Below are 288,358 nucleotides of genomic sequence, written 5' to 3'. Positions count from 1 at the left end.
CCCTGAGTCAAATCTGGAACTTTCCGCAACACCCCCTTCTTCGATGCTGGACCTTATGCTAATATTACAGAGAACTCTACAAGGACTCCTAGAAGTTACGCTGACAAACAATGATATTATAAAAGTACAAAAAAAGTACCTAGCTAAGATAAAGGGTGAGCTACCAGGGATTAGATGTCAGTGCCATCTATGGTAAGAGCTGTCCCAGACCCCGACCCTGACCCCGACCCACAGCCCCTTGTAGAGGAACACACCGAATCAGCTGATTTACCTAAAGAAATACATGAGATTTACACCTCAAAATGGCCAATGAGAGTAATCAGTAGTGGCGAGACCTCCAGATCTAGGCTAGCAAACAGAGTGGGGTGTGTAGGACGGAAATTACTAAAAAAAGGGGAGTGATAGGATACAAGAATTAAAGTCACTCAACCTCAGTAGGAGAATAATGAGAAAGAAAACCCCAAAGAAGCAAGACAAAAGCGCGCAATTAGATAGTAACCCATGTACGCAGGAGAAACAAGTTAGGAACAAGACTCCAATTCAGCCCAAAAACCCTGGTAGTTGCCCAGGTCATGGCTATGGAGGAAGATCACAACCCGGGAATAGTCGGGAGGTAAGAATTAGTAGGCCAAATAATTAGATAAACAAGGTACACATGGTACAACATCTGGCATCAAAAGGGCTAAGGAAGGAGGGTAAAGAGAATAAGTGGCTATATTTTGAACCAATCCCAATAGGTAAAGGGGATAAGAAGTTAAGGAAGAGGTTGCCGCTAAACAGGTCACAACTTCTGCAAGCATTTGCCCAGTGCCCAAACTTGAAAGGTATAGGGTCAAACGACTTAAGACAAGTGGAATTTAGGCATAATATAGAAGGAAAGGTCGTGACCAGAGTATTGATGTACTTGGATCTGGTAAAGAAAATGATCGAAAAAGTGGTGAGTGAGGTACAGAAAGAAGGGATACGGATAATATCTGAAGAGGAAGTGGAAATAGAAGTAGAAGGAAAAGAGCTGCAAGGAAAGAATTTTTTAAGGTGCCATTCAGGATTAGGAAAGAGACAGGTAGGGATAATTGACCTGGAAGAAGATGAAGGAAGTGCCTTGGGAAACCTTAAAATAGTTGCAAATAATTCAGATGTGGAAAATTGGTGGGGAAACTGGAGCCCAGGAACAAGCAACCCAGGTCCCTCAAATAGGTATACTGAGCTGCGTGGGGAGGAAAGATTCCTAGATGACGTCGAATAGGTAAAGGGTATGCCGCATGGCATAAGAATCGCCTCCTAGAACATAAATGGCCTCGGAGATCAATCTAAACAAGAAAATATAAGGGAATTATGAAACAGTACCGAGGTCATCTGTATCCAGGAAACTTGCCTATGCGGCAAGACCCCGACATTCGATGGTTTCCGCCAGTTTAATCGCTTAGCAAAGAAGCAAAGATTTGGGCGCCCAGCCGGAGAATAATGACATTGTTGTCAACTAAAATAGTGAAAAAGGTGACCGAAATAACTGTAAAATGTAAATGGTTGCTGGCATGTAGTAGGGTAACTTTATCTGCCACTGATAAAAAAGAATACAATGATGCTTTTAAATGTGTATATGCAATGTGGTACCACAGAGGAATATGCCGCCAAAATGGGATATTTTAAAGAAGACATGGACATCATTTGTGAAAAGTATGGTATGGATCTGATCATATTAATGGGCGATTTTAATAATAAACTGCACCCAAAGAAAGTAGATTGCTGGTTCCATGAACTGCTGGAGGCTTGTGATATAACACAAGCAACTTTCCCCGATTGTGTGTCCACATCCAATGATATTCAGCTGGGGAACTATTTGGGGACTAAAAGCCTTTTTTGTCTAAATGGAAGATCAACCCTAGACTGTCCAGCGAAGAAAACCTTTAAATTAGGTTAACAAAATTGCCCAATAGATTACGTTTTTAAGACACCCTGGAGTTTTCAATTAATTAAAGGTTTTAGGATTACTAACAGAGAAGGGAGTGACCATAACCTTTTAGAACTATACCTCCTAGATGTTCATTTGAACCCCTGTAACAAAGTCAATGAACAACAGGTGGGATATCCCAGGCGGATCACAACTAGGCTAACAGAAGAATATATTGCCCGGCTAGTAAAACTTAGATCTGGGCACAGTAAGTGGTCAGTGCTTGGATTGGTATGTGAGAAAAATTGAAGAAATGGTCCAAAGCCTCAGCGATGGCCTGAGGAAAGACAAAATAAATGCCAAAATGAATCAAAGAAAGCCGGAGAGACAAAGAAGGTGGTTCACAAAGAAATGTTTGGAAAAGAAGAGAGAATTGAGGAGAGTAGCACGTAGCCTAAGCATAAAGTATGAACAAGGTAGGGTCGATATTCTCACAAAACTAAAAAGAGAATATAACATGTTAATTAGGAGGGCAAAGAGAACTTATAAAGAAGACTGTTGGACAAAGTTGCTTGAGGCAATAGAAACAAAGAATATTCGCCAGTTCTGGAAACTGGTCCAATCAGCAGTGGATCGCCCGGCAGCCACAATGAACTGTGTGGTAGAAGAAGCTGCTTAGGAGGAATATTTGCTGGAATTATACAGCCCAGGGAGAGAACCGGAAGAGGGTGTGCAACCGGATTGGAGCGGTCTGGTAGCAGTTGTAAAACCCGACTTTTCGGTCTCAGAAGTGAAAAACTCGATAAAATCTATGAATTTAACAAGGGCAGCCGGTCCAGTCAACCTCCCTGCCCTGATAATTAATACCCAGTTGAACTGGTGGGCAGAATTCTTTGTTAATATGTTTCAAGTTATTTTAGATACCAGGACGTTCCCTAATAATTGGAAGGGTGCAATAATTAGGCCCATACATAAGAAAGGCGATATGCATGCCCCAAAGAACTACAGATTAATTAATCTGATTGATAATGGGGAAAAGATCTTCTCAAAAATAGTATTAAGTAAACTAGTATTAAGTAAGTAAACCAGAACTCAGTGGTACCGGTTGAACATTGGGGATTCGAAGAAGGTCATTCCACCATAGACCATTGTTTCGCCCTCTGGGCACTCGCCCGGAAATCAATAGAACAAAAGGGGAAAATGTATTGCTGCTTCGTCGATTTCCGGGCAGCCTTTGACTTAGTGGATCGCAAGAGCTTAAAGGAGAGCCTGATAAAATATGATATACCGAAAGGCCTACTGGCCATCCTAAAAGAACTACATAGAGGGAACTGTGCCCAAGTAATTAAGGACACACATGGGTCACTGACACAGAAAATAGCCATAGGAAATGGACTAAAACAGGGTTGTGTCCTGGCCCCCCTGCTCTTTGCACTATTCCTAGCCGACTTACCAGCAGCACTGGAAGTAGAAACAAGCGCAAGCCCCAGAATGAGTGGCAGGAAAGAAGCAAGTCTTCTATATGCTGATGATCTTGTGATAATTGATCAAAGGAACTTGGGCTCCAAAGGAAATTAAACGCTTTTAGAGAATACTGTGAGGCAAAGTTTTTAGTTGTAAATATGGATAAAATGAAGATTCTATGTTTTGGTAAGAGAGACAAAAATTTGAGTTGGTATTTAGGACAAATAAAACTGGAAATTGTAAAAGAATATAAATATCTGGGTCTTTGGTTCGACAGCTCCCTAACATAGTGTACTCACCTAGAAGCCCAAAAAACAAAAGCTTTTTCATCCATTTGTGAGCTGAAAAAATGTAATAAGGATTATGGGGATATGTCGCATAGACCAATGTTAAAAGCCTTTAAAGCTATGATTCCACCTCAAGTACTGTATGGGGCAAAAGTTCTCCATCTAAGTGGTAAAGGAGGGTGGGATCGGGATGAAGGTAAGGCCCTAACAATGCTATTGTCCCTACCAAGCTCCGCAATGATTCAGGCAATTAGAATGGAGACAGGAACAATAGCAAGGAACAGCCAGGTCCAAATGTCTCTGGTAAGATTCTGGAAACCCCAGAATTCAGGGGGAATGCAGCAAGTCTCACACTAGTGTAGTGAGGAGATCCAGCACAGTAGTTTAAAATGGGTAAAGGAAGCGAGAAGGAAAATCCAGGCAATAACAGGGAGTTTAAATGTGAGTTCAATACAGCACCCCCTGGATGTAGAGTTTACTAAGAGATCGCTCCGGTACCAAGAAATGGAGCAGTCAAGGAATAACGATCTAGAGTACCTGAGTAAGAAAACATCAGTCCAATGCATAATAAACTCCTGGGTAAATGCTGCATGGTATCCATACCTAGAAACTCTGCCTAACTACGGGCTTAGGTGCGAAATCCTAAGGGCACGAATCGGCAATAACTCATGGCTAATGGAGGGAAAAATAAATGCAGAAATGTTATACCCAGATGGAACATGTAAATGTGGGCTTGGGACCAGATCTGAAATTTTGCATATATTACTAGATTGCCTTGCGGTTTTAGACTTGAGAAATAGTTTTTAAGCCCAGTATTTTTAAAAATATGGAATAAGGTCACAAGTCCAAGCTACTGTGTTACTGACAGAAATGACAAGTCTTGATATTGCTATTGCACTAGGAAGCTACATGAAAGGCATAAACCGTTTTGTACGGGATAAACTCAAGCAAGAGTAGATATTTTATTTACACTTAAAATCCCCCTATTCCGAGTATATAAACATCTAAGCCTAAATAACATTAATAGATCCAATGGTTTTAAATTATTGCTGCTATTGGGGAAAGGATGTAGACAATGTACCTCTTTTCAATTAGAGTATCAATGGTACCGCTGTTTAATGAATTTTATGTTATTTTAATTATTTAATTGTGTATATAATATTGAAAACGTGTTGCTAGTAGGAGAGAAGGTGGAATCCCGGACCTTTTTAACATATGTATTAAGCTAAGTTAGTATTAAGGAATTGTATGGTTTTATTTGGTTACTATGTGCTTGATTCACAGAATGAACTTAAGATTCAATCCTAAACATACTACTATTTTGGTATTCACAGAATGCACTTACTACTTTTGGCATTCACAGAATGAACTTACTACTTTTGGTATTCACAGAAGTTAGGATTTTGTGTTAGGTCTGTCTTAAGTCTGTCTTAAGTTTGACTTAAGACAAACGTAAGACAAAATCCTAACTTCTGTGAATACCAAAAGTAGTAAGTTCATTCTGTGAATGCCAAAAGTAGTAAGTGCATTCTGTGAATACCAAAATAGTAGTAAGTTTAGGATTGAGTCTTAAGTTCATTCTGTGAATCGGGCCCAAGATCTTTTTGTGTTTAAAGACTATGGTCTAAATAAACAGAGTTCTCATTCTCAATCTCTTAATATCTCCAAAACTACTGAATGGATTTAGACCAAATACCAAAAAGGTCACTTTCTGAACCAAGACCTACCTTTCTGCCAAATGTGGTGTAATTCCATTCAGTGGCTCCGGAGTAGTCATGTCTAAACCCTTATGGGAATTAACATAGGAAACACACTTTTTATTACTCCCCTTTTTTCTCAGCCCCCGCTTGACGGATCACCCCGAAACTTTCTATGGACTGTTTTAGGACATTTTTAAAGATTTGTTATTTTGTTTGTTATTTTGTTATTTTTTCTTATAAAGCGCTAACAATCATCCTAAGTAGGATATCACGGCGCTGAAGTAACTATAATGTGTGATGGGTTAACATGGGTAGTATTAATTTAATCTGGTTTGGGGAAAAGGAAGGTTTTCAGTTGTTTCCTAAATAGCAGGTGACAGTCCGTAAGTCTGAGAGCCGCGGGCAAATCGTTCCATTTGGTTGCAGCTATGTGGGAGAAGGCTCGCTCTCCCATCCTGGATCTCTTCACCCGAGTAGTTCTTGCTCTTGCCGTGAATTGGGAGCGGAGATTTCTGGTTGGAGCATAGAACTGAATCCTATTTCTGAGGATAAGTGGGCCTGTATTGTGCAGTGCTCTGTGTGTTATACACATTCATCAAACAGTACCAAAGATATAGCCAAGTCAAAAAACTATTTTCCTATGGAAACTAAGTAATAACTATTACTACCTAATGGTGACCACCAGTAGGTAACATACATACATATATATGTCTATGTTTTTAAATAATTATATATTTATACATAGTATGAAATATTAGTGAGGTTTATTTAACGGGATATTAATGGTATATATTAAAATATTTACAATTTACTATTTTAAACTATATATATTAAGAAACAATAATGGTAATTGTTTTTAACAATATTAATGTGAAACGATATATTTGTACTTAGCATTATAAGGATAGTCACATTATATTTTTCTAAAGGTATTTTTGACACAATAGTTGTGTAACACAATTTTGTTGATTCCGATATTTTGTCAGGGATCCTCCTCCAAGCCAGCAACTATGTAGATGATCAAAACACTCTCTGGAAAAGCGCTCTCAGTCCTACTCACCATCATCAATTCTTCATTCACTCAAGGCATATTTCCTAAAGCTCTCAACACAGGTCAGGTCCTCCATCTCCTGAAGAAACCCACACTACATCCTGACGACCTTGTCAATTAGTGGCCCATCACTCTTTGTTGTCAAAACCCTTGTAAAATGTCTATGCATAACTTTAATATCTCATTAGTTCCAGCTACATTCTGTACAACTATCAATCCGGCTTCAGCTCACGCTGCAGTACGGAGACAAGTAACTTATATATCATAGACTACAATTTCCTAACCAACAATAGAGATCAACAATGCCTTCTGTTAGTACTGGACCTCCCAGCTGCTTTCAACTCCATTCACCCGGTACCCTCATCCACACCTTAAAGTCTCAAATGGAATTCCCCTGAAACATGCTTCACTTATCCACGACATACCTAACCAAACAACACCAGTTTATTCAAATGGGCAACTACAGGTCCCAGAAGATTCCAATCCCCTGCAAAGTTTCCCAGGGTTCAATCTTGACTGCTGTCGTCTTCAACCTCTACCCGGAGGCTCTTGGGACTCTACTCCCTGATAACAGCATAAACATTCACCAATACACCTATGGCGCACACCTATATGTAAAAGTTTTTTTTGCTCCTGGTTTCCATCACTTCAAATACTGCTTACACCTCATCCAGTTCAGGATGTCCAGCACCTGCTGGAAACTTAACCCCACCAAAACCGAATTCCTAGTATTTGCTAAAAACAACATGCAACAACTTTTCCAAGTCTCGCTCAACAACATGAACCTAGATGAAATTGAACACCACCTTTAACCCAATGCCAAGTCACTCAGATTTACTCCAGACAACGATCTCACCATCAAGGAACACATCGCCAGGAAAACCAAAAATGGGATGGTGTCAGCTCGCTCAGCAAAAAAAAGTAAAACCATTCCTTACAGAAAGCAACTTGAAAATTGTTGTTGAAGCCCTTGTACTCTTGCATCTCGATGGTGAATATACCCTGCTCCATGGCCTACCAGATCCAACATTGCCACCTCTTAAGGGGATCCTACATGTTTCAGCACACTTTATCAAGAGCTTGAAGACATTTGACCATATCAGACCAACGTGCTGGAACTCCCCTGGCTCCAGTAGCAGACGGCACCATCTTTAAAACTGACCAGCATGCCAACTTATCTAGATGTCGCCTCTGACAGTGGCAGACGCACAATCAGGACATTATATCAAGAACATTACATCACAGAGCAGTAACAGTCCACCTTCCCTCTTACAAACCAGCATCCTCTCCAATCACACGTGGGCTGTGTCTATTCCTTTGACCCTGTACAGTGCTCCTCTGCATTATGGCAAGCTTTGTAATAAATAAATACTAAATACATACATACTTACTTACAAAGTAAGAAATGATCATTAGATCAACATTTGATTCTATGGCAATATTATCTTATGGAAAATAAATGCGAAGATTGTTGCCCTCTCTGGAGTCTTTCCACTTTCATTCGGTTTAATAGCATTTTCTGTGGTGAAGGTAAGACAACAAATAACTTTATACTGCTTATGCACTAAGGCACCAAGGGCCATATGTATGAACACATTTTCCCATAGACACAGAATGGGTAAAACCCTTTGATACATCTGGCCCCATATGGCTTGATATGAGTGCACTGGGTGCAGTGGTTTCATTCCACACTCTTGGAGGTAACGATACAGATGCTCAACTACAGGCTATTCTGCTGTTTCTGCACCCACCTGTCCTGGATTGGAAAAAAAGAGGAATGCAAGAAAAATGCACCCCAAAACAAGAATGTCTCATTCAGAACATTAAGGAATGCAGTGAACAAGGAATTCTTGTGTCGCTCAGCCCTGTCAGGGGTCCAACATTGTAAATACCGTAACGGTAATTACACTGTAAGATTTTCAATGGTAGGCCCCTGAGTTTACTCTGCAATGGAACTTTGCCATCAGGGGAGCTTGTGTGTGGCACCTGCCTGTGAGCTGGACCCTGCTGGCAGGCTTGGTACACAAACTTCCCTGATGAAGAAGTCGCTTTGAAGTGCAGTTGTAAGGGGACGGGGCAATGTATTTACCTTAATGTAATACAGTGAGTACATTACCCGGCCCCTTACAGTGCTTCTAAAAACAACTGTAATTTGTTTTACCTCACTAGGAATCAGCCCAATTCTGCTCCACAAGGGGAAATGAATGATGTGCCCTGTGTTTTGCTTAATGCACTTGAATTTCGCCACCACTCGTAGTTATTGGTGAGGATGTAAAGGTGTTTTTTTTCTTTACTAAAGATGTTCTGTGAGTTGGCACGTGGGGGTAGATAGTCTACACAGCAATATTCTCATGAATCTAAACTATGGAGTCTTGAAAAGAAAATGTTTTATGAGAAATAAACCACTCAACAACAGTACAACAGTTCATTTTCAATCCCAGGTATATGTTTTTTTACTACAGTGTCTCAACTCTTTTCTAGAAGAAACACCACCACCAATGAGTACCCTATTTCGCAATAAATGATAATATTGGTAATTAGTAATCTACAGAGTTTATTTGTACATTATGATATAGAATCCTCTCAGATAGATGAAAACACGACTTTTCTTACGCTTTTTTCATACATTTTAGTCTATTTATGACAAGAAAAGCAACCTTTTCCATTATTGCCGATTCAAATTAGTTCTGAATCTGTTGGTCTTCTTTTAGAAGTGGAGAAGTGTGGCTCAAATGGTTAGAGCGGCAAACCCTGATACAGAGGTCTGGTCCGGGCCCGCCTCGGTGGGTCTTGGGCTCAATTTCCTCGGACCTGATAATTCTCGCCTCGGTGCCTATTCTAATCATGGGTCACACTCTGCAACTCTGGGCAATAGCTTGCTTAATCTCCACAACGGCCCCAACAGCACTGGGATGCCTGGCTTCACCTTGGGGTGCCCAGGAGTGGACATTTCACAGGGAAAATCCAGGAAGGGTTCCTAAGCGGTATACGGACAGCGCTGGGACACTTCCGTTGGAGGTAGCTGTGCGCTTTACAAATGCAGGCATTTACATTTAGATGACTATTTCGCTTCCATTTTCGATGAGTGATCGGATTGTGAAGCGCTTGCCTCCTCTCTGATAGTCTATGTAGCACAACCTTGAGCCTCTCACGGCCTTCAATCCCAGTGGTTCTTGTATATTAGAATGTCGTCACTCATGTCCATCACACCTCCAGGGCCCACTCGTTTGCCATTCTAGAATGTCTCTTCCTTCGACTATATCCTGAAACTTAGGGGGATGGTGTGATGTTTGGTAGGTGGCCAGGTTGGCGGGTTTATTGCTAAAAAGCGCAGGGAAAATTTCTATTGACTAGCAGGGCCCTTTCTCCTTGGACTTCCGGGATGTCGGGTCAGTGAGAAGTTTGTGCATAACCAGAAATGGCACATAAGATGCAAATATCTTCCTTCCTTGGACTGCCTTGCCTTACTGATTGCATTCACGCCTTAGACAGGACTGTAGGTGGCCATTGCCTCTATGACCTGTTAGCTCTGTGATGGCTATGAGTCCAGGTCAAGAGTTTTCAATGGCAGATCTGATGTTCTGCAGTTTGAAGCCCTGGGGTCCCCCACCTCTAAATGAGGCGATTCAATTGACACTTTGGTTGGGCAGAAGCACCATCACTTTATGGCAGAGCTGTGACTCTGACATAGCCAGCGCCAGACTGGGAACCAAAAGCAACATTGTTTAAATCAGCTCAGGTCCAAATTGGAGAACCACAGGACTCCATAGAGGACTGATAATAAGTCATATGTGGTGGGGTTTCACATGACACTCCAGTGTCATCACTTTTTTTGAGTTATATGCCAATGTAAATTATCCCAGAGCCAGACTGGGTTTACTGATGATGAATATTGGGCATACCCACAGCGGGGGTCCTGATGTTTTCTCAATTACTCCATCTTCTACTGGGTTTTTCAGCTCATCCTCGATGTGGCTGAATATGGAATGAGGGGTGATGTGCTGGAGTTCACCAGGTATAAAGTCAGATCAATGTGTTGTGCACCCAAGGCTTGAGGAGAGGTGGCAATATTTGTGGATGCTGTCTTATAGCTCCCATGTCCACAAGTTCAATGCAGGTTGTATTAGCCATAGAGATTCAACTCGACCCTCTTGGGTCAAGTTCGCACTATATAAAACTTTATAAATAAAAAAAAAAATATGCTGCATCTTATAAGGCGGCATGAGTGAATCCCTGTGTTGGCTTTGTATTTTGGCTCCACCTATTTCATTTTTGCGTTCTTTGCGCATCTCAAGGATTTGAAGGTTCCATACCTCCATATGCATAAACAGGAATGTGGTCTTAGTGAGTTTTTAGCAAGAGTCCAGCTGCAGATGTTGTTTGCCTGTGACATTGACCGAAGCTCCAGTATCGATGAGGGAAGTTAGGGTAAGTCTTTGATGTGCCTCACTCTCTGGATCCGCCAATGTTTTTTTGTGAGCAATGGGCATTTCTTGAGGTTCCTCTTGATTGTCATTTGCACCAATGTTGTCTCTGTTTTGGTGGCACCCACATGGAACAGACTGTGCAATTTAATGGCCCTGTGTAGCGAGTGCAGCGGTAGGGTTATTGGTGAGCCAGCTCGTTAGCACCTGACGTCTTACGTCAAATGTGAGTGCCCGATGAAACAACACATTCAGCCATGACCTAGACATTCCAGTGAGTCCCATTCATCCTAAAGTGCACGCAAAGGAAAGTAGAGAGGTACTTTGTGTCTGTGCCCTCCAACAGCACAAACACATATCCATGGTTGGGACAAAAATTAAGCCCGGGCACCTAAATAAAAGTGGCCCCCATTTGCGAACCACATAGCTAAAAAAGTGGTTGATGTTTCTAAATAAGGGCAATTTTGAACTTTTAAAGCTATGATGTATGGGTATTGTGAAGTTTTTATTAATAGTAAAAACAAAATTAGGCGACCAAGTTTTAAATGAAGTATTTTAAGGATCTTTAATGAATTTTATGATGAAAGTTTCCTTTATCGGTTTTAAATACCAAAAGTATGTTTTGAAATTGTACATTGTAAGATTTTAAATAATCAAACAATAAACTAATCTAATCTAATCTATTTTGAAAGGTATGGGAGACTGAATGCATTTGTGTTTGCTGCAGGTAATGTTTGTGGTAACATTAAAGAAAGAAATAGTAAAAATCAATACACTTAGGCATAAAACAGGCCCACAATCAGCTAAAAAAAATGCCCCACAGATTGATCTTTCAGACCAGCCCATCGGGCTCTGCCTTATTGCCCCATAGGCCAGTCCGACACTGAACACACCTCTTATGTTAAAGGAGCAGGCGCCATAAATCTTTACTGTGACTGCTAAACAGGGTCGGACTGGCCTGTAGGGCGATCAGGCAGTACTCGATGGGCCGGTATGACAGATCAGTCTGTGGGCCAGTTTTTGGGTTGTTTGTGGGCCTGTTCTGTGGTCTGGTGCACCCATTTTTCTGTTGAGTTCTCTGATATGACCGCAAACATTGCCTTCAGCTATCTCAAACCCATGTGATCTTCCATACCTTGCAAAACATTTATGCAGCTTGTCTGTACAAGTTCAAAATTGCCCCAATTTGAGAACATGGGCCACTTTCTTTAGCTATCTAATTTACTACTGGGGGGCACTTCTCTTTTGGTGCCCAGGCCGATTTTCTGTCCCAGTCCGACCCTGCTGCTAAAAGTACAGTTTTTACTCCAATGTAGTGTGCCTAGGCGCAAAATTTAGGGAAGGTGCTGTCCTCCTCGCTGGAGCTCAGGATCTCAACGATGCTGTTGTACAGTAGGGTGACCACCCGTCCTTAATTTTCATGGACTGTCCGTAAATTAGCGGAAATGTCCGCTGTCCATGACTGATGTCCTAACGGACTTAATCAAAAGATAGAAAGGCTGCTTGGGAGGCATTAACTGATGAAGTTACTTGAAGCTTCCTGATGATAAAGATATTTTCTTTTTGAGAGGCACTGTAAGGGTGTTCCAAGCTGAGCTGTGGATTGCCTTCTTTTAATGTCAGTTATAAAACTGTTTTTACTCGGCATAGTCTGCATATTACTTAAATGTATTCTTTAGATGCACCTTTTCTGTTTAACCTAAATTTATATATGCATTTTGTGGCATCTTATAATATACTGTATGTAATGCACATTTAAAACAATGACTTACACATTCATAGTGCTTTCAGGGACCTCCAAGCACTAAAAATACACAAGTCCCTTTTCCCTGCTGCACCAAACAGGACTCAATTCTATGGGCCTCTGATTGCCCACACAGACATCTGCAGTGATCGCATTAACCAATAGAGGTTTCATAACATAAAATAATGAATTTCCCACTGTTTAGTTTAACTTGTATTTATTTTTCAGTTAAGGTGTGCATTATTTTATATGTAGTTACTTTAAAAAAACATATTTTTAATAATATTGCAATGCAACATGACAAACAAAATGAAAAATAAAAACAATACTAAACAAGCATCCAGCAGTGCACCGCCCTCCAGACCAATCTTCTAGGTGCCCATCCATCTTCTGATATACTCCGACACACACTCCGACACAGTACCAAAATTATCTTGAAAACTGGGCATCTTCAAGGATGGGCTACCAGGGACTACGACATAATCTATGGGTTAGCAGTGGACGAGGGGACCGCCGAAAGTGGGTCACACGCCATAAGTCGTCCCTCATGGTCCACTTGGGGAGAAGCCATCAATGTGGCATCCCATGCTGGTAGAATTAGTACCTTTCACATTTCTCTGGCCTCCTCCCTGCAAATCGCACTCTCTCACATTCCTCTCATCTCGCCATTTCAAATCCCTATCTTTAGATATCCGCCTATGAGCAGACTTTCTGCTCATAGTTATCTGCCTGCGAGCAAGAATCAGGGCCAGATCCAAAAAATGTATCCGTAGCCTTATAGGCGGCGTCGCGTACGTGCAGGCCCAGTAAGCAGAGCTGCGGGCTGAGCCCACATTCCTGGTCGGTGGCTCGATGGACCACTTGGCAGACCAGAGCCCAATACGGCGACTCGAATGAGCAAGACCATACCATATGAAAAAAGCTGGCATCCTCCGTAAAACATCGAGGGCACTCGGACTTCACTGCTGGGAACATGGTGTGTATGCTCCTGGGGGTGAGGTAAGCGTAATGCAAATAGTAAAATTGGATAAGTTTGAAGCAAGCATTCTGGGACACCTTCGAAGTGCATTCCAGAACCCTCCTAAACGACTGATAAGTCGCAGGTGTCCCAGAGCATGAGGAGCGCCATAAGATCTAGCTGAGTCCTCTGCTGGAGAACCCTATATAGCAGTGTGACTGCCTTTGCCTGGCCTGTAATGAGAAAAAGAAGGCAGAGGCAGTTGTGCTTTGGTGGCTCTGCCACCCCAGTGCTTCTCCACCCGTGTATTCTGTGAACCAGTGGGCTGTTTAAGAGAAAGTGCCCTGCAGGGAGGTCATTAATCTCCTGAAGTGCCAAAAAGGGACTCAAGTCGCTTCTCACTAAACGATCACCCAGTATCGTCCACGAATATAAGGCATTGGGCAGGCCCGGCTCCAGGAATTTTTATTTGGGTGGGCCAAGGGTGCATTTGGGTGGGCCACTGCGGGCTCGATTTGTCGCATATATGTCTGGGCAGGCCTGCTTCAGGGCCCTCCTTTATCTCTTATTAGTCTTACAAGGCCCAGTAAAACACACTCTTTTCCAAATCTCTTTCTGAATATTATCACTCTCAAAAAGGTTTTTTCCATGTAATGTTCCTTTGATGGGAAGAGGAGGTTTCTGAGGTAGGAGTATCAGGCAAGTGACACTTCACGGGCTCTCTCTGTGTGAGCCTTCAGGGAGAATCCCTCTTCATTACTACCTCCACCTGACCCCGGCCTCTGCAAAGCACTCGCTTACAGACTTGATTATCCACTACTCCTCTCCAGTGCACCTTATCTCACAGCTGACCTTGGGCCCCAGACCCATATCAGGCACCATTGGGCTCCGCGTTCATTTTTCCCAGTAAAAACATTAGTAAAATCACCTTCAACCTTGAAACATTGAATATAGCAGTAAGTATAATTAGCACGCACTTTAAAGTATGTTCCACAGAAGCCCTTATGACCCGACTGCTAATTAAATAAACAAAAACAGAATGGCCATGACAGGACCGGCTTGATGGTGCGAAAGTCCTTTATGGTGCCCCACCACTGACCTCGTTCTCCGTAAATACCTTTACTACCACCTTCCAACAGTGCCCCTCATCCCTCCATGGGCCCCCCTATTGACCTCCTCTCCGGATTTCCTCACTGCCACCCTCCACTGGTGCCCTCATCTCTCTGTAGCCCCTTCCCCTCATGACCTCCTCCTCAGACTCCCTCACTACCACCCTCCACCAGTGCCCCTCATCTCTCCCTAGCTCCCCCTCCACCCCATGACCTCTTCCTCGGATTCCCTCACTGCCACCCTCCACCAGTGCCCCTCATCGCTCCGTAGCCCCTCCCACTACCTCCTCCTCGCATTTCCTCACTGCCACCCTCCAACAGTGCCCTTCATCTCTCTGTAGCCGCTCTCTCTTATGCATTTCATTTGTTGTATAGCGCTACTCATATCAGTGTAGTGTGTGTCAGTACAAGTCGATTCTCTATGACCCACACGGCCGAGAGCGCAGGGAATGCCTGCCTGAACTCCTCATTCATACCACTGAGGGATTCCAGTATCTGGGGGTATTCATAACACGAGACGAAAAACTCTCCTTTCACAACAATGTGGCACGCATCGTGGCAAATGCAAAGTTGGACATGGACCGATGGAAGCAGCTCCCGCTTACCCTATTGGGACGTGCAGCACTATATAAGATGGTTCTGCTGCCAAAGTTCCTCTATGCCCTGCAGAATGAATACTACCCGCTCCCTCCAGCAACCTTGTCTCGTATACATGGTGATTTGCGAACATTCCTATGGCTGGGGAAACATCCGAGAGTGGCCTTAGCTACACTGCAACGTCACCAATACAACGGTGGGATATCTCTTCCCAATCTCGAGGCATACTACTGGGCAGAACACCTCGCTCCCATAAATGAATGGCTACACACAGCAATGGACCACCCCACGTATGCGCTAGAACGATCCAAATGGGCTCATACTAATGTTCTATACTACCTATACGGTGGTTCAGCGGGAAGATATTTCCTACCTGCTACCAAGATCACGCTGGTGGCGTGGAACAGGGCGACCAAACGCATGGGATGGGACAAACGGCCCACCCGGCAGACCCCGCTGTGGCATTGTAGGTGGCTGGGTGAGTTACACAAACTGACAGGCTTTAGACAGTGGGACAACATTGGCATCTCGACCATAGGGGACGTGATTGCCGGGGGCGCACTGAAAACATTCCGGGCTCTACAAGTGGACTTTGATCTGCATGACACCCAGTGCTACAGATACTCTCAGCTCAGACACGCCTGGAGGGCACAGAACATAGATCTGACGGACGTACCAGAATATGCCCCGTTAGAGGGCAGGTTGCTGCAGGAGCAAATTGGGAGAGGGGCGGTGTCCCTAACATACAGAACACTGACCAACAATACATTGGGAACACTACAGGGCTTGCGTACTAAATGGGAGGCAGACATAGGGGAAATGGAAGACCTAGATTGGGAACTGGTCCTTATGCACCCTCGTGAGGTGGCGATTAGGTCCAGACTCCGTCTCATTCAGCTGAAAGTGCTACATAGAGTATACTACGACAGGGTGCGGCTATTCAACATGGGGAAGGTCACGGATACGAAATGCTTGAGGTGTCACCTGCCGGAGGGGACTTTCTACCACACACTTTGGGGCTGTGCAATAATACAGACATATTGGGAGGGCATATTCGGGGAACTAGAGGAGGTACTGGAGACTACTTTGCCACGTGACCCCAAGCTAGCACTGCTGGGGTTGACGACCGAAGTTGACTTGGCCCGCCCGCTGACCATATTTCTAGTGCTGGCCCTGGTAGTGGCCAAGAGGGACATTGCTAGGCGATGGGGTGCGGCAGAACCACCAGAATTAGAGGAGTGGAGGAAGGGACTCGACCTATACATGGCAGCGGAAAGAGTGACATACAAGGCTAGGGGCTGCCCAAAGAAATTCAGGAGAGTATGGTCAAAGTGGAGGCAATTCCACGGATTAGAATGAACTCAACGGAGTTCTACAGGAGGGCACTACTACACCTGATGATTGAGGTATACGTGAATTAGAGGGGAAGGGACTGGGCCGGATTGCACTGTACCTCGATGTTACCCTGTGCTGAATCGAGGGTCTTGATTTCAGAGAGAATGATGGCAGAACTATGGGGTGGGGGTGGGGGGCGGGCATGCAGGGGCTGTTTTGGGGGGTTTGTTTTTTCTTTTCTTAGTTGCAGTTGTAACATGCTTTGGTCTGACCTGCACCGTTGCAGTGGAGGGAGGGGTACTCCTTAGGGGCAAATGAAAATGTTGCGATACGGACGGATACTGGCGGAATGTTGAAGCCAGCCCGTGTCTTCTATATTTGTCTCAGATGATGAGTGTACTGCAACAATAAAAATCTGTTATAAAAAAAAATAATAATAATACTGCGAAAGCCTCCAATATCAGAGAACCGGAGCGAGTTTGAGCAAGTGGGGTCATATAGAGGAGCTTTGTCCACCTGACAAAGGAAAGGCCAAAGCCCATGCCAAACATAAGAACTCCCAACGGAGCCAATCAAATCAAATGCCTTCCTGATGTCCACCAAAAGAACCAGTGCCCTCAGCAGTCAACACTGTTGTTGGTCTAAGGCTAGGAGTAGCTGACGAATATTAGGGATGGTGCTACACTTGGGGATGAAGCCCATTTGATCAATATAAACCAGAGAGCACATATGGGGTGTAAGCTGGCAGCCAACACCTTACTGAGAATTTTGTAGTCAGTGTTAAGCATGGAGAGTGGGCAATAGGAGTCAAGGAAGGGTGGGTCCTTATCTTTCTTCGGAAGTGACATAATAGCAGCTTCTCGCAGGAAGAAAGGAAGGAGACCACCCTGTCATGGGTCATTAAAGAGGGTCACAGGTTTAGGGACTAGGATCAAAGTATAAGCAGTGTAGAATTCTATAGTCCTGGCACCTTCTTTACCCTTCATTATGTCCTTGATTGCACCCCATAGTTCCTGTTCAGTGATATCCACCCCAACTGGTCCGCCACCTCGGAACCAAGCAAAAAAGGTGAGGATTCCGCAATATAACTCAGCGCATCCATATTATTACACCCAGTAGCTGCAGAGTACAAATTGCTTTAATGGTGAAAGAACACTTCACTGATCTCATTCTGAGTGAAGACGTTCTTCCCTGAGGAGTCACGCACCTGGAGGATAGTGTGCCCCCAGCACTCGGTCCGAAGGAGCCACACCAGAATCCTACCCGATCTATCACTGACAGCGTGGGCCCTGGTCAGATATGTATTACAGTCAAAGAGCTGTATGTGTTTTACCATCTCAAACAATTTCTACCTTTCCTTCAGTGCTCGGCGTCTCCCATCCGGTGTCCCTTCCAACTCACATGGACGACCATCAACCACTGCCTCCTGGTGCTGAATATCGGAATTCAGCTGGGACTGCATCCCCACCTTGTTAGTGATGAAGTAACCGGTAATCACCCCCTTCATGGCTTTCCATTCGATTCCACCAACGAGGCAGAGTCCGCGTTGTCAAGCCAGAAAGTCATGCCCAGAAGGTGGGTCTTCCAGCATTACCAGGTCTAGGTGGCAGTTAGGGACGGTAGATCTAGGCAAGGACCGTGGAAAAGTGCCTAATACAGGGGAATGATCAGAATATGTCTACACCAAATATTCAGCTCCCACCACCCTGCTGTACAGCATTCTACAGGTGTAGATCCAATCAAGCCAGACTTCAAGTTTGTGCAAACCCATATCTGTAGGATAAACTCTAGAATATAGGTTACATGCACTCCAGCAATACACCAAATGCCACTGTGCCTCCCACGAGCACGTAGTTTAATCACCGGCGCACTGCGCAAGGGTCGATGTGATCTATCCAAGTCACCGTCTACCACATAGTAGAAGTCACCTCCAACAATCCTCCAGTAGGGTACCATCAGGGACAGGAGTGTTGTCAGTCCAGACAGGAATGCCATTTAGTCATCGTTTGGCGCGTAGATATTCAATAACGCAACATCCCTATGATCTAATTGTCTCAATTCCAGGACATATCGACCCTCTGGGTCTATGACTGGTCTATGTAACTGGAATGGGACCCCGGGTCTGATCCATATAAGAGCACCGTGCGAGAAAGCTGAGTAAGTGGTTGCATATAGTTGACCCCCTCCAATGCTCCAGAAGGACCCGGTTTTCAGACTCTGTAAGATGAGTCTCTTTCAAAAGCGCAATTTGAAACTCCATCAAATTTAAAAAAGGTAGGACATTGTAATGCTTAGTGGGGAGTAGAGGGCCAGCACATTCCACGTGAGTACTTTATCCTGCACTGCCATGGACATCAAACCAGCAACAGAGGATCTCACACAAACCCATCACCTCCAACACGATCCCCATCTTGCTATCGCAAGCAAATAGAATCCACTGCCACATGCCTTCCGCCCGCAAGAAACGAACATGAAAAAAAATAACAATATCATGTAAACGAACCCCAACCCCCCAAAACTGAGACATACAACCATCTTGTCCAAGCATCGCCTCACACAAAGCTCACTGAGGAGCCAAATAAAGGCCAAGTAGCCAACAAGTTCCATAACGGAGGAAGAATGCCATGGAGTGGTGCCCCCAGCTAGAGGAGGAAAAAGCTGCACACTGGTGACCAAACAAATTCTAGGGGACACATCTTGCAAGCCCACCACCCAACTCTCTCTGATGCCCATTCACATCCGAATTACACACAGGATAAAGGAGCCGCACAATCAACATGTGAAAAAGAAGAGCAAGGCAAGAAGAGAGTGCATTGCCAAAGCAAATAGCATTAAACAATGTCAGCCACTGACCCTGGAGTAACCCGCCACCCCCCAGAGTGTACTCAAGCCCTTGATAAGGCTGGGTTCCACTACCAAAATTTAACAAGGAACCCTAGGTCGATGTATCTTTATTACCTGCTGAGAAGTGTAAAGGGGAGAAACAACTAGTTTTAGTCAATTCAACAGTCAGTAGTAACTATGGCTCAAAAGATCACAAACTCTGAACTCCAGTTTAAGGTTTTATTACAAAGCTAAAAACAACTGAATGTACAAGCACCTCAAGATGAGGTTGTAAAAATACATGGGAACTGATACAAAACCATATCTGTGAATGAGCCTAATCCGATGGATCATAAAGAGAATAAAAAGCTCCAAAAATAAAACGCAAGCAAGGACTGCTCCAATATTCAAGTCAGACGTAATCTGTGGCGGGAAAGTAAAAAGCATTAAGCTATCCCTACTCTGTCTCTAATGTGACATCCCTTCTTAGCATCTCCTAGGCAAAGTCAGTTAAAGGTGTCAGCTCGTGAAGACTTCCTAAGAAGTACATTCACATAGTATGGATCAAGTAGCCAAAGCTACAGAGCTCTTTCTAAGATCCTCTTTCCAGATCGATCTTCTAACCCCTTCTCCTAACTCATCCTGTCTCCTTCTGCCTCTCTGACACTCTGCCTCTCCTCCCTCGGGGCACTTTACCTAATACAAAATGCAAAGATGTAAAACACGCCCTCAGATCACCTCATCTCAACGGACACCTCTCCTAAGTAGTTTTCCACTGTCTTCCACACTCTTTCCAGTGTTCAGCTAGATGACCTTGATTCCCAAGCCTCCTGAGTGAGAAAGACACCGGCTACCAATTATCAACATTCCATTTACAAAGTAACTCTTTGCCTTCATGCCTAACTCCTAAAACAAAGAGCGTTAGTTTTAACTAACAAAGGCAGCTTCTTCCACCTGAAACCGAAACGTGAGAACAGAACATCCTTGCATGCACATGAAATTCGCTGACCATCTCTAACTGCTAGAGCTTACGAGAGAAATTACATTTTCAGGCATACACAATTTGGCCAACATACAAATAAACAAATAGGCCTTTCATATACACAATGTAAACATTTCATTTAGTCCTTTCCACATCAAATTTTACCCACATGTTAATGAGGCTTTGCAAACATCTACAATTATTACACATTAAGTGCAACTCGTCATCTCCACGCGCAATCTTCATCATGGTGCACATTTAAATCAAAATGCATTACATTACACATAAGCTTTTCGTTAGGCAAATAGCAATATACTAAAGGTTACAGTTTTCAAATATAAATGCCATTTCATTTCTCTTTCATGGCACAAAATACTTTTCTATTCATTCACTTACACATTTTTATTATTACGACACATTTCTAATGAGCAAAGTTAATACAGCACAAGAATATATGCGGATGCGGACTATCCATGATTATGATGCACCCCTACATTTTTAGAGCACCATCGCGCTCCATCACCCTGGTATAACAGAGTCCCCCAACTCGGAGGCAGAGCTATGATGTTCCGGGGATGGAAGTAGAGAGAAACCTTCGCTGACCCCCAGTGACACAGCAGTCTCAACCACCCTCGTTTGCTGCAATACCACCAGGGAGGCCACACGCCTGCACATAGATTGTTGGTGTCATGGACGTGGGGGCCACTGCAACTCTGGCACTTTGGTACGCACAGTACCCTTATCATAGATTCCAAGCCAATGCCAGACTGCCACAGGGTCAGCAAAGAAATGCACTTTATCTTCAACTTTGACTCGCAGCTGGGCAGGGAAAAGCAGAGAGTAAATCAGCCACAAGTCACACCGTTTTTTCTTCACTGCTAGAAACAATGCCGTCTGAGTCTGGACCTGTAGAGTGAAATTTGGGAAATGGACACTTTAACATTGTCCGCAGCAAAAGGGTCAGGAGCAGGTGCCTGTTGCAGGAGGTGGTTCCTATCTCGAAAATGCAGGAGGCGCACCACCACCAGACAGTCCCCAGGGTTAGGCAGCTTCACTGGTACTCTATCTGCACATTCTAACCCTTCCAGACAGTCCCACAATACTGACATTATTCAGGTGTGCAAGACAATCCTGATCGTCTGGCCAGGCCCCAGGTACCGAGTTTGTGCCTTGAGAGTCATGATGTGATGGTCTGCAGGTTGAACGTTAGGGGTCAAAGACTGGGCAGTGCCCTCCAGAGCATGGACCCTCTGTTACAGTTTTCACGATTCTTCTCAGATAAGGCTCAGTTCTACTGGCAGCGTGTCAATTTACCCTCTAATCGTTCTCCTAAAGGGTCAATGGCAGGCAGAGGTGCCTCAAACTTGCCATCCAACATTATCCCCATTCCCAGTGCCCTGCTTGATTCCCTCTTGCGGAGTGTTGGTGGCCGCATCCTCTTTGGTCCATTGCGTACGTCTCACGATGGTCCCAGCAGTGCAGATGATAGCACAAATGCCTAGTGTAGCAGCATATGACTAGTTAGTCGTAAGTCCCAGCCCACCATACACAAGTAGTATTGGCAGAAACGTCATCAGGGGTCCCCACAGCGAGGGAGGCAGCACCACACAGTGGCCCCCGAAGCAATCCTCAATAGGAAATCAAAGTGCCCCCGTGAAAGCCGAAGCCAGAAACACTGTCAAGATTCAAGCACCCACTGCCCATTGTAGCAAAGGAAGCCAGCAGTGCAGAAAAGCACTCACCCCCGCATCTAGGCCCCCCCAGGGGCAGCACAGTCCAATGTGCAGCTTTCCCACAGGCGCAAGGAGAAAAAGTCCACTCAGATGGTATAAACGAGAGCGAGTCCCACATGAGACCAAACCGGAGTTCCTATTTTTGACAGAAACATGGCTGTCTTATACGTCAAATCCTACAATCGCTACAGCCATCCCCCCAGGTTACTCCATCTTGAGTAAGGATCATGTTGGAAGTAAGGGGGGTGGAGTTGCAATCATTACAAGTTGGATATCTCTATCACCTGCATTCCTATGGAAGAAATTGAAGGGGCTGAGTGCCTTAGTTTCCAGGCCACCCTCTCCCCCCATCAGTGCTTAGCAGGAGTTCTCATATATAGACCCCAGGGCCTTGCTGGGGTCTTTTGAAGTCTCTGAGCGATGCCATCGCGCCAGTGGCCTCCAGATTCAAACATTTTCTTGTTCTGTGGGATTTTAATGTACATTTGGACAAACAGGATACCCTTGACACCATCTCTATGTTGGAATCACTGGACGCACTTAATCTTGCTTCATATGTCTCTGCCCCCACGCATGTTAAAGGCCATACTCTGGACCAAGTATTTTCCAATTGCAAAAGAGGTTCCCCTACCTTTACTTTGGTCAGACCATTACCTGGTGGGTTTTAGGTTACCCAAACTAACGAAGCATCCACTGACCCAGGTCAAGCGGCCGCCTTGTACATCTAGGCCTTTTCATAGAATGACCCCGGCTGCCCTCAAATATGAACTTGACCAACACCCTCTCACGCCAAGCAGCAATGTAGAGCAGGATGCCGAGGCCCTAATAAAGATGGTCTCGCAAGACCATGTCCCTCGCCCCTTTGATCTCTCGCCCCTTTAAAATTGCAAGAGGTTCAGCCCCATGGTTTAACGATATCTTGCGACAGTGTAGAAGGGATTGTAAATGGCAGGAAAGAGAATGGAGGAAAGATTTTAACGAGGAAAAGAAAAGGAATTATAAAGAAGCCTAAAGAGACTACCATAAAATGATACAGGAAGCTAAGAAGAGCTTCTTTGCATCTAAAATTGAGTCCGCAGGGAACAAAAGCAGAGAAAATGTTAGTATTGTTAAAAGCTTCTCTTCACCTAGTGCTGCTAAAAGGCACTCCTCTCTGGACTGGAAAGTTAGCAAATTTCTTCCATACGAAGATCATAACAATTCAATCTTCTTTTGATGTCTTGGTTGGGAAAGATGAGCAGGCCTCTCCATCGACGGCCCCCCAGATTCAGGTGGGCAGTGCCTCCCTTTCCCTTTTTCCTCCCATGTACCTAGAGACGTCCTTGGCAATAATGAAGGGCCTCAAGACTGGCTCACCTGCGGACCCCGACCCTGCTAAATTTTTGGCGTCAATGGCGGAGATCTTGAATCCCACTGTGAATAGCATTCTGAATGTGTCTCTTCATAGCGGTCAGGTCGCGGTAAGCTGGAAGAGTGCAAAAATAATTCCCCTATTAAAAAACCCCACAGCTGATCCCATGGAATTATCTAATTACAGTCCCATCTCTTTGTTGTCTTTCTTTGCAAAGACAATTGAGAAATACGTTCACTCGGTGATTAGCGACTTTGCTGAAGCCAATAACCTTCTTCACCCGAGTCAGTCTGGTTTCAGGCAGAACCTTAGTACAGAGACGGCATTGCTGGAGGTCTCCGAACCTATCAAAGAGACCCTTGATAAAGGAGGCAAGGTGGTTCTTGTCCTTTTAGAACTCTCTGCGGCCTTCGACACTATGCCCCATGGTCACCTTCTGCAGAGGTTGAGGGAGTGCGGACTTGGAAGCACGGTGTTGAAGTGGTTCTCCTCCTTTCTAGAGGATAGAAACCAAGAGGTCTGGTTGTCCCCGTTTGCAGCCAGCATTCCGCCACTGAACGTAGGAGTGCCACAGGGATCTATCTTGAGCCCAGTACTTTTTAATCTGTACATGGCTCCTCTGGCCACCCTGGCAGAAGCGGATGTAGCTATGATTATATCTTACGCCGACGACACTCAACTGCTGTTTACTTGCAAGAAGGGGGAGGAGATCAACAGGGAGAAGATAAATAAATGTCTGAGAGAATCCTGTGCCTGGTTCAAACACAACCATCTTAAATGTAACCCGGAAAGTCTGAGATTATCTTCTTTGCCACCCCACCCCTGAACGCCTGGAAACAATAGTGGCCTACTGATATTCCCCCCCCCCCCTCAGTCAGCAGTTAAGATGGTAAAAAACCTAGGAGTGAAAATGGATGATGCCTTATCTATGACATCTCAAGTACAGTCGGTGGCAGGTACGTGTTTTGGTCTCCTGAAAATGCTCCGTAGGTTTCTCTTCCTATTGCCAACCTCTTATAGAAAGACGGTCGTTCAGGCACCTTATTACCTCCAGATTTGACTATGCCAACGTCCTTTACCTGGGCCTTCCAGAGTTCTTAGTGAATAGACTGCAAGTTTGACAGAACGCGGTGGCCAGGGCAGTCTTGAGACTCGGACCTAGAGACTGGATCTCCCACCATCTGAAGAATCTGCACTGGCTGCCTATCTGATGCAGAATACTCTTCAAAGCACTGGTCTTGGCTTTCAAAGCGCTGCATGGCATGGGGGCGCATTTCATCCACAGAAGAATTTCACATTACGTGCCTGGCAGACCATCTAGGTCAGCTCACTAACACCAAATTGTCACTCCAAACTATCTCAGTACCCACCCCGGTAGACATTCTTTTCAAGTGTAAGTTGCGAGATTCTGGAACAAGCTGCCTCTTCCGCTCAGACAGACTATGAACCTACTGGCATTCAGGAAACCACTGAAGACCTGGCTTTTCCATCAAACACTATAATGGCCGTGCACCCCGGTACCGGAGTGTCTCCTTTTCTGGCCTCTGTATCTTTCTGTTTCAGGGCCGGGACACTCAGTTGAGTAGCTGTGCGCTCTACAAATCTATTTTAACATAACATAACATAATAACATAACATGATCAGAGTGGAACCTGATAGGCTTTGCATTTCCCGCCCCTCAATTCACATAACATGATGATGTATAAGTTAGCATAGTGTGTCTAACCGAAAGATGTGTTGCATGTGTATTTAGGACTAATTGAGTATTTTCGTGTTCCAGTTAGCAATTTCTTAGCTTAGCTGCTGTGCCGCCATCTTGGAAACATGCCTCCGCGACCCGACTGCAATGCCCCATCCCTTATGAGTGGAAAATTTCTCGTCTTGAGTTAGCAGTTGCAGAATACTAACAACGAAAATGAGTTTCTTTGCTATCAGTAATGTTCCTGTGCCCGGGAGGAGCGGAGTCTTGGCTCCGTGGCCTTGGGGGTGATAACAGAGCTATCCTCCCGCAGGTGCAGCGGCTTCATGTGTGCGTTCATTGTTCACCATTTCTCCAGTCCTGTACTTTTCCATTAGGGCGTGACTAATGTTGCTGTAATGTGTTATAGGGCCAGATGTAGGTCGGTCGGTAACGGCCGAAAATCTGTATTTTCGGCCGTTACCGACCGGTATATGGGTGACAGGTATGTAGGGGGCATTATTTTAACGAATCGGTAAAATTACCGATTTGGTAATTTTACCGATTCGGTAAAATAAAAAATCGGTAAATTTACCGATTCTGAGGCACCGAGATGTAGGTGGGACTCTTCAGAGTCCCAGAGGCCTTACAGAATTGGTATTTTACCATCAAATCCAATTTGATGGTAAAATACCGATTCCGGTGTGCATGCACATGTGTGCATGCACACCTATGCCATGTGACAGGCAGACCTGCCCTTAGGGCATGTATGCCTGCCACATGGCACCCGAGCCTGTTTTGGGGGTGCCAGAGGGTGTCAAAGTGACACCCCCTGCACCCTTGTGCAAATCGGTATTTACCGATTCGGTAACTACCGAATCGGTAATGCCCATTCTTTCCTATGGGCTTCAAAGCCCATAGGAATGAATGGGCATTACCGATTCGGTATTTACCGAATCGGTAAATACCGAATTCTTCAGAATCGGTATTCCAGCACATCTGGAATACCTACATATCCACCCCTTAGATTTACAGATTTTTAATTACCGAATCGGTAAAATTCGGTAATTAAAAATCGGTAAATCTATTTTACCTACATCTGGGCCATAATGTATTGTCGTTTGGAGAACCGTCAGTCCTCTCGGTTCTCTTCTTGGAGTGAAGTCCTGACGGGGCCTCTCTATAGAGAAACTAATGGGCTAATAAATGTTTTCTTATTCTTCTCCACTCTCTGGCTGGCTTATTTTATGGGAATGATATGTGAGTGAGGTAAGTTTGCTCATGTGGTTTTGAGCCACGCTTATCAGATGGCGCCCGAACAGGAACCCCACGATAAGGATCTTTCTCGCCCTTAGGTGGGTTGTAGAAGGCCGGGGACCGTCTGGTCGGCACGGTTAGTCTGGCTACCCATTTGATGCCGGGCTTGGTTCTCACAGCGCTGCCCCACCCTGCTGATCGGGAGAGGTCCCGGCTTATGATCCTGCGCTGGGGTCCAGAAGGTGGACCTTTGGGAGCTGACCGTGTTGGTCTAAGCAGCCAGCGGTGGAGAACAGTGGATGTCGGGTTCCACGAAAAGGAGGTGAGTGGTCCGACTGATGATTGAAGGAGCTAGGGTGCTCCGAGGGGCTAGGGTGCCCCGGGAAACTCAGAGTGCATGAGACGCTCTGACAGACTGTTTGGGGTTTGGTGGAGGTTTGGTGGGACGCCTGATGTTCCTATGTTGCGGAGCATCTGGCCGGACGGTACTCGGACGTAGTCGCCGTTGATCTTGGTGGAACACTAGGAAAGGACCCAAGCCTAACCCGGAAGGGGGGGTTTGCGGGAAGGCTCCCAGGTCTCCCGGGATGAATCCGTGCAGTGGTCCGTAGTGCCACCCATGACTGACCTGTCCTCCAGCCGCCGGAACAGCTTCTGCGCTCTTCAGTGTTTATTAAGTCTGCGGTAGGGTCCGGTTCCCCAGGACTCGGTCGACGGGCCTTGTCCCATTGTGGTAACACGTGTTTGGTATGGTGACTCGATGTATGCCCATAGGAAATATGTGTGTATGAGGACATGAGTGGTTGTTTGTGGGGATAGCTGTTTTGTCCTTTTTGTGTCTGGGTGCATGTGAGTTCTTTGGCGGTGTCTGATTGTGTCAGCAAGATGCCGCGTTTCAGAAGGCTGCGATGTTTTGGGTGTTGCTGTCGTTCAACTGATGCCAGATTGGCCGAGAGTCAGCCTGCTCCTTTAGAAGGCTCACCCAACTTTGAGATGTATGTGAAATATGGACTTACCCCGATTTTGCTTAATACTTTGTGGCATCTGTACACCAAGAGTAATGTGGATTTGCAATGGCCGTTGACCGGCTCATTCGATACAGCTAAGATAGATTACTTGCAGGATAGATTGTTTGCTAGGCACAGTCGCCAGAGCATGTTCGATTCCCTAAGGATGTGGCAAAAAGAGGTTCTGCAGAGACAGATGAGAGATGAGAAGATGGCACAGAAGAAAGCTACCCAGTCGATGGTACAGAAAGTAAGAGCCTATAATAAAGCGGAGACAGAGACAGGGATTGAGCACTCCGTTAGGCTTCATAGATTGCAAACAGATAGGAGTTATGTGATAAGAGCGGAGGAGAAGGATGAGATAGAGGACCTTTTGGATGCCTGACCCCCGCCCCCTTATGCACCGCAATCTATATATCCAGCGCTATCTACTTCTCCTACTGTTCTGTCTGCTTCTGACTCTTCACAGGCACCCTCTTCCTCTGATCCTTCCGCTATCCTAGCCTCTACTTCCAGTGTTTTGAAAGGTGTTGAAGCTGCATTGACTTCTGTAACCTCGCCCCTCATTTCTTTATTGCCGGCAGGAACTTCTGCCCCGTCTGCCCCTCTTGTGGCTACGCCGCTATCTGTATCTGCGTTACCTGCAGCTTCGGCGAGTGTTACCCCTCAGACTATGCCTAAGACTCCGACTCGGGGTCGAGGGGGGTTGGATGGGCGTATGATATTTGACCATGTACATGAATTACTTACGCGTTCTAATGTGGGTATGGAAGAGAAACAGGTTGTGGCCAATCAAGCATGTCAATAGGCTTGGAATGCCATTCATACAATGGAGGATATTTGGTCTACGATGAAAGATTATGAACCTTTGATGCAGCAGCATGCTTTGTGGCATATGTCAGCAACGTTGATAGGGTTGTGGGAGCAGTGCCGTGGGGATATGGCTATCCAGATTATCTATGATATTAGAGACAGAGCTTACAGGGCCAATACTAGTTTGGGAGAGGTTTATGGAAATTTGCGTACATTGGTTAGCTACAGAAATGAATTACAGTCTACGGGTCTCTCTACGTTTGGGGCACACCCCATGCGTGAGGTTCACGCCGTATTTCACTCTGAAATACCTGAATTGGTGGATCCAGTGACAAACGCAGTGACAAGGGCGCGGGTAGAGGCTCACTTCCAAGAGCAATGGGTTTATGTCCCCTGGAAGAGGAGTGAGGTGTTGGCACTGAAGGGACAGTTACCTGACTCCAGAAAGAATCCGACCGCCTATTATAAGGAATTGACTGAGGCGGCTACTTCAACGGTCATGACATTCGCAGACATAGAGTTATTCTTTGGATTATTGGTTCCAGTGGATGTATGGAGACAAGTGAGTGATACTGATCATGCAGACAAGCTGGGGGGCACATGGCAGGAGTTTAATGATTGGGATAAAGAAAGGAAGCCGGGGGATAAACCGAGACAGGAGATTTTAGCCCTGCCTGGACGAATCATTAAGTACATGCATTCCCTTCTCCCACCGAAGAAAGTGGATTGATATAAGTTGACTGCATGTCGCCAGAAGAAAGAGGAGGGTGTGTCTGACTTCTTTACTCACTTTGAGGAGGCATTCCTGGATTTCAGTGGTCAGGATTTGTCGCAGGATAGCGGGGTGCAGCTTTTTGTGAACAGATTTGTGCATAATTTGTTACCGGAAATATCGGCTCGGTTACAGGCTTCTGAGAGTACGTGGACAACGTCCACCCCTTCTGGCATTTTCAGTATGGCTCTGTACTATGAACATAGGGAGAATAAGAGTAAAGATAAAGCAGATAAGAAAGCAAAGGACCTGAAAACGAGAGTGTTGTTGCAGCAAGTAGCCAGAGGATGAGGACTGGGACGTGGGGCCCCGCCCACTGTGGCCGGGCAAGGTGGAGTTGGATATGGACGTGGAGGAAGGCAGACTTTGGCATTGGGGGAAAATCAGTGTGCAAATTGTAAGAAGGAGGGTCACTGGTGGTGGGAGTGTCCGGAGCCGCGGGATGGATACATAGGACGGGGCAGAGGCAGAGGTAGAGGTCGTGGGGAAGTACGTAGCAATGACTGGCAACCTAGTGAGGGTCGGCGGACAGGTGGGAACTACTTCGATGGTGACAGGGACAGACAGCATTACCGAGGAGATTGTGACGGGGAGCGGGACAGACAGTATTACCAAGGTGACTATGATATAGACGAAGTGACAGGTTTTTCCCACAATTAGGACAGCGTAGGGCAGAGTAAGGGACCAGTGTTATTGCAGGTAGATCAGCGAGGGCCCTATGTCACTGCGGACTTGCTGGGGTCCACCAAGAAGTTTTTAGTGGATACGGGAGCTATGAAGAGTTCCGTGGCACGTTCTCTGGTCCCTGGGGCGGCTCTGTCTGGCTTGAATAACATCTCCGTTGGGTTTTCAGGTACACCGGTGATTAGCCCCATTTCTAAACCACTCACTCTTACAATTGGTCCTTTTACTGTTGATTCTCCGTTCCTTCTCACGTCCCATTGTGGTGAAAATCTTTTAGGTCTAGATTTGTTGAAGAGATTGCATGCTACGATTTACTGTTCACCAGATGGTGTTTATGTTACCTTGGGCCCCTCTGTTGCACGGGCTCAACAATGCTTTTCTAAGGACGAACTTCTCCCACTGGAGCTTAAGCAGGTGCCAGAAGCTTTGTGGGCCAGTAGTGACACTGATGTGGGTACATTGAATATTGCACCCGTTTCCATTAAGGTCAAGCAGGGAGTTTGTTTACAGCGTATTCCCCAGTATAAGATTTCACAGGAGGGTGAAAAGGCTCTCTTACAGATCATTCAAGATTTGATACAATCTGGAGTGGTGGAGGAGAGGGCTTCCAATGTGTGCAATAGTCCTATTCTTCTGATCCTTAAGAAGCCTTCTGCTGATGCTAGTTGTGATCAACAAGATGTCTATCGATTTGTAATTGATTTGAGGCAGATTAATAAAGTAGTTGAACCCCAATTTCCGGTAGTTTCTGATATAACCACAATTTTGACAACGATTCCTCCCACGGCCAAGTATTTTTATGTTTTGGACCTCAAGAATGCATTTTTCAGCATCCCTCTTCATCCTGATAGCCGCCATCATTTCGGATTCTCATTATCTGGTCGTAGTTTCAGATTTTGTAGAATTCCCCAGGGCTATACTGATGGCCCTAGTATATACAGTCAAGCATTGAAAACACAATTAGGTGATTTGGAACTCCCTGCGGGTAATGTGTTGTTGCAATATGTAGATGACTTGTTGATTGCGTCTGACACGGCGGAAGGTTGTAAGGAGGCCACTGTCCGACTTTTACATCATTTGGCACGTAATGGTCATAAGGTGTCACTCTCTAAGTTTCAGTATTGTCGACAGGAGGTTACCCACCTAGGTCATCTCCTATCGAAGGAGGGGAGGAGGTTGACGCCGGAGCGTGTTATGGCGATAACTAATATGTCTGTTCCTAAGACCCAACTAGGTGGTGAGTGAGGGGTTTCTTACAAAAGGAATAACTATTCTTCTTTATTATTCTAAGAAATACCCCCCTCCCCTTGGAAAACCTTCAGCTCAACTTCGGGTGATACTCCTCCATTTGTTCTAGAGATCATGTAAAGTGCTCTAATACCTTTGGGTCGTGTTAATCATATATAAAAACTGCATAAAAATGCGCAAAGATGCAGAAACAAAGCCTTGACATAGGGATAGACAATTACCAACCTATTTCCTGGTTAATTTGTACACAGATAAATTTGAAAAATTGGATAAATGCAGCTTTCACCCACCTTTAAATTGTGTGATCTGAAGCAAATATTTCACACATACTCCTTTTTTGTGCATGAAAGCACTTTCAAATATGTGAGTGCCTAATATCAGTTGTACAAAAACCGATTGCATTTGATTTTATAGATTATAATGCCACGTATTAATGTCAGTGCTTCACATGTTAAAAGAAATACACTTCTTTTGAATTTTGATGCGACTTTATCATATTTTACGTGATGTTTGTTATATGATATACATAGCAAAAATATCAGGGCTTGGTTTGTGCACAGGCTCTAAGATTAGAGTCAGAGCCTTGGCTCGGCTTCAGCCAGCTGTGGTCCATGCAGGTAAGAGCGATGGGGCCAGGTGGAGGGGTATTTCGACAGATGACGTGGGAAAATTAATTATTTATTTAATTTTCCTTCATGGTCGTCTGTCAAATCCCCCAGCCCCACTGCTCTTACCTGCACGGGCCGTGACTGGCTATGGATTGGCTCTACTTGTGTTCTAAGCTGTTCAATGCAGCGGTTGTAGTGCATTAAAACAAGTATGTATACTGCAATAGGGACAGTCTCAGTCAGCGCGGAGGCAGAATCAAAGGTGTGGCTAAAAAGAACAAAATATTCTGTAACTATTTTGTTGATCTTTCACCATCAAGTAGCTAAATATAGGGGGGGGGGAGTGGGACGAGCTGCCATGGCCTGAGGACGCGGACAGCTTGAGCACCTCGCCACCCGCGATCCCCCAGACGCTCCAACTTGCCGCACCCTCTTCCGCAACCACAGGAGTGGTGCCCATAAATGTTCAGTGACCCAGTGGAGCCTCCGGTCACTGTGATGGGCGCGTAGATGGGGGAAAACAGTTGGGATGGCTCAGGGCATTGGAGCTCCATAAAGCCTGCAAGATGTCGGCCCCACTTTGTTTGCGGAAACCGCAGTAGAGCTCTGCAGCGGCCATGATCCAGATTTCTGCAAGCCTCACGCCCTTATTGACTGCACAGGGTGCCCCTGGTGAAACAGTGAATGTATTGCCTGTCTCGGGGGCCGATATGAGTAACAGGATGGCCACGACCGAGCTCCAGCCATGTCCAAGATGGCAGCCCGCTTTGATCACGGTGGCTGTGCTGTTTTTGATTTGGTGCTTGTCCCCGGAGCCTGCCTCAACTCGCAGGAGGGCAGCGACTGGGTAGTTGCCTGCTCAAGGTGGGGTTCTGAAAAGCGTGGCTCAAACCCACATATCACATATCAGTTTCATCAATCTGGCATTAAAGTGTGTCCCGTTTTCACTCCAGATCACCCTAGGCAATCCGAATCTAGAAAAATATTCCTTAATCAACACCTCTGCTGTTGCCATAGCTGTACATTCTTTTGTTGGGAAAGCCTCCACCCATCTACTAAAAGAACACACCACCACCAAGACATACTTGAGATTGTTAACCCTCTCCATCTCAAAATAATCCATCTGGATCACCTCAAAAGGGAAAGAAGGGGGTGCAAAATTACCGGGGAGAACAGGTGTCCCCCTCCCAGGATTGTATCACAAACAGACCATGCAACATTGTACTAACTGTGTCGCCTCTTTAGAGATATTGTCATTGCGCCATACCGGGTCCAGTAATTTACAAATCCCCTTTGCACTAACATGTGCCGGTCCATGAGCCATTGTGACCACAGGAAGAACATATGCATCAGGGAGCAGCCACCTTAGTTTGTCTGATAAGGCTGTCCAACAATCACCCAAGTCCAATTGCCCCACACTCTCCCTCCATATCTTCAACTCGTCCTCTGTTGCCCTCGTCTGAATATCCCGTACACTCTCCACAGTGCTCATAAACATGTCATTGTCTGGTACCCACCTAGCTGGTCCTACCACAAACATACATGGGAGTTTTTTCTTAGCAGTTTCCTTAGCTGTCTGATCTGCAAATGCATTGCCCCGGCCCACATCGTCCACCACTGCTTTGTGTGCACTACATTTGATTACAGCCAGTCTTTTGGGAAGTGTTAATGCTGTTAACAATCGTAGTATCAATGGGCCATGCTGTATCTTCTGTCCATGTGATGTCAAAAACCCCCTTTCTGCCCACAGTCGCCCATAACTATGAGCCACGCCGAAGGCGTATTGGCTGTCAGTATAAATATTAAAATCCAATCCCTCACTCAATTCACATGCTCGTAGCAAGGCTATCAACTCCGCAGCTTGTGCTGACTGATAAGGAACCCTTGATGTCTCGACAACCTTCTGCAATGTTGTTATGGCATAGGCTGCAGTCGTAGTGCCATCTGGAAGTTTAAAACACGAGCCATCGACATACAATTCCCTTTGGGGTTCAATTAGGGGAGTGTCTGTCAAATCTATCCGTCCCTTCGTTTCTTCCTCAGTCCGAAACAAACAATCATGGACGTCATTGTCCTTTTCGTCCAAAGGGAGGGGTAGTAACGTGGCTGGATTCAGAGTGACACATCTTTTAATTGTAATATGAGGGGCAAACAACGTCAACTCATAGCCCGTGAGACAAGTGCTAGTTAAATGCTGTGTCTGTTTCTTATTCAATAGAGTGTCCACAGCGTGCGGTACGATCACTGTGATATCAGTGCCAAGGACGAGCCCCGACGATTGTCTAATCGACACTGCAGCAGCCGCTGTGGCTCTAAGACAGCGCGGCAACGCTCTTGCCACATTGTCAAGTGTAGCGGAAAAATACGCACAGGGTCTCTGCTTCCCCCCAAAACACTGGGTTAACACTGAGAGCGCGCAACCGTCCGCCTCATGCACATAAAGTACAAAAGGCTTCTGGTAATCAGGGGTGCCAAGTACAGGTGCAGAACACAGAGCAGTTTTCAACAACTCAAAAGCTTCCTGGCATTCGGGGGTCCAAGGCAAGGGCTCATGCACCTCCTTGGTAGTCAAATGAAGAAGGGGCTTGGTTAGTAAAGCATAGTTAGGTATCCACTGGCGACAATACAATGTTATGCCCAAGAACGCGCGCACCTCTTGTTGGGTCTTAGGAACAGACATATTAGTTATCGCCATAACACGCTCCGGCGTCAACCTCCTCCCCTCCTTCGATAGGAGATGACCTAGGTGGGTAACCTCCTGTCGACAATACTGAAACTTAGAGAGTGACACCTTATGCCCATTACGTGCCAAATGATGTAAAAGTCGGACAGTGGCCTCCTTACAACCTTCCGCCGTGTCAGACGCAATCAACAAGTCATCTACATATTGCAACAACACATTACCCGCAGGGAGTTCCAAATCACCCAATTGTGTTTTCAATGCTTGACTGTATATACTAGGGCCATCAGTATAGCCCTGGGGAATTCTACAAAATCTGAAACTACGACCAGATAATGAGAAACCGAAAAGATGGCGGCTATCAGGATGAAGAGGGATGCTGAAAAATGCATTCTTGAGGTCCAAAACATAAAAATACTTGGCCGTGGGAGGAATCATTGTCAAAATTGTGGTTATATCAGAAACTACCGGATATTGGGGTTCAACTACTTTATTAATCTGCCTCAAATCAATTACAAATCGATAGACATCTTGTTGATCACAACTAGCATCAGCAGAAGGCTTCTTAAGGATCGGAAGAATAGGACTATTGCACACATTGGAAGCCCTCTCCTCCACCACTCCAGATTGTATCAAATCTTGAATGATCTGTAAGAGAGCCTTTTCACCCTCCTGTGAAATCTTATACTGGGGAATACGCGGTAAACAAACTCCCTGCTTGACCTTAATGGAAACGGGTGCAATATTCAATGTACCCACATCAGTGTCACTACTGGCCCACAAAGCTTCTGGCACCTCCTTAAGCTCCAGTGGGAGAAGTTTGTCCTTAGAAAAGCATTGTTGAGCCCGTGCAACAGAGGGGCCCAAGGTAACATAAACACCATCCGGTGAACAGTAAATCGTAGCATGCAATCTCTTCAACAAATCTAGACCTAAAAGAATTTCACCACAATGGGACGTGAGAAGGAACGGAGAATCAACAGTAAAAGGACCAATTGTAAGAGTGAGTGGTTTAGAAATGGGGCTAATCACCGGTGTACCTGAAAACCCAACGGAGATGTTATTCAAGCCAGACAGAGCTGCCCCAGGGACCAGAGAACGTGCCACGGAACTCTTCATAGCTCCCGTATCCAATAAAAACTTCTTGGTGGACCCCAGCAAGTCCGCAGTGACATAGGGCCCTCGCTGATCTACCTGCAATGACACTGGTCCCTTACTCTGCCCTACGCTGTCCTAATTGTGGGAAAAACCTGTCACTTCGTCTATATCATAGTCACCTTGGTAATACTGTCTGTCCCGCTCCCCGTCACAATCTCCTCGGTAATGCTGTCTGTCCCTGTCACCATCGAAGTAGTTCCCACCTGTCCGCCGACCCTCACTAGGTTGCCAGTCATCGCTACGTACTTCCCCACGACCTCTACCTCTGCCTCTGCCCCGTCCTATGTATCCATCCCGCAGCTCCGGACACTCCCACCACCAGTGACCCTCCTTCTTACAATTTGCACACTGATTTTCCCCCAATGCCAAAGTCTGCCTTCCTCCACGTCCATATCCAACTCCACCTTGCCCGGCCACAGTGGGCGGGGCCCCACGTCCCAGTCCTCGTCCTCTGGCTACTTGCTGCAACAACACTCTCGTTTTCAGGTCCTTTGCTTTCTTATCTGCTTTATCTTTACTCTCATTCTCCCTATGTTCATAGTACAGAGCCATACTGAAAATGCCAGAAGGGGTGGATGTCGTCCACGTACTCTCAGAAGCCTGTAACCGAGCCGATATTTCTGGTAACAAATTATGCACAAATCTGTTCACAAAAAGCTGCACCCCGCTATCCTGCGACAAATCCTGACCACTGAAATCCAGGAATGCCTCCTCAAAGTGAGTAAAGAAGTCAGACACACCCTCCTCTTTCTTCTGGCGACATGCAGTCAACTTATATCAATCCACTTTCTTCGGTGGGAGAAGGGAATGCATGTACTTAATGATACGTCCAGGCAGGGCTAAAATCTCCTGTCTCGGTTTATCCCCCGGCTTCCTTTCTTTATCCCAATCATTAAACTCTTGCCATGTGCCCCCCAGCTTGTCTGCATGATCAGTATCACTCACTTGTCTCCATACATCCACTGGAACCAATAATCCAAAGAATAACTCTAGCCGAGCAGCGGAAGGTAGAAGTAGGTTATTGGCCAACCTCCTCAGCGGCAAACTAATATGGTGTACCGTGAGATGAACCTGTCCCCTGCCCGCCGAAGCACTTGAAAGCACTGCAATAAGTTTTTTTGCTTCTTTGGATTTTTGCTCAATATATTTTTTGAGCATACTACCATTGGCAATTTTGCCAAGAGGTTTAACTAGGATTTAGGATAGGGTGTGCCTTTTAGGGGGCTCACACCGTCCATCTCCTTGTACATGGTCCTGACGAATACCGGGTATCAACCCATATGGTAGAAACATGTTGACCAACTCACCATTACACATATAGAGATACTTAGGTCGTAATTCCCCTACCAGTATCTCGCTTCTTGTTTTTAATATTGTCCAGTTGCTTTTAAGTAAAAATCATTTTTTCAAGTTAAACCAGGACAAGTTTTTAACATATATTTTTTCTGCACCGTCACTAACAACCTGCTCCACTGTACTACAGGTGTCGAAGCACACCCTGGTGACGCTAGGCCACCAGGGTGGATCCCGATGATGAAGCATGTCACCACTAGGTGGTGAGTGAGGGGTTTCTTACAAAAGGAATAACTATTCTTCTTTATTATTCTAAGAAATACCCCCCTCCTCTTGGAAAACCTTCAGCTCAACTTCGGGTGATACTCCTCCATTTGTTCTAGATATCCTTGACCAGGGGAATAGGAGTATTCTCCGTCCACCACGGGTGGACACCAGCCCTTGCTCTCCCCCTTGTTTTTCAAACACTTTACATGATCACCACTTGCATTACACAACGTCACATTCATTGTTTATAGGCATGAGAGAATAAGTGGTTTGCCCAGAATCACAGGATGCTGTCCTGATGCTGAGACTCAAACCTGGTTCCCCAGTTCCAAAACTCGTTCATTAGGGGCTTGAGGTTCCAACAGGACCTCGAGCTGAGCCGGAGCCAGGCTTTAAGCTCGAGCCTGTCTCAAACTTTCAGTAGCTTGCCCACCTCTAGAAAGGAATATAATATCTTAAAAGCCAGTGATATAAGTGTATGGTGGATGCCTTCCCTTATCTTCATTATGTACCTTTGTTTTTAGATATTGTGTCAGATTAACCTGTGATCTGTATTTATTTAAAGACAGTGTACTATTCATCTTATAGAATTGTACAAAAACACTATCTTCTGGTTTGAAAGGGGATTCAGAAAAATGAGGTAATCTAGTTAGTGGGATAAGTGCACTATGTGTGACTGGAAAGCCTGGATTCAAATCCGGGATTCCCTGCATGACTAAATTGTGTGATCTAAGTCAAATCAATTTACTTCATGTGTCTAATTTACTTGATAATCACACTTGAGAGCACTTTCAAGTAATTCAGTTTATTTATTTTATTTCAAAGGTTTTATATAGTGCTACTGGACCCAAGAGTATCAGAGCTCTTTACAAGTTCGGTTAACACATCAAGAAACAAATTAACATAGTGCAGTTTACTCACATTGGATAAGGCATTTCAATCAAACGAGAGAAGGAGGAAAGAGCAACTAAGAGGTCAATATCGGGAAAGAGGACAGTTCAATAAGTAGATATTGATGGGAAGGTAGAGAAGGAGAGAGAATATAGCAAATGGGAGTAAGAGGGGATGAGTCGAGGAGTGGACAGAAAGAAAAGGACAGAATAGATTCAGTAACATTAAGTACCCCAATATTTGTTGAGAAGAAGCACCTTGCGGCTTTTTTGAAGAGAGGGTAGGAGGGATTGCAACGAAGATCTTTGGGGAGAGAGTTCCAAATTGAAGGGGCATTGCCTGAGAATGCGCGTGATTGAGTCTTTTAACTTTTGAGTGGAGGGGGGATTAGGACAAGGGCATTAGTGCTCCCCAAGGACCTGGAACACACTGCTTTATGTAATTTGTCAGAAAGGTACGAGGCAGTGTTTTGGTGAAGGGCTTTGTGGGTGATACAGGCAATCTTGTAGGTGGATCTTCCTTCTATTGGGAGCCAATTGAGGTTTTTGGGGACAGGAGAGATGTGATCAAATTGTTTACAGTCAGAGATGAGCCTGGCTGCCAGGTTGAGAACAGATTTAATCGGGGCAAGGTGGACTTTGGGGGTGCCAGCAAGGGTGGCATTGCCATAGTCAATTCTTGAAAGGACAAGAGATTGTACAACGATTTTGAAGTCGTCAGCTGGAATGAAGGGTTTAATTTTTTTAAGGTGGTGTAGAGTGAAGAGAGCACCTTTAGCCTCATTTTTAATGTGAGGGATGAGATTAAGATTCTGGTCGATGCTAATGCCAAGGGATTTGACCGAGTTGGAGGTGGAGAGAGAGCAGTTAAGTGCTTTGATATCTGTAATCCAATGCTGGATAGGCAGAGAGTTGTTTTTGGGAGTGAAAAGGATGATTTCAATTTTTTGTGGGATTAAGTTTGAGGTGGTTAAGATGGAACCAGGCTTGGACTTTATTCAGGGTATCGTTGAGGTGTAAGATGTTGTGGGATTTGATCTTGTAATATAGTTGAGTATCATCGGCATAGAGGTGGTAACTGATTTTAGCTTGTTTGAGAATAAGGGTGAGGGGTTCCATGAAGAGGTTGAATAGGGTTGGGGATAGGATCGAACCTTGTGGGACACCAAGTGAGACAGGTTGAGGTTTGGAGAGGCAATCACTGAGCTTAATTTGTTGGGTTCTATTTTGGAGATACGAGGTGAACCACTTGAGTACATTGCCCTCAAAACCAAAGAGGTCTTTGAGAGTTTTAAGAAGGGTGGGATGGTGGACAGTATCAAAGGCTGCAGAGAGATCAAGGAGGATTAGGAGGGAGGATTCGCCTTTGTCCAAAGATCGATGAATGTCATCCGTAATATTGAGCATAGCAGTTTCGGTGCTGCATCCTTTTCTAAAACCAGATTGGAAAACGTCAAGGAGATTGAAGGAGACGATATGGTTATCCAATTGAGACAGGACACATTTTTCAAGGGCTTTGGAGAGGAAGGGAAGGTTTGAGATAGGGCGCAAATTGTTTAAGTCATTAGGGTCAGCGGAGGTGTTTTTGAGGATGGGGGAGATTTGACCTAGTTGAAGGGAGGCAAGAACGCAACCAGTGGCAAAAGAGGAGTTGATGATATTGGTCCATAAAGGGGCAATGATGTGTTTAAGTTCCTGAACCAATTGGGCGGGAAGAGGATCTTTGGTATGAGATGATGGTTTGAGCTTAGAGATGATGTTGAGGACAGCAGTTTCAGATATTGGACAAAATTTGTTCCAAGAAGCATTGTTTTTGGGTTGGGGGTCAATATACGTGGAGTCAGCCTGGGGGAGAGTAAGGAGGGGTTGAGAAGGGTCATGAAACGGGGGAGAGGAGGACAAAGGTGCAATAGGAGTGTTTGAGAGGAGGTGTTGGCTGAGGGGAGATTGGAATGAGAGAGGGGTGGAAGAGAAGGATAGCTCAAACTTGTTGACTTTACTAGAAAAGAAGCTGGTGATTTCTTCGCACCTTTCAACAGTGGCTAATATTTTAGGAGGGCCAGAGGAAGTTTGTTTTTTGACATTGTTAAAGAGTTCTCTGGGACGGTTTCTAGCCTGGTCAAGTTGAGCACGGAGGAAGGAGGCTTTTTCGTTGAAGATGTGCGTCTTGTATTTGGCCCTGGCGTTTCTAAGGAGTACCAAATTAGCAGAGGAGGGATGATTCCTCCAAGCACGTTCTGATTGTCTGAGGGCCCGTCTTTCATTATTAAGGTCGGAATTGAACCAGGATTTGGGTGGGATGTTTTTTTGTTGTTTTAGTTTGGTTGGGGCAATTTGGTCAAGGGCTTCAAGGATAGAGTTATTGTAATGATTAGTTAGGTCAGTAGAGCTGTGAGAGAGAGGGGGGAGAAGTAAGCAAGTTTTAATTGAGGATTCCAAATCGTCAAGGGGAATAAGGTGAAGATTACGAGTATGTTTCATAGGTAAATTGCCGATTGGGGTAGGGCGAGTAGTGGAGCTGTTCATGGTGAAGAGGATAAGGTGGTGATCAGACCAGTCCATGGGTATGATCTTGGAGAGGGAGGCCAGATCCTTGCTAGTCATTATAGCATCAAGGGTGGCACCTTTAGAGTGAGTTGGGGATTGGCAGAGTTGAGTCAGGTCAGTAATGTCCATAGTGTCATTAAAGAGGATGACTGCAGGGTCTTCGTTTTTATTCCAATGGATATTATAGTCGCCAAGGAAGAGATTCCTGGAATGAGAGAGCGATGCTTGAATAATGAGGTCAGACATCTCCTCGGTAAAGGGGATAGAATTACCAAGGGGGTGGTAGATGGTATCTAGACAAATAGTAGGGGAACCAGGAATAGTAAGATCAGCGCAGAGGTATTCAAAGGTGGATGGGTCCTGGAGATGGACCAGCGTGAGTTTGAGTTTGTCTTTAAAGATTAGGGCAAGGCCTCCTCCTATTTGATCGATTCTATCTTTCTTAAGGATGGAATATCCTGGAGGAATGATCATGCCGAGGATAGATGTGGGTTGAGCCATGTTTCAGTAAGGAATGCAATGTTGATGTTATCACTGAGAATGGTTTCCGCGATCTCCGTAGCGTGGCAAGAGGCAGCTCGGCAGTTAATCAACATACAACAGAGGGGTGACGAGTCGAGGTATTGGGTGGAGGGACAAGGGAGGATAGATGTTAGTTGTTGTGGGGGTCTGGGTGATGCAGGGTAAAGGGGGTACCTGCTCGTTCCCAAGAGAACTGGGATGGTAGATTGAGGGAAGGGGGGCTCGTAGGAGAGGAAGGTGAGGGAGAGATGGGGGAGTTGGTAATCATGTTAATTACCAAGGTCGCTGGGCAGGAAGCATGTTGAGGAGGGGAGATAATAGTAGCGGTGCAAGGGATGAAGACATTAGTGAGTTCAACGGGTTCAGGTGGGGACAGGTAGCTCAGAGGGAGGGGTGGGCTAGGTAGAGTATTGGAGTTGGTAACAATAATAGGCAAGAAGTTTGGGGGGGAAATGAGAGGTGTTTTGAGATGAGACGCTGTGCAGTATTGTGAGGGGACCGTGGGGTGGGAGTGATCCGGAGAGTGGATCCTAGCAAGGAGTGAGATGTCATTTCTGAGGGAGGAGAGTTCTAAAACAATGGACGAAAGGAGAAGTTCAACATTAAGGAGTGATTGGGTGAGAAGTGAGGAGTGAAGGTGGTCATTTGTATATGGGAAGTGAGAAGAGTTAGAATTATCCAGGAGAGGGAGATTGGTGAGAGGAAGGGGGGGGGGAAACTGAGGGGGGGGAAGGGAGTTATAAAGTGGGGGAGGGTTACAAGAAGGGGAGAGAGGAGAGGGGAAACTCTGGTTCTTATTGAGGAGAGGGTGGACAGAGGAGGTTGGGGTGGTAAAGGCATTGGGTTTGGGAAGATTTTTTGGGATGTGAGGAGGAGGGACAGTGTAGGGTGGTATGATTGGTATGCTGGGGATCACTGGAGTGATTGAGGGAATGTGAGACGGAATTATCTGAAGAGGCAATGGGTGAGCTGTTGGGGGTATGATGGGGGTAAACGAGGAGGGAGAGGATTTAGTGCATCTGGGGGTGGAGTGGATCGGGAGCCAAAGGGGAGGGGTGAATAGAAGAAAGTATATTATTGGGAGGAGGGTATAGAGGAGGGTAGGTAAGAGAGGCCAGAGGAGTAGAGGAAGAGTGGTAAATGTAAGGGATGGGGGGGAGTTGTTCAAGGGGGGATCACATGTAGTGGGGCATTCCATAGAGCCTAAAGACTTTGGGGTTATAGCGGAAGCAAGAGTAGGCATGCAGGTAACAAGAATATCTGAAAAGTTAGAAGAGTTAGGCGAGGGGAATGGTGATATCACTGGTTGAGGGGGCCTGTGAGCAGGGAGGCGTAAGGAGGATAGTAGAGCAGGAGAAGACAGGGTTAGAGAGCACTGGGGAAGAGTGTAGTAGGGAGGGTTACAGGGGTGAGGGGGCGTGAGCGTAGAAGGGGGTGGCGGGATAGAAGAGCATGAAGAAGGGACGGGGGAGGTATTGGGAGGGAAAAGAGGGGGTGGGAGAAACATTAGTGGAGGTGGAAGGGAGAGAGGCAGACACACTAGGTGATTGGGAGTTATGGGAGTCGTAACAGGTTATAGTGTTAAGAGCAGGGTGGTCAGTTGTGATTGGGAATAGGCATCAGGGTTGAGGGAAGAGGTGGGCGAGTCAGTGAGAAGAGATAGGGGGTAAGGGAGTCTAGGGTGTCAATACTGGTAATAGAATTGGGGGCTAGAGTGGTCAGTATAGGTTGGGTATAGACATCAAGGTTGGGGGAAGAAGTGGGTGAATCAATGAGGAGGGATGGGGGCAAGAGGGTGTAGGGTGTCAATGCTAGTTACAGTATTGAGAGCTAGAGTAGTCAGTGGAGGTTGGGTATAGACTTTAAGGTTGGGAGAGGATGCAGGTGAATCAGAGAGAAGAGTTAGGGGGCAAGTGAAGAAAGGGGTAGAGAAGGACCAAGAAGTTGAGGGGTGGGAGGTGAGGATTTAGGGTCTGTTAGAGATATTGGGCTAGAGCGCTGAAGTGGTGTTCAAAGATGTTGAGGTGTTTTTCAGACGCTTGGATGAGAATGTTTCCAGATTTGAAGATGGAAATGTCTATTTCACCAGGAAAAGAAGAAGAGGGAGTGGTGGAGAGTTTCAGACCGTAGGGAATATTGCGGGAATTAGTGATGGGGAGGTGTCGGAGAAATAGGCTTTTCCATTTTGATGGGCGTTTTGTGAAGAAGATGTAATTGGCAATTGTGGAGGAGGTAAGGCTATTATAGCTATAGGCAAATAAGGTTTCTTGATGGAGACAGACAAGTTTGTGCTTGAAGTTTTTCTTACCATGCTTGGAGAGATGTGAGGGGTAAAGGATGGACCATGAGTTGGGGCCAAGTTTCGAGATAGGTGATACTGAGATAGTGGAGGAAAGTGTGAGGGGGGGCATGATTGGGAGAAAAAGAGAAAGAGAGAAGAAGCGCGTAAATTAAACCATAAATACCATCAAAACAAAAATATAGAGAGCGGGATTAAGGAAAGGGGGAGTAGAGTTACATTTAGCCAAAGCAAATAACATCTATAAGAAGTTGGGGTGTAAACATACAAAGGAGCATAATAAAAGGGGGACAACATAGTCATAAAGAATACACGAAAAGAGTAGAAAACACCTAGATGTAAATTAAAAAATTAAAATTAAGAATGAAAATGATGTGAATCACATGGAGAGAATAAACGCCAACGAGGTGGGGTGTGGGGCGCATAAATAGCGAACAAAAATACATTAGACAATGTAATCATACATATATAAGCAATAGAGATGGGGATAGAGTAGAGGAGTAGAATAAATAGTGCACTAAAATACGTTAGACAATATAAGCATATATATATACGAAATAGAGATGGGGTAGAGTTGAGGGGTAGCATACAAGAGAGCATCAAATGGTCGAGTAGGGTAGTCACAAAGAGTACAAGAGCAGAGTAAATCACACAATGAGCATAAACTGAGAAATAGAATAAGAGATATGGATCACAAATGTGTAGATGGAGACAAATTCAGGTGGAAGAAAGGCATAAATAACAGAAAAACAGGGGACCAAGGGTGCAGGCATACATTTATAAGCGAAATAAGTGGGGGCAATGTCAGGAACGGAAAGGCATAGGATAGGGCACGTCAATTACTGCAGGGCTTCCGTTACACATCTCCCCTTTTGCCCTTTTGGCCTCCTGAAGACACCCACCTAGTCCTGGGTACGACCTTCTGTCAAGACCTCTCTCGTGCTACAACATTGATTTGTGGCCAAGTCTTACGTCTGACTTGCCAAATGAGTTTAGAAAGTTAGGAGTGTGTGGGACCAACAAAAACAAAAACAAAAGGTTAGGAACTACCAGTGAGACTAAGATCGGGGCTCCATTCAAAGATGGCCACCAAGTGTGAGAGAGTGGAGCAGGTCCTTTTTCTATTTCACTGCGAGGCAAGAGGGTGTCATCACCAAAATAGGAGTATGAGGGCAAAATGGAGGCCGAAAAGTTCCCTCATGTCTAGGAACCACAAAATGGGTGCCAAGAGTTCGAGACCACGCCGGGACTCACCAACCAGCCACAAGCAGAACCATGAGAAGAATATCAAACCGCCTCAAGGACTGGCATTACAATCCACAGAACCACAGCACCGAGGCAAAGCGTATCACCAGAACGGGAGATGTCCAAGGGCGGCGATTCAACCAGCCCCCACCGTTACTCATTTGTATGTTTAGTCACCTGTAATATTCCATTATTGATAAAAAATAATATTGGCCATGATGTACGGGACACCAGATAATTGGTTCACTTTGTTCACTCCTGGTGTTGTCAAGAGAGAGGGTTAATAAATGTTTTACAGTTCATTTTTAGAAACTTTCACTTCAAATAAATGTCAATGCAATGCTGTGATCTAATGTACTAAATTGAAACACTACCATATGTTTATTTAAAGTGTTATTATTGTATGCCAAAAGAGGTGACATAGCATGATAGTAGCCAAGTATGTAGCAATAGATTCCATCGAACAATTACAGAACAGTTCTAGGCTATTTATAAAGAGTTAGGACACATTTTCGTAATTTTCTGTGTAAGACACTGACCCATAATAAATTGTCCATCCCCACATCCTGCCAAATTGCTGCTGCCTTAACTGAAATGAACCCTGTGGTCCGTTGAAGAAAGTGTTCTAATGGGAAATTAATGACAGTGTGTTGGAGATAGGTGCCCTTCGACCAATGCCTTGTGTAATTGCCCAGATATGGCAAGAACGACTAGTATACCAAAACAAAGAGTCTATGTGTCAGGGTAGATTACAGGAGGAGAGTATCACCCTTGGTGCAGGCTTGAATGCCCTCCACCAAAATTTCCCACACCAGTGCAATAAAATATTTTCTCAGACCAGCTCATTCCTCCCTGTGTAACAGGATGCTCTCAGATTGAAACCAAGAGAGCAAGACCTTGGTCCAATTTACGATAGTCGGAGGAAGTGAATCAGTCCACTGAAGTGTAAAGTTGCATTTTGCTAGAAGAAGAACAGGTCGAGGAACTTGGTGGAGGGTTTCTTAAACTCAGGATGGTGGAATACGCCCAAAATGACCACTTCTGGGGAATTCACTTGTACATGCCCCACCTTTGTCGACAGCACCGCAAGACTCTCTGCCAGCATGAATGGAGTGTGGGGCAAGACAAAAGTATATGAAGCAAATCGGCATCTACATGCATACAGCAAAGACATGCCGCTGAGGCTTCTAGGCAGATGTGAAGTAGGCCCAGTTCAGAATATTATATTGAATATTCTTAAAATGGAAGCTGTAGGATACCTTGTGGGGATATTCCAATATTTATTCCCTGTCCACATCGTGCAGAGGTTCGACCATGTCAGTCTCTCAGTTAGTATGGAGAGAATCCCAGGAGTGGTTCCCATGATGCTGGAAAGCTCTGTGTACTCATCTTATCAGTTTGCCGCCATTCTCTATGGTGTGGAGGGCCTGGATGGTGCTAGGTGGCGAAAATGAAATGGGGGGGAAGATGGCGGCTGAGTAGGAGCTCAGTCGGAGAGCTCCCGGGCACCCGTGATTCTGTGGCGATAGTGGTTGGGAAGGCTCCCACAAGCCGGAAAAAAAGATGCACGGAGCATATGAATAACAATTGAAAAAACTATCAATAGCTTGGTACTTGGTACTTGGCACTTAATCGGACGTTATAGACCCCCCTTACCGTCTGGTATGGTGTGTTCCATCGGTCCTATCGGCTCTCTTCGTCCTCCGTCTGATTGTGGAGCAGTGAGCGAGGCTCGGCTTCCATCTCGTGGAGGCTTGGAGGAGAGTGCAGCCTGTCGTCGGAGATTCCTAAACTCGGCTGTCGGGGAGGACGAGAGCCACAGGTCGGGTAAGACAGCAGAGAACCGCGCTGAGATTGGGGGGCAGTATCTCAAGTGGAGCGCTGCGGCAAAGGCTAAGACCCGCGGCCGCCGTGCCTCTGGAAGACTGAGCTATCAGTTCCGGGGCACGAGCGGTAGAGTCAGGGAGGGGCGCTCATTGAAGTTCAAGCCTGTAAGTGGAGCAGAGTTTTCCGAGTCTGCCTCCACCACAGCAAGCGAGTTCAGAGCTACCATACAGAGCGAGAATGTCACTATAACGTGGGGGAAACTATATCAGAAGACTGAAGAGTGCAGAAAATCAGAAACAAAAGGACTAAAAATTGCTGTTCCTCATAGAAGAGACGAGAGGGTAGCGAACAATAATAATAAGCCAAAGAGGGTCTGGGCTTTGAATAACGTACTCTCCATAGCACAAAAACTTAACACGTGCATATGCATTAAATGTATTTGGAACCTCAAAAATTCTGACAACATTTCTGACAACAATTCCTTCAGTCAGTTCACTGCTCATTTTTGTCAGTTTTGTCAGTGTTATCAGCCTTGCAATTTTTCTGTTTTAAATAAGAAAACTTCTGCAAAAAGTCAGCCTATGAGTAAACTCATAAAGCCTGTACAGGAGGAAAAGGAGGAGGAAGCATTTCAAGAGCCAGAGGAATCCCCCATAAAAGAGGCAATCAAAGAGGCATTAGAACCTCAGCATTCAGAAGATCAGATCAAACAGGTAAAATCTTGCTATAGCCTACGCAATAGAAATTTCTTGAGCCAAGAGCAATTTCCTAAAGGCATAACTCCGAGAGTAAGTAGGAAAAAACAAAAAATCATATCCAAAGGATACCTCAAGAACACCTCAGAGAAGGAGGAGAATAAATTGGAATCTGCACAAAGACCCAAAATTAAAATAAAAGTCACCCCCTCCCTAAGAACCTATTTTAAAATTCAGCAGCAAGGATCGAAGCCAGAGCCTCTACCTTCGTTACAAACACAAACACAAACACAAATCATCCCAGAGACTCTAGGCAAGAAAGAGGAGGTTACTAAGCTTGCAGACGCTTTCTCTTTAGAAAAAGAGAACCCAAGGACGATTCCCCATCGAGCCGGGAAAATAGGTTCAGGCAGCACAAAGAAAGGAAGGAAAACCAGAAGCAAGAAAAAGAGCCTGTTAGAAGCAAAGAGCTTGGAAGAGATTTGGAAAACCAATAAGGGAAGCAGAACAATAGAAAGATCTGAAATTCTGGAAAGCCGCATGGCGGAGGGGGGTACCGAGCTCCCTGGTGCAGCAGCACATATAACGGCAGAAGTCGAGGGCAAAGAAGACGACGATGCGAGCTCTCTAGGTAGCCACAAAGATCCCTCAAAAACCCATACAGACGTACTCCTCGAGAGGATGTGGGCAGAAATGAAAGAGAAATTCTCCATTTCCGAAACAAAGCAAAACAAAATTCAGGAAGTATGCGAGAAACTAGACAGCAAGTTAAACGTACTAGGTGACAGAGTTACGGCAGTGGAGAACGATGTTGCTGTCCTAGACAAAAAGGTGGAGAAAAACAGGAAGGAAATAAACTCCTTAAGATCAGAAAACAAAATCATGAATGAAAAAATGGAATCTTTGGAAAACCAAGCAAGGAAAAACAACATTAGGATCCTAAATGTCCCGGAGAACCAAGAGGGCAAGGATATCAAAACATTTGTAGTAGCACTTCTGGTTGAACATTTCCCATGGGCAGATAAAGGGGCACTGGAAGAAGACATACAGAGGGTGCACAGAGACCCCTACGGAAAGAACAAAGAAAGAAAAAACCCCAGGAAGATCTTAGTTAACTTCAAAACGTATATGTTAAAAGACAGAATCTTGGGAGAGGCTTTGAGAAAAGGAACCTACAACAAAGACAGTTGGACCTTCAAAATAAGATCCGACATGTCAAAAGCCTCCCAGACCAGGCAATGGGAACTGGGAAACTTAATGTCAGAATTGCAACAATTAGGCGCCACGGTGCAGATGAAGTTTCCACCGTCTTTACGCATCATGTGGAGGAATAAGATGCGTAATATGAGAGAACCAGAAGAGGTGAAAATCTTGATAGAGCAAATGAGAGATCAAGTGCGCTCAGAGGAACCCTTGAACTAAACGTCCTCACACGACATTATGCAAAGAAGCTATATCAAAAAAAAAAAAAAATAGAACCTAAAAGGAAAACATAAACAATTTAATCAAGTCAAGTGCGAAGTATGTAACAAACTATGAAGGAGCGTGTAACCGACCAATTAACCATTTTTATAAAAATTTACATAGGTAAGAATCACGGGAACGGGAAGCCAAAAGGGTTATGAAGATAACCGAAGGAGAAGAAGAGGGAGGCTTCCCCGGGGAGGGTAACATTAAAACACACCTAAGAAAGCACAAAATCACACGAAAAAGGGTGGGGAGCAAAGTAGGGGAAAAAAAACAAAAAATTCCTCATCTGCGAGAATTTAGGAAATCAAAACAAATGGGAGTTGTACATCTTAAGAAATTGCAATACATGAACAACAATGGGGAGTACAAGTAGGAACGTAAAAATCTTATCTTGGAATGTAAATGGCCTGAGGACAAAAAGTAGGAGGAACAAAATTTTGGAATACATAAGAACTGGGAAAAGCGAGATAATAATACTACAAGAGACGCATCTGTTAAAAGAAGAATGGGATCAAATAATTAAGAACCTATGGTGGGTAGATTCTTATATATGCACTTCACAACAATGTAACATCAAGGGAATCGCGATAATCTTTAAAAAATCCCTAAAAGCAACTGTAATCACCTCAGAAGTAGACAGTAAAGGTAGATGGGCCATAGCAAACGTCAAAATAGGGAATTCTCCCCTAACCATTGCAGGTTACTATGGGCCCAACCTAGATGATGCCGATCCGTTGCGAAAACTATACTCGCAGTTACTTCTAGCCACCTCTCCCATAATATTGGGAGGTGATTTCAACCTAGTGATGGACCTAAAACTAGACAGATCACCACCTGGGAGACAGACTAACTTTAAAAAAATGAGAGAATGGATTGGGATCTACAAAAGAGATCTCGACCTAGTAGACATTTGGAAGAATAAAGGAGAAAAAATGCACCCGTTCACCCTACATAACAAAAAACTGGGGCATAAATCCAGGATTGACTACTTCTTGATCAGTAATGAATTATCAAAGAAAGTGGAAAAAGTATCTCACCTTCCAGCTCATCTGTCAGACCACTCAGCAGTTCAACTAGCACTACAAGTAACAGAAAAAATCACTGAAAGAAGATTCACAGTCGAGAGAGCCTTGCTACAAGATGAACAGCTAATAAGAGAGCTGGAAATTGAAACGAAAAACTTTTTTGAAATAAACCCATCTGGTACCACAGAACAAATAACTTGGGATACTTTTAAAGCTGTTATAAGGGGCAAACTATTGAGTTTAGGAGCTCGAAAAAACAAGCAACTAAAACAAGAGATCTCAGACTTGGAAAACGACATCAACTCCCTAGAAATCTCTATATCCACAGAACAAGAGGAGGTAAAGAAACAAGAACTATCCCAAAAAAAGCAGATGCAAAAAGATAGAATTGACCACATATTGGAAGAAAGACTGAAATTAAAATGGGACTCCAGCAAACTAGCAAAGCATGAGTATGGTGAAGGCTGTGGAAAATGGCTGGCATGGAAACTTAAGACTGATCTGACCAGAAACAAAGTAAAAAGCATAATCCCGGATGATAATTCTATTCCAAACTCCGACGAAAATATTATCAGACAAGAATTTTGGAAATTCTTCAAAGAGCTTTATACAGAAGATATAAATCCATCGGATCAAAAGATCAATTCCTACTTAGAAGATGCGGCACTCCAAAAACTTACAGAAGAAGAAAGAGAAATCCTAGATAAAGAAGTCCTAGAAGATGAAGTGGCGGATGCCATCAAAAGCTTGAAGAAAGGAAAGGCAGCAGGACCTGATGCTCTACCGAATGAACTATACGCGAAATTAAAAGACTCCATACTTCCTCATATAACCAAATTAATTAATATAATCCTTATACAACAGAAACCTATACCAGACTCCTGGAACGACGCCATAATCACAATCATCCTGAAACCTGGAAAGAACCCTGCCAAATGCGAGTCATATCGTCCAATATCTTTGCTGAACGCTGACTATAAAATATTTACAAAAATAATGGCAGCACGGTTAGGTAAAGTATTAACAAAATTGCTACATAGGGATCAAAAAGGTTTCATCAAAGGGAGAAATCTACATGAAGTCACACAAGAATTACTAACTGCAATAGATATCGCAACACATGAGAAAACTCCTCTTACCATATTAACCGTTGATGCCGCAAAGGCTTTCGATAGGGTCAACTGGACCTTCCTTGAGAAAGTTATGGTCAAAAACAACATTGGATCAAACTTCATCCATATGGTAAATCAAATATATAAGGATCCAAGATCTAAGGTTCTACTAAATGGTAGCCTCACAGAAAACATAAAGATAAGCAGAGGAACGAGACAGGGTTGTCCCCTTTCTCCTCTACTATTCAATTTATATATTGAACCGTTAGCGAACAAATTAAGAAACAACAACAAAATCTCTGCATTTAAACATTGCACATGGGAAAAGAAAATCGCACTCTATGCAGATGATTTGATGATCTTTACGGATGACTACCTTAGAGCCAAAGATACAATCGGGAATACTTTAGAAAAGTTTGGGAAAGTTTCAGGTTACCGGGTAAATCAAACGAAAACTGAGATTATGACATGGAACACTTCCTTTCAAAGCACCTATATAAAAAATGAAATCAGATACCTAGGAATCCTAGTGAATCAAGATATAGAGAAGATTACACAACGAAACCTGAACAAGGTAGCCGGGGATGTAAGGAGACTGCTTGAGGCTTGGGCCTCTCTACCATTGAGTTTAATTGGAAGGTCAAACATAGTCAAGATGACCATCTTACCAAAGTTCACTTTTTTGTTTAATGCTATTCCAATGGAGTTTGGAAAAACGGAACTAGCTAGAGCACAGAGAGACATTACAAGTTTCATAGGGGCAGCAAAAAGTACGAGGATTGCCTGGAAAAAGATCAGAAGGGGCAAGAAAGATGGAGGGCTGGCCAGCCCAGACTTGGTAGAATACTGTAGAGCCTTTCAATTCAAGAACATTAAAGTATTACTAAAAAGTCACGAAAATTACCCAACTTACTTGCAAGCAATTACAAAGTCAGATGATCATGCACTTTATAAGTTTGGACACCCCAAGTACTTCAAAAAAATAAAGCTTAAGACACTAAGGGATGCAGCAAAGATGTGGACACAAATAAGAGGTATCCTGAAAATACCGTACTACAGTAAATTGGCCCCCATTTGGGACTCCCCCGGAACTCCAGAATGCTTCAAAGATATCCTTGCATTTTCACTTAAAAGAGCCAATGTAAACTACTGGGGACAAATTCTAAACGGATCGAACCTAAAAACATGGTCAGAGCTTCAAGAGTTGACGAACAACACACTATCCAAATTCAAATACTACCAAATTGTAAGCTGGTCCAAGAGTCTTCCCAATGTAAACGGAAATGGTAATTTGGAAAAAGATATGGTCAAAACGACACGAATACCAAAAGAAGTAGCGAAATGGTACTGGACCCTGATATCGGCTAACGATATAAACCTTAACATAGAAGCACAAATATGGGGCAAGGACATTCTAAAAGCAAATTTGGACCTAATTTGGGAAAAATCTGTGGCTAAATGCTGGTCAACTCTGAAATCCGCAGCCTTGAAAAGGAACCATCTGTATACAATTCATCGGGCATACTGGACACCAAGAAAACTCTCCAAATTTAAAGATGCTGGAATAAAGAAATGCCCTAAATGTGGAGAAGAAAGAGCAGATGACATCCATATGTTCAAAAGCTGCCCCCGACTGAAAGAATTTTGGGATCAAGTCGGTAAGACCTTGAGCACTATCATGTCCAAACAACTAACTGTAAGTACAACTCTTATTCTTTTTGGGATTATAGATCCAGAAATTGAGGTGGGGCTCTCCAAAGGGCAAGAAAACCTCCTTTTTGTATTAATAGTCCTTGCAAGGAGAGAAATTTGTATTAAATGGATAGGATCTTCTAGCCCAACTCATGCAGACTGGCTGAACTCGGCTATAAGAATTAACAAACTTGATAGGATAGGAAATATAAGTAAGAGATTTCAATTCTGGGAAAGTTTTGAAAGTTTCCTAAACCCCAAATAAGATCTAAATAAAAGTCCTATGATTAACGCGATACATCTTCTGGTGGACAAGTATGATACTTGTCGAGTAGTCAAGTTGACTAGCTCCCCTCTTTCCAAATCAGAAGCATTGGTATGTAACGAGTAAAGGAAACTCCTCAAAAATCAACAAAGGAAGGAAAATTAAAACTCCCCTGGCAAGTTAGATCGAGGGGCAGTGTCGGAAAGGAAATAGAGGCAGACACCTGAAACTCCGTAATCATACAGACATCGCAAGATGAGGACAAAAAAAAAAAAAAAAAAAAAAAAATGAAATGGGGCATTTAATGATTGTTTAAGGTTTCTAAGATAAGGATTGATCCTGGTGAAGACTGCAGTCTGCCATAAGGGTTTGAAAATCTAGTAGCTCGCTGTCAACAAACAAATTCTCCAATTTTGAAAGGCTTGCATCATGCTTCTGATGGAGTTGCCCTGAGCAAAGCCGTCCTGTGAGAGTGAGTTGGCCAAGCAGAGATATTGCAGGTACCTAGGGTTTCTTCGTGTTAGTGAGTTTATGGGTTCTAGTTAGGCAAGAGAAAGCCATGTGGAATACCCCGGGTGATGTTGGGTAGAATGGTTAGTAGGAAACCATGAGTAGTGAGGTAAGCCCTCCTTAAAGTCTTTAACACCTTGGGTGCTTCAGAAGATCCTCTGCTGTGCTGGGCCATAATGGAAATAGGTGTGGTCATGACGATCTCAGCTCGTCATGAGCACACTAGAGGTATACCTCATGACGAGCTGAGCTCGTCATGAGCATCGAAGGGGTTAAGGGCCTACCCCATCTCATGCAGGGGGTGGCCAAACACACAGTCAGCCAGACAATCAGTGAAATACCCATTGGTGCTGTGCAGCTAAATGATTGCGTTCCAAGTTCAGAAGGAGTAATCCACACACTGTCACAGGTTGCTTTAGAGTGGAAAGAGCTGCCCCATATCAGACGTAGGAAGTGTCAAGGTTTCTGAAGAAGGATTGAGGGATGAGCAGGGGAATGTTTGCAAAATAATAGAATAGCCTGGGTAGCACCATGATCTTCACTAGTGCTATGTGGCCCATTACTGAAAGTGTAAGAAAAGACCAAGAAGCAAACTGGGCTCGGAGGCACAGTGTCTCACTGCCCAGATTTTCTTCCGAAAATCAGGGAGGGAATGGAAGATAATAATCCCTAGGTATTGAGAGGTAACTGATTCTCATATCAATCTGGTGTCTAATAGTATATAATGGGGAAAACACTACCATGTGCTAAAGAAACACTTCTTAAATTATAAAATCTTTATCATGTTCTTACATTTTGCTTGTGTGATTTACATCCTAAATATTTCGAAAATTCTGCATGTTCTTTGGCACTAGGGATAAGCCAGATCACTGGTTAGGCCAGGACTCGACTGCAGAACAATTTTAAGGTATGAACAGAGTGGGCAGCAGCCCATGGCCGAACCTTTCAAGGGGTCTGGTCCCTGCTCACGCTTCCCAGCAGAACCAGTGGACTGTTGCACCAGCAGAGTTTGCCAGGGTGGGTGGATGCTGCTTGTTCAACCACTTCACAGTGCCACTTCTGTTTCTCTCCTCTCTGATGAGACAAATCCTAAGATATACAATACTTTCTGATACTCATGGAGGGCCCATCATGTCTGATTTTAGGAATTGTCCCACCTTGTGCTTTTCTTTCTTATTTGTCCAGTTCATGCAACAACCCTTCAAATCAGTTGCTGTGAATCTCCCATTTGATCTCAATTTCATCTTGCTCTTTAATTCTCTTTGATTGGTAGTCCGGCTCCCAGTTCCGAGATAAATATAGAGTCCTGCATGCACACTTTAGTGCTGTGAGACTACTGACGAGTTATGGGTACCTCACATCCTGACATCAGGTGTGAGACTGTCTCCCACACCATCTGCTCTGCCTCATTTATTGTTTTTTATATTTAACATTAACTGGATGTTGAGGTGAGCCTGATGTTTTTAGGGTGACCTTGCACATCTTATCTTTCACTGCCCCAAAGTCAAAATATTCTGGAACAAAATAAGGGACTTCATAAATAGCATATTGGGATTCCGACTGCAAACAGACTTTGTCGGGGTAGTTACTGGCTTCATGACTCATGACGCTCAGTCTAAGAATGACAGCGAGCTAATAGACATCTTACTTACAGCGGCAGTCAAATCTATCCTAGCAAACTGGAAAGACACAGGGAAAGTAACGTTCAAGAGCGGATTTGCTCAACTTTTCTAAACTAGCAGAGGTTCACTTCCTTTAATGTTTCCCATAGTTTAAAATGTTAAGAAATCTGGGTAGGGGTGATGCCCTTGAGACTATGCTCAAGGGCATTCATTTACTACTGAACAAGGACATAATGTGCCATCTAAAAGTAGCATACCTAGACAATCACATAAAGACCATAGTGAAAAAATAGTGCTATGTAGAAAAAAGTTAATTAATGCGGAACTGATAAAGTATTGGGGTATGGCCTCTCCTCAGATGTGTCTGTAAAACTGACCCTTTGTTCTGAATTTTGTCCTGAATTTTGCCTCTTTGTCTGACTTTTTGTCCTGAATTGTGACCCTCTGTCCTGAATTTGTTACAGTCCGGTCCATAATTTGACTCTATGCCATGTGGTCGCCCTATTGTACAGTTCTGAATTACTTGTCATCCATTCAATCCCCATACAAATTCTCTTGCAAACTCAGCTGTTTGCTACTAAACCATAGGATGGGGGTACAGAATTTCCTTGCTTGTGTTATGGGTCATTGCACTCTTGCTAAGGACTGGTTGTTCCTGGGACATCACTCAAGTAAAAGACAAATTGCAGCACAAATGTTTGATAATATCACGTCGCCTTTAATAAGAAGCAAAAGTCACTTTCACACAAGTTATTCAACATCAGCGAGAAACAAAACAGATTCGGGTGGGTGGGGCAGATTCCTAACCACCCGAGATCAGTAAACGATTTATACACATCTTTTTAATAGGAAGCTGTGAAAGGCAACTTTGGACTCGTGATTAACTTTTAATAAATTACATTCTGTACATCTGAGTGCGACCTACTGACGGGGAAGGGTGTGGGGTGCACGGCAGGAGAAAATAACCCTTCGCCCCTAAAACTCTAAAAGGAGCATCGGAATGCTGGTGGCCTGTCTGACTCCGTGGGCCTCCTCCCCTCTCTGTATTGTGAACTTGGTACAACCCATTTTTAAATTACAGCCCAGCATTATGTACACTTCAGGGTGCTTGAGACCTTGGGGTAGATTGAGGGCGACTTAAGAAGAAGGCAGGGGGCTGAAGTAAGGCAAGGGAGCACAAGAGAAGGCCACAAAGGATGCTTCTAGCGCACTGAAATGGAGGGTTGAAATGGGGCGCTTGACAGTGCTTCGAGAGCCTGGAATGAGCAAGGCAAGAGATGAGGAGAATGGGCAGAAACATGGAGTAGGAGAACAGGAAAGCAGAAAAGAAAAAAAAGCACGGAAATGCCACTAGAAGCCCATTTTGGGTTGGGAGGGGAGCTGTCCCTGGGTAAATTGCGTTCCTACCAGCTTAGTTTAGGTTCAAGGTCAGTAGGTGTTCACCAGTTCTGGCCTGGAAATTCAAAAGGTCCTGTCGTTGGGGTGCATATGGGGCCCTAAATGGGATCTATATCACACTTGTTATTCATCCTTTTGTGGTTATTTCATTCTTTATGAAAATTACACTGTGTATTTGCTTTTATGCATGATCTGGAATAGCACGTGTGCACAACACACACACTTAACTCCGGTCTAAAGCCTTTTTTTTAAGGAACTAATGCTTTCTGGGAACTGGAGTCTTGTCTCATGTGACTGCATACGAACATACTGTATAAAGGATTGCAAAAGGAAAGCCCAGAAGGGTAAGAAATGACAACTTTGTGCCTCAGTAACATGAACGTATCTAGTAACAGAGCAGAGGAGATGTATTGGCAAAACAAGGAGCGTTAACGCTCGGAGGCGGCCTCATGGCCTTAAAATGCGGACTATGCGGAGGGCGTGCAGCGGAATTCCGTGAAAACAAGGCATGTGAAGGAGTAGCTATGCTGGTCTCACTGATGAGGCTTTAAGGAGGAGTGTTTCCAGGCAGTTCTGTTGATCTTAGATAAGTAATGAAGACATGACTCATGCTCACGCTCCCACCAGTGAAGTGTGTGTGTCTAGGACTGCCTCTGTAAGTGCGTTTTGTGGCATATGAAGGGGTGTCTGCACTTGTATGCATCAATGTATCCTCTCAGCTTTTTATGCAGTGCTGAATAGCGGCGCACAACCACTTCTACACGCACTGCACACGCACTTCACACGTTTTCTTCCATGCAGAGTCCTGCAACAACTTCTGGTCCTAGCGCTTTCCGGTTCTTGCCTTTACCCCGGTGATCACCCTGAATATCGACACCAGAATATCGATGGGTCACAATATGGAAAATAAAATATGGACAGGTAAGTAAGTCTGCATTTTCTTATACTTAACTCCACATACATACTACGCAGTGCATGCGTCTTTAAGGTATATAGATATGGAGTTAGGAATAGAAAATCTATACTTCACTTACCGTTCGATATTTTGTGTCTCGATATTTTGTACCAAAATATTATGGGAGCTTTTCAGTTGTAGAACCGTCTACCCGCTTAGACTCGTGCTTCCTCTAGCCTTCTGCAGCTCTTTTAACTGCTAAAATCTGCATCCGCGTTCACCCCTGATGGCTTCCTTCTGCATCCTTGAAGAATGCGGCAGATGTCTGCATTCTCCTGCACCTTCTCCACTCTCCTGCATGTATGTGTGCATGTGACTTACACAGCAACCTAGCACAAGGCATGCAGCAAGTGGGGTTACAAAAAGGGTGGGCTGAACAGGAGGCTACAAGAGCGGAAAGGTGGACCGGCTCATTGAAACATGCAGTCTAGCTTTCCTGTAAGGGGTGGACATGATCTCATTTTTAGGGAGGTTGTATGGATCCCCTGCAGTGGGTGAAGTGTGTGACTGCATCCAAATGAGTGCAACCACATGAGCTGAGTGCCCAGGATGTTCCTTGGCTCCGCATGCCCTCCAACCCCAGGAGTGCCATGGGGGATGTACTAAGTGCCTCCTAATTTGTGACACACAATTAGTGTGCAAGATGACATCTTCACATCACCACCCGCATCAGCAGTTTAACGCAGGTACACTCTCATTTTCATGGGGGCAGTGCCCACATACAAATGAAGGAACAAACCCTTGGATTCATGTGGACTTACATTTTGAGCAGACTCGATCTATATCACAGAATGTGGTGCACAAGCATCGGCTGGCCCTTCTGTAACACCAATGTGCCCTGAGGACACAAAAAGGAGGCACAAACGTCTATTGCCCACTCTGGCATTTTCCGTTACACTGCCCAGAGTTTCTAAACAAAGCCTCTAGGCTGCAGTATGGAGTCACTTGGACGAAAATATTAGTATCTAGGAATAAGTGCAAAATCTGGGTCCCATAGGAGAAATCTGATTGTGATTAGCCCGTTTAAATTGGACTTTTTAGAGATGCATGTAAATTAGCTGGGCCACTGGAATTATGCGATTGTGCATCTGCGGCAATTTTCACATCATAATACTTTTGCTCCATTTGCCACATAATCCATCATCTGCTGCATAACCTGCAGATTTTAACAAAATAAAATTTGTTTCTAGCTCAAACAGTTCAAAAGTTACTAAAAACGCAGCAACACATGCCGCAGTGCAGTGGAAGGTTCTTTTGTAAAGGTTGACTGGTCACCTTTCTGTAGTTTATTACTGTGTTTGGGTGTTAAATCTGGGCTAATGAGTTACAAATAATGCCCCCACAGCTTTAACAAGTTTAAAAATTACAAAATAATGTGAAATAATTCTATCCCAAAATATGCAGCATAATGCTGCAAAATGTGCCTTTTTCTTGCCGCATTATTTATGCAACCCTGCTGCATAATTTGGCCCTCCCTTGCCGCATAATTCCAGTGGCTCTGACTATGAGATTATAGAGCAATGGGTGAAACTGCAGTGACAGGAGACTGCCATTAAGGGGCAGCAGAGTGCATGTTGTGCAGTGCTTGAGCTACACAAGGCTAAACAAAACAAGCATTGGCATAGCCAATAGGTCTCGCCTTTCGGACCTTATAAGTGTTTAGTTATCCAGCACAATATCCTTGGTGCAACAACGGTAACTTTTACATGGCTAATCACTTATAAGGTCCCAAAGGCGACACCTATTGGCTATGCCAATGCCTGTTTTATATGGTAGGGCGCTCTGCTGGAATGAACGCACCTCTTTTCAAGGCACCTTACCAAAGTAGGCCTCGATGACTGTTCTTTGTCTGAGGTGGGAAGATAGGGGCTCTGCTGAATATATACGCACTGTGGCCCTCCTCTCAGCCCTGTGTAACTCATAACAGTGGTGGAGCGTGGTAGACCACCCACACCACACCAGCTTACTTTTTGGTCCCACACCAGCTCCACCTTAAAGCAAAGGCCACCCCAGCCTCCAGGGGTTTCCGATCTGCATTCTGTCTAGAAATCTGCCCTTCTCCCGATAAGCCAATCGGTACTGTGTCACATAACGATGACCTATCACTGACACGTGGCAGGCTCCCCACAAAAGACCCTGAAGGGCCTTACATTTAGGGGCATTGCTGGCACAGTGCAGAGTGATTCTGTGCTCTTGCTGCTTTGTACTCTATTGGTAGGCAGTGGGTACTTTTTTTCCTCCAAGAGTTGAGGGTGAGAGAGAGCCCAACTGCTCTGTAAACTAGGCTGGGCCGGGGTGCAGCTCACCTGTCAACAGTTAATACCTTCCTGCAGCACTAGGCGGCTTCATGTTTGTAGTGTTAGCCAGTCACATTTCAGCACGCATTTTCCCAATACCAACAAGGGTATGCTGACCCATTTACTGTCACCAGTGACACATTTATCCATTTCACTGCAGTGACAAAAGCTGCACTTCTCACTGTCAACTGAGGGGCGTAGAAGCCTTTCACTCCTGATAATGACTCACCTATCCTATCACTATTATCAGAGACACTTTCACCCACTTACTAGTGACTCAGTTTCCCTTTTCCCTATCATTTATTACAGACCAGTTCTTTTCACTATACATGATGACACACGAACTCCTTCATTGTCAACAAGTGCATTGCATCTAGTGTGCCACATTTCTCAGAGGAAAAAAATCATGCCATTAGTTTACGTTTAGCTATACGGGTGGGCCAAGTGCTGGTAGGTGAAAAATATGTGTATAATTCTCAGTATTCTCTTGTGCCCTGGTAATTATCATTCTGTTTGTTTAATAATCATCCAGTTTTTTAAATTTTTTATCCAGCTGCTTGAGCTTGAACTTTCAGGGGCCCATGCATGATATTGTGGTGCCATTAAAGTGTCTTAGATAACCAATTTACAGCGTTTTCCTCTGGCAGCATCAGAGATGGGAGGAGAGCAGTTATTACCCTACATGGATGTTTAGGTCTGGATTTAAAGTGCAAGTGCCACCTGACCTTTTAAGTGTAACCACTATTATTGTACAGGTCTTTGCTTCCACACAAATGAATATCCATTCCAATGCTATTTACTTGTAATGCTTTACTTTCCCATACAACATTCCCTTAAAGCCAGTCCTACTTGCATTGCCAATACTTGTTGGAGGCATGGTGTAACCTCAAGTGCATCTTGAATTTTACATGGGGTATCAATGGGGTATCAATGTTGTATCAACATGGCGATCGTCTTCATCTACACCTGTTGGTTGCGAATGCTGCCAGCTGCTCAAACTTTCTAATGCCTCTCTACTTTAAAGCTGACCAAATCTGGAGGTGTTTGCCGCCATGGCAATAAGAGAGAATTCTATTAAAAAGTATTTTTCTAAGGAGTTTAAAATCAAAAAGTAATTATGCTGAATTATTGTTCACCTTCTTCGTATATTTTTTTTAATTTGCACACTGGGTGAACTTCTCAAAGGGTGTAAAGTTGTGAAACAATTCACAAACTTTGTAGTGGAAAAACTTTTGCAACTTCGCACACCCCTACCCTTTCACTGGCTACAGTATTTTTTAACTGTGAAGTTTCACTATTTCCAAGGACGTAGCTTCAGGTTTTTTTTTAGGTGTTACACCCCACCTAGTATATGCATTTTCTAGTAAATAGTATGGTAGGGGACAGGTGATTTCAGTCGGGTTTGGTGAGGTGTCTGTCGGATTTGAACATCCACACATACAAAAGTGTACACACTCTCCTCCTCTCTCTGTTTTAAAAGTCTTCAAACATGTTTATTACTTTACAAAATATTGTGTTTTCTCTCACTTGGTACCCCTACAGAACCAAATTTCTCTTGTTTTCCACTGCCCCTTGAGCTCCTCTAATTCGCCCAGTTTGTCCTATATTGTATTTTAACATCATATGCCAGTGTAATTGTTGGAAAATCAGAATCTCATTGTCCATGCTACGACCCTGACTATTTCTTAAATGTATTTTAGCTTTCCACCTTGGTTCAGAAGGCGCCTAGAGGCAATTTTGTACTCAGTGTGCGTCATTTCTTTAAAAGGAAGAACTGCCATGTTGCACGTTGGTCAAGTTGAAACATAGATGGAGTAAAGGGCAGATTAAAGGATAAAAACTAGATGTCAGAATTGTAAGCAAAGTCTTCTCTCGGCACAATACATGCTATATACCTCTGGAATCTGGTGCACTACGTACAAGCGAGGGAGCCTGACCCGAACTCTAAGACCCTAAGAGAGTTGCTGGCACAAACACTCCGCAGATGTTCCGCTTGGTGCATCCCCGCACCTGAGGACTCACTTTTTGGTGAGTCACTGCTGTTCCCCTGCTGTCAATCACAAAGTTCCTGAAGGGACAATCAAATCACATAAAGAGTTAGAGGAGGAAGCAGGACTCAGTATCCTAGTCACTCATTCTGCAGACATCTCATTATGGTTATCAGTAGATTGAGAGGGGTTGCAGCTACTATCCTACTTTGTCCTTCTGACCTTTCTAGTATGAAGCTCAGGGGTCAGGAAGGCAGTGCTAACGACACAAAGCAAATAGGGTCCTTTGGTCCTTATTTACTTCAGCCACAAATAGGAGACCATGTGATGTCCTTGGCTGGTGTGAGAGTGTGGGATGTCCAAATGGAGGTTGGTGTCACTTCCAATTGTCTATTTTTGTGAACCGACATCTATGAATTCAGTGTGCGGATAGTTTTTTCCACACCGCAGACACACTCACAAATCCTTTGCACTAATAGTGACACACCAACTTCTTTCCTTTGCAGTAATGGCACACAAACACACACACCTTTCTCCTTCAAGAAAGGCACACTGGCCTTTCTCGCCCTTTTAAATATCATCAGATTCACACTCAACCTTTCAATATCAAAAGTAATGCCCTTATCTGTTCCATCATCAACAAGGACATGTATGTACCACATTCATGATGAAAAAAAACAAAGCTCCTTGCACTATTTTTGGTGACACAGCCATTCTTACACTACCAAAAATGACAAAGCACACAACTGTACAATTAATAGTGCCTCCTTGTTCTTACAATAGTGACTCTGAGTGTTTATCACTACGAGAGGCCCAATCACCCCTTTTACTGTGAAAAGTGCTGCAGTCCCACCTGTGCACTATCACCATTGATGCAATATGGTGTTGTGGGATATGTGTTTTTATGTTCTCAGTAGTAACTCTGCGGTCTCCCTATATATTGAGTGAGTATGTGTTCTCTATCAGTAGTCATACACTAGCTTTGTATAATCAATAATGGTGCAACTAATCCTAACTATCAGTAGTGTAAAGAGCTCTCATAGTATAACTGTCATCCCTACTGATAGAATGCACGCCTATAGCCACTAGAGATATAATTTTCTGCTATTCGCATTAGTGACAAAGTGCTCGCTTAAATGTGTTATTGTGAAACTATCCCTAATAATCAATAGTGAACCAGTGGTCTTTTATCACTAGTGACAATGCTGATGTATCATCGCTGGGAGCATTTAGCTGCCACTCTATATCCAATAGTGATTTTGCTGCATTGATGTTGATATTGAGGCAAAACTAGAGATTGCATTAAAAGCGATGAGGCCCCAGAATGACCCCACTAGGATAAGTAGGACTGTGATCATTGTGCACATAAACCCCACATCAGACCGAGAGGGGATACAGCTGCTCATGGGAGTTGGGGGATGGGGTCTGGCATTTCTCCTTGCACCCCCCATCCTATGAAACTGAGTGCTAAATGACCTGCGGCTGGTCTTCTTTGCTGGAGTGGATGAGGGTCATGTCCAGTAATGCCTACCCAAGGGTCGCTAGCTGTAGCTGACCTGAGGCAGCCCTTGTCGGAAATGGATGCTTGGTCACAGTCCATCTTACTCGCGCTAAAAGTTTGATGTCTCCTTCCTAGAAGCTTAACATGCTTGTTGCCCAACAGGGAACTTGAAAATGCTCAATGTGAGTTCATTTAAGGGGACAGAATGAAGGGAGGGACAACAGGGCAGCCGCCATATTTGTGAGCGTTTGACAGGGGGCTCTGTACAAAAGGCGTTAGGAAAGCGGCCGGGACACCAGGAGTTGGCTACTAAGCCCTGACCACCTCCTTCTTAGCACCCTTCCTGTCACTGAGGCCCCGGGGACTGCCAAGTGCCACCTTTGCCTTTTTTTGGGTGCCATAGCAGTGGCCTGGGCTCTTGCGAAGCCTTCGAGATGCTCCTCCTCATCGTCCACCTCTTCATTTAGAAAAGGAAGGCCTTCTTCTTCAGCTCGTTCCTCTTCCACAGGGCCAGCTTGCTGAACTCCTCCAGGGGCATTTCAAAGAGGCGCTGGAAGTCCTCCGGGGACAGGTGTCTCTGAAATGAAGAAGGGAGGGAAGCAGGTGAGGACCTGTGGCAAACAATTACTTGGGCAAATCATTGCCCACCAAGACCATGAAGGCAACAGTCCACGACTACTTAACCAATGAACTGCCTGTTCCTTGAACATCTTTAAAGGGATCATTAAAAACATAGTACCCCAATCGAAGCCCACTATCAAGCCCCCTAACCCCATCACCTCTGGCTCACAGGGATCAACATCATTTGCACAACATATACTTTGATCAGTCCACACAGCTTCATGAACCTGATGTAGCTTTGTTTAGCATCACCATATCAACCTTCTTCCCTACACTCTGTTTTCTGTAAACTGCCATTGGAGAAAAAAACACTTCATCATCATTTTATTCAAGTATTAGACTTCTGGTTAAAATACCAAGTTAAACATAGCTTCCGATACAACCAGTATACTTCTACCAGCACATCCCATCCCATCCCGGCAGCTCATCCAGGCCAACCCCACAGCATTATCTCCAACAACACCCAGGATGTTTCCCTGCACACCAAGGGTCCCTAACCACCTTGGCAGACATAGAAACACTGCCAAATTGGGATGATACCTTCAACATACTCAGAGTGCCTACCTTCCTCCCCCGGTACACATTTTGCATCTTCCCCAAATAGAACCAGGACCGTCCTGTAGGGTTTGTCCTATTGCAGAAAAATAGAAAACACAATATACCTGCACCATACTTAATACAATGACACTATCAATAATGTACTCATGTGGTTACCCTCCAAGGAGGAAAGTGAATTCAGCCCTTGGGGTGGCGGATTCCAAAACAACATGGGTCTTCTGAGGAATGCAAGTTTGGGGCTATGCGCATGATATGGGTGGGGGTCGGTAGATGGGATTCAATATTCATGACATCTGTGTTGAAGATGCACCTGTACATCTGATTATAGCTATACCTGTTGTTAAAGGACTTCTTCCTGAGTGATAGGCCTCAACTGCAGGCAAGTTGAGAGACGGCCCCTGCTCTGGCAGTGCCCCTATTTAGACTGGGGCATGCCAAAGCACAGCAAAGAGACTGTAGAAGATGCCAGCCAGAGAGTGCAATGACTACTTATTGGCAATCTTCCTTTCTCCTTCTCTTCCTCGTCCCACTCATAAAAACATGAGGTGAATTCAACCTAGGTTTGCCACCTTTCTAAGAAAACAACATAGTGGCCTCTTGTTTCCGTTTCGCTGTTTTGAAACTGCCAGCAGGTCGTAGGTGAAAAGAATCCATGTAAAACTGTCAGGTTTCTTTTGTAACATGCCAGTTATCCCTATATCTGCTCTACTAATCATTCTGAAACAATTAAGACAGATTTAAATTTTTTTAAACTAATTTCTATATTTGTTTGCTTAGTTACATGTACATATTAGTAGGAAAAAAATACATAATTTCCCTGCACTTCCCAATATTTTTACTGGCTTGAACTTAAAAATACAGGCCAGGCAGGGAAAATACCCAGCCATGTGGCAACCCCAGTACTGCCATCAAAATGGAAATCCAAAGAATATGCTGCGAATGCTGCCCTTCCGCCCATGCTGGCTGCAGTGAAGGGGGGACTTTCCAAGCATCCTTCTGGAAATATTTAAGCCAACAAATGGTCGATTGACTAGGAGGGGAGAGTGGGATCTATGAGTGGTTTGAGGAACAGTAGGACTAGGAGTAATGACCATTACCAGTAAGTAATTGGGGCATTGCCTCTATGTACCTCTACCTTGTCCCATCATAACAATATGAGGAGAGCAAAGATTGGAACACAAGGCCATTCTTTTGAAAAGAAAATCCAACCAACACTCTGGGACTTCTACACCCAAGGCCTCATTTATGGGGTTTTGGGGTAGGGCAGCGTAGCAAGTCACTGTGCGGCGCTGCCCTAAGTCAAAGGGTAAGGACAGGAATGCATTGTATTTAGCTAATAAGGTACATCCCTCTCCTTTACCCCAGGGCTGGCGCCGTTTCGGCAACAGGCACCCTTGCACCATGTGTTGTCAGCAGGATTGTTAAAAACAATTCTGGTAGGCTTTTTCATCTTTCTATGTTTGCTGCAGAATGCAGCACACAAGGAAAGAGGAAAAAAGAGGAGAAATAAAGTTGTTTCTCCTCATTACGCCTCCCCTTGGGAGGGGTAAGGCTTTGATGCATCCCGAATTTTACATGGTTTTGTAAATCTGAGGAAGCATCAAAATCCATGGGTGTTGTGTGGGAACACCCACCACAAGGTCCATGAAACACCTTCTAGCGCAGAGCAAGGCAATGCCGTGAATTGCACTGCTTGCCTTACTCCATAACTCTGAGGCCATTCAAATCCATGAAAAGTGGCATTGCATTGCCTCATAGATACACTTTCATGGTTTGCAGCAGTGGAGCATCAGAAAAAATGATGCTATGGTGACGCTACAATGGCGCAAATATGCCCCCCAGTGTTTACTGATATAAAAATTCATCAAAATGAATCCGTCATAGTGGAACTGAGAACCCTAACTCTAAAAATTCAAACCATTCTTTCTCAGGCCCTGAAGTTGATAGTGGGCAAAATGTGTTCTGAGAAGCCCAAGTGGCCACTAACCAGATTTCAGAGATAAATAGTCCTTTAATTAATTTCAAACCAAGAAGCTAAAATACTCCAGCGGAATTAACTTATATGCCAATAGGAAATGTGTGTCTCCTAAGGAGTACGTCAAAGCAAAATTGATCTAATACATCTGATGATAGAAAGAGAGGCAGCTTTACGTCCCTGTTCAGACATTCCAAAAGTAATACAAATATTTTCTAAAGGATTTAGACTGCTGAAGGTAATTTAGAAGTGCACTGCACATATCAAGGAAGTCTAAAGCCTTGTTATCGTCTGAAAAGGGAGTAGGAAGGAACAAAGGAAGAAACACCTGCTGAAATTAGAGAAAGGAAGAAGAGACTTTAGGAATAAAGAAAGCATCAGAATGCAGAATAGCCTGTCCGGAAAGACAGTCAAAGGATTCATTGTACAGAAACTCAGATAGCTACTCGATGCATTTAGCAGGGTTTTCCACCACCGAAAATACCATCTTCATAAGTAGGAAGTAGAGGATCAATAGGATGAGATTGTAGGCTTAAATGACAAAAGGAAAATCTCAGGAATGTGTCATGAGATGAAAAACAGGCGGGTTAAAGACAAATGTCTCAAATGTTGGGAAACTAGAAGTGTACCAGACTCCAAACCACGCTACAGGATGCAGACGGTTTTATTTGCTCCCCTCAGAGATCTTACAATAGAAAACTGAAATCTTTCTAATGAAAATGTCCAAAACGGAAAGAAAGACACAGGATGGAGGAGACCACTTTTAGAAAAAGAGCCCAGTGTCTGGAATAAAGCTTGAGAATAGAGGGATGTTAAGAGAGCTGCACAACATGAGCAAAGTGACTGGAAAGACCCTATTTCAACCTCCAAACTGACATTAACAGGTTTGAGGGAGGTGTGTCTTGGTGCCTCTTATTCTATTTTTACTCCAATCACAGTCTCCATGGTGGATGGGTTGCTAAGGCTTGCAGGAGGAGAGGAAGCAAACCTCTCTGGGCCAATAGGAAACTATTACGATCACCACAATTGATTCCCTCTATATTCTTGACAGTAACTGAGAAATTAATTGAATTGGCAAAAGGCACACAGAGTCTCCTGAGGCAAGCATAGATCATTTATCCTATCAGCAAAAGAAAAAAATGCTTATTTGCTGATGCTGAGAAAAAAAGAAAACAAGTGCGATGAAAAATACGCTTACAAACTTGATCACACATTCGCATGCATGCAACATGATGGCAGGGTGGAAGTTCCTTGAGTAGTGAAAGGGTACTAGTTATCCAATCAAAAAGGACAGTAAAGAAGCTATTCTTCAGAGGAGTGAAAAGAACAAGTTACTTACCTTCGGTAACGCTTTTTCTGGTAGATACAATATCTGCCTGTGGATTCCTCACCTTGTGAATATCCCCCTTGCGTCAGCAACGTTCGGAAATTTTCTTCGGAGCACGCCGACGTGGACGACGTCACAGGAGTACGACCTCGCGCGTGACTCCGCCTGACGTCACCGACTCCTTATTAGGCCCACGCCGGCGTGATGACGTCAGTTCCGCCCTTTTTTCCGTGCCTTCGAGGCACACGGACGGACCAACAACAGCAAATATGCAAATATACAATGTACACAGTACATACAAATCAAAATCGCACACAAAGTGTGCAGCAGAAATAGCACAATAGCAGAAACCATATATACATAAAGACCAGGTATAACAGAATGGACAACGGGGAGGCGGGTGGGCATGTGAGGAATCCACAGGCAGATATTGTATCTACCAGAAAAAGCGTTACCGAAGGTAAGTAACTTGTTCTTCTGATAGATACATCTGCCGTGTGGATTCCTCACCTTGTGAATAGAGTCCCACAGCAGTCCCCACTCCCGGAGAAGGGTGTCCACTCTGCTATACCAGGAAATCTTGGAGAACAGAGCGCACGAAGTGGCCATCCCTCCTCACCTCGGTATCCAAGCAGTAGTGCTTTGCGAAAGTGTGGAGGGAGGCCCAAGTCGCGGCTCTGCAAATGTCCTCAACAGGTACACCTCTAGACAAAGCAGATGTTGCAGACTTTGCTCTAGTTGAATGTGCTCTAATACCCTCAGGAGGGTCCTTACCCGCCAAGGAGTAGCAAATCTTGATGCACAGGATTATCCACCTGGAAAGTGTGCGCTTGTGCACCGCTCTGCCCTTCCGACAGCCAGCAAAACCAACAAACAGCTGGTCGTCCATCCGGAAGTCTTTAGTCCTGTCCAGATAGAAACACACCACCCTCTTAGGGTCCAGACGGTGCAGTCTCTCTTCCTCCTTAGAAGGGTGAGGGGGAGGATAGAAGGAAGGAAGGGTAATGGACTGTCCAAGATGGAAGGGAGTAACCACCTTAGGCAGAAAAGCAGCCCTGGTCCTAAGAACCATCCTTTCAGCATGAATGGTCAGAAATGGGGGCTTGGAACTAAGAGCCTGAAGCTCATTTACCCTCCTTGCCGAGGTGATTGCAACGAGGAAAACCGTTTTAAAAGAAAGAAGTCTCATGGGACACTTGTGCAAGGGTTCGAAAGGAGAACCCATCAAAAAGGTCAGCACAAGATTCAAATCCCAATGAGGAAAAACAAACGGAGAAGGAGGGAACTTATTAGTGAGACCCTTCAAAAATCTCAAAACCACTGGAGACTTAAAAAGAGAGGGTTGATCCGGCAAACAGAGAAATGCAGATAAGGCTGAAAGATACCCCTTGACCGTGGCAACAGCAAATCCTTGCTGCGCCAGAGAAAGAGCAAACTGTAAAATGTCAGACAAATGAGCCTTCAAAGGGTCAACATCCCTCTCCCTGCACCAGGAGACAAATTTAGACCACCTATACGAATAAATGGACTTAGTGGAGTCACGCCTGGCAGAAAGAATGACATCCACCACATCGTGAGGGAGAGAAAAAGAACTCAAGTTGCCCCGTTCAATCTCCAGGCATGAAGGTGTAATGTCTGGAGGTGGGGGTGTAAAACCTGGCCCTCCATCTGAGAGAGGAGGTCTGCCCTGTGAGGGAGACGGAGCGGCGGGTGAGAGGAGAGGTGGAGAAGGTCTGTGTACCACACCCTTCTTGGCCAATCCGGGGCGACCAATATGACTTGGGCCCGGTCTTGGCGAATCTTCCTCAGAACCCGAGGAATCAAAGGTATGGGAGGAAACGCGTAAAGGAGTTGCGAGCCCCAACTCAACTGAAACGCGTCCCCCAAGGCTCCTTGCATCGGATACTGGAGACTGCAGAAAGACGGGCAGTGAGCATTCTCGTGAGTGGCGAACAGGTCCACCTGAGGAGTCCCCCCCATCTGAAAGATGTCGTGTACCACCTCCGGGTGAAGCCTCCACTCGTGGTCGGCAGAAAACTGCCGACTGAGACTGTCCGCACGAACGTTCAGAACCCCGGCCAGATGATTTGCCATCAGACAAATCTGATGGTCCTGAACCCAGGACCAGAGACGCAGAGCCTCTCTGCAGAGACACTGCGACCCCACTCCTCCCTGTTTGTTGATGTACCACATCGCGGTCGTGTTGTCCGTCAGGACTTGAACCGACTGACTGCGAAGGGAAGGGAGGAAGGCCTTGAACGCCAAACGTATCGCCCGCAATTCTAGAAGGTTGATGTGAAGCAACCTTTCCTCTGGAGACCAAAGACCTTTGACCTCCAGATCCCCCAGATGAGCACCCCACCCGAGAGTGGATGCATCCGTTATCAACGTGGTCACTGGTGGAGGAAGTTGAAAAGGCTTTCCTTGAGACAGATTGCCTTCCACGCCCCACCAAGACAGATCCGCCGCAGCTTCTCTGGAGATCCTCACTGACTCCCTGAGATCTCCGTTGTGCTGATACCACTGCCTGCGGAGGCACCACTGGAGTGCCCTCATGTGCCAGCGTGCATGACTGACCAACAGAATACAAGAAGCCATCAGACCGAGCAGACGAAGGACCTTCAGGACTGGAACAACCGCTCTATTGTAGAATAAAGGAATCATATCCTGTATGTCGCGAATCCTTTGAGGAGGAGGGAATGCACGACACACAGTAGTGTCCAGTACCGCACCTATGAACAGGTTGCGCTGGGAGGGCACCAGGTGAGACTTGGGCACATTAATTGAAAAACCCAAACTGTGCAACAACTGAGTTGTTTCTTGCAGATGATGGAGCACAATCTCCGGCGACTCTGCCTTGATCAGCCAGTCGTCCAGGTAGGGGAAAACGGGAATCCCCGACCTTCTGAGATGCGCAGCCACCACCGCCATCACGTTGGCGCAGTAGTAAGTCCAAAAGGAAGGACCGCAAACTGGTAATGCTGCGATCCCACCGTAAAACGGAGATACTTCCTGTGCGACTTCAGAATGGGGATGTGAAAATACGCATCCTGCAAGTCGATCAACACCATCCAGTCTTCTTCCATCAGCGCTTGAAGAACCTGAGCAAGGGTGAGCATTTTGAACTTCTCCTGTTTGAGATAGAGGTTCAAAATCCTGAGATCCAGGATTGGTCGAAGCCTGCCATCCTTCTTGGGTATCAGAAAATACCGGGAGTAGCACCCCTGACCCCTCTCCTGCTCTGGAACCACCTCTATTGCACCCTTTCGGAACAGAGCCAGGACTTCTTCCTGCAGGAGGTAGGTGACTCCTCCTTTTGGTGATGGTGCACATGGGCATCGACTCCATTGTTAGATAGTTTTTTTCCGCCGTTGGGTTTGGACGTGTATTGCTGCGCTCCAGTGCATAACCGTTTATTCAGGTTCCCCTCGGTGTGCAATCCACTCTACCCACATTGGTATTGTTTCAAACGCTTATCCCACTTCTCCGCGTATCGTGTCAGTCGAGGAAAACCTCTATTTTCGATGAGAAAACTTCGAGAAGGCTGTCCGGCTTAACCGCGTCGGTCCACCTTGCAGTCAATGGAACAAACTCCATTTAAATTCTGTCCTTTGTGCCACGTAAAGTATATGCACACCGACTCACACGGAGTGTGCAACTTGTGCTTGTTTCCAGAGCACAACGAACAGGACTGCGACGCGTGCAGATCGTTTTAATCGAAGGAAATGCTCCACGATCGTCGGGCTCGATGTCGGAAATGCAGAGTAAAAACGTTGAATGCACGCCGGATATCTTCTGTCAAGGACACGAGAATGAATTTGATGCACAAGGGGCTGAGGAAGAATAATAAGAACTTGCATCTATTCTGGAATCGAACTCCGAGATGGAAGAAGACTTGCCACAAGTCAACGTCCAATGAGTACCGAACACCCCTTGTCCCAAAATCCAAATCAGCCCCAACAGAAGTCTTCGGCTCCACACCCGACTTCGGACCACGGTCGGCACCAAGTAGATGTTTCTGATGCCCAGCCCTCCGGCTCAGCACCAAAACACGTCGCTAAGCCTTCCAGCTCAGGGTCGAGTTGGCCAAAGTCTGGCACCGAGCAGAAACCTTCAGGCTCGAAGCCAAAAACCGGTTCGAAGCCGAAATCCTTGACACCGAAATCAAAGACTGCTTTGGAACCATAACCTTCCACACCGAAAAGTCATTCCACCGATATCCTCTGTGCCGAAACCGAAAAATGCTCCTCCGAAGCTACAGGATCTGATTTTCGAGCCTCAACACCCAAATCAGACCCAAAACAAAAGGAAATGTATATAAATCCAGAAAAAGTTAGGGGTATATTACCAACAACTAGCGATAATTTTTGTCTCTAACTTGTTTAGAGACAAAAATTATCGCCGCACATCGGCGATTTTTATCGCAGATAAACCTTGCTATTAGCAAGGTTTATCGCAAATGCGATAAAAAACGGCCGCAATGCATGAATATCGCTGAAAAGTCAGCGATATTCATGCATTATCGAGCAAATGCTCTTAGCCATGTTATCCACCTCCCATTGGATAACATGGTGAAGAACTGCTCAGGGCAGGTGTTAGCTTTTGGAGATATTCGCGCTTAGCGCGAATATCTCCAAAAGTTGGTAATAGGAGATAGCGATGTTAGCGACTGTTTCCAGTCGCTAACATCTTGGCACGCCCACTTTGCATGTCATTAGTGATAAATATCACTGACATGCAAAGCGGGGCCCAAGATGGTCGCTATCTCCTATTAGCTGTCACTAACTGGTGTTAGCGACAGCTTGGTAATAGGGAGATAATTTTATCTCCGCTTTCTTGGCTTTTAAAGCCAAAAAAGCGGAGATAAACCCCTTGATAATATACCCCTTAGTGTCCTTACTAAATCGCTTCAGAAACGCAAACCTGATTCAGAGGCCACACTTTATCATATTTCTTTGAAGAATGTAGGTACTAACCCTTCTCCTCCTCCTCCTCCTCCTCCTCCTCCTCCTCCTCCTCCTACTTCTCCTCCTCCTCCACCACGGTTCCCTGCACCACCTTCTCCACCTTTTGAGAATTTACTCATTACACCAACTAACTCTCCATCTGATAATGATGAGAATGGATGATAATGAAGATGGGGGAGAAAATATTTTACCAATAGGTCCCTGGAAGGATTAAAACACTGATTCACCCACAAATAATGACCCAGATCTTTACCCTACAAAGCCTTCCCCTCCTGACGACAATGAAGGATATCTAGAACTACCTGCTAAAGCTGCAGAATATCATGGAGCACAGTTACACAAGGAATCTCTAGAGAAAGATTTCTTATTTGAAATGCTCAGTAGCACACAAAGGGCTAGCCCGACTCTACCTATGCTCAAAGGTATGGTGAGACATGTCGATTATATTTTTAAAGACCCTGTGCATGCTCGTATTCTCACCCCCAGAATAGACAAAAAATATAAGCCTGCTCCTTCTAATCCAGTCTTTATTAAAGGACAGTTACCACTAGATTCTTTGGTTGTCTCTAATGCCCATAAATGGGCCAATTCACAAACTACAGGGGATGCTCCCCTCCAGACAAAGAGTCAAAACTGTTAGACGTCTCTGGTAAAAGAGTAGCCATCCAAGCAGCAATTCATTGGTGCACTGCCAACACCCAGCCCTACTAACTAGGTATGATAGGGCACACTGGGACGAAATGGAGCAATTGCTACAATATCTCCCAGATGAGCACAAAGCGAAAGCTCAATATTTAGTCCAGAAAGGGAAGCTCATCTCCAATTCGGCAATTAGATGCACTTTAGATGCTGCAGACACCGCAGCTATAGAGATCAACACTAGTGTGTTATTAAGGAGGCATGCATGGTTGAGGATTTCTGGTTTCAAACCTGAAGTCCAGCCGTCTATTTTAAATACTCCATTTGACAAGGAACATCTCTTTGGCCCAAAGTAGATTAGTCATTGGAAAAAATGAAAATAGATGCAGAAGTGGCCAAGTCTATGGGAGCTCTGCAGTCTCCTTCTAATCGTGGTTCCTTTCGTCGTTCCTTCTACCGTGGAGGGTCGAAAACCATGTCCTCAGATAATACTGCCGCCTCATGCAAAGGCAACAATCAATCTTCCTCTACAAGAGGCTCCTTTAGAGGAAGATACAGAGGTAGCAACGGCAAAAGTCAGGGCAAAGGTTCCACACCACATAGTTCCTACTCCCCCAACAATCAGTGACTTGCCTACACTTCGACCCCAATCATTTAACACCTGTCGGGGGATGTCTTCTACAATTCCTCCCCATTTGGCAATCTATTACCAAAGACAAATGGGAGTTATGAATTATCCAACAAGAAGTCCAATCTCTCTTGTCCAAATGTGCCATAGAGCCCGTACCATTACAATATCAAGGGTCAGGCGTGTACTCCCTCTTTTTTCTATTTCACAAAAAGAACAGCTCCTTTAGACCTATTCTAGACCTCAGAGATCTAAACCTCTACATCCTATGAGAGCATTTCCACATGGTGACACTTCAACAAGTGCTCCCACTTCTACAGCAGGGCAACTTTATGTCTACTCTAGACTTAAAGGATGCATATTTCCACATTCTAATTCATCCTGCTCATCGCAAATACCTCAGATTCATGGCAACGGGTCATCATTACCAATTCAAAGTACTACAGTTTGGAGTCACCACTACTCCCAGGTTATTTAACAAATGCCTGGCAGTATTCGCAGCCCATCTGAGAAGACAGCACATCCACGTCTTCCCATACCTGGACGACTGGCTCATCAAAGCCAGCACTTACCAAATGTGTCTCCAACACACTCAAAACACTATTCACTTACTTCACCAACTAGGATTTACAGTGAATGCTTCAAAGTCTCATCTACAGCCTTCCAACACATAAACCTATCTGGGAGCCACAATAGATGCTGAAAAGCTTTAGCCTCTCCCAATACAGCCAGCATTCACAGTATTCAGTCCATTTTCAATCAGTTTCAGCCCAACCTATCATTACCAGCAAGAGTATTCATGCAACTGCTAGGGATGATGGCGTCTTGCGTCATAATTGTTCCCCATGCAGGATTTCACATGTGTCCCCTTCAAGAATGCTTAGCAAGTCAGTTGATTGATCTAGTGTTGGTAGATGGCTGCATCCATTGCTCTCTGCAGATGTGGAACCCACAAAATGTATCCAACGGGCTGCCCTTTCTCGACACTGTTCCACAGACAGTACTAACAGCAGACGCATCGCTCACTGGTTGGGACGCTCACCTACAAAGTCAAACAATCCAATGATTATGGAGTCTAAAGTACAAAAGTCTCCATATAAATCATCTAGAGCTACTAGCAGTGTTTCTAGTGCTCAGAGCTTTTCAAACTCACCTAATACTCAAAGCTGTCAGTTTCCCCTGCCCTATCTGTTTATGAGGGTAAGGCTATTGCCTCTGCTGTATATGGCTCGGAACTGTGGGGCAATGAGAATACCAACGACCACGTCCGATCAGAGAATAAGTTTATGAGGGACCTGGTATCACTTCCTTCCTCCACACCACTTAAACCGCTATTTTTAGACCTAGGTAGAAAATCTATTCGGGATATCCTCCAGCTCCGTCCTCTTTTATATTGGGTCCGTTTGAGGAGGACCCCAGAGTTAGCTAACTATGCCTTGGTTTTAGATGAAATGCTAAAATTAAATACTTCAGGCAAAATTAAGTGGCTAAATGCTCTAAAACACCTTGTAGCAAATGTGGGTTTAAGAGACGCTTGGGTATCCCAATCACCTCCACCAAAACAAGTGGTGAAAAAATTATATTGGGATTGGATAGAGGCCAGGGCACTACAAAACCCAAATTGGGGCCATTTGACCGAGACATTTTTGACCCATAAATGCACCTTAAAACTGGAGTTGTTCCTGGATTTTATTCAAATTCCTCGGGAAAGGACCTTATATCTTAAATTTAGGCATGGAATATTGCCCCTCAAAACTTTTACATCTAGATGGAACAATAAGAGGGAAGAGGATATAAAATGTCCAGGGTGTGCAAATCCCGAAGAATCATTGGGCCACTTTTTCTTTGCCTGTAAGGCATACATTCTACCTAGGAAGAAATGGTTAAAACCAGCACTAAAGAATCTTGGTGTTAGAGATTACAAATCAGCCTTACGCATTCTTATTTCCAACACCACTTCCATGGTTATTATTTGTGGAGTTGCTAAGTTTTTATCTTGTGCATGGATTATCAGGACTAAGATTTTAAAAAATGTTCATCAAGTCAATTCTTCCACATAATTTTTATATGTATTTTTGTAAATAATGAACTGTTTTTTTTATAATTGTGTGTATTATATGTTTGTACTTTTTATGATACATGTGTCGAATAAAAGTATAATGACTTGACTTGACTCAAAGCTGTCCTAGTCAGCACAGACAACATGACAGCTATGTACTATATACAGAAACAGGGTGGGACACACTCTCTCCAACTGTCACGCCTAGCACAAGCCATTTGGAAATAGGCTATGCACCACAAAATGTATCTCCTGGCAGAACATCTTCCAGGAGTAAACAATCAGATTGCAGACCTTCTCAGGAGACGGAGACAGCAAATCCACGAGTGGGAACTTCATCCCCAGATTCTTCTCCCCTACTTTCAGGAATGGGGATTTCCACACTGGATAAGAAATATGTTACTTACCTGTAACTGCAGTTATCCAGTATTGGCATCTTTCATAGATACACATGCTTGAATCATTCCCTGTCATCGTCGTGGGAGTCCCAGACTCCCACTTCGACAACAGGGAATGATTCAAGCATGTGAATCTATGAAAGATACCCCAATACTGGATAATGTTACTAACCCAGTAAGAATCTGTTCTTGGCATGTAGAGCTGTAGATTCACATGCGCCCACCCGACTCCCCGGGTACCTATACCTGTTGCAGTTTTCTTACTTTACGTACATACGCATGGGCATCTCTATTCTACACTTACCAACTCCATTCTCAGCCTCTGCAGGAAAACCATCTAACAATGGAGTAGATGCCCATGCACACTATCACCGAAAGGAGGAGTCAACCACCTTGTGACTGGAAAGACTTCTTCAAAGAAAAACAACTTGCAGACATCAGGGCCCAACACTAGATGCCAGGAGTATGCAAAGCATGGCAATGTATAGCTCTACATGCCAAGAACAGATGCTTACTGGGTAAGTAACATTATCCTTATGGGTGGCGTCAGACGTCCAATACGATTGAAAGGAACACATGAAGAAGGTATAAATATTGACAAAAATGACATTTGCTTGTAAGACCTATACAAGAAGTATGACTAGAATTTGGTTTGTAGTATTTCCGAAGGAAAATTGAGGAGATTGTGTCATGTTACATAGAAGTTAATCCTTAAGAATAAAAGAAGAAGAATCAGGCTTATAGGAAAGGGTTTCATATGTTTTTAACTTGCTCTATCAGATCTCAAAGGGCACTAGTTTGCAAACATGGACAGGATGTATGACCTCAGCTACTAATAAACCTAATTCTTAAACATATTTGTAAAGTCCAAACTGGGTTAATATGTTAAGATTTTTTTTTATTAGTAAGAATTCCGATCATATTCATTCATGTCCCATGTTGCTAGCCCCTAGTACTGGCAAGATACTTACATCCCAGTTTTGGTACATGCTGAAGTTTCAATTGATGGCATGGTGAAAAGATCTAAGCCTTACTTCAGAGTTGAAAACATTGGCACAGATCACACAGATGGGATTTATAATATAGAACTATTTAAACAAGCACTGGCAATGCTAGTGTGTATGGTGTTAGGTGCCAGCCTTTTGGCTTTGTCAATGTTTTGTTGTGCACGGCTAAAAGCAAAAGTATTTTTGGTCTCAAAAGCAAACATTGCCAAAGTAGTCCCTGGCTCTTGTGAAAGGATAGAATGCCAACTATGACAGTGATGTAAGCCAATGACTTAAATGGGCTAACTCACTGCAGAATGCTGTATGCTGTAGCGGGCAGAACTAGAATGTGAAAGACATTGCAACAGGCCAGCCGATGGATGAAGTGAGTTGACCTATAAGTAAGTATAAAATACATATAAGTTTAGCAAAATCAAAAGGTCTAAGCTATGGTACTCAAAGAATAGGCCGGGGGACTGCAAGCGGCCCTCCTGACCTTCACAGCTGAATGACTACACAGAGCTGCTGTTTAATTCAGAAAGCACTAAACATTCAAAAATATATAAAATAAACGGGAAAACATTTATTTACTTGCTAACTGAATTCAAAGAAAATGAGTAATTAAAGTGTCCCGCAAAATTAATTGAGGAACACCTTAATTTTTCAATATATCTTGCAATAAACATGTAAAAAAAATGAGTCTCTTCAAAATTCAAAAAGGTATTTAATTAACATGCTGAAGAAACATTACACCTTAGTACATCAAAATAGATATGAGCATTCATAGATATTTTATTTAAAACTGATCGTTTTAAAAAATGAGTGTAGAAATATTCATGCCTCCTCACACTCCGACAACAATGCCAATAGTGGAGGAGGAGCTACGCTACGAATCAAGATGGCCGCATAAGCTCCCGGCTCCACCGACCTCCGCCAGCAGCTCGATTATCCTGTCTTTCATCCTGACCTTACACCTGATTTTCTTGTTTATGAAGGTCTACAGCTTCCAAAGATACAATCCCGAGATTTCTATCTTATCGGCTGACGAAGATACGCCGTGTTTCATTTCTCGGCCTACCACCGTGTGGAAGCCGGGGCCTCGATTTCTGGACTACCCGAGTCAGAGTTGAACAACATCGGCCGTGAGACCTGGACTGAGCCCGGTCTCCCGAAGAGTGCCTGAATTGTTGATTTTCCTGACGATCCTTTGAACGATCCACGCCCGGGACACGCCATCGTGCCACGCCGACTGCTGTGGTGGGGGCCCGGTGCCCGGAGACCTTGTTGCCCCCTCGGGGTCGACGGGCTGGGGTCCTCTCTGGCGGCAACGGTGTGTTCTGTACGACGAGGAGCGCCCGTTATTTGTGATCGGATTTGCGTGGCCTGTGACTCCGGAGCAGCCGGCCTCCGGGGTTCGAGTCCGGCTCTGTCTCCTACTGAGAGGGGATGGAGCGGACGGAGGGCGCGCCATCTCTACGGGCCGTTGTGGCCGCCATTGGGGCGCTCCATTCGCACACGGTCGCTGTGTTCCAGACACTGATGGTGAAAGTGGACGGTATCCTGGAACCTGAGGACGACGCCTCGTTTGGTTTCCAGCTGGAGATGGTACCAGCGGTGCATTGTGTCTCAGAGGTCGAGGTCCCTGTGCATACCCCGGAATTTATGAATCCTGACGGTCCCCTAGTACCGGCTAGCCAGCCCGTGCTTCTCGCTAACGTCTTTTGCCCGACCCTGCTGCCACCTAACACATCTATAGACGGTCTTCCATGTGGCTACGAGTTCCTTGTTGATGGTTTTGGATATTCGCTGTCTTTGGACACCTTTCCTAGTTCGAGCCGTGAACTTTTATCCTGTCTTCGATCCTCTTGTGCTGAACAGAACTTTTGTGGACGCTTTGCCTTTTCCAACAAAATGGCGGCTCGAATGCCAAAGACTCTTCTGACGGACCGTACTGGCCAGGGCTGAACTTTATCGCTGGGTTCCGATATAAGAGCTTTTCGTAATGCCGGGGTTGTACCTGTATTGTGATGGGAATTGGGTGGCTGTTGTTTATCCTCCCTTTACCGGTTTGTATACTTGCTAATATTGATTTTATCATGTATCCGGGTGGTCGCTGTTGGCGGGGGGTACGGGAGACCGGGAGTATGTTTGCTTTCTCCTCCTCTGCTTTTCTTTTCCCTTCCTTTAGGGTAGTTCTGGGGCGACAGGCACGCTGTTAGTGGGGTTAGGCCGTAGCCATTGCAGGGGTGCAGGGTGGGGGGTTAGGGGTGGGGTTTCTTATTTTGCCTTTTTTATGTTCTATGGCCCCTTTTCTTTTCCCTTTTTCTTTTACAAGAGATGGGCTGTTAATCTTTCACGGATCCTCTATTGTTCGGGTGTTTTGCTGACTTCTTTATCCTGTGACATTATGGATGGGTCGTGTGGGTGGGATTGCTTTGCTTGATTCACAGATTGCTTATTTCCTGCTTCTGTTGTGTGTACCCGTGATGGGCCCTTTACTTCCTACAGTGATTATTGTTTGTTTATTTCCCCCCGCCTGGCCCTTATTCTGTATTTCATCGCGAAACACCTGATGTTTGTATTGCCTAATCTTGTCTTACTGTTAAATAAAAAAATATAAAAAAAAAAAAAAACAATGCCAATAGTGAACTTAGAGGCAAATCAGTTGCAATTTGGATCCCTCTGGGTTGCCAGGGTTGTTATACTAGCATGGAGAACTTCATACAATATTAAATCAAACACAAGAGGTTTGTACAACAAATGTCCTGAACTCCTATATTTCAAGGTGCTCAAAAATGTCATAATGAAGAAAAAGAAGGCAAAGTGTAATCAGGCAATTGCCTAGGATCAAACAATTGGGTCAAGTGGGAAGGCTGAACTTGATGCTAGGTTTCTAGTTCCACGTTGTGCAATTCTATTTCAATTCATTTCAATAATCAAGTTACTTCCTTTGAACACTTGCCTCCACCAAGGAAGAGATAGCAATCAGAAAGGCTTGCGGTAGAGATATAGCAATTCAGATACACAGTATTGTAAAATCTATGACTCTTCTATAGACAAGGGGCTTAATTTAGCGAGCAATATGGAAAAAAAACTCAGAATACCTCCATGACTCATTGACCATACCATGTATGTGATTTGCTTCCCCTACGCCCACCTTAACCCCCCTCCCCCCCCCCCACACACACACACAAAGCCCCACTACCACCGTTCTACCATTAATGTGGCCCTCTGGACACACAACAGACCATAGTCTGAAGCGCCTGGGAAATGCTTGCGAGTACCCAGAGCCTAGGCCAACGGCCGACCTAACGTGGTGAACCTGGAAATCAATTGAGCATTATCAGTTTAAATGTAGCAGTTAAAAAACAAATTATCCTGCACTGCCCTCTTTGGTCAACAGCTGCAACAGCAACTTCAAAGTTATAAGAAGCCTTCACAGGCAGGAAAAGGTTGATGTTCCATAGGAGCTACCACCGCTCACCAGGGATTTTGAGTCCATTAGGTCCACTGCATGTGGGGGGCACATATTGGATTTGCCCCTGCCCTGCAGTGGTGCTCTGCAGACCCTCTTGAGCCCTCGTGAGGAGATCGTCTGAGAAATAATTTGAGGCATGAGAGACAGAGATATTAGCAGTTCTGTGCGATTGACAAATTCAATCTCCATAGCAGTCAGTGCCTGCCATCTGGTGAGTGCTCTGCTCTGGGTGACTGAAAGAGCTCCCTTAACCTGTGCGAGTGACTTCCAAGGGTGCCCACATTAATTTGTGGAGAACGTGAATTTTTTTTCATCATCAGGTCAGGCTTTGACCCAGGGTTAGACAGAGAAAAGCAAAAGAGAGAGAAAGAAGCAGTCACAGCGTCATGACTCGTGGGTGGAGGGGTGGGAGGGTGATGTGAGGATTCCCTAGGGGTTCGCATGGGGGTAATTTACAAATAAAATAAACTTACCTTCTCGGGTCCCACATCGTCTCCGCGCCTGAACTGCTCTCCTGCTGTCCTGTCCCCAGCAGGAATAGGAAGCAGGCAGCCTCCCTCCCCTCCTCTAAGCCAATCACAACATTGCAATGGCAGCGTTATGATTGGTCAGGACGCCGACCAGCCAGGCACCTATGGGGAAGCCATTTTCTCCATGTAGGCTGGGGCAGAGTGCGTATGACTGGTTTGGTCAGCCCCAGTGTGCTGACCAAAGAGCCAGCACCCTCAGCAGTGGGCAAGCCACTCCTCCCATGCCATAGAGCAGACCCGCCCAACCACCCGCCCCCAACCAAACACTTCTGCTTTCTCGCAGTGTGAGAAGCAGAAACATAAAATGGTAGTTATACCATTTTATATTTCTGCTTCTCGCACTGCAAGAAACCAGTGGGGCGACGCTCCTCCGCCCTAGTGGAGGAGCCACGCCTGGAAAAAAGGAGCAAGAGAAAGATAGGATATTGTGACAAAAGGGAAAAGAAGGGATGAAACAGAACCTACAAGAGTGAGAGATGGAAAGATGGACTGTAAGGTGCTGGAAGAAAGAGACAAGGGGTGGAATCAAGACTAGGGTATTTTTGGTATTCAGAAGCCATGGCATTTGCCTTTTGGCAACGTCAGCGGTAGACTCCCATTGGAGCCATTAGTTTTATGTTTTTTTACCACTACTTTGGGTTACTCCCCATTTTTTATATTTAATAAGCTCTGCAAAATATGTCCAAACCTTAATACGTAAACTTCACTGGCAAACCTGTGTATATTAAATCAGTCCCACTGTCAGGAGGGAAACATGTCTTTTATCTCTTTGCATTAGTTAAAGTTAGGGCACACGCACTGCGCTTTCACACTACTTAATGGAGCAAGGGTGTTTTAAAGATTATTTTAGCTCGGTTCCGTGGTTAATGCAACAGGCACTACAAATGCAAAACTGAATATTTTATTATCTTATATAAAAGAATGATTCATCAGATCGTAAGTTTTATGACTAATAAGCTGTTCCCACAAACAGCAATTTGAACTCCACAAAACTTTCTATGTTAATGGATGGTTAATGTTCTCATTAAAGTAAATGCTTTAACTACAAAGTGCTTAACCGCTGCTTTCTAGCTTAATGTACTGTCTCTATGAAACCTTGCTCCTCCTTTAATTTAGCTTCACAAGTAAGAATATTAGAATTTTAGATATTTTATTTTAATCAAATCCCATTTAGAAAATGTAAAACTATGAACTTGTGGCATGGGTTTTTTAATTCAACGTTTTGTTATAATTCAGTTATGCTCAGAAAGTAAGTACATTGTAAATCTCCGTGTTTTCAAGAAGGTGTATATCAATAGTAATAGGGTTGAGAATTACCAGATGTTAAGTAGTATTCCAAGCCCCATTTCGAGTAGGCTGGGAAAGCCAGTGTCGGAAATACATATTTCAACAGGTCTCTCCTTTCCGGTTACCAGCCTGTCTGAGGTTTCTGGTTTGGTATGCAGAGTAACATGCTGGACTTGGAATTATTGGGTACAATATTGCATGTGGTTCTGATTCTAGGTCCGGCTGTCCAAACAGCCGCAGTCCGTGCAGGTAACAGCGGTGGGGCCGGGTAAGGGGGGATTTCGAGGGATGATGCTCAGGGAAAATTAAGGATTTATTTTATTTCCCCTCTGCATCGTCCCTTGAAATCCCCCCTTAATCGACCCCACCGCTACTTCTGCTTACAGCTGTAGGAAAATGTGCAGGGAAACATATTGGTTTCATCACATGGGTTCCATTACCCGCTAAAACTCAAAATCAGGTGGGTCTGTATCTCCAGCGGGTTTACCATTCCAACCGACACAAAATTATGGTCTTGACTGTGTTGGATATATTGTTCGGATGTTCTGATGTTCACTTTAAAGTGGTCATTTTTTGTCATTTTTGTGATGAACTTATGTTCCTCTTTTACCGTTATGGGTATTTAGAGTCATTATTTAAATTGCTCTTGTACAGTAGTCTGTATTTTGGGTTCATAGTTTGTGATTTTAAAATATTGTTTTGGGTAAGCCTTTACTAATCCAAAGTGTTAAGTATTCTTCATGTACTTTTTGGGCTATATACGTATTTGGCCTATCATAATTTTTCAATTCATTTCCTGGATTATTTTTAGATATTCAATATTTTTTAAAGTTAGTTGACTTTCCAGATTTCTGAAATATTTTGAAGGTGGGGCATATTCTTGGTGATTTCACTTCAGGTGGACTTTAAAATTCCTATTAACTAAAGCATTAATGATCTAAGTACTCCTGAGTCAATGTCTAGTATAATATCAGGTTCATTGATGCAGTTTACAATCCAGAAGTACATAGTTTGAAGAAGACCAATTAGTTGCTGCGAGATCTCGACACTTTAAAAAATGAATCTAATTGATGCCTTAAGGACTAGATCAACACAGTGTGTACCTATAGTCTGTGAAAAGTGTCAAAAAAGCAAAGTAAAGTGTGTCTCTCAAACTACCACAAATTAGTTTAAAGGAAAAGGGAAGGGCAAGGCATCCCTTAAGGATAAGATCCCTCACTCACCCGAAGGTGACATGCTTCATCATTGGGGTCCTCCTTACCAATGTTGAAACCCTAGTCAACATTGGGAGCTACTACTTCTGAAGGATTTAAGGAAGGAGCTCAGAGATGTTTTCAACGATGGAGGCTAGGATGGTAATCCCAAATGTGAGCTGTGGGGTGTAGTGAGGTGTGCAGCGCTGTGAGAAAAAGGTAAGTAATGGTTATTAAAACTGCCTAGGTCCAATCACAGATCAATACTTTATTAGTGTGTTGTGCCTGACAGGATTAAAAGAAAGAAAACAGCACAGTGGTATGGATTTAAAACCACTGTCACTCAATGGTCAACATGTTTCAGCCTCCAGATCACTATCCGTGTATCAATGGCTTTCTTCAGGACCAGATTATATACGTGATAATGCTGCTGCAATGTTCAATGTGAAGAAAATTTCATATAATAAAGGAAATTTATACAGAACCGGTATTCCTGCTTGTCTTTTTAGTCAGGTCATACCCAGGTATCTGCAAGAAATGCGTTACTTACCTGTAACAGCAGTTATCCAGTATTGGTGTCTTTCATAGATTCACATGCCTGAATCATTCCCCGTCGTCGAGACGGGAGCCTCCGGTATATAGAAAAGTAATGTCCTATAGACATACATAAAGAAAAATAGGCCTAAGGGCCTCACCTTAGTAGCCTATCCTTGTCCTTATGCAAAAAGGACCAAACTCTTAGAGCCAGCCAATCAGCTATCACCTCCCTCTAGAACCTTCCCTGCAGGAGCCTCAGTCTCTCAGATTTTCGTACGCACCAAGCTAGGTAGGCGTAATGCAGGTAGAGAGAAAGTGAGACCTTCCAGGGGAGGCGGGAGGGTTGCATGTGAATCTATGAAAGACACCAATACTGGATAACTGCTGTTACAGGTAAGTAACGCATTTCTTATCCAGTATTAGGGGTGTCTTTCATAGATTCACATGCCTGAATCAGAGTAGTTAGCAATACACTATGCACATCTTCGAAGCAATGATGCCATATAATCAGTTATATAATACACTTAGTATCATGCGACTGTAAGCATTAGGATACATCAACATAACCAAATAGAAGAGATGTGCATACCAGGATGGCGGGATGTAGGAAGGCTCACCTCACTGGAATAGATGTCGAAGCACCGCCTGACCCACTGCTGCGTCCTGCAGAAGCTCAACATCCAGGCAGTAGTGCCTGGCGAACGTATGCGGTGACTTCCACGTCGCTGCTCTGCATATGTCCAGAATCGGCACTCCAGCGAACAGCGCTGCTGATGTGGACATTGCTCTTGTGGAATGTGCATGAACCGTGGCATTCAACGGCCGGCCGGCCTTGTCATGGCAGAATGCTATCGCTGAAGAGATCCACCTAGATATACTCTGTTTCGTTAGAGGTAGACCAAGCCTTGGTCTACTGTAGGCCACAAAAAGTTGTGAAGACTTCCTGAAGTCTTTCGTCTTGTCCAAGTAAAACTTTATACACCTTTTGAGGTCTAAGGAGTGTAATGTTCTTTCTGCTGCAGTGGTAGGGTTTGCAAAGAAGGAACGTAGAACCACCGGCTCATTAAGGTGAAAGTCTGAAGGCACTTTCGGTATGAACTTGGGGTTCATCCTCAGCACCACTCTGTCCTGTTTAAATTGCAGAAATGGTTCCTGAATGGATAGAGCTTGTAACTCTCTGACTCTCCTGGCAGATGTTAGAGCGAGCAGAAGAGCCACCTTCCATGAGATGTACTTGATGGGCGCTCGATGAATGGGCTCAAAAGGATGCCTCATAAGTTGGGCGAGGACCAAATTTAGATGCCATGTAGGTGGAATCCTTCTAGGTCTCGGGTACGATCTATAGAGGCCTTTGAGGAACTGTTTAATAAGCCTGCTGGACCAAAGCGAAGGGGCCGTCGAGGACCTAGTGTATCGTGAAATCGAAGCCAAATGAACCTTTATAGATGCATGTGCCAACCCGGACTCCGCCAAGTGTAGAAGGTATGGCAAGATCTGTACAGGGGTGATCCGGAGAGGTGACAAGTTGTGATCCACGCACCATAAGCAAAACCGCTTCCATTTGAGGGAGTACGTTTTGTTGGTACTGTCCGCTCGTGCTTTCGCTAGGACCTCCCTTCAGTCCTGTGGGATGTCTAGATGACAGAATTCTCTGTGCTCAGGAGCCAGGCTGATAATCTGAGCGATGGTAGGTTCGGGTGTTGGATCTGTCCGTTGGACATAGTTAGCAGGTTCGGGTGCTGTTGCAGACGAATCGGAGGTCTGATGGAGAGGCGATGAAGGTCCGAGAACCAGTGCTGCCTCGGCCAGAACGGGGCAATGAGGATCAGGGTACAAGGTTCTGCCTTCATCTTCCTGAGGACCCTGGGAATCATCGGGAAGGGGGGAAAAGCGTACGCAAAGACGCCGAACCAACTGATGTAAAGGGCATTATCCGAGTGACCTTTGTTGGGAACGCCAACTTGCGTAGTTTGGGCATTTGGCGTTCTCCCTGGTGGCAAAGAGGTCGATCCTTGGGATTCCCCATTCTGAGAACACCTGGTCCAGTGTACCTTGGTTGAGCTCCCATTCGTGAGTGAGAGACGTCCGTCTGCTGAGAGCGTCTGCAATGGTATTGTCCTTGCCCGGGACATATTCCGCTTTGAGCGTGATCCCTTGGAGCACGAGCCAGTTCCAGATTCCTTGCGATTCGCGAGATAGAGTGAGCGAACGCGTCCCTCCCTGCTTGTTCAGGTAGTGCATCGTCGTGGTGTTGTCCGTCCTGACGAGCACCTGGGAGTTCTGGATACGTGGCAAAAAGGCCTTCAGTGCCAGGAAGACCGCTCGCAGTTCTAGAAGGTTTATGTGGAATTTCTTCTCCTGCTCCGACCATTTGCCGCTGACTTGGAGGTCCTGGAGGACCGCTCCCCAACCTTCCAGGGATGCATCCGTGGTGATCACCATAGGTGCTGCTGGGAGGAGGAAGGGTAGTCCTGTCGACAGATTCCTGTGATTCATCCACCATTGCAGGGTCTTGGACATCTGTGGTGTCATTCTCACCGTGTCGTCGAAAGAGCCTGTACTTTGAGTCCATTGGCAGGAGAGGGCTTCTTGCAATGGGCGCATCCTGAGGCGGCAGTGTGGGATGAGGAGGATACAGGACGACATCATGCCCAGTAGTGATTTGAAAGTTCGAACTTTTATGGTCTTTCTCGAAGCCATGGCCGTGGCCAGAGATACGATCTTGTGTTTCCGTTCCTTTGAAGGAAATGCTTTTACGCATTCTGTGTTCAAGGTCGCCCCCAGGAAGGAGATGCATCTGGTCGGGGTCATGCAGGATTTCTCGAGGTTGAGAGTTAATCCTAAGTGCAGAAAGAGATTGGTGCAGGCGTTTGAGGATGAGGTCGCGCCTGTCGCTGAGGGAGCTTTCACCAGCCAGTCGTCGAGGTAAGGGAAGGCCTGGTGACCCATTTGACGTAGGAAGGCTGCCACAGGAGAAAGGCACTTCGTGAAAATCCGCGGCGCGGATTTGAGGCCGAACGGCAGCACTTTGAATTGGTAGTGGCGTCCTGCCACCTCGAATCTTAGGAATTTTCTGTGCCCTTTGAGAATTGGGATGTGGTAGTAGGCATCCTGGAGATCTAGGGATGTCATGAAGTCTCCTCTTTCGAGGATGCCTAGTATTTCTTGGATCGTCACCATCCTGAACGACTGACTCTTTAGGAAAGAGTTGAGGGCTCTGAGGTCCAGTATGGGCCTCCACTTTTTCCCCTTTTTGCGAATAAGAAAGAAGCGGGAATAGAATCCCTGTCCTCTTTGAGACGAGGGGACCATCTCGATCGCTCCCTTCGTCAACATCGCAGATATTTCCAGGAGCAAAGGCCGCAGGTGTTTGTGTGGCAGTTTGCGTGGCGGTGTTGGAGGTGGGATGGTGATGAATTCCAGGGAATGGCCGAATCTTATTAGTTGTAGTACCCACCGATCTGTCGGTATGAGATGCCAATTGTGTAGGAAATGGGTCAACTTTCCTCCAATTTTGAATGAGGGAGATTGTGGCGGGACTGGCTGGAGCAATTGGTCACTGGCGTCCGCCAGTGCCCCTCCTCTGGTTCCTTCCACGGAAGTTCGATCTGCCATACGAAGATTGGCGACTCTGCTGTTGCTTCTGCGGGTACTGCGATTTGTTTTGGTATGAATATGAGGATCTATTCTGGAATGACCCCCTGTAGAAGGGTTGACCTCTGGACCTGTTGCCCCGAAAGGACTGGTTTCTAGCCTGCAGCGTACCCAGCGCTCTAGCCGTATCGGTGTCCTTTTTGATGTTCTGGAGCGCTTCATCAATTGTGGCTCCGAAAAGATGTTGGCCGTCAAAGGGTATGTCGTGCACCTTCGTTTGTATTTCTTGTCTAAATGAAGTAGCCTTAAGCCAGCCCTGGCGCCGCAGGACTGCAGCTCCAGCTAATTGGCGAAAGCCAGTCATGGCTCCATCAATGGCACAATCTATGATTTCCGCTGCCGAGGCTTGACCTTCTGAGAGCAGTGCCTTGACCTCTTCTTGCATAGTATCAGGTAGCTCCTCCAAATAAGGGACTATGTCTTCCCACAGTTGGCGATTATAACGTCCCAACAGAGCTATAGAGTTGGCGACTTTGATAGTCATGGCTGACGTAGTGGTAAACCATTTCCCGATGGTATCCAACTTCCTTCCCTCTTTGTCCGGTGGTGCTGACAAGGGAGAGGAAGGGTTGCGGGAATTCTTCTGAGCCGCCTGGGTCACCACTGAATCTGGTTTCGGGTGCCCATGGAAACAAACTGCCGCCTTGGTGGGAGCTTTGTATTTCTTGTCTAGCTGTGGAATCACCGCCGGTATGGAGGCCGGCGTAGCCATCAGTTTCTCTCCCTGGTCCCAGAGAAAGTCTATAATCGGAATTGCTTTAGTGACCTTTTTTGTTTGTTCTTTAAAATCATATAAGAAACATTCCGTTTTCGTTGATTCCATGTCCATGTGGAAACGCTTTGCTGCCCGTTCCACTAACTTATGGAACCCACCAATGTCCACTGGCGGAGAATCCGACTGGCGCGGTTGGGGTCAAGCTGGGGAGGGCGCGACATACTCGTCGTCGTCGTCCTGATCCGTGCGATCCTCAGGGACTTCGCCTTCTTCCATCTCCTCAGCTTCCTCCTCTGAGGATTCCACTACTTGAGGTGCGACTGCCTCATTGGAGGCCTGCGGAGGTGGTCGCGTCTGTCGTGGGGCTGCCGGTGGAGCAGATGTAGCCGGCGTTGGGCCCCTATCCTCAGCAGCCCGTGCCTCCGGGAAACGCTGCTTGTAGTCCTGGATGAGAAGTTTAAGGTCATCCACGATGGACACAGGAAGGCACACCATTGGGGTCACTTCCGTCTGTATATGCACCTGGAAAGAGTGTTCCTGGTAGGTAAACTCCTCTTGTTCCTCATCAGTGCTTTGGCATTTCACGTGTAGGTCGGAGATGGACATAGCTTGAGTCGTAATTTCCTCTTCCGATTCCTCACTCTGGAGAAAGTCAGAAGGTAAGTGGCTCTGCACTTTGCTTGGGGATGTCGTTTCCGGCGTGATCAGCTTCTTTGGCAGTTTGCGCGGTGGTGTCGGCGGGGGCTGCGTCCATGACGACGGTTCCACTAGTTTGGACTTCAGCCATGGTTCCGCATTGTCCCTGGTCGTAGACGACCCTGCCGTCGACGGTTTCGTCGTCGACGGCATGTTCTCCGTCGTCGGTGGTTCAAGCGACGAGATTTTCGTCGTCGTCGATGTTTTCGTTGACGACGCGGTCGTCGACGATGTCCTCGTCGGCGACGCACTCGTCGACGATTCATTCCTCGTCGACGATTCATTCCTCGTCGACGTATGATTGTAAGGAGGATACGGATCCTCCTGGTGGCATCATCTGATTGTAAGGAGGATACGGATCCTCCTTACAATCAGATGATGCCACCACAGCCTTTTTTAGGGTTTGGTTACAACAACCAAAGAGGCAGAAGAAGAGGATCGAAAACCAGAGTGAACTGGAATTCGCCCTTAATAACAACTCCGACGACATCAACAACAGGGACAGCGACGACGAGCGGCACCAACAAGTGATAGTGAATCTCAGTTCCTATGTACCTACCGAAGTAGAGATACGAGTACTGAAGAAAGGACTTGGTTTTGTGCCAAGCAATAAGGAAGATGCTTTCCAAACTCGGCAAGAATTAGCAGCCTTCTTCAGAAAGATCCGACTAAATGCCTTTTTCAAAAATAAAGATGCGGAACTTCCAGGCATTGTCAACACAGGACTACGTCCCAAGTCAACTTTTAATCCTCCGACTCATTTGACTCCAGCGCGCATCCTCGCATTTGAAAAAGCGGTGTTGCATGACTTTGATGGAATCATTAACAGCAGTCCGAGACAATTTCAGAACATGACCAGGTCTGAGAAAATTGCTTTACAAAATCTGTCTAACAACTCTGAGTTAGTGATCAAACCCGCTGACAAAGGGGGAGCGGTGGTACTCCTGGACAAAGATACCTACAGAAATGAGTGCCTACGACAATTGGGTGACACCAACTCGTACAGCAGAATATCCTTGGATCCTACCAAACGTCTAATCAATGAAATCTCAAAGAAAGTAGATGAGGCTAAAGAGAATAAGTGGATCACCGACCATGAGGCTTCCTATCTAGTAGTCAACACCCCGATAACACCCTACTTTTATGTATTGCCCAAAATACATAAGGACACTAGACCACCACCATCTCCCTACCCTCAGTTCAAATATTACCACATTCCCTCTGCACACCATGGACCAACACACAGGCATGCTTAAGACCATTACCTGGAATTAAGAACATCACTCAGCATACATAAATAAATCCCACTCACACACAGGAACATCTGTTGACAGACATAGGACCACCTGTCCAACTCACCAAGGGTCAGCACACATTTGAATCCAGGATTATCTACCAGTTTACCTAGGACATCTCCTATCATCTCATTGACCATTTATTGGAAAACCTAGGAAAATCCAACCATCACCATCCCATGCATAGCTAGGGCCATCCTGTGGCACACACAAAACACTAAGGGCTTCATTTTCAAATTTTTGATGCACAGCAGGGCAGCAGGCCTGTTGTGTTTCTAAAGAAATGGGCAGGAATGTGCTGTGTCTACAAGATACAGCACATTCCTGTCTTTCTTCCCTGCGCCAGTGCGCAAACAGCAGCCGAGCGCTAACGCAGACACCCTTGCGCCATGTTGCAGAGATCTGGGCCTATATCCATCGATTTTTATTTGCTAATCATGCCTTTCCAATTTGGACCCAGCCATATGCAAATCAGTCTTGACCCTGCGTCCAATGGGAACAGTTCAGCCCGAACTGCCAGGCCAGGTCCTCCCTGGACTGGAAACAAGCATCCTAGGACCAGTTTCGGGGTTTCACCCCTCATCAGCCAGGATAGCTTGAATTCAGTGGCATGGAGTGCATGGGACCCACGTCTGGGCATACCTGTCCCACTCGGGGTTATGAATGCAAAAAAAGCAATTGAGGGACCGAATGTAGAACAATGTCATACATTCACCCCTGTACAGAAATCTGGGCCTAAATCCATCGTTTTTTTGCTTACAATGCCTTTCCAGTTTGGACCCAGCCATATGCAAATCAATCTTGACCCTGTTTCCAATGGGAACAGTCCAGCCCGAACTGCCAGGCCAGGTCCTCCCTGGACTGGATAAAAGCATCCTAGGACCGGTTTCGGAGCTTCACCCCTCATAAGCCTGGGTAGCTTGACTCCAGTGGCATGTAGAACACAGGACCCATGTCTGCGCATACCCGTCCCACTCAGGGTGACAAATGCAAAAAGAACAATTGATTGACAGAATGCAGAACAATGTCATACATTCACCACAGTACAGAGATCTATGCCTAAATCCATCATTTTTTTGCTAACCATGCCTTTCCAGTTTGGGGCCAGCCATATGCAAATCAGTCTTGACCCTACGCCCAATGGGAACAGTCCAGCCCGAACTTCCAGGCCATGTCCTCCCTGGACTGGAAACAATCATCCTAGGACTGGTTTCGGGGCTACACCCCATATCAGCCAGGATAGCTTGACTTCAGTGGCTTGTAGAGCACAGGACCCAAATCTGGGCATACCCGTTCCCCTCGGGTGACAAATGCAAAAAGAAAATTGATTGACAGAATGCAGAACAATGTCATACATTCGCTCCAGTACAGAGATCTGGGCCTAAATCCATCGTTTTTTGCTAACCATGCCTTTCCATTTTGGGCCCAGCCATATGCAAATCAGTCTTGACCCTGCACCCAAAGGGAACTGTCCAGCCCGAACTGCAAGGACAGGTCCTCCCTGGACAAGAAACAAGCATCCTAGGAGCAGTTTCGGGGTTTCAACCCTCATCAGCCAGGATAGCTTGACTCCAGATGCATGGAGAGCACGGGACCCACATCTAGGCATATCAGTCCACCCCAGGGTGACAAATGCAAAAAGAATTCAGCACACATAGAAAGAGGAAAAAACAAGGAGAAATAAAAGTATTTCTCCTTGTTGTACCATTCATACGCCTCCCCTGGGGAGGCATAGGATTCTGACGCATTCCCAGATTTACGATTCCCCGTAAATCTGGAAATGCTTCAGATTCCATGGGTGTTGCATGGAAACACCCACAGCACACTTATGAAACACCCCTTTCACGCAGTGTTCTGCGGAAAAGGAGCACATATTTACAAGGCAATGAAAATCCACATGATGTGGCTTTGTGTGGTCTTGTAAATATGCTGTAGCACATTGCGCCACCAGAGCGTCAAATAAGTGACGCTATGGCCACGCAAAAGTGCAGCTAGGGGCCTTGTAAATGAGGCCCTAAGAAGGCAAACCTGGACTATCTAAAATCACTCATAGTACCATCTGTGGGCCATCCAGGACCATCCACTTCCTAATCAAAGAATATCTCCTAAGGACCATTCCCCTGGGGGCATCTGTTAAGCTTCCTAGGTCCATCCCATCAGCATTTCCAGGACCTACCCAGCAATGCACTTGTAGCCATTTCCTAGCACACTCAAGACTAAGACCTGGCCCACCAATGCCCACCTATGACCTACTAGCCCTCACCTTACCTCAAGTCTTGTTCTATCCACTCCAGGTGGGAGTTTAAGGCGCCCTCTGTTGGTCACCATTAGCATTTCATAGGGATAAATCTGTAAAGAGAAATTCGATTTATTTATTTGAAAAGTTTTATATAGCGCTGGCTAGACCTGGAGGTATCAGAGCGCTTTACATGAGGACGAACATTGTTTCACAGCATAGTTACAAGTTACATGAGTTACTGGAGCGAAGTTACATGCAAAACATGCAGTCCTTGTGCGACCTTCATCTTCCATTGCCATGTTTAACTCAACCTTGTTCTCCTATACTTCACTGAATATGTTCATAGTAGAATGTAACATCCTTCTAAAGTACATGGTCACCACTACTGCAGGAGATCCTAGGTGAGCAACTTCCTTCCTCGTACACAGCCGCATACACAGCCTTCTTACGTCACATTTTCTCTGTCAAACCACACTTTCACTTACAGGGCAGTCAATGACCCAATTCCTGCTCTCTAACCCCCCCCTGCTCCACTTTATTAATCAAAAGAAAATCTGCTCCAAACTTATCAACCCACATACACTGACCTTGCCTCCTGAACCAGACATTGCCCCTAACCAATGAAATCCTATGCTCAAAATTCCAGACGTGCCCATTTGATTGCAATATCTCTCTTGGCTAGAAGTAACCCCATGGCAATAAATTTCCGGACTCCCTTTGGGAATTTAATCACATAGCCCTGTAATGCAACCTCTGGAGTGTGTGTGATTTCCAAGTCAACCATTTCCACTAGTGTTTGAAAAATTGCTGCCCAAAAGGTCTTAATTTTACCACAGTTCCAGGAGAGATGTGCGAAGTCAGCGTGCAGGGACCCCCATTTCAAGCAACAGAGAGGTCTATCTGGGACAATCCTGTGCACTGTCTCGGGGGTAATGTATATTCTCCGCAGAAATTTAAAATGAATCAGCTTGTGGTGGCTGTTCAGGGAAACCTCCTTGGTCTGACTACAGGAAACAGACCATTGGTCTTCTATTTTGGTGTCATCAATTGAAATTATGTCAACACATACCCTGTACAGCTTGGAGATCAAATGTTCCCCCAAGCACTATCCAGTACTGCGGTGAGAGGAGCGAACGGCTCAGGTTCAGTTCTAAAGGTGGTTTTAAAGTGATACAGTGAGAGAGAAAACTCATTACATTGGCTTAGCCAACTATTGGACTGAAACGAGATATTTCTAAGCCAAGTACCAACACACCAAACACCAATCTTGACATGTGACCTACTCTTCTGCAATTCTACTACTATTTAATTGCCAAATATTCTGATTTTTCCGTACTAAAGGCAAGTATGTGCCATTCAGTTGCCCCTGGTCACTATATTACAATGTCTACCATGTTTTATCTACCTGCTCTTGATATTCGTCATGCCATCACTTTGTCCATCATTGTTGTCTCATCTTTCTAAATTACTTTCCACTAACAGGGATAATGGATCCTTTGCATCCACTTCACTTGACTTTTCTCATCCATCATGCAGTATATGTGAAGAAGAGACCGTTAATTAGGCAATTATCACTTCACTTCCTGCATTCTATAACCTCTTTTCCTCCACAAAGAGCTGACTAGCATGCTATGCATTATACTGAGGTCGGCTAATGTAAACCGTCACAGCCTAGATGGGGAACAGCCTAGCGAGAAAGAACCAATGACTTGTTATGCATGAAACCTAGAGGGAGATCCCTTCTTTTAAGGAAAAAGGCACCAATTTAAGGTATCCACACACAGTTTCTATTCAGCTTGGCATTCACTCTTACTTTCTGTTCCAGGATACTCGGAAGAGAGTTTCCTCGGTCCATCCGTGACCGCAGACCATCGCCATTCTAGAAAAGAGCAAAATCACAGAATGAAAGGGCTGCAGGGGCACCATAGTTTCAGCAATGAATGTTAGAGATGCAAAATATAGTCAAGTGGATCGAGGATATGGTTGGAGTGGGATCAGTCCTTACCCTCAACCCTGCTTTGCTTTGTTATGGCCCAATATCACTTAACATCTAAACATGTCTCCGAATAACATTAGGAACAACAGGGTGTTCGGAATGTATCTGATTCTATAATTATCACATATTCTATGTTTTTAGAGAATAACATGCAGCTTACTCCACCAAAATCTACACCTTACAGTAAATACCATACACTTTTCCTCTGGTAGGTTTCACACGCTGCAATTTAACAAAGGGCGAGGTATTTATCACACCTGGTGATTACTGGGTGTGGTAAATTCCACAGAACTGGGAATTCCGATTGAGCCTCTCACTATCAGGGCCTAAGTGTTAAAGCAAAGTTTATTTTGGAAAGTGTTCGATTAGGGTAGACGCTATAGAGACATACCATGATCAAAAGGATGAACAGGAAGACAGTACATCCATCTTTAATACAAGCAGCTGTCGAAAACCCATGGGAGAGAAAAAAGGTGTATATCCCACGGAGGACTGAAGACAAATCAAAGCGAATCGAGGTCTACCCATCACAGGACAGAAGAAAGGGAATGCAAAGTGAGAGGAACATAACTTTCTAACACTCAAGGTGAGAGAGCCTAAAGGCAGAGGTGAAACAGTCATTGGTGACTTACATGCAGTGGCACAAAGGCCTAGGCATATGAGGGCCACGCAGGACCCTAATTATTGCTATCCTGTACCACCACGCCTGGAAAACAGGGCCATCTGCCTTGCTTGCATTAGGGCCCATGGCACACTTTCTACGTCACTGCCTAAAAGGCACAGAGGAAGATGTTTTTTTATAAGACGAGGAGGTACACAAAAAGGGAAAGCAGACACGAGCAGCAGGAAGTAGACACATGATGGTAAGTAGGTTTGGCAGGAAAAGGAACCCCTCTGCCCCTCCAAATGGTAGTGTTCATCACAGAACGTCGCTGCAAACCCCAAGTCTCAGACAATACCTTTGTTGGCATGCTCAATTATTTCACCGACAGATTCTGAGATGGAAACACTCTTCTGTTCAAAAGTCCCACACCCCACCTGTGAATTAAAAATGTGCCCATTTAACAGACTTACCTGAATTACTGAAAAAAAGAAAAAGAAAAAAGAATATTAGATATTTCAGACCACGATTTTTACAACCACAAATCATCACAAAAACACAGGGAAGCATGCCCAGTGAGCCCTGCATGCTATCTTTCTGAAAGTAAGATTGCCTTACCAGTCAACTACCAACTGTCACAGAGAACCCTAAATAATTGTCTCCCAACACCTTCCTTTTGTACAATCAACCAGATAGACCAACAACATCTGAAAACGGCAGCACTTGAAGCTGCTCACTGTCTGTGATATCCAAAACAAGACAATCACAACAACTCCACAACATCACTACTGGTAAACCACTCACTTTCCATCAAATACAAACAGCTGACCTTTGTAAGTATGCAAACAAGCACTTTTGCAATCACACCCCCCCAATAAAAATGCATGAACCAGACGTGTGCCTATCAACATGCACTCACATCACACAACTGCACACTGAGATATAGTGTACATAGACTACTTTTATGGGAAGGCAACTACTTATTTACTCTGCAACACCACCCTCTGAATTAATCGTATTCCATAGTGCTTTCCCTGTACATTCACAATTTCCTTCCTTACTTCCCCACCCTCAATCCTGGGACATGTTCGAACAATGTTGGCCATTACATTTTCTACCAGGTGAGAGTGCGCCAACTTTGGTTGTCTGAGAACCAATGAATATAGGAGCTAAAATCAGCACCTTCTTGTCACTGCACACTATGCAACCTACTGAGGTGAGAGAATGTTGAGGTGGACGTTGCCGGCTGATATCCTACAAAATGTATGTTATTTAGAAGATACATACTAACTAGTCGTGTTTTATGATGTTAGAATGCCATGGGTGCTTTGGTGGCATAAGAAACCACAAGAACAAATTGGTTTAAAAACTTCAGAAGAAAACAAACACTGCATTATAGGCTTATAATACCTTGTACCTTCTAAGATATATTTTTATGTTATATTATAAATGAAGTAATTTTGTATCTCATTCGGCGTTAGAATCACAACCTCATTAACTCTTAATTGCAGGCACCCTTCCTGGACCTTCCCGTTCTGCATTAGATTCTCCACCACACACACTGTTACTACTTCATCTGGTACAGTTGCTTTATCTACTGTGAATCATACTACCATAAACATCACGACAGGTGCTACTACCACCATCTTCACCACTGGGGGCACTTGTACCACTTCTAGCACTGCAATTTTAATTGCTCCTACTAAAATGACAACCACTAGTACAATTATTACTGGCAGACTTGCCTAAGAATGCTACAGCTACTGATATAATTACTAGTTGTACTATTGCTGCTGCTGTTTTAACTGATCCTACAACGAATCACGTTAGATTTGTGTGTTTTGTCTGAGGTTTTTTTGTGGGGTCACCATTCCACACATGTACTTGTTAGTGGGTGTATTCTTGAGAGCTGCAACAGGCGATTTGTTGGCTGAGCACCATGAAACTCACATGTTTGGATGCTTAGCCTGGAAGCAATCAAAGTATCTCGTCCATGAAGGATGATGCAAGTTCTGCTGTGGTAAAAAACTATTGTATGATTGTGGTAGTACTGTGGCCTGGTTGGAGACCCATGAGCAGAATATTCGAGTAGTTAGAGTCAGCCAGATTAGAGTTGATCTCTGGAGAGACCGGATCAGCAATCTAAGGCTTTGCCTGTGGGTCTTCTGCCATGCCAGGAGTGGATGGCATGGATGTGACATTCTCCCAGGAGGGAATGCAGGTCCAGATATGCCAGGTCACCCAGTCTGACACAAAGGACTGGACTCTAGGTGTCACAAGAGGTGGACAGCTGGATCCAAGCCTTGGCGAGATATTGTCAGGGATATTTCTTGAGGCCCTCTGCATCATGGAGCTGCAGAGGTGAGGGAGAAAGAGAGTTGTTGCCGGACCCAAGCCCACAGTTCCTTGGTGGGCAGTAAATGGTTGACATGCAGCTTGTCACCACTAAGGGCTACCAACTCCATGACTGAGTTTTTGAGCACAGGCAAGTTCACGCCCACATACTTTGACACTAAGCCACAAGCATTTGCACTACCCAGCTGGAGATCATTGCCATAGGAAAACATGTAGGTGTACCCAAGAGGGACATTGGGGCTGACCAATGCCTACATCTGCTTCCATGAAGATTTGTGCTTTACCCCTTATTGGTCATTGCCCAGAGCAGGTGTAGCACAAAAGTATACAAACAAATGTGATGGATGGAATGATGAAATTAATCTCAGCCACTGGTAATCACTTGGACCGCATCTCAGTCCATCATTATTTTGCACACTATGCCACCTCAGTTTAGATCCAGCCATATGCAAATCAGTATTGACTCTGCTCCAATGGGAACAGCCCAGCCCGAACTGCTAGATTGTTTCTATCAAACAGTGTTTGAGTGTACACACCCTCTGCCCTTCTACACTCCCCTCACAAAAGCATTGCTGTAGAAATAAAATAGATATTGTGGTGCAGATCCCCCAACCTGTGCATGCATCAATGCCAAATCTAGGAAGGCCTCCCTGTTTGTCTCTTACCTGTCCCCGCTGACCCAGAGTCAGGAGAGGTGAACTCTGCAGACTGTAGCTGGAAAATAAAAACAGACAGACCGATTAGTGCATGCGCCAATAGAGGCACACACTCAAAAACACCCCACAGACCAAACTGTAGTCTTTACTGGATCTGCACAGGTGCTTTCTGGGAAACATATAATTTTAGATTGAATGTAAAAATATATATGTGGGATCAGGCAGCAGAACTACCTCATGTTCCTCTGACCACCTATGTGCATATAGAAAATAAGAAGCATTTCCGATTGTGCTGGGCCCCAGTAGATGTGTCCTACTTGTTATGGTTTGTTTTTGTAAAGTGTCTAAACAGTCAGAACTCGGGGACTGCAGAAGTCGTCATGCAAGGAACACATTGGCAAGGAGGATCTTGATGAATTTTTAATATTATTTACAAAAGTGCCCACTGGCGAGGTTGTTACATGTCAAGTGAGAGACTGAGCTAATTCCCCACAAGTATTGATCACACCGCCGGAAATTTTGTGCAACTGACTTCACTGTGTGATGTGTCCCACCACCACTTTTCATGCATTTAGGCAGTTAAGGGGGCAGGGGCTTTACAGGAAAGAAGCAAGTGGGTGGTCTGTGCAAAATCTACAAGACGTGTGCGGGCTTGATGGGTTTACAGGGGGACATCACCAGACAATTTTGAAAAATATTGGGTGTATTCAACACTGGAACCACACTGGTGTGGATGGCAACATTTCCGCTCCAAATGCACCTAAACTCATTACTCTGCTGATGTGTTGGGTGTAGATCTCATTGTACCCTACTGTCATGCCCACTGCAGACCACAGTCATTACTCTGCTGATGTGTTGGGTGTAGATCTCATTGTACCCTACTGTCATGCCCATTGCAGATCACAGCTGACTGCGCCATGTCCAGGGTGGATCTCAGCTGACAGTGGTGTATGTGGATTTGAGCTTAACCTACTGTCATGGACAGTGTGGGTCTGAGATGACAGCGCCTTGATGCGAACTTCTATGCGAGTCCATGCTTGTGCTGATGATGAGTCAAAGGCAGATCTAAGCGTACACTGTTGATATTCCAAGTGCAGGTCTGAGCTCAGTCTATGGCCATAATAAGAAATGATCTAAGATTTACCACATCGTCAAACCCAATGTGAACTGAATTTGAATACACTACCGGCCCCATTGAGGATGTGAACCAACCACACTGTCTTGCCAATCTGCCTCTGAATTTACGGCATTTTCAAGCCCAGACCAGATATCTGGCTAACGTTCCATGCCCTGTGTACACCTGAGCTTACCATACTGTTGTACCCAGTGTGTATTTTTGCTTCAAAGTATAGTATCATGCTTAGAGTGGAAACACTCTTGAGTGTTGTCATGTCCAGTGTAGACCTGAATTTACTCTTCTTTTGTACGCAGTTTGTAATTGGCCTGAGCGTAGTATCATTCCCAGAGTGGAACATCTCTTAATGTATTACTACCGTGCCCAGTGTAGACCAGAATTTAAGGTCCTCTGATACCCAGAGTAGATATGATCTGAATCTAGTGACATGCCCAGTGTAAGTCTGCTCTTACTTTGCTGTCATTCCCAGTGCAGGCCAGAACTAACTTTTCCGTCCCGCCCAGTGCGAAACTGTACTGACACGTATAATGTGGTAAGAGCATGTCTGAATTAGTGTGATCATATGCCAACCCCATGACAGAGCTCATGGTATGGTTGTACTGTGCGCGGCCTTAGCCTATGTTGATGTTGTGGTAAGTGCTGGTGTACCCTTATACTGACCATTAGCCAAGCAGTGGTCTGAGCTTACCCTGCTGAGGCTGCTGCGCCCATAGCCGGGCAGGGTGGATGCACTGGAGGGTCCAGTGTGCACAGCTGCAAAATAACAAGGAGCACAGTGAGTCAAGTAACCTCTTGTTTTTATTCTAACCAGACATTTACAACATAGAAAAGCACAATCAAACTATTTACACAAAAAACACATATAAGTAAGTTTAAAAAAATGTATTGTATCACTTAAAGAGATAATAATCAGGGCCTCTGAAATTACTTGATTATGTGGTCGTTGCATTTTCCTATATAATTAGAAAATTGACTCACTTGCTACATAATCCATCTTTTACTGCATAATTTGCAATTTTAACAATTAAATAGTTTCTAATTCATAAATTGCCATGAGTGTTGGCGCTCAATGGAAGACCGTTTGCAAAGATGAACTGGTCACCTTTCATTTGCTGGTTCCTCTACTTAAGTTCTAAATAGCTTCTAATGAGGAGTAACTTTTCCCCAGATTGTATTAACATGTGTAAAAGAGACAAAATAACCAAGTAATAAATCCGCAAATTGTGCCACATTATGTCACATGATCTGCTTATTCGCAGCATAATTTAGTCAAATGTGACACATCATTTAGTCCTACCATGTCACATAATTCCAGTGGCTTTGAGAGTAATCAAGTTTTATGTGCAGGCTTATAGAAATGTCAGTAGTTTTCAAAGGGCAACTGATCATTTGATTTTTGTCCTGTGGCCGCTCCTTCGGCTAAGCAAGCCTTCATTTCTGTAGAATTTCTCTAGTGGCAATAAGGTGCCAGGCTTTGGTGCAGCCCTTATGAAGGTCATTCTCAATCCCACAGGAATCTCAGTTTGGGCACAAACTCCTGGCTAAACATCCACACAAATATGGGCTTACATTTTAAATATACGCTGATGACACCCAGCTCTTCATTAATTCACATTGGGGGATTAGGTGGTGTCGAAAATTGTCCCTCCAGCACCGGATGCTGTGGGACAATGATGAGCCTGAATACTTAAAAAGTAGACCCAATAAAAATTAGGTAATAATCGTCAAGGCCAAAGTCAACTCATGGGACTTTACCTTGTGACCTTGATGGCTACATCTTTGGGATCCTGCTGGTCGCTTCTGTAGGCTAGGAGAGATCTGAGGATAATGCTTGGTGCTTTACTCTCTCCGTCTCATCAGATTTTTACAACTTCTAACAAATGTTCATTCAACCTGAGGGTTCTCTGGTGGATTTTCTTTTCCTTGCTTGTATTAAACGTCTTATGGTGGTGAACACCTATGTGCAGTCCCACCATGATTTTTGTAACTTTGCATATCAGTCCCTCCCATAAAAGTATGTATCCAAATTTTAATACAACCAAACTCTAGCAGCCAGGACACATCTACTGAGATGTTATTATGTGTGCAAGGCCCTACATCAGCTACATTGATTGCTTGGAAGTTGGCAATAAAAGGATTTTGATTAAGGTTTATAGTATATTCTATGACAAAGGTCTTCAGTTTCTAAGGAAATAATTTCAATAATAATATAGGACTCCTTCAAAAATGTGTTTTATGATTCTTTGGTTTAAGCAATAAACTTTAGGCGGACAAGCTTTTCCCACTGAATGCCCAACAGTGAGGGACTCGGTGCATGTGACTATTTATAGAGAATCTTACCATCTAAAATGTCATGAACTTTTTAGGAACCAACGATTAACTTCCTAAACACCTATTCATTTCTAGCTACTAACCCTGGCTCAGTCTCAGTTTTTCACAACAGCACCGAGACGCTTCCACAAGGATTGATGCACTTATGAACATCCAAATATAAAATAATAACCTCACCACGTGGTATTGGTATTTACTGACGAAAGAATTATCGCACCTCTAATGAAGCTGTGAGACTCAGCCTTCTGAAAGTAATGGGTTCTCTGTGCCACAGGGCATGAATGGCGAAGTAGTGCTAGTTGTGAGAAGCACACAACCTGTACTCTGCTTGATTTTGAGGAGTCCATGGATTCAGAAGTGCTGTACAGAGTGGTCCAGGATCACTGGCCTTGGAGCAGCTTGAAGTTGCAGCAAAACCTTACTTCACCTGCAGCAGGTGCTGTACATGCTGGCATAGGGATGTAGGCAGTGTTGCACTTTACAGATCCTGTGGCCTATGGGTCTCTGCACGTGTGGCGGTGCCCTGACTGTGGGAGGAGAAAGTGGGTTGTGGGAGCGCCCCTCTGAGTGAACCAAACTGTATGACAGTGGAGATTAGAAATGGGTTAATGGGTTCCAGAGGAGTGTCATCAAGGTAGGCAACTTACAGGTCACCTTAGCTTTTATGATGAGCCAAGAATGGAGCTGCTTAGTGCGGTGATGGGGGTTATAGATAGTCTAGAGGGGGTCTGTAGCAGTGCTGCAGGGTAAACAAGACTGAAATCTCCAGAAGCACAAAAGAAGAGATTGAGATAGGGGTCACAGAGTACCTCAAAGGAGGCAGTAGAGGCTCCAGAGGGTGTGTGCAATTGCCAAATAAGGTTTCCACCCTGCTTTTAAACCAGTTGCAAAGTTATGATGTTTGCATTTGTCACCCCGATTGGGACGGGTATGCCCAGATGTGGGTCCTGTGCTCACCATGCCACTGGAGTCAAGCTAGCCTGGCTGATGAGGTGTGAAACCCCGAAACCGGTCCCAGGATGCTTGTTTCCAGTCCAGGGAGGACCTGGCCTGGCAGTTCGGGTTGGACTGTTCCCATTAGGAAGCAGGGTCAAGACTGATTTGCATAAGGCTGGGTCTAAACTGGAATGGCATGGGGAGCAAACAAAACGATGGATTTTAGGCCCCGATCTCTGTACTGGAGTGAATGATTGACATTGTTCAACATTCTGTCCATCAATTGTTCTTTTTGCAAAGTTATGAGCCAGCTGAAAACAGAAGCTCTGGAATTTTGGTTTTCCCAGTGTGAATGAGTTCACATATTCCAGGGTGGATCCACCTGAGGAGTTGAAGGCATTGATAACATGAACAGAATATTGCCGTGATCTGGGCATCATGGTTCATCAGCATGTCCAGGATCACTCCCAGTCCCCTGGTCTTAGCATACTATTTGGAGGTCAGAATGAATTCCATGCTCCTGGCAATGGCATAAGGTGTGGCATCCAAGATTACTCGGCAGATGATGGTGCAATTAAAGTGTAATGCACTGAAAACATGCACAGTGCACATGATTGCACACTAGCAGAGATGTAAATAATGTATTCTCTGCTAACGTTCTACTTGAAGTAATTTACCTATATGACCTAAAAATACCTCTACAAATGCCAAGTTATACCTCAATCCAATGTGAGGGCACAGTTGACCAGAAACGGCACTTAGGAATAGTCAGGGGTTGTAGCTCATATCCAGTCTTGCTCTTTGGTCCCTTTGGCACTACCTTTACAGCCCCTGGCCTGAGGGGCCAAGAAAGTGGTGGTAGTTACAGAAAGCAAAGAGGGTTCCAAGTGCCCTATTTCGTTTTTGTAGTTTCGACTCCTTTCAGTTTTTCTATGTGATCAGAAGCCAGTGGACAGTTGTTGTGGGGCTAAAGGCCTGTGATACTATTGGTATGTCCAAGCATGTGTGATGTCATTTCCGATACCCTCTGCATTTTGGTAAATAAATTGCCATGGTGTTGACATATGGCACTTATGGGAAAACTATCAGTTGATACATTAGTAGATGTTAAAGGATAGTTTTGTTTGAAACATCTGCGACTATTGATTCCTTGAAGTACAGGTCTTCGAAACAGGTGATAATGGGAGTTTTGGAGTCACCATTTCTGTGGGAAATTTGTTGGAATGAGGTCTGCATGTGCAATACTGTATCTGAAGTTTCAGGGTGAGCTCCCCACTAAAGAAATGTAGACCCTGCCACAATCAAATGCTGTTGGAGGTGTATTAGATGTCAATATATTGGTTTACTACCGCTGCAAGTTGTTTTTAGGTGGCGAATTAGAAGTCAGAGTATTGGTGTAAGTTGCAGGTGAGGAGTTTTTTGGTGGTGTATAAGATGTTAGTATATTGGTGTAACTTGTAGATGAGAAGATTTTTTTTTACTCCGTTCCTGTATCCATGCCCTTTGGGTGGGGCGAGTTACCCTAAAGAGCTAGTTGTCTTTGGTCGTAGACCTCGGATAAGCAGAGGGGTTTCACTTACGGGTGTAGAAAGGAGTCCTGTCCGGGAGGGAGCGTGTTTTCCTCCTAATTGGTAGTGTTTTTTCCATTTCTTCCTTCAGGATCATTTTGCCCAAGTTTGAAGGGATCTGGTAAAAACACAACATTGTGTCAGGAAATGAGGAAAGAGGAAAATGAGAAGGGTATAGGGAGAAGTGCAGTAACAGAGACTAGATCAAGAATGGAGTAGAGAGGAGAGTAAGAGTGAGGAGAAGAAGGAAAGAAAAGTGAGGAGGATGCGGTGGAGGTGTAGAAGCGTTAGAAGAGCGAGAAGACCAAAAGAGAGGCGGCAGAGCTTTAGGAAAGAGCGGGGAGAAATAAATTAGAGTAAAAGTTTTGACAAAAGTGAAAGAAAATGAGAAGGGTGAAAGAGAAGAATAGTGGAAATGTAGGTGAAGCAGTTACTGAGAAGAGGGAAAGACTGAGAAGGAAAAGAGGAAGGGTGTGATACATGTCGGAATAAGGATAGTGAAATAAATGGGAGAGATGTCAGAGAGCAAGGGGCGAGAGAGAGGCGAATTTGAAACTTAGAGGTGAAAGGAAAAGAGGGGAGAGGGGAAAATAAAAAAGGAGAAGAGGATAATGACAAGGCAGAAGAAGAGGGTTGTGATGAATGAACAGGATTATAGGATGCATAAGGAGGAGAAATTGACAAGAAGGAATAGAGCAACATGTTCAAGATGAAAAAAGACAAACATGATAGCAGCAGCAAATGAGAAAAAGAAAGATGTGAAACGTTAAGGGATAAATTAGATAATAGTAGATACCAGAGAAAAGAAGAGAACAAACCAAATAGAAGTTGAAAAAAGTAGAGGAAAGTGTGAAAAATACGAAGAGAACAAGGGCACAGGAAACGAAAATAAAGACCAAGCAGAGCAATGGAAAGCATAAGAAGGGTAAGTGCATAAAAAAGCAAAATGAGTTCTACGAGGCAGAAGAGAACTAGGAAAAAAGGAGAGTACCAAACAGATCAAAAACAGAGCAGAGAAAGACAGAAATATGCAGCAGACATACCATAGAAGACAGCAGATGACAGAAGAATAAAATAGGGGGACATTGAAGAGAACCAGAGAGATTAGAGGAACTAAACATACAAAGCACAGAACCACTATATGCGAGAAAACATAAGAGAGAAGGACAAGGCAGAGAAGGGTGGCTGGCAGTAAATTCACCGTCTAAGTAAAAATAATACTATAGCCGGTCAAGCACACAAAGACTCCCCTGCTCATGCAGTGGTGCGGTCCAGGTCTGTGACGCATATGCAAGCAGAGTGAGCTCTTACTTTACTGAGCTGCATCCTCTGGAGATCCACAAGCTCTTCGATCTCCTCAGCACCATCCTCTTCCTCCTCCTCTCCTTTCTTATTGGCCAGTCGGTGTTTCCTCCACTCTGTCTCTAGAAGGGAAAGGTTGGGTCAGAACTCACTAATATTCTCTTAGCCTCGCCCTGACAACAGGTTCATAAAGAAGGAGCAGGTCACATCAGTATTTCTTTAACTATCTCAATATGGTGATATGACGTCAAAGGGAGTGGGCAGGGGGAGTCGAGAAGCCTGAAAGAAGGTGAGGACACAGGGTTCGACAAGACACAAATAAGAAATGGAACCTCATGTACCAAGCAGTCTGGAGGTAAGGGCTAGCTAGGTCGCTCTACTCGAGGCTACATGCAAAGTTGCTTCGGAAGAGGCGCTTTTAGAGTCCTTGAGACACAAGAACAAAGCTCCCTGCTGCTGGATAGAATGGGCCAGACATCCAGCTGAAACACAAAATACACATCCAAAGCTTTGCCATTTTAGCCAAGTTTCCTGAACGTTTCATTGTATTGTGGCGTATCATTAGCATATTGAGGACCACATGTATCATTATTGCAAGTAGAGTTTACCTAATTGCGATTTTCTCCAAGTCGCAATTAGGTAATTGCTAATCCTAATGTATGAAACTCTTTTCAGTTTCATTAGCGATTCTTAATGAGTGGCAAATATACCTACCTCATGCATATTAATGAAATAGGTCGCAATTTGTAAGCAATTAGGAATCTACGCCATCACAGGAATGGTGGCCTGCTGAGGTCAGCAGACCACCATGTCTGTGGTAGCTTTTAAATAAAGCAGTTTTTTTGTTTTTAAATGTAGCCCGTTTTCTTTAAAGGAAAACCGGATGCATTAAAAAACAAAAAATGAAAATTGAAGTTGAATTTTTTATGAGTAGGCAGTGGTCTGTGGCACCACTGCCTGCGCTTAGAGCATTTTTTTTCCATTCTCAAATGGGAAGGCCCCCCCTGGGGACTCCTTTACATTTGTGAATGGGTTACCACCTCCTTCAATATGAATGTTTTGCGACCGTAATATGGTCGCAAAATATTCGTATATCCCATTCGGATTTGTTATTTGAAAGGGACGCCCTAAACACACCCCTTGCAAATACTGAATCGCAAACAGAAATTGCTGAATCGCAATTTGTGTTTCATACATATGTAAAAGCATTTTTGAGGTTTGGAAACCGACTGATCAGCCGTTTCCGACTGCAAAAATGCTTAATACATGTGGCCCTCATTCCCTTATTTTGTAGAATGCGAAAGGGAAATTCTGAAGACCATGGCTGTTTTGTTTCCATGTTCAACAAAACATAAAATCACCCAGGCTACATGATGGATACACATCATCGAAAGGATGGTGTCACTAACATTTTCCCTGATCTGTGATCTACACCCATATCTGCTCGTCTGTTGGAACCACCAAAGTCGATGCTTGCCCTGCTTCTTCTCAGTTGCCTTATCATCCTTTCCCTGAAGAAACCATGAGAACGCATCCTACCTACAACAGCCAGAGAGGGCGGACACGGCCAATAGTCAGTCTCGATTTTGGCCGGCAGGTTCGGGTCAGGAGGTTGGGCTGCTGGAAACTTTGAAGACTCAATGATCAGGTCTTCGATGTGTTTGTTTTGCAGCATTCCACCTGCATCTTTGGAAAAAAGAGAAGATACATTCTCAGTTGAGCCTTCAAAGAAAAATAAGTACTGCTTTTCTTTATTTTAAGTTTTAAAAGTAAAGTTTATTAAGTAGGAAAAAGAGGAATAACAAACAGCAAGTTTACAATATAATATAAAAACAATGTACTGAAAACATTTGAATAATGAGTACTGCTTTCCTGTTCTCTGCATCATGATTAGAAAAGGAGAACCTAAGCATCGTCTCTATTAACCCAGAGCCCAAAGTTCAGTGTGTGTAATCCCCCAAACACCTACCAGTGCTCAAAAGAGATAAAAAAAGACACTTGACATTACCTAGGACCAAAGGGACAACCTCACCGATGCCCAGAAAACACAACCAGACACTCAGCAATCCTTAAGGAAGAGGGTTCAAAACGACACTCAACACTTTCCAGGAAAGATGGAACACACAATACTCGTTGTCCATCAAGAGCGAAATAAAATGTTTTAACCAGTCCCAAAGGGATGGTATGCCAGAGTCACACTCATGTCCCCGGCATAGAAGGAATGGGACACAACATACTCTCTCATAGAAAGAGAAGTGGTAACAAGAGGCATTCTACAATCCCCAGCAAAGAAAACGAGATATAATCACTAACGCCCTGCCATAACATGTGCACGCTATTTACCAAGAAAGAAAAACAAAAGACACCTACACGCTCATCAAACTACAGAAAAATGCAAAGTAGAGTCACCTCTAGGAGGCACTAAGAACCTGCTTACCTTTCTGTTTGTAGATCGGAGGTTTCTTGTAAATGTTTAACTCTGTCTTTGCCAACTCTGAAAGAGTCAAGCGAGGTAAGTGAGGGAGAATAGAAAACATAAACTAATGATTAACTAAAAAAAAAAAAAATATATATATATCTCCCAGCTCCCAAGTACATCAGTACAGCACTCTCGAGAAACTCTTAAACCGAAAGTTTATTTGGCTTGCTTCAACACAAAAGACGCGTTTCGGCAACTGCCTTTGTCAATTATATATATATATATTTGCAGTTTTATGTAGCAGAACTCGACACCGAGGTAACAGAGCACCTTACATGAGCTCCAGTTACATTACACAAGAAGACTTTTTTTTAGGCACAGGGAAATTAAGTGGTCTGTCCAGAATCACACAGGATGTTGAGTCGACGCAAAGACTCAAACCTGGTTTCCCGTATTTAATATATCACTCACTTGCATATTTTAAGAGTGAATAATATATTAAAAAACCCAACTGAGATGAAAAAATGGGAAGGAGAAACATTTGCAAGAATGCAAGAAGAAAAATTATGTACAAGTGGGAAGAAAGCAACATATGGCAAGAATGAAAATATGTTAAGTTGAGTGAAAAAGAAAAGGTGTTGCGAAAATGAAAAATATATGCAGTGAAGAATGTTTAGGAAAGATGAACAATGGATTAAAAAAATGTAAATGCAAGGGACAATAAAATATTACAGTGGTAAGAAAAACTCACTATAACACATGAATACAAATATACAGAATAAATCTACAAGGAACCAGAATGTAAAGTGCAAACTTTCACTTCAGTGTAGTAGCCCAACACCACACCGATATCACTACAGGAGTATGACCCAATTATAGATAAGTTGATATCAAACTATGACTTCATGCTCAAACCCGACATTAAAGTTTAATATCAGTGTAGTAAGCCATATCTATACTATGTTTCAGCATCTGTGCCATTCCATTTGGAAATCATTTGATGAACTTGACCTGAGATTGTGATATTGGTCCAGGGATAGGATAATAAGCCACAGATTCACTGTAGCAACCTGATATCAGATTCTGATTTTGATGCAGAGAACCAAAGACAGAGTGTGATATCACTTTAGTACCTTACGTCACAAAGTGGACAACAGCGAGAACTAGAAATTGCTGGTCAACCGACATTATATGATGTCTTTATTGAAACCTGACATGGGACAAAGGTATCACAGCAGGAACATTTTTGAGAGATTTGAAAGATTTGTGATCACTCCAGGAACCTTCTATCAGATAGTGAAATCACTAAAGGAACTTGACACCAGACAGTGGCATTACAACAGGAACCTGACATCAGGCAGTGATATCATGAAAGGAACCTGATATCACACAGTGATATCCCTACAGGAACCTGATATCAGACAGTGATATCACCACAGGTACTTGTTTCACGTGGCCATCAGTCCAGGAACCAAACAGCAGGCTGACTGAGCTTCACCAGCTGACTGGATATCAGTCTACAATATCAATATCCATCTGGGACAGGACATCAGGACAGGATATCAGACTGACATTAGTCCAGGAGCTTGATATCAGATTATAACCACATTTCTGAAACAAATCATCAGAACGTGACATCATTCTAAGAACCGGCATCAGCAGCACACAGTTGTCCAAGCTCACTCCGCAACTACATTTATGCAGATTTTTTTTTACTTCTTTCAAAGTCAAAAGTCCGCACTTTAGAGAAAGTCCATATTAAAAATAGTGACATTCAACAGCAAAACAACAGCAATAAAAAACCAGAGAAGGGACACACTCTGAGCAGAAATGTGTCCAATAGTAGCCGTAACAATTGAAAAAATAATCAGTGAGTAATGCAAGTAGGCAGCATTGTGGATGCCTTTAGTGCTTGTTGGAGAAGTGGGACAGAGTACTGTACCTGGCCTGTGGAAGTGGTGAAGTCCACTACGCAAGGAACCGCTACTCCGTTGGCTAGGCAGAGTTGACGATAGTTGACTGGACATTCTGTGATCCATCCATTCTTGGATAACCTGCAAAGGAAACAGTGCAACAGTCAGTCTCAGTCTTTCACCCCTGCAATAATCATTGGACATTGACCAATGAGATGGCCCAACCAGGAAACTCTAGAGTGTAGGGAAGAGTCAATCTAATAGGTCCCCCCTCTTTGAAAGCTAGACACTGTGTGTAGAAATGAGATAGCTCAATCTGATAAAATCAATCAAGTCCAGCCAATTAGTTGCTTTATTTATTGAAAGGCAACTATTTGTGATCAGCCAATGATAAAGATCAACCATAAAAGACAACCTTTTGTGAATAGTCAGTGAGATTGACAAACCAGCACTAAGCCATTGAGGAAAATAACAAATGAACATAAACCTAATGCAGAAGAAAACAAGTTACTTACCTGTAACTTTGGTTCCCCAGTATTGGTAACTTTCATAGATTTCCATGCTTTGTATCATTCCCCCTTCGTCGGAATGGGAGCCTCGGTAAACAAAAAAATACCATAGCAGTAGGTACAAAAGAGAAAGAAAGGCCTAGGCCTCATCTCATTTTGTAGCATATCCACCTCTTTTTGTAAAAGGGACCAAAAATTGCAACAACCAATCAGAATAGCCTCACCCCATAGAACCCTCCTGAGAGAGCCTCAGATTTTCGGAGCCGTTGTGTAACTGAACCACATTTGCAAGAGGCTGAGCTTTCCCAGGGGAGAAGGGTGGACGCATGGGAATCTATGAAAGTTACCAATACTGGGGAACCAAAGTTACAGGTAAGTAATTTGTTTTCTTGCCCCAGTATTGGAACTTTCATAGATTCCCATGCTTTGTATCAGAGTAGCTAGCAGTAAGCAATAAGAGCACATTTTGTTATAAGAGTATCAACACAACTTAGTAAACTTCTTTTCATAGGAAGCAACTATATCTTGTTATAACAAAAAAGAAACATTATCCGGCGCGGGGAGTGCCAGTTGGCGATCGTTGCCAGGTGACTCCTGGTCCCTGTCCTGGACCTGGCTCTGGCACATAGGAGGAGCCCACTCTGACATCTTACAACCTGGTGCACCGGCGAAGCGGTCTCTCCCACAGTTCCTGGAACCTGCTGAGTGAACTGGTCTCGGGGTGTCTCCCCCCTCACTCTACTTGGACAGACTACATGGGCCCCCCCTGGGCTGTGAGCCACGGCACGTGATCTGCGACCTTCAATAGTGTGAGTGGAGCGCTTTTCCCCCTGTGCCCTACTGTCACCTAATCTCTTTTTTCCTGCTCACGCTTGGTCGTGAGACTCTCTACTTGCACCGTTCTCACAGGACTAGTGACTACTTACCCACACGAGGGTGTCGGAGACCCCCTCTTGCCTACACGCGCCTCGACCCTGCACCGCTGGGACATACTGTACGCTTTGGGCTCTACGATGGCCTCTAATAGAGGAAGTAAACCCTCCACCCAGAGACAAATCAATAAACTTTTGTGGGGTTCTAAAGGGGAGACAAAAGATGCTAACCCCGACAATGCACCTAAAACCGCGACTCCTCCTCCTGCAGCGTGGGCCCTTACTCTAGAAGATGTGATGGAGGCGATCGCTGGTGTCCGTACATCGCTGGAGACCCGCATAGACTCTGTGAACATCGAAGTAACACTGTTACGGGCGGATCTCCGCAAAATGGACGCCAAGGTGAAGAATATATAGAAGTTAAGACCACGGTGCTTGTAGACGACACCTTCACCCTCCAACAGCAGGTGGCCCAACTCCAAAAGCAGCAGCTACAAATGGGGGAGCTTCTTGATGACTATGAAGGGCGCACCAGGTGCAACAACCTCCGCATCCTAGGGGTTCCAGAACGAATGGAGGGGCCTACTGCTGATCTCTTTGTGGAGAACTTGGTGCTACAACATCTAAAGCCGAAGCAGCTTTCTAACTACTTCTCCATCGAGCGGGCACATAGGGTCCCGGGTGGTAAGCCGAAGCCGGTTGATCCCCCCGCCCCATTATAGCCCGGGTGTTTAACTTTCATGACCGAGATGTCATCCTTCAGACGGCACGAGCGGGTCCGCCCTTGCGCCTAGACAACGCCCAGATATTGATCTTCCCTGACTTTATGGTAAAGGTTCAGGCTCGTCGGCGCAGTTTTCTGGAGGTCAAAAAGGCACTCCGTGATCAGGCCATAAAATATGCAATGCTGTTCCCCGCCAAATTGCGCGTTGAATCGGATGGAAAGACTTGGTTCTTTTGAGTCCCCTGCTGAGGTTTGGGACTGGCTTGAGGGGTGGCGTCGGCCGGATGCCACTCAGAAGAACCGCCGCCGACGGTCAGCCGATCACTCTGGCCCAGAGGCTCTGCCGGAGAGCCAGGATTTGTTCACTGACCCTTCTTAATAACAACGGTGAAGCCCTCGACTGTCTGGCTCCACTTTGCTGGTCGATCAGGGGGGATCTTTGCTCTACCACCTGCTACGTATTACGGAACTCTGCTACCCTTGACCAGCCAAGTGACGATTGGTTTGTACTTACTCCTGGTCTCCAACCAGTCTCCTTTGGGATCCTGACTCGGGGGTCCGTCCAGTCTTTTCTTAAATCTTGTAATATGTATATGTCACTGCTGTCACCATTGAATTTAGTTGCACTTGCTCCATCATCTTGTAGAATCCAGGCGAGGGCACTCATGGCTCTCCACACACCCCATCTATGTTTGGGCGGGCGACAGGCACTCTGCCTAGTTGGGGTGTGGATAGTTCTAAATCCGGGCGCGCCTGGGGGCTGGGTGGGGGGTTGGATGGCGAGGGAGGGGGGTTTCAGGGGGTAATGTTCTACTATTGTTGGGTATCGCATTCTTTGTTCACATCAGGGTCCGTTCTTGTCACATTCCACACCTCTCACAGGGTCCGAACATGGCGTATGGCATCCATCTGGTGCTCTTGATCTTTCAGGAGGTCTCACGACCCCCTGACCCCACGCTCCTTCTTGCCACGGCCACAAGATGGCATAGACTGATCGTTCTCTGGCCACTCCTTCATAGATCTCACCGCACCCACCACTATGCCGCAGTCCCTTCTTAGAACCATCACGCTCATGTCGTGGAATGTCAACTGACTAGGGCACAGAATTAAACGCGGCATAGTCCTCCAGTACTTACGATGCCGCTCACCCGATATAGTACTGCTGCAAGAGACCCACCTGGTGGGCAACACCTGCCGGGCACTGCACAGAGGCGACTATAAACTGCTGGTTCACGCGGGATTCACCTCCGGGTCCCGGGGTACAGGGAGATTGGTTAAAAAGAATCTCGCTCTCACCTGCACTAAGACATGGGCTGACCCCTTGGGCCGCTTTGCACTAGTCGAGGCCATTTGGGAGGGGCGTCCCCTGAATATCTTATCTGTATATCTTCCACCGACGCTGGTCCGTGATTCCCTTAGAGACTTAGGCACCCGACTGACTGATATCCCTACCGGTACACTTCTCATTGGGCGCGACTTTAACATGACGATGAATGATGATCTTGATCGCCATCCCAGACGTGCTTCCCATAGGCAGAGCTCTGACCTGTCCGAATTTGTACAGGCTATGGGACTTGAAGACGTCTGGAGATCCCACCACCCTGACACGCCTTACTTTACACACTACTCTAATGCACACAACAGCATGTCCCGAATTTACTATTTTTTCTGCCCCACAACTGACGTCGGACACTTCGTGCATCCGAAGGGCCTTCCCGGGGGCATTTCTGACCACTCTCCAATTACTGTAGATCTAACTTACCACCACCAACACACCCGAGGCCCCATAATTATCAACCCTTGGCCTCTGCAGATCCCGGACATTAAGGACTGTCTGATAGAACATACCGACTTCTACTTTACGGAAAATGTCGGTTCTGTGCGCTCAGCAGTCACGATCTGGGAGGCATACATGGCGGTCATTAAAGGAAAGGCACTAGCGCTCAAAATGGGGTATATACGGAAACATGCCGACCAGATCCATCAGGCCGAATCTAACTTGTCACGTCTTGAAATGTCCCACAACACTGCCCCCTCAGAAGACACGGCCCGTCAGCTCCGAGCCCAACAACTTAACTATAGAGCTCTGACGCGAGAAAAGACGCAGGCTCGATTACTCCACACACGCCACCGCGTCTATGAATTCGGCGACCGCGCAGGGAAGATGCTTGCTTGGCTGGAGCGGCGGGAACAGGGATATCGATGGGTGTCGTCTATTGTGAGACCGGATGGGTCGACAGCCCTTGATCCGCAGGAGATCGCAGACGCCTTTGCCGACCATCTGGCACATATTTATACAGCTAGGGCGATTTACACCTCGAGGGAGTCTAGGCAACTCCTCGAGGAGATGCGTCTACCTACCCTCTCTGATGAGGACAAGGAAGTGCTTGACGCCGACATTACGGCAGACGAGCTCACGACGACGATCTTTGCAGTTAATTCTGGCAAAGCTATGGTCCCCAACGGAGTCCCCATTGAGTTCCTGAAGGGCATGTCTCCCAGCATTGTCCCCCATCTTAACAACATGTATGAGGACAGCTTGGAGGCAGGTATCTTGCCACTTGATCAACGGCTAGCCTCCATAGTGGTTATCCTTAAACTAAACAAACCACCCACCGACTGCAGTTCCTATAGACCGATCTCATTGATCAGTGTGGAGGCCAAGATCCTCGCCAAGCTTCTGGCTAATCGACTCCTTGTTGTCCTTCCCTCTCTCATTCATGAAGATCAGTCGGGATTCCTTTCGGGTCGGAATACAGCCCTAAATTTGAGAAGAGTCAATAATGTCCTAAGTCGGCAACCTATGCTACAACAAGACGCCGCCATTTTATCCCTGGACGCCACGATGGCGTTTGACTCGATTGAATGGTCCTACCTTTTTGAAGTCCTGCTAAGGTCCGGCTTTGGTCCCAAATTTATCCAATGGGTACGGCTCCTTTACACTGACCTCCTGGGCCAAGTGCGAGTAAACAACCACACATCTCATCGGTTTAGACTCCACAGAGGGATCCGACAAGGCTGCCCCCTGTCGCCGCTGCTCTTTGCTCTCACCCTGGAACCCCTGGCTCACTGGATCTGTACGGACGTATCCATCAGGGGCCTCCAGTGGAATGCCCAGACAACCGACAAAATCTCCCTCTCTGCCGACGATATCCTCGTATACGTCACCTCTCCTCGCTTCTCGATCAATAGCCTATTCCACGTCCTCACCAACTTCTGGAAATATTCGGGTTATTCGATCAATTGGTCTAAATCAACGCTATATATGCTACACGCCCCCCGATACCCAGAGGATTCACCATCACGATAGCTCAGGGTGGCTTTAAATACCTTGGTATCTTTGTAACTCCAGATTCCACATTGTTCCACGAGCGGAACTTGGTGGGCCGACTGCATCGGCTACATAGCGATGTAGCCCATTGACGCTCCCTGCCACTCTCCCTTCCAGGCAGGGCGGCCTTATTTAAAATGTTGGCGCTTCCACGCTTTTTGTATGCCCTGCACAACTGTCCTTTCCCGATCCCTGACTCCTATTTTACCGCCGTTGAGGTAATGGGTTTTTAGGAACCCGGTGGTGCCAGGGGATAACACCCGAAGACCTCTGAGTTCTCCCTGTTCCGGACCACAGAAACACGGAGTCTTCTAGTTGAAGTCAGAGATCGAGTTTTATTGGCAGCTACCAAGTAACACGTGTCCTAGAAACACGACAACCCGGGTCGCGTATTCCCAGGAGACTGTTCGTTTTTACAGAACCAGCTTTCTCCTTATATACAGAAATATTAGCTGCAGGCAAGAATTCTTGAGTTTACGATATGGTTATACACATATTTCTACAATAATACAAAGAGCAAAGTCATGTAGGCCAACCCACATTTTAGACGTCCAGTTCCTGACGGATTACCCGGCCAGGCCCGGAACTCACATCAGATATCGATGAAGCCCCAATAAAGCAGGGTACCTCCTAGTCATAAAACTGGCCATAAACAGGGAACATGGACAGGTGTGTGTGTGTGGAAAACATGGTCTGTACGTAGTGAATGGTTGTGGCAATGGAGTCAGTTGGGACAGGTCAGGGGGGAGTCAGGGAAGGTGGACGTGTCCTTTTAGAACAAGCTCGACCTTACTCAATTGACTTATCATGAGGGCAAGACACAAGATGGATGTCGTTTACAAAATGGAGTCTAAGGGGTCGGGACGGAAACTACGATTTAGGGGTGTTGGCATCCCTCAATCATGACGCAAATGTATAGGGATGATGTCCTAATCATTACCGGTCCGTCGACACCAAATTCGTCATGGCACGTTGATAATTTGTGGCACGGGTATTTTTCTCGATACCGGGATAACCACAGGGTCCAGAATTTCAGAACCACAGACCCTCCTTTTGCGCTCATATAAGGCAATAACTCATGTTAATCTGAGTCCAAATCTGTATAAATGAATTCGTGGAGATGCTGCTGTAGCATCATTCTGTTGCTCAGTTCGTCCCTTGACACAGGCTTCCTTACTCATGGAGTAGCACAGAGGCCACATAGTGCAGGAGCGCACTGTACACACAGGCAGAACATAAACAGAAGCGCTAAGATCATCCCAATGAAGATCAGTGTTTTCCATCCCCAGGCAGTGATCAGTTCCCAGAACCACCCTAGCAGAGACCAATCCCCTTTTTCTACGTGAAGGGAACCAGATATTTTGTGTAGCTTAGAGATGGCCTGGTATACTGTTGGTGCATTATCAGGGATGAAAATGCAGCAACTGGATTGGATCACTCTACATACACCACCACGGTCTGCAAGTATGATATCTAGGGCAACCCTGTTCTGAAGGGTCATAAGTCGATCCGACTGAAGCTCAGTTGTTAAGTTGCCAAGGGCTCCGGCCGTTTCGGTCACGGCGGATTCAACTATCCTCGATAACTGGCGAATGTTCCTGCCGTTCACCATAGGCCCCCAAAATGGCAGAAAACCCTTTGCGAAGTCCGCAAATTCCTGACCCGCAGTGTCGTCTTTACTCACGACACCCCTAGCTGTTCTTGTCCGATGGTAATCTGCCCTGGCCGTGTAGGTGGGTGGCAGCAGAAATGAGATAAAACACGTGCCCGAGAAGTCAGAGGGCAACCATGTATAGGCTTGGTCATGGCATACGAAATAGGTGCCTTTAGCTGCCAAGAATAGAGGGGAAGTTCGGGAAGCAAATACATATGTTTCCGTGCATACGCTCTTTCCTAATTGTGCTTTAGGATCCCTGCCGATACCTTGCAGACATAAGTGACCTCGGTGGGGCACTATCCAAACTGGGCGGGATTTCTTTGCTGTCTGGCCCTTACTCAAGGAAACCCCATACTTAGTTACGTTCCAACGACTGTATGGAGCGAGTTCATCTTTGGGAATTGCTTGATATGTGTCAATATCCCTACTCATATTTCTTATCCCTGCCACTAGTGCCTTGTTGCTGGAATCGCTCTCAGTGGAACGGGGCGGGTATGGTTCTAGGGCGAACAGGAACATAGTCTGGAAAGCCCACAGAGAACCATAATAACTGAATGGCAGGATGAAGTATGGGATACCCTTATCAGTTGTGTGCGGCTTGAGTCCGCATATCCAACAGTTCGAAGTGTTCATTATGGACTGGTGCTGGTGTAGGAGTTGGATGAATGAGTTATTTATAAATTCGAGTCTTCTGGCAGACTCGTGTTCAGGTAGAGGGTGAAAGGAGTGTGTAGAGATAGTAGGAGGAGGTGTTGGCTGGGTGTCATTTGCAAAGGTAACTTGAAATGTGAATAGAGTATAGCCAATCAAGAACATCGTTATGCTGCACAACATTAAAATACATATTATCAGAAACCTTTTTCTGGCCAGTACTATGCATAATTGCCTTTCAAAGTTCGTGAATCTGGTAGGTCTCTCTACCCTTGGAAACTCCATCCTCTAGTTGCTGCCCGCGGTGGGAGATTGATTCTGCCAGGGAGTGCGCTCCGTTCAGTCCGGGGTAACTCCCTTGGACCAACCATAACCGTTGACCTAAACGTCCCCAGCTGCACTCCCCAGACTTCAACCGCGACCCTAGCAGAAGAACCGGATGGCGGTTCGAAAATCAAAAAATGAGCAAGTTCCCTGGGCGAGAGAGCTGAAAAATCAAAAATAGTTCTTGGGGGAGAGGAAAATCGCATTAATTTGCCTTTTTTATTAGTCTCTTTGTCTCGACCTTAGATTATATCGTTGTTTCCCAGGTACGGTGTGATCTTTAAACAATGTCTCAGGTTCTGTAGTGTCCAACTGCATTGACGGTGGCACAAGTCCTTGTAAAATATAATCACTCTCCTTTTCGGTACCAGTTCCTTTCAAACGTGCATCGCTGAAAGGGATGAAGCGAGGTATGGACTCTGTCTCGGAGTCGGCAATTCCTTTCTTGACCCACCGGTCGTATGGAAGGGGCAGAGGGACCCGTTTACAATGGGTCCCGTGGATCCAGTTCTTCTTTCCTTCCACCCGAACGGCTGATCTCGTGGACAGAAGAACAAGGTATGGTCCGGTCCACCTGGGCTGTTCGTTGTTCGTGCGCTGAAAATTCCGCACCAGCACCCAGGTGCCGGGTTCGATGGAGTGACCTGGATCATCAGAGGCTGGCGGAGAGGAACTGTGAACCTGTTGGTGTAAAACACGCAATTTAGTTGTTAATTCGCACAAATAGTCAAGCAGTACGGGGTGCTCTATTTCGCTGAGTTTCTTTGGCCTTGGCACGCCCCAGACGTTGGCTGGGCGGCCAAACACTATTTCATGGGGGCTAAGTCCTAATCTGGAATGGACAGTCGTTCTGGTCGACAGGAGTGCTAGAGGCAGGGCGTCAGGCCATTTAAGACCTGTACTGGCTTGGATCTTGGCTAGTTTGAGTTTTAACGTGCCGTTGTAGCACTCCACTAATCCAGCTGATTGTGGGTGATTTGCAGCGTGGAATTTCTGGTGTATGCCTAGACACTGACACACTCTCCTCATCACACGTCCCACGAATTCACTTCCATTATCACTCCAAATGATTCTAGGCATACCGAATCTAGGGAAGAACTCCTTGACAAGGGCTTTGGCAGTTGACAAGGCGGTGTTGTCCTTAAGGGGATACGCTTCCACCCACCTGGAGAAAGCGCAAACAACAACGAGCACGTACTTCAGATTGTTGCACCTCTCCATGTGGATGAAATCGAGCTGCAAAACCTCGAACGGATACGTTGGAGGCGCAAAATGACCAGCTGGAGTTGGGGTTCCCCTACCGGGATTGTGCTTCAAACACACCATACAGTTTCTGACCACATTCTCTGCACATTTTGGGATATTACTATTCTGCCATACTGGGGCCAATAGTTTACAGATTCCTTTCGTACTGATGTGCGCAATTCCATGGGCCATTGTTACCACTGCAAGTACATATGCGTTAGGTAATAGCCATCGCTGGTGTTCTGACAATTTGGCCCAACAACCATTCGCATCTAATCTACCCTGGCTTTCTCTCCATTCATTCACTTCTTTCTCGGTGGCCTCAGCTTGTATAGTTTTCACGCTTTCGATGGTGTCCTCACACATCCCCACATCAGTAATCCATCTAGCGGGACCTACAACATACATCCGACTCATTTTGTTCCTTGCAGTCTCTTTCGCAACCTCGTCTGCAAATGCATTCCCACGGCCAACATCGTCTTGAATTTTTCTGTGTGCACTGCATTTCACAATTGCAACTTGTAGTGGCAAGGTCAGTGACTCGAGGAGCTCATTAACTAGCTGACCATGTTGTATCTTTGCACCATGCGACGTCAGGAACCCACGTTCACGCCATAATCTCCCAAAACTGTGAGCCACGCCAAAGGCCTATTGGCTGTCAGTGTGCACATTCACTCGCTTTCCTTTCGCCAACACACATGCTCTTGTAAGTGCGATTAGCTCTGCGGCTTGTGCGGAATTGTGGGAAATACGCGCGGTCTCTATAATGGTGTGTAATGTCGTTACGGCATATGCTGCAGTCGTATCCCCATTCGGCAACTTGAAACATGAACCATCAACCCATAAAGTATCATTGCATTCAGGAAGGGGAGTGTCCTGTAAGTCTACTCTCCCTTTGGTCTCTTCTTCTGTCCTAAAGCAGCAGTCATGTTTTTCGACCTCGTCTGTCTCTGCCGGGATGGGTAGTAGCGTAGCGGGGTTGAGTGTATCACACCTCTTTATGTGAATGTGACTCGCTAACAGTGTTAGTTCGTAACTGGATAGTCGAGCGCTAGTAAGATGTTGTGTCTTCGTCCTGTTTAGCAAAATGTCTACTGCATGCGGGACCATAACGATCAGAGTATTATTCATGACTAACCCAGCGGACTGTCGAATGCAGACAGCCGCTGCGGCGGTGGCCCTCAGACAACTTGGTAGTGCCTTAGCCACAGGATCTAGAGTTGCCGAAAAGTACGCACATGGGCGCTGTTTGTCCCCAAAGTATTGTGTTAGGACTGATAATGCACAACCTTCCTTCTCATGGACATATAATGTAAAAGGCTTACTGTAGTTGGGGTTTCCCAACACAGGAGCCGAACATAATGCATCACGCAACTCGTGGAAACTTGTTTGACAATCTTCAGACCAGGGCATAGGATTGGGCGTGTCTTTACAGAGTAGTGCCAGCAAGGGTTTAGCTAGTAGTGAGAAATTCGGTATCCATTGTCTACAGTAAGATGTAATGCCCAAGAAGGCCCGAACCTCTCTCTGTGTCCTTGGGGCACTCAGTTCTGCAATTGCCTGTATTCTTTCTGGTGTCAGTCTCCTTCCCTCCTTCGATAAGATGTGACCTAGGTAGGTTACTTCTTGTCGACAAAATTGTAGTTTTGAAAGAGAGACTTTGTGCTTCATGTCACATAAGTGATGCAATAAGGACAATGTAGCTCGCTTGCAAATTTCTTCAGTGTCTGCAGCGATCAGCAGATCGTCGACATACTGAATCAGAGTTGACCCATTAGGTAGAACAATTGTGTCTAGTTGTGTTTTCAGGGCCTGACTGAATATTGATGGGCTTTCGCAATAGCCTTGAGGAGCGCACTTGAAGCGGAAGCTTCGTCCTCCTAAATTGAAGCCAAAAATATCTCTACTCTCCTCAGCAATCGGGATGCTGAAGAAAGCGTTCTTCAGGTCAATCACCGAAAACCAAGTTGCTGAAGCTGGAACCATTGTCAACAAGGCAGTAATGTCGGGGACAACTGGAAACTGTGGAATAACCACCTTATTCACTTCTCTAAGGTCGATCACAAACCTGTACACAGGGGGCTGTGAAGGATCGGTACGCTTTAAAACGGGCAAAACTGGACTGTTACAAACGTTGCCTGTTGTTTCTTCGATGACATCTTTCTCGATCAGATCATAAATAATCGTCAACAACGCCTTTTCGCATTCGCTAGATATTTTGTATTGGGGAATACGTGGCAACCTAACGTTGGCTTTCAATGTTATGACATACGGTGCTATTTCTAAACGGCCTACATCATTGGAAACATTAGCCCAGAGTATATCCGGAAGAGATGACAATTCAGTTGGAATATTTTCCTTTGACAAATACATTGGAGAAATGACTTTCTTACCTAAGGTAAGTTGTACTCCCAAGGGAGAACAGTACAAAGTCGCATATAACCTCTTTAGCAAATCCAAACCTAACAAATTTTCACCGCAACCTGTTGTAAGAATGAGGGGTGCTTCTAATTCGCATGGGCCAACAGAAAGGGACATGGGACTAGAGATCGGGTTTCTAACAGGGGCGCCAGAGAAACCTACTGAAACATTCATTTTGCCAGACAAAGGTTCGCCAGGAAGTTTCGAGTGCATAATAGAACTTTTTGTAGCACCAGTATCCAGCAGAAATGGCTCTGACACTCCTGAGGTAATCACCTCGACATAAGGTCCATTCTGATCTACTGGAACTGAAACGACTCCCTCTCTTTGTCCATGGCTGTCCTAGCAATTATTTGCCTCATTCTCGTTTTCGGTGTAATAGTCGTCAGCATAGTACTGAGCTGACCTAGACGATGCATTATTCTGTTGGTCAAAGCTGTTCATGGAATTCTGAGGCGGAAAAGAAATTGTATTCTGGGGGAAATTTCCACGGCCCCTATCCCTAGGAGCATGTTGAACACCTCTACCCCTTATACCTGAAATACCGTTTAAACGTCGCGCAAGAGCCGGACAATTACCTTTAAAGTGACCCTCTTCCTTGCAATATGCACATTGATTCGGGCCATATGGAAGACGCTGATGGGAAAACTCGTTTCCTTGCGAGTTTCTCGAATACTGCTGTGGTTGGAGATAATTAGGCTGACTAGCCGTACGAGGCGGATAGGCCTGCTGGAGAAGAACTTTAGTTTTTAAATCTTTCGTCTTTTTGTCTACCTTATCTAGCTCGTCTTTGCGCCTATTTTCATAGTACTGGGCTGTAGCTAAAATCTGTGCTGACGTAGAGACAGCCCAAGCACTCTCTGAATCTTTCAGTTTATTACACAGTTCAGGAAGCAGATTATGTACAAATTTGTCTACAAACAATCTTTGACCACCCTCGGTAGCCATATCCTGACCACTATGATCCGTGAAAGTCTCCTCAAATCTCGTGAAAAAGTCAGACACATTCTCATCTTTCTTCTGCTTGCACGCAGACAGCTTGTCCCAATTTACGCGTAATTCAGGCATTAATGTTTTCATGTACGCGATAATCCTACCGGGAAGTTCAGCTATTAACAGCTCAGGTTTAGAACCACCTATTTGTCTAGCATCTATAGTGGTAATATTAGCCCATGAGTCACCTAGTTCTTGATCATGATCCGTATGACGGATTTTACTCCATAAAGGGTGTGGAACAACATTCCCAAACAACATACCTACATCCACTAAATTCATTATACATGAGCTGGCAGTCTGCGATAACTCCTTATAATACCCAGTCGGATTTTTACGGGGATCAGGTAATGTCTGCTTGAGTGCTAAAACTTCGGATCTTTTCCAGGGGACATGTACCCATACACGCTGGAAATGTGGCAGAATTGGTGGGTTTACATTCGCATCACCTTCCCTCCAAACCGGAGGAACCTCTCTCATGGGGTACTGTCTCGCTTTTTTTCTACCTGATACATCGTCTTCGTACAATGATCTAGAGGCGTTTCCCTTACTCCTATAAGAGAACAATAAATCTATCGCTTCCTCAACTTCGGCACCTATAATCATACCTTCATGGAACTTAAAACGCGTACGCCATAGTTCGTTCATTTTGAGTTTGGGATCATTTGTCTCCAAATCTTCACACAGATATACACACATCTCTTCGAATACGTATCTCTGAGTGGGTGCATCCCATTGACGGAAAACTTCCATAACAGACTGAACATCATATCTAACAGTGTCCGTAATCCATTGGGGTGCTAGCTTATTCAGCACTTCTCTTTCCTCGTAATCAGGCAGCTGACTACGTAACTGTCTACGTTCTGTTTTAGGGGTCGTTTTAGGCGGCCCAAAGAAAGGTGAAAGCAGACCAGTGACAGTACCTGCCACTCTCTGTCTAATAGAAGGAGAAGCTTGCGGAGGGGCAGATGCGTCAGAAAAAACAGGCTGATGCGAAGAAGAAATCGAGGCAGTAGCAGAGGAAGTTGAAGCAGTGGCAGACGTAGTATCATAGGGAACAGTTGGAGCGGTAGGCAAAGTGGTAGAAGTAGATGGAGTATGTAGCAGAGGCGGCGGCCCTTGAGAAGGCTGCGCCGGAGAAGTAGGAACCAGCTGAAGAGTAGCTGGCGTGTGTGCAAGAGCTGTGTTTCGCGCGCCGGGGCGCGGTATAATAAAATGCTTTGGGGGTGCGGTAGCGTCTAACGCATACGGCGGTGGTGAGCTTAATAAGTGGGACATCAATGGATCTTTCTCGGATCTTTCCTCTTGATCTTGTCCCTTATGTGGTAACATTGGGTAGCATTTATCTACTGCTAGTTTCTTGCTCCTAAGCACTTGTTCGCTTTCTTGCTCTTCCTCGTTATCCTTGTATGCAACGGCAGCTTGCACCATCAACATACCTCTTTTATTCCTTTTAGCTAATTTTATTTCTTTCTGTTTGGCTTCTTTGTGCCATAAGCGAAAAGAGTCAAACATCGCCGGCCGGGCTTTTTACTTGAACAATCTGACCTCGAGGTTATCTAAAATTTCTGTGTCAAAACTACCATATTGGGGCCATTTTAAAACACCATCCTTGCGGGTGTATTTTATCCACACTTCATTATATGTGATAGGACCTACGCCATGTTTTACGTATAACTCATATGTTGGAGTTCCAATCGGAGGAACTGGACAAGAATCCTCTAATCGGGAGTCCTTACTACAACCAAGACAAAACAAGTTTCCAAGTCTGCTAAAACAAGGCATCTTTGCTCACTAGTCTAGCTTCAAACTTCAAAGGATTTATCGATTACGATATTTCTCGTGAATACACGAGTCCTTCGGCTTTGGGGCTTGCAAGTACCAAATCAAAACGTATCTCAAGGATACCGAAAACTAAGGATCAAACTAAGGACTGGGAGACGCTCCACTTATACTTAACTGAAGTATTTGAAGATCGATGACATCACTAGAAGACTCGTCTATTGTTTCGCTCTACCAAGGATCACTGGGTCCAAAACAGGGCGATAGTCAGGGCAGCAGTCCTTCGTAGCCGTCGGGACGCGGGGAACCTCGCAGCAAAGACCTTCGGAACCACGTCGACATACAGGGGTCGCTGAAGTGGCTGGCCGTCCTCTGGAATTTTCACATGAAGCTCCTCACGAACATCTGGCTTGGACCGTCGCCGCTTGATACCACCCCGAGTTGGGCGCCAACTGAGGTAACGGGTTTTTAGGAACCCGGTGGTGCCAGGGGATAACAACCGAAGACCTCTGAGTTCTCCCTGTTCCGGACCACAGAAACACGGAGTCTTCTAGTTGAAGTCAGAGATCGAGTTTTATTGGCAGCTACCAAGTAACACGTGTCCTAGAAACACGACAACCCGGGTCGCGTATTCCCAGGAGACTGTTCGTTTTTACAGAACCAGCTTTCTCCTTATATACAGAAATAATAGCTGCAGGCAAGAATTCTTGAGTTTACGATATGGTTATACACATATTTCTACAATAATACAAAGAGCAAAGTCATGTAGGCCAACCCACATTTTAGACGTCCAGTTCCTGACGGATTACCCGGCCAGGCCCGGAACTCCCATCAGATATCGATGAAGCCCCAATAAAGCAGGGTACCTCCTAGTCATAAAACTGGCCATAAACAGGGAACATGGACAGGTGTGTGTGTGTGGAAAACATGGTCTGTACGTAGTGAATGGTTTGTGGCATGTTATGCATTGATGCTATCTTATTCGGCCACTGGGCGAGGAGCTGCCCAAACAGGTTCGGCTGGAGGCAATGGAGTCAGTTGGGACAGGTCAGGGGGGAGTCAGGGAAGGTGGACGTGTCCTTTTAGAACAAGCTCAACCTTACTCAATTGACTTATCATGAGGGCAAGACACAAGATGGATGTCGTTTACAAAATGGAGTCTAAGGGGTCGGGACGGAAACTACGATTTAGGGGTGTTGGCATCCCTCAATCATGACGCAAATGTATAGGCATGATGTCCTAATCATTACCGGTCCGTCGACACCAAATTCGTCATGGTATGTTGATATTTTGTGGCACGGGTATTGGATCTCGATACCGGGATAACCGCAGGGTCCAGAATTTCAGAACCACACCGTGGAGAGCGACATACGCCTCCTGCTGCGGGATGGCGGGGCGGCCCGCATTGCCCTCCAAAAACTTACCCAGAGTTGGTATGTTGGAGGTATCGCTTTGCCTAACCTGCGTCTTTATTATTGGTCTTCGCAGCTGGTGACCACCAACCACTGGGTCAATGGATCACCCCTGAATCCAGCCTTCCACCTCGATAGATGCCAGACAGGGAGAGAGGGTTATTTAGGAGTCCTCTACAGCAAACCAGTCAGACATAGATATATAGGACCGATGGCCCAAACAGTCGCCATCTGGCATAAGGTCAACAGGTGTCTGGGATGGTCAGACAAAATTACCAAAGCGACACCACTGTGGTCATCACAACGGCTGGGATCCCTTTGTTTCCACTTGGGATTCGACCGATGGGACGCGATAGGCATTTCCACGGTAGGAGACCTAATACATAAAGGCAAGATATTGACTTTTGACGAACTGAAGACCAAGTATTCCCTTGCACGAACTGAACTGTTCCGCTACCTCCAAATTAGACATGCTATCTTCTCCGCTGTCCCCGATCTCTCCTCCATTCCTCAAACTGCCCCCTTAGAGGGCAGACTACTTTCGGAGCCTCTCCCCTCGAAGGCCATCTCCTACACATACCGTAAGTTATGCAATAACTTCCCTAACACTTTTCAGTCTCTGCGAGACAAATGGCAGACAGACATAGGTCCCCTTGACGAGGAAGACTGGCGGATGGCCCTAATGTCCCCTAGAGAGTCCGCGATCAATCATAGGTTCCGATTGATACAATTAAAGATACTACACAGGACCTACATGTCTTCTACTCTATTGGCTAGACTCGGTAGGCGTCCTGACGACCTGTGTTTAAGAGGCTGCGGCCTGTCGGGCACCTTTTACCACGTTCTATGGGACTGTCCAACGATACAACAATTCTGGAAGGGAATTATCCGAAAGATGGGAGATTCATTGGGGAAGTCAGTCCCGTTGTCTCCGAGGGAATGTGTCCTTAACGTTTGGGGGGCCACGGACCTGAGCGAGCTTGAACTACAATGGGCGGCGCTCGGCTTCCTGCTTGCTAAACGCTCAATAGCTATGAAATGGGGCTCTGTTGATAGGCCACTGGTGGTGGGTTGGACGGCAGAAATGGACCACTGTATGCTCGTCGAAAAAACAGTATACAAACTTAGAGGTTGCCCCGCAAAGTGGGATAAGAAATGGGGGCCCTGGAATAGGTACCGTGGCGAGTTATGTGACTCCCGACGATGGAATTAGCCACAACCAGAGTTGAACCCTTATCTCGAATTTTGCAGTGATGTACCACTGTACCCATTTTGTACCTTGATTCTACTGCTGCATATTATATGTGATTGTTTAATGACCCTGCTTTCTTTTCAATAAAAATCTTATGTTTAAAAAAAAAAAAAGAAACATTATCTGGTACAAAATGTGCAATCACAGGAAGGAGGAATAGTAGGGAAAGCTCACCTCTCATTGGAAAAGATTTCTCAAGACTGCTTGTCCGACTGCCGCTTCGTTCCTTGTGGAAGAGTCCAAGCAGTAATGCTTTGTGAACGTGTGGGTACTACTCAACGTAGCCGCTCTACAAATGTCTCTGATAGGGACCCCAGCGAAGAGAGCTACAGAGGATGAGACTGATCTCATTGAATGAGCTTGAACATGTCTGTCTAGCGGCTTGCCCGCTTCCTGGTGACAAAAGTGAATTGCACTGGAAATCCACCGTGAAATGCTCTGTTTTGAAAGTGGAAACCCCTTCCGCGGTGCACTGTAAGCAACGAAGAGCTGTGAAGACTTCTTGAAACTTCTTGTTCGTTCTAGATAAAATTTTAAACATCTTTGGACATCTATGGAATGTAGAGACCTTTCTGCTGGAGACGATGGTCGAGGGAAAAAAGATTTCAAAACCACTGGTTCGTTCAAATGTAAATCTGAAGGAAACTTCGGAATGAATTTTGGATTTGTCCTCAGGATTAGAGTGTCCTTCTTGAACTGTAAAAATGGTTCCATAATAGTAAGCGCTAGTCACCTATCCGTCGTTAGTGCTAAGAGAAGAGCCACCTTCCATGAAAGGAACTTAAGGTCCGCTCTGTGAATAGGCTCAAATGGGGGTCTCATGAGATGAGCCAGAACCAAATTGAGTTGCCAAACTGGAGGTGGAGGCCGGACTGGAGGAAAAACTCTGAAGATACCCTTTAGGAATTGTTTGATCATCCTTGCAGACCAAAGAGAAGGACCTGAGCTGTTCGTCTGAATCTGGAGATAGCTGCCAGGTGCACTTTAATGGAGGAATGCACCAGGCCTGACTTAGCCAAAGAAAGAATGTAAGGTAAAACCTGGTGAGGAGCAGAAGTGTAAGGATGGAGATTCTCTCGTTGGCACCATAGGCAAAAACGTTTCCATTTAGCACAATAAGTCTTATTTGTACTTGGAGCCCGGGCTTGAGACAGTATGTCCTTACACTCCTGAGTGATATTCAAATCCTGGAATTCTCGGTACTCAGGAGCCACGCCATCAATTGGAGAAAGCTCGGGCCTGGATGCAGCACTTGGCCCTGAGACATTGTCAATAGAGACTGGATGGGCTGTAGGTGAATTGGCTGATCTTGCGAGAGTAGGAGAAGCTCTGTGAACCAGAACTGGCGGCCCCACGTTGGTGCAATCAAAATTATTCTGCACGGTTCCGCCTTGAGTTTCCTGATTAGCCTCGGAATCAAGGGTATTGGAGGAAAGGCGTAAACAAATGTGCCTGACCAGGCTATCGAAAGAGCATTCCCCAGAGAATTGTGATGGTGATCCCTGCTTGCGTAGGATTGGCATTTTCTGTTTGCTGGACTCGCAAACAGGTCTATGGTCGGAGTGCCCCAACAGTCAAAGACCTCATCTAGAGTGTTTTGATCCAACTCCCACCCGTGACAGATTGATTTTAGACGACTCAATGCGACCGCTGTCCTGTTGAGCGTACCTGGGAGGTGTTCTGCTGAAAGAAAAACCCGGTGGAGAATTGCCCAGTTCCATATTTTTTGGGCTTCCCTTGAAAGAAGTCGAGATCTTGTTCCGACTTGTTTGTTTATATAGTGCATGGCCGTCGTGTTGTCTGTACGGATCAGCACCGTGGAATTGCGAATTCTTGGAAGGAAAGCTTGCAAAGCTAATTGAATGGCCTTGAGTTCCAGAAGATTGATGTGGGAAGTGCGCTGCTCGGGCGTCCAATGACCGCTCACTTGAAGATCCTGCAATACTGCCCCCCAGCCGTCCAGAGAGGCATCCGTGGTTATAACCATGGGAGATGTAGCAATCTTGAAGGTGAGACCTTTTGAGATATTGTCTTTCACCGTCCACCAGTTGGCCGCTTTCCTTATTAATGATGTCAATGATATCTTGTCGTCGAATGTGCCTTCTGCCTGGCACCATTGTTTGTCTAGCTGCTCCTGCAGAGGACGCATCCGAAGTCTGCAGTGCGGAATTAAGGGTATGCAAGATGAAATCGATCCTAGGAGTGACTTGTACAGACGGACCGATAGAGACCGTTTCTTTTGTAGGAGACGAGCCGAAAGAATACGTCTTTTCTGTCTTTCTTCCGAAGGGAAAGCCTTGCAGCAACCTGTATCGAGAATCGAACCTAGGAACCTGGCTGACTTGGCTGGTTGAAGAACAGATTTGTTCCTGTTGAGTCGTAGACCTAGCTGATTGAAAAGTTGAATGCAGCTGTCGACTGCTGTGGAAGCTCTTTGAAAGGATGGAGCCTTCACTAACCAATTGTCTAGGTAGGGAAAAACCTCTAGAGACTGCTTTCTGAGAAACGCCGCCACTGGGGCTAAAACCTTTGTGAATATCCGTGGGTCGGATTTGAGCCCAAAAGGAAGGACTTTGAATTGAAAGTGGCTCTTGGCTACTGTGAAGCGTAAGAATCGTCTGTGAGCTGGATGGATCGGTACATGGAAATATGCGTCCTCCAGATTCAGGGTTGCCATGTAGTCCCCTGGATTGAGAAGATATAAAATATCCTGAAGAGATATCATTCTGAATGACAGCTTTATGAGATAGGTGTTGAGCTCCCTTAGGTCTAATTTTGGACGCCACTTTTCCTCCGTCTTGCGAACTAGGAAAAACTTTGAGACTGAGGTACATGTTCTATCGCCCCCTTGATGAATAGTTGATGGGCTTCGAGACGTAGAAGCCGTAGATGTTTTGACTCGGTGGCGCGAGGAGCTCTGGAAGGTGGGAGTGCTGAAATTCCAGGATGTATGACGTTACAACGCATACTTTTACATCGCATGCCTTTACAACGCGGTATTTACAACGAATACCTTTACAACGCATAGTGCTTTGGGGCGCTGGATAGTGAATAGTTTAATTTACTATTCCAACTCCAGTCCCCGTGGACACTAGGGAAGGTGTTGGACAGTAAATTAAACGTATTCCCTATCCTAGAGCGCCCCCCAGCGCAATGCGTTGTAATGGTTTGCGTTGTAAAAGTTGCATCGTAAAGGCACTGCGTGGTAAAAGTTGCGTTGTAAAGGATGTTTCCCGAAATTCCAACGTGTGGCCAAACCGTATGATATTTAGGACCCACCGATCTGATGTTATGATCATCCAGCTGCATAGACAATGAGAAATCCTGTCCCCCTCTGATGTTACCAGAGGGGGAGGAACAGTAGACAGAGCCAAGAGGCCGCTATTGCCGTTTGGATGAATCTCTCCCTTGGCGACCCTATCGACCTCTTGCTGGCTGACGAGAGAAAGATGTTGATTGGCCCTGTCTCTGAGAGTATTGTGGCTTGTAAGTTTGTGACGATTGAGAATATGAGGAGTAGCGCTGCTGGTATCCTCCTCTGTAGCTGGAAACATTCTTGCCTTTTGCCCCTCGGAAAGGTACCGTACGATATTGCAGAGTGCCTAAGGACTTGGCCGTCTCAGTGTCCTTTTTTTGATATCTTGTAAGGCGTCATCTATATGCTTTCCAAAAAGCATATCCCCATCAAAGGGCAAATCCAGAATTTTATTCTGCACCTCAGTGCGAAACCAGGTAGCCCGAAGCCAACCTTGCCTTCTTAGGACAGCCGAACCTGCCAAGGCACGAAAAGCAGTTGTGGCGATGTCCATGGCGCAGTCAATTATTTCTGAGGAAGATCTCTCCCCTTCCTCTAAAACCTTCCATGCATCCGCCTTAGCGCTCTCTGGTAGCTGGTCCACAAACAGAGACATATCGCACCACATTTGGGGATCATAACGTCCCAAAATTGCAAGTGCATTGGAGGCACGAACCAGGAGACTTGACATTGAAGAGATTCTTTTACCCACATTGTCAGGGCGTCTACCCTCCTTATCCAGTGGAGAAGCCAGAGGCGCCGATAGATTCTTTGATTTCCTCTGTGCCGCCTGGGAGATCACAGAGTCGGGCCTCAGTTGGCCAACCAGGCAAGCGGGACTACCATCAGGGGCCTTGTACTTCTTCTCCAGCCGCGGTAGAACCGGAATAACAGTAGCTGGAGACTGCATGACTTTCACACCCTCAGACCACACATGCTCTATGATGGGAATAGAGCAGATGGATTTCCTGAATGGTTCTTTGAAATCATAGAGGAAGCAGTCCTATTGAACCATTGGTACCGGAAGGCCAAATCTTTTAGAAGCTCTTTCCATGAGGTTATGGAAACCTTTAATGTCTGCTGGAGGGGAATCTACCGGATCCGGTGAAGGAGAGGGTGGATTTGGAATAATGTAATCGTCCCACTCTCTATTTGGATTTGGGACCTCTGTTACATCCCCTCCATCATCAGAGGAATCGTAGTCATTATCACCATACTCCTGACCTGTGGTGATAGCCTGTCTCACTTCCGCAGGTTCTTGTTCCATTGGTTGAACTGCAGCAGCTGATGAAGAAGGTGGCGGTGGTTGAGGAGGTGGTGGCTGTATGGCTTCAGAAGATTGGGAAGGAAATCTTCTCCTATAATCCATTAACATAATTTGTAGGTCATTTATCAAAGAGGAGGGCTTGGGAAACATCCTTTACAACGCAACTTTTACCACGCAGTGCTTTGACATCGCAATTTTACAACGCAAACCATTACAACGCATTGCGCTGGGGGGCGCTCTAGGATAGGGAATAGATTTAATTTACTATCCAACACCTTCCCTAGTGTCCACGGGGACTGGAGTTGGAATAGTAAATTAAACTATTCACTATCCAGCACCCCAAAGCGCTATGCGTTGTAATGGTATGCGTTGTAAAAACTGCGATGTAAAAGCATGCGATGTAAAAGCATGCGTTGTAATGTCATACATCCGGAGGGCATAGAGACCATACCCTGCTGAGATTGCTCCTGCATTCGCTCTCTAGGAGGAGGCTGTCGCTGCTGTTTGTAATAGTCATCTGAGTCTGAGTCCTGGTATTTTACCTGGAGCTGAGATGAGCTGTAAGCATCCCCATATGGACTATCATCATCATCCTCTGAATAGTCCTCCTCTAGAAGTAAGGCCAGAGGAAAGGGCGTTACTCTTCGTGGCGATGTCATGTCTGGTGTAATCTGGCATCTTTTTATCGAAATTTTAACTTTTTGTACCGTCGACGGGGTCACCGTCGACGGGATCGTCGTCGACTTCACTGGAGATGGATTCGTCATCAACGAGAGTACCGCCGTCGGAGGAAGAGTCATCATCGACCGCCGAGGGTACTCCCCTGAGAATAAGGAGGTATTTTCCTCTTTACTTAAAAATTATAAAACCGCTATAGCCCTTGCCAAATCTACTTATTTTTCCACTAAAATTATGGATTCCACAAATAAGTCGAAGGACATATTTGCTATTGTGGAAGAACTATCCAACCCAGCCAGACTTACATTAGGGCCACTCCCCTCCCAAACTCTGTGCGATTCATTGAACGCATTTTTTATCGAAAAAATAGCAAAAATTAAATCCAGCATTGCTGCTCAAACTTCGTCTGCTCACCCCCTAACCACTGAGCTCTCCAAATATTCCAATTCTCACACTCTTACTGCTATTCCTCCCATTTCGACGGCTAGTTTTTCCTCGCTCCTGCACAAAATTTCCTCTGGCTCTCCTTGTGATTGCTGTCCTCCCTCGGTTCTTCGAGCAGCTTTCATCTCCTGCCCCGAGCCCCCTCTGGCCCTCATAAATAGCTCTCTGGCCACCGGGGCTGTTCCGTGCTCTTTTAAACAAGCCGAGGTGGTTGCCATTTTAAAAAAAACTTCAGCAGACCCCTCCATTCTGAGCAATTACCGCCCTATATCCCTCCTCCCTTTCCTCAGCAAAGTCCTGGAATCGCACGTGACCCACACACTCAGTTCCTTTATCGAGGACTCGTGTGTTTTAGATTCTACGCAGGCAGGGTTCAGACCTGCGCACTCAACGGAGGCCGTCATTCTCTCCGTGATGGACGAACTGCGTAGAGGGGCTGATGTTAACACCCGACAAGCCCTTGTCCTTCTGGACTTATCGGCCGCCTTCGACACGGTCGACCGCGGGATTTTGGTCGACCGTGTCGAAGAGGCCGGCATCCGAGGGACCGCCCTTGACTGGGTTCAGTCCTTCCTGACGGAACGACAACAAGCTGTCAGGCTGTCTCAGTTCTCCGCCACTCAGGTTGAGCTGTCTTGTGGCGTCCCCCAGGGCTCTTCACTATCCCCCCTCCTTTTTAATTTGTACTTAGCCCCGTTACTTCGTGCTCTCCGCGGGTTGAGCGTTACTGCATTCAACTACGCGGATGATATTCAATTGATTTTTAATATTGATTCTTCCGAGGACTCCACCTCTACTTTCCAAAATACACTCTGCTTCATCAGTGACTGGATGAGCCTAAACCACCTGAAGCTTAACCCCGACAAGACTGAATTAATTCTTGTCGGGGGAGCCTCCAACCCTTGGCAATCTTCCATCTGGCCTGCCAGTCTTGGAAGCTCTCCCTCTCCAGTCAACTCTGCCAAAAGTCTGGGTGTCATTATTAGTAATGACCTCTCAATGACTCCCCAGATCAGTGCAGTGGTGTCCGCCAGCCACTTCCAACTCAGGAAACTCCGGAAAATATCACGCCTTCTTACCACCGAAGCACTCACGTTAGCACTCCTGGCGTTAGTGATCAGTCGACTCGACTATGCTAACGCGCTGTACGTCGGCATCCCTGAGTACCAACAGAGAAGACTCCAGCTGATACAAAATCAGGCTGCTCGCCTGATTTTCCACCAGCCAAAAGATCAGCATGTCCGTCCACTCTTAAAGAGTCTTCACTGGCTGCCGGTATCCGCCCGCTGCAAATTTAAGCTAGGCTGCACTATCTTCAAATCTCTTTCTGGTTTAGGTCCCTCTTTTATTTCCTCCCTCCTCCATTCTTACACCCCGTCCCGCAACTTACGTTCATCCCAAATGGCCCTGGTATCCGTCCCCAGGTTCAAGAGGAAAAAACACGGGGGCCTGAGGTTTTCTCTTCTGGCCCCATCCCTCTGGAACTCCCTTCCACTTTCCCTCAGACTTGCACCTTCATACTCTGGCTTCAGATCACTTCTTAAAACCTTCCTCTTCACTATCTCATATCCTTAGATCCTGTTTCCTTTTCACTTCTTTTCACCACGCCCCAGCACAGCGCCAAGAAACCTAATGGTGTTAGCCGCGCTCTATAAATTTTTTTTCAAATCAAATTCAAAATCGACGGAGGAGAAACTGTCGACGGCATCGTCGACGAGCTCGTCGTCAATATCAAAGGAGTTGTCGTCACCACCATCGTAGTCATCGACGTCGTCTTCGTAGTCGTCGACACCACTGTCGGCGTCATCATCGTCGACATTGAGGATATCAATCTCGTCGACGACGAACAGAATGAAACTTCGGCCGTCGATGAAGTCGTCGTCGAGACTGTCGTCGACGAAGCCGTCGTCGACGGTCCCGTCGACGAGGCAGAAATGAGCATTTGATGGATTCTAGCCGTCGTCATCGACGTACCTGAAGATGCCACCGTCGACGAGTGGGTCTTCTTCTCCGATTTCAATTCTTGAGGCAGGGAAACCGTCTTTTTGAAACATTTTGTTTGCCCAGGTTGTGGACAGAGAACAGAAGGCCCTTGAGATCCCTTCTGAGTTGAAACCACCTCAGACGCCTATCCCTCTTTCTCCTTTGCACGCCGGTGAGGAGATTTTCGGGGACTAGACCTACTAGACCTATCAGAGGTCTTTTGAGAGGCCTTATAAGGAGGTTCAGCTGATGTTGAAGGGGAAGACCTACCCCTCTTTTTAGGTCTTCTTGAAGAGGAAGCTGAAGAGGAATCCTCGCTGTAGCTGGAAACAACTTCCTTCCTAGACTTCATTTTCGGCAGCCAGGTCAGAAGTCTTCCCTCTATGTCCCTCGATGTTTTAGTGGAGAAGGTCCTGCAAATCTTGTAAATCAGTGGCTTTGTGGTCTGGGTACAAGCAGTAAATACATTATTTAGGCTTGTCTTCCACATAAAACCTCTTCTTTGAGCAGGTAGCACAAGCCTTGAACAAATCCTTCTTTTCTTTATCCGACATTCTGTAGAAAAAAGTTGAAATTCAAGTTGTAGAAAGAAAACTGAGCAGAGCTAAGAGGAGACTCCCTTAGCACAACGTGTGGTAGAAAATCTGAGGCTCTCTCAGGAGGGTTCTATGGGGTGAGGCTACTCTGATTGGTTGTTGCAATTTTTTAGTCTCTTTTACAAAAAGAGGTGGATATGCTAAAAAATTAGATTAGGCCTAGGCCTTTCTTTCTGTTTTGTACCTACTGCTATGGTATTTTTTTGTTTACCGAGGCTCCCATTCCGACGACGGGGGAATGATACAAAGCATGGGAATCTATGTAAGTTCCAATACTGGGGCAAACCAACCAGTACCTATTTTTATTGCTTAGCCAATGAATTTCAATCATTTGAGACACACTGATGTAATCAACAATCCCTTAATAGAGAGTCAAGTAGCAGCATAACACTTTGGGGGCCAGCTACTAAGTTAGACCAATAAATGAATACCAAACAACCATTACATAATGTCCAATGGAATAAACCAACTAGAGAAAAATAGGTATTTGGGAACTGGCCAATGAGGCAGCCAACATGAAATATCAAAAGATTACATGCTAGACAAAGCGATAAATCAACTAATATAAGAGAGCCATTTCTGAATGGTCAGTCGAAAGCACTAACGTAATGAATATCAGAAACTACCATCAGCCATAAAGAACCTGCCTATTAGGTGAGGCCAACAGTAACAAAACAATGCTATCTTCCTCAATGATCTCTCTGGCCATTTGATACTGATAACCAGGATACACTCCTAGTGCAGAGAACATGTTTGGACATCAACTGCTCTGCTCGCTCCTGGATGTGTTTCTACCTTGCAGGCCCATTCTATTTTGTGTCCTGTTACTCTACCTACTCTTAACTCACTTTCATTACCAGCGAGTTCCTGTAATGTTCTATGTTTACCTCCCTCCCTTCACTCTATAATCAAATTCAGTTGCCTTCATTATCTCATTGTTTAGTTTTATATACTCCCCTGTGCCAAAGAAACTCAAATCTGTTGTCTCTCTGCCATTCACTTCTGAATGGCTACAGACTTCTTAATCCTTAAACATCAAGACTGAGATCTTCTTGAACTATGAAAATCTTATCTACCTGTACGCACAACAAAGACAGAGAAATAGTCACAGGCAATCGAGCAGGTATCAAAGTCTAAGCCTATTCTTATGAAAGTCCTCAATAGCTAGAACATAACACTTCCTATCTATTCCGTCTGCACACCCCATAAATTCATGCAGTCATCCTAGTCACGGATTATGGATGTCTTATCATGGATGATCTGTTGACCTTTCTGACTTCTATCTCTCTTACCTTATGCTAATCATCAGAAATTAATCTTTTTTTATAACAAACACCATCTCCCTTCAATCACAGCAGCCTCGGGCAACTATTTGGTTCCTCGCTCTACTTCATTTCGCACACACAAATGCTCATCCTGGGAAGCATTTCGTCAGAACTTGTTTTTTCCCCCTCAAATAACATCTGCAGAGCCGGCCCTTTTTAAAAAGAATTTAACTTCATCCAAAGCTGCTAATTAAAACCTACCCGAGCCTTCCCAATCAGAGAGCATCTCCACTGGGTATTGCAAAAGGCCAGTTTTTGTGAGCTACACAACCATAACTCCCTCGATACATTGCTCATGACCTCACTTGCGACAGTATACATGACATCACAAAGTGTAACCTCAAAGGCTTCGCAGTTAATATCACGAATGATATCAACAATAATATCATACATAAACCACTGTTGTTTCATTATATAGGCCATTATGTGGAGGTGTAAGCTGCAGCCCCCTAATCATTAATTGTTGTCCTTGTTGCAATTTTATATCGAAAATGAAGGCTTCTGTGCTATTGATCATTACTGTGCAATTTTTACTGCACTTTTCTATCAAGAACAAAAGCCACACACCATTGGTGTGACAGTTAATGTATGCTGTCACAATTAATATATATAGTGTAAATGCTTCACTTTTACAACATTATATATACATAATTATAATCATCCTTATCATTGGTAGGATATTTTAATTCTGCAATTACAATATTTAAAATGTTGTCACATCTCAGGTACATAATGGACTTAATGGGATATGTGTTAACAGTTTTTTGCAGGTACTGTGACAGTTTTAAAGACCAAGGACCTAGTTTAGAGTTTGGAGGATGAGTTATTCCATCACAAACATGACAAATATTCCTTCCGCGTTGTTACAAGTGCCAAAGGATGTAATGCACCTGCAATAAGGCAGACGGGATATCCGCTATGTTTGTGATAGAGGAACATGTCCTCTAAACTCTCAATCAGGCCCCAAGACAGTATTTCTTGTGCATATGAGAACACAATCTAGGCTCCCAAGGCACGTTGCATTCCACAGCAATTTGGCCTGTGGCCATCATTAGATATAATAAAATATCAGTTAGGTTCAAAATGTTCATTTCTGAACTGCCACTAAAATTCCACGCCTATTTCTTTAATTTTGAGATCCTAGTATGCTGCAGACTTTGTGAACACTCCAGTTCAAATATCCATACATTTGAGATATAAAAATACTGCAACTATTCCTCAGATTTACTCCACTTTTACACGAACTCAGAGAGGAAAGGGGCTTCTGTGTACTTGTGAAATTTACTTGAGCTCTGTTTAACGGTTTATGGGCTAGCCTGTCCAAAAGACGAACGTGGTATTTTGTATTCTGTGGTTTTGTTTGAGACCACCCCTAAAATCTTTGACCACCTTGACGAATTTACACATAACTTTAATCAATTAAATACACAAGTATACCTTTTTTTGTACTCATTATTGTACATCCTTCAAATGAAACACATTTTATTAACAAAGCAAAACATTAATTTGTATTAGGGAAATTGAATCTATATACAACGGACCCGTCTTGTCCTGCCCATGCAGGAAATCCATCCTGGATGTCAAATGTATTTTCTATAAAAGATCAGGCCAAAAAAAAGGCCATGCTGCCGCATTCCGACTAGTTGCTTGTCTTTTTCGCACCACCATGAGGACAAAGACCTGCCCTAGGGATGGTATGATTTATTGAACATTCCAGGTAGCATTTAAGGGATGAGATGTACCATGGGCAATGTTGAAAAAAATTATTAGATTGCTCAGGGATCTTGATGTACTGGCATAATTGTCATAAAGTTCAAACCTCTTTCAATCTTTTTTCTTTCTATCGTTTTCTAACTTTTTAATTGTCATTCAGAAGAGCTGCATGAAATTAAAAAAATTGCAGAAGGTAGCAATTTTATGCTTGGGATGTTCATTCAAGTAATTAGATTGCCCATGTAGAAAGACGCTCAAGTACCAGAAAGGTGATATATAGGAACAAGAAGTTCTCTTAAGACTAATATTAAGTTTGAGTAAGATCTGTATCATAGGTTGAAACCTATGCATAGTTGTCTTTTTGCCATAATGCCTTAAAATGTGTCCGTTGGTTATCCTGAGATCAAGGCTGTGACTGACTGCTGTGTTTGTGAAGGTTCAAGGGCAAGATTGCTGATATTACAGCCAGACACGTGCCTTTTACAGGGACTATTACAGACAATCAAACTAGAGTGCATTATATTTTTCAGGACAACAAGATGGTTGGATTTGTTACACCTATCCATTCTTGGAATACGTTGTGCAGATTGGTTGGGAGGGTTACAGTAAGGTCCCCAAAAGTTATTTTTCACAGGTATGATTTGACAAATGTACAACAAACCATGTCAGATGAACTGACATCAAACTTGGCACGAAGGCAGAGCATAATTGGAGTGCCTTTTTTGGTTTTGTATAAAGAGGAGAAGACATTGTTTAAAGAAAAGTAGAAATTTCGGTGCACAGGAACCGCACTTAGTTCTGCGTAGTCAAAGGTGAGTACATTTTAAAAAATCTACAGAAGGAAGGATACTGGCTAGTAACTGTGGGGCATGAATGTAAACTTTGTCATGTGTCTATTTTAAGTTCCATAGGCCTAAAAAGGACACAGGCACAGGAATTGGGTTACAGAGTTGAAAACAAACCCGTAGAAGCATTATGGAGTTTGGAATGTTTACAGCTCCATTCCTGAAAAATCTATGTTAAGCATGTTTAGAAACATATTCTGAGATGATCCACTCCCGCCTCCATTGCATCACTGCAACCTCTACACATCACCTGCCTGAGGCAGCACCCACTGGTACAATACACTGCTGAATGGATAGATGTCTAAAATGTCTAAACAGTGCCTCTGCTTGGCTGCAAGTGTTGGGATAGTTTCTTGATATCATCTGGCACTTACCTCTGGGGATGGGGGTGGAGACATGGACTTTGGTGAGAGGGATCGCTGGTGGGTACAAGACAGAAAAATATGTTTAGTTTAAGGGCCACATTGTTAGAGGTGCATTAAACAGTGCTTATGTGCTATCCCAGTGAATCGCTCGGTAAAGTATGATTCCTAAATATCAAAGCTAGAATATTGAGGTATCAAAATATCGAGGACAAAAAACTGAATCCCAAATATTGAAAGTTAAGTATAGATTTTCTATACCTAACTTCATATATATATAACTTGACAATACATATACCTTCAAGATACAAAGAGGTGGAGTTAGAAGTAGTAAATGTATACCTCCTATATATGCCCTTATCTTTCGATATTGTGCTCTTTAATATTTTGTCCATGATATTCTTGCACCATGATATTCAGAGTCGCTATATGTAGTAGTATAATCAGTCAACAATGGTGGGATAGCGGCAAGTGAGGTGAAGCATCGGACGCTGTTTGCTTAAGCTGACTTAAGGGTAACCACAAGACCTAGTGATGTGGGTACCAAGAGGTTTTCTCATCTTGATAAACTCAGACCCAGTTTCAAATGTAGCTGGTAGGGTGAGCAGCAGATTCCTCATTAACGTTCCAGAACAGCTGCTTGCACCCCGTGTCATGGGCTGCAAGAAGTCGTATGCTAGTGTTGGACAATTAACAAAGAAAGGATATGCAATAATGGGTTCAGTGGCTTGCTTTGATTATTTCAAGGATCTCTAAAAATGTCTTAAAGTTGAGGTCACATGCCCTTTCCTCACTCAATGGTAACTCAAAATGTGTCTTGTTACCCATTTAACTCCCTAAGTCGAATTCCCATCCTCCTTGTTGTATGTATTGACCATTTAGAGAATGTATGCCATTGTTGGAACCCCAAGAGTGATCCCAATAGGCAGAGCCCATCCAGCAACACATGGCATAAATATAATAATGCAGTATCTGGGTTCTTACCAGGAGGAGTCAATGACAAACTCCATTCACAAATGGTAACTTTTAATTAGTAAATGAAGCCCTCAGACTGTCTCACCCTGTACAAGGGGTTCCATGTTAAAATATAAATTGCAAAAACATATTTAGAAAAAAACACATATTCCTAGACAAGTAATGTCAAAAATTACAAACTAATTTCCTACATATTTTAGGCTTAGGTTAATATACTTTTCTTACTTCCGTCCTACCATATTTTGGGCCAAGGATTTGGTTGTAGGATTAGGTGGACATGTTTGTGGGGACATATTTAAGCAGGGCATTTATTGTGCATAGTAAGCTGCTTGTCTATACTTTTCTACAATGTTTTTGGATTCATTTTTTTCCTCGTGCTACCATACCTTGCATGCATATGTGTATCTCTTTTCTACACAGAATTCTAAAACTGCTAAGATCATACAAAAAGATCCTGGAGAAATGAGAATTCAGCACTTTTCTTCTCTTCTTGAAAATCCTGCGGAGCATATCCTCACAACTACTCCTGAGATACAGGAAGACAACAAGCAAATAATACAACCAATCTTGTGGCGGAGAGGGCTGCAGCCCAGTCGTGGAGAGAAGTCTGCCTCTGTGACTAGGGCGAGGATATTGACCATGAAACAAAATGATTTTAGCTGCCATCACACTGCCTGCTGTGCTAAAGCATCTTTCAGGATCACCGCAGTTTTCTTTCTTCTTTTCTTAGGACCAATCAGGCATGGTAATGCATATACATTCTGTACCATGTATTTTTAATCTGCTTGCCTACTTGTAATGTGTGCACATGAAATTTTAGCTGGGCTCATTACTTCTTGCAAAAGACTTACAAACGTTTACTATGAGGTTACACATACTATGCAGGTGTAATGTCTATAAATTCACTTTTTATATCAACAACCGCTGCTATTGTGACTAGATGCTGACTTCCTTGTCAGTGGCCATCTATGTTGCCAAAATGGAGAGTTGGCTGAAGATGTAGCTGTGGTTAGGGTTCATGTACAAATCCAGGAGTAGAGATCTACAAGTTCTGGACACCATGTCATGGTAGTTGAGGGGCCTGACTGGTGTATCTCATTGAGCTCATCCCAGGGAAAGGTGCCATGTCCTTCGTTTAATACTGTGGTATCACCATGATGGTTTACAGAGACTCACCGCAAACCTGCTGATCATTCTGATCCCGATAAGGGGAAGGTTAACCTACCTCTCGACTCCGAGGCATCTCTGTGTGCTCCAGGATAGAGTATGTGAAGTGGGGCTCGTAGATCATTAAATCAGGGCGCTCAATGTCCAGGATTGCCTTGTCCTTTGGAATAGCGGCCAGGTCCTTATACCCCAAAACCTTATTGTCCATTTTAGCCTGAAAGAGAGAAGGCTTCGTTAAACCAACACAGTACTATGTAAAGTTGAAAACAGCTTGACAAAGGTACATGCACTGATCGGTCACATGATCCAATATATTGGTGGTGAATGCAAAACGTCGGGAAATTTTAACCACTTTCAGTGCACTGTTCTGTGTGAAACTTCTCTTCCAATATGGGTGAATATACATCAAAATATCCATACCTGACTTGATTGTTTAATGCATATGTGGAAAAATAATGTATGATTTTTTGCACTTTCCTAACGGACTGATTAAAAACTTGTCGACTGGCCAGTCAAATGATGGGATCTCCGCAGTACAGGTGGGAATTTTTCACCAAAAGTGCTTTCGCTGAAATGGCAGGAGCACTTTTGATGAAATTACTCAATGCCAACTAGTCTAGCATGCTGTAGTGGAATGACAGACTGGCACACATGTTTTTTTACCTTTCAAAGAAAAGTGTCTATGGAGGCAGGGGTGGTTGTTTCTGGAAAAAGAAGTGTCTATGATGTGTTGTGATTTTTTTTCCAGTGCACTGGGGACACTGATTGTTTTTACCTCCTTGGTCTGCCATACCAAAACAAGGACCCTGGGCAAGAAAATCCGCCTTAGAAACCCCGTCCTAAATAGGGTTGGTCTTCCAGCACCATGGATTTGGGGATTTTGCTGCGGCTAATCCACCGCAAAGATGTGTCCAATAGGAGAAGCGATGAGGATAGGCCATTGGGCATTTAGAACTTTTTGCACCTTTAATCGCAGATTGAGTTGGACGGGACGTTTGCTGAATGTTTTTGGTGGACGCCCACTTACCGTCCATCTATAAATGAGGCCATAAGTCTTTTTTATAAGATGGATTAATGATTTCCATGTTTAAATCTTTTCAGTCGGTTTTACTAAAAGAAAAATACTTGTCTTGAAATAATTTTGACACTAGTATTATATTCCTATCATATAGACATAGTTTACCAGGCAATAGATATTTGTACCAGTCATCTCCTACGATTCCTAACCTGAAAGAAAAAACACGCACTTTCGACAGATCTAGAAGAGAAAAAATTATCAGCAGGACTCAGCCTGCACACCCCAAAATGGCGTCATGAAATTTGTGCGCATTGGGCATCCATTCACCCCCACCTTCGATTTCCATCTGCACAGTGTGATTATTCATTTCCAGTGTATTCATGGTTGATGGCATGTACATTTGTAATTATGTTCACACTTGCGAAATGGGATTTTAGTTTTAATCATAGGTGTACATTTTACATAAACATGCACCAAAAAATATTCATCTGATCCAAACAGGCATTGAAAAGTCACAAACTGGTTTTGTTCCCTACAGGCCACATGCTCGATCTCTTCTCAGAAAGAGGGAATGTCCTAATTATAAACATGAGATTGTGGCAGCAACAAGATTTTCCACCTTGTGTGCAAGAGAGATAAGAGGCTTACAAAAAACACACTGCACGAAGCCCACGCTCATCGGAACAACTTTACATCAGCGCTAGCTACTTTTTGAAGAGAGTAAAGTTTTGGCTTCTCGATCAGTAAACAAGAGCAAATGTATCCGGGTGATGTATTAAACTGGTCAGACTCCTTACTCTGAGCTTCAAGATGGGTCATGGTGTCTGATATGCTAAATTAAAGGTTGTAAATATTGTCTTACATCAATATTGTGGCCTAAATATCGTTTACAAAATTTTACTCTATTGGGTTTCCGAAAAAAATCAATAACTATTTTTAAAAAAATAGAGTCGTCTAGGGCACAGTGGGAGTTGGGCATGCCCTCACTGCATTGGTGGATATAGCTCTTTCCTTGATTTCCAGTTAGGAGAGCTCAGAGACCCCCCATTCCACCGCAACACCACATTCAAGTAGCGACATTTCCAACAGCTATGTAATAAAAAAAAGGGGGCATGCATATAGGACAAGGCAGAAAAAACGCACAGATTTGAAACTGCCAATCACCTTCTAAGATTCTCTTGCACACTATGTCCACATCCTATTGCGACATGAGTCACTTCTATCCTTCGTGACTGGATACCAAACATAACATTGCTGAACCCATCTATATGCCTAGGTACCAACGAGATTGCATTGTACGCTGCACTCAGCACTTCCATAGCCAAACTGGTATTTTACATGTTGCCTGCAACTTACATCCTGCCAAGATGTCTAATTCATGTAACTTTTTACTTGTTCCTGACCATTGTTTATTGTGCACCTCAACTGTATTATGTTTGTATTCTTTTGTACAGTTACCTAAAATATTTTTAGGGATTATGTATGCACTCTAGAAAAATCGACTTCCCTAAATATATAAACAGATAAATAAATAAATAAGTATGTTGTTCCCTCAGAGATGTTGCACAACTGCTGTGTAGTCTCCCCGGATGCTGAGTTCCGCATCTGAGCATGCGCAGTTACAGGAATCTGTACATTTAATAAAGAGAGCTGGGTAAAAAAAAAAAAAAAAACTTACCACAATGCTTGAAGGAGATCCGGGCACGCTGGGGCCCCGAGACGAGCCGACGCTCCCTGGGGAGGTCAGGGTTTGCTACAAAAAACAAAAGGGAGCGTGGTCAGTACCAAAGGGATGTATTTTTCGAAAACGTCTGTGCAAGGAAGCTCAGGCAGAGCAGGGTCATGTTGTGCATGCAGTTTATAAAAGCCAAGCGTGTGCTCAAATAAAACAAGAGCCAGAAGAGCAGGGTTTTACCGGTTGGTGACAGTTTCAGTCAGGGACTGTACAAGGATTTTCAGTGATCCAAAAACATTTTCAGTTAAGAATGTTACCAGCTGCCTACGAAAGATGCTTATTTGCAGGACTTTTGTTATAATTTGATATCTCTTAATCATGGCTGGCTTTAGCGCTGGTGGGCCCCGGTGCGACGTTGGCACCCCCACAAACCCCTCCCAAACTACTAGGCCTGGGTTGTGAACTCCGCTCCATTTGCTGAGTTTTCAGTGTTTTCTACACTCTGCGCTCTGTGGAACTCGCGAAGTGCAGAAAACTCTGATCTGCATAGCAGAACAGAGTTTTCCCCCGCTCGTGCTCACCAACAGTAAGTTGTCGAGCGTGAGCTGCCGCATGGGTAGAACTATGTGGAGTTTTTTTGTCACTTCATGTTTGCGGAACTCCGCACTGGCCTACAAACGACCTCCTCCTAGGATTCCCTCACTACCACCCAGCAAATGTGCCCCTTGACTCTCTATATCCCCTGTCTCACATACATTTGATTTGTTCTAAATCATTGGTAAAGGCTAGCATTACTAATTCACTCAGCTATCCACATAAAATACAGATCTGTTCTTTGCAGCAGGCATATTCATGCTCTGTGCTACTTTATGGCAAGTCAACACTGCCACTAGACAAACTCCGATCTCTCCCACTAGCAGGAATATTCATAACAAGAGCTGCCTTGACTTTTTTATTGCTGCCTGAAAGTTGGACACACAAGGAACTCTGCAGCAGGTGTTTTTAAAATATAAGCAATTGCCAAACACATCTTTTCAGGTGAGCACCCACTGCGGCTGCACCAGTCGCACTGCCCTAAAGCCGGTCCTACTCTTATTGATGACGCCTTAAGGCAGCACCTTTACCGTGTCCTAGGGAAGCACTGGATTCGGCCTCAGTAGGACGGTGGGTGGTTGAATGGGAACAGCGATAGGACTGCCCTCTCACCCTAAGAGTTAATCCTAGCAGGATGGAGGCTGGCAACTCTCATCGATGCTCTTCAGCGATATAGGCATTTCACATTGGATAGTGACTGTTAGTGTAACATTAAAAGTGGGAAGAAACTTTGCAGGTGAATTTGGTGCAAGGCTTGATCAGCACTCAGCATTGTGGTACTTTGAGCCATCTTCATATACACCACTCAAAATTCTCTTTCTTTTTTCGTAGTCAATTACAGTATATTTCCCCAAGATATTCTCTGACACATGTTTCGCTGTAGTGTCAGCGTATCAGAGAAAATATCAATTTCTTTCAACAAAGTATTTTTTTACAAAGAAATTGTATGTGAGGTGCACATTGAACATGAGATAAAAACGTTATTTCTCTCTGAGGAGCTGAAACTATAGCAAAATACATGTTCAAATGACTAACTGCAAAAAACAGTATCTGACTCACGAGTGTGAAGTTGACTCAAAGTACCAATTGCTCAGTGGATATAGAGTCTGAAAGTAACAAGAATCATCGTGAAAACAATGATGCCAAAAAGTGAAATTGCTCTGATCGCTCCCATTTTAAGTGTCTTGTTGAATATATGAGCAGTATATACCTACATAAAGGAAACTTTACTTGACCGGTAAAGGTGAGGAAGACTCCAAGCACCATAATGCTGACCAGTAATCAAGCCGGAACTAACGATGTTAAGTCAAAAGTAATAAAACCATAACGTGACGTAACCAACCTGCTTCCCCACCACCCTGTGTTATTGTCACTGTGATGTACTATTAGGCAAAAGTGATAAGGATTCTTGAAGTTGAAGAATTTGACTTTACAATGTTAAGCCAGAACCACAGACAAAGTCATTGGTTCTGGCTTTGGCTGCCACACATTTGGCTTCACCAATGCTTGTTTTGCCATGGCTTCTCTAAACTTTACTTTTACGGGATCTGTGGGGCCTCCGCTAACATAAAATATAAACACTGACTGACAGAAAAAATATGTTTTACTTTAAAAAAACACATTTTAATAGTGGTTCCTGGCACTGAACAGAACTACTTTGTGTGCCGATGTGCTTCTTATGAAAAAGCAGAACGTTGTCACTCATAGTGAAGTTAGCCAGTGGCTGAAGTGGGCTGACCCACTGCACCATACCGCATTCTATAGAGAGCAGAAGAAATATGTAAATGACACAATAACAGACCAGTGGATGAAGAGGGCTGACTAAAAATCCATGTAAGCAAGTATATTATATCTGTGGTTTTGGTAAAAATCCGGTCTTGGCTAATACCAGTCCAAAACAAGCATTGAAAATGCAATAGGTCTCGCCTTTGATTAAGTTAAAGTCATTTGCTTAGCTAATGGTATTGTTTAGCAAAGCCAATGGCTTTAACTTAATAAAAGGCGAGGCCTATTGCATTTTCAATGGTTGTTTTACACTTGAAGCCATAGTGAAATAAAGTCCTTTACAGAGAATCACACCACGTCAGTCAACTGCAGAAGTTTGGATTAGGATGCATGATGGCAAGTAAAACAAGTTAAAAAAAAAAACACTGGGAGGGGGGAGGAGAAACACGAGAGACGGCCTGCGGCCGTCAAAGGGAAAGTTTTTGAGTGTAAGCTCACCCAGCAATTAGAAGGCACTGTGTCACACCGAAAGTAAAACAGGGGCCTTTGAAGTGAAGCTTCACTTCAAAGGTGTGGGAGGAGTGCGGCTCGGCTGAGCCAGAGCGCACGCTGGGGGAAGCTTGTGGGGCGGAGCGGGAAGAGCTGCAGGGGAACAGATGGCTGGCGATTTGATGCTGTGCACGCGCATTTTAGGTCAATGCGCTTGCGCATTGACCTAAAAGCGCACGGGCACAGCATCAAATCGCCAGTTAGTTAAAGTCTGTTTAAGCCCCTATAGTCTCGCTCCGCTCAATGCGCATGCGCATTGACAGGTCGCGAGACCTAAAAAGGACTTACTACAGCTTTTTCTTGTGCCTCAATTTTGGAGTAGTACCTCTAGCCTAGTGGCTACCTTTTTGCGTGTAAATCTACCTTAATGTTTCTCCTGTATCCCAGTCTTTTTAGCCAGTCAACATTGCATTCCGGATGTTGTAGTTTTCCTTTCACCATTGTAATAATGGGCTCAAAAGATCGAGCATGCAAAGTGACATTGCTTGGTGTTAACGGTTGACTGCAGGTGTCACCCATTAAATAGAGTCACTTTGCAGCTATCCATTTAAATTACTACCCATGTTGCATCTACCACTTTAAAACACAGCAATGCCCCATGCGTGCTCAGGGGCACAAGAAAGGCCTGAACAGCCATGGAATGCAGGGATCAGTGCTTAATTTGTCAAATAAAATTAGTGCATGAGCCCAACATTTTTCTTCCAAGTCCACCGCCAGCACTGCTGAATGCCTAAGTTGCCTAAGACAAAGGCTACCTACTTTTGGTTCATCCTCATGTCTCTTTTAACCACCACCCTACACTTCCTTTCTCTTTATCTCATTCGTTCGGGTTCATTTGAACCCCCTTCATATTTTTTCAATGTTTCCTTATCTTTCTCAACTTCCTTTCTCAGTTTTATGCCTTTCTCTGATTCAAAATGAAATGTTTAAAAATAAGTCTAGTGCCACAAATTAGAGCTGGTGCCCATCATCTGCAAACACCTGCACTAATTAAGAGCTGCACTCAGCTCTCCACCTCTTGAAAATAAAAGAACACTGGGCCATGATATAGCAGCCTTAAATTACCCTAACACAAAATAAATGCATCCAGTCAGTGGACCAGTCAGATTGCTTAGGTCACAAAACAAAAGCAAAAGTCTCCTGATCACAAACAAAATGTTTTGTTTTAAGGATGAGAACCATCACCCACCCTTCGGTGGCATGATTCATCATAGGGATCCTCGTCACACCACTGTCCAGTGGGTGGGGGTGTGGGCTACAACTCCCATTTTTTGAGGAGCTCTTAAAGTTTTTTTACAAAATACTAAGTGTGTGTGGGAATAGCAGAGTGTAGTCTGATCAGCATATAGTTTAAAAATATATCTTGGTGAAGTTAAAACAAATTTTGATTCAATCTCCCCAAGGAGTCTATTAAAAAATGTGGGTGATCTGACTTCAACTCAGTTGTGATACCTGGGTCAACATGTTTCTGCTAATCTCATACCCTACTAACAGATGTACGGCATTTATCAGGACCAAAATATGTGATAATAAAAATGTTGATATTATGAAAGAACATACAACCAATGGACCACATACAATGATATGTTTGCCACTGTTGTAACCCACAAAAGTCAGGTTTCAGGCTTCAGCTCACAGACAGTGGCGTAAAGAACCCTGAAGGGGTCCCCCTGTGAAATACATGCAGGGGCTCCTCCACACTCCGGACCCAGTCCAAAGCTCTCAAGCCAGGGGTCTGCCTGTGCCAGAGGGGGCTTTTGTTACCCCACTGCTCACAGACCCTCAGACAGTGTAATCACAGGGCCAAACCTGCCCAATGTCTCACCAAAGGAGTCTGACTGGGTCTCTAGGAAACGTTTGCTTTTGTTTTGTGACCTATCCATGTGACATGCCCCCTCTGACTGGATGCATTTATTTTTTGTTTGGATGACTGATTGGGAGTAATGCAGCAGCAGTCAATAAACACTCCCTTAAGACCCCTTTTGTGTTAAGAGAGAGCCTAAAAATACTGGCATGTGAACTGTCGGAATATCCCACTTTTTATACGCTCCATGCCCATTTGCCCTAATAAAACCACGCACCGTTCCCTCAACCACTGCCCTCCAAGATCTATCTACTTGGATTTTTAGGCTACCTCACAAACCCACCTACTTTTAGGTTAATCAGATCTCTCCCCAGTTAGGATCCCGGTGGTCCATTTCCATCACCTTGATGTCATCTTCACTTACCCCCTCCCTCCTCATTGCCACTCGCAGAGTTAAACAACTTATACCCAGGGGCACTGGCACTGACATTATACAACTCAAAGTCTATGCTGTTTTCCACATAAGTATGCACGTACAGCACTTGCCACATTATTTGCACACAAAAATGGTTTATATTACAAAGGCATCACAAGTTACAAAAAAACGTGTTGTGCTGTGCAGTGGTGCTCTGAAGTGGCAGACCCTTTGCTAAGAATAACTAGTCACTTTTCAGCTTCTGATTGCTGCATTCGGATTCTACCTGGCCAGGAAGTATTAATCTGTGTTAAAATAACAGATCCTACTTTCTGTCAAGATGATATATGTTGTCAGATCTGTCCTGCATTTTCACAAATCTAATCCCACAGATTTCAATGGCTTTTTCAGACGTATTTAGAAGTCATCAAATGCTCTCTCAAATGTCCTTCTGAATATGTTCAGAAAGTGCGCCTCTTATCTCATGTCTGCAACTACATGTCGTTAGTGTTCACACAGATGCTCTAAACTTAAATTGTGTGGTAATTGTCTAAAAGAATACAATGAATTCATTTACCCAATTTAGGTTGAGCACAGAGAAGCGGCAGTATTTTTGATGATCACTAGATGGCAATGTTCGTTTACATATCAGGGAGTTGCCGCCGAACACGAGGCAAGGACTTGAACACGAGGTTTATTTCAAAATCATAACTGGAACCTCATTTTTTTATATATCTGGAGTCATATCCTCATACTCACAAAAAACACCGTTGTTGGGTACTTTTGTGCTTTTAAAGATTAAAAGAATTGGAGAAAACCCCTGTCTCTGGGGCATATTACCAAGGGTGGCGATATTGAATTATCGCCACTTTAGCGGCCGTTTTCGGCCGCTAAGCGACGATAATTCCATCGTCCTATTACCAAGCTGTCGCTAACACCAGGTAGCGACAGCTTGTAGGCGATAGCGAGCGGTTTGGGGCCCGCTTTGCATGTCAGCGATATTTATCGCTAATGACATGCAAAGTGGGAGTACCCAAACGGTTAGCGACTGAAAGCAGTCGCTAACCTCGCTATCGCATATTACCAAGAAATGCGAAGCGATGGAAATATTCACGCTAACGCGAATATCGCCAAACGCTAACGCCTGCAAATACCAGTTCTTAGCCATGTTATCCAATGGGAGGTGGATAACATGGCTAACAGCATTTGCACGCTAATGCCTGAACACCGCTTATTTTCCAGCAATATTCATGCTAACGCCTGCAATATTATCGCTTTTGAGATAAACGTTGGTAATAGGACGTTCTCTCAGCGATAATATTGGGCGAAGCGCGGCGTAAAAAAAACTAACGCTAAGCTCAGTTAGCGATAAATATCGCTAACTGTTGGTAATATGCCCCTCTATTTTTGAGTGAAAGTACAACCCGCATTTGTTGCGTTTGTATGTATCTGCGTGTGCAGGCCTGGCCTTGCCTGGCCTTTTATAACCACATAACGAAAATAGTGGGAAACATCCTTTACAACGCAACTTTTACCACGCAGTGCTTTTACATCGCAACTTTTACAACGCAAACCATTACAACGCATTGCGCTGGGGGGCGCTCTAGGTTAGGGAATAGATTTAATTTACTATCCAACACTTTCCCTACTATCCACGGGGACTGGAGTTGGAATAGTAAATTAAACTATTCACTATCCAGCACCCTAAAGCGCTATGCGTTGTAATGGTATGCGTTGTAAAAACTGCGATGTAAAAGCATGCGTGGTAAAAGCATGCGTTGTAATGTCATACATCCCAAAAATAGTACAACACGAAGATTTCTTTTTTTTCCAAGATGTATTTAATGCTTTTCATACTAGGCAGTATTTTAGTGGCGGGTTATTTAAGAGGTGCACAGTGCTAACAATGGTTTACTTCGTCTGTAGAAAAATGTGCTGGCAGTGGCACCTGATGACATTTGAAAGTGGTGAGGCGTAAAAGTTGTGACTGAGTGCACTGTGGGGAACAAGCCAGCCCAACAGGCATTAGGGGGATTGGGAAAGGGGGGGGGGGGGCTCCCCCTCCCTCACCCGAGAAAATTTTGAAAAAAGAGTGGCCAAATGGTGCATTTTGAAGCAAATTTGAGAAAGTAAGAAGGCATAAAGCAATTCCGAAAGTCTAGTTATGACAGCAGACTTACCTACAAAGGCCATGGATCATGAAGGCCCCGTGGAGTGGGGGAGGGGGGCTTCAGGACTTTTAAATTACACCCAGTGCTTTAAGTGAAACCGATCCAATGGCTACCTCGAGCCCTAACCTTTCAAAGAGAGCCAGGCTCCTGTGGAGTGACAGATTGTATCTGTTGCTTGTGCAAAGCGTTTCGAGTCAAGTCCATAAAAAACTGCAAAAATCGTGAGGCATATTATCAAGGACGGGCGTTAAAATTATCGCTGCTTTAGTGGCAGAAAACTGCCGCTTACGCTGCGATAATGGGCTTATCGCCGCTTTAGCGGTTGTTTTCTGCCGCTAAAGCGGCGATAATTTTAACACCCGTCCTTGATAATATGCCCCCGTGTTCTTCTTATGGTCACGAGGTCGAATCCAGCACATGGACGCCAGAAGCCGATAGAAGTGCGGGGCATATTATCAAGAAACGGCCCGATAGTGGGCTTGATAATACGCCCTTGTGAATTACCATAGAAGCCCATGTTCTGGTGTGAACATGGGCTTCTATGGGAATTCTCTACAGCATATTATCAAGCCCATTATCGCTGCTTTAGTAGCAGTTGTCTGCCGCTAAAGTGGCGATAATGTTAACGCCGTACTTGATAATATGCCCCTACGTTTTTTAAAGCTATAATAAAACACACATTTATTTAATGCCTCGGCAAGAACGTTATTGAACATAAAAAACTAAAATCTTGCTGTATTGTGCTACCTCTTGTCACAAATTTCGTCACAGCGGCGCCTCTGTGGAAACATCGAGCTTGTTGGACGGCCCCACCGAGCGAGATTCCTTTTCTATAATTAATGTCTGTAAGGCCCAGAGGTAAAAACACGGTGAACTGGATATAGGCGCACTGACAATTCCTAAACAATATCTAATTCCCTATGCTCTCTAATTAAATTGTGCTCTTTTAGCTTTCCATTATCTAAAATGCTTATCGTATCTAAAATAATCACCATGTGCATCTGTTCCAACTGGAACACAAAGTACATAAAACTGATTAAATAACGACTTTAGATAAAGAGGCATCTGGGCAAAAACAGCATTCTGTTTATATACAAACTGAGCATTATCAGGTATTTGGCACACAGCGCGGAGACTGGTGCATCTTTGATCAATACTCTTTTAACTAAATATCAATGGGAGTTACATTACTTAATGCAGGTTGCTATTTGAAAATGTATTTGTGTTAGCTATGCATAGCGCTACGCGTCACCGGGACCACTTCAGAGAGGATGTATGACATTACAACGCATGCTTTTACATCGCATGCCTTTACAACGTGGTTTTTACATCGCAAACCTTTACAACGCATAGCGCTTTGGGGTGCTGGATAGTGAATAGTTTAATTTACTATTCCAACTCCAGTCCCCGTGGACACTAGGGAAGGTGTTGGATAGTAAATTAAACGTATTCCCTATCCTAGAGCGCCCCCCAGCGCAATGCGTTGTAATGGTTTGCGTTGTAAAAGTTGTGTCGTAAAGGCACTGCGTGGTAAAAGTTGCTTTGTAAAGGATGTTTCCCCTTCAGAGATTCACTACAGGACGGCAAAAAACAGGGAAATTAAGTCCAAGCTCACTTGCATTCATGTATTGGACTTACAACAGTTAAATAGAACCAATCCCACCAACCGCTAACACCGCACAACCCTTGGAACAACTACGTTTATTTTTAATAAAATGAAAATTGTAATAAGTTTGCAAAAACAAACACAGTTTGCAGTTGGAAATGCTCAAGTATTTACCGATAGACTTTTGTTGACACCAGATCCCTCCATTCCAGATAGGCCAAATGGAGATGCAGCATGTGATGTAATGCAAAATTATAAGGGCCACGTTTTCATGCTCATTGAACCAGCGGGGGTGAGTTTGGGTTCGGTAAGGTTTGGGGGTTGTCATTGCTGTTATTAACCAAATCTTACCGAACTCAACCTCACCTCTTCGTCATTTCTGGTCGTATCCTGCTTCTTCCCATTCTCCCCACTAAACTTTAACTCCTGTCTGCCGGTGCCCCTTCCTTTATCTATTTCCACTGTTGTGCCACCTACTTTACTTTTGCTCAGTGGCTGGCTGTTGTTAGTCGCTTGACCAAAGTAGTGTTGTGTCGTCCACTCCTTAACTTATCCGGATCGTGACTGTGAGTGACTTGAGCCTGCCTTTCGCTCACCAAGAGGGAGATACAGAAAACTGGCCGATCAGCTTAGCGATGGCAGAAATGACCAATCACTGCATGGCTTCACAATAGGCTATTACAGTGATTGGTCATTGCTCCTTGGGAAGATACTCCCACCCCGCAGTGCCAAGTCTGCATACTAGATTGCACCAAAGACCTACACTAGGCCTGGCAACCGCATCCTTCAGCCAATCATAACGCTGCTCTCTTGATGTACACAGCATGAGAGCAGCACCAGGATTGGCGGGAGCAGGCAAACTCACTGCTCATTAAGTGACTGGACGTCTGCGGTTTTTAACAACCCCACTCACTCAATGTGCAGTACAGAGAAGCCTGCAGTGTGCATGTCTTTAAAATATACATTTAAATCATAGTTTTACCTAAACGTTTCCAAAATATTAAGGCATACAGAAGCAGAATGTTAGTTATGTTATGGTAGTAGGGTACTTTTATAGCGCACGGCTACTCCGAAGAGTGTCCCGGCGCTAAAGACCGTCACCGACCCAGAGTGGAAGGCAGAAAGGGAGGGGAACTGAGAGCAGAATGAGAAGAATCACTGCGTGAACAGCAAGGTCTTCAGATCCTTCCTGAAGGCCAGGAGATTGGTGTTGGATCTGAGAGACAGCGGAAGAGCGTTCCATAACCGGGGGGCAAGATGTTTAAAAGACCGACCCCCGCATCGCGCCCGTCGGATCACCGGGTTGACGGCCCTAGCCTGGGTGGCAGAACGCAAAGATCTAGAAGGTAAATAGAAACTGATGCGTTTCCGAAGATAACAAGGGCCAGTACTGTGAAGGGCTTTAAAGGCGATGGTTAGGGCCTTAAAGGTGGTTCGCTTCTTGATGGGCAGCCAGTGAAGAGTTCTAAGAAGATCACTGGCCCTGGCTCTCCTGGAAAGTCCGAAAATAGCCTGGGCTGCGGAGTTTTGCACTACCTGAAGACGCGCTAACAGGAAGTCCGGGAGGCCTAGATAAAGTATATTAGAATAATCTAGGCGCGAGCCTATCAGGGCCTGAACCGTGATTCTTCTATGCTCTAAAGAAAGAAGAGGCAAAAACTTCCTCAGCATCTTCAAGATCGCAAAACACCTGCCGGCCAGACCAGCCACCTGAGTTTTAAAAGAGAGGCTGTTATCAATCTGGATACCCAGATTTTTGGCAACCCCTGAGTTGCTGGTGGGAGGGAACATGGCAGGAGGCCACCACTCCCTCCACCCAGGAACCACGGGGCAGCCGAAAAAAAGTACTTCGGACTTATTGGAGTTGCACTTGAGGCAATTATGACTGAACCAGTCAAATATTGCCCCAAGGCAGCCCCGAATGGATGTCCCGTCAAAGTCGCAGCCCTTATCGCACGTGAACAGAAGTTGTGTGTCGTCCGCGTACGACACGATCTGGGCTCCACAGCCTTCCGCCAATGCCGCCAGAGGAGTCATATAGATGTTAAAAAGCGACGGGCTCAAAATTGAGCCCTGCGGTTCTCCGACCTCCAAAGGCGGCATCTCCGCAGAATAGGGGGAGGCCCAGACCGTTTGCTGGCGGTTCGAGAGGAAAGACCTAAACCACCGAAACACCGTCCCCCTTAGACCAATCTCCCAGAGTCTAGAGAGGAGACGGTCATGGGGGACGGTGTCGAAAGCCGCAGAGAGGTCCAGCATGACCAACATGGCCCTGCCTCCTCTGTCCAAGGTTTCTTTAATGGCCTCGGTGACCTCGAGCAATGCTGTTTCCGTGCTCATATTGGAGCGAAAACCGGACTGCGACTTATGGAGTATACCATTCGTCTCGAGAAAGTGGGACAGAGTGGCATGAACGTGCTTCTCAACCACCTTTGCAAGCGCTGGCAGGAGGGTCTATAATTGGCGTGAGAGTCCGGATTCAGGTTAGGTTTCTTAAGAATTGGCAGAATAAGGGCCTGTTTCCAAAGTTGGGGAACCTCACCAGTACTGAGGGAGAGATTGAGTATCGGGTTGATTAGATGGTTGAGGCTGGGAGCCATAGACACAAGGAATTTAGCCGGACAGGGGTCTAAAGGGGAACCTGATTTCAATTTGGAGAGGAGGTCCAAGGAAGCCTGTGAGGTCAACAATGGAAAGTTTAAGAGGGTAGGGCCAGCAGAGTTCAGGCAAGAAAGGGGAGGTTGCCAGTTAGAAAAAGTAGACGAGCCCGCCTTTCCAAAGGAGGCCTGGATGGTCCGAATCTTGCTGGCAAAAAAGTCCGCAAGTTCGGTGATCCAGGACTCTGAGTGCATGGTGCTGGGAGTACACCATGGGGGGGAGATGAAGTCCTTAACTATCCTGAAGATTTCTTTACAGGAACTGGAGGCCTCTTCAATCCTGCATGCCAGATAAGACTTTTTGCCAGCTGTAATATCGCGATGGTAGTCTCTGACCATGGCTCTATAGGTTTCCTTCGAGTTGGCGTCGTAGTGCTTACGCCACTCCCTTTCAGCTTTTTTGCAATGCCGTCGCTTCTCGGCTAAGGCCGGCGAGAACCAAGGGGCAGAACCCTTAACTGAGACTGTCCTGTGGGGTCGAGGGGGGTCTAAGACAGCTAACCGTTGAGTCAGCCAGAGCTGTAAAAGCTCGATGTCTGATTCCAGGTTGCCCGTTAGCGGGCATGGGTAGGTGTTGAGAGCCTGCATTAGCATGGCAGGGGAAACCCGGTGGAAGGCTCTGGAGGGGCGTGCTTCACGCCACTGTCCACTGTGGATGCCCTTCTCAGTACAAGGGATCTCAAAGTCCGCTAAGAAGTGGTCAGTCCACAGAACAGGAGCCAGAGAGGCCAGGACTACAGGGACAGTAGAAAATACCTGATCCAATGTGTGACCCTTGCAATGGGTGGAAGACCGAAGATAGGGGATAAGCCCCAAGGAAGAGGTAATATCTTTGAGCTTAATGCTGTCAGGGTCAGTCGCTCTATCCATATGGATGTTAAAGTCGCCTAGGAGCAGACAATGTTTAGACCTGAGGCATAGTGTGGAAATAGCCGAATAGAGCTCTTCAAAGAACGTACCCAAGGGGCCCGGAGGCCTATAGACCAAAAGACCCATACAAGATTGATGGGATGAAAAGGAAAGGGAAAAGGCAAGAACCTCACAGCCGTGAATGTTGTCCGAGGGAAGAATGGAACATGTGATGCGCCTATCAACAACCAAGGCGACACCACCCCCTTTCCCGACGGCTCTGTCCTTACGGAAGATAACATGGCTCTGGGGAATGGCAGTGGCAATATCTGGTCCTGCACCCTCCCCCAGCCATGTTTCAGTTAGGAACAGACAGTTGGCCTTAGAGTCCATCAGGAGGTTGTGAACATCGACCGCATGTTTTCCCAGGGACCTGGTGTTGAGCAGCAAGCATCTTCTGCTGGTAAGGGGGGGACTAAGAGAAGAGACAAGTCCCTTCCCAGGTAGCCAGCCACAGGCCGGACATCTAATAAAGCCTCGCGGAGGTTTAGGGAACACCCTATGACAGATGTTATGGGTGCTCCTCAGGGAGAGCAAAGCATCCCTTGTATAGACTGTCATCCTAGCTCACCTGCCCAGCCCGGCCGCGCCCGGCAGCCTCCGGGACGCTGACGGGCGCAGACGGGCTTTCCTTTGGCGCTCCTTCTGCGCCTCCGCAGCGCGGAGAGGGGGCACCTAGTTTTAAGGCGTCGCGGGCGGTGCTAATCTGCACCACTAGACTGCCGCCTCGTGAGCCAACCTACCCCCAAGATGGCCGCCACAGAACAGCGCGCCCGCAGGTCCCCGAGTACCCTTCAGCACCTCGATGTACCGGCTGAATGGGTAGGGAGACTGTGGGTCGAGCAGCGCGTCACACACACAGAGGTGAGTAGGAGTAAGGAGAGACTAAAGTGCAGAGAGGCCTAAGGTCACCCGGCTTTCAGCCTCAGGTGCCAGCAATGAAAATAAAGTGCAAAGTGCCGAGGATATAGCAGCAGAGGAAAGAGATAGGAATCAGCTCCTAAAATAATTTATCCGCAGAATGGCCATGAAGGAAAAGAAAATAGAAAATTGTACACAAATTCCTATGCAAGTATCAGTGCCTGACCATTTCAGAATCTCAATACATAAAGAAATGCACAGTATTTTTCCAAGAAAAATGTGGCAAACCTACTCCACAGCCTTCTTTCTGGACGCTACTCCTCCTCTCATACTCTTAATCTGTTTGAGGCATCTCTTCCCACCTGTTTCCTTCTACCCATTAGGCTCAGTTGTCTCTTCATTAATTCAGATTGTCACAATCTTCCTTTATCTCTGTTTCGCATTCACCAGTTTACTGAATGCCCAGAGAAAAAGCTGCTTGTTTACCTCTCTGTGCCTGTTCATCCTGGTATGTTGCCAGAAAGCAGTTGTCAGAATGTGTCTGAAATAAATATTGCTTGCCAAAATATCACCTGATTGGATGAGTAATACAAATTCTACATATAGTTGAATGATGTTTTGCAAACTATATTTGGGACTCAATATTTATTTAGGGCCATATTGCAGTATACGTTATTCTGAGATGCCACCGTTAGCTTTTTCTAGCTATCTCTAGAAGCTGGACCCCTCAAACTGGTTGCACATTACAAACAATAAACAATTACAACTTTGTATGTTTGCCTCTTGACTTGGGTTGTGTTACTCCTATCCATGATAGCCTGTTTAAGTCCATTAGCGGCCATTTTTTAGCTCCAGGCTATATAAAGCAAAAAAGTACCCAAAAAGCACTGAGGTGGTACAATGAAGACTGCAAAAAAGCCAGAGAAGACCTGGGTAGGGCCATAAAGGGTGGCAATTTGGATGCAGTTCGTTGTGGCAGACAGACCTACAAAAGAGCAATTCTTAAGGCCAAAAGAATTTGGGACGAACATCGATGGCAGAAGCTTAAGGAAGCAAGTGAGAAAAAGAATTCCAGATTATTCTGGATTCTTATTAAATGGGGTAGAGGGGGGAAGGCTGAACAACCGGAAAACTATGTCACTCAAAAAGGCTGGATTGATTATTTCAGACCACAGTATGCGTCTAATCATGTAGGAGTTCAAGTGGAGGATATAAGTTGTGTATTTGCTAAAGATTCTGTTTTTAACAGTAATGATGTTTTAATTGCTCTTAATGTTGTGGCAAGAGGTAGAGCCCCAGGGCCCAATGGGGTCCCGGCAGATGTCTTTCTGCATGACAAGGCTCGCTGGGGTAAATTTATCTTGCTATTGGCAAATGCTATAGCCCAAGGTGCCCCGGTCCCGGTTTCCTGGAAAGGAGCAATAATAATCCCTGTTTATAAAAAGGGCGACAAGACTCAACCTGGAAATTACAGACCTATCAGTCTGATAGATACTATCCAAAAAACAATTGGGAGGATGACTTTAAATAAGATTATAGACTGGATCGAAGAAAACAACGTATTGTCCCCCTTTCAGGCGGGTTTTAGAAAATATACTAGTACAATCGATCAAGTCTTTCGATTTACTCTCCTCCATTGGAAGGCTGTGATTCTGGGCAAAGGCAGTATTTATGCTGCCTTTGTTGATTTGCGTGCAGCCTTCGACCTAGTCCCTCGTGCACAGTGGTGGATGACACTACAGCAATTAGGTCTCCCTACAGAGATTTTAACTATGGTGATGCGGCTGCACGAGGCAAACTATGCTAAAATCCAATGGGGAGGTTATGGCAGGGTCACCACTCAATTTCCGGTTGAGCGTGGAGTGAGGCAAGGTTGCTCTATGGCCCCATCTCTGTTCTCCCTGTATATCAATGGTATAGTGGATTGTTTGGCACATGTAAACACTGATGCTCCCTCTTTAGCTGGTATTAAGGTTCCGATTTTAATGTTTGCGGATGACACGCTAATTATATCTAAACCTCCAAGTGGCCTGCAGCGTGCTTTAGACATTTTTGAAAAATTTTGTTACATGAAGGGCCTAGAAATTAACGTGGCTAAAACCAAAATGATGATTTTTAATCCGCATCGTACTTTTAAGGGGAATGTTTTTATGAACGGAAAGCCACTTGAATTGGTCAAGGCTTTTACTTATTTAGGTGCCCATTTGGGCAAGGATCTTAAATGGGAGCATCATATAAATTTGGCAGCCATTAAACACCGCCAAATTGCAGGTGCTCTCTCTCTGGAACATAAAAAGTCACTGTCCAAACCAATTCTGCCTGTACTGGAAGTTTATGAATGTAAAGCAGTTAGCTCTGTCCTCTATGGTGCTGAACTTTGGGGCTTTGAGAAGTTGGCACCATTGGCCCTTTCTGAAAATAAGTTTTTTCGTAATATCACTAGCCTCCCGCAGAGTACACCTCTAGTACCACTAAGATATGATCTGGGAAGGAAAGCTATTGTTGATAGTGCCAGGTTACGCCCTATTTTATACTGGCGTAGGCTTTGGACGACACCCGAGCTTTCAACATACGCCGTAGGTTTCCTAGGCGTCATTTCATCTGATTCATTCCATAAGATTCATTGGCTTGCCCATTTAAGAAATAGCTTGGTAGCTTTGGGCATGCAAAAGCTTTGGGACAGCCCAACGGAAGTTGCATTTCCTTCAAAAACAATCCTGAAGGAAAGGTACTGGGAGCAGATTGCGTATCAGACATGGAGTGGTGTAGATTCTTCCACCATGGCGGCGGTCTTTCTAGGGGCAAAAGTATTGCCCAAATTCGAATCTTACTGGAACATTATTACTAAGCCTGGAGACAGGAAGCTATTTTTTCAGCTCGGAGACGGTTCTTTGCCCCTGAAGGCTTTAACCTCTAGATGGGCTGCTGCAAGTTGTATTAATATTTGCCCGGTATGTGAGAATTCTGTAGAAACTCTTGCACATTTTCTATTTGCCTGCCCATTGTATGCAACCCCAAGGCGTGTTTGGCTGACACCAATGTGTAAGTTAGTGGGTACCAACAAACGTTCTGTTGCTGAGAGACTGATAAGTACTTGCACCACGCCATTTATTGCAATAGCTGTAGCCAAATACTTGGGGTGGGCATGGGTCTTACGGAAGAATTTTTCTCGAAGTGAATTGACTGTTGTGGAATAATGTGTGAATTTCTTTGACCATGTATTGATTATCTTAGCCGATTTTATTATTCTTTTTTTTAAGTTCAAATCAAATGGTTTTATTTATTTTACTCGATGAAATGTGTTGCTTATCTCCTCCTCTAGTGAATAATCCATGTATTTATTTTTCTATTTGGTGTCCAAATAATTTTGTTTTTAAATTTAGTATTATGTAATCCTGTCTGAATCATGGATAAATTGTACTTGTCTAGATTTTATGAGTTTTTATCTCGAATAAAGCGAATTTGACTGACTGACTGGTTGCACATTACAAACAATAAACAATTACAACTTTGTATGTTTGCCTCTCCAAGGGTTACTAGGTTACGCAGTCAAGACCTATACTAGGAGGTGATAATAGGTTTGGAACATAGAAACAGTACGATAGAGTAATAACGACGTGCAGTCATTGCTATTCCTTTAAAAAAATAATTCTTTATCAATAGGTTGGAAATAAAGAACCACTTGCATGAGGAACAAAAACTAAACCAGAAGGCTCCGGCAACTGAGTTGAAGCAATTTTATGGTGCTTACAAAGTAAGGCGCTACAATTGAAATATAAGTGTATTCTACTAAAAGTGAAATTCTGTCGGGGAAGGATCGTGATTTTTTAAATCTTCTCGGACACCTTAAGATTTCAATTCTCTTTTAATGGCTCTGTTTAAATCATAAGGTCAATGGCAAATGGGAGCTTGGCTTGTATCCGTTAGAGGATGGTGAATGGCAGGAAACGCTCTAATATCCCAAGGAAGTAGCAATTTGATTGGAGTTCCCTTTAGTGCACTTAAAATGCAACATCATAGCTATCACTCCCAAACTGGACTTAAAACCTTTCGGCAAACCCATGTGGAGAAATGCCTGTGAGGAGCAATCAGAATGGATTATGTTCCGTTCTTATTTGGCAATGTCCCCTGCTCCAGAGGTTCTGGGATGAAGTGGTGGAAAACCTGTCTGAGGGCATAGAGCCCCCTGGAAGGATGTGGGGTTAAAACAGCCCTTTTAGGAACATGGACTTAGTACCCCCCACCCCCATTGAAGTACTGTAAACTATGCTGTAATATAGATTTAAGGTACCAACCAACACTGATCAATCTGGGGTTCCTCCTTGTAAAAGGGGAAATAGCACGTAGATGGGGATCCACAGCGACCCCGGGGTTAAGAGACTGGGAAAAGGAAATGGATATGAGCTATATGCATGAAAAAGCAATCTATGAAGGGAGAGGGTGCCCAAAGAAATTTGAAAACGTTTGGAAAGGATGGAACTGCGACGAATAAAGACTCAGACTGTCGGCGACCTCGTGGGTGGTATGAGAGGAGTGCGAGGGGATGGAAAAGGAAGTGTTATTGATTGTATGTGATCTGTTTTGAAAAATCAATAGAATGCTTTAAAAAAAAAAGATTGGTTGAAGATCAAAAGACAGATCAGAGCCAAACTATGGGGCAAACGGCTGATCCCAAGACTAGAAGACAGGTGAGATAACATGGATTGGCATATGCCAGATGAAAACATTGTATATACCAGCCAGGGCTACGCTGGGAAGTTTGCCAAAACTTGGGACTTAGATCAGATATTATTATCCGGATTAACGACTGCAGATCTGGTACTATTGATTGGTTGTGATACTTGGTTTTGACTAGATGTGTTGGTCCTTCCACAACACTTTTGTGGCACTAAGGCATAGATGAGCACATAGAAGCTTGGTATTATTTTAGAAATAACGTAAAATGTAAGACCCGTCCAAATTACTATTATAGGTAAAACCCTGCAACATGAATCATCAGACTGGTTTTATGGTTTCTTTTTGTCATTTCAAATTAATAAACAAATCTTTAAAAAAAAAAACAGGCATGGGCCTTTTTGTCTAATTGGTAGTCACAGCTAGCAATGGCAAGCCGGGGGAGGGACACGGCACAGATTAGGAATGCACGGGTACAAATATATGGAAATGGAAAAAACCTTTAATATGGTGAAATATGAGATCTCTATGAATTGTATTCAAGGCAGTTAGAGAATTACTGATTACAATATTGTAGAGTCTACATCAGAGGGAATATCTGAGATACGAAGAACAAGTTACTTACCTTCGGTAACGCTTTTTCTGGTAGATACTATATCTGCCTGTGGATTCCTCACCTTGTGAATATCCCCTTGCGTCAGCAACATTCGGAAATTCTTTTTGTAGCTTCGCGCCGACGTGGATCCGGACGTCACAGAGGCAGGCATCGCACGCGACCCCGCTGACGTCACCGACGCCTATAATAGGCCCACGCCGGCGTGATGACATCAGTTCCGCCCTTTTTTCCGTGCCTTCGAGGCACACGGACGGACCGATGACAGTAGACATATCCACAGTATACGCAGTATAGAAATCAAGGTAACACACACAGTGTGAAGCAAATGCAATAAAACATTTGAAATAAACAAATCCTTGACCATAAAATAATACATTATATAAACCTCTGGCATAGAAGAGTGGACAACGGGGAGGCGGGTGGGTCAGTGAGGAATCCACAGGCAGATATAGTATCTACCAGAAAAAGCGTTACCGAAGGTAAGTAACTTGTTCTTCTGATAGATACATCTGCCATGTGGATTCCTCACCTTGTGAATAGAGTCCCACAGCAGTCCCCACTCCCGGAGGAGGGTGTCCACTCTTCTAGACCAGGAAATCCTGAAGGACAGAGCGCGCAAAATGACGGTCCCTCCTCACTTCGGAATCCAAGCAGTAATGCTTCGCGAAAGTGTGGAGGGAAGACCAAGTTGCCGCTCTACAAATATCCTCTACAGGCACACCTCTAGCCAATGCAGAGGTCGAAGACTTAGCTCTAGTAGAATGAGCCCTTATACCCTCTGGTGGGTCCTTACCGGCCAAAGAGTAGCAGATCTTAATGCAGAGGACGATCCATCTCGACAAAGTCCTCTTATGGACCGCTCTTCCTTTCTTGCAGCCAGCAAAGCCAATGAAGAGCTGGTCGTCCACTCGACAGTCTTTAGTCCTGTCCAAGTAAAAAGACACCGCCCTCTTGGGGTCAAGACGGTGTAATCTCTCCTCCTCCTTGGAAGGGTGAGGGGGAGGATAAAAAGTAGGAAGGGTAATGGATTGACCAAGGTGGAAAGGAGTCACCACCTTTGGCAGAAAAGCAGCCCTGGTCCTAAGAACCATTCGTTCAGCATGAATGGTCAGGAATGGGGGCTTGGAACTAAGAGCTTGAAGCTCACTTACCCTCCTTGCCGAGGTTATTGCAACGAGGAAAACAGTTTTGAAAGTCAGAAGCCTCATGTGACATTTGTGAAGAGGCTCAAAAGGAGCACCCATTAAAAATGTCAAAACTAGATTCAAATCCCACTGAGGCACAAAAAAGGGGTAGGAGGGAACTTATTAGTTAGGCCCTTCAAAAACCTTAAAACAATAGGAGACTCAAAAAGAGAAGGCTGGTCAGGCAAACAGATAAAATCCGACAGCGCAGAAAGATAACCCTTCACCGTGGCAACAGCAAGCCCCTGCTGAGCCAGAGAAAGGGCAAACTGGAGCACATCAGATAAATGGGCCCTCAAAGGGTCTATAGACTTCTCCCTGCACCAAGCAACAAATTTAGACCACCTATAAGAATAGATGGACTTAGTGGAGTCACGCCTGGCTGACAAAATGACATCCACCACATCGTGAGGGAGAGAAAAAGAAATCAGGTTGCCCCGTTCAATCTCCAGGCATGAAGGTGTAAGGTCTGGAGGTGGGGGTGTAGAACCTGCCCCTCCATCTGAGAGAGGAGGTCTGCCCTGTGAGGGAGACGGAGCGGCAGGTGAGAGGAGAGGTGGAGAAGGTCTGAATACCACACCCTTCTTGGCCAATCCGGGGCGATCAATATAACTTGGGCCCGGTCTTGGCGCATTTTCCTCAGAACCCGAGGAATCAATGGTATGGGAGGAAACGCGTAAAGGAGTTGCGAGTTCCAACTCAACTGAAACGCGTCCCCCAAGGCTCCTTGCATCGGATACTGGAGACTGCAGAATGACAGGCAGTGAGCATTCTCGTAAGTGGCGAACAGGTCCACCCGAGGAGTCCCCCACATCAGAAAGATGTCGCGAACTACCTCTGGATGGAGCCTCCACTCGTGATCGGCAGAGAACTGCCGACTGAGACTGTCTGCACGAACGTTCTGAACCCCGGCCAGATGATTTGCCATCAGACAAATCTGATGGTCCTGAACCCAGGACCAGAGATGCAGAGCCTCTCTGCAGAGACACTGCAACCCTACTCCTCCCTGCTTGTTGATGTACCACATCGCGGTCATGTTGTCCGTCAGGACCTGAACAGACTGACCGCGAAGGGAAGGGAGGAAGGCCTTGAGCGCCATACGTATCGCCCGCAATTCTAGAAGGTTGATGTGAAGCAACCTTTCCCCTGGAGACCAAAGACCTTTGACCTCCAGGTCCCCCAGATGAGCACCCCACCCGAGAGTGGACGCATCCGATATCACTGTGGCAACCGATGGAGGAAGTTGAAAAGGCTTTCCTTGAGACAGATTGCCTTCCACGCTCCACCAAGACAGATCCGCTGCAGTTTCTCTGGAGATCTTCACTGACTCCCTGAGATCCCCGTTGTGCTGATACCACTGCCTGCGGAGACACCACTGGAGCGCCCTCATATGCCAGCGTGCATGGTTGACCAACAGAATGCATGAAGCCATCAGACCGAGCAGGCGAAGAACCTTCAGGACTGGAACGACCGCTCCATTGTAAAACAAAGGAATCATCTCCTGTATGTCGCGAATCCTTTGAGGAGGAGGGAATGCACGACACACAGTAGTGTCCAGTACCGCACCTATGAACAGGTTGCGCTGTGAGGGCACCAGGTGAGACTTGGGTACATTTATCGAAAAACCCAACCTGTGCAACAACTGAGTTGTCTCTTGCAGATGATGGAGCACCTTCTCCGGCGACTCCGCTTTGATCAGCCAGTCGTCTAGATACAGAAACACATGTACCCCCGTTCTCCTGAGATGAGCTGCCACCACTGCCATCACCTTGGTGAAGACTCGAGGCGCAGTAGTAAGACCAAACGGAAGGACCACAAACTGGTAGTGTTGTGACCCAACTGTAAAACGGAGATACTTTCTGTGCGACTTCAAGATGGGAATATGAAAATACGCATCCTGCAAGTCGATCGACACCATCCAGTCTTCTTCTAACAGCGCTTGAAGAACCTGCGCAAGAGTGAGCATCTTGAACTTTTCCTGTTTCAGGTAAAGGTTCAAGATCCTGAGGTCCAGGATTGGCCGAAGCCTGCCATCTTTCTTGGGGATCAGGAAATACCGGGAGTAGCACCCCTGACCCCTTTCCTGCTCTGGAACCACCTCTATCGCACCTTTTCGGAACAAAGCCAGGACTTCTTCCTGCAGGAGAAGCAGGTGGTCCTCCGAACAATAACCCTGGCAAGGAGGGTAATTGGGAGGGAATTCCTGGAAAGGAAGTGCATACCCATTCTCTACAAGATTGAGAACCCAAAGATCCGATGTTATTAAGTCCCAATCTTGTAGAAAATGTGTAAGCCGACCCCCCACTGGGCCCACATGATCCGGAATGGCGGATCTAGGGCTGCTTTGCTGCGTTGGCAGGGGGTTGGGAAGGAGAGGAGGAGGAGGAGGAGGAAGCTTGATGACCTCTAGGGCGGGATCTTTGTCTGCCCCAGTACGACTTGTACAGTGTATTCTGCTGCTGCTGAGGCTGCTGCTGGGATGGTTTGTAAGAACGAAAGGAAGACCTTCCAAACCCCCTGAAGCGTCTTCCAGTAGTACCCCTGGACTGAAGACCCAAAGATTTTGCAGTGGCCCTACTGTCCTTAAAACGTTCCAAGGCAGTATCAGCCTTCTTGCCAAACAACCCTGATCCATCAAAAGGCAAGTCCATCAAAACAGACTGGACGTCTGCAGAGAACTCTAATGATTTAAGCCAGGCAGCCCTCCTAGTGGCCACGGAGGAGCCCATGACCCTTGCCACTGAATCAGCAGTGTCCAGACCACTCTGAATGACCTGTCTCGCAGCTGCTTGAGTGTCCGATATCACCTCCTGAAAATCCTTCCTGTCATCTTCAGGAACCTTCGGAATCAACTGCTTGACAGAATCCATCAAAGCATGGATATACCTTCCCATCAGACATGTAGCGTTGGTTGACTTTAAAGCCATACTGGCTGATGAGAAAACCTTCTTGGCACTTTGGTCCTGCTTTCTGGACTCTTTATCTCCAGGAACCTGTGGAAAAGCACCAGCAGATTTCTTTGCGCATGCAGCCTGCACCACCAAACTCTCAGGTAGAGGATGTGTTGATAAAAATGCAGGGTCCTCAGGTGCAACTCTATATCTCCTCGCCACTGTTCTAGAAACTGCAGGAGCAGATAAAGGTTTCTTCCAAACCTCATAGATGGGCGCAGACAAGGCCTCGTTGAAGGGTAACATAGGTTCAATAATAGATGAGGGTGAATGAAGCACCTCAGTCAAAATATCAGGCTTATAATCAGCAGTGGGTAGAGTAATATTCAATAAGCTTGCTGCTTTTTTAATGACAGTGTGATAAGGCACCACATCCTTTGACGGAACATTTGACACTGAAGCCAATTCCCATTCAGGCGATAGTTCAAGCCCACTGGCCTCACACAAGTCTTCAAAAGGATCCTCAGAATCCTGTAACTCTCCTTCTTCAGTATCTGAATACCGATATCTTTCTTCCTCCAGAAGTCTCTGGGCCTTTCTCCGAGATCTTTCCTTCATAACCGAAGCCAATGGATTCGGAATCGACTCCGACGGGGTCGGAGCCGGCGTCGAACCCGAAGTCGGACGAGGTCTTTCAATACGAGGTCGGACAGAATCCTGCCTCGGAGTCGTAGGCATCGGCGTCGATGGGATCGGCGTCGACGGAACCGGCGTCGTGCGCTTCGGCGTCGACGACACCGGTGGTGTCGGAAAATGGCAATGCGGTGGTACAGCCGGCATAAAAGGCATGAAGGGTGCAGGGGCGTAAGCCTGGGGAACACCTAAGTTAAATGCCATAGGACCCGTGGGACCAACAGGTGCACCAGACGGGAACATAGCCCTTGAATAAACACCAAACATGGCGTTCAGGAACTGAGAAGGATCCTGACCTGGAGTCGGAAATTCAGGATATGGACCTCTTGGCTGTTCCTGAGGAGGCGGAGTCGATACGACGTCGACCTCTTCATCGAGTCCAGGAACCGGGGTCGACGAATCCGCAGGCACCGGAACCTCGACTTCACCAGCCCCCTGCTCCTCACCTTCATCCTCCTGACCAGAAGGATTGGATGGAATCGGAGAATGGACCTGTTTCTGAGATTCGGGTGAATCCGAATGTGAAGCTTCATCATGTTCCGACTCCGAAATCTCGACTTCCTTACTCAGAAGCTTGACCTGGGACTTCGGTCTCGAACTAGAGTCCTTCCCAGAGTGATGACGCGACTCATGGCTCCTCTTCTTGTGTTTCTTTCTCGAAGACTTCGAAGCGTGAGCTGAAGACGACTCCGAGTGTGACCTCGAACGAGACCTCGACCTCGACCGACGAGATCGAGACTTCGAAGATTTCTTAACTTTCTTATTTTTAAGTTTCGCCACGAGGAGTTTTGTCTCTCTCTCTCTTAAAGCCTTCGGAGTCATCTTCTTGCAGCAAGGACAGTCCTCGACATCATGGTCGGAGCTTAAACACCAGACACAGCATTCGTGAGGATCGGTGATAGACATAGTCTTGCCACATTCGCCGCAAGCTTTAAATCCAGTCTTCTTCGACGACATTTCGAAGAGTATAACGATAGACACAATAGTATGAAAATAGTAACAAAGTTACTGTAAGCTACAGTACGATCCCTGAAAACCGTTAGCGTCGACGACGCGGAAAAAAGGGAACTGATGTCATCACGCCGGCGTGGGCCTATTATAGGCGTCGGTGACGTCAGCGGGGTCGCGTGCGATGCCGTGCCTCTGTGACGTCCGGATCCACGTCGGCGCGAAGCTACAAAAAGAATTTCCGAATGTTGCTGACGCAAGGGGATATTCACAAGGTGAGGAATCCACACGGCAGATGTATCTATCAGAAACAAGGTAACATGATTTTAAAATCGAAAGCTAGAACCAGATCCCTTAATGAATCGCTGTTATTTATCAGGCTACTTTAGATCTAGTTCCACCAACAATTTACAATAATTATATAGACTAGAGACTGAGCTCTGCAATACTATAGATGACAAACATTTTTACTGGACGATCTTTATGATACTTAAAGATGTGACTAAAGTTGGACCAAATTTAGGGCTGTTGCTGGTACAGCAAAAAATATACTCATTACACTTTACTGGTCTCCAAATAAAATTTCCAAGTTATAATTGATGACACGATGTACATGCTTGAAGTATAAATGAATGGTTCAGGGCTATGCATATTTTATCGAGTGTTGAACAGTCAGTGAGTTTTTGGATAGCATCTTCCTTTGGGCCAATACGGGGATAAATAGGCACCTGAGAAAGGGTAAGAAAATTGTGATTTTGAATAAAGGTTCTGCTAAACACAATGTAGAAGGTTACAAAAGATTCTGGTTTCTGAAGGGTTGGTTGGTAGGCTAATTGTGCATTCTGGGGAACACAGTGATTAAATCACAAATATTAATGGAAATATGAATTTAGAAAATGCTATATCTAGCAGGTTTGGGAAGAATGTATTACCATAAAGGTGGGCGGGCAAATATATTTGAAGAGATCTGGGATTCATTTCTGGAATTTTCTGGGACCAAATGAAAAAATGAAACAAACTTCTTGTTTGCCTTTAGTAATTAACATAATATCGTGGACAGTAAGATTTGTGAGTAAAAAACACTGGTTTTGTGAATGTTCTGATATTTTATTGTTTGCATCTTTGATATGTGTAGTGTTTTGTTTATGGTTCATTGTTGACGCATTACATTTTTCCCAAAGGACAATATGATCACTTTGTTTTTATTGTATGGTCGAAGATTAATAAAAGGGGTAACAGCATCTAAATCCCTATTCGTTACACTTTCTCAATTTAAAGGACTTTTGGCCCAAAGTACCAGAATACCAACAATATATTGTAGGATGCTTGTAAACCCTAATAGGCATACAGAGACTGTTGTGCTAGACTTTTTTTTTTATTAAAAAGAGCACCTTATGTTCAATGAAAATCATACTGGGCTACTAACATTCTAAGTATTGTAATAGTGGCTATGTCAGACAAGATTACATTACTGTCCACTATGGACAAGATCACAAAATGGGATTATTTTGGTGCTTCCGGCATGGTTGCCAGCAGTAATGAAAAAAAAAAGGCTTTGTCAGTTTCTAATATCGCTACGCGAGTACTCCATAACTGCTATGGCTGCAACGCTCTGGCACCAAGGTAATAAAGTTAGTTGTAAGTCTCTCCAATGCCACATGATTTATCACTCAAATATCAGCTTAATATATTTTGGAAATGTGCCCATTTTTCTCCAAACATTGCGAGTGAGTTCTGAAAAAAACACATTTTCATCTTATATAGTCCTAATTTTGTTAAACTCATAATCATTCAACCATGCAAAAGCTTCTAATTTGGTAGGCTGGGCTATACACAGGAAAACTACTTACTGTTAGCTGGAGAGCTACCAGTAGCTCAGGTGCTACTGGTTGGAGGAGCCTGTCCTACACCTTTCTATCCCTCTATCCTGCATTGGCTAGCTGGCTGTAAACAGAGTAATGATTGACAAAAAACTTGAGTGCTTCTGTGCTTGTTGCATGCAGTAACAGCAGCCCATCTAATGATATGTGGCAGCTGCTTGTTGTTTGTTACTTCAGAAATAAACAACATTGGTCAAAGGGGTCCGACACTCAGAGCATCATCACGGAGCACATTCAATACAGTACAATGGATCTTAATTATTTACACCAGTGATTAATTTGTGGCGGTGGTTGCACATGGGGATACCGGCACTCATTTTTGGGGAACGGCATTTTTTTTTCATCATGAGACTTTTATCCACAGCAAGATAGTAAAAAGGTTGAAAAGGGAGAAATAAGGGAAATAAGAAAGACAGGCAAACTGTGACAAAGGAACAAAGCAGAGTTGAAAAAGAACCTGGAAGAGAGAGAGTTAAGAGAAAGTGTAGGGTGTATTAAGCTCTGCCTTACACCTTACACTGTTGCATTTTAAAATTAATTAAGGCAGTATCTCTTCTGCAGCTGTAAGAATAGGCACTTCTGGTTTTCATAGTTGTTTGTCAGTGTCACTGCTCTATCTTTCTAAATGCTTATTTTATATTACATAGAACTGAACACCAACAAGACCAAAATCCATATCGCAAAGAAGAGCACATCACTCTGGAACTCCACCTGGTTGCCAACACGGCAGAACTGTCATCCACCCTCACCACCCACACAAAAAACCTTGGGATCATCATAGGCAGCAAACTCTAGATGACCGCCCAAGTTAATGCTATCACCGCTTCATGCATCCAAACCCTGAAAATGCTAAACAAGACTTTTAAATGGCTACCAAACAGCACCCGCAATACAGTCAAGCATGCCCTGGTCACAAGCAAGCTGGACTATGGGAACACTCGCTATGCCAGGATCAACAAAAAACTCCTCAGAAGGCTGCAGACCATTCAGAACTCAGTGGCCAGAATCACTCTCGCCCCACCACACAACACTCATATCACACCACACCTGAAGGAGCTCCACTAAATCCCCATTTACAAACTGGCACATTTCAAACTCCTCACTCAACATTTCAAGGCACTACATATCACTGGCCCAGCATACCTCACCAACACATCTGCTTTCACATACATTTCAGGCACCTCTGCTCATCCAGAATCCTACTTGCATAAATCCGACGCATATGGAAAATCTGATCTAGCGGTCCAGTTTTCTACATCACTCCTAAAGCATGGGACGACTTTCCTCTACACGTAAGAGCTTCCTCCTAACTTTTGAAATTCTGCAAGAAGCTGGCTTTTGGAGTAGTCCCACTAGGCCCTAGGTATGCCTACGCTCACACCCAGTGAGCGCCAGGATACCCTCCTGGTTTATAGTGCGCTCTACGGATCTGCATAACATATTAAAGACGTCTCACTACTCTAAGACATATGTCTATGTGGATGTAGATCTTTACTGAGCATGGTAACGTAAGTTAGCCATTTTAAACTGTTCCATCTCTGGTTGTGATAGAATCAAATGTAATTCTTTTTTTCTATCTGTAGGTGCCTTACAACCTTACCCCTTTCTATTTTACGAGCTGGATAGCATCCTTTAAGTTACTTAGTTATTCCACCTCAAAACCATTCCTGTTGTTGAGGGAACCGTTCATTGTAAAGGTACCCCCTAGAAGTATTGTCATGAAGTTTTGTGAAATTCCTTCCCCAGCATAAGCAAACTCTGAAGATACACATATTGTGGAACCTACAGCTGTACTAGACCCTCCCTAACAGACCCATTTTGGGTATACTTAATGTAAAAAATATAGAAAGTTATTCTGTTGTGTGTTATATTGCATCTGAACACTCACATTAACACCATGTCCTTTGAGTAAACCTTGCTTGCTTAATCAAATCTCCCACCGGGGCATTAATACAAATCAAATCAAATTGACTTTATTTCGGATATATTGCAATCCATAAAAGTACACAGAATAGACAATTCATATTAAAAACATCACAATAATCACAAAGTCAATCTTAAATTACATACAACTCAAATGTATCATAGAAAAGGAGTGCATTGACAGAATCAGAATAAAAAATGCAAGTAAGGTCCATATACAGAATATACGAAATAAAGTGCAATAGTGCCATAAACTACAGTTAATGCACATTTACTCATCCAAACAATTTCTTAGTCTCATAGTCATTTTTAAGAATTCTAACACCTGGAGGACACTGTCCGAATGCAGCAACTGTAAGTACATAAGGGCGGGTCTGATTTGGTTACAATTTAATTTCTTTAAAAGAGTAACCAGATACCGCTTTCGGGGATATTCATAAAATGTACATAAAAATATAAAATGCAGCATGTCCTGTGTATCAAATAAAACACCCAGGTAGGAAAACGTCTGGGTGATGGGTATCGGAACATCATTCAGTTTAAAATTGAACTTCTTCTTAGGTTGACGGCCGACATGCATTATGAAGGATTTTGAATTGTTGACCGTAAGGTCCCTATCAGACATAAATTTATTAAATCCATTCAAAAGTGCCTGAAGACCTAATTCAGTTTGTGAAATTAAGACCGCATCATCGGCATATAAAAGCAGAGGAATACCCCTCGCACCCGCCCTAGGACAATCAGATTTTATCTCCTGTAATTCAGCCTCCAGGTCATTTATATAAAAATTAAAAAGGTAAGGGGCCATAATGCACCCCTGACGTACACCTTTATTAATTGGAAAACAACCCGTGGTTTCCCCAGTCGAAGAATACCTCACGTTGGCTCTTGTTTCATTGTGCAGATCCGCAAGGAACTCCACAATACCTCCATCTATTCCCTTGTCCTTCATGGTCCTCCACAGCCTCCCCCTGTTGACGCAGTCAAAGGCTGAGGACAGATCCATGAAGGCAAGATGAATTGCTCCCTTCTGAACGACAGTATATTTATTCAGAATAAGGAACAGGTTGATACACTGAGTTATGGTTGAGCGCCCCTCACAAAAGCCATATTGAGAGATTGACAAGATGTGGTTTTCATTCGACCAACTTATTAGGCGTTGAAGTATAACTCTCCCCATGATCTTAACCATTGAATCAATTAGGGATATGGGTCGATAGCAAAGTGCACTTCCCCTATCTCCCTTCTTGAATACAGGGACTATAGTTGATAGTCCCCAAGATTCTAGACAACCCACTGTGGCCGCCGCATTAAATACGGCGACCAGAATGGGAGCCCAAAAAGCTGGATCAGACTTGTAAAGATCGGGGGGTATCCCGTCAGGCCCTGGCGCTTTATTAGCAGTGAGGCCCATTATGGCTGCCAAGACCTCACTTTTGTTAAAAATAATAGGGCTAACCCTGTCATAGGGGGCAACAACCATAGATCCAGAATTTTCAGAATAATATAAACTTTTAAAGTGGCCTTCCCATTCCTCTTTGGTTATACAGCAAACAATTCCGTCACCAGGGTCCTCGGTCAAGAAAGGTTTCTTAACCAAAGCCCAGAATTTGGTGCTGCTATTCAGGGTAGAGGGGTCAAGCAATTCCTCCCACGCCTCTTTCTTCAGTAGCTCCTTACGGGAGATAGTAATAGCCTTATATTCCTTTCTACAGAGTTTTACAACCTCCCGATCCCTCGGGGAAGCTGACAAAGCAAGCCTCAATTTGCGAGCAGCTACAGTGCAATCATGGCTAAACCATCTCGGTCCTACTTTTGCCTGGGTTTTATTAGGAACAGATAGGAACGCTGACACCTTCTCCGCTATATTTTGATAAGCCTCTAGAACCAATTTAGGTTCACCTCCCCCGTTGATACAAACGTCAATGTCCTCTGCACACCCTTCAGAGATGTCTTTATAGAGTGCATCCGCGGAGTCAATTGACCATTTTAACCGCCTCCTCCCATCTGTTGTGCCCAATCTTCCTTGGACAGTACTTTTAGGACAATTTTTCCCCCATGGGCAGTTCAAACAGATTGTGACAGGATTATGGTCACTAAATTCACTAGGGAGGATACAGAAAGATTCTAAAAAAGTTTGCATAGTCCTCGAGACAAGTATATGGTCAATGAAGGTACCCCTGCCATGTCCCTTAAAAGTAGGGATGTCAAAACAGTATGAAGGGTCCTTTAAAGACATAGCCAAAGAGAGGTCAAGGTCATTCATTAAGTCATTACACATTTCCCCCTCTAAGGTGTGCTCCATATGCAGACAATCCGCACGAGCACAGATCATTTCTGATAAACACTTGTGCAATGGATCTACACATGGATGCAGATTAAAATCCCCCAGAATCATGAGGTTATGGCCCACTTTTTCCATAAAATTAGAGACAAAGGAATTAAGAACATGGATATGATTCAAACCTGCACTATCAAAAGCAGCATTGTAAAAATTCACCAGTCCCACAAGAACATTACCACCAGATAGAATTAGTCCCATGACCCCTGTGTGCTGAGCTTCCAGTCTCCGTACTTCGCATGGTATCAATATGGAAACAAAGACTACAAGACCCCCCTTGGGCCTTCCCCGCAATGAAGGCAAGGCCGGCACAAAGAAGGCCTTATACCCTTCTAAAAACAGATTACAGCCCAGCTCCCAGGTCTCTTGGAGACAAATGATAGAAAACTGCTTGATGTAGGTAACCCAGTTTACATCAGACATTTTGGCCGCAAGACCAGCAATATTCCAGGAGACAACAAGGTTTCCTGAAGTTTTACCCACCGGGTTCAAAGAATTTGTAATTTCACCTGAAGCCCTAGTAATCTGAGCCGCAGGTGCCCCCAGTCAGTCACACTGCTCCAGACCGGATAACATTTCGAATCTATTCTGTGTATTTAAATTCGACCCATATTGATAATGGCCGTCACTTGGACTCCCATTATGAATTCTAATGGGCCCACCTGACCCACAAGGGTTAGTAGCATTATAGAGAAACTGAGACTCCTGCACAGGAGTATAAGGTTCAAGCCCCCGCCTGGTTAAATTCTGTTGTGGTGTAGGTTTACACAGATGCGCATAAAAATAACCCAAGGGGCGTACACAAATACTATTCATGTTATATACCAATGCAGAAGCTCTCAGAAGGATAGTTGCCACGTGCTGGGGGTGCTTAAAATTTACGACTATACAGACCCCAGTCCCAGTCTTTTTAGACGGCCCTACCCAATTTACACGTCTTACTGTCATAATTTGGTCCGAGTATGAGACAGGGAACCCGCAGTTTTTATTGAGCCAAGACACAGTTTTATTTTTCAAAGAGGATTGGGATTCATCAAAAGGAGATGCGGGATGAGTCCCGCAGGGGGGCACATTAGTTAGTACAGCCACAAACGGAGCACAATCTGGTGGTAAATTAAGATAGCGATTGTACCTCGGGGGTCTGGGCGCTCTACTGTGTATTTGCTTTGTAGATGGTATCGGCGGAGCCGCTGCCACAGGGATGTCTGGACAAATAGGGGTTTCAGAACCAGTGGCCACTGCAACAGCAGCATTCCCCCTTGCCTTATTACATATATCGTTGATATCGGCAGGTTCTCTACCTTTCCTCCCAGAGTGTACACTTCCACTAGATGTGACACTATTCTTTGCTGATAACAGACCACCCAGCCTTGTCACTTCCTTTGCTAGGTTATCTATCTTACTCGTTAATGGTTTAATAAGCTCCTCCATTTTAGTTGTCAAAGAAGCTTCTAGATTTTTTATAAGCGAAGCTAGAAAATCAGGAGTTATGCTTACACCATTTCCATTACCATCATTGTTAGTGCCCGTAAAAACAAAAGGGGTTGGTATTGCAGGGCTGATAATTGCCTTACCATCCTTTTTTTTAGACTTATCTTGCTTCCCATTTACCCTTTGAGACAGTGTTCTACAAGTTCTTATGGCCCTGGTTTCTGGTTGGGGCTCATGTAACACACTAGTTACATACAGTTTTGGCTACCCTTTGCCAATAAAGTACCCAGTGTCCTGTGCCAGCAGGTAACCGAGTTGTTTCATCCATAGGTCTTCCAATCCATGTAGTCTATGTAAAGGTGGTGAAGAAGGATCTAGAGAAAAGTTTATACAGTGAAAAAAATGATATCAAAATGCTAGGCCAAGGCCCAATGTCTTTTACTACCTACTTTGGAACCAGGGCCGGACTAGCCATGGTGGGCACTGGGCGTTTCCCTGATGGGGTGGAGGCCAGTTTTGTACCCGTTGGGGCCAGTTTTGTTACTGGGGGCCGGTTTTGCAGCAGTGCTGCAATATCAGCCTCTTGTAACAAAAGCGGGAGTGGTGCTCCTCACAAGCACCCCTGCTCCCCTCCACCCCCTGCCACCACCCCGGCTCCCAGCGCCGGTGGAGCAGCAATCAGCCAGGGCTGGACTTTCCCCTTTTGAAATTGTCACCTGATGAAGATTTCCTTATTCGCCAGAGTGTATCCGTGAGACTGCGGGTGGGTCTGTGTGAGCATTTTGATTACATTAGAGAGACAGGAAAATGCTGGAGAGAGAGAGAGAGAGAGAGATTGAGAAAATAAAATAAAAGAAAAAGAAAATACTAGAGAGAGAGAGAGAGAGAGAGAGAGAGAGAGAGAGAGAGAGAGAGATTGTTTAAGAAAACAATTCCCATTCCATGACTGGCCACATGATTTATTTTGCTTTTATTTTCATTATTTTCTATTCACTTTTTCTGCTGAAATACTTCAAGAATGTTACACGGGAGAGGCGGAGAGGGTGAGGCCCAGCTTGCAGTGTATCAATTATATCTCTGCCAGCTGAACCGAGATCAGGGCCGCAGGGAGAGGCGATGCTAAACTATGAAGAGGTGAATGGTTAATGTGTTGCCAGTGGTTGTAGGTAATGGGCATTGGTAGCCAATTTTTTAGGACTACGACTTTTTTATCATAACATTTTGACTTAGGCAAGACTGAGTAAAAGGGATAAAAGGGAAGAAGAAGAAGAACAAGGAAAAGAACAACAGGAAAACAAGAAGGGAAAGAAAAATAGGAAAACATTGACAAAGGGAGAGGGAAGGGATGAAAAGGAGCCCGCTAGAGTGAGATAAAGAGACACAAAGAGTAGGGCGGTGGAAGAAAGATGTATGAATTGGAATTAAAATTAGGCATCTGTTGTATTCTGCCACGCCAGTGTCGGGCTGCTAACAACAATTTTGGGCTGCCCCACTTTTTTATTCAGTGTAAAAAGTGGTAATAAAAAGTGGTTTAGATTATGCTAGGGATTAGCAGTGCTTTCAAGTTTTGATCATTTTTAAGAGTGAGAACTCATTAGCATAACTGATGGCAACACAGGAAGTGACCTTACACAAACATTGACATAATTGACAACACAATGACAAAACAATCAAATGAAGCAAAATTAATGGAATAGCACTAAGGTAGTAGAATGTCTTTGCAAAAGTTGAGCATCACTTGATTCCATCCATCAAATGAACACATCTTTAGGAAGGCTCCTCGAACAGTGGTGCTGCATCCTGGAGCTAATGCAGCTCCCAGCAGCTGGTTTGCAAAAACCAGAGCTCTGAACAGAGGGTGATTTAAAGATCAGGTTCTATCAAGTGGGAAAGCTCTAGGTGCAACGAAAAAGAGAATGTCCTTGCTTCAGGGTTCATTCTAGGTCACAAAGAGAGGACGAACATCTCTGCTGCTCGCCTATCCAAGTGTAATATTATATCTAAAAACAAAGAATCAAAAGAATACTGAATAGGAATGAGCATGCTCTGCCAACAGACGCGGTAGAGAAGAAAACAGACTCAACGCTTCCAATGGGTGCGGCCAGGGTGAACATGCCATGTGTGAAGGGTGCAGAGGGTGGGATGGCCCCCGACACTGGGAATGGCTGTGCTCTGTGGCGTGTAGAGCGTGCGGGTGTCACCTCACACTGAGGAGGTCTGCAGTGAGTGGCGAGAAGTGTAAAGTGGTGGGCTCTAGGCCCACATAATTGCAAATAACGCACACAGGCACAGAATTATAGTTACTGGAACTGGCCCAGAGCACTTGCACCCATCCCCTTATATTAGCAGGTTCCCCTGACCGGTAACGCCTGTGATGGGTGGGTGTAGAGTGTATGTACAGCACATTCCTGTAACACAAGAACGTGTCCAGCAGAACACTACAGGAGGGAACGAGACACCGGGAAGGACTGCATTGTGTGAAGGGTGTAGAGGGTGGGATGGCCCCTGGCACCGGGAAGAGCTGCCCTGTGTGGAGTGTGGAGTGTGCAGTGCTTGGGAAGGAACCAGACACTGGAAGGACTGCAGTGTGTGGAGGGTGCACTGAGTGTGAGGACTCCAGACAGGCACTGCAAACACACGCACTGCGTGAAGGGCATTCTTAAGGGGTTGGCTCCAGACACATGGAATTACTGTACTGTATGAAAGGCAGGCTGAGTGGGTGGGACGGTACCAATACGGAGAAAGACTTCACTGTGTGAAGCTTATGAAGGTGTCATGACAACAATCAATACCTTGGAGTGGCTGCAATTTGCGACAGATGTGGGACGTACGGATGGCACTGACAATGGGGATGACTGCAATATCTTAAAGGGAAGAAAAGAAGCCGTGCCTATGAGATACAGTAATGGGTAATGGGTGAGGAGAGGAGACTGTGGTGTATGAAAGGTACATAGAAGTGGGCCCCAGGCACTGCTAATGCGTCTAGTGTTTGAAGGAGAGAGTGGGGTCCAAAGGGTGGTATTATCTCCTTCAGGGTTCTCGCCAGTGGGCAGTGCCCAGTTTAGTGTTTTATAAAAGACTTTGGATCCTAATGAGAAGTAGAAAGCTAATCCTATTTTCAGCTCAAATTATCTTTTGCCCCTAAAACAGGATTCCAAATCAGGAGGTATTATTACCTTTCGCTAATAGCACGTTTGCTATCTGCCCATTTCAAATGGTGCCCCACCCCTCCCCAAATATTATTTCCCACAAGTTTACAGCAGGTAAAACTTGGTGAGTAAGGTGTTTTAAACAGTGTAAAATTCTGATGTGTGCACCTTGGAACACAGTTTGCACCAAAATCGAAAAAGCGCCAGTTGTAATCATGGCCTCAGTCTCTATTTTATAAAAAAAAAACCTTCAATGTGAAAGATGTCCTGCTCTGATTGGGAGTTGTGATCCTTTGACTGCTCTCATAATCCACAAGTACTGGACCCCGAAGGCAGTACTTTTAACAGCCTGGTGAGCTATTAGGATGTTTGTAGAGGTAATTCCGGAATGAGGCCAGTCCGGTGCTCACCCTCTTCCTAGAAGGAGAAGCTGGACAGGAAACTGACATGAACTCGAGAAGCCTGTTCTGCCACCTGACCGAATCAATGAACACATTTGCCATTAAATGGGAGCCTGCGTCGCCAAGCTAGGGTGGTCAGATAAAGTCCTACCCACCCATAGTGAAAACCCAGAGCTTGATTTGTGCTAGTGTTTCCAGGTGGTGGGCACCAGCACTCATTTTCTGGAGACCAATATTTATTTTTCATTGTCAGATTTTGACCAAGTGAAAGAAAGGGGAAACGAAAAAAAAGAAGGAAGTTGGAACAGAATGATAGGAAAACGGTAACAAAGAGAGAAATCAGGAATTAAATTGAACCTGCAAGAGTGAGATAAAGAGACAGAAAAGTATTATGTGGTGAATGAAAAAAACATGAAGTGGAATCAAAACTAGGCGGCCATGTCATTTGGCAATAAAATGATTCTGCTTCAACAGGAGGGGATCCAAAGAAAAACGTTGTGCACCTAGACTGATCCATGAGGAGGGCTAGACTAAAGCACTGCAGAGGCCACACTCCACAGGTCACAGGTCAAACAGGATGGCAGCCCTGTTGGCCAGATCACTCTCTCATCTGCATGAAACAGCAGCCTGATAGCTGAAGGTGGTGAGACCAGCTACTCAGGAAGGCAGCACACCCATGGCTGCCTCCTAATGCTAGAACTCCAGGCAACTTTGAAACCGATGATTCATGATTGACCATCACACACCTGGATTGACACCCTAAAAACGTTGAGAGCCGCTGAGGGATGCACAATACCAGCCTCACCTGCCAGCTTGGCCTCATGGGCTTCCTCACCTTCTCCCTGGCCTCATGCACAGGTGTAAAGGGTCACTATTTTCCCACGGTACCAGACATTCCTGGTGTATCCAGACCTCTCAAACAGTATCTTGCTTCACCCTGGTGTCTGCATCCCAGAATGAAGTCTGGTCATCGTGAGATCTGGTATGGCAGGAGGATGTGTAGAATGTGCATCTTCAGCTCTAAAGATTGGATCCTCACCCTCTTGCACCAAGAGTAACCCCCATCAAGAGCAAATTCCACAGGGCTTGCAGTGTCCAAACTGCTGATCTTGGCCCCAGGTAGAGGTTGGTATACGGCGAGACTATGTACACCAGAAGTGCATGTCCGCTTCTAGCATCAACTGCAAGATTCTTTGTTTAATACAATGGGGAAATGAGCAGCTCACAAAATCAATGGTCAATATCTTTCCAAACCACCAGGCAGAGATTTTCCCTGACAATGTATCTTCCCCTTCATGAGGTAAGATTAAGAGAAGACTTCAGCACAAATGACAAAGAGTGGGCTATCCACGGTTCTGAAGTGCCATGGACTGACATTTTACTATTGACTTAACATTAGCCACCCAATGATTTCACATGCCCCCACTGTTGCCCATTATAGATTGGCCTCCAGGTTTCACCTTTCCAATTTTTGTTATAACTTTGGAACACATACTTTTTGATCATTCTGCCTTTCTTCTGTGTGCATAGTGTTTATTTTATTATCATTTGGTTTTACATTACGTTTAATATTACCTTCCTAAGAGAACTAGATCTGGACAGTCATTTGGATGCACATTGGTGATATAACTATGAAACTGTACCTGGTACCAACCATCTAACAACCTCATATAGAACTCATGTCTTGACTGCTCACCCATTGCTTGCCTTGATGATCAAGGAAGCTGTTGAATCCTATTGTGTAACCTCATACGTCTGAGAACTCAGACCTGCATATAGTAAGGAACATTTACAAGATCACCTCAGAAACTGTTTAGTGGTCCGTACTTGCTCCCAGAAGCAGTAAAAAGTTCTAAAGCAACTTATTTTCCAGGAAGTACAACATAATGGGCAAAGTAATGTTACTTGCTGGTTGTATAACACTCTTCTACCAATGGTAGGGCTTGCAGTTGTTTTGGATGGATAGGGACTACATTGATGTTTGAAACTTGTTTAAAAAAGACCAAGGTTTTGTTGGGCCCTAAAGTGTTTCCATCTGGCAGCTGGAATTACTGCAGACTGGCATCCCATTGGGCTTTGGGTGATTTTCCTCTTACTTTCAAATTCATGTAGTCTAGGATGCAGATGGATCTCCTCATCTCATTAAGTGTTGCGGTATGGTGTGAGGGTATTATAGTAACTAGCTTGAGAGGGAGGGTCAGAGCTTGAGAGCAAGTGTGCTAGCATGACATCTGTGAGCATGAGAGGACGTAGGAACATGAGAGGGAGTGTTTGAGGACAAGCAAAAGTGTGTGAGCACAAGGAAAGAGTGTAAATTGAGATAAATGCAAAAGAGTTCTGTTCCTTACTTGCCAATTGGGGAGCATAGCAGCATCTGGACGTCGATCAAGGTAAGAATTAAGACTAGCAAGTAAGAATAATTGTTACTTACCTGTAAACTGTGGTTCTCCAGTATTGGTGTCTTTCATAGATTCACATGCTTGAATATTCCCCGTCGTCGAAGTGGGAGCCCAACGGTAAATAAAATAGCAATATACTAATAATATATGTATATAAAAACATAATTACATACATTCCAAAACCATAAATACTTATAAGTACTAAGGTTAGCATTAACACATAGGAATACATAGAAGACAAGAAAACCTTTATAGCATATCCATGTCATTATGTTAATCCAAACTACAGCAAATCAGGCGCAAGCACCCCTCTAGAACCTTCTCTTCAGAGGCTCAGGCCCTCAGATTTTCTTAGCACAAGAGTGATAAAAAAGTCTAGGAGGAGAAGCGAGCCTCTGAGGGGAGGTGGGTGGGTCGCATGTGAATCTATGAAAGACACCAATACTGGAGAAGCCCCGTTTACAGGTAAGTAACAATTGTTCTTCTCCAGTATTGGGGTGTCTTTCATAGATTCACATGCTTGAATAGAATAGTGAGCAGTAATAGCTGGCCACAAGACAAAATAGCAGTGCATTAGCATGAAAATGCAATGAAATGACATAAGCTACCAGACCGATAATAGTAAAAAGACTGTACAGGCGGAGAGCAGGAAAGAGGCTCACCTTATTTAAAAAGATTACGAAGCACCGCTTGGCCCACTGCTGTATCAGCTTCGTTGATCGTCTCAAGGAAGTAGTGCTTCATGAAAGTGTGCCTGCTGGACCACGTGGCTGCTCGACATATTTGGTGAATCGTCACACCAGCAAACAGGGTAGTAGAGGATGACATCGTCCAGGTGGAATGAGCTCTCACTGTAGACTGAAGAGGCTTGCCAGCCTTCTGATGACAGAAGGAAATAGTGGAGGAAATCCAACGTGCAATAGTTGGCTTGGTAACAGTACGCCCCTTGCGCATTTGTCCATAAGCAACGAACAGTTGATCAGACCTACGAAAGGGCGCTGTCCTGTCGATGTAGAATTTAAGGCATCTTTTAACGCCCAAAGAATGCAAACGCTGCTCCGCTGGAGATTGGGGATTAGCAAAGAAAGTCTGTAAGAACACTGTTTCATTGAGGTGAAAATCAGTTGGCACCTTAGGCATGAATGCTGGGTTGGTGCGGAGTACAACACAGTCCGATTTGAATTGAAGGAAAGGAGGCTGAATGGTAAAGGCGTGGATATCACTCACGCGACGTGAGGAGGTCAAAGCAAGAAGAAGAGCTACTTTCAAGGTTCAAGAATTTCAAATCCGCTTTGTGGATTGGCTCAAAAGGCGCCTTCATCAATTGCGCCAAAACAACATTGAGATGCCAGGTAGGAGGAGGACACCGAATGGGCGGGAACATCCTGAACAGCCCCTTGAAAAACTGCCGAATGACTCTGGAAGAGTAGAGAGAGGAAGACCCATCCTGCCGGAAACAAGATATTGCCGCTAGTAAGACCTTCAAAGTGGAGTGGGAAAGTCCTGGTTGAGCCAAATGCAGCAAGAACGGTAGAAGCTGAGCAGGAGAGGAGTGCACAGGATGGATGTTGGCAGATGCACACCAGTGACAGAACCTTTTCCACTTTAGCTTGTAAGTCTTTACTGTGGCTGGAGCTATCGCATTGGCAAGAACCTCTCTACATGCTGGCGAAATGTTCAAGTGGGCAAATTCAAGGTGTTCAGGTTCTAGGCCGATAATTTGAGAGAGGAGGGGTCCGGATGACAGACCTGACCCTTGTCCATTGTGAGGAGATCCGCACGAGGACGAAGGCGGATGGGTTCGCACTGTGAGAGAAGCAGCAGTTCCGAGAACCACGCTTGTCGAGGCCATCTTGGATCTTGGATCCGCACCGCTGCCAGTGCCAAGTGTGAAAAGCCTTGGCATAAAAATTGACCAGGAATTGTCAATGACGGCTCAGATCTCAACCGTCGTGGGCACATGTATCGGCCTAATTGGGCAGCTGCGTAGGCTAGTTCCCCTCCTATCCCAATCTATGCTCCGTACGGTGGTCTCTGCCACCATTATATCACACCTGGACTATGGCAACGCCCTCTACTTGGGTTTGCCGAAAAATCTGACACACAGACTGCAAGTTGTCTTAAATGATGTTGCGCGTCTAATTTTTAGGCTTCCTAGATGCTCTCATGCTTCACCGTTATTGCTAAAACTCCATTGGCTCCCGGTGAAACAGAGGGTGGAATTTAAGAGTCTGTGTATTGCGCATAAGACGCTTTATGGACAGGCGCCTGCCTATATTAAGGAACGCCTGACTCCATATCTGCCTAAACGGACTCTTAGATCATCCGACGCCCAGCTGTTGGCCTGCCCCCGTTTTAAAATGGCAACTAAGGGTGGAAGAGCCTTTTCCATACAGACTCCACTGTTGTGGAATAAGCTGCCAGACTATCTTCGGAAAGAGACTAGCCTCTTATGCTTTAGGAAACAGCTAAAAACTCTTTTGTTTAGAGAAGCCTTTGGATCTATATAATCTATTGCTCTTTCCCTTCTTTCTGCGTGAGATTTCCTGGCTGCTCCTTTGGTCATAAGCGCCTTGAGACCTGTAGGTGAGATGGCGCTATATAACCTAAAGTAACAATAACAATAACAATCTGGGAGCGATCAGGAGAATGTGGCACGGCTGTCTCCGCATCTTCCACAACACTCAAGGAACCAGCGGAATCGGCGGAAAAGCGTAAGCGAATAGATAGCACCAGTCCATCAAAAGGGCATTCCTGCATGACCCTTGATGGGGAAGCAAACTTGCATAAGACTGGCATTTCCGGTTCACAGGGCTCGCAAAAAGATCCATGTCCGGGCGACCCCACAGCCGAAAGATAAAGTCCAGAGTCGGCTGTTGCAACTCCCACTCGTGGGTCAAGGACGTGGACCTGCTGAGGGAATCCGCTAGGATGTTGGAGATGCCTGGTAGGTGAACCGCTGTCAGAGTAATTTGGCGACAGAGTGCCCAGTCCCAGATGCTCTATGCCAGCTGACAAAGGAGCAGTGACTTGGTGCCACCCTGCGTGTTTACATAGTGCATATCTGTGGTATTGTCGCTTTGAATGAGCACTGATTCTCCCTGGAGAAGAAGATGGAAAGACTTGAGCGCCAGGAAAATGGCCATTAGTTTAAGTCTATTGATGTGCCAGGAACGTTGAGACAGGGTCCACTTGCCCTTTATGGATAGCTCCTGAAGATGTGCGCCCCAACCTTCCAGGGAGGCATCCGTGGTAAGGACGAGCTCCGGAGCGATGGTTAGGAAAGAAGTACCGGCAGCGATGTTTGACGGTTGAGCCCACCATTGGAGAGCGGATCTCATCCGAGCAGTCACCAGGGCCAGATCATTAAAAGAACCGGTGACCTGACGCCTCTGTTTGTCCATTTCCTCCTGAATTGGGCGACTCTTGAGCCTGCAATTTGGGATCAGGGAGATGCAGGAGGACGTCATCCCAAGAAAAGACTTCAATACACAAACTGAAACTGACCCTTTTGAACGGATGAGAGCCACTAGGCGTAGAATCCGCAGCTGACACTCGTGAGACACGAATGCCTTCGCCAGCGAAGTATTCAGAGTGGCAGCTCCGAAGGGCTTCGAGCTGCCCAGAATCTATCAGCCGTCGACGGAGCCATTGCCAATGGAGCACCCGCCGACGAAGAGGCTCTCTTCACAGTAATCGTCGACGAAGATTTCAATGTCGACGAGATTGCCTTCTTAGTCATCGACGATGAGATTGGGATCGTCGACTAGACAGATTTGTAGCTCACACACACCATCGTCGACACTGATGACGTCGACGCAGCCGCTGGCACAAGTCATAGTCACTGTCGTCGTCAGAGAGCTGGAGATGGCAGATTTCGTCGTCAGAACGATCATCGACGCTCCCGTCGACGATTTAGCATGTTTTTTAGTGGAAACATGCGTAGAAGGAGCCGTGGACGCATGAGAGTCAGATCTCGGGGGCGTAGGCGTAGCAGGAGGAGGTGGAGACACAGCAGGAGCCTTCTGAAGTTGAAGTTTCTTCTTTTTCAGGAAAGGAGAAGGCAAATCCTGCACACTGCTACATTTAGAAATGGCTCTAGACACACGTGACGCAAGGCTTTCCGGCAACCACAGGAGGAGACGCCCTTCCCTGTCCTTATGGGTCTTGGTGGAGAAAGTCCTGCAAATTGTACATTTTCCTACCTCATGCTCTGGATAGAGGCAGTAAATACACTTCTTGTGAGGGTCCTCTGAGAAGAGCTGCAATTTCCCACAAAAAGCACATGGTCGAAACAAAGACTTCTTACTTGAAGACATCCCAGAAAAAGAAAAAAAAAATGTAGAAATCTTGAAAGAAGTTGAAAACCGAGCAGAGCTCAGGGAGACTCCCTTCACACGACGTGCTGTAGAAAATCAGAGGGCCTGAGCCTCTGAGGAGAAGGTTCTAGAGGGGTGCTTGCGCCTGATTGGCTGTAGTTTGGACTAACATAATGACAAGGATATGCTATAAAGGTTTTCTTGTCTTCTATGTATTCCTATGTGTTAATGCTAACCTTAGTACTTATAAGTATTTATGGTTTTGGAATGTATGTAATTATGTTTTTATATACATATATTATTGGTTTATTGCTATTTTATTTACCGTGGGGCTCCCACTTCGACGACGGGGAATATTCAAGCATGTGAATCCACGAAAGACACCCCAATACTGGAGAACTTTAGTTATATGCTGCAGAAAAAAATCAAGTTGCAGAAGTACATTCTGCTTATAGTTATGTAAGTATTTAACTTTTTCCGGCACCACTTCAAAAGTTATCAGCCGCCACTGGTCAAAATTTTTGTGAAAAATAGCCATGAGTGTTTAGACTGAGAACCCCTACTCTTGACAACACTGTAGACTAAAGAAGTACATTTAATTGACGGGGTGCACCCGTTTCTAGTTGTACTCCAAATTGACAGAGCAAAGAAATGAGACCCAGTCAGATAACCATTTGGTGGAAATGGACGTCACACGATTGTAACTCGGATTTCAAATTTTCATTGCATTAAATTTAGGCACCGGACCACATCTCCTCGTAATGTTTGCCTTTATGCTCCTTTATGGGTTAGCTGTGGTTTGGGTTGATGTGGAGGGGCCCATGTTTGTGATTCAGGCCCCTCTCTAGCTAGGGTTTAGAGAGGCCCTTTGTGCGGGTGCACTGGAGGCCTCCTCACTGCTCAGGAGGAATTCATTAAAAGTCCACCGGGTCATTTCCCCTCGTGAGAAGTGCAGAGACCATCTCGAGCGCAGAGGGGCCTTCCAGCCCTCCACAGGGACGGGGAGAAAGTCTTAGTTACAGGGCGTAGTGAGGGGGGAGGGTAAATTACTAAAGGGGGCGAGAGGAGAGTAGTTAAATAATATGGTATGTAAGCCAAAGACGGAGGGAAGTTCAGCGAGGAGAGGTTTATCACAGAGAGGGAGAATGGAGAGCTGCTTTCTAAAGAGTGGGTGGCAAATATTCAGTCAAGAAATGTATAAGAAGAGATATGGGAAGAGGTAAATTGAGTATGTTTCTTTAAGAGAGTTTGTAAGAAGTGAAACGTTTACCTTAGTGGGGTAGGGAAGAGAAGAACAGTTTTGTGATAAAAAGGGAATTGTGGACAGGAAACATTTTAGGGGAGAAGGAGGCAGGGGCTTAGATACCACTGGTGCAGGAGGTGCAGTCGCACAGGAGCCCGCTGCACTCTCATATTTGGTGTATTTTACTACCTCAACTGCACAGGGGACATTTCCTTGTTTCTGTCAGGGCATCCTTGTGATGCTCTTGGAAGGAGGGTGGAGAGAGGAGAAGCCTAGTTAACAGGAAGCTTTGGGGACAGGATAAAAATGCATGGAAGAGGAGGAGTGGGGGAGAAGTGCAAAGAAAAGTACAAGAGAGGGTGGTCGATTGGAAAAGGGTTTAGACAGAAGATGTGAGAGAGGAGAAACATTTAGTTCCGAGACAAAGGAAAGGAGATGAGCAACGTCCAATACCCACTGGGTTAACCACTAACCTTGGTTTCAGACTCACGTGCTACTCACTGTAACGAGCTTCAATGCTCCATCACGAGTAGTAAGTGCTATAGAAATTACAATGATATAAATATAATACTATAGGGGGAGAGAGGCAGAAGAAGAGTGAAGTTTTAGAAAAGAGAGGTGCTGAGAACATAGACCTTTAGTAGTAAGAGCTCAACTTTAGAAGCAGGGACCTCATTGACAGCAAAATACACACCAAAGAGCGTCTCACACTTGGGTGCCAGCCCGCTTCTGTGGGAGCAATAATTGTGGTACCAGTCAACCCCTTACAACTGTGTGATCTTGCACTTTCTTTTCTAAAGCAAAGAACATATGCCATGGTGTGGGAGGGCATGAGGCTTGAATTTGAGGTGTTTAGGTCTTCCCTTTGGCTTCTAGACACTTGAGATGGAACTCTGTAACGGAGTGCTTGGGTTGTAAAACATTAAGCTCTCGTCAGGAGCCCACTGTAGCTTGCAGTAGACATTGCGCCTGCCATACTGCCAATGATAGTAACAACACAACTACTAACCATCACAATCCTACGAGTGTGACAATTAGGACTATTTCAGGCCTACAAAGCTATAAGAATGGCTTGGGTGGTATGAAGTAGTAATTTTTAATGTATGTTAAAGTAATAACGAACTGTTGTTGTGGTCATCTCTAAATTAGCCAGACAGCACCCCCTTCTGGCAGACTGTCACAAGAAACGGTGTAGACAATTAAGTGCCAGTGTCCAGCACCGGAAACCATCGGAAACCACCGGCTCAAATTAAGCACTGTTCACACTCCAATAGATAGCAAGCATTGGAAATGACATGGGACTTTTCAAAGCTCACCTTATGTAGCTTTTCCATTCAGTTTTTCTGTCCAGGCCACGGTCGTTCGCCAGATTCTGAAATGAGAGAGTGAATGACAGGGTCAGCTCATGTCATACAAATAGCTCCATGGGTCCTGCTATGTTTTACTTTAGAAAATGAAAGACCAGGGCTCATCTCACTAACGAATAGCAGGTCAGAGTGGGGACACTTGCACATTCATCCCACCAGAGGACCTCAGCCCACCACGGCAGGGGACCAGGGCCCGAGGCTCCTAGTGGTTCACAGGCTCAGAAACATAAAGGATGCCAAGCCTGAAGCCACTAGCGAACCACAGACCCTGACCCCTATAGAATCCGATCACTGAACTCCTACAGTGCCAAAGACACACCACCCCCATGCACCCCATTGTATCCTTATGTCCCCAGTGACTAGATGACCCTGACACTGGTACTCTATGAGACCGTAGCCTTACATCCATCTAATTATATACCAGGCTCACAACCTCTAGAGGTTGCTGTGTCTAGATTTCCATGGAGACCTCCAAACCGAGAACCTCAAAGGAACCCATGGCCCACATCTCTCAGGTAATCAAGGCATGCAGAAACCGGGTACTCAATGTTCTCAGACACCCACTCCTTCTTCCATTTCTCTCCTGTTCCATCCCTGTCCACCTGTTACTCAGATGCCTAAGAGCTACCCACAACACACTCCTATTCCATCCACTACTATACTAAGTTTTTTTTGGAGACTGCTGTCTCAACAAAACTCTGTTTCATTCGCTCTATCTTGCTCCCTACTTTTCACTCTACTTACTCCTCATTTACACATCCTCATAGTGTTTTAGGTGACCTATCACTGCTTTAATTGGAAATGTAAAAGTACAAGGGGGCGCTTTCTTCTTGTGCAGGTCCTTGCTTGTGCCGCTGGATTGCCTACAGAGGGGACTCAAATCCCCACAAGTCATCAGTCTCCCAAGAGTGGGGAAGAGCTGCCAACGTGCTCAAAAGCCTCCAGTTATCCTGCGGCACAGGACGCTTTCTTCTTGTGCCGGTTCCTGCTTGTGCCACCAGTATTGCCTACAGTGGGGACTCCAATCCCCACAAGTCATCAGTCTCCCTGGAGGGGGGGGAGCTGCCAACGTGCTCAAAAGCGCTCCAGTTATCCCGCGGCGCGGGACGTGCCCGGGCAAAGCCCGGGCCTGTCCTGCGCCCGTCATCGACAGGAAGAGCCAGGGCAGGGCCATTCCCATTGGCTTTTGGTTTCCATCTCCAAGTTGGGACTTATCGGGACTACAGACTCGAATACAACATAAAATCTGTGAGTTAAAAAACATAATACTTGTTGCTGCCTTGATTGCTATCTTGAGAGACGTTATTGAATGTGGTGGTCAAACACAGATGTTAACAGGATAGCACGGAGTCACAGAGTGAGGTAAGTCTGCTCCATAGTTATTTTGTTGACTCTGAATAGGGGTAACATATGCCAAATAAGATGGGTCGGATAAAGTTGGGGACCACAAAGCCAACAACAACGGAACCACTAAGTACACCTAAGCGCAATACCACCATTGATAACTACCTGGCCCGCGCTGTTAGAGCTCTAACTAAGGAAATTGACTTGACAGAGCGGCACCTGTCTGTCACCTCACTTGGTCAAGATGGGGGTGGGGGGTGGGGGGGTCAGAGCAAGTTGGTGTGCCGAAAGCACAACTTTTGTGTACAATTCTGTAGGCCTAAGTAATGACCAAATTGATCAAACAAGAGGCATTAGTGTACACATTTGCCAGACTTCTACTATGACTGATTTTGAACAGGGATTGATACATACTACCCCGGAACCAACAACATCAAGGGCTACAAAAGCGTTGAATATGGTTCACCAACCAGCAGCAAAACGGAAGAGAAAGTCTCCTGTTGACTCCCGAACCCCAGAAGAATTCTTACTACCAGGAAGGGGCTCTGAAGAACGCAATTATATGGACTCTCATTTTTGGACACCATTTTGGAATAAACTACTGTTATTAGTAATCTAGTAAATCCACTTAAAGAAAGGCTATGTAGGGTGCAGGAGGAATTGAAAAAAGGCAACGTGGGGACCTGAGTGCAACAGGTTGAGAACTTTCAACAAATATGACGTGATAGGATTAAGATCACAAGTGGCCAGCCTCCTAACACTGCGGGCCTAACTTGCTCCAAATCAGATGTGATCCCAAGCAGAGACATACTAGAGTGTAGTAGTACTACTCCTAGGAGTGAGAGTAGGGCAGAATATGAAAGAGGCCCTAACCAACATCCCCATAATATCGATAATAGTCTGTCCCCACAAGATATAGTTACCATCAATTTGCCACCCGCTAGCTGTCCATATATAGTTGTTCTAGTCAATGTCCCTTCCCTAAGATCAGGGACCAGGGAAACTACTGAAAGTCTGATGAATAAGGTAGTTCATTGGCTTAGTAACAGACAGTAATTTTCACCCAGTAGAGCACATGAAATCTTGCTCACAAGGAGAGTGGGGTGGATTGGGCCTTTGGAAAAAACTCATGGAGGTGACTGTGCCATAATCCATTTTAAATACCCTAGAATTGCCGAAGGTATCCTAAAAAATATAGCGGTCTTACCTGTTGAGCTATTAGACATGAGTATATTCCCACTGGGTTTTTTCTACCGCCACTTGAGGGGCATAAATCAATGCCATAATGGCGTACCGAATTTTCAAATCGAGAGATTTATTCGAAGTCTGTACACACCCCGTGCCCCGGCATTTGCAATGCCCAATAGATATGAAGTACTGAGTAGATTAGATGACAACGAATGGCTCAGTACTGAGCCAGGTTGTGCTGGGGATTATAGGGAACATCAGTTTGTGTCTGATAAAGACATCTCCATGGGCAACCAGACAAAGCACCAATCCAAGATGGTACATACACTTATACCTACTGTGCAGGAATACACTATACAGGAGATGGTAGTAGCCAATAATGTTATAACACCCAGTGTTGATCATTTTAGTGCCCCTGAAAGTTTATTAACGACCATCCAGGCAGAGAGTCCCCATATAGAGAGGTGTGGGTTTGCTACCTGGAACGTGAACGGGCTAGCAAGCAAGGTCTCAATAACTGACTGGGTTAATTTAATCTTTAGCTATGACATCCTATGTCTATAAGAGACCTGATGTGTTAGCCCGATTCACGTGGGAGGGCATTCCTCTCATTTCCTAGCAGCTATAAGATCTTTTTTTTTTTTAATTATTTTTATTGAAGTTGTATTCAGATTATATACAGCATACATAAAAAATAAGAAAACACAGAAAAATAACAATTACATTTAGTTTCAACTTAACGTAATGTTAAACCAATTTACTCAAAATAACATCCCCAAATTTGATCGAATTTTCTAATACCCCCAACTCTTTGAGCATATAAAAGTTCGCTTTTCCTGACCCTTTTCATTTTTTCCAACCATTCCTGCAGCGTCGGGATATAGGTTGAAAGCCAATTCTGCAGTAATAAAGATCTAGCCACAGCCATTATAATATAAATCAATTTTGCCAGGTGACTGGAAAATATACAATCAGGGTCATATCCAAATAATAACATTGTTGCATTGCATGGGACAGATAACAAACAATAAGTCTTTAAAAAACCAATAATTTCTTCCCAGAAATGCTTAATTTTAGGACAAGACATAATAATGTGAGACCAATTGGCTTGTTCACAATTGCAATGTCTGAAACAAAAAGCAGACGCATTGTTATACATTTTAGCAATTATTACTGGTGTACGATATAATAGCCACTTGCTAAAATACAGCATTCGGCGCCAGTTGGCACCACGCAGTACGCAGAAATTAAATTGATTAATGGTTTTCCAGATTTCCGGTGACAATATAACATTTTCTTGAGTGTACCATTTACGGATAACTTTAGCAGTCAACTCTACCTCCCGACTTTGTGTCAGACACTGTTTCCATACTCCTGGTTTCTTCTCCAAATTATTAATAAAAAGATCTAAAACAAGAGTAGAAGTATGATTCGCAATGGTACCGGGATCTAATTGCGCCAACATAGGATAAATTAAATTAGAGTAGGAACCAATTAGCAAAAAATTGCCACCAATTCGAGCTGACATCTCAGTAACTGAGAGCCAAGTCCCGCTTACCAAAAAGTCAGATAATGTTTTAAACCCAGCCCTACCCCAATTTTTTATTACAATGGGATTGACTTTAATCTTTAAAAAAGAAAACACTCCAATTAAGGGAGTTAGTAAATGAAAATGTGGAAGTGAATATCTCTTAAGCATTGCATTACGTCGTTTAAAAAACCAATTTAGGATTTTATACCGCACAAATTTGGGGGATTTCAATACAAACAACGGCGATGGTATTTGTATTTCTGAGCATATCAAATCAAAAATTTTTTTTATAAAACAACTAGTTACTGCATTCCTGTTCTTAAATCTCTCTAAGTACTGTGCAAAGTAAGCAAAATAATAATCTTTCAAATTTGGTAAAGAAAGACCGCCATAGTTAGTTTCTGCAGTTAATGTCCGTATATCTAATCTAGGTGTTTTTTTTGCCCAAATAAATTTAGAGAACATAGATTCTATTTTGGAAAAAAAAGTACCCGACAAATAGACTGGAATTGATGCAAAACAAAAAATTGAAAAGAGGAAGGATTGACATTTTAATTAAATTGATGCGTCCGAGAATAGTTAAAGGCAGAGGATCCCAGCGAGTGAACATTGATTGGACTTTTTTAATTAATGGAACAAAATTAAGTGTATATAAATCCAAAATATTTGAAGAGAACAAAATTCCTAGATATCTTTTAGGTTTTAAATTAATGCAGCCTTGTAAATCTTTATGTAAAACTGGGTTCCCACCCCCACAAACCAATATTTCTGTCTTTTTTTTATTAATTCGATAACCTCCTAGAGATTCAAACTCTTCAAAAATTTGAAAAATATAGGTCTGTGATTCCAAATCAGGTTTAATAAGTAGCATAATATCATCTGCGTAAAGTTTAATTTTGGCCATTGAGGTAACTGGAGGTTTGATCTGAAAACAATTCCTGATAGCAATAGTTAATGGTTCGATAAAAAAGGCAAAAAGAATAGGTGATAAAGGGCAGCCTTGCCTAGTGCCACGTTGAACTAAAATTGAGCCTGCTAATGACTTGTTAACAATTATGTTTGCTCTAGCGCCTACATACAAATTCTTTATCAAATTAATGATGCGTTGGGAAATGGCAAACTTAGATAAAATAATGAAAAGGGTGTCCCATACCACCAAATCAAAAGCTTTTTCTGCATCTAAAAGTAAGACCAAGGCCTGTATCCCACGTGCTTCAAAATAATCTAATGCTTCAACTAAAAAATGTGTGTTAGTAAATAATTGTCTGCCTCTTATAAAGCCATTTTGATCTGGATGGATCAAATCCACCGCCTGATCATTAAGACGTAATGATAACATCTTAGTAGTTATTTTATAATCGGAGTTTAATAAAGTAATTGGCCTGTATGAATTCGGATCTTTGGATTCTTTCCCTTTTTTTAAAAAGCTAATGACTGTACCTTCATGGAAGCTATAAGATCACAAGTTGGACGAGCAAAGGGGGGTTTACAAATACTCATCTCCAATAAACTCTCTGTCAACGTTAAAAAGGCAGCAACCGTGGGTCCCCATGCACAACTGTCGTGGTTAAGTAAAAAAGGGGGCAAAAGACCTAATAATTGTAAATTTCTACAATAATGTTTTCGATTCTTCACAAGGTAATGTGGTAGCAGCTCTCGATCAGGGCTTAGAAACTTTTTTATCCCCAGTTAATACGGAGTATATTCTAATTAGGGCAAGCAATTTTAATTTACAGGCATTTAGAGCACCCAACCAGAAGCCTTGTGGTCATAAAAAGAAGGAGAGGAAAATTATCACTTTTGTTATAATGATTATGGAGAAGCACTTAATCAGATGATTGCCAAATATGATTTTCAGCATCTTAGGAGGGACTGTGGCCCAAAAGGGGCCTTAGACCCAACATTTAACGGAAGAAATATATACTCTACTATAAATCGGATCACTGAAAGAATATCGACTACCAAAATATCGACTACCCAAAATATCGAGGAAAAAATATCTACAGCAAAAATATCGAGTTTGTATGTACAAACAGGTAAGTACAAAAATATCGAGTACAAAATATCGTTTACAAAAATATAGTTGTAAAAAATATCGTATTTACTAAAAACAGTGTTAAATTAAATTAATATTAATAATTAATTACTAAAATATACTTAAAATTACTTAAATTAACTTATAATAATTAAATAATTAATGAAAGTTAAATAAATATTTTTTTATTTCATATTTATTAAACATATATATATAGTAATAAAATATAATAAAATAATACCCAAAAACTGAAAACTGACCCTGAACCCTAAAAATACCCCTTTACCCAAAAACTGAAAACTGACCCTGAACCCTAAAAATACCCCTTTACCCAAAAACTGAAAACTGACCCTGAACCCAAAAAATACCCCTTTACCCAAAAACTGAAAACTGACCCTGAATCCTAAAAATACCCCTTTGCCCAAAAACTGAAAACTGACCCTGAACCCTAAAAAATACCCCTTTACCCAAAAACCCAAAACTGACCCTGAACCCTAAAAATACCCCTTTACCCAAAAACCCAAAACTGACCCTGAACCCTAAAAATACCCCTTTACCCAAAAACCCAAAACTGACCCTGAACCTTAAAAATAAAAACGATATTACTTCACTTACCTTAAAAACGATATTACTTCACTTACCTTAAAAACGATATTTTGGCTGTCGATATTCTGTCCTGTAGATATTTTCTCCAAACGATATTTTGGAGTCGATATTATGTCCAAACGATATTATGTAGTCGATATTATGTCTGTGCACCCTATAAATCATGTATTATTATCTGTATCTGCTATTTGTTTGTGTGGCAATCTTACTGTTGTACCCTCTTTATTCAATTACCATAATTTGCTAAAACTATTTTTTTACTTTTGGGAAAAAAGGAATGTTGTATTAGATCTAGCAAATCATATAAACCTGGTGGGGAAAAATGGTGTCAGAATTAAATGGTCGGGTGTGGACCCATGTTTGATAATGAGGAAAATAGTCGTTTCTAACCAAAGGAAAATTACATACTGTCTCCAGGAAGAAATCACCCCACTGTTAATAGTAGAGAATTTGTGCACCATTACAAAATCGATCAAATCAATTTTAACAAAGATCCCGGTCCTTCATGTAATAAAAAGAAAGGGTGGTATGACGGTGCCTGCACTACAGCCCTACGGGGCTTAATGCATGCCCTGTCTAAATAACCACGAGATTTATTAACTATTCACATTTTACAGAGTGAGTATCAGATAGTTCTATCCGCCCTGCAAAAAATACTTACAGATGAAGCATGGGAAAATGTGGTTATTGCTGCAAAAAACAAGAACAATCAACTTTTCTGGGATACGACAAATGCCCCTTTTCTGAAGAGTGATAACACCTCCGAATTGTGTTCCTTTGTCTCCTCAGATAAATGGGTGAATCACTTCTCAGCAATTTTTAATAGTAATGGGGTGATGATGACGGTGCAGGAAGGATCGTCAGGAGAGGGAAGAAATCTCCCCCTAAACATCACTAATGAGGAAGTCATCCAGGCAATCCATGCTAGTGCCGGGGGGTCGGGCCCCAGGGCCGGATGGTGTCCCATGTTGACGTATTTAAATCAGCCCCCATCTTATGGGGACCCATCCTCAATAGAGTGTTTAATATAGTTGCTGTAGACACAATTCCCAAGTCATGGAGAGAATCGACCATTATACCCATATCTAAACAAGCATTGGCATAGCCAATAGGTCTCGCTTTTGGGACCTTATAAGTATTTAGTTATGCAGCACAATATCCTTGGTGCAACAACATTAACTGTTGCATGGTTAAACACTTATAAGGTCCCAAAGGCGAGACGTATTTTCTATGCCAATGCTTGTTGCGTTTAGCAGCCTGCGTGTGTTTATCTTTGTGCTGGGGAGTGCATGAGTATGTCTGTATGACTGTCTTTGTGTGCGTGCCTGCGACTGTATGTGTGTATGTATGTTAGCTTGCATGTCTGAGCTCGTGTTTAAGGGTATGTGCTCACGAATTATTTGAAAGCCTGTGAAGGTATACGGCCCAGGGGTTGGCAAAGCCTGAAGCTGGGTGCTATAGAGTGCTTTTGAACTCTGAAGCGTTTGCTGCTGTATACCCAGCCTCACCACTTCCAAAATCCACCAGCCACCACTGCCACAACCCCTGGCATTCAGCCCTTCATTGAGGAGTGAGGCTTCTTGGAGGGCAGTGTGTTGGGGTGTGAGTGATGTAACACGCCCAACGGATCCACAGATGGACATAAAGTATACTCGGGTACTGTTCTGGGCAGATCCAGTTAGAGACGCTAATGTAACTAGTCCTGAAAGGTGCAAGTAAACTATTGTATGCCACTTGTGTACTGGACCAGCATATTAAACATGAAAGTATAAAAAGTGCTTTCCTGGTCATTGGGTGGGTGCTGTAGAGCATGTATATGCTTGTTGGCCTCCTCAGCACTTTTGATGTTCCCGTGATCTTTCGCTAACCTATCTCGGAGCCTTGATACTGCTGCTAGTCCTATGCCACAGCTGTCATGGTAAAGGCACACAGAGCTTGTTTGCACTTGGGTTTATGTACTAGAAGCATTATCATTAAAAAAACAAGCACTGGCAAAGTCAATGGCCTTAGGAATTTAGTGAAAGTGCCATTTTTTTATTGCAAGCCTAGACCATAAAAAGAAAATAAAAACAAAAAAAAGGCCACGACCTAAATGTTGTGGCCAAATGTTTGAAATAAAAAATTCTAATTGAAACAATATTCACTTTTATGGCTATTTACATTTTCATGCTTTTAACTAAAAGCGCACAAATTTTATTGGGAGTATTGTGTTTTGAATGTGAGAAGGTTAAATCACAACCTAACTAAGCACACCTTGTTTGAAGTTACAATACTACACTGAAACCTAAACATTGTATAAACGCAACTCCAACAAACACTGGCAAAGTCACTAGGTCTCACCTTTGTGACTTATTGGCTTTGGAAACGATTGAATACCACACTGTGCAGCATCATTGAAGCTGTGCAGCATGGCTGAAGTAAAACAAAAAAACTTTTACACAGCCTTCTGCATCCTCTCTACAAAAAGAGGAGTCAGATGTATTTATTTTTAGTTACTGTAGCAATTCTAATCAATAACTAAAAACAAAAGAGTTTTTTTAAGTGGGTGTAAATGGAGTGGAGCAACAGGAGCATAAGTAATGGGGTGAAGCAACAGGGGGATCAGATGCAATATGGGGGCTGGTGAGGTCACGGAAGCAACATGGGCAGGGCAGAGGAGCACGGAAGTAGCACAGGAAAGGCGGGGGACATGGATTCAACGAGTGGAGGGTGGGACACAGGGAAGAAACACACGGGGGCAGGGGGTACAGAACGACAGGGGAGGGTGGAAGCAACATGGAGAAGTATATGGGCAAGCGCAACATGGAAGGGGGTGGGGAGGCGCACACAGGAACAAGCAGCAGCATGAGAGGAGAGATACACAACGGAGAATGCTAAAACAAGGAAGAATGCAGGCTTTCTGCAGCGGATAGCTGGAAGGAAAGCCACATACTATAAATAACATACTACAAATTAAATCAAAATATCAAGCAATCAGTGTCTTCAGTTCCCAAGCTCACAAAAACAAGCATTGGACGCGCGGCCGTGAAAGTGACGCGGCCGCGAAAGTGAAACTGGAATTCAGAACAAGCAGTAAATGCAACAGGGTCCTCTCCATTCACCCCCTTTGATCGGTGTCTTTATTTTCCTGTGGCAGTCATGTAAATAAACAAGTGATTGTAAATAGAGCTGAGGCTTGTTTCTGTGAAGCACCCAGCATGAGGAGCCGGTGGGTGGAACTTCAGCAGGTCGCAGATTCCATGACTAGGCTGCGATGCCCAGATTGGGTGGCCAGCGCGCGCTGTGCTTGAGGCTTCTCATAACATGGACCGTGCAGTGCCCCAAGCTGCACATCCGACATTGTGCGTTTCATTAAATGGCCAATCCCTGCATGTTGGTTTTACTGTGTTGTGTACTGCTATTTGCAGACGTCCCTTCCAGTCAAGTGATTGTAAGTAGAGCAAGGGGGGCTTTTACATGAAGCACCCTGCTGGAAGAGCCGGGGAGGCGGGCTTCGGCGGGACGTGAATTCCACAAGTAGGGTGCATAGGCCAGACCGGGAGGAGTTGCCGTCGCGTTCTGTTCTCGTGGCTTCTCATGCCAGAGTCCTTGAATGCTGATAAGCAACCGTGGGGCTCGTTGCTGAGCTAATAAAAGGTGCGCAATTATGAACAATGAAAACGAGCCCTGTGACAAAATTTACAGCCCTATTTTCACTTGCGCTCAAAATGATGTGAAAGAGCAGCAGGGGAGGGGGCGTGAAAGAGCAGCAGGCGAGAGGGCGGAGAGGAGGCACTGAGGGATAGCAACAGCTAAAAGCCGAGAGGACAGCCAGATGGCGGCAGCCCGCGTACACACGTGCGTAAACGCAAGCTTGAGTCCAGCAAAAGCGTGTGGTAGGACTTTTAAAAGCCCACTCACTAAATGCCTCGCCTGACAGCGCATGCGCTGGCTCAGGCGAGACCTAAAAAGGGGTAAAGAGGACCCTAAAAATTATCAGTCAATTTCTCTTCTAGATACTGCTATGAAAGTGATGGGTTGCTAATACTTGAGGAATGGGCAATTGAATACTCTGTTTTAACCCCGGTGCAGTATGGGTTCAGAAAGCGATTAGGGACCATTGAGCAATGCACAAACTCAGCGTTACTTATCGGCAAGTACACCAGGGCAAAGGCAGGTTCCATATATCTATGCTTTGCCGATTTAAGCAGTGCATTCAACCTGGTGGACCATAACTTGCTCTGGACAACCGTAATCTAGATGGGAGCACCAAGGGCGATTGTTGGGTTCCTCTCCCACTTGTACGAGAATCTATCTAGTCAAGTCCGCTTTGGCCCCCAGGGGATTGTACATCTAAATTCAAAGTGGGATGGGGGATACAGCAAGGATGCGTGTTCGCGCCTATATTATTTTCCCTATTCATTAATGGGATTGATAACCATTTATAGACAATTCAGGCCGATGCCCCAATGGTGGCAGGTCGTTCAATACTTGTTTTACTATACGCGGACAAAGCTGTACTATTAGCAAGAACTTCGATAGGCCTTCAGAGAATGATGGACGTATTCTCAGCTTTTATGATAAAAAAGAAAATGGTTATAAATAAATTCTAAACATATACTATGATTTTGGGCCCAAACCTAAACCCCTTAAAACTTTCTTTATTGAAAATAGCCCTATTAAGACTGTTAGTTCTTTTTGCTATCTTGGAATTCTTTTCACGGATAATGGCTCTTAGTCGCAACACATTTCGAATACTAGTAGCTAAAATTAGCAGGGCAACCTAGGGAATTTTTTAATTTTCTTCTAAATTGGTGAACCGGCCAACCAAATGAGATGGTAGCATTATATAAAGCCAAAGGAGCAAGTATTGCTCTCTATGGGGCAGGGCTTTGGGGCCATACAAAAAGCAAGGACCTACAAACGCAATAAAATCTCTTCAAGAAACGTCTGTTATATTTACCGCCATCTGCCTCAAACACTATTGCACATTATGAGGTGGGTCTCCAGTTTTTAGAAGACCTACTACTGGCTAGACCACTGCTATTGTGGGACTCAATTTGGAAAAAGGAAGAAACTGTTTTACCAAATCAATTATTTTAGATTGTCTTAAATTGCACAAAGCACTTAAAATTCAATGGCTATTATATATTAACTCCGCCTTGGAAAATCTGAATAAAATATCAGTATGGTCAGAAACATCAAAAACCTTGTCCTATATAAAGAAGGAGATTAGAGGCACCTTTCTACAACATAGGTTGGACTGGAGATCCAAGGCTGAGAAGAAAAATCTATTGTCGCTCTATATTTATCATATACCATAGAGGCGAGTGCAAATAACTATTTGTCATATATGATCTATGCTCAGCATCGCTTTGTCCTAATACGACTGAGATGCGGCATTGCTCATCATCTTGTAACCTTTCCTAAAATGAGGTCCCATCCGCTTGATGTGCGATAACAAAAGTAAACAGAGCACATTGCACTTAATATTGTTTTGTTATTTTTACCAGAATTTTAGATGCTTTTATCTAAAACCATTGTTTCTCACCTATAATATTAGGTCACACAAAGTAGCTATGACATTTCTGGTGACATTAGGTGATCCCCAGACGTGTTATAGTGTTGCCCTGTTCATTCTGAAAGCAATCAAAATGGGGAAAAAACCATGAGAATATAGTAGAAAGGAATTGACATGATTTTAGTACATCTGTAGTTGATTTTGTTCCGCATGCAATAATAATGTTTTGCCTCTTCTTTGAAGTCATTAATGCAAGAATATTTACGGTTATAATATAAGGATGAAATGATTTTAAAAACTGTGATTACACCTGTTTTTTAACATGTTTTTAAATTTAATGATTGTACTTTTATGGCTATCTTTGATAGTCAAATAAAGATTTAAACTGAACTGAACTGATAAAAGTACAGATACTCACTATTTAGAGTACATCTTTCCTCCTGAGAAGTGCTGGTACTCTCCCATTAAATGTATTGTAGCAGTGCTGAGAAGTGCAGGTATTCTCCCTCTCAAATTAAAGAAATGCATATACTTAGCACCGGACTGTACCTGCCTATTTAAAGCACTTCTTAGGATGGTATATGTAGGGAGCCAGAAACAAAACACAGCAGTCTGACGAGCCCGCACCCACATTCCTATCAATCAACTCAAGCACCAAAAACATCATCCAGATATTAGGATGATATATTGCCATAATGGTTAGAAACTGAAGCATGTCGATCACTTAGTTTTAAAACCAATGTATTTGAAATCAATTTGATTGCAGAGGCAACACACTTGAAAGGGGAAATTAACCTTTTCGATAGTAAGAGCTTGAAATCAAATGAGAGAAAAAGATTAGGTGTATGGGTAGGATGTGAGGGGTGGGGGTGCAGCCCATCCTCCACCCATCCCTGCCATCTAGACACAGCATGGAAAATCCGATATCCTTTGTGACTTGTAGAACAGGGCATACCTTGCGTAAATGTTCACAAAGACAATCAACCTCCCAAGTGTATTTTACTTAACAAGTGTAATTTTTTGAGGAAAATTGCACATAGTACATTTGATAAAAATAGCAGTTTTACCAACTTCTAGCAACAAGGCTATTTTGACCCCATTGGTTTAAATCCGACGCCCTGAAGGTTTGTCTTTTGACATAGTAAGGTAGTGGCCTACATTGGCCTTTAGGTAGCTCTGACCTTCGCCAACGGATAGTGGATGCTGGACCAGGGCCGGCTCTAGGCTCACGGAGGCCCTGAGCAGGGAGTGTAGGTAGGGGGCACGAGGCCGCCAAATCCCTGCCAGGGGCCGCTACGCAAATATGTATCTAAGGATATATATTGGCGTGGCGGCCCCTGGGGTTTGGCGGCCCTGTGCAGGTGCACAGCTTGCACATGCCTTAGGCCGGCCCTGGCTGGACTTTCAGTGGCCCTATATTATTTTCGGATACCTGTCTGAATTCCAGACACCCAGCTGAAATTCCCGAAGCTCTGCTAATGCGCAAAGCTAATGCAAGGCCCTGGCCCAGCCCGCCCGAAGGAAGAATCGCTAGGAGATGAGGGAGGGCCCAAAGTGGACCTGTGGTTATGAAAAGGCTTGTGCCTGTTAATAACATCCGGGGACGCAGAAAGCTTCCTCCGGGCGATCAATTCTCCTGTTCTCCAGAGTGGGCTTTAACGAGTCATAATTGACAGACGATCAAATGGAGCCGGGTCATGAATGGGGAATTAAAGCAGAAAATCCTGCATTTACAGGAGGATTAAAGGGCAATGGGAGCATCTGTGCTTCGGGGAAGATGCGGGGCGTGGAGGAGTACGTGAGCCACCAGTACTGGGACTCCCGCAGCTCTGCCAATGCATCTCAAATCCTGAAACCAGCACTCCTGCTACTTAAGTATTGGGGCTCGCACAAGGCTCGATCAATGCAGCTGATCTTGAATACAACATTCATACAATTTCAGTATTGGTGCTCGATCCGTGATGCAAACACTTCTCGCTGTTCCAGCACTGGCATTCGACACAGCTCTGTCATCAATGCAGCACTCCTGCTGAGGACAGCAATTCCATTGCATCTGAAAGACACTGGGCCTACACTCAGCTCTGGCTAAACAGCTCCATTCTGAATGTATCACTCCATGCTGTGTCAGTACTGTGTCACAACTTCACACAACTCTGTCAATACATCTGTATTTTCATGGCAACAGTCTTATTAGTCTTATTATTGCGCTTTCTTAACACACAGCCCTGCCAATGCATTTCAGTGTTACCGAGGCCTGAAAGCAGCTCTGCAAAAGCAGCTCAATTCTGGTTGTTTTATAACTTGCTATCCAGTACCGGGGCTCCCACAGCTCTCTGCCATTTCAGCTCAATCAAGTTTACAGAACTCCTTGCTTTTCAAGATCTGGTCTGAAAATGCATCTCCATCCTGGATTCAAGCATTTCCTGCTATTCCATCTCCGAGACCCACACACAGTAATGCTGATGCGCCACCACCTAGTACGTGGCGAGGGTTTCAGTGCTGCAGATGGCCAGCAGTCACTTCTGAAGACTCAGAAGACTAGATGACCTCCCTCGGATGAATGCTGTTCTGATGAGGACAGTTTTAACTGACACCCTGCATTCACCTCCTTCATCCTTTGGCCACTAAGGCCTATCTTTGGATTCTAACCAAAAACTAACCTTTGTGCAGCCCAAGGGCAGATCACAGTATGACACAGGAGGAGGCCGTCTATGCATGGAGGCTTAGCCTTCAGTCAGGACAGTCATCATTATTTAGAGACACCTGTAAGACAAAGTCACTCCAATTGACCAGAACTCTGCAGTGAAGTGATCTGGACTCTGGTCTGTTCTCCTAAAGCTCAAGTGTATTCAGAAAGTTGGACATGTACTTTTAACTTTTACATGTCCTGGAGATGAAAACTCTTAAATTTGTTTTTCACTACTGCAAGGCCTACCTCTCCGATAGGATAACATTGGGTTACCTTATTACATTTAATAAGTGAAGACTTTCAATTGGAAGCAGGTTGAATATCAAGTTTGGTGTCTAATGTATTGTAATTTAAAACCCTCTTTAATGGTAAAGACGGATTTTAAGTCACAAATATGAAAATGCCACTTTTAGAACGTTGTCATTTTCTTGGCACAGCCATTTGATGCCTGCAGCCTCTACCCTAGGTCACATGACTAAGTGTAGCTGGCAGTTGATCTTTCTGTATTACTCACAGACAGTGAGAGAAAGGGAGAATAGTCTTGACAGAATGTTCCATCTCTGACTTCATAAGAGGGAGGAGCTATCACTTACCACACTTGTACATCACAAAGGCTCTGCCCCAGCACACTCACAAAGGGTTTCACACTAGTCTTTTGTGACCACAGACAAGCTGGTGAGAGGGCAGGGAGGAAGGAAATTCCAAACACCTTTGGGGGTGGAATCATCTAGAAGCTTCTCCCACTTCAAAGTGCCTACCAGTTATAAATAATGGACTCTCAGACCAAATTCTTCAGTACACATCTGGACCTGTGGAAGACTTAGAAGAAGGATGGCTGTGCCACTCTGCTGCAAGAAGGACTGCTACTCTCTCTGCTGCCCTGATGCCAGAGTGAGAAGGATTGGACCTGGATCTTGAACCCAGGACCACCAGAGTGACTCCAAAGGTTAGCTAACTGGCCTCCTGATCAGAATCTCAGTGACAGAAACGTCTCCAACCACCTTGAACCCTGCACCTCTGCTCTGCCTGCTGTGAGTCATGCCCCCCCAAGTGGTGCCACCCCCTCCTGTACCCTTAGAAATTGACCTGAAGGTGCTCTGTCAGCACAGCTGTGGTCCCAACAGAACTGAATCACCACAACACATTGCCCTGCAGTTCCTTGGAACTGCTGCTTCACAACGCATCTTGGCACAGGACCTTGCATCGTACAAGCAAAGAACGAGCACATGGCGCTCCTTGGAACTATCGATGTATGAAGCATTCTCAATTCAAGACCTTGCACCGCAGCCCAACAGCTCCTTGGAACCGACGTTGCAGGGCGCATCCTTGATGCAGGACCTCACAATGCTTCACTATCAAGATATTTTTTAATATTAAAATGTTATTGGTTTTTAAGAGACAGTGTAAAGACACAACAGCACGTGTACATGAATTGCAGTTGTTTAACTCAGACCACACATGATATGCCCAACAACACGCCCACCTACAACGTATTAGTGCACATATGTAGCCAGGCGAAGGATCAAGGTCGAAAACCCCCCCCAGCTCCACCTCCCCTTTTGAACCCAGTAGCCCCAACCATTTGCCCCCCATTTGCTTGTATTTCTTTGGGCATCCCCAAGCCAGGTATGTAGCTGTTCCTGTGAGGCACACCAGTCCAAGCCCTTCCTCCATTGGGTAAATGTAGGGGGGGTTGAGTTATTTCATTTGGCTGCAATGTCTCTCTTAGCCACCACTAAGGCCTTACCCAAGAATGTCCTGTCTGCCCTAGAGCCTTTTATATATGGGGGCCATAAGAGCATCTCTACAGGACCGATCTAGTGACAGAGGGGATACTCTGATTGATTGGTCAGCCATAAAGCATCGCTTTGATCCGAGAAAGTCCCAATCCTGCGAGCTCCAGCTGGCATGCCAGATCCGCCCACCCTACTGACATACATTCATTGATCACCAACAGACGTGTGGCAATATAATACCCTCCAGGATCCCTAGGAGCACAACCTGGTGTGTACACGGAACCTCCCATCCCACTGTCATGCTCAGCTCCCCAACCAATGCCGCCAAGTATTTTGATTTGGAGGCGCAGGACCAAATCATATGGTAAAAGTCTGCAGGTTCTTCTGCACAATGGGGGCATCTTGGGGCAGGCAGACATCCAGCTTGGTCTAACCTTACTGGGATGAGGTATGCACCGTGGAGGTAGTAAAGTTGGATTAGTCTCAGTCTGGCTGAAATGGTGATCACCCAGTGGGCCATAAGAGCATCTCTCCAGTCATCATCCTCCATAGGGCCCAGCAAACCTTCCCATTTGGTCCGTAGGTGGTCCAGCATGGTGGGGGGGTTAATGATGAGGGATTTTTAAATCCGAGAGACCCCTCCTTGTCCCAATTCCCCCATGAGTATCTTCACTTCAAACGGGCGGAACTCAGGGAGCATGTTGTCATTGGGTATATGTGTCCCAAATGCGTGCCGGAGCTGCAGGTATTTGTAGAACTGTGTGGTGTTAATTTAGTATGTGTGTTGGAGGTCATGAAATGTTTGGAGTTGACCTCCTCTCCAGACGTCCCGATTTGGGAAATACCAATAAAGTCCCACTTCTGAAATCCCTCGAGTCGTGCCATTGCACCCACCCATATGCCCTGCCACAGGTGTGTTTTCAGTGTCAATTTGTTCTCCCATCAGGTGTAGCAACGTGCGAAGTGGGTTGCCAGGAGGACGGATCTAGTGACAGAGGGGATACTCTGAGGGATTGGTGAGCTTAAAGCCTCACTTTGATCCGAGGGGGCCCCAATCCTTTGAGCTCCATCTGGTATGCCGGGTCCGTCCACCCTACTCACATCCACTCATTGATCACCAACAGACGTGTGGCAATATAATAACGGTATAGGTTTACCATTCCCATCATACGGGGCCATTTGGCAGTGAGTCATTGCCATGCGAGGTCACGAGTTTCCCCAAAGGAACGAGGTTGACGCTTTGTCTAGGCCCCAGAACCAGTGTCTTGGTAGGTGCAGAGGGATATTCTGTAATATGTACAGGAAATGGAAAAGGATCATAATCTTGTACAGAGCGATTTTCTCCATCGGGTTTAAAGGAAGGGTTTGCCAACTCTGCATCTCCTCTTTGGTCCTCTTAAGGGACCATGTAAGTCTTGGGTGTATTGCTACCCAAATCCCCAGGTAAAAGAAACTCAAATGTCTGACTGGGATGTTTGGTTGCCAATCCACGCACTCCTGGGAAGGGTGTAGCAGGACCAGTATGGATTTACTAGAGTTGAATTTCAGCCCAGAGGCTTCCCTAAAGAGTTTGAGGAGCTGACGGCATCCAGGACCCGAGTGCGCAGGGTCTGCCATGTATAGGAGTACATCGTCCCCGTACAAGGTGATGCGGTCTTCGTGCGATCGCCATCCCTGGATTTAGGTGTCCGCTCTAATGAGGTGGGCCAGGGCTTCAATGGCTAAGGTGAAGAGTAAGAGGGAGAGGGGACAAACCTGCCTCATGCCGCGGCCTATGTGGAACTCCTCCGGTAAGACTTTGTTGGTCATGACCCGGGCCGAAGGGTTGGAGTAGAGCACATTTACATTTTCTCTGAAGTAAAGACAGAAGCCCGTACAGACTAGTATGGCCTCTAAGCATCCCCAGTTCACCGTATCAAAAGACTTCTCAAAGTCTATTAACAGGAGAGCCAGGTACGGTGGAAGGAGATGCTGGTGAGCTGAAGCCACCTGTAAGCATCTCAGATAGTGCCTCGTGCTCCCACGGGACATGAACCCACACTGATCAGGGTGTATGAGGGGTGTGATTACCCACTTAAGCCGAGTCGCCAGGATAGTGGCATATAGTTTTACCTCGGTGTTGATGAGTGAGATTGGGTGATAGGCCAAGCACTCGGTGGAGGGGGGATTTGTTATGGAAATGTCCACAATCGTTGCAGTGTCAATGTCTCGCAGGAAGCCTCCTCTCTCACACCGCCTCTGTATACAGGGCTTGGAGCTGTGGGGTCAGAATCTCCCTAAAAGCCAGATAGTACTCCAATGGGTAACCATCGGGACCTGCGGTTTTATTTGTGACCTGATCGATCTCCTCCCATGTAAGGGGCTGATCCAGCAATTGGGAATCTGTTTCGGATAGTATGAAGGAGTGGAATCTCCCGCAAGAAATAAGAATGAGGGTTTGTGACCGACGTCTTGGTGGTGGAGTAGAGCTGTTTGTAGTAAGACGCGAATGTCTGGGCGATCCCCTCCGATGCCTGTTGCCGTCCTTGTCCACTATTTCGGGGATAATCCTATTGGCAAGGTGGCAAACAAAGGAGCTTAGCTTTTTTGTCTCCCCACCCATATACGGGCACGGAAGAGGATCTCTACATTTGCTTGGCCAATTCTAGAGAGATGTGTCAGATTTCTTCACGAATGAGGTCGCGTTGGTGGGCCTGGATATCTCCTGCAGCAGCGCCCCTGGCCTGTTTAATGCGTGCTGCATGGGCCCCCAGATGGGCGAGGTGGTCGTCTCTGGCCTGGAATTTCTTTTTAACAGAGCCCTTGGCGAAGCCTCTAGTCGTCGCCTTACCGGCTGCCCAGAGCGTGCCCAGGGAGGCAAACGATCCCTCGTTCCGTAAGAAGTAATGGCTGAGTTCCCTTTTAATCACTCTTTTGCAGCCCTTGTCCTGTAGGAACCAGGCATTAAGGAACCAGATGGGGTGAAGGGCACCAGTAGGGTGTCCTATGTCCAAAAGCAGTGGGGAGTCAACCGAAAGACCTCTGACAAGCGGTTGGACGCTTACGATCTGTCAGCAGTCGGGCCGGGCATGAACAGCATATACATTTGTGAATAGGTATGGTGGGTGGCAGATATATGTGTGTAATGGTAGAAGCGAGGTTGCCACGTACTCCAGATGTTGCAGAGTCCCAGACGGGAGGCCCATGTGGCGAGCTTCTTAGTAGACCCAATCCACTGAGGGGAGGGGGATCCAGACGCATCCCAGTGTGGGTTCATACCTGCATTAAAGTCTCCTCCCACCACAGTGACACCCTGGGGTAGAGAAGATAATCAGTTTCCGAGTTCGTGGAGAGAAGGGTGTAGGACCGCTGGAGGTATTTAGACTGTGATCAAATTGAGAGAGCGCCCTCCCACTGCACCCGAGAGGGCCAGAAAACGCCTTTGGGGGTCACAGACTATTTGGCTCGGAACAAACGGGAATGATCAGAGGAGGAGAATCGCCACTCCACGGGACCCCCACGTGAAGCCTGCCTGGTATACCCTGTCGAAATCCTGTCTAGTGAGGAATCAGCAATAATCATCTAACAAATGGGTCTCCTGCAACGTGAGCATGCAGGGGGTGGACCGAGTGGAGGCTTTCAAGACCGCAGCTCATTTCACCTTGTCCAGGAGACCGTTAACATTCCAGGAAAGGATGCACAGGGACTCTAGGTCAGGGGAAGTGGCTGCTATGGGTAGGGTCAACAGAGGGGCAGATGCGTGTGGCTCAGGGCATGATGGGGCCCTTGTGGAAATTGCCCATGGAGGTGGGGCGTGGAGTTGATGCAGAAAGAGTGTCACTGTCTGAGTGATACAGGCCTGTCGTGTTGTGTGTCTTGGTCAGCCCAGCTAGAAAAACCTTAAACAAATAACAAAAACCCCAAACAAACCCCCCAACCATCCCCTCCCCATACTTCAACCCCAGAAGCACCTCTCGCCCTGTAAAACATAATCAATCATGGTAAATCAGGGATGGAGTGGTGGACCCCTCCAAGTTGAAGGATGTCTGTTGGTTCAGAAATGTTTGCAGTCGGTAAGGTTACTATCCAATAGCATCTGCTACTCTCAGGGACCTTAATTCAGATTGTTGGGTTAAGTGACAGCTCTGAGTCTGGAATCTCTCCCATTGCCGGCGTCGGAGATCGGGTCTGGGACCGCTCCACAGCAGGATCCCAATCACCCGAGAGATCCCGCATCTTCCTTTCAGCCGGGGAGCCAGAGGTGCTTCTTGTTTGCGCCTCAGGTAATGAGGATTTTTTCCTGCTTGCTGTACGTCCCTGGTGGGACTGGTTGCGCCGGCTTGGTGGCCCAGGTGTACATCTCATCTCCTTGCTGGGCTGCCCCCCTTACAGCAGCAGAGGGGCTCACGGCACATCAGTTCAGGGGTCGCTCCTCCGTGACCCAGCTCCATGCCGCCTCCGGGGTGTCGAAGGAAAATCTTCTGTTGTCATGGATTGCCCTTAGGTGGGCCGGGAACAAGAGTCAGTATGAGAGGTTGAGAGCACATAGCTTTTGTTTGACTGCGGTGTATGATCTCAGCTGTGCTTATACCTCCTTGGTGTAGTACGGGAAGATCATAACTTTACTTCCATGGTAGGAAAGGTCGAGGTGAGAACGTGCATCCTGCACAATGGCGTCTCTGGCTTTGAAATTGAGGATGCGCACTATGATGGGTCTGTGCGGGGCTCCAGGGAGCGGCCGAGATGCGAGTGCGCAGTGGGCCCTCTCCAACACAAACCATGTGGATAGGCAGTCCGTGGGCATCCACAATTTAATCCAGGTTTCTATGAAGGGCGCGACCTTAGCGGGCTGTGTTCCTTATGGAATGCCCATCAGGCGGAGGTTGTTCCAGCGGGAATGATTTTCAGCATCCTCGGCTCTTTTGTGTAGTTCAGACGTTTGGGAGAGGAGCTTCAAAACCTGGCCTTTCATTGTTGCCACATCATCCTCCATGAAGGATAACCAAGATTCTGCCACTCTTAATCTGGCAACAACGTTGCGAAGATCCTATCGTATGAGCGCCAATGTCGACCTGCACTTCACCGATCTTAGTTTCTACTGAGTCTTGTGATGCACGGATCGCCTAAAAAATGATTGCCAGGTGCCCAACGGGTGGCGGGGCGTTATTAGCAGTGACAGCACTGTTGGCCACAGCACATGTGACAAATTGCTCCATTTGTGCCTGGGAAGGGGGTAGCTTTGCTGGTCTGTCCTTGCCCATGGCTGTCACTAGATTTGATCTCTCTTCAATGCTAGGGTGCTGAGTGTGGTCCGCTAGGTATCAGTGTTGAATCAGGGGGGGCCCCCCATGATTGGATAGAGAGCTGGACCCAGCAGTCAGGGTAGGCGGCAGGCCAGGATTGAGGACCCTGGTGTATGATCCGCCCTATACCCAGATCTGACCCCACTCTTGTCACGTCTCAGCAGGTCTTAGCGCAGGTGGGCTAGCCTTCTACACTGTTGGGGTGTTTCATCACTCAGATCTTGAAGGTGCCAGTCAGACGTATGTGGGGGGCACCAGGACCGGAAGAGCCACAGGGGGGGCTCCCAGGGCTCGACTTTGGTGCGTGCAGCTAATGTGGGCTAGGGGGAGCCTGATCGGTTTGGGGTTCTGGTGCCTCCACAGCACTCTGCTCCTCCGCTCTCTCTGTGGCAAATGGTAGCCCAGCGCTGCTAAGTATTCGCCCGAGGTTCCCCACCAGAGTCTCAGGTAGCAGTCATCTATAGGGCTGTGGTGGCAGAATTCCTTCAGTGCAGGCCCTCAAGGCCACCCGCTCCCACACATCGGGACCGCTGCCACAGAAGCTTCTGCCCCAGGTATGGCCTCCCCAGGGGCCTGGGCCGGCCAAATGCAGTTCCCAGCCGTCCTCGGAGGACCTCGCCTCAACAGATGGGGCCTCCTCTGGTCCCAGGTCACTCAGTGAGGCATGCCTCCCCGCCGTATACACCGCAAGAAAGGCCGTCAGAGGGCCGGGCAGTGAATCTGTAGTGAGCCCGGGGACTGGAGGAGGGCAGATGCCTATGCAGCAGGTGCTCAGGGAAGGTTTCTCTACTGTAAGTAATGCTGGTGCAAGTACGGGCTTCGGGTTCACCCCAGCACTGTCCCCCATGCCCTGGGATTTGCTGTATAGTTGCCTCTACCTGACTGACCTGGAATCACTGCCATGTTCTTGATCCATTCAGCGGGTGGGTTAAGTCGCTCCACTTCAGCCGGAGATGGTTGCCACGGTGTGGGGGTCAGGAGTCTCCGGCCACCAGCCCACGCCTCAGCAGGTGGGCTCACCCCAGGCCGCTGGTCCTGCTCCACCCATCCACTCCCTATACAGGATAACCCGATGGTCTGGCAGCCACCCCACACTATGACTGGCAACCGGCAGAAGGTCTACCCAGGAAACCACACCACAGCCTCACTGAATTACTGAGGGTGCAGAACTCGTTGGCGCAGGTAAGGGCTTCATAGGTGCCCGGGTACCACCATCTTACCTTCAGGTGTCGGTGGCCTGTCTCTGGCGGTGAGGGAGATCACGGCTCCCTGTAGCTTTCGGGTTCTCCCTGTGGTATGCAGGAGCCCTCTGGGATGGCTCAGATTATCTCTCACTCCGTGGTATGGCGCTGGCTGTGAGTGGATGACGGAGGGGTCCGGAGCACTCTCAGAGTGCGACCGCCACCTTGACGCTCGTAGAGGATTTAAGGTACTTTGTTCACCAGGCCTAATGTGGTCCGTGTATCTGTCCCACACTCCATCGAGGTCAGTCTGAACTTGTGACTTTGCCCCAGTCCAACGCGAGCAGATAACCACAGTTGGCACTTTGTTTTTTAAGCACTATTTTTGCCAAAATCTTTCAAATTGCATATCTTTGGTTCCACTTAATGGATTTTTTTTCGTTTTGGTGTCAAATAAGGTATTACATGTTTTACTCTATTTTTCTGAACTAGTGTGGTATTTTTCTTGTGTTGTGTTTTCACTTTATTACCACGTGAAGTGCTACATAAATACTTTACACATTGCCTCTAAGTTAAGCATGACTGCTTTTGTGCAAAGAAACCAGAGAGTTGAGCACAGGTTCATTTGGGGTTTGCCTGTCTTTCACCCTGACAAGAATTGTGAGGGTTCACCCCCTTGAACCAGTAACCTAGTTTCCAATAATGCCAAGACAGGGCTATAAATCTAAACAAGCACTGGCAAAGAGGTCTCACCTATGAGACAAGAGCTATTGGCGTTGTCAATTTTTTAGCCATGTTGTACAGCTGTGCGGCTGCTGTGCAGTATGCCTGAAAGTTTAAAAAGCATGATGATTTGGCCAGCAGTGTCAGCACCATAGAGCTCTTTTTCTGTTATGGAAAGTTGATGGTCAAGTAACAACACAGATAACAGAGAGAGGGAGAATCGAAGGAAGGGAGCAAACAGCAAGGTTGGGGGCTAGCAACATGGAGGCGAGACGGTGATTGAAGACTAGCAACACCTATGAGGCAAGCTACAAAGCACAAGAAGGACAGGTGGGGAAAGCCATCAAATAACACAAAGGCAGGGTGGCAAACAACGTAGGAGGGGTAAACAACTCAGGGAAGAAAAGGAGGTTGAGGAAAACAGTGCAAAGAAAAAGCACTTGCATGGGGAGAAAATATAAAAAAAACAAAGGATACATGCATGGAGAGGAAGGATGAGGGCAAGAAACAGGACAACAGGAAGGGCACCCATATGGAGGGGATAGATAGGGGCAAACAACATGAAGAGTGAGCTTTGGGGGAGACAAAAATAGAAAAGAACCCAAAGAAAATGAGCGTGGAGGAGAGTGATGGACCTAGCAAGAGTAAAGACGCTGATGTGGGCATACAGAGGCCAGATGGGGCAAGCAACGCAAAGGAAGCAGCAAATGAAACGACACATGGGGAAAACACTATTAAAATCAAGCAAAACTAAATAAAGAAAGAAAACATGCATGCTGGGGACTCCCACAGCGCAAGCAGTTGAAAGACACAATTACTTTGGTCATGTTCGAGCAGAGGGTCAAACACAGGAAGAAGACGTGAAGCCTGCATGCGTTAGCAAATCAGAAGCAAGCAAATCACAGTGACGATGAAGCCAACCAATGGTAAGCAATGGCTGAGCTCAAAGCCCATTGTAAGCTAACAAAATGTTTCACAATGGACAGCACATGTTTGAGCTGTCTCAGGCGAGACCCATAAAAGACAGCACTTTAGTAAACACATTGCAATTAGAGTACAGTAAAAAAAGACGAAGAATTGTGAAAGTCTCAAGTATCATGCAACCACGTTTATTATTAAATACATTAACACCTTAACCGCGGTGTTTTTTCCGCCGCGGTGCGCGCGTTCTGAAGAGTGGGCGGGGCTGCGTCGGCAGTTGGCCGACGGCAGCACTAGGGAGGTAGTGCACGCAAGGGGTTAAACAGAATAGTTTCTCAATAAAGGTGCTTTCCACCCTCTGCAGACTGGTTCCTGTTCATTCTATAACATTTTGTTCAAAACTTTCATATGCTATAATGGGCCAGTTTTGTCCTGTGACTATTCAGCACCATGATTAGCCCCAAACCTTTCCACGGTACGGAATGTTTTGTACATGAGAGTTCACAGAGGTGTCCCAGAGATACAGTAGCTCATTTCTACAGAGCAGCAAATTCTGATTGCACAGTGAGGGTCTGTTATTTTATAAACCCTCAATAGGTTTTAGGCTTCATCTAAGACTAGTTTATGAATGAAGCAAGCACCCAATATGCTAATTTTAAAGCTAAACATAAGCCAAGTGATGTCAGATCCTGTTAGAACTTATTTTGAATTATTGCTCTGCTGGTGATTTAAAGTCTCCCAGGGATCAGTTATCCCCTTACCCTATTAGTGCCAATATCTCATTTTCTGACTGCTGTAGTGAAAATGTTCCAGCTCCCTAGGTGTGCAGGGTCAGCACCTGAGTAGGATGACCCCCAAACTAAAACTGGCTGAAAATCTGATTTGCTTGTCAGGGTTGAGACACTCCAAGAGATGGTGGGGTGATGATGTCCCCTTGTGTCCTGGGGACTTCAGGACTAAAGTGGACGTCATCCCCAAAGCAGCAGTACACCAGAAGGTGCGTTTGCAGAGTGGTGTCAAAAGGGGGCGTGGCCTCTGACTGCCTCTCAGCAGTCCAGCTGTGTAGGGCTTACTGGAGGTAACAGGAGTGCTAGTTGTCCCCTGTGGAACCTCAAGAGGCAAGGGGACTTCATCCCCCAACCAAGAGCGTGCCAGGAGGTGCATTTGCAGAGTGGTGAAGAAAGGGGGCATGGTCTGCGACCACCTCTCATCAATCCCACTGTGTGATGTTTACTGGAGGTAGCAGGTAGCTAGTTGGCCCATAAGTATCCCCAGATGCATATGGGACTTCATCCCCCAACCAAGAGCGCACCAGGAGGTGCATTTGCAGAGTGGTGGACAAAGGGGGTGTGACCTGGTATCAGAACTCAGCAATCCTGTTGTGTGGGACTTACTTGAGGTAATAGGCAGGGTAGATGGCCCCCAAGGTCGTCCTTGGGGGACAGCTACCCATCCAGTAAGTCCCACACAGTGGGATTGCTAAGAGGTTTTCGGAGGCCACGCCCCCTTTCTCCACCACTGTGCAAACGCGCCTCCAGGCGCACTACTGGTTGAAGGATGAAGTCCACTTTACCCCTGAGGGACCTTGCGGGTCAAGAAGCCCTCCTGGTACCTCCTGCAAGTCGTAGACATTGGAATTCCTGAGCGCTGGTTGGAGCCCCAGCCCCCTTCCTCATCCACTCTGCAAACGTGACTGCTAGTTAAAAAAATATAGAAATTCACAGAAAAAAACACAGGTTTCAGGGACGATGCACTGAGAAATTAGTATTTAAAAAAACATTAGAAATTCACTGAAACCAAACCAGAGGTTTCAGGGATGTTATAGTTAGGAATTAGCATTTTAAAAACCTTAGAAATCCACAAAAAAAACAAAGGTTAGAGGGACATTATAGTTAGTCTGCCATTTCACTCATACAAAACCAGGGAAATTCAGCCATAGTAGTTAGCTGAGCAAACTATAACTCGCACCCCTGCAATGCACTGCTGATGACGTCACATAGTCACATATTACATCACACATGACACGGTCAGTGACATGACTGATGCCATCTCAAATGACATCACTGATGACATCATCCAGTGACTGTGAGTGTTTCTAAAAAGTGTAAGAATGTTTTACATATATATATATATATATATATATATATATATATATATATACATATATATATATATATATATATATATATATATATAAATATATATATATATATACACACACACCAAGGTGTATTGAAGAATGAGTGGGTGTATGAGTGTCTGTATGGGTGATTCAGTGGGTGTGTGACTGACTATATAAGTGAGTGATTATTCATGCCTCAGTGAATGTATGGGTGAGTGAATAATCTGTGTCAGTCTGTCAGTTGGTGTGTTAGTTGCTGCATGGGTTGGTGAGTAGCTGCATGAGTGTCTATATTGGTTGTTGATTGGTTGTCTGAATACCTGTATGGGTGCCTGACTGTGTGGGTGGGTGAGGGGGGTATGTGCCTCCCTGCATGGATGTGTGAGTGGGTAATTCACTGGGTGTATGGGTTCATCAGTGCATCTGTGAGGGGCTGTATGGGTGAGTGAGTGTGCATAAGGCAGTGTCGGTGACTGTGTGTCTCAGTGGTATATGAGCGAGTAACTGCTTATGAAAAAGGCAGTATATGTGAGTGTTGGAGTATATAAATGACTGTATGTGTGAGTGAGTGATTGTGCGAGCGGCTGTATGGATAAGTGTGTGCTTGTGTCAGTGATTGTATAAGAGAGTAAGGGCCAGATGTACGACCATGTCATTTTGCGAGTCGCAAATTACGCTCAATTACGAGTCACAATTTTTGACCCGCAATATGACTTGTACAACAGTGTCAGAGACACTGTTAGGGATTCTCAATGGGGTTGCAAACTGCATGCCTCATCAATATTCATAAGGCACTCGCAATTTGCGACCCCATTGAGAATGGCAGGCCCTCCCAGGTATGGTGGCTGGCTGGGTTCAGCAGACCTCCATGTCTGGGACTCCTTTTAAATAAAGCAGTTTTTTGTAAAATGCAACCCGTTTCCCTTAAAGGAAAATAGGCTGCATTTTTTTTTTTAATGAAATGTTTTCGTTTCATTGTTCAAGTGCAGGTAGTGGTCCCTCAGAACACTGCCCGCCCCATAAAAAATATTTTCCCCTGCATTTGCAAATGCATTACCACCCTCTTTAAGAGGGCGGTAAATTGCGACTCGCTAAACAGGGTTTGTACATGGCCCTGTAAGTTTTTACATGTGTAAACAGGTCGCAAACCCGTACATCTGGCCCTTAGTTTGTGTTAGTATCTGTATGAATAAGTCAAGTGGTGTGGGTATAACTGTATAGGTGAGTAAATGCTAGTGCGATTGACTCTTTGGGTGACTGATTAGGTGTATGGGTAACTCTATGGGTGAGTGGCGGAGTGTGTGCGTCACTATAGGTGTATCAGTGCATATATCAATGGCTGTATTGGTGAGTGACTGGGTGTATGAGTGCCTGTGTGGGGGAGTGAGTGGATGTGTGTGTGTAGACCTATGAATCAGTGAGTGGGTATGTATGTACTGGTATTGGTGTGTTCATGGTTTCGAGAATGGCAGTCTGAAATTTGGAGTGGGTGTAAGAAAGGGTATATTTGGGTGTGAGTAGGTGCATCAGAGATTATGTGTATGATGTCATCAGTGATATCATTAGTGATGTTATTTGAGATGTCATCATTGATGTCACTGACCATGTCATGAGTGATGTAATATGTGATGTCATCACCAGTGCATTGCGGGGCACGAGTTATAGTTAGCTCCGCTAACTATAACTGCTGAATCTCTCTGGTTTTGTACAAGTGAAATGTTAGACTAACTATAACGTTCCTCTAACCTTTGTTTTTTCCAGTGAATTATATATATGTTCAAACATACCATTTTAAACTAACAAAACCACTGAAATTCAAAGGTCACTTTAACAGTTGTTTTTTTAGTGAATTCCTAGGATTTTGTTCTGACGTGAACTAATATTTTATTACCATATGTAATACCAGTCCCACAACATGCACAATTTGATCGAAGGGGCAGGCAAGTAACCTCATGCTGTGCGTGGCCTTCTGGCGTGCGTAGCGGATGGTTGGTCTCCCAAGTTCTGGCCATGTTCAGGCTTACTGATTTTGTCAAAGAGTCACAACACCAAAATATGAAAAGTAGGCCTATTTACTTTATTAAGGGGTGGGCATATCAATATATAAAAAGCAGATCTACCATCATTGTCCAAGAATCACCAATATGTTTAATTGACGAGTTACCTAGTTCGGTAACACCTTATTTGTTAGAGACTTTATCTAGCAGCAGATCCCTTACATAAGAGTTTTCCCCAGGCATCAAACGGGATCCAAAAATCTTTCATGAGCAGTACCCTTGCGCTCTGGTAGGTGGCGTTTCTTTGGCTCCACACGGCGTCGTCTGTGTAGAAGGAGATGTGCATGGTGCCTATATAGGCGCTACCCCAGCATGCTGAAGTTAGTTGATTTTTGCCACTTTCCACGGCAGAAGAAAGGAGCCACGAAGAACACTGACCACTAGTGTGTGAAGCTAGGGCACTTAAAGGGAAACAACACTGAATCTAAAATCTGTTCGCTGAGTGAGAAGGGTGGGTGGGTCAATAAGGAATGTGTCGCAGATAAGGTATTACCAAAGGTAAGTAACATGTTCTTCTGATAGAGACTTCTAGCTGCAGATTACTTGCCTTAGAATAGATACCCAAGCAATACCTTCCCGGAGGTGGGCTGTGAAACAAAGTCACACTAAGATGTCCTGCAGGACAGAATGTGCAAAGTGTCCATCCTGACTGTCCAGGCAGTAGTGCTTTGTAAACATGTGCAGAGATGCCCACATTGCAGCCAGGCAGATGTCCAGGACCAGATCTTTGCACGCTAACGCAGTGGTCGCAGCCTTGGCTCTGGTGGAATGAGAATGCAAGCCCTCAGGGGGTTGCTTTTTGGCCAATTCGTAGAAGGTTTTCATGCTGCCTGCTGGCCGTGGTGGCTGGGTGGGTAGAGATGTGGCTGGAAGCCCCTTCCGTGCCCACAAAAGGAGTGCAAGGCATATTGGGGTTGGCGAGGGGCTATGGAAAGGCCAAGGAATCTGATTGTAGCCCAACTGTCCTTGAGGCGCTCTAGAGCAGACGTACCTTCATAGTAGTGATTCCATGATCGATTATGCCATGTACTTTCAACATCAAGGGTCCTTCCCCGCTGTTACGCCTATTTGGACTGCGTCTCCGGGCTCTCGCACAGTGAAGTGTCAGAGCCCTGTATATATCCACTTGTCAAAAAGCCATGCCGGGTGGACGAGGAGCCTAACCACACCCTGGCGGTGCGTCGTGATGACGATGGAGTTGTTCACGCTACGTGAACTACTAAGTATTGGAGGAAACTTGGGATAAGTAGTTATGGGCATATTTTAGTTCGATGTTACCGATATTACTATGGTGATTGTCTAAAGTAAATAAAGCTGTTAAAGCACTGTTTTTTCTGGCATGAGGACTAAGAGATATCAATTTACATTGCCGTTCTTTGTACAGTGTAAATCGTAACCGTAGGGCAATGTTGGTAGCCCTATGGACAAGCACATATAGATATTAAATGCCGACCTCATGGGATTTGGCTCCAAGAGACGGGCATAATCAGAGGGCATGTCCATGAGCGAGCCAACACATCCCCCAAAAAGCCAATGGTTCTCAGCCAGGCATGGGGCTGGAATCACTCTGCCCAGCGAGTCGGTCACGTCCAGCCCACACCGAATGGAAAACTTAACTGCATCCCTCCCATTGGCAATGGCTTGAGAGAGTATATCTCAGGCCTTCTCTGTGACCATAGGCAGCATCTGTGCAATCGAGTACCGGATTGTATGAGAGTATTGGCCCAAAAGGCATATGGTGTTCACTGACCACAGTGCCAGACATCCTCTTCCAAAAGGTATCCAGCCTCTTGGATTCCCTGTCTGGTGGAGTGACAGGGAATGCAGCAGGATTTACTCTGGCAGTGGAGGCTTGGACCACCAAGCTCTCCGGGTTGGGGTGCTGAGTAAGAAACTGGTGTACTCTGAGGTGAGACGATGGTGGCGGATTATCCTGTGAGGGAGAGCATGTAAGCATGACTTGAAAGAGGCCCCAAGAAGGACGTATGTGAGGGCTTGGTTAATTGGGAGAAACGCTTTAGAATGGGTGACTTGTGGTTGAAGTATCTCCATCAAGAAGTTAATCTTGACAGCCACAAAAGGGCAGTTGAAGGTCCAGGACCTCAGCCGCCCTTTTCACCAGCACTGCAAATCAGGCATCCTCCTCCATAGCCACGGTAAGGGTAGAGATCTGGGGAGGCGTCCAGACTGCTGGCCTCTGCCAGATCCTAATACAGGTGTTGTCCTCAGTTGCATATAATTGTTGGTATTTATAAGGGTCCAGTGGCCCCTTCCAGTCTTCACCAAGACCTGTGACATAGGAATAAGTCAATTGCTCTGATCTGGGGGATCTGCCCCCAGTCAGCACCAGGATCGTTGTCAGACAATGGCGCTCTGGCTCTTTTTCAGAGTCGGGATGACAATGGGGGGCACCTGGGGCATTAGCATTGGAGTGGGCACCGAGGAAGGTCAAAGTGGTACGACAGGTGCTGCTCCAGGTCCATCAAAGGATCCAAAGGGTCCTACTGGTGCAGAGGGTGAACTCAGCAGTGAAAGTTCAGTAGGGCCCCTTCTGAGCACACAGGGATCAGGGGCGCTCCGGCAGGGATGGAGTACCCAAATATGAGGAGCATAGCCTCCTAGAATTCACGTAGCTGGGTGGAGAACACTCCATCAAATTCTGGGAGGATCCAGCAAATTCTGGGAGGAGCAGTGATGGCCCGGGCAGAGACTCTACTGTGGAGCCAGTCCGAGAATTGTGACGCTACCTCGTCTCGTTCAGAAAACTTCTATGGATGGGACAAAGGCAAAGACCTCTTCGATTTCTTACTCGTCTTTCTCTTATGGGACTTACCCGATTTCCCTGATGACTTTAACTGTGATGACGAGCACCGGGAGTGGCTCTGTGACTGATTTCAGGACATTCCTCTCAACCAAGATCGAGACTGTTGAGGAGTCACATGGCGAGCAGATTGAGGAACCCCTCCATCAAGGCCTTGAGGTGCATGGTCAGGCAATCGGCACAGGTGTCACAGTCATGCTCCAGGCACCAAAGACATACCAAATGTGGGTCTGTCACCAACATTTGTCAGTGACAGATGCCACATGGCTTGAAACCAGCTTTCCTAGTGGATATACCTGACACACCCCATGAGACAAGTCTCACATAAATTCTCAACAATAAGTTGAAAAAAGGGTCCTTCAGAAAAGACAGTGGGTAGCTTTTCTCTGGATCTGGGCTGACTGGCACGGGAATAAAAAGAACTGCCAGCAGCGCTCTCTGGGGGTGCCTATATACGCACTGCAACACCACACAGAGCCAAATGATGCCACCTACAGGGGTAATGCTCACAAAAAAAAATGAATCCAGTCTGACACCTGGGTAAAATTCTAAGGTCAGGAATGTGTGGCTTGAAGTCTCCATCAGGTCAAATGTATATTTCATTAATTCACACAATGCAGTATTTAATAATAGTTATTAGCCTAAAAAATGTTTAATAAGGTTTTAATAAATAAAAAGTCTTTCGTTTAATATAGTTTTTATGATTGCATTTTTTGGGCTATAAAATGTTGAGAGAAAGACTCTGATTTGTTGTATTATTTATTTAAAACGAAAATGTCTCTGAGTCTTTATTTTAACATTTTTCAGCACACAAAACACAAACATAAAACAACCAGAAGAGAGCCTTGCACTCTAGCTCAAAAGTAGGTAAGTCTGCGCTCAGCCAAAATGACTCCGCATCTAAAATCACAAGTGTTTTTTTGCTTCTGTCCCCCTTTTTCCTTTTCATCTTCCCGTTCATCTGACCCGTTTTTCAGAGTCTGACTACAGGGCTACCCCCCCCCGCAGTGCTGCGATCTCTTGTGAAGATCGAATTCCTCCAGATTGGGGTAAGAGAGTATTACAACATGAACTAAGACGTAAGATTCATATGTGAGGCAGTATGGGTGTATGAGTAATCACACTACTACCTACTTAGGATTAGTGGCAGTATGCGAGTAACATGGCCACTTCACATGATAAATGTTATACTCAAGAAAATGTAATGAGTCACGGTTATATAGCCTATAGATATGGGAAATGACAGCTCCCACATACCCCTCCTGAATGAAAAGTATGGGTGTTCAGAGCATGTCACGGATGGGCAATTTGAAATGTAAATATCGATTTCCTCTAATTTTTTTCTTACAGATGGAGTAAAAAACTAATTCAACAGGAGAAAAGATAAGGTATCTGTTCCCTGTTTTTCGGCATAGGAGCAGCCATCTGCCCCTTGCAAACAAAAATATAGGACAATTCCTGTGAAACTGCAACCAGGGAGGACAACACTTTTTGCCTTGAAGAAAGTCCAGAACCCGAATGGGCCACTATTTTTATGGACTGAAACATGTTGGCACTACGGTCATAGGACCATTACCCCCTAACAACCCACATCTACTTATTACATTTTAATATCCCCGGCAGTTCCACTAATAAAGGGATACCTGGATCTGAGAAGTTTTAATCTTTAACCCCCTGGCCATATTCTTCGAAGCACTCACTGAAATACCGTCAAGCCCACCCTAACCTTTAGGAGTCAGGGTGAACCTGATGATGATGCATGACACTACTAGAGTGTGTGAGGGTTATATAACATAAAGGATGTGCTTCCTTTCCCACAACTAAGTGATTGATACCCGGCAGGCTTCTTCTTTCTTTCTATTTTCCCACCTGTTCTGTTTAATTTATGTTGGGTACTTACAAGTGACATTGATCTGCAGGAGGAGTTTTAATCTTTAACCCCCTGGCCATATTCTTCTAAGCACTCCCTGAAATACGGTCAAGCCCACCCTGACCTTTAGGAGTCAGGGTGAACCCGATGATGATGCATGACAGTACTAGAGTGTGTGAGGGTTAAATAGCAAAAAGGATTTGCTTCCTTCCCCACGCCTACGTGGTTGATACCTGGCAGGCTTCTTCTTTCTTTCTGTTTTCCCACCCGTTTTGTTTTGTTTAATTTATGTGGGGTACTTACAAGTGACATTGAGTTTATTTCGGGAGGACATATCCCCACCAGGAACCTCTCTCTGCCCTTCTGGCTCTGGAGAATTTCTTCTCTTTGTAGCTATAGTTTATAGATCCCTACCCTGCCCCTGTAAATATTTTTCTTATACATTTTCAGGACAGAGTATTAAGTCCCCGAAGTTCTGCAATTGCCGCCGCAACTATTTTTGTTCCTGTCACTGCAAGCCAATCAGAGTGTTCACTCCTGTGAGAACCTCCCTACAGCAGGAGCCAGGTGGCCCATAGAAAAAAAATTCCCCATGGCTGATCAGAACACTCTATTTTTTAAGTTGTATTTGTGAAGCTCTCACTAGAGTCCCGTGAACCCAACCGTCCAGATATAAAATTATTTCAACCTTAATTTATCAACATCTATTAAAGGGATTTGCACCAAATCACAAAAAGAAGGCTTTCAGGACCAAGATCTAGCTTCCTTCCAAAGTTGGTGTAATTACATGAAGCTGTTTTTGTGGAGACATTTTGTTTTTAGGACGCCCCTTTTTTTCAATGGCAGACTTTTCCTAACTCTCACCAACCAGCGGCACTGCCTCTTAGCCCCCTCATCTCCACCCCACCGACATCCAGTTAAACAGCAAGGTAAGAGGTTTATCTTCCTCATGTGATTATCTTGCTCATGCAGACAGAACGGGTAATATAGTGTCGTGCTCGACACCAGGTTTCGCTCATTCATATGGAAAAGGGGTTGTACAGCAGCACTACTTACATGTGTCAAATTAACCCCTGGTATATAAAGCGCTTAGAATACTTTAAACGCGTGGGAGATAGAGGAGAGCGGAGGGTACAAGGATCAGGAAGGGCTCCAAAGATGTTTTTGCCTGAGGTGCTATTTTAGTAAAGTCCGACTCTGCATACACAACTGCAAAACAATAGTTATAATAAAATTAAAAATATCACAATGAGCATGAACATAAAGTGTTTAGGGCACATACGAATATGTAGAAGAGACAGGTTTAGGTCCTGAGCACAGAAGGTGAGTTCTGTGGAGTCAATTTGGCTTGAACACCCAACAACGTTTGTTTCTAAAAGTAACACAGTCGTACTTTGATCAATGTCCCCTGAGGCTCCTGGTGACAATGTGACTAACAAAAATGTATTACTTTTTCGGAGGGGATTCCATAAAATTATTATAGATGGGGCATAGTGTGTGATCTAGAGGTGGGCGGCCACTGAAGGCTTGAGCTGTGCATGAGTCAGTTACCTGTGTCTGTCTCCGCTCAAGGTCTTCTTGGACCCTCGCACTCAAACTGAGACAAGTTTTCATGTTTTTACTGCCTGCCATCCATACTCTAACCTTGTGCACCAAGAATTAAAGGCAAAGCATTAATATTTTGTGAAAAACAGGAGATAAAGGAGATATCTGCATACTGCCCAATGTGAAACCACAAAGCCTAGGATCCATGCCAGCTTCCTGACATGACCAAAACTGTGTGATCCTACGGAAATCTCTCTCTTGTGTTTGACTTATTAGACTATAGCCTTGCTCCATGTATAATAAGAATCTAGCCCACATATAAGTCACTCTTGACAACTGACTTGACTCTTAATTCATTAAGACATTTTCATCAGGGTGGTGAGGTCCATATGATGCTTCTAACTTCAAAATAAGGTCATGCTCACTTGCATTGAGATACATCTCAATGCAATTATGTCATTTGATGTACTGAAGTGAAAATCTTATGCATGTTTGAAGCAATACACTTTTTCAGACTTTGAAGAGGCTTTATATTTTTTTTTAATGATGTTTGTTGCAAGATTTAAATGCCACACATTTTCTTGGCTTGGCTCTTGCATGGGCACTCAGAGGCACACCAGACCTTTGGCTCGGCTCTGGCTTGGCTCCCCCTGTTAATTTACTGGCTCGCTCACCTGTCTTGTAATCCCCCAATATGGCCTCCTCTGAAGGTAGCCCCTAAATGGTGTTGTAGGATATGATGTCAATAAAGGGCATCGTCACAGGGATGGTGAATTATTCCGGGAGGCGAGTGGGCAATGGGTAGGGATTGGTCTAGGAAGGACTTGAACATAGATGCGGAATTGTCTGGAAGTGACAAGATCAACTCAAGGCTCAAAGCAGGCATCAATGACGGCACCGGAAAAAGCACAGACATCTGTCACTTTTTTATTTTACTGCAGATCATTCCAGTGAAACACGGAGCAGCTGCTTCAAAACTTCTCCTTGTTTCACTGTGCGGGCAGCAACCTGCAGGCACATTAAAGAGGGATTAGAGATACCTTTTGCATGCAGTTCAGTGAGTTACTGCACCGGCCTGCAAGGGGATGTCTGGGGGGTCCATAGTACCAGATAGCAGCCATCAGGGGCGGTACCGCAGGAAGGGCTCCGGTGATGCAACAGGCATATGTACCCGCTTTGTGCAACCCCGGGCACTTTGATTTTACCCAAGGGCTGCAGACACTTGTACAGCCCCTTTTGTAATACTGAGCCAGCACTATCTCAAAAGGTCATACCCTCATTTGCATGCAGGCATGGCACTATGCAAAAGAGGGATTTGCTTTGCCTCTGCACCCATGCTGTATTATGGATGCAGGCGCAAAGGCAAAGCTGTCAGGTGGCGCCTGTTACTGAGCCCCCTGAGGGCAGCCCTCTCAAGGGATGAAACAGGATCCTATGGACCCCCCCCAGACATCCCCTTGCAGACAGGTGCAGCCACTCACTGCACCCACCTGCAAAGGGACTTCTAATCCAAGCAGGCGAGTGCCACCGGTACAGTGAAACATGAGCGGTTTTAAAGCAGCTGCTCTGCATTTCACTTGAATGTGCTGCCCCATGGAAGCGCGAGGTCGCTGCTGTCCTGAGGGCAGCACGTTCAACATAATAGGGTGCAGCTTTCCTGTTTGCGAAGGGCACCCTTATCATAATATGGCAACAGAGATGCACTGTCAATGCACCACTTTTTATGGCACACTTTCAGTGTGCCTCCTGACAGCTTCTTTGTGCCCACATGCACAATACAAGCCATGCCCCCATGCAGATGAGGGTACGCCCACTTGAGACAGTGCTGGTGCTACAAGTGCACCAAGGGGTACAAAAGGGGGTGGTGATGGACGGAGCATCTGAAACAATCAAACACTCACACCCAGTCAAAAGATCTGGGTTTGATCCATCACCGTTCTTTAGCCCACTCTGCCACCCCAGTTCAGACAAGTGCACCAAGGGGCTGCTACAAGAGACTGCACAAGTATCAGCGGACCCTACTGTAATACCAAAGTGACTTGGGGCCAACAAAGCGGACCCACATGCCGGTTGCGCCCCTGGGGCACTTTCGGTCATAAGGCCCCTGAACCCTCTCTCTTTTGGTGCACAGGCCTGAGGCCTGTAAGGACATGTGGAGATTTCCTGACACTATGTTGCCCTTGAAAAGCCAGTGGGGATATGAAAGAGTCGGCCACATGTCAGGCGAATCCCTACCCATACTGGCTTTTTCGGGGACGGGGCTCTGGGTTTTCATGATAGCTGCCATTTCCCTGCAGTCCAGCCTCCAGTAACCTACATTCTACGCTTTCCGCGTGCCCCCTTCCACCGCCTCATTCAATCTAATGAGACCTCCATCAGACGAGGCTTAGAGGGGCTTTAAGCAGCTTAGCAGGTACAAGGCGAATCTTAGGACCCCTCGCCGCCTGCTGCCTCTGGTAGCAACCCTGCCTCTCGCTACATCCACTTTTGTGTCTAACTATTGATCAATCCTTACCTTCCACCTCACACAAGCACAAACAAACCTCACACAATGCCCCCCAAGCCACGTGCGCGCACACGCGATACGGACCCAGTGCACACCCAGCTCACCGCTAAAAAAGATGGAAAGGACTTAGACAATACACCAATAAACATATCCCCAATACGACAAATATATGAACAACTTACACACTCAACTACACACACACACCATACGTGCCGTACACACGGGAGCGAGCCACCCATACCCAACCAGTCTCACGCACGCACAAAAATACATCCACAATACACCTCCGACCATGCACACACACGGCACAGACACAGGGTACGCACTAAACTCACAGGTGCACACGACATAAAACACCACACACGCGACAATCCGCTCATACGCCACACGCATAAAGAAGATATGCATACACCCCACATCCATCGCACATACTCGCGCATGTGCAACCGTGCAGACTCACGGATTCGACTAAGATGCCAGGGCATCAAGCTGCACACTCACCCGGAGAGTAGGCTCAGCACAGCATTCAATATTCCCTCACACAGCCCAGCGTGGGCAGCACCCACACAGGCACGTGCAGCAGTGCAAGCTCCCCCGCCCACAGACCAGCTCGCGCTTACCAGGTGTTCGGTGTCTCAGCATCCCTCCGCAGGCCGGGTGGGCAGCACGAACCGTCTCTGTGCGGGGTCAGGGGTCCCTCTGAAGGAGAAGCGGAGAGGGAGATTAGTCAGTCGAGCATCCCTTTTGCACGGAGGAGTGAGGGTGTGACCAGGAGCAGTCTGTGCGCAGCAAACAGAAATCGCTTTTGATCCGCACTAGCCTGGATACAGAGGGGTAACAACGGCTGAAGGATTGTTTGGGGTCAGACGGGGTGAAAGTTATGTGAGCTTTGTAGAGGGAAAAAAGGCCGAGGGGAAGAGACTGATTTGTGAAGAAGACGGCTCACCAAGAGACATTTTCTTCTCAAGCCGGTCGCCTGCCAGTATCTCGTGTTTTTTTCACACAGCAAAGTCACCAGCAATATCGTCAATTTACATGTAGTACTGCATGTGTAATTTCATATAATTCCATGACATTTCTTTAAAAATTCACAAAAACGTACACAGTTTCACACACCTCCCTCTAATGGAGTCTTTTAGCACACCCACCCATACACTTTGCATACTAAAAAGATGATTAACAGGATCAAACAGATTTTCCTTTAAAATTAATTAATACAAACCATTACTAAAGTAGACACTTAACCATCTCTACTAACCATACACAAACAAACAATCGTACATAACACCATAACACCCTGGTAGAAAGCTACAAAGCATACTAAAAGGCACAGAAATTAAGAAAGCATGTCATAGCTATGCAAATGATATAATATTAAATTGAAAACAAATATGGTAGTCATGCACTCCTCAGGATCTGGGTAGTTCAATATGAGCAGAAAACACAGTGCCCTTGTAACCCAACTTGCTGAAGTACAGCAATGGCCCAGTAAACATACAGCACTTTGTAGCATGTTTTATAGTACTACCAAAAGTGTGATTGTTACAAAATATATATGAATCCATACTAATATTATAAAGAGAGAGCCCAAACCTTTGAGGCGGGTAATCTCAGTAACCACAGCACCAATCACAACACCCAATACAGCGTTGGAAAGGGCAGTTGCAGCAGAAGGACATGGGCTATGCAGACGGCCACCATATACATTTAAAAGGTAAAAGAATCGTGCCAGCAAAGTAGTCCCTTGTGGGCGTGTCTGCGTTCTGCTGTGGGCGTGTGCTGGGGGCGTGACAAACGCTGGGGGCGTGTGGTACGTTCCGCCCTTCATGCCATGTGAGTCGTAATTGTGCCGCATCAAGGGGCACGCTAGGGGCGTGACACGCTGCGGCCGTGACAAACGCTGTGGGCGTGTGTCCGCCCTTCATGCCATGTGAAGCGCCAATTACACAATTGCGCCGCATCAAGGGGCACGCTGGGGGCGTGAGAAACTCTGGGGGCGTGTGCTACGTTCCGCACTTCATGCCACCTGGGTCGTACATTAATCAGATCGTCTGCTGTGGCCATGTGCTGGGGGCGTCACAAAGGCGTTCACAACGAAGCGTGGTAAGTAACCATTCGCAAGACTCCCTTGGGGGACTGTCCGTTGTCTGACACATACTGGGGGTGCTGAATGCAGTGTGTGCCTTGGCCTAGGCGCGTCTGAAAGGGCGAACGCAGTGTGTGGCTTGACCTGGGTGCGTCTAAAAAGCACTCGGGCCGAAGAGCGTGGGTGTGGGTCTTAAAAAAATAAGAACAGCGGGAAACAATCATTCAAGACTCACACAATTCTAATTGTTAGACAGTCGCCGCTCGGCCACAAGCGGGGGCACACGCGACTGAGCGTGTCTGCGGGGACAATTACTGCAGCCTCTCATGCGCGCTGTTACTGAACTATCACATTAAACCAAATTACACGCGCCTGCTAACATCAGCCAGGGCTGTAGCCGGGCTCAGGCGGCGGATCACTACACTAATTACATGCGCCTGCTAACATGAACCAGGGCTGCAGCTGGGCCTCAAGCGGGGGTACACACGCCTGCTAACATCAACCAGGGCTGCAGCTGGTGCTCAAGCGGGTGAAGACACGAATGACCGTATCTGAATACACACATTTTATTTCATACTCGGACAACGTCGGGACGGGCTACTAGTATCCATATAAATTCATGTGTATGCACTTCAAAAGATATCATGCTTAGATAGATCACATTAACATGAGGCCTGGAGCTCAAAAGGGCTTCCTATCTGACCTTAACTGGACAAGCTTCAACAAGCTATTCTGTACCCCCTTAGAAGTCACCTTGCTAGTCCTAACTACATGATATTTTTTATTCTGGTTGTGCAAGTTGCTTACACAGTGCCTAGCCAGCCTTTCTGGTCTGCCCATATCTGGCTGTTTATAATTTGCATGTTGCAGACATTGCACATCCATGTTAGCTATATTTGGCTTGGTGCCTTATTCTAGTTCCGCTGATATGGCACTTTATACTGTATATAACACCTAGAAACGTGTCACTCTGGGAAGAAGCAGTCTGAGAGCCCCTAAGGTGGCAGATCGGACTTCTTCCTTGCTAATTAGCAACGATGCATGCTTTTGGTACCAATAAATGCATTTCACTCTGTTTCTGAGCAAACCTGCTATGTCTGGTGATTTTCATTAACCACTTCGGCGCTCATTACGAGCTCAGCTCGTCATGAGTTACGCCGCTCGCACGCTGATGACGAGCTGAGCTCATCATGTAATGCGTCTTTTTAAAAAACGCAGCGCGCAGCGGGAAAACCGCTAGCGCGCATGCGGTTAATTTGCTCCTGGGAGAGTGCCAGTATTACCCCATCAGTGATAAAAAGAACGTTTTACCAGCACTTATGTGTGTGGAGTTCCCTGCCTGACTGCAGCGTCTCCGCACATGAAAGTATAGGTTTTATTAGTAAACACAGGAGGAACATAATGAAGTGGGCGGGAAAAGGGGCACATTTACTCCTAAAGAGGATGGTATTAGGGAGGATTAGAAAAGGTTTAGAGAAGGTCAGGGAGGGGTTTAGGGAGGGAAGTCCCCCACACAAGAGTAAGCCAATTGATTTCCTCTGGGGGTCGAGACATGTAACTTACACTTTTGTACTTTTGTATTAAGTTTACACTCAGAGTTTGTAAAATATGAAAGTAGTACATTTACTCCAAAGTCTAAACATACTCAAAAGTGTAAGTTACCTTGTGACTCAGACTCACATTGTTTATTTTCCAAAATGGCACATTACCAACATATTGCACAGTTTTCACAAAGTCCCTGTAATGAACTCCCACATGCTTTCTTTTCTCTCTATCTCTACAGTCTCTTCTCTTCCGCAATCTATTCTCCACATTGGCTTCCATCTGCTCTCTCATCTCTTGTCTAGTTCTCTCTCCTTCCTACACCCCTTTCTTTCCTTGGCCCATCATTCACACCTACTCCACCCTCAGTATCTTTCTTCTCCTCACCTCTTTTTTTATGTCTCTTTTTCCTTCAAACACTCCTTGCTTCACTGCACCCTTACCCATGTTAAGCATTCCAACTCTCCCCCTCTCCATTTTTCTTCTTCCAATATTTAGACAGTCTTATTCTCCCTGCACATCTTCTCCCCCTCATCTACCTTCTTCTATCCCTCATCTTCATGCCAGTCCACCTTTTCTTCTTTTAACCCAGCTTCTTCTTCCTTTCCCACTTCTCCCCCTTTTTCACAACTTCCTCTTCTATTTCATCACTCTCTGCTTCTCCCCACTTCCTGTTTTTCTTTCACCAGTTATCTCCTCCTGTGACCACCTCTTCTCTCCTTTGCCCACTTTCCTTCACCCAATTTTTTCCCTTCACTTTGCCAGTCAAAACATTCACCTTTTTTCCCCATCTATTCTTCTTTGTTTTCCCCTTTCCTCTCTCTATTTCACTCTTTCTCCTTCTTCTATAGTCTGTTTTCTTCTCTTCCATGCTGTCCTTTTTACCCATATGCTTCCCCTCTCCTTCCACAAAATGTAGGCAGTTGTTGCACCCTTAACCACATTTACTATCCAACATCCTTTCCTATCCATTTCTTTTTTTTATCGTTCTCCACCTTCCTCTTTTCCCGCCTTACTTTACTTATGCTTTATTTCACCCACCCTGTATTTGTGGCCCCACGCTTTCATTTCCTCTCCTCTCTTTTTTCACTCCCCCTCTTCTGTTGTAGCAGTGTCTACCCCCTTACAAAGCTATGTTTCCCAGTCCTTCTCTTCTGCTAATTTCTGCAGTTTGTGTGTAATCAGGTTGAGGCAGTTTGGGGGCCGAGCCATGGAGGAGAATCCAGGGCTCACGTCTGGAAAACATGAGGTATTGTGTTTTTTTGGCCAAAGCACACTACCTTCAGATAAGCCTTTGTGTAATCTGAAAATTAAAGTTATCATTTCAATCCTACACACCTTAATTACAAAAAATGCCAGGGGTAGCAGAAGTAATGGCATACTCCCTTTGACACCAGATGGCATTACAGGGTTGACCTCATTCCCACATTTTTCTCCGACAATGCTCCTGTTTGATGCTAAGTGTATAAAGGAAGAGCAAGGAGTAGAAAGTGCAGATAGTAAAGAAGGTTCTGGCAAGTGGATTCTTTCTGTTGACCCTTCTTTCATGATTCATTTGACTAGGGGGTAGCAAGGACAATGCCCAGTTCCGTAGCTATCGATGATGCAGCAGGTACAGTGGCACTAGGGCAAAGGCTACTAAGGAGCCCACTCTATGCTGGATTGATTTACCAACTGGGAGCCCAAGGGGCCATTTCCCTGCCTGCATTAGAGCTCATGGTACACTTGCTACGCTACAAAGAATTAACCCTGGGCAAAGCACTACGATACGCTCGCGTAGTTTGCGCTACTACGCACAACACGAATTGCACGTAGCACAGTGTAAACACGTCGAGTTGGCGACCGCGAGCAAGCAAAATGACATCCCGGCGAGACTTTTTCCTTGTTCGTGATCAGCAACATCAAAATGGAGTGGAGGGGCGTAGAGTGGAGTGGCGTGTTGTGTTGTGGAGTGAGTGGCATAGATTGGAGTGGCGTGCAGTCGAGTGGCATGTCATAGATTGCCTTAGAGTGGGGGACATACAGTGGGGTGGCATGTTGTATAGTGGAGTGGAGTGTCGTAGAATGGTCTAGCATGGTAAAGAGTGGAGTGGAGTGGCGTAGTGTGGAGTATGCATGGTGTAGTAGCACACTGCCATTACAGACAACACATTTTCAATTAAAATAAAAAAATTATTTGCACCGACATATGGTTTAACTGCACACACACACGATAATGTGTGCAAATGTCATCACCTAGTGTATTAATGTGTTTTGATCCTATTCAAATATTTGTTTCCACCACACTTCAGAATTTTTTTTAAATGTGCTTCATTTGCACTCATTCTGATATATTGTAAAACATCATCACAATTCATTTTTTTCGCTGTGTCCTAGAAAAAAGAAGTCCTACATCCTCTCCTCTTACATGGATACTCAGCAGGATTGTCACATAAATTCTCGCACTATGAAGTTCAGAGAAAAAAAAATAAACCCCAAGCTTCCTTGGAAGAAAGAGCTTAATAGTTGACCCCTGTCTTTGAATGCACAACAAATGTTACATGATAAGAACAAGTTTGAAAGGCCTGTTTACAGAAAGTGAGCTCGTGGAATAATACAGTAAACAAGGTTTGGGCAATGGGGTGGATTAAATCACACTGGACAGCCTAAAGCAAATAAAACAAGCAAATAGAAAGCCAGAAATTGTGAGTTACAAAACACAAAGCCAATGGTAAGCAACGGATGGAATGCATTCCTAGTTCAGCTTTCTGAATGTCCCCAAGATGTGGTCAGAAAACCAGACAGCTGCACTGTCGGGTAGGCTTCTACCTAAAAACCAGGGTATGCAGAGGGTATGTTGATCTGCACTGATCAGGAAGGTCTTTATAAGATACCTGCAACAGAGTGTGCCCCCTAAATACCAAATCCAGAGTATTGAGGAATTTGATATTTTGCCCCTTGATATTAGGTCCACTATATTGTAGTATGCTTATATTCTTAGGCTCGATAGTAGAACCCTGCAAGATACATACTGTAGATAATGGGTGGATTAAGTGATCATGAAAAAGTAAAAGCACACAATTCAAGGGCTTCCAAATAAGCCAAACACAACCAAAAAATAAAGCCAAATATGTCCTCAAATGTACTGAAGCAGATCACCTTTCAATTATGCATACTTATTCATCAAGAGGCTGCGAGCTTTCCATTGACTGAGATCACTACATGAAAAATTAATTTGCTCATAAGGAAGCGCTTGGCAAATGCAACATGCAAAAAAAGTACAGCAACAGCTCTTTGATAGTGGGACTTTGGTAATTCTGTCATGTGGAAGTGACATCTGGAAATGAGAATGACCCAAAACGTAGTAGATTGGAACAAAACACCAAAATACATCCTTCAGCTACGAGTCTGCAGAAGTAAACTCAGTGGTGGCTCCTCCACTAAGGCAAAGGAGCGTCGCCCCACTGCTGTGCAGCAGCGCAATAAAGAAAAAATAAAATTATAATAACTCAAGGCTATAATCATTTTATTTTCTCCTGCTGCGGTAGCTCTGCAGGGCGGGCGGGCTGGTCTAACACAGGAGCAGGGGGAGTGGTAATCACACTTTGCAAGTGTGCATGAATGTTTGGCCGGCCATCTGGTGCCAGCCAAACATTCATGCACACTTTACCATGTTCTTTACCCATGCTGCATTACAGCCTGGGTGAAGAACATGCCCAGGCTCCCATTCCCTGGCTGAGCGCCAAATCGTGGTATAAATGTCGCCCTGTCAATATCATGGCCAGAATATCGACGACCACAATATTGTAATAGGTAAGTTTAATCCACATCTATATACCTTGACCATATGCATATATGTTCTATGTACTTAGATGTGGTTAAGAATAGTAAATCTATACCGACCCATGTTAAAAGTGAACTTTCCGATATTGCGGTAGTCAATATCCTTGAGATGATATTATATTAAATCTACGCCTACCAATATACACTATCCTTCACAGTATTGTGGTAGTAAATATTCTAGACATGAGACAATATATAACAAATCTATCAATAAACAAAAAAAGTGTACCATTCTGCGGTAGGACTCCAGATTACTATATTAGGTACTTTGGTCCTGGCAGGTCCGAAAAAGTGTTAACTTACTGGAGCACAAACCCTTGACCACAAAATGGTTGCCCGCTTCATCATCTGGCTGCGCTCCTTGTTGGGCCCGCAGATCCTAAAGATAGGGGAAGAAGGTGCTGCCTTCATCTTTACTGTCATAGAGCGTGGACAAGGGCAATCACCAAGGTTATGTCGGCATGATGACGTATCACGGTCACTTGAAGCACATCAGAATGACAACCAGACCAGTGAAAATCAGGATAAATGAGCACAGGAGCAATGTGAGATGCAAACATATCACATCAAAAATGAGTGCCACCTTTTTAGAACGACAATAAGCCCCCCCCCCCCAATGAGATGAAGTGGGTCATCATTGAAAAATGCAGACGACTGAAGATATCCAGAGGAAACTTGCTTAAAAGCCCACATACATGGGCGGAGCAAAGAAACACCTTAGCATGACATATTAAGAATGACTTTCGAAACAGGACTATAGCCTCATACATTCGAGGCAGCATGACAGAAATTAGGTGTCTGTTTCCAGCTTAAAATGAGTAATATACCCTTCTTGAGTAAGGGTGAAGGGGAATTCTTCTATACGGTACCAACATCTAAATTAATATATACCCTATGGATGATTAATATTAATAGAACATTCATGAGCTTTTATTATATTATTGGCCCCCATACACCATCACCCTAGCAAAAACACATAGCAGAAGGGGGCACACAGGGCACTGGATGACCTGTTTAGATTAGTTTTATAAACGCCACCCCCATCCTGCCTGAAGAACACCTTGTTTCATTCATTTTGACATCAAAATACAGTTTGTTCTATGTTTTTGACTAATTTGACCTCATGACCAAATACCTTGCACATTGAACAAAATTGTATGGGCAAAGTCTAATCACACCAAAAAACTATTATCCGCTTTCCAACATTAAGATTTTGGGCATATCCCTTTTTAATAACGACTATAATAGTGTATTTTAAGATGGCAACCTTTGCAACCGCGTTACGTCATCACAACAACGTTCGCTTGGTGATTTCCCTTACCCACGCTCCATGACTACAAATAGGGAAGCAGGGTCTTCTCCGCCTAACTTTAGGTTCGAGGAGACACATATGCAAAGCAACCGGGACTCAGAATTGTGGTAGTGAGTACTGATATCCCTTGGGACAGCCTTTTCTAGAACTATGGGTCATTTGGCCTTTCGTAATCCTTTTATCCATTTCTAGAAGACTCTCTGGTAGTCGAAGATACCACGAATCCCAGGGGCCCGCAACCTTTTGGAATTGGGTGAGATAATAATTTGTGAATGCTACTTCACTAGAGTGGATATGGGGGACACTTCTCACTGAGAAGCTTATGTTGTCTGTCGTCTACTTTTTATTTCTGGGTATAGGCGTTTTCAAAGACAGTAGTCCTAGTTAAGTGATGAAAATTCTCTTGACAACCACTTGAATGGCAATGTCTGAATGAGTGACGCACATTTGTGTGAGCGCACTAACAGGAAATTATTAGAAACCTCTCTAAAGAGATTAGGTAGCTTAAGGGTCCAGATGAAGGGCCATTGATCCAAATGTAAACTACATGGGCAAGAAACATGTTGAGCAGTTCATAGGAAGATGGAACATTATTTCCCTACTATTCTGAGTGTTTTTAACTTTTACCATAGACCCCTTCAATACATTTAACCTATAGGGATCTATTGTTAATTTGAATCTATTTCTTTCACCAATCTACCTTCATATCATTATATAACAGTTCTTTCATCGCGAGCACAGGAGGTATAGTGGTTGCTCACATTGTAGCCCAAGGAGAGAATTTCGCAAAAGATCTCTAGCAAAGAGCCCCCTGGGCATTGCAGTGCCAATCAACGAGGAGCACAGTCCCATGATGAAGCATGCCACCATTTGGTGGGTGAGTGCTCGTGCTCCAATAAATGAACACTTTTTTCTGACCTGCAAGGACCTGATTACCTAATTTAGTAATCTGGAGTCCTTCTCAAGAAAGGTACACTTTTGTGTCTATTGATATATGTAGGAGAGTGTGGACCGGGCCATAATTTCTTCTAGTGTTTTGTTTAAGATTATATAGTAAAATTAATACCAACAATAGATGCACATTCATGTTATTATGATCAGCTATATTCTGGATATGATATTATGATCAGGCAATATTTTGTCACTTCTTACCTTTTTGACATAAGTCCCACCATTAGGACAACATTCCCAGCCAGATATTTTCAATTCACTAACCAGGAGGAAGCCAGGCCCCAGACACTAGAGCCTTAGAAGGCAAGTACATCACCCGCTGGCACAGGCAGCAAGAGACGAACAACAGCTTGGACTGATCAAGTCCAATGAAGGACCATAAAACCTGAAGAGTACTCTTCTAACCATTCATTCATTTTTGGAAGCGATGGAACAATGCTGTCCTATAGGATTTAGGGAAAGGTATAGGGAGCATTGTACATCCATGGGACTCTGGTCTAGACAGGTGTCCCAGAGGGGGTCAAGGATGAGGTCATGGCCATGCATATCTTCTCTATCAGACCTCCCACAAAAGTAGTACTCAAAAATTCCAAAATAAATTTTTGTTTGGCATCAAGTTAATATATAGAAATTCTAGAGGTTTTGCACACATTTATCAAGCTCCTGTGTTTTTTATTCTATCAGAAATGTAACACTGATGTACTTGTCACCGTCAATAGTATTTCCTATACAGCATTATATTATTGGCTCTCATAAATATTAGTTCTCTTCAAGAGAATATTGTGAAAATGTAGCTGAATTAAATCATTGTCACTTCACTTCTAACGTCTATACATAGATATGAACAGCATTTTGTAATTTTGTAACAAAATGTATCTTCAGTGGCAAAGTGTAAAATGTTTTCTTGACATGAAATGCTTTGTATATTTGTTACTACTCTAAAACCAGTTAAGGCATGTTTGTGAGTGTGTCTGCAGCAGAGGCAGGCCCCTAAATGGCGGCACTGGCCTACTGCATTATAATCTCCCATAATTCCATCCAGGAGAAATAAAAAAGCAGTGGCGTCTCCTCCGCAAAGGCCGAGGAGCATCGCCCTACTTTTAGCAGTGCAAAGAATAAAATAATATGATAAAAACACAATATTGTTCTCATTTTATTTTTCCGCGATGAAGCAGGTTTTGAGGCAGGGCGGGGCTTGGCTGTCATCCCAGCTAGCTGTGGGAGGAGGAAATATATGCACCTAAATGCGCATGACAGTTTAACCGGTCCTCTTGCGCCAACCAAACAGCATGCTCCCCACCAGGGTGTAATGCACAGCCTGGTATTGAACATGCACAGGCTCCCACTGCCTGTATGAGTGCCAAATCACGGCGCTCAGACCAACCACAATGCTACATTACAGTGTTGTGATTGGCTAGGGGAGCCTGTTTGTGCTTCCTGTTCCGGACGGACCAAGCAGTCGAGAGATGATGATGGAATAGAGTCGGCGCCCTTTAAAGGTAAGTAAGGTTTCTTTTTTAACCCCCCAACTGCCATGCCACCCGCGTTCAGTATCAGCTGCTACTGTAAAAAGAGCAGAGTTCTGGACCCTATGCCCTGTAACCTATGCCCTGTAAAACTCACTAACTTGCTTTCAATGCGGCAGCCACCCTAGCAAAACTCTGACCACCTTTGTCATTTGGGGGTGGCTGGCACCCTAGGACAGGCTACTGTAGAGAGGTAGAGTACCAGGGTATGCCCTCAGCATCCCAGGAAGGGCTTCCAGTGCCATCACAAGAAAAGCATTATGCACCAGGCACCACATTTTGTTTTCTGGGTCTCGTGCTGCTGGTACCTCTTTACATTTCTATATCAAGTTTATACTGTTTATTAGTTGTATGGAAGCTAACACAATCTATCACTAGTTGGCACGAGATGCTGTAGATGCAGTGTTTCTTCTTTTCCCTAGGACAATTTATAAATACTTATAACGAGGGATCAAGAAGGGCCCCGTTCTTGACTCGGGCTCCCCAAAACCTCTTATGGGCCCGAGGGATTCTTCTCAAATTGTGATGTCTCTTTAATGCTGTTAGCCCCATGCATCAGAGAAATGAAGTGGCGCTCTACAAGTAGGCCCCATCTTTCCTTCCTCCAATTTAGGGTTGTGCCGGAAAATACATTGTTAGGGAGAGGCATAAGGAAAGGCCTGGTATTCTAGCCCTCTCACACACTGTTGGGGGTACACACCAATACTAGTGCATGGAAATTGACACTGACACGCACACCATGGGTGTAGGAACCACGGGGAACAGGAGGGGTTTATTACACAGATTTCAGAATGGGTTCGACATGGGGGAATATATCCCCAGATTTTAAAGTTGAAACTGAAGTTTAAACAGTGACAGACAGAACATGACTCTCTGAAGCCATGCTGTACACTGCCTGTCTAATTGAACTGCTGTAACCCGAGGAGCGAACTCTGTGAGACCCCCAAGACCTCTTCGTTTTGTTAATTATTCAATTGCAGTCATTCAGGTGTTGAATCTCTCCTATAATAATTCTGTTTCTCAGGGCCGGTGACAAAGCAGAAAAGAAGGCTGGATATTCTTGGCTCCCCTGACCTGAGAAAAAGAACAATTTTAGGAGAGGCTCCACGCCCCAATGGCCATAATTAAATAATTAGAAAAAACAAAGAAAGCTCGGAGCTCCATGATTTCAGACAGACATGTTCTGTCCTTGTGTTTGATATTCAGTGTCTGTTGAAACATTCCAAACAGAAACGCACACATTTTAATCTCATGACTAGGGACGTGTGTTATGTGTGTGTAGTGCCAGTTTGATTTAAGGTGTGATACGTGTATTTAGGGAACTACATACAGTAAAACTAGTTGAAAAACAATAATGTAATAACTAAACACAAAGCACTGCCCTTTGGAGTTAAAAGGAAAGGGATAAGGATGTAACCCTTCAACCTCTGAACTGCACAATATGCAATCCTGGACTCAAATCCTGACTTCCCTGCATGACCAAATTGTGTGATCCTCGCCCCATCACTTTAATTCATTATATATTATTTTCTTTAAGTATCAAGTTTGAGAGCATATAGAAGCCAAGAAAGTCGTGGTATCTCTCCGAGTATGATCTTGGAGAAGATGTTCCCTGCATTGTACTGGGTGGGGGGGTGTGGGTTTGGCAATAGGCATATACCATCAGTAAAGCAGTCTATGTTTGAGCCCTAAACTAGTAGTGGTTAACCAACCAAATGACCTCCAGGCAGGTAGCACGGTGTGGATGCTCAACTGAGAAAAATTTCACTTTGGGAAATTTCTTCCTGCAGAAGCACATAGTCTCTGTGCGAGCTGGTCGTCTACGTTGATGCCTTTAAAAAACACAAGATGTTTGTGTTGTACGGCCAGTTTAAAAGAGGACGATATCCATATCTTATTTTTCTGCAGTGCGTATTTATTGGCAAGGAAAAAATGGATTAGGCCACTATGTAATGCAATTGGTGTTCGTTCCTATGTTGAAGCATACCGGATTATTAAAACAGATTCTAGACAAATGGTTGTTTTCTGCGTAAGCAGATTTCTAGTATCAGTATGCTATACTCACAAATAAATGGGATTTGACTTATAATTGGCTATTCTTTGTATAGATGCTGATGATGGTTCCTTTTCCTTTACCCAGCAATTACTTTGAGTAATCATATGTATTGGACTTGTGCAATTGTTTTTAACTACTGTTTATATATGCCTTTTTAGTTAATTCTTGGTTTTTAATGTACTCCAGTATCACCCAATCCAGCATCATGTAAATTGCCCTTATTGAAATGTGAAAAGTACTTGATTTTATGTATCTTTTATGGCCTTAATGAGCCGAAATAAAGATTAATAATAATAACATAGTCTCTGTGCCATACAAAGGATTTCCTTCCTGCAGGTCTCTTGTCACCACGCCTTAAGCGTGAAGATCAAAGTAAGGAGAAACAAGCAGAAAAAAGATAATGCCATTGTTAGGTGTGCAGAACTAGAGCAGTCAGTCTTACACGATAGGATGTCCCCTGCGTTTGGTCACACACTTGCAGGATCTAACAACACAGGTGCCTTAGTCAGATGCCTTATCTGAGCTGGGCTGCACAGCAAATCCAAGCAGCTGCCTGTCTGGGAGCGAGTGTTTATCTTACAGCACTAGCAGGAAGACATACATATGGAAGGGTTAGCCACCTTAAAAAGAGAGCAAGGTACACCAGTACAGCAGAGGACATCTTTCCAGCCATGTCTAAGTATTAAGGAGGCAAGTGGGCAGGCACTAACTGGTCCTCATTCCCACCACACATATGCATACTCAAACAGCAAACACTCATGGAAGAGAGGAACCCAGCTATGGGTTACAGGCGATTGTAAGGGTTTAATAAGAGAATCCTTCAATACCTCTCCAAGGGTAGCAGGTCAAAACGGTAACAAGACAAAATATCGAATTCAAAATATAGAATTACCAAAATATCGAAGTCAAAATATCGAATGGACAGAATATAGTGGTGAAAAATATCGAATTGAAGGTAAGTAATTTAATATCGAATAGTAATTTTTACTCCTACGCTATCCAACGCTTTCCCTACTGTTGCACTCTCTGGAGGAGGAATAGTAATTTTTACCCCTACGCTATCCAACGCTTTCCCTACTGTTGCACTCACTGGAGTGGTAATAGTAAATGTTATATTTATTATTTCATTAATTTTAAATTACTTTTAAGACATTTAAAAAAAATTGATATTTTGACTAACTATATTTTTTAAAACTATATTTTTGATTCGATATTTTTGTACTTACCTGTTTGTAAATAGGAATTCGATATTTTTGCATTCTATATGTTTCTTCGATATTTTGGTAATTCTATATTTGTGTATTTAATATTATGTCAGTGATCCGGTAAAAACACCAACACCTGCCTATGAATGAGCTGCTCCAAACCACCAGTCTTCCAATACATAGCATGCCTCTGCTATGGTTGGGGCTGGGAGTTAGTCACATGACGCGCGTGTTGAGCGACACATGCGCTCACAGACAAGGTCTCTCCGCAAGCTTCTTGGGCAGAAAATCCCTTTCATAGCACAGCTCTGAATCATTTGGGGATTGCAGCCAGCAAAAAGAAAGGCAGGGATTAGGTAAATCCTTGACATGGAAACCTTTATAAAGTAAGTGACAGGCATAATGAAAAGGTATAAAGTATATATATATATATATATATATATATATATATATATATATATATATATATATATATATATATATATATATATATATATATATATATTTATATGTATATATATATATATATATATATGTATGTATGTATGTATGTATGTATGTATGTATGTGTATATATATATATATATATATATATATATTCACTGAAAAAACCATAGGTTATAGACCATATATAGTTAGGAATTAGCATTTAAAAAACCTTATTTTACTCACACAAAACCATTGAAATTCCATATATAGTTAGTTGCACTAACTATATATCGCGCACCCGCAATCCACTGCTGATCATGTCACATATTACATCATTCATGACATGGTCAGTGACATCACTGATGACATCACTGATGACATCTCAAATGACATCACTGATGAGATCACTGATGACGTCATCCAGTGACTGTGTGTTTCTGTAAAGTTTAAATATGTTTTACATATTGAAGAATGAGTAGATGTATAAGTGTCTGGACGAAGGATTTAGTAGGTGCATGACTGAATGTATGAGTGAGTGATTAAATGTGTCTCACTGAGTGCATGGGTTAGTGACTAAACTGTCTTAATTTGTGCATCATTATGTCTGTTGTTCTGTAAACTGCTGCATGTGTTGATCATTAGCTATACGAGAGGCTATATGTGTTATTAATTGGTTGCCCAAGTATTTCTATGGCAGATTGAGTTTGTGTGGGGGTGGCTGGAAGGTGTGTGACTCTATGCATAGATGTGTGAGCAGTTTATTCACTAGGTGTATGAGTTCAAGAGTGCATGTGGAAACAGCTACATGGGCAGTTGACTGTGTGCATGAGTGTATTGATGAGTGAATGGATATCTCAATGCTACATGTCATAGTAAGTACATATGTAAAACACAGTACATGTGAGAGTTGGCATATATAAATAACTGTGCATGAGAGCCACTGAATGAGTGAGTGGTTGTATCGATCATTGTGAACTTGTATCAGGGATTGTATAAGAGAGTAAATATGTGTTAGTATATGTTTCAATAAGTAAGGTGTGTTTAACTGTATAGTTGAAGAAATGGAGGTGAGATTGTTTCTTTGCATGACTGACTGGGTGTGTGAGTAACTCCATGGATGAGTGGCAGTGTGTGAGTGTCTGTATACACTGAGTGTATCTAAGGTTATATTAGAGTCTGAAGAGGTTTATCGTATTAGCACAAGAATGATGTCAAATGAGATGTCATCAGTGATGTCATCAGTGATGTCATTTGAGATGTCATCAGTGATGTCATCAGTGATGTCACTGACCATGTCATGAATGATGTAATATGTGACATGATCAGCAGTGGATTGCGGGTGCGCGATATATAGTTAGTGCAACTAACTATATATGGAATTTCAATGGTTTTGTGTGAGTAAAATAAGGTTTTTTAAATGCTAATTCCTAACTATATATGGTCTATAACCTATGGTTTTTTCAGTGAATTTTCAAGGTTTTGTAAATGCTAATTCCTAACTATATATGGTCTATAACCTATGGTTTTTTCAGTGAATTTCAATGGTTTTTTAATAGCAAATATCATAAGCTGTCGAATGTCAAGTACGTGGTAAGTGAAAACATTTTCGTGTTTATGCACACTGATCTGCTTTGAATGGTGCCCCCCCCCTCATTTCTATTAGGAGTACTCTCTCTTTGCAGATAGTGAAAGGTAGTTAACGCAGGCCTTTGCCCCCTTTGTAATCCGTCGTGCCTGCTTCTCTCTCCATTTGATTGATTGTTATCCAAGTATTTACTGTTTTAGAATTAGTTCTCTTTGGTTCATTCTCTATTTACAAACAAACACAGAGTCGCAATACTCTGTTTAGTCTTTGCAGATAACGAAAAATCGTGTAAAAAAAAAGAAAAGGAATCGAGCAAAATCAGTAGGCCACTAATGGGATCTCTTTTTGACCTCGCTAAAATAGAAACATTAGGAACAACCCCTCATGACAAATACAAAACTAGTGAGATGAACTGAACTCCACACAATGATGGCTGCAAAACAGCTCGGCTCCGCCACCCACCCCGCCCAAAATAACGATAAAGAGCGGCTGCCATGATTGGTTGCGGAATGGCCACAACGGAGCTACGAAATGGTGGTGCTCTCATGCTAACCCCAGCTTCAGTCTGAAACATCCAGAAACACTGTAGACTACCAATTCGATCAGTTCCGGTAGCGCCCCAATGTAACCCGGTAGAGAAGAACTAGCCCTCCCCTCTTTGACTGATGGTTCTTGTTGCCTGTCCCTTCTGTTGTCATTTAACAGAACTATTTAGCCTGCTGAAAGGGGTTGTGTTTCGACCGCTGGTTGGTGGAGACATTTTGACTATATTCTGGACCTGCGTTGTCGCGTAATGCGTCATATGACGCGCCGCGTTAGCGCATCCGGAAGTCATCCGGGGCGCGCAGCACGTAACGTAAGCATAACAAGTCATGTGACTTGTTAATAAAAATTTTCATTGGTTCATTTTACTTTTCTTATTCTAATGATGAAAGCCTTGGTCATATCACCTAAAAATTACGCTTTTAATTACTTCCGAACATTATTTTTTCTTAAATATATGTTATAATGTTCCAGGCTAATGTACTTTCCCGGAAATTTTACAACTGTCCTGCAAGTAAAATATATTCTTTTTTCGAGAAAAAGAGCGTTTCTTCGTCCCATGACGGAGCCGTTGAGCAAAAGAGGGTCGACCTGCTGTCTTAGTCGCCGATACGCCTGAATATGAGATTCTTATCGATCACTTTATGTTGCAGGAATAGAAAACACAACAGCCCTTGACCATTTATCTTTACTGCGTTCCTTCGTATTATACCTTTTACCCTTCATGTAATTGGTCTGCTTTATTTCACTTGCCTTTTAATGATTCTAAAACAGTGACTATTATTAAAAACTTTACCAATGTATATACTACTACCATGTTTTCTTTTAAAAACCTTTATTGTGAAAATTTCATTATACAAATACGAGCCTATAACCACGTGGGCCTGCCACGGAGCAAACTGTAATCGTATATGATGAATAGACATTTACACTGTAGAGGAACGTAACGGGCGGGCCATTAGGTTGCAAGAACTAAGGTGTCTAACAGTTACGGAATCGGTGGACGTACATTTTATAATTAAAATACGACAGGGCCAGTTACAATAAAATTATCTAGATATACATTTGCGGGCAAGTACCATGGGTGACGTTAATTCGAATTTTCAACAGTACAGTAATCAATAACACATCAGAACTTAATATCAATAGGGATGTCGAAATATTCAATCAATTCTCGTCCCCGCCCGCCATGTGCTTCAAAACTGCATACGTATCTCGTGATTTCAAGGTTCTGCAACCAGTACACAACAAGGAGTTACGAGTCCCATTTATTCCGGCGCCATTTTGGGCGAGGACGGGCAGGTCCAGGATATAGTCAAAATGTCTCTACCAACCATCGACTATGATGATGTTCATATGCTGTATTTATTAGAGTAACACTCATCTGTCCACATGAAATTAATTTACCACAATCTAAACATGTCATTTTAATCTTTCCAAAGTTCTTCTAAATATTTGGGACCGTTTCCCTTGCCTCTGAAGCTCTCAGTGCCACTTCTTTGATGAATGTACTAGCAGGTCAGGGGTTCTCCTCCAAATCTCTCTTTTATGCAGCACTATAATTAATTGGTGCCACCTCTCCATATGACGATGCATGGTATAGTTACCACAACTATATTTTTTTCGGTTCCTCTGGAGAGTTCATCGTGGCAGATGAAGCGTGTAACGTACCGGGCATTTACCTTTTTTTGCATGTACAGGAAAGGAAAAAAAAATCGAGCGTCCGAGTTCTAAGGTGTCCCAGGGCCATTTTAGTGGACCAGGCCCAAATACAAAGAACAGGCCGCCATTTTGAGAGTCCTCTTGCAGCCGCCTGTCGCTGTAGCATCAAGAGCAGCCGAAACTCAGCTGAATGGCAACTGAAACGGTAAATGGGCGCCCCACTACATTTCAGCATTGTAGGATGACCACACCAGTACAGCAACTTGCTAGACATCACCTCGGTGCCATCCGGATCTCGGCGCCCCACTGCAGATGAAGTGCCTCTCAACTATGAAACCACCACGGTGACATCCGGATCTTGGCGCGTTGTGCTGCCTTCGGCCTATTCGCACATTGGTCCGCTACTGACGCCATCTCACAGGCTAATGGGGTGACCCACGCCGAGTTTCAGCATTGTAGGATGACCACACCAACTTGCTAGACATCACCTCGGTGCCATCCGAATCTTGGCATCTCAACGCCTAGTGGTATCTTCCATACAGAAAATATTGTTACGCTGCCTTTGGCCCCATTCGCACATCAGTCCGCAACTTAGACATCACCTCGGTGCCATCCGGATCTTGGCATCTCAGCGCCTTGTGGTGTCAGTCAGAAAATATTGTTGCGCTGCCTTTGGCCCCATTCGCACATCAGTCCGCTACTGACACCATCTCACAGGCCAATAGGGCGCCCCACGCCGACTTTTACCATTGTACGATGGCCACACCAGTGGCACAACTTGCTAGACATCACCTCGGTGCCATCCGAATCTTGGCATCTCAACGCCTAGTGGTATCTTCCATACAGAAAATCTTGTTACGCTACCTTTGGCCCCATTCGCACATCGGTCCGCAACTTAGACATCACCTCGGTGCCATCCGGATCTTGGCATCTCAGCGCCTTGTGGTGTATTCTCTTCAGAAAATATTGTTGAGCTGCCTTTGGCCCCATTCGCACATCGGTCCGCAACTTAGACATCACCTCGGTGCCATCCGGATCTTGGCATCTCAGCGCCTTGTGGTGTCTTCTACTCCGAAAATATTGTAGAAAATATTGTTGCGCTGCCTTTGGCCCCATTCACACATCAGTCCGCTACTGACACCATCTCACAGGCCAACAGGGCGCCCCACGCCGACTTTTACCATTGTACGATGGCCACACCAGTGCCACAACTTGCTAGACACCACCTCGGTGCCATCCGGATCTTGGCATCTCAGCGCCTTGTGGTGTCTTCAAATCAGAAAATATTGTTGCGCTGCCTTTGGCCCCATTCGCACATCGGTCCGCTACTGACGCCATCTCACAGGCCAACGGGGCGCCCCACGCCGACTTTCAACATTGTAGGATGGCCACAGAAGTGCGACAACTTACTAGACACCACCTCGGTGCCATCCGGATTTTGGCGCGTTGTGCTGCCTTCGGCCTATTCGCACATCGGTCCGCTACTGACGCAAACTCACAGGCCAACGGGGCGCCCCACGCCGACTTTCAGCATTGTAGGATGGCCACACCAGTGCGGCAACTTGCTACACACCACCTCGGTGCCATCCGGATCTTGGCATCTCAGCGCCTAGTGGTGTCTTCTATTCCGAAAATATTGTTGCGCTGCCTTCGGCCCCATTCACACATCGGTCTGCTACTGACGCCATCTCACAGTCCAACGGGGCGCCCCACGCCGACTTTCAGCATTGTAGGATGGCCACACCAGTGCGGCAACTTACTAGACACCACCTCGGTGCCATCCGGATCTTGGCGCGTTGTGCTGCCTTCGGCCTATTCGCACATCGGTCCGCTACTGACGCAAACTCACAGGCCAACGGGGCGCCCCACGCCGACTTTCAGCATTGTTGGATGGCCACACCAGTGCGGCAACTTACTAGACACCACCTCGGTGCCATCCGGATCTTGGCGCGTTGTGCTGCCTTCGGCCTATTCGCACATCGGTCCGCTACTGACGCAAACTCACAGGCCAACGGGGCGCCCCACGCCGACTTTCAGCATTGTAGGATGGCCACACCAGTGCTGCAACTTGCTGGACACCACCTCGGTGCCATCCGGATCTTGGCGCGTTGTGTTGCCTTCGGCCTATTCGCACATCGGTCCGCTACTGACGCCGCCTCACGTGCCAACGTATTTTCTCCGCATTTTACACCCTATGCCGCATAACAGGTCATGTGACTTGTTTATAAAACTTTTCATTGGTTCATTTTACTTTTGGTTTCCTAATGATGGAAGGCTTGATCATGTGACCTAAAAACAACACTTTTCATTGGATGAAAACTTTTTTTTTTTCCCAAACGATGAAAGCCCCACCTTGTTTCTGGATGTTTCAGACTGAAGCTGGCGTCAGCATGAGAGCACCAACATCTCGTAGCTCAGTCGTGGTCATTCCGCGAGCAATCATGGCAGCCGCTCCCCACCAGAAGCCTGCAGGAGTCGGAGCCCCCAAAACTTTTGATGAATTCTCAAGGCGGAGGGGACGCTTTCGAGAATGGGGTCCAAGACCTAGCAGACAAGCGTCCGATTTCCAAGGTGTCCCAGGGCCATTTCAGTGGACCAGGCCCAAAAAGGAAACAGCCTGCCGCCATTTTGAGAGTCCTGTGACAGCCGCCTATCGCTGCACCGCAAGAGTGGGCGCAACTCAGCTGAATTGCGGCTTTTGACACAGTGGACCAAAAACGGACGGAATGGCAACTGAAACGGTAAAGGGGCGCCCCACTACAACAGATGACACTCCACCTGGAGAGGCCCGTTCACGCCGGGGCGCCCCACGCCGTTATTCGGAGCAGCATTGTAGGATACCAAAACCAGTGCGGCAACTTACTGGACATCACCTTGGTGCCATCGTTCTGCTGCCTTGGAACTATTCGCGCAACAGTTTGCTACTGATGACCCACCCCCCGCGACGCCCCATGCCGTTATTTGCTGGGTGGCAACTTACTAGACATCACTTTCGTGTCATCTAGATTTCAGCGCGTTCTGCTGCCTTGGAACTATTCGCACAACAGTTTGCTACTGATGACCCACCCCCCGCGACGCCCCACGCCGGAAATCTGGACGTTGTGCTGCGTTGGGACTATTCGCACAGCCGACCGCTACTTCGTTGTTTTTCCCTAAAAATTTTTATATGTTATTACTATTTTTGTTTTCTTGTATATATTTATAAATTATTAAAGTTTTATAATCTTACTACTTTGTCGGAGTGCTATATATTTTTAATGTGACACATAATTGTAAAAACTTTGATGTACAAAGAGTCATCCCTGGAATCTTCCGCTTCAGGCTCGGTCCCCTCCCCAATCACAATACAGGATGGTTTTCAGATAATAGCAACGCTTCTGCTGTGACGGATCTCATCGAGTGTGGGCCTTGATCTACTATAACTCCTTTGAAGAGGGGTGATTCTTTACAGCTGTGGCCATAAACTACATCTGCAGGGCTAGCTGATACCCTAGGACCAGCCTGGACAATCGGACACAGAGGAAAAGGAGTGTCAGAGGGTGCGGTAGTGAATAGGGCGAAAGGGAGGTGTCGGGCGGGCACAGGGTGTGATTCTCAGGGAAGAGCAGCGCAGATGGGGGGAGGTTTATTACCCATGCATAAGACAGAGAGCGGGGGTGACCACTGCCTGGGGGAGATGCTTGCGAGGGTGGGGAGCCATGCTAAGGATCGACAGCGTGCACAGAGTGGGTCTGGTCAAGGCATCTAAAATGGCTGCCGTGCACAACAAAAGTGTGGCATTTGTAAAAAGACAAGATGGCGCAGACAATGTTTTTCAACACTTCCTGATTTCCTTCGAATCGAACGTTAACAGACGTTGGGGCATATTACCAAAGTTAAGCGATATTTATCCCTAACGATGCTTAGCAACGATTTTTTTACCGTCAGAAATTATCGCAGATAAACCTTGCTATTATCAAGGTTTATCGGAAATACGATAAAAAACGACCGCAATGCATTAATATCGCTGAAAACTCAGCGATATTCATGCATTACCGAGCTAATGCTCTTAGCCATGTTATCCACCTCCCATTGGATAACATGGCTAAGAACTGCTCAGGGCAGGTGGTAGCTTTTGGAGATATTCGCGCTTATCTCGAATATTTCCAAAAGTTGATAATAGGAGATAGCGATGTTAGCGACTGTTTCCAGTCGCTAACATCTTGGCATGCCCACTTTGCATGTCATTAGTGATAAATATCACTCACATGCAAAGTGGGGCCCAAGATGGTCGCTATCTTCTACTAGCCGTCGCTAACTGGTGTTAGCAACAGCTAGGTAATACACATATAATTTTATCTCCGCGAAGCGGAGCGCTGTTACAGATATATATCTTGTTTCTGAACGTTAATTTCTCAAAATGCACTGAAGCACATATATTGAGACCTAGCAAAGGCACATCGGGCTACCAGTCCCTACAATAGCAACGCTTCTGCTGTGACGGATCTCATCGAGTGTGGGCCTTGATCTACTATAACTCCTTTGAAGAGGGGTGATTCTTTACAGCTGTGGCCATAAACTACATCTGCAGGGCTAGCTGATACCCTAGGACCAGCCTGGACAATCGGACACAGAGGAAAAGGAGTGTCAGAGGGTGCGGTAGTGAATAGGGCGAAAGGGAGGTGTCGGGCGGGCACAGGGTGTGATTCTCAGGGAAGAGCAGCGCAGATGGGGGGAGGTTTATTACCCATGCATAAGACAGAGAGCGGGGGTGACCACTGCCTGGGGGAGATGCTTGCGAGGGTGGGGAGCCATGCTAAGGATCGACAGCGTGCACAGAGTGGGTCTGGTCAAGGCATCTAAAATGGCTGCCGTGCACGACAAAAGTGTGGCATTTGAAAAAAGACAAGATGGCGCAGACAATGTTTTTCAACACTTCCTGATTTCCTTCGAATCGAACGTTAACAGACGTTGGGGCATATTACCAAAGTTAAGCGATATTTATCCCTAACGATGCTTAGCAACGATTTTTTTACAGTCAGAAATTATCGCAGATAAACCTTGCTATTATCAAGGTTTATCGGAAATACGATAAAAAACGACCGCAATGCATTAATATCGCTGAAAACTCAGCGATATTCATGCATTACCGAGCTAATGCTCTTAGCCATGTTATCCACCTCCCATTGGATAACATGGCTAAGAACTGCTCAGGGCAGGTGGTAGCTTTTGGAGATATTCGCGCTTATCTCGAATATTTCCAAAAGTTGATAATAGGAGATAGCGATGTTAGCGACTGTTTCCAGTCGCTAACATCTTGGCATGCCCACTTTGCATGTCATTAGTGATAAATATCACTCACATGCAAAGTGGGGCCCAAGATGGTCGCTATCTTCTACTAGCCGTCGCTAACTGGTGTTAGCAACAGCTAGGTAATACACATATAATTTTATCTCCGCGAAGCGGAGCGCTGTTACAGATATATATCTTGTTTCTGAACGTTAATTTCTCAAAATGCACTGAAGCACATATATTGAGACCTAGCAAAGGCACATCGGGCTACCAGTCCCTACAATTTTGCCAAGTTTCGTGCAAATCCATTCAGCTGTTCGATCCTACCGAGAGACAAGATGGCGGCCGCTACGGACTGTTTGGAATGTTTACAGACACCGGAGAGCCAATCAGCTTCGCTTCGCAAAGCTCCGTAACGCGAAAAGTACGCGAAGCGGTGCGCTGTTACAGATATATATCTTTTTTTGAACGTTAATTTCTCAAAATCCACTGGAGCACATATATTGAGATCTAGCAAAGGCACATCGGGCTACCAGTCCCTACAATTTTGCCAAGTTTCGTGCAAATCCATTCAGCTGTTCGATTATTATTATTTTTATTTTTTTTTGCCCCGCGGGGCCCTTTTAAAACCTCCACATCAAACCTAGGGGGTGAGCGACAATGTACTATGCCCCCTTATGGTCATTTGCCCCTTCGCTTTGGCCTCCTCTTGTCTCTCGATCCTACCGAGAGACAAGATGGCGGCCGCTACGGACTGTTTGGAATGTTGACAGACGCCGGAGAACCAATCAGCTTCGCTTCACAAAGCTCCGTTGCGCGAAAAGTACGCGTCCTGGGGCGCTGCCCGGTCCGCTGTTACAGATATATATCTTTTTTTAAACGTTAATTTCTCAAAATCCACTGGAGCACATATATTGAGACCTACAAAAGGCACATCGGGCTACCAGTCCCTACAATTTTGCCAAGTTTCGTGCAAATCCATTCAGCCGTTCGGGCTAAAAGTGAGGCCAACCGCCCTATGGAAATTAACATGGGAAAAACGCGTTTTGGGACCCCCCTTTTTTCTCGGCCCCCCCTTGACGAACCCCCCCAAAATTTTCAGGGGCTGCTCAGAAACAAAATGTGCCATTTTCCTGAAAATTTCAGCCAATTCCGTCCACAAACGCCAAAGTTATTAGACATAGAATTTTCAAAAATCCCATAGGGAAAAAATCCTAACTATATATACCTACTGGCGACCGCCAGTAGGTAATATATATATATATATATATATATATATATATATATATATATATACGATGTTTCCCCTGCTTACAATCTTAGACATTTCAACCTTTCTCCTCTATAGTGTGTGTGACTACAATGGCATGTCACTACTTGTTCCTATGGGTGCGTCAATGAGAGAGAGGAATATGGCGGCCGCCGCTTGAACGGCCGCGGGTGCTCCTCCTCGGGCTCTCGATGGCAGCGGGATTTCAAGGCTCTGATGACCTCTTCTAACCTCTTCTAACCTCTCTAAAAGCCCTACCATCGCTGGAAAAATTATCCTTTTTTCGGGTCTCGGATTAATTTTGGAGTAATTTGTTTTTGTACCTTTGTGCCTTTGTCTTTTCGAGTATCGGGGTCCCAGTGTGTTCTTCCTCTTCATGGTCGAGGTGCGTGGGGAGTTGCCCTCACAGACCCAAGCAGAGGCTGTGGCTGCGGCGGTCGGCGCACTAGTCTATTCAGACCCCACCGGCTGTGTCGGCGTCAACAACGGCAACGGCGAGCACAGCCCAGACGCTCGGAGCTCAGTTTGGAGGTGGGGGATTGCTGCCAGCGAGTGGAAGCGGTGTGAGTTTCTTCCCCTGTTGTTGTGTGGCGCAGGAGGAAGAGCGTATAAGCTGGAAGTCTCCGGTTTTCCCCAAGAGCAGGAAGGGGGGACTGGGGCTCAAGGTATTGCCCTAGGGAGGGCTTCCACGGCTGTCAATTTTCCTGAACGCTCTCTTTTAGGGGGGAAAAACACACCCTGGTATAATAGTCAACAAGGTTGATTACAGCACTCAATGCTTGAATTTAAAAGAGGGGGCATTGGCTATCGAAGTGTGTAGCATTCCTTGCGAGGTATCTCCGGATTGTATGGAGAGGGGGGTTGGGCTACAAGAGGGAACATCTCCCCCCAAGTTGACCAGATATTAATTGCGGGCAAGGGCAGCCCATTTGGCTCCAAATAATCTGATAACAAATCCAATCTTACCGCAAAGAGTTTCCCCACTGTGGCAGAACCAAAAATCTTGACAAAACGGAAAAAACAGACAAGGGGTACTGGTCTACTAGTAACACCGGCGAAACCTAAACTCCAAAAAGGCAAGGTAAAAGTGCGGGACAAGAAAGCTGTTACTACCAAGACTAAAATTACTCCGTCACTGAAAACTTTCTATCAGGTTATGTCTCTTTCTTCAACGAAAGGGCCGCCACCGCTTTCCTTTCAATATGGCACAGAAGGTGCATCGAAAGCCATGGCTGGCCCCAATTTTGAGCTCACCTCTATTCCCACTGAGGTTTTGGTATCATCCCTATCCCTTATGCTTACCTCTGTGGCTTCAAAAACAGAGACATCGAGGGTTAGTCCCCCTGAACATAATGGAATTCAGGATAAAATCGTTCTGCTGAACAATGTTGATTTAGCGAATTCTGTTGATTCTGTTGAAGCTACTAGCCTGGAGTTGGAGGTACACTCGGCCATTACCCTCTCCAATAGATATTAATTACTGGATCAACGGAAGGGGTTGGACGTAGAGTCAGTTTCTGACCAGAGGAAGGATTTGGGAAGTGGCCCAGTTTCAGAAATGGGTAAGGTTGCGAGGGGCAAGAATCTTTTGAGAGGGCCGGATTAGAGTAGGCTAAAGAACCGCATAAGGGGCAGATGGATGGCCCCAGCAGCTCTAGCGGCTCCAATATCTAGTGTAGCAAAAATGCTTCTTCTCTTCCTCCGATAATTCAGAGCTCTTCTGTATCGATTTCTCATTCCTTGGCAGACATCCTCCTGGCCCTGAAAGATGAGATGGCAAGTAGATTCACCGTTTCAGAGGCAAACCAAGCAGAGTTGGTGAATAGGTTTTCAGTCTCTGAGGCAAACTAGGCGGTTATTCGTTCCTCGTGCGAGATTCTTGCTAATAAGCTATAAGATGTCATTGCAAGGACTGAGGTAATTGAAGAGGAAATCCCCAAGATGAAGAGTGCAATTGAGTCTATTACTTTCCGGTTGGAGAAATTAACAATTCAAAATAAGGAGCTCAAAGATGATATAGAAAGACTGGAGAACCATTCAAGAAAAAAATAATCTGAAAATTTTAAATGTTTCAGAAGCATTAGAGGGAGAGGATATAGAGGGGTTTTTGATTTCATTATTGAAGGGCATGGTGCTTAAGAGTTTTCCGAATGTGGATTTAAATCATGAAATTCAGAGGGTTCATAGAGACCCCTTTAATAGGAATCCAGGTAGACAGAAGCCGCGGAAAATTCTGGTTACTTTCTTATCATACTCAATTAAAGAACAGATTCTCTCCTCAGTCCTAAAAGAAGGGGTTATATCCTCTCCTTATTCCGATCTATCTCCCTTCTCTTTTTCCATTACATCCGACATCTCCCACATAACGGCGGAAAGGCAATGGGAACTGGGTAAAAGACTGGCAGAATTAAACAGCTTAGGGGCAAAGGCCCAATTGAGGTTCCCCGCCACATTGCTAGTTATGTGGAATAACCATATGCATATGATTAGGATGACTAATAAAGTAGATACCCTCATAGCACAAATCCAGCATGAGAATCAGGGAGGGGTGTAGGGGCGTGGGGGAGGGAAGTTGAGGTCACTTTAGGGAGCCAGGCTTCCCACCGCCAGTCTCAGTAGTCTTTTATGTAATTTCTTAAAACCTTGATGGAGAAGGGCCCAAATAGGCTTTTGCCTATTGGAAGGTAGGGTTCCTCAGTGTGGTTGGGGCACAGGGGGTCACAGAGGTTTGGGGTTGGTGGGGGTAGGGATGGGGGGTCAGGGAGCACAGGGTGGGGGGAAACAGGGTTGGTCAAAATAGGTAAAAAATATTCCTTATCTCACAGGTTAAGCAAAATAGATTGTCTTTTGTTTGGTTTAAATAGAGAACTCCGCTAAAACCTCGGTAAAAGGTATTGTGGAAAGGTAAAATGAAGGAGGGTTGGAATATTCAATTTATTTCCTGAAACCTGAATGGCCTGAGATGTCCTAGGAGACAAAGATTGTTTTTTAAATATATAGAGATGTTTTCAGCCCAGGTGTGTTTTTTGCAAGAAACTCATTTAAATAAGATGGAGCCCGATACTATATTCTCAAAAGTCCCCTGGATACAATGTATCCCCTGTATACAATGTTGTCACTCTCAGCAATTATCAAATATTCGTGGGGTGGCAATTTTGATGAAGAAAGGAGTTACTTGCACAATAAAATCAGTCCAGACAGACCAAACAGGTAGATGGATCATGGCCCAGTTAGACTTTGAGGGGGTGGAGATTACTTGTTCATCTTACTACAGCCCTGATATAGATGATCCATCCATTCTGGTTAAACTCCAGGATAATCTAATTATGGCAAACCTTCCCTAATCATAGGAGGGGATTTTAATGATCGACTGGACCCAGTAAAGGATAGATCCAATGTGAGTCATGTTAAAGGGTCCCCACGGTCTCGCAGGGTCATGAGAAACTTACTATCCAATATTAATCTAGCGGGTTTATGGAGAGCCAAGATGGGGAGTGCAGATGGGTTTACATTCCATTGTAGGAAACATCATCATTCCTCAAGAATAGATTATGTCCTGATAAATAGAGAGAACACAGATACTGTTGTCAGTATATCCGTACTCCTGAGCCATCTTTTGATCATGCACCCCTTTTGTTTTTATTCTCTATGAATAACACCTCTTTACAATCAAGGTGGACTTTGAATATGGAAATGTTATCTGATTCTGGAATTATCCAGCCAATTAAAAAGTCTTATTTGGAATTCTTCTCCCTTAACTTAGGCTCAACCTCAATAGAGTGTGTGTGGGATGCCTTCAAGGCAAATTTGAGAGGGATCTTACGTAGCCTAATAAGTTCAAAGAACAGGAGTAATGTCTCAGAACTACAGATTTTGGAGGGTAAAATCTCTACTCTTGGAAAAGAAAGGGATCAGACTACTCGGGGGAGTTTAGGTAAATTGGTACAGCTAGAGGATAGACTTGAGGGGGTCAGGCGGGACCTAAGGACCCTTCTGGATCTGAAATGTAAGGCCCAATGGAAAGTCCGTAACATGAAAAACGTTGAGTGTGGGGAAAGAGCAGGGGCCTTATTGGCCTGGAAGGCAAGGATAGATCGGGCAAAAAACACCATCATTGAACTTATTATTGATGGTGTTGGAACCAAATCCAGCAAGCCTTTAGAAATGCAGAATTGCCTTTTGTCCCTCTTTTCGAATCTCTATAAAGAGGACACTGATCCTTCACAGGATTTAATACGTTTATGCTAAGGGACGAGTTTATCCCTGTTCTTACAGAATCTGCCAGAGATCTTTTGGATTCACCCATATCTATGGAGGAGATTAGGTACCAAATAAAGAGGGCAAAAAATAAGAAGGTGGCGGATTCCGATGCCCTTCCTAATGAAATTTATAAAGCACTACTTGACGAACTTCTGCCTATACTTCATACGTTATTCAATTTTGTCTTTAGCTCTGAGGGGGTGAATCACAGTTCTTGGAAGGAGGCCACAATTGTTTTAATTCTGAAGCCTGGCAAGGATCCCTTGATGGCTGACTCTTACCATCCAATCTCCCTGCTGAATGCTGATGATAAGATCTTTATGAGTATTTTGGCCGGGAGATTGGCAACATTGGCACCAAGCCTGATCAATACTGACGAGAAGGGCTTTATGGTTGGGAGAGTCATGCAGGAACAATCTCAATTACTTATCGGCAATATCAATCTTGCTGAAGCTAGAGGGGATCTCCTGGCAGTAGTGGCCTTAGATGCAGCTAAGGCCTTCGATCGTGTCTGTTGGAGATACATCTGGGCGGTGTTGGAGGTCATGGGTATGGGCCCAATATTTGTACAGACTTTAAAGAACTGTTACTCCGGGGCCTCGGCGAAGATCCTGTTAAATGGCTCCCTGACTCCAAGCTTTGCAATTCAGAGAGGAACAAGACAGGGGTGGCCCCTGTCTCCCCTGTTGTTCAATATTTATATTGAGCCCCTCCCCCAGGCGATTAGGCTGGATAACATCATAATCCCTTTCAAGCGCTGCGAGGCCTCCGGGTAGTTATGCGCTATATAAGTGCAATTTTCATTTCATTTCATTCATTTCATTTCAAATCACAAAATTATCAGTGCAAAATTGCCCTATACGCGGACGATGTCATAATTTATACTGCTGACCCCGACATCTCCATTCTGTGACTTGGAACCTTGTTGATGGAGTTTGGCTCCATTTCAGGATACCTCGCCAACTCGGTGAAAACCGAGGTTATGTGCTGGAATACCGGGTATAGTCAAGGCCCCACAAGTAGAGAATTCAGGTATCTAGGAATAAAAATAGTTAGGGATTTGAATAAAATTACCCTGATTAATCTGAAAAAAATAGAAAAAGACATGGACTTCCTCTTTGCCAGATGGAAAAACCTTCCTTTGACGATCTACGGGAGGGTCAATCTGGTAAAGATGTCGGTATTACCCAAATTGACTTTCCTTTTTAGTGCGATGCCTCTTATTTGTCCTCATAAAAATGTAAGTAAGATTCAGGGCAAAATTGGTAGTTTTATATGGGGTCAGAAAAGTGCTATGCTTTCCTGGAAAAAACTGAGAAGGAAACTCTTAAAAGGTGGACTGGCACTCCCTGACATTAACTGGTACTCACTGGCTTTCCAATTTAAGGGCATAAGGATGCTGTTGTCAACCCCGGAAGAAACTACATGGGGTAGACTCTTGGGTGAATTGACCTTGGTAGAGGGTGGCAGTGGACAAGCAGGGTTTTTATACAAATTTGGTGCACACAAATTCTTCAAGCGTGTACGTCTCAAGGTTTTGAAATCTGCCTTGTTGACTTGGCATAAACTAAGAAGTATTTGGGGCATAGGCTATTTCTCCCCCTTTGCATCAATTTGGGCCTCCCCGGGGACCCCCGCCTGGGTGATAGTTTGGCGATCCCGATTAGAAGAGCAGGTTTGGGGAGGTGGTCAGATCAAGTGGACTCAGAGGGGGTTCTCCTTCGGGAGATATTTCTAAATAAGATTGGTCCCTCTTTCTCCAGATTTAATTACCTCCACTTAAAATCATGGCATGAGGTGGAAGCTCGAAAAACAGTCGGGAACTGGGAACTTGAGCAGTTATTTCAAGACTCACGCCCAAGGAAGAAAGAATTATCTTTGTGGTACTTAAATCTTCTTAAAGCAGAAGATCATGGGATCCCCCTCAGTCATCAGTATGGAATTCTTCCCCACTTTTCCATGATATAGAAAGTTTTTTTGAAGCCTCCCTTAAACTATTGTATAAATGTATCAAGCCTGCGAGGTTAAAGAAAAATCTTGTTTTTGTATTAAACAGGCTTTATTACACCCCGGCCAAGATTGCCAAATTTGCACCTGTTCCCGTTCCAGTATGCCCTCGGAGTTCTCTCAGTAGGGCAGATGACATTCATATGTTTTTTGAATGTACAGAATTAGCCCTATTTTGTAAAAATGTGGGGGACTCCATGACAGCCATTTTCAAACGCATTTAGAGGTCGATCTCCACCTGGGGTATTTTGGTATAAATGATCAGGTAAAAAGGTTGTTGCTACAGCCCCATATCGGTTTGCTTCTCTACCTTGTGATTCTGGCTAGGAGGGAGATTTGTATTAGATGAAAAGATCCGGTTCCCCGTACCAGAGAAAGTTGGCTGAAAACAGCACTGCGCACGGCAAGTCTAGAACATGAAGGTGTATTGGACCCGTATGATAACATCTGGTCCCCCATGTTAACTTGGGGCCGCTGCCTGCTCTTGATTACCTGTTTAAAACTCTGGCCTCATGGCTTCGTCAAATGATTACATCAGTACTCGGGATCAAGAGGAAGGCCATGGTGGGCTAGACTAATACAGTGAGTCGAGGGGCGCCCATTTAAGCATAAGTCGACTTGTCAAAACTGCCAGAGTCTTTGGTGAGATGAGGACAAAACAAAAAAACAAAACAAAAAAAATGACTTGTTCCTATGAAGCGGGATAGGAAACATTAAGGGTGAGAGACTTATCTTACATGAAATATCGCTGTGTTTATCACCTGATGTTCGCAGTACTTTGTGTTTCACATTTTGTATTGCATACAGTGTGAGGCTTTTTTAATGTTTATCAAATGCAAGTAAAATGTGGCATACTGCCTCTTGCCATGAATTGTGAATGGAGGCAAAAAACAAGTTGAACTATTTGTTAGTGTTTGCATACCTTTATCTTTTCAGGCACGACAAGGTGCTATGCTTATGGGTTAAGTAAAGCCTATTATTAAAAATGCATGTGGGACAATTGTGATTGACAGCTGTGGACTTTCATCCTTACAATAGGTTAAACTATGAGTATAGCCTTTCAAGGAGCACCTATGATGGCGGGTTGCCTGGTCAAGGCCTAACCTCTACAGAATCTGGTTTGAGTGTTTTATGTATGCCATTCCCAATAACCTTACCCGGCTGGTAGGGGTAGGACTGGATGTACACAAAGACTAAGGGATTCATATTGATCTGGATGAAAGCCTAGGACCTGCGTAGCCAGTGAACAGGCTGAAACATATTGACTATTTTGGGGAGTAATGGACATTAATATCTGTAAACATCCAGTATAATACTGTTTTTTAACCATATCGGGGGCACCGCAAATAAAGAGAACTGGTTGATGTTATGTTATGTTATGTTATGTTATGTTATGTTATGTTTAAAGCATTTGTTAAGCGCACATACACCGACGGTTTCTTGGCGCTCAAATGAGGATCAAGGCAGTGGCAGGAAGATGGCTTAATCAGTATATATTTATTTATTTATTTAGAAGGTTTTATAGAGCGCGAACAAGATCCTTGCGGATATCAGAGCACTTTACAATTAACAGAGTTGAATAAACAAAACAATATCAGGACACAATATAGCGAGCAATCATGGGATAAATAAAATAAAACACATAGAAAAAGTCATAAAGTACAGAGGCCTGGGATCATAGTTGTTCCTAGAACTAAAGCAATGAGTCTTGGATGATAATAGTTCAGGAAAGGGTAGAGTGAACAACCAGGTCTTTAGCTCTTTGGTAGTTTTATCTTTAAAACTCCTTTAGGATAATAGTTAAAGTGCTCCCTCTGGCAAGGTTGAACTTATCCTGATTTACAGGAACTATGAAGAGACCAAATGATGAAGCATTAGATTAATAGAGGGGGTGAGGGTCTTAAAAACAAGAATACTATTCACACACAGGTCCATTTCCCCAACAGGTGGATTCCTTTCGAATTGTAGGATACTTTTTGTATCTTCGATGTACTAAGAACGATAGTATCCCGTATTACAACCAATATAACTCCTGCTCCCATTTCTGGGTTTGAATAACAGATTGGGTGAGCTACAGTCCAGAAGAGCTCAGCACTCAAGTAAGGAAGCAACAAAATCATTATGTGGGATCCTCTGTTGGTCTTAAGATTTGTGGATACTGCGCGTTAAAAATCACAAGGTAGGCACTACACACACAATGGAGGCCAGAAGCCACAGTGGGCAGACCACATCAGATGGGCGTTCTTTTAGCTTGTCTGCCGTTTTTGGCTTGTATATATGTGTTTGTGATTCTTCCTTTTAGGTAAACCTACATTTTCAGCCAAATTCCAGCATCTTTGAACCGTTACCAACATGCACACAGAGGCTCATTGGAGCACTAAGAGGCAGAGGTTTCAACACCACATGCAGTTGTCATCTGTTATGGGCACCTGCTCACCTATGGGACCCTGGTCTGATAGATATATAAAATGGTCACCCTGTCATCAGCGATCGGAAGGAGTCTCCCCCAGATCTAGAGTGGTTCTCTTTCTCCCTGCCACAGCCTAATGAAAGCACCATGAGCCTGTTTCCAAGGAGAGGCCGCCTGCATGTCTGCCGGAACCAGAGCACCAGGAAGCTCTGTCCCTACCTGTGAAGGAAGTCAGTGGGCTGGTCCCTACCTACACTACTTAGAAACGTAATACCTGACCCAGGGCACCTCAGAGAACCCGTGCCAGTTACAAAACCGGTTCCAACTGCAAAAGGCTAGACTAGCCCCTGAACCACAGAGTACCCCACCTGGTGCTGTGGAAGTCCTGGCCTAGCTCCCCCCATGGGTTTGCTTCCTGCTTTTGGTCGCTTTAACCTGCCCTTGGCCCCAACGCCCTGTCCATGACTGATATACACAAATATATAGGAAAAGCACTCCATAAATAATTCTTTTTTTAAATCTCTCAGTTTGTCCAAGGAGGAAGTTCACATTCCTTAAATAAATTACAAAACAATTATTCAATCACTCAAATACAAGAATACGTGTGTTTAAAGTGATATTCTTTCTTGTAATGTGAATGATGAACACAGCCAACGCGTTTCATCACTTTGACTACACACAAGTATTCTCTCATTTGTGTGATTGAATACTTGTTTTGGAATTTATATATGAAATGTCAACTTTCTCCTTGGACAAACTGAGCGCATTTTACTTATTTACGGAGTGATTTCCCCATATTTGTGTATATCAATTCTGTGATATTTGTTTTTTTTAACGATTAACCCAGGGATTAGAGCACCCATATTGTGGAACGGTTTGGAGTGTGGCAGAACACCCACAACTGTTCTTAACCCTACCCATGATAAGTGCACACTGCAAGTAAGCCAACAGAATTGTGTACTTAAGGGCTGTTCATCATGACGTTAGAGTACTGGTCTGTTGCCAGATTTGTCACTGTAAACTGTCCGCGTGCCCCTAGACTGTAAGTGAAATATTGCCTCTTAGTCTAACACTGAGCTCTTACATTACTAGCATTAGCATCTGGCAGGACTGGCACGTTTTACAAGAGAATAAGCATACTCTTTCCTGTGGCATGGAGTATTAACCTTTGCCCTCCCTGCTTGGGGTTAAAACACAAGTACTGTTATGACCAGCTGTGTCTGGCTTTCTTCTATCTGTTGCTGTCAATTCAGAGGCATTGCTTTCATAGAGCAAAAAGCTTTGACTGAACTGTCATATCTATTCAGGTTAGTAGGAGCTGTGTTACACTGTCCACTGTACAAACCCTCCAACCAAATTCTATAGAGGTTAGGTCTTGACCCGGCATTTCCACTTCCATGGGTGCTCCTTGAAAAGCGGTGGAGTGTTAGTTTAACCTATTATAAGGATAAAAGTCCATGGTGTCAGTCACCACTATCCCACTCTGCTTTTATAATTTAGTCCACTTAAAGCACTGTTTAGGTTTGGCCCTTATATGCATAAATAGAGTGGCTTTTGGTCAGCGGGCTTCATCCATTGGCTTGTTAGATGTTAATTTGCTGTTTGCATTCACGCACTGCAGCACAGAGTGTGGTGCAATGGATCATCCCACTTTACCCATTGACTCCCTCCACTTTGAGTGACTACACAAAGCCTGTTTACATTGCTCCCAAAAATAGTTCCTTACCCTCCAGTAACAAAGTTGGTTCAATGGCAGCTTTTGATATATTTTCTATTAACTTACGGACCAGTTATATATTTTACCTGCACTTCGGGTACCCACTTAGATGGTGCTTTATTTTCCATCTCCTCTTAGAGGGGAAACGGCCTCTACAACGAAGCCGTTTCCACGAAATCATTTACCACGCATGCACTACAACGCATGCGTGGTTACAACTAAAGGCTTTACCACGCATACCTTTACTACGAAATACGTAGTAAAGGCATGTGTGGTAAATGAAAAGAAAAATGAAGGGGGGCTTGGGGGGTCTCCCCCATAAAAAAAATAAAGCGCTGGAATAAAAAGGGGGGCTGGGGGGGTCTCCCCCCCAAAAAACAAAACTAACCTGAGGAGCCGAAGCTAAAGCCGAAGCTATCAACGTCGTTAGGGAGGAAACGGAAAGTAACTTCCGCTTCCTCTTAACGACGTACGTCCGACGTAACCTGAGAAGATGGAGGGAAGGCGAGTTAAAAGGTAAGGGGTATTTTAGTAAAATACACATATATATATATATTAAGGGTTAAGGGTAAATATAAGGAATGAGGCTGGGGGAATGTAAGGGGAGAGTTTTAATCTTTATCAAGAGTATGCCCTCACCATGCATACATTTACAACAAAAAACGGTGTAAATGTATGCGTGGTAAAGAAATACTCGAGGTAAAGGTTAAGCGTGGAAAACAAATTCCGTTGTAACGCATGCGTGGTAAAGGCATGCGTTGCAACGGAATTCGTTGTAACGTCATACATTCCTCTTAGAGGTGCTGTTATAAAGTGTTTAATTGACTTTATAACAGCTGCCTGCAATAGGAGTGCTTGTTCAGGTCGTAATTTAATCTTGTCTTCTTCACGTAAAGTAATACTAAAATGCATGGTGCTGCTGAAAGGATTGTAGTTAAAAACATAACTAGTAAAACAGGCACCTCAGTGATTTTTTTTTAATGTAAAATGTTTATTGCAAGGGTATGGCAGCCTTGTTTAGGTGGTAACGTATTTTTTGTCATGCTATAGACTTGCAATAAAAAATTACACAAACTAAGCATCGCACTAGCTTGCAAGGTCAGACCTACTGGCTTTGCCAGCCCTTGTTTCCTGTTGGTATGAGGTCGAAGAGACTTCCAGGTACCATCTTTAGAAAAGATCCACCAGGCAGAGTGCTCGGCAAAACCTTGTGGAGAAACACCAATAGTTCTCCGCCTTTTGTACGGAGGGAGAAGCCTCTCTGACCTGGCAATGACAGAGCTACCTGTTAGAGGGCAGATTACATAATACGAGTGCAACTTTTGTAACTGCATTCTTAGGGAAATACCTTAAAACCATGGAGTTACCCATAGTAGGATCTTTGGTTTCACCCAATGATAATTGAGAAGTGTGATTCAGGTGTCCTTAAGGCCCGTAGCCAAAGAATAGCTGCTTGAGATTTGTGTTTTTTCATACTTGAAGGTCAGTCTGCTGACATAACCCCTCTCTCACTCCATTGAGAAGTAGCAACCGCAGAAAACTTCAACCCAGTGTGTAGTAATGACTCACTACTCAAAATGAGGTTTCCATGAAAGTAAATTTATTAAGTCTTGAACAATAGGTGCTCCCAGCTGGCGGCATAACTCTTCTCACAACGTTCTAACCTGCGCTCCCGGAGGTAGCGCGGACCATACCAAGTGGGCAGAAAGAGAGGGGGGGGCAAGGGGTGAGGGAAGTGGGTGAGGTTACAACACACCATCCTCCCTAAGGAAAATAGATGGAGGGGATGCGTATGAACTCCCAGCAGAAATGGGTGCTGGAGAGATGGGGAGAGAGAGAGATAGGGAGAGAGAGAGAGAGAGAGAGATGTATGGATATAGATGGATAGATGTAAGACACAGAACAAAAGGGACGGAAACAGGGAACCCCAAGCCCAAAGTCTAAGCGGGGGATAACATGAGACTACTGCTGACTAAGGTGCATGAGATATGGGGGTAGAATATTTGACGTGACTGGGAGATGTACTTATTTGATCCCCGGGCATATACAGACAGGATTACATGAGACGCTCTTGTCCAAATATATGTCTACCTAAAACAGGACAAAACTCATGAGAATTCAGATTGCAGCAATGAAAATTATGAGATGAAAACCCAATACATAAACAGATGTAACATTCTGGAGCCACAAGGGTGTGCCCAGTTAAGATATGGTTTGTGCCATACAATGAATGCACGGTTACGTGCTTAGGCGACCTGACATGGTTAAATCACGGGTGTAGTGTCACATCCTTTTAACCCTCGAAATCAACCAGCGCAGGACACACTAGTGAATGTCTGTTGCACCATGGATGTGCACTCCTATGATGTGGGCAGTACAATTAAGGGATGTACAAGTATGTACTTTAGGCATCCCGTCCGGGGTAAAACGCAGGTTTATGAATCGCCACCTTATTTTTCTCTTGGCTCCTTTTTTTGTCAGAGCTTGCCCACAGTCTATTTCTACCTTGGATTCCGAACTTCTCCTGCTAATATTACCCTTTCCTTCCGGAGGATTTATACTGGCGGTAATGTTCTTTTCCTTGCTCTTACATTTCATCCTTTTGCATTTCTTAACAGTGGAACTGGTGCCTTCACCCTTTCTTTCGAAAACTCTTTCTGCTCCAGCTATTCCTTCACAGGTTTTTTTTCTTTTTCCTTTTTTTTTTTCCTCGTGCTTCTTACGTATTTCTCTCTCATCCACCAAGCCCTGGTAAGATTCTTGTCCTCCTCTTAGTTTGCACTTGGCTGTATTCTCCGCACGTTCTTTCGAACCGGTTGCACTTTTGCACCCACGTTTTCCTCTAAGTTTGCACCTGGCAGTATTTTCCACCCGTTCAACACAACTTGCTGCACCATCACAACTGCCTTCCACTTTTACACCCATGTTTTTTCCCAGTGCCTTTTCCTTCATTTGTTCTCTTCTTCTTCCCTCAAGAGATATTCTCAATTTTTTTTTAAGCTTACAAAGTTCCTCCATAGCCATGGTGGATTGTTCAACTACATGCCTTTCCTCGTAGGCTAATTCTGGTACTTCCAGAACATACTGTTCACTGATCATTATCCTTATTTCTTTCCTTACATTGTCTCCAACAACGTTTCCCAACAACGCATTCTGTTTTTCCTCAAATTCGACAAAGGCTGCTATTTTTTCCATTTTGTACTTCCAAACCCCTCTAGTCGCTGCTTCAATGACCTTAGATGGAGGCGTCTTTCCTCTCACAAGCCCCAGCAAGGCAAATTGACTCTTGCAGATTACAGCCGACCCTCTCCTGGGTTCAGAACTTTTGAAATTTCGCAATGTCCTTACTTTCCAACTTTTCTCCCCTTTAAGTACAGCTAGCTCTTCTTCCACATCATAAATCTTGTTACTTTTCTTCCCTTGACTCCACACTATCTCTCTTCCTCCACTCACGATGCTGTATTCACCCGTTTCTTCTACATCTAATTCATTTCCTAGAGTTATATATAATTCACTCTTGCTAAAATCCTTGTCTACCACAGTACTCTGTGGCCCTGAGACAGAGATGAGGCTCATATATGCTCCCCCTATCAAGATGGTGTGCCTCTGCTTTGCTTCGCTCTTGTTCCTCACCATTACGTTATCTCCCTCTTCTCTGTGCATTTTCCCCACTTGTAGATTGGCACTCCCTTCCTGCTGCCAGTGTTCATTAGATTCCTGCACAGTCTCTTCCCCGGCGTAACTGTCTGTTCTTCTTATCTCTCTCTTCTCTCTGTTATTATTCATTTCCTGGTACCTGTTCCCTATAGGTGTGAAGATGTTCTTTTCCTTTTTTTTTTTTTTCTCCAAGTTTAATTTAGGCCTTAGTTATATCACAAAATGTTAGTTTCTACCAAATTTCCCTCCTATGTTCATGAACATCTAATGCTTCTTTTGTATTGAATATGTTCCTCTGACCTCAAAGGTTACGCTCTTCCTCGTTGGACTCAGCTCACACTTTACCTTATTTTCACCGGGTGGCGGTTGTTGGCTTGCTACTTTTCTTCACTCCCATCAGGAGACTATAGTAATCACCAAACCTTCTCCCCCTCACGTTGAAGCACAGAGAATATACGCATCACACTCACTGCGTGATGACTCCGATAAATTTCAAATGCTGCACCAGGGTTTGCTGAACCTTCTCGAATCTCCTCACGCAGCTCACACACGCTGCCAAAGATCAGTTTCAGACGCGGACACCCAGTCCTGCTCCCGTTGGCCCTGACGGTATCAAAGACTCCTCACACGCACCTGCTCCAACTCTGTGCTTCCCACCATGGGTTTAGCCTTTGGGTACTTTTCATCCCACACTCCTCAACGAACATGCCTGAACTCTCAGAGGCTGATCACAACTCGCCATCCAATTCAACTTTGTGTTTGGAAACAACACTTCCTAATGCCGTCTCCGACAATTGCTTCAGTAGCTCGGAGCCCAGTTCAGTTTCAAGTGCTAGGTCGGGGTTTTGACTAAATTCCTGCTCCGTTCCTTTCCCCACAGTCAGCTTCAATGGCTCATCTCAAACTCATGTGCAGGTCCACTAGAAATCCGGCCGGGGTCTTGCTTTCCTTCACTATGGCAATTTCAAAGATACGCCAATCACTGCACCTCAAATCCAAAAGTCACCGGAATATGTTTAACTCACTCTAGCTTAAGCTGTCAAACTCCTTTGCACTTTATTTCAATAATTCCACACGTGGGTAGTTTCCTGGTGTACCATTCTACACACCATACTAACTTCATTTACTGGAACAGTGGCTCGCTACACACACTGTTTCCCTAGTTTTATTATTATATTTTCCACCTTTATTTTCACACAGATGCGATGCACCACCTCTATGCAGTGTCACGAGGCTTAAGCACCTAAGGTTTCGCTCCACGCGTCTCACAGTATTTCTGGGGCTCAACACAACAATGCAGTCCAGCCCGGGTCCCCCACGGATAATCTCCTTCACCCAAAAAGTGCGTGTAACTTAGTGGATTCCTCGAGACTTTCCACGCTCCTCCTTCAATTCTGGAGTCAGGGGCAAGTAATTAAATCATACCTCATACAGCTCACGTTGCTGCCTCAGTTTAATTTCAAACACGGAAACAAAGGTTCGCTACACTCTTTGTTCTTCAAATGTCACCTCACACTGCTGCTGCACGCTGTTTCAAAGCGTTACCTCAGATCCTTTTCGCGCGTTGCAACAGGGATTGACTGCCTTCCCTGATATTCACCGTCACTTAATTTTCCGCTCACCTCAAATCAGTCCCTTTCGCGATGCTTAATATGCGACTTATGATGCACGCTCAGCTACTTTCAAACGTCGCTCACCACAAAACAGTTCTTTATGTGTTACTTAAGATGCGACTCTAATACTTGCACCGCTCACCTCACCTCACGTAGCTTCAAGGTCTCACAACATGGACCTACGTAGATCTACGGCACATGGAGAACTATGCCTTACTTCATTGTCTCCTGCAACTTCGCACCGCTGGCTCAGTGCGCTGAGCGTCGCACGTCACTTTCACTGAGGAGTGTCTACCGCTTGATAGATTGCGACAGAAGAAGGTTGGTCCTGCACACTGACGCCGTCCTTGCCTCCGCACTTCGCCTTTGCCCTCCTGTGCCCAGCGTGACACTCGGTCAGCACCCTATCGTGATGGGAGAGATAGTGCTTCTGAGTCTTACTTCTCCCCCCCCGATGGCAGAACCGGAACTTCCTGTCAACGACTCGACAGTTCCTCGGGGCAAGACCATCCGTCTTGTCGCGCTCTGAATTCCTTTCTACGCAGACAGCCTGACAGCCTTCCGCTCCACAAGGGAAACTTATTACGGTGCCAAAAGACGCCTCTTCAACGCCAGCAACAGAACGCTTTCGCTATGTGTGGTGCCCGGCTGCCTCAGATCAACCTGCCGCTGCTTAATTACAGGTCTGTGCACCTCTTCTGGACCACTCACCAAATCGCTCGATGCGCCCAGAAGCCTCAGATCAACGTGCCACAGCTAATTACGGTTCCTTACACCTCTTCAGATCGTTTCATTAAATAACGCGTTGTGCCCGGCCACTTCCGCTCAACCTGCCGCTGATTCTTCGTACGTCCCTCCGTCACACCAACGGGACTGTACGCACCGGCTCCACCAACGCCTGTGACTTCAAACGAGGAGGCAAGCTTCCTCTCCTCACCTCAGCACCAGCTCACCGACTCCCCGGCTAAAACCACTTCCGACTTCTAGAAGCGAGAGCCTGACGTCCAGCAGAGACGCTCTTCGGTTGATTATATCTGGTGCTGGGAAATCCACAGTTCACTCGATCCGCAATGTCCGCACAAGCATCAAGTTCATCCCGGGGAGGGAAAGCACCTCACTGACCCCGGCTCAGCTCCCGGTCCTCGTCGCCACAATGTAGTAATGACTCACTACTCAAAATGAGGTTTCCATGAAAGTAAATTTATTAAGTCTTGAACAATAGGTGCTCCCAGCTTGGCGGCATAACTCTTCTCACAACGTTCTAACCTGCGCTCCCGGAGGTAGCGCGGACCATACCAAGTGGGCAGAAAGAGAGGGGGGGGCAAGGGGTGAGGGAAGTGGGTGAGGTTACAACACAGTGTTTACCAGAACAGCCCGCCTAGCCCCAGACCAGGTTTTTGTTCTCTGAATTCTGGGACTTGTAGGCGTGTTTATTACATTAGACAACCCGGACTACAATACTTAGATTTCCCCAGATTTCAAAGAAGAAGAAAAAACTGGACTCCTTTTGCATGGACCTGGGAAACGTGGCAGCTATGAATATATAGATAGGGACATGTAACACCTGCCTGATCCAGCTCACCTCTCTTCTTCTAGCTCTTCATGGGAGAAACTCAACGAATCAGCGCTCACTGCTGCTTGACTGGCCGGAAGACGTTTGAACATGCCGCTGTGCTGAGTGATGTTACAACCGTCCCAAGATCCCCCAAAACAATTGTATCGCCAACAAGAATTTGCATGGGCCTTTCCCTGGTGATTTGTAGCACACAAAGAGATGAGTGTTGCCCTTCTTCCCAGGGGTGTAGCCAGGCCTGAAGTAGCAAATTCCCGCTCGTGTATCTTCATCGACAAACTGTTAGATTATGAATGGCTGCACTTGTAATAGGATGAGGAGCCCACTAGAGGCACCCCAGCCCCCACCGATTCCTTTAGTGAGCATGGGGAGAAGTGCAGATAGTCTGCCTTGCGAGGGGCGGAGTCTCCATAACACTGGCATGCACTAAGGTAGATTCCACTCAGCTCAATGCCCTCTAGCCCCATCTGGTGTGGCATCGAGAATGGGTTTAACATCCTGAAATGTAAGAGTAAACGTGGAGCCTCGTGGGACACAATCCTTAGTCCATGGTGTTGTTGTTGCCCGGTATTGCAGTGCCCAGCAACTAGTGTCAGGCAACTAGTATAGCGCAGACATAGGAATAAGAGATAACCAACATTTACCCCTACTGAATAACTAAGGTATCGGTGAGTAAAGGCTAAACTCCCCTAGTCAAGCATCCTGACCAAAAGCTATGGAGTGATGTCTGACCTGGTTAACCCAGAGTTAGCTTCATTTCAGAAGACCAGGGAGCCATCTAACTTTGGGAAGACCAGGGAAACATCTAATCGTGAATTACACCATGGCTACCCCAGAGCTAAATTAATTTCTTGACAGCAATTGCCAGTACAAACATTTAGGGCTTTGGTGTGCGGAAGGACCCTGTGCAAACTGCACAGTAGGGGTCAGTAGCACCCTGTTTTTAGGTCTCGCCTGTCGATGCGCATGCGCATCGAGCAAGGCGAGAGTATTGGGACTTATCCACTCTTTATCCACACTGCAAGGAATCGTGGCGATTCCTTGCAGTGCCCGTGACTTTTAAGCTCAATGCGCATGCGCATTGAGCTTAAAAGCGCGTGCACGTCCGTCTTTGTTTACCCGCTCCGCCCCCTCCCCTTCCCGCCGTGTCGCATTTCTCCTCCCCCCTCCCCTCTCTTCCCTCCGTCTTGTTTATTTTACCCGCTCCGCCCCCTCGCATTTCTCCTCCCCCCTCCCCTCTCTTCCCTCCGTCTTGTTTATTTTACCCGCTCCGCCCCCTCCCCTTCCCGCCGTGTCGCATTTCTCCTCCCCCCTCCCCTCTCTTCCCTCCGTCTTGTTGCCTATGGGCGGCTGTGCTGGCAAGCAGCGCTGCTTCCTCTCCTCTTTCTGTTGAAACAAACAGCAGGGAGGGGAGGCGTTTCCAGGGCCAGCTCACTCTCGCTCTCTTCGTCTTGTTAGGGTTTTCACCACCAGAATCAAGGAGTGACAAACCAGCCAGTATGTACATTTTCAATTCAGAACGCCACCTTTTTTATGCACACTGATTTACACAATATTTCTGCGCAGTGTCCCGTTATTATTTCAAGGCGCTACATTTGCTCGTGACAAACATCTCGCAAACCATTTCAGCGAGCAAAGACGCGCCTCGCGCTGCCTGCGTCTATGTGACAGCGCGAGACGCTTCTTAAAATAGAGCAGCGGTCGCTGAGCTCCGGTTCAAGCCCTCGTAAACTTTATTTTTTCAATGCAATACGTCTGTTCCAAAACTAGCAGGCCCTCGGCCCGCCGCTGCCGCTGCACACAGGCTCCGTTGTGCCGCCGCGGTGAATCACTCCTCCTGCAGGCGGCTGATCTCCTGGGGCTGGCGGGAGGCCAGGGCGGCTGCAGCTGGGCCTTGCTGTCTGTTCTCCAGGCCTGGGGGGCAGGAAGGCTTGGCGCTCACCAGCGCGCCCTGTTATGAATGCTGCCTGTACCCAATGTGCCCTCGTTCCTCGCCTGTGCCCGGACCCCGTCTTTTGCCTCTGGCTGTGGAGCGCTTCTCTCTGTTTCCACCTCGTTTCCCCGAGCGGGGGCCGCACCTGGTACCCCCTCCAGCCTCACACCCTTTACGCTTCCTGTCTAATGAACTGTGTTTCCATCACTGCTCTCTCTCCCTGCCAATGTCGCCTTTCTCTCCCATTGCCCTCTGTCTATGACCCTTCACCAGTCGCTGTCTCTTCTTCTCTGCCCGTCACCTCTGCAAGGGGGTCTCCTTTCTTCATGCCCTCCCGTCCTTTGTTGACATTGTCACTCTCAGCTCTCCTCACGCGCCCTCTCTCCTGAAGTGTCAGTAATCGCGGCCGCCGTTTCTCCCTCCCCTCACCTCTCTCCCTACTTCCCTCGATCTGTCTGTAACAGAGTCACTGCTCCTCCCACTCTCTCTCTCTGTCTGCCTGACGCCCTCTCGCCTATCCTCCTATCCTGCCATCTCTCTCACATCCTGACATCTCTCTCACATCCTGACATTTCTCTCACACTCTCTCCCATCCGGCCATCTCTCTCTCCCATCCTGCCATCTCTCTCCCTTCCTGACATCTCTCTCTCCCATCCTGCCATCTCTCTCTCATCCTGCCATTTCTCTCACACTCTCTCCCATCCTGGCTGCTCTCTCCCATCGGGCCACCACCCTCACCCTCACTCACCCTCACTCACTCACCCTCAACCCCTCACCCTCACCCCCTCAACCCCTCACCCCCTCACCCTCAACCCCTCACCCTCACCCCCTCACCCTCAACCCCTCACCCTCACTCACCCTCAACCCCTCACCCTCACTCACCCTCAACCCCTCACCCTCACTCACTCACCCTCAACCCCTCACCCTCACTCACTCACCCTCAACCCCTCACCCTCAACCCCTCACCCTCAACCCCTCACCCCCTCACCCTCAACCCCTCACCCTCAACCCCTCACCCTCAACCCCTCACCCTCAACCCCTCACTCACCCTCACTCACCCTCACTCTCACTCACTCTCACTCACCCTCACTCACCCTCACTCACCCTCACTCACCCTCACTCACCCTCAACCCCTCACTCACCCTCACTCATCCTCACTCACCCTCAACCCCTCACCCTCACCCTCACCCACCCTCAACCCCTCACCCTAACTCACACTCACCCTCACTCACCCTCACCCTCACTCTCACTCACCCTCACTCTCACTCACCCTCAACCCCTCACTCACCCTCAACCCCTCACTCACCCTCAACCCCTCACTCACCCTCAACCCCTCACTCACCCTCAACCCCTCACTCACCCTCAACCCCTCACTCACCTTCAACCCCTCACTCACCCTCACTCACCCTCACTCACCCTCACCCACCCTCACCCTCACTCACCCTCAACCCCTCACCCTCACACAGTGCAATAGGTCTCGGAGCATTTGAGTTAGAGCTTTTAGAATTGTTTATGGCTTTTTTTATTTGTAATTCTTTAGCATTGGCTACAGGAAACAAAAATGCTAAAGATTTACAAAAAAAACCCATAAACAATTCTAAAAGCACTAACTCTAATGCTGCGAGACCTATTGCATTTCCAATGCTTGTTATGAAATGAACTCTGGAAGTGCTGAACAAACGCCACGAACTCGTGCAGATTAATGGAGCACAGCTGGCCGAAAATCTAGTGCCAAGACCTTCAGAAACTAGTTAAACTGCAAAAAGAAATACTTTGTTTTTGGGTTGACGGGTAGCTTCTCAAGAAACAATGAAAGGAAGCACAAAACCACGTAAAACAGGACTGACTTCTCCGAGAATTTGAGCCCCATGATTTCAGCACCAAGGACAGCTCCAGGGCCATCCGCCTATGTGTCTGTTTCCCATAGAATACATTTGACCTCTTCTGTCCTGCAAGAGTGAAGAAGGTATTGCAAACCAGCTAGTGTTTCCCAATTTCCCAAGGAAGTGGCCTATTCTTACAGCTTTTTGTTAGGTTTTAAAAATCCCCAATACTGGTATTTGTCATAAATAACATAAATAGTAAACGAATACAGAGCAAACAAAAAGAGCATCTAACACCCACTGAGTGTAGTCATGAACCACATCATTGCAAATTATAGCGTTTATATTCCTGCCACCTGCTAAAATAATCCCTGTTATTAGCCCACACCACCCTTCTTCAACGCCAGAATAAGCCCGCCGTTCCAAACTTCCTCACCCTCCAGCACACCCCAGACTTTTCAAATGTGTTTCAACTACCTACACCCTTCCAGCTACTTTTTTCGTGCACTGTATTACTACCCAGGCTTCTCGTTCATTTCCTCTTTATGTGGGTTCTGTCTCTTTTCACTGAGCAGCAATGCCTCTTTTGGCGGGTTTCATAACCAACATACTTTTTATTGCAAGAAATAAAAACAGCGGCAAAGGACAAAATGAGAACAAGTCTTTACAGCCTACGCCCCAAGAATCCGGAACATCCCATCTGACATCAGAACAGCACCAACCATTCTGCAATTCAAGAAGTAACTTAAAACTCACCTCTTCAAGGCACACTTCCTCAGATTGACTTCTTACCCCTTCCAATAACTACACCTTCTCCCTCTGTCCTCTCCACCTCATGTATCCAGGACAGTGCTCTTTTGCTAACCAGTCTGGTTTGCACTTTAGAAATATAAAAACATACACAAACACACACAAGTATCCTATACAAATAAATGGAGAGGAATAAAAGATCACAAAGTATCCCCTGAAAGCTAGTCTGGACACAGAGGTCACCCAACCTCGCCAGAAAGAACATCCTCAACCTTTTTCAGAATAGTTGCATGCTATATCTAAGGTTTTGTACCTTACATCTTCCCTGTTTATCTGCCTCTGCTGCTCAGCCAGTGTGAATGTTATGTGTAGAATGTTGGTGTGGATGGTGATGTCATTGGAATGTGTGGGATGCTGTGAGGTTGTGTCATTTGGATCCTGGGCTGAGCAGCAGAGAGGTTGCTCCTGGTGGGGCCTTTCTACATCTTTACTGGGAAACCTACTTATCACCTAAGAACATTAAACGTATTCATCTGTAACATAACCATGTCTTCTGGAACTCCTTATTACGACGCAACATGAATTGGTAATGAGTTGGATTAAAACTGCGCATGAGGATTTACTTCAAGCTTCATAAGGAACTTTTATTCAAGATTTTACTTAAAAAAGAACCTACCTAAGGATTTTACGCCCTCTCGCCCCACCAGTGTTCAGATTCACTGGACAGTCCATTGACGGGGCGTATGTTTCCTGTTGCCATTGCCATGGTGTATGACTCCTGCTGCCTTGGACATCTACTACCATTGACAGGGCGCAAGTTCCTGCTGTAATTTGCAAGACGTGTGTCCTGCTTAAATTAAAATTTTCTGCTACTGAATACATCCGCTGCATGTCAGGTGGCTGATCTCAAGGACTCTGCTAGTTTCAGCAACCTTCCTATGGATATTTTCATTTCATCTGCCTGATAAATGTGCATTCATGGTTTTTCTCTAGAGGGATGAAAATTGACCATGTCTTGCGCTCTGCCTGCACATCTATTTGGAGAGCTTGCCTTGCTGTGGTTGTCTTTTCCCCGAAGCTGTGTTGACTTGTGCCTATTTGACACATCATGAGTTTTTTCAAGTTTTCTTTCTTGGACTCTGCTTGCTTCATCAACCTTTTTGTATGTTTGGCAGTTATGTCATGCTGCACAGGGGATCTGCGCTGTTTCTGAACGTAAGTGGACTTTGCTGAAAATTGGCATTGCTTTGTGTTTTGTGAGCATGGACTTGGCTGTGGTGGAATGGGTTTGATACCCAGCACTTTGTTTATGCCAAGCTTTCCTTGGGATGAAAACTACAAGTGATGCTTTCTCAGTGGTTTTGGTACTGGCTGCAAGGGTGGTTATGTCAGAATATTTTAAAGGTTGTTTTATCATTTTTCAACCACCTGTGAGCCCATCATGACAGTTTAACTGCCACAGTTTTTTAGGTCGAAGCACGACCTGCATTCAATGCGTAAGCATTGATTGCAGTGCTTCGACAAGTAATGTCACCCGTATTTGGGAATGTGGACACGAGAGAGTGCACGAGTGCAGATTTGCTCAGATTTTACCTCGTGAGCGCGCACGGCGCCGGGCCCCTCTCGTGCCTCATTCCCTTGCGCAAACACACTCCACACTCACGCATGCGCACAGCCACACGCATACACAGGCACACACACACACTGCATACACACACGCAGACCCACGCGAACACACACACGCACAGACACATTCGAACACACACACAGACACACGAGCGTACACCCTCCCACTCCCACTCCCACTCCCACTTACCGGGCACCTGGGAGCCCCGGGCTGCGGAGAGGCCATCAGTCGCCGGCTTTACTTCTTCCTCGGCGGCGGCGGGCGGGACTTCCTGCCGGATTGCAGGCCCCGCCCCCGTCTCGCCCAAAAGTGCCTGACTTCCGGTTTTAGCAGGGCTGCAGCGGTGATTTCTTTTTTCTATTTCACTGGGTACAAGTACTCACAGCCTCTCATGGCAGGCCGTGCCGGCCGCAGGGGGTCAGGCCGCCTGCGCCCAGTAAACCAGGCAGGCTCAGTTAATGATCCGACGTGCACTGCTCTCAGTGCTACTGCCCGCCGCCTGGCTGCCGCAGTTAATGTTTTGTGGCAACTTGGCTGTGGCTTGGGGATGCGACGTCACGTCCTGCAGATAGGGCGCGCCGGGAGTTACATTTTTAAATGCATTTATGGAGGTGGCGGCAGGCTTCACTCAATGGTTAGCGCCGGAATCATGGGGGCTCAGCTGCTTCCCTGCACCGCTGATTGCACCTGCTGTACTGCCGGGCCGCCCGCGCTGTGGGGCAGAATACATTTTATGGCTGAACTAGTGCCGGTGAATACTTATTTCTGAGCCGAGAGCTTGGCCGGGCCTAGCGAGAGTGCTGTAGATCGGCTGCCCTGCAGTGTGTGATCCCACGACAGACCCGACCCTATCGGCCTTCTTGTGAACTTGCATCAGGTTCATGTGCACTTTTGGGGATTAAGAAGAGGGCCGCAGCAGCTCCTCCGACCTCGCTGCTGAGGCTCGAGACGCAGCGGGGAGCCAGGTTTTTGTCTGGTGCAGGTTAACTGTATGTAGTGCTGCTGACAGCGGGCGCCGACTGACTGTCTTGCAGTCTTTTCGCTGGGCTGTTGCAGGGCAAGTCAGGTGGAGAGTAGGACTCACGGCTGCCCATGCCGGCGGTGAAGAATGGAATCCAGTCTGCATGGGATTCCTGCCCCCGCGAATCGGCCCAGATCGGAAGTCTCATTCGGAGTCACTCAGGGAGGCCAGTCACTCAACAGAGTGGGTACACAAAGCTCCGCTGCTCTTCGGAAGTATGATGGGCCACCTCGGCCCGGTGGTATCACATAAGTCATCACACAGCGAGCGGGAGGGCCCGATCCCAGCCTATCCGGCATGACACCAGCAGTCGTGCTCAGTTGGAACCTGTGCTATCATCTGCATCGGGAATCGTAAGTAAGTGTATGACGGAGCTGATATTATTATTAAAGTGAACTGTGACAGTTATTTGCTTGTGTTACAGAGTCATCATGATGCCAGTGCCCAGCTGACGCATGTTCTAGAGGGCGACACGGCAGACCTCGGGGTGGTCTGCCGTTCATCTATTACTTTTTATATATATATACTATACTATACTATAGCTCTCAGTGTCTTTTTGAAAAATTGTTCAGCCGGCTGGACGCTGCGGCCGGGCTGTGACCTAGGCTATCATGTGCCATAGCCAGCCTCTCCTGAGGCTTGCCCTCACCCCTAACAGTAACAGTACGATCAGATTAGAAAGGCACTAGGTTAGTACCTTTCCATTTTCTGGTGCTTTGCAGCAGTTTAAAGAGTTTTTCGTTGCTCATATAGGTGTAATTTATTATATTTATGTTTCACTCATCTTCCTTCATTGCTTGATATTGCTCGCGAGAAAGTGTCACTCATAGTCACTGAAATGTCACTCCTAATTCCACTAACATTATTAAAATGTCACACATAGCAATCTGAAACCTTGGCAGCTATGAAGTGAAAGTACTCATAACTTGTTTTCATTTGTAATCATGGGCGCCGGTTCACCTAAAAACCACGGGTGATAGCGAGTGATGTCATGTACCATTTGCCCCGTCTAAATTTAAATCACTGGGTCGACCTTTTTCCCTGACTTAAACTCCTTCATTGTTGCTTTCTTCCACCGCAACCCCCTCCCACAACAAGGCTTGACTCCCCCATTCCTCCCAGGTCGTTTCTCCCTCTTTGCAACCCTTCCCACAGCGCTGCTTGCTTGCCACGATACAAGCAAGCATCGTTCCCATGTAGTTGGAATACGTATGGAATTAAAGCTCCATCGCCTATACACATATTGGCACTTTCACATCAAATCTCCACTAGCGTGCCTATACACTTAATCAACCTTTGCAATCTTTGACACAGTTCTAAAAAGCATACTTGTGAATTTACAATACGATTGCAAGACTTACGAAAATACACCTAGCAGCGAGCAAAACAGTTGCAGTAATAAAGTGAAGTTCTATAGCGCGTTTACAAGCAAGATTACAAAAAACTCAACCCAGACAAGACCGAGCTGGTGTTGACAGGTGGTTCATCCAGCCCCTGGTCGTCTTTATTTTGGCCCCCCTCTCTTGGCTCTCCACCTATCCCCTCTACCTCAGTCAAAACACTAGGTATTAAACTCAATTCTCAACTCACTCTTCACTCCCAGGTTAGCTCTGTGGTTTCTTCTTCTTTTCTCTCACTGCGCACTATACGCAGGGTGTCCCGTTTTTTTTCCTTTGCTGCCCTCAAGCTGATCACCTTGGCCATGGTGGTCTCCCGCCTGGATTATGGCAACGCCCTATATGCAGGTATTCCTGCATATAGTTTACGGCGTCTGCAACAGATCCAAAACCAGGCGGCGCGCTTGGTATTCAAACTCCCGAAATTCCACCACACCACCCCCCTTTTAAAATCTCTACATTGGCTCACTGTTCGTGCCCGTGTCCAGTTTAAGCTCGCCTCCATTGCCTTTCAAGCTCGACTGCGCACGGCACCGGCTTTCATCTCATCCGAGATCACCCCTTACGTTCCCACTAGGGAACTACGCTCATCTACCCAGTCTCTTCTTACAATCCCACGGTTCCGGAGAAAGAAATGGGGTGGCTCGAAATTTGCGACTCTCGCTCCACTCCTCTGGAACTCTCTGCCCCCTGAGCTCAGAGCCTTAACCCTGTATCCGCAATTCCGGAAGCAACTCAAGGCTCATCTGTTCACAAAGTCCTTCAATTAACCCTCGAGCAGTTTGTTTTTCTGCTTAGCCAGCCCCGGTCCTTTGTTAGTTGTAGCGCCAAGAAACTGCTGGTGTATGTGCGCTTTAAAAATAATTTTAAATTCAAATTCAAATTCAAGATCTGTGGGCACTTATTGACTTAATACCTGCCATCTTAACTAGAGAAGACTCCCCATTAATAAGCCCAGCGATGAAAAAGGTCAGTTAAGTAACAAGAACACCAAATATTTAATGTAGCACAGAAATTAGAAAATGGGGGTGGGGGGGCGTTCTGTTTGAATTATATTTTTACAATAGCCCGTTGACAGCTCTTCATTCTCCCCAAGCTTGCCTTTATTTTGCGCGTAAAGGTCAAAGCAATGTATATATTCCCACGGCACTTCTTATATCTAAGCTGTGCATTACACCTTTTACTAATACTCCATTTACTAGCTAGGTGGTCGATACGTAACTAGTCCTATCTGCATCTAGTTGAGTGCTTGGCAGATACCGCCAGACATCTACTGCTCAGAAAGCTGATGCCTCGTGTCTGAAACAAGAACCATATTATTTTTTTGCCCGCCGACTCAATGTTCACTTTTCAGAGCACACCCCGTAAAATGTTTCCATTAGGCACAAATTACTCCTTAAATTAAGGTACATAAAGTCAAATAGATTTTACGTAATAAAGTAATTACGTAATTTATAAGTTGGGCTAATCGTTAATACACAACTTTAAGTTGGAAGGACACTTGTTTAAGTTGGAATATTGCCACACACACCCAGACCCCCCCACACACAACCCTACACACACACACACAACCCCACACACAGACCCCCCCACACACAAAAGTGTGTAAGTGCAGATTGTGAGTGCAGATTGTGAGTGGAGATTGTGAGTGCAGAGTGCAGAGTGCAGAGTGCAGAGTGCAGAGTGCAGTTGCAGAGTGCAGTTGCAGAGTGCAGTTGCAGAGTGCAGTTGCAGAGAGAACTCAGCAGCACCACCACAGCATCACTCAGCACCACCACAGCACCACTCAGCACCACCACTCAGCACCACTCAGCACCACCACTCAGCACCACTCAGCACCACCACTCAGCACCACCACAGCACCACTCAGCACCACCACAGCACCACTCAGCGCAATCCCAGCACCACTCAGCGCAATCCCAGCATCACTCAGCGCAATCCCAGCATCACTCAGCGACATCACAGCATCAATCTGTGCAACCATTCAACAACAACTGGTTCAATTATGTTCTCTCAATGTTTCAAGCTTTATTACAAATGTCACAAAAATATGTTATTTCACTTCTGTTCTTGGATTTTCATCACAATAAAATACACTGAACATAATCTTCACAAACGTTATTTACAAAAGTTTAAGCTATTGCCAATATAAATTACAATCACTTTTATTTAAGTATTAATTATTTTAAAAAATTAAAAGACGTTGCTATTTGTAATATCAATACATCTAAGTCACGTAAATACAAAACATGTTGCATTACAAATGCTATAGTCGTCACATGTGCGAAAGTTATAACTATTGGCATTGAAAATGACAAAGCTATTAATTTAGCTATTTTCAAAATCAACACATAAATAAAAAAATTGTCATTTACAAGACCAAAAGCTCAAACTTTCATAATGCGAGACCTATTGCATTGCAAATGCTTGTTTTAATTGTGGCACAAGTCTAGTTACACACGTGTCAGCTTAGGTCTCACGCGGACTTCCTTCAGCGCAGCTTTCCTTCGACCCACATTCCTTCATCTGTGATGTTTCGCCTAACTATGTGTCTCACAGCTGTGCAGCAACTGTTGGCACAAATTCGCACTTGGAGCCACTCAACCCACGCAATGCTTGCGTGACGCCTTATTGGAATTGGTGACAAGTCTCAAATGTCGGATCTTCTCAGTATTCTCCACATGTTCAGTCTTCAAAGACAAAATAGGAAAGGAATGGTACTTTTAAACCTATTCTTCATATCTCCTTCTCCAGTCTAACATCAGCGGCATGTTGTCTTAATTGTGAATATTGTTAGTGCGGTGACACTCAAGTATGCTTCAAAACCTGTTGTTTTCAGTTAGACATCAGTGGAGCCATCTGTCTGAGGTATTTCGGGGGACATTATTTTACTGTTTCCAGCCTTACCACATTTACTTTAAAGACGCCTTGCAGTTTTCTTTGTTGCTTCTCCTTAAGTGTGAATTCAGGTTATCATGGCACTTAAGCAACGCGATTTGCTGTTTTATTTATGGCTCCCATTACTACGGCACATTACTATTATGCATTTTTATGTTCTTCTCATACCTGCTTTTTCTTTCTATCATTATTTTGCAATTTCACTTATGTTATTTAATGTTTCTCACCTATTATACAATGTTTTGATGCTCATTTGTTTCCTATAGTACTGCTATTACATTTCGGATATTCCTGCCTTAATTTAATCATATAATGCATTTTTACCATATTGCCATGTACATGCTACTGTGCTGTTAATGCATTTCTTTCTTTGCATGTTGGTTTTGTTTGCATTTCCCTTGCATTTATTTTCTCCTGTGTGGTCAAACTTGAGGTGTGACTGTATTTTATTTTCTGTGCAGCTCACCCAGATTGCATTTTCCTTGCACTTACTCATTGGGGATTCACAATTTGGTGTTTTTCACCCTTTCTTTACTTTTCACTACAAGTCCTTCCCCAGGGATGATGTGTTGGGTGTACGCCACCAGTTTTTTGCTTTCTGGTCGAATGTAGCCACCCATTGCTTGCTTTCTGTTGTGTGTTAGTCACCCGTTTCTTGATTCTGGTTGGGTGTAAGCCACCCTCTGCTTGATTTCTCGTTGGGTGTAAGCCACCTGTTGCTTGATTTCTAGTTGGGTGTAAGCCTTCTGTTGCTCACTTATGATTGCTTTCTGTTTGGGTTTCCAGTCACTCTGTGTTTACTTTATGGTTGGGGGTATGTCACCTTTGCTTTCTTTCTGGTTGTGTGTATTCTCATCCTGTGGGTGTAATTCACCCCTTGCTTGTTTTCTTTTGGGTGCTAGCCACCCGTTGCTTACTTTTGGTTGTTTGTAAGTCTTTGTCCTTTCTTATTATTTTTGCTGTTTTCTGTGTTTCCCATTTTCTTCGCCAGTCTGGCCAGCTGGTGTAGTTGTGGTGGTAACTTTGGTGCACTCTTTCTTTGTTTGTTTTTGTGGTATACTTATTTCTTATTTATGTATGTCTCTTTCTCCTTTTGCCTTTGAGTTTTTGGACAATTTCCTTCCTTTTGAAATTTTTTGTTTCACATTTGCTCTGCTAAGGAAGGAGATGTGTGCCTTATCTAGTTTATACATTCTTCTACTCTACTTTTGTGTTTTACTTATTGCTATGCTGATTACATTTTTGTATTTGGCTACATGTCCTCTTTTCGTTTATTATTTCTCTTTAATATCATATTTCCACCTTGCTTAATTTAGCATGTTTTTGCATACTTACTGTGCAATTCCTATTCTTGTTTTTGCAAGTTTCTTTGGTATTACTGTGATGTTTCTACTAATTTTCACTTTTGCTTTGTGCATTTTATAAAGGGGAAAGGTGTGTTATATCTAAGGTTTTGTACCTTGCTTCTTCCCTATTTCTCTGCCTCTGCTGCTCAGCCAGTGTGAATGGTATGTGTAGAATGTTGGTGTGGATGATGATGTCATTGGAATGTGTGGGATGCTGTGAGGCAGAGTGTCAGTTGGATCCTGGGCTGAGCAGCAGAGAGGCTGCTCCTGGTTGGGCATTTCTACATCTTTACTGGAAAACCTACTTCTCATCTAAGAAAAATAAACGTATTCATCTGTAACCTAACCACGTCTTCTGGAACTCCTTACTACGACACAACATTGCACCAACGGACAACTCCAGAAAGAACCGAAATATTGTGCCTTCCTCCCTCCTATAGTCCCTGTTCAACAATGAGTAACTCAACCTATCTTGAACAACCTAGCTCTCATATAATACACTCTATGGAGTTTAAAGAGGAAGCGAATGTTTATCGATGTCTCACAAGGACACTTTAGGACCTCCATCCATCCACTCTCATCCTTCTGCCCAGTGTCTGTTTTCAATTTTTCTTACAATTTACTTAATCTACCAGAAATGTTGTTGAAGAGCTTATTTAGTATTCCGAAAATCTGCTACTGCTCAAGCATACCACAATTACTTTAACAGCCAGCTGTAAAATGCTCCGATCACCACCCTGTTAGAGCACAACTTTCCAATGCTTTTCTTAGTTACAAAAAATCTGTAAAATTCTTTATAATGTAAAGCACATTTTAATCATTTCAAAGGACATCAGGGATCCATGCTGCCAGACATCCCCCATTTTGGATATCCCAATAATACCCCACACCTAAAGAGGCTAAGGTTTTCCAATTCATGTGAGACAGTGCCCATCTAGACTGGGATTTCTCCTGTTAGTTTGCCCTTCCATGTGATTATCATGGTGGCCTTCTTCCAAACCTGTGGTATCTTCCCATTTAATCTGTTGCTGCACAATCCATGGAGACACAACTTCCTCCCTATCTAGACCAATCGATCTTTGTGGGGTAAAAAAGCCAGTCACTGATTAGGGCTATCTGTAAACTAGAACATAATTCCTACTGTTCTGAAGCCTGACAAGCTGTCACAAATAGTCCCTTTGTAGAGCATCAGTACAATTAAAGTATGTTATTGACCCATAGATATCCCCACAGAGTGGTCCCTACCCGTTCCAAGTGTTCCCTCAGGATTTCAAATGGGACATTATGCGAAGAAAACTAGGAATATCATAAATATATCGGTTCCATTAAGGACAAAAGAGATTACATTTTCACTCTTCTTCATATTTTATACCATTATTTTTTTCTAAGGTGTTCTTATTAGTGTTATTTTCAGTTGTGTGCCCTCCTGGGCATTGACCTTTCTGGCGAGGGTATGGAGGGATAATATCCTTTGTCTGGACTCAACTTTCTTACTACCTTCCCTGAACGGGGCTTAACTCTCTAACAAGATACCCAGGACAGTAAAAGAGGCTTTGGAGACTAAACTTAAAATTTGACCTCAGTGCTTACATCCAGAAGGGAATACATGTGATCTCCCCCTTGATACTGCTAAGCGGTCCCTGCAACCTCTTCTTGGGTAAGCCTAGCACCAGGACCAAGATGGTAAGGAGCAGGTGAAATACAACCCTTTGGCCTCACACGTGCTCCCTGACCCTCTGTAGAGGAATGGTCATTCATATTTTACCACATAGGCCTCTTCCACACATTTTTTGACACTCATACACTGCGCACAGAGATTCCACATAAAAAGATACCCTGCAGCCACACCAATCCTTCCATGAATCTTCCACCTGCCCACAGATGCTTGTGCTACTTCTGAACACACACATGCAAACAAACACACGCAGATCCATAACTATCTAGCTGCCCCAGATGGCGCCGCGGCCAGGGCGACTGACGCTGGAATCTGGGAATCAGGGTTCGATCCCCGGCTCCGGCGGCAGGTTAGCCCAGCACCATGTGACTCTGGGCAATAGCTCGCTTAATCTTCCCGACGGCCCCCAGCGCCTAGAGACCCTTACAGGTGATTGTGCGCTTTAAAAAAAAAAAAAAAAGATTCTTAATGGCTACCATACAAATCTAAAACTCAGTTCACCAGTCTTTACGCTCTTGGTCATAGTTTTTTTTTATAATGGGCTGCTTTAATTTTTGCAAAATGTTTTTTTCTTTTTATAACTGTCTCCTAGATGTTAGAATTGACCCATACTCTTGGGTAGCGCGTGCTGGCAACAGAAACTGGGACAGTGGGAGCCATTAAGAACTCTTATGTACAACAGTGTTTCAGAGGGGAAAGTGGGGAAAACGCGAAAATGGTGGGGTGGGGGATAGAGAAAGAAAGCGAGGCAGAGAGAGAGAGAGCAGATGGAATAGAAAGAGATAGAGAATGAGAGTGAGGAAAAATAGAGAGAGAGTGATAGATAATGGGAAAATGGTAACTGAAGAGAGAACTTCAAACACATTTGAATAAAAATAGGGGAAACCCCCAAGGGTGGGTGGTGGAATGTCTCTCACACTCCCCTCATTCTTAGTCTTACCATGCTATCTCTTGCACTACGATTTTCTTGTGAGCCTCTCTGGCATACAGCCTACTGGTTCTTTCATGCGCTCTCCCTCTTTCCCTGCCTGTCAGACATTCCTGCGCGCGCCATGGCCGTTACTATAATCAACCCCTTGTCTCCTTTTGGCGCCACCTGTGGCTGCTGATGTTTACCCTCCCGCGCGCACAGGGCAGGTGACGCATCAATAGCTGACGGCGCGCTCTCTGGTGACCAATCAATAGTCGGCTCTCTCGCTGAACCCCATCCGCTGCTGCTCCACTTAGGGAAACCCAACACTCGCCCTCCAGCTGTACCCTCCTTCTGCGGCCAGCAGCCATCGATCCGCTCTCTCCTTCAGGAGGCGCGTGCCTGAGCACAGAGAGGCCGAGGAATGTCTCCTCTGTGAGGGCAAGGTGAGTGGGTGCGATGGTTCACCACTATAGTGCAATGGCCCACTCAGGTTTCATCAATGTTATGATGACGCAACTCTCTTCAAGCCCCGGAATCCTCGCTACAGCAGAAAGGGCCAGCCATTCAAAAGGATTGCACACAGCACATACAAAAGCTTATCTTTATAAACGGGCTTGCATTAGGTATTGTGGGCCCTATCAAAGGCTCTCTCAACGAGAAAGAATGCACCCCAAAAACTGTTCATCACGAGGAGAAGGTAGACCTCTCGATAACAAACACATTATATATTTACACACATACCACCTCCTGCCCTAACAGGTAGCCAGACCTAAAGGGGGTCTGAGGGACTTGCAGCGACCGTCCTTGGGGCTGCAGCTGGGTGGTAGTAAACATGTGCCTATAAGGACCCACCACTGAGATAAGCACATTGCAGAAGCTTACTTGGCATGCACAGAAACCAAGTTGGTCAAGGGGATTGATGTGGGGCTGGCAACAGACCCATTCTTGCGAGCACGTCACCACTGCACACTCAAGAGGCATGAGGAGGGGATGTACGTCATTACGACGCACACTTTTACAACGCGTTTCATTACAACGCGGTTGTAACAACGCAAGTCGTTACAACGATTTGCGGTGGGGGGGCGATAATTAAAAATTTTTAATTTACTATTCCAACACCTGTCCCCGTGGATAGTAGGGAAGGTGTTGGGATAGTAAATTAAATGATTTACTATCCTTGATCGCCCCCCAGCGCAATTCGTTGTAACAACTTTCGTTGTTATGACCGCGTCGTAATGGAACGGCGTTGTAATGGTTGCGTCGTAAACGTCGCATACCATGAGGAGGTGATCTGGTCCATGTTAGGACGCTGATGTGGTCCTTCCCACTTGCTTCTGTGGCAACCGTGAAACCCACCACCCACACCTCCCAAAAACCTTATGTACCTTAAACCCAAACTTAACATTTACCATTTGCCCATCTCTATGTTTGTCATGATGAAATACAAGGCTGCATCTGGCAACTCTAAGCTTGCACATCTCTTCATTTACCTCGCCACATAAACCACTTTTGATAGCAACCTCACCACACCACACCACAGAAAGCATGACCCACCCACTGATCAACCCGTTCGGGATACTCAAACTGGCCAGCAACCGGGGAGTGGTTTCCATGAGCCACCACACAAGCATGCTCATACCACACCAATAGTTGTGTCCAAGGTGGGTCTGAGCATTCTGCCTCACCTGCCATACAAGCCCCTTTAGCCATGCAGTACCTGGACTAAAAACAGATCCTAAACCTCTTCACTGAACCCAGATCGACAATAGCACAAAACATATTCACAACTCACAGCACCTGTACGCTCATTTAATGCAACCCAAGAAAAAAAAAACACACACTCGACCAGAACAAAATAACACTTTGCTGATGCAGATCCATGAACCGGAAAGAGCACTCATCCCTCACTGCACTAGGTGTACTAGTGTCATGCAACACAAAAAGCAATAAACACTCCCACGTCCCAAGGAAAAAAAACACCCCTAAAATACCAAAAAAGTGAATCTTAGAAAGATATGAGATCCATGGAACACTTAAAGTAGCCTATGACCACTGAACACGTCCCAGGACCTTAAAATGTGACGCAACGCTATGACACAATCAACAATCTAACCACCAATCCTCCAAACACTAATGACTGCACAGAATATCTGGTGAGCAGCACTTTTCAATTTGAAATGCCTTAAGCTCCTCCAATACCGAACAGACTTCCATATTATAACTGTTTTCGGTTTCTAAGACTGATTAAGGAATTGTAATACTCATAGGTGTTCCTCAAAACTCCCTGGCACCTTTGAAAGCCCTATTGCATTCAGTGCCAAAACTCACTCAAGGGGGAAACAAATGTGATCACATAGAATTGTTTTTATGCACTGTTTACTGAAGGCAAGAATTGTTTTTTATGCACTGTTTACTGGAGGCAAGAATTACATTTAGGCTTCCATGTCTCACCTTCAAAGTGCTAAAACTACAAAAGCCATTTTTATCATCTATCCTCCCTTCATATCAGCAAAAGAGCTAATAGTCTCAGAAGTGGGTATACTTTCCGTTTTTAGGCTGGGGAATGGAGTACTAACTCTCCTGCTTTTTAAAAAAAAACTTTTTTTTAAATTAGAAAACAAAGTCCATACAGGGGAGCAAAGCAGATTAGTTGCCCAGAATCGAAAATAAACAAAAATAGACAAAGTAGATATAACAGAGAGCCAACAATGCATTCACTATCCTAATTCTAAGTAAGGGGAAGTGTTGTGGTAGCAAATCAACCCTAAACCCCTACGTCTTGGCCAGCGAGCGTCTCACCCATCCAGAGCCAAACTGGGTCTTCTATCTTGCTTGACGTCTGTCTCCGTGCATCACTCTCTAGCAAAGACATTTCCAGAAAACAGATATTAAAAAAATCCCGTCACCAACACCGGGGATTGGTAGCCTTGTTCAAGAGCCAAGAGCGTGCCATCACCAAATTAGCCAAAGGGATTGCAAAGAAGTATAAACCTGCCATGTTTTGAGTACTGATGAATGTCCCAACATGATCAACTTCGTGTCCCACCCTACCAATAAATTGGAGATGGTATTAATTACCCCAACAACAAAAGCTCAATATAAACATAGGGCAGGACAAAAAGTGCAGACATGAACCACAACGGCCTCTTTGGTCCCACAGCGAAAGCAGCATTCGTACTCTTTAAGCTTCATGACTTGAAGGCGGTAGGGAATATAATAAAAGTCATTGATACATTTACTGTGATGAACCTAAATGCATGACACTTCAGAACTAGATGAAGTCGAGAAAAGAACGAGGTGAGATATAAAGCCACAGGACAGGGAGAGAAACACAGCCATGCTCCTTAGGCAGCTGAAGGTGATGTATCCTGCAGCGAGGCTTCCGATAACTCTAGATAGACTTCTGCCAACAAGACTCTATCTTATCAAAAATGGCCATAGAAAGAAAAAGAGGAATACAATTGAAGAGATACAAATACCTAGGGAGGATAATCATTTAAATAAGATTAAATAAGATTACACCTGCAAATTAGGCCTAGATGCAGGCGATTCCACTTATTAAAGACATTAACTATGTGTTGATATAGTTTCCCGTAGTTATATTCGACAATCTCTTCCATTTGAACCGATAATTCTACCCCAGATAGACAGCCGACTGTACCCATCACTTATCCTGAGCAGGAGGAATAACATTAGACAAACCCTGTGTTGTGTCAGGATTGAGTTTATAACCTGAAACTTCACCAAATGACGGAGCGACCGCCTCAACTGCCCTTAAGGTCCTAGC

The 288,358-nt window shown here is 45.0% G+C and overlaps 1 protein-coding gene across 1 annotated transcript; it reads right to left on the bottom strand.

Moving 5' to 3' along the window:
• Nucleotides 1–55,337: 55,337 nt before the first annotated feature.
• Nucleotides 55,338–284,787, bottom strand: DMTN (dematin actin binding protein). Its single transcript, XM_078666358.1, has 17 exons — nucleotides 284,599–284,787; nucleotides 227,312–227,390; nucleotides 188,984–189,039; nucleotides 144,288–144,362; nucleotides 141,650–141,805; nucleotides 139,462–139,506; nucleotides 109,798–109,909; nucleotides 107,874–107,930; nucleotides 106,976–107,122; nucleotides 105,446–105,558; nucleotides 104,147–104,252; nucleotides 99,988–100,052; nucleotides 98,174–98,222; nucleotides 94,562–94,572; nucleotides 94,370–94,435; nucleotides 92,586–92,666; nucleotides 55,338–63,351 (listed from the first exon to the last, which is right to left on the bottom strand). Exons 3-17 carry the CDS (start codon nucleotides 188,999–189,001, stop codon nucleotides 63,238–63,240), a joined length of 1,215 nt encoding a protein of 404 aa, XP_078522484.1. The 5' UTR covers nucleotides 189,002–189,039; nucleotides 227,312–227,390; nucleotides 284,599–284,787; the 3' UTR covers nucleotides 55,338–63,237.
• Nucleotides 284,788–288,358: the final 3,571 nt, after the last annotated feature.

The sequence above is a fragment of the Lissotriton helveticus genome, chromosome 11 (genome assembly GCF_964261635.1).
Source record: "Lissotriton helveticus chromosome 11, aLisHel1.1, whole genome shotgun sequence".
Taxonomy (NCBI): domain Eukaryota; kingdom Metazoa; phylum Chordata; class Amphibia; order Caudata; family Salamandridae; genus Lissotriton; species Lissotriton helveticus.
Note: the sequence above shows the minus strand (reverse complement) of the source record. Positions and strands in the feature narration are given on the sequence as shown.

Bases quoted from the DNA above. Each gene is read 5' to 3' on its own strand.
- DMTN (XM_078666358.1), bottom strand. The intron at 105,559-106,975 runs GTAGGATGCGTT...TTTCCCTTCTAG, and splicing joins GCCCTCTCTGGCTGTTGTAG to AGACAGAGTGGAGGAAACAC. The intron at 98,223-99,987 runs GTAAGCTCAGAC...TTTATTTTCCAG, and splicing joins GGCGCAGCAGCCTCAGCAGG to CTACAGTCTGCAGAGTTCAC.